This window comes from Oncorhynchus keta, chromosome 11 (genome assembly GCF_023373465.1).
Source record: "Oncorhynchus keta strain PuntledgeMale-10-30-2019 chromosome 11, Oket_V2, whole genome shotgun sequence".
Classification (NCBI taxonomy): Eukaryota; Metazoa; Chordata; class Actinopteri; order Salmoniformes; family Salmonidae; genus Oncorhynchus; species Oncorhynchus keta.
Genome location: NC_068431.1, coordinates 33,991,346 through 34,228,065, shown reverse-complemented (window position 1 = coordinate 34,228,065; position 236,720 = coordinate 33,991,346). Strand labels below are relative to the sequence as shown.

Here is a 236,720-nt window from a genome sequence, read left to right as displayed (position 1 = left end):
GTGGAAATGCGTTCTATGGAGTGGACAAATCTGAGTTTGGCAGATGCCAGGAGAGGCTACCTGCTGTGTAGTGTAGAGTGTAAAGTTTGGTGGAGGAGGAATAATGGTCTGGGGCTGTTGTTCATGGTTCGGGCTAGGCCCCTTAGTTCCAGTGAAGGGAAATCTTAACGCTACAGTATACAATGACATTCTAGACGATTCTGTGCTTCCAACATTGAGGCAACAGTTTAGGGAAGGCCCTTTCCTGTTTTAGCATGACAATGCCCCTGTGCACAAAACAAGGTCCATACAGAAATGGTTTATCAAGATAGTTGTGGAAGAACTTGACTGGCCTACACAGAGCCCTGACCTCAACCCCATCGAACACCTTTGGGATGATTTGAAACGCAGACTGCGAGCCAGGCCTAATTGCCCGACATCAGTTTCCGACCTCACCAATGGTCTTGTGGCTGAATGGAAGCAAGTCCCAGCAGCAATGTTCCAACATCTAATGGAAAGCCTTCCCACAAGAGTGGAGGCTGTTATAGCAGCAAAGGGGGTCCAACTCCATATTAATGCCCATGATTTTGGAATGAGATGTTCGATGAGCAGGTGTCCATATACTTTTGATCATATAGTATATTACAGAATTATTTCATTTATTGAAATGTTAAAGTGTATGACTTTTAGGAATTCTCTGATTCACTCATTGGAGGTTAAAAGAAGAATATGAAATTATTTTGGCACATGACTTTGAATGCCTTGCACAACAGGTTTAAAGAAGACAACTCAACGTCAACAAAACTAAGGAGATGATTGTGGACTTCAGGAAACAGCAGAGGGAACACCCCCCTATCCACATCGATGGAACAGTAGTGGAGAGGGTAGCAAGTTTTAAGTTCTTCGGCGTACACATCACAGACAAACTGAATTGGTCCACTCACACAGACAGCATCGTGAAGAAGGCGCAGCAGCACCTCTTCAACCTCAGGAGGCTGAAGAAATTCGGCTTGTCACCAAAAGCACTCACAAACCTCTACAGATGCACAATCGAGAGCATCCTGGCGGGCTGTATCACCACCGCCTGGTACGGCAACTGCTCCGCCCTCAACCGTAAGGCTCTCCAGAGGGTAGTGAGGTCTGCACAACGCATCACCGGGGGCAAACTACCTGCCCTCCAGGACACCTACACCACCCGATGTTACAGGAAGGCCATAAAGATCATCAAGGACATCAACCACCCGAGCCACTGCCTGTTCACCCCGCTATCATCCAGAAGGCGAGGTCAGTACAGGTGCATCAAAGCTGGGACCGAGAGACTGAAAAACAGCTTCTATCTCAAGGCCATCAGACTGTTAAACAGCCACCACTAACATTGAGTGGCTGCTGCCAACACACTGACTCAACTCCAGCCACTTTAATAATGGGAATTGATGGGAAATTATGTAAATATATCACTAGCCACTTTAAACAATGCTACCTTATATAATGTACCCTACATTATTAATCTCATATGCATACGTATATACTGTATACGTATGTATACGTATATCATCAACTGCATCCTTATGTAATACATGTATCACTAGCCACTTTAACTATGCCACTTTTACATACTCATCTCATATGTATATACTGTACTCGATACCATCTACTGTATCTTGCCTATGCTGCTCTGTACCATCACTCATTCATATATCCTTATGTACATATTCTTTATCCCCTTACACTGTGTATAAGACAGTTTTGGAATTGTTAGTTAGATTACTTGTTGGTTATTACTGCATTGTCGGAACTCGAAGCACAAGCATTTCGCTACACTCGCATTAACATCTGCTAACCATGTGTATGTGACAAATAAAATTTGATTTGATTTAGATAGTCTGTCTTCTTTGAGTAGATCATGAGTGTCGAGCAGCCAAGACACAGAGCATTTAACCAGTAGAAATGATCAGATGTAAAAAAAAAAAAAAATGTTTAAAAAAAATCGTTAAGCATTGAAGCGTCAGATTGTTTTTGAGAAATTGTCAAAGAAATACTCAAAGCCTTTTTATAACAGTTTTTCATTTCTGTTTGTCTAAATATCAATGTTTATTAGATGGAGAATAAATGTGAAAATATAGTGCACTGCAAATTTACTTGTTTTCTAGACTATTTCTCGCCTGGGTTCTGATTTACCCAACTGGCAAACTCTTGTATCATTGTAATCAGATTGATGTGTTCATCTGTTTACAGAATGGGGGTCATCTTCTCATAGCACTGCCCAAGGCTCCAATAACTCCCTTCATCTCAGATGTCTGTTATGTACAGTATGTGAGTGGACCAAGTAATTGGGTGTCACTCTAAAGCGGGAAGGTGGAATAAACGAGTCATGAGTAGGTTTTCTTGATTGAACACAGTTCTCTATTGAGGGCATTTGGTCAACACAAACACTCCAACATAATCAATGAAAATCTTCCAAGGAAAAACATACATCTTCTTCTCCAGATGAAACAGGAACACAATAAGAACACAATCACGGGATTGTCACTGTCTTAGTGGTTCTTCCTGGATAGCTCCTCTCTCTCGGTGGCCATCTTCTAGAGATAGTTTTCCCCCCTTCTCTGCTGGTTCCATTCTCTCTCTTATAGGGGAAGGAGAGTATGTCATTAGTACCGTCAGCTGTGCTTAATTGCCTCTGGTTACCATGTCTCCCATGCCTTGTTGGGCTACTATCCATGAGCCCAGCCTGCCCTCTAGTGGTCCTTCCACAAGTACAAGTAAAAAGTTTGGACACACCTACTCATTCAAGGGTTTTTCTTTTTTCTACATTGTAGAATAATAGTGAAGACATCAAAACTATTAAATAACACATATGGAATCATGTAGTAACCAAGAAAGTATTAAACAAATCAAAAAATATTTTGTATTTGAGATTCTTCGAAGTAGCCACCCTTTGCCTTGATGACAGCTTTGCACATTCTTGGCATTTTCTCAACCAGCTCCATGAGGTAGTCACCTGGAATCAGTTGTGTAAAATACTACTTAAGTAGTTTTTGGGGGGTTCTGTACTTTACTATTTATATTTTTTTCCAACTTTTACTTCACTACATTCCTAAAGAAAATAATATACTTTTTACTCCATACATTTTCCCTGACACCCAAAAGTACTCATTACATTTTGACAGGAAAATGGTCCAATTCACACACCTATCAAGAGAACATCCCTGGTCATCCATACTGACTCTGATCTGCTGGACTCACTAAACACAAATTCTTTGTTGGAGTGTACCCCTGGCTATCCGCCAATTTTGTTTTATGAATGGTGCTGTCTGGTTTGCTTAATATAAGCAATTTGAAATTGTTTATACTTTTACTTTTGATACTTAAGTACATTTTAGCAATTCCATTTACTTTTCATACTTAAGTATATTTAAAACTAAATGCTTTTAGACTTTTACTCGAGTAGTATTTTACTGGGTGATTTTCACTTTTACATGAGTCATTTTCTATTAAGGTATCTTTACTTTTACTCAAGTATGACAATTCAGTACTTTTTCCACCACTGCCTGGAATGCATTTCAATTAACAGGTGTGCCTTGTTACAAGGCAAAAACGACAGTCCATCATTACTTTATGACATGAAGGTCAGTCAATCAAAATGTTGATAACTTTTAAAGTTTCTTCAAGTGCAGTCTCAAAAACCATCAAGCTCGATGATGACTGATCCCACGAGGACCGCCACAGGATAGGAAGACCCAGAGTTACCTCTGCTGCAGAGGATAAGTTCATTGGAGTTACCAGCCTCAGAAATTGCAGCCCAAATAAATGCTTCACAGAGTTCAAGTAACAGACACATCTCAACATCAACTGTTCAGAGGAGACTTCTTGGTCGAATTGGTGCGAAGAAACCACTACTAAAGGACACCAATAATAAGAAGAGACTTGCTCTGGCCAAGAAACACAAGCAATGGACATTAGACAGGCGGACATCTGTCCTTTGGTCTGATGAGTGCAAATTTGAGATTTGTGGTTCCAAACACTTTGTCTTTGTGAGACACAGAGTAGGTGAACGGATGATCTCCGCATGTATGGTTCCCACGGAGGAATAGGAGGTGTGATTGGGGGTGCTTTGCTGGTGACACTCTCTGTGATTTATTTAGAATTCAAGGCACACTTAACCAGCCTGGCTACCACAGCATTCTGCTGTGATACGCCATCCCATCTGGTTTGGGCTTAGTGGGACTATCATTTGTTTTTCAACAGGACAATGACCCAACACACCTCCAGGCTGTGTAAGAGCTATTTGACCAAGAAGGGGAGTAATGGAGTGCTGCATCAGATGACCTGGCATCCACAATCACCTGACCTCAACCCAATTGAGATGATTTGGGATGAGTTGAACAGCAGAGTGAAGGAAAAGCAGCCAACAAGTGCTCAGCATATGTGGGAACTCCTTCAAGACTGTTGGAAAAGCATTCCAGGTGAAGATAGTTGAGAGAATTGCAAGAGTGTGCAAAGCTGTCATCAATGCAAAGGGTGGCTACTTTGAAGAATCTAAAATATATTTTAATTTGTTTAACACGTTTTTGGTTACCACATGATTCCGTATGTGATATTTCATTGTGTTGATGTATTCACTACTGTTCTACAATGTAGAAAATTAGCAAAAAATGAAGAAAAACACTTGAATGAGTTGGTGTGTCCAAACTTTTGACTGGAACTGTATGTTTATCAAAAGAACCAGTCAGTCTTTCCACCTGTTTTCCACCTATAGCTTCCCACCAGGAGTCAGAACCTGGATCAACCAGAAGGGAGTGCTATCTTCACAAATGTCATTTGTCTGAGAGACCCCGATGCAAAGATATTCTGTCTAAGAAAGGTGTTTAAAGGATCATAGGGCTTCAGTCTGTATGGATCTTGCTATTGTCTCTTTCCACAGTCATGGAACAAGGTGTGTCAAAACCCACAATAAGGTGGGTTAACATGAGGTGTGGACTAGATGGACCATCATCTGAAACGACCCTCATTCTCAGGGTTCACACCTTCAAATGTTGTTAATGTTAATGTGCCAATGAGATATGTGAAGTGTTTGTTGTGTCTAGCCCCAAGCATTAAACAATTAGCTCTGTCTCAGTGGTGATGTGCATCATTGTGGTGTGAAGTAGGGTCCCTCAAACGACTAAGATCTCATTATTATTTCCCACATGGCCCATTTACATCTGGTCACTCCTCTATGTTAATATAAATCAGGATAAGAAGTTGTTCTGTCGATCGAGGGGGGTCTGTGGAAACTCTGATTGAAAAGGGATACTATTGTAAGAAAAATCATAGATGTTTTGGGGATTTCCCCCAGAATAAAATAAAACATTTTTAACTCATTCCCATGGTAGATAATAATTTTTAATTCATGGAGGAGCTTCTATAAATGTGATACTTTTGAGAAACAATTCTTCTCTACTAAAATTGTTCATCAAGTTTGCTGATATACAGTACCAGTCAACAGTTTGGACACACCTACTCATTCCAGGGTTTTTTTTCTTTATTTTTTACTATTTTCTACATTGTAGAATAATAGTGAAGACATCAAAACTATTAAATAACACATAAGGAATCACGTAGTAAACAAAAAAGTGTTCAACAAATCAAAATAGATTTTAGATTCTTCAAAGCAGCCACCCTTTGCCTTGATGACCTCTTTGCACACACTTGGCATTCTCTCAACCAGTTTCATTAGGTAGTCACCTGGAATGCATTTACATTAACAGGTGTGCCTTGTTAAAAGTTAATTTGTTGAATTTCTTTCCTGCATTTGAACCAGTCAGTTGTGTTGTGACAAGGTAGGGGTGGTATACAGAATATAGCCCTATTTGGTAAAAGACCAAGTCCATATTAGGGCAAGAACAGCTCAAATAAGCAAAGGGAAATGGCAGTCCATCATTACTTAAAGACCTGAAGGTCAGTCAAAATGGAAAATTTGAAGAACTTTGAAAGTTTCTTCAAGTGCAGTCGCAAAAGCCATCAAGCGCTCTGATGAAACTGGCTCTCCTGAGGACCGCCACAGGATAGGAAGATCCAGAGTTACCTTTGCTGCAGAGGATACATTCGTTGGAGTTAACAGCCTCAGAAATTGCAGCCCAAATAAATGCTTCACAGAGTTCAAGTAACAGACACATCTCAACATCAACTGTTCAGAGGAGACTGCGTGAAGCATGCCTTCATGGTCGAATTGGTGCGAAGAAACCACTACTAAAGGACACCAATAATAAAAAGTGACTTGCTTGGGCCAAGAAACACGAGCAATGGACCTTAGACCGGTGGAAATCTGTCCTTTGGTCTGATGAGTCAAATTTGTGATTTTTGGTTCCAACTGCCATGTATTTGTGAGACGCAGAGTAGGTGAACGGATGATCTCCGCGTGTGTGGTTCCCACCGTGAAGCATGGAGAAGGAGGTGTGGGGGTGCTTTGCTGGTGACACTGTCAGAGATTTATTTAGAATTCAACCAGCCTGGCTATCACAGCATTCTGCAGCGATACGTCATCCAATTTGGTTTGTGCTTAGTGGAACTATATATATTTTTCAACAGGACAATAACCCAACACACCTCCAGGTTGTGTAAGGGCTATTTGACCAAGAAGAAGAGTATTGGAGTACTGCATCAGATGACCTGGCCTCCACAATCACCGACCTCAACCTATTTCAGATTGTTTTAGATGAGTTGGACCACAGATCGAAGGAAAAGCATCCAACAAGTGATCAGCACATGTGGGGACTACTTCAAGACTGTTGGAAAGCATTCCAGGTGAAGCTGGTTGAGAAAATGCCAAGAATGTGCAAAGGTGACATCAAAGCAAAGGGTGGCTACATTGAAGAATATAAAATGTAAAAAATAAACTTGGTTATTACATGATTCCATGTGTGTAATTTACTAGTTTTGATGTCTTCACTATTATTTTACAATATAGAAGATAGGAAAAATAAAGAAAAACCTTACAATGAGTAGGGGTGTCCAAATGTTTGACTGGTACTGTATATAACACCTGCTGAATCACTGGCATGTCTCACACAGTGTGGACAGGAAAGGAATCAGGCAGGTTTATGACAAGGCTTGTGGGTTTTGATACCTCATGAATAGGTTAGTATACTTCTCATATGAACCCACACATTCCAAATCAGAGACATATGGGTGATATCATGTAACACATTTTTTTAAAGGATATTTCCCATGTCTCCTCAGGATATTTACAGGGTGTTTGCTAGTGTTATGGTTATCAGAGGGAGAAAGGTGTTGGGTGATATGCCAACATTCCACTGTTCTTGAATTCCATCTTATTTACAAATATGATGCTTATTGTTGTTCTGGGCAGAAATAGGAGAGTTGGGACTCGAGCTCTTTGACAAACTGGTTCAGTGTTGAATGCTCCCTGGAAAGGCTGGTGTTAGGTCTGTCTGGCCAGACCCAGGAAATGATGTCACATCTACTGGCCCTTCCCCTGCTTTCACCTGAAAAGAAGGAGGGGCCAGACTGAGTCAGGCAAGAGGGTGGAAAAAAACAAGGAAGGAAGCTCTCAGTAGGCATGTGTGTGTATGTTTAGTTCTTCTGAATGTGTGTTAGAGAAAAAAATAAGGATTTGGGGATTTCAACACTATTAAAGCCTTTCTAAAGATGGATATGGATGTTCCGGACCCTTCCCATGGGAATATGGGGCTACTGAGAACGTTTGACTCCTCTGAGTTTGGGAGCTGGGAGAAGATAGGCTCGGGCGGATTTGGACAAGTATACAAAGTCCGGCATGTACAGTGGAAAACATGGCTGGCTATCAAGTGCCCTCCCTGCCTTCATGTAGATGACAAGTGAGTGGGACAGCTGTTATTCTGGGATTCATTGTGTGTGGGGGTATGAAAAATGTTGTTTCAAGTTTTTAAGCCTAGACTCCATGATATCTGGTTGATATCATTTGTGGGCTTCAGAGTAAGAAGTTGTAGTTCTATGTGATTATGAGTTTGATCCTCTATCTAAGGGTGTGAGGTACGCTGTGAACTGGGCAACATGCTTATTCAGCCTTATGTCACGGACTCATGGATGGTGGACATACACTGAGTGTACAAAACATTAAGAACACCTGCTCCTTCCATTAAAGACTGACGGGGTGAAAGCTAGGATCCCTTATTGATGTCACTTGTTAAATCCACTTCAAATCAGTGAAGATGAAGGGGAGGAGACAGGTTAAAAAATGATTTTTAAGTCTTGAAACAATAGATATGGATTGTGTATGTGTGCCATTCAGAGAGTAAATGGGAAAAACAAAGGTTTGAAGTGCCTTTAAACAGAGTATGGTAGTAGGTGCCAGGCGCACCGGTTTGTGTCAAGAACTGTGACGCTGCTGGGTTTTTCACGCTCAACAGTTTCACGTTTGTATCAAAAATGGTCCACCATCCAAAGGACATCCAGCCAACTTGACAACTGTGGGAAGCATTGGAGTCAACATGGACCAGCATCCCTATGGAATGTATTTGTGCACTTGTGCAAATTATGTCAACACCACACTTCTCTCCTTTGGTCCACCTTCCATCAGACCCCATCAGGTTGCCCTTGCTACCCTCTGAATAGACGAGGGTCCAGATTGGCCGCCAGTAGTTTTTGTCGTGGTTTAGAAGGCCAGAAATACAGAATGTTTCAATAATGTAAAAAAAAGAAGCTAAAGTTAAATAAAACAACAACAACAAAACATGTGGGAAGCATTGGACCTGGGCCATCATCCCGGCCATCAACGACTCCACAAATGTCTTGTTAACAAACTATAGTTTTGGGAAGTTGGGGCAGCAGCGTAGCCTAGTGGTTAGAGCGTTGGACTAGTAACCGGAAGGTTGCGAGTTCAAACCCCCGAGCTGACAAGGTAGTTAACCCACTGTTCCCAGGCCGTCATTGAAAATAAGAATATGTTCTTATTAACTGACTTGCCTGGTTAAATAAAGGTAAAATAAAAAAATGCTTTCAACACCATGTAATCTATGTCCCAAACAAATTGAGACTGCTTTGAAGGCATGCCCTCTTGTGTGGGTGACCCATGACCTTTCACATGTATGCCAACAGCAGGATGAAACACGAGAGGCCTAGCTCAGCTGCCCCCTTCAGAAGAACGTCCTGTCCCCATCCTGTCACCCTACCCTCTTCTTAACGGATGTTTCCACTCCACCATCTTGGATGTAGTATACACCTGAGTCCCCCCTGGAGCCTCAAAGAGGACTATCAGCTATTCTTTTACTCTCATTATTAGTTTCCTACTTTCTACTTGATTTAAAAATTAACCGGAGTGGATGTGTTTAAAAAATCTGTACAATGTCCTTTTATTCCTTTGGCACAAAATGTTGTTGCTTATGAAATGGTGGCTTTACATTCATCAGCAGTGGAGAATGTTAGTACATTTGTACATTTTTGGTGTCATATCAAGTTAATGTTTCTAAAGGTGTAAGAGGTTGGGAAGATTGTTCAATGGGCTTATAATGTAGAACACTTTAACCATAATGACCATCTGTCATTTGAGAGCTTTTACAGCTTTAAAGACAATGATTGGATCATGTTGCGGCTAAACTTAATTTCACTTGAGGCCATATATCCACAGACCGAATGCTGAACTTTCTGCCATTGAGAACTAGTTGAAGGATTTGTTCACTGTCACAGGCACTTTTAAATGACATTTTAATCATTTAAGGTGATTACAGTGTTGTTGGCATTACATTTGCACACAAAATCAGAACTTAAATGTCTCACAGAATGGAATAAATATAAATACAAATGTTGATGTGTGTCTACAGTACTCCTTGGGGGCACCCAAAAAAGCAAACGTGTAAATATTGACATTTTGGCGAAGTAAAGCAAATAAGAAGCGTTATGAATGTTACGTGAAATGGACAAGCTTTTTGGGGAGACTGAACGTACTGTATTAGCAAAAAGTCTGAGTTTGTAAGTCTTAGGTCAAAACATGGATTGCTGTTTTGAAGGAAAGGCATGGCTGAACACATACTAAAACTTTTTAAAATATTGAAAATGTACATTATTACTTTTTAGTGTAAAAACAACTGTTATAGATGTTACACCTTCTGTTATGGATATTAGTCTGAAATACACATTCAAATCTTAAATTTTTTGATCGATATCTATCATAAACACATGCCATTTGGAATGTTTTTAAAATGTCAGCAAAAGGCATAGTACCTTAGGATTGCATAATTACACGTAGCCTGAATAGTATACAAGCCATGCACCATACCCTAATATGTCATTTTTTTGTCATACACATACAGTTGAAGTCGGAAGTTTACATACACTTAGGTTGGAGTCATTAAAACTAATTTTTCAACCACTCCACAAATTTCTTGTTAACAAACTATAGTTTTGGCAAGTCGGTTAGGACATCTACTTCGTGCATGACACAAGTAATTTTTCCAACAATTGTTTACAGACAGATTATTTCACTTATAATTCACTGTATTACAATTCCAGTGGGTCAGAAGTTTACATACACTAAGTTGACTGTGCCTTTAAACAGCTTGGAAAATTCCAGAAAACTATGTCATGGCTTTAGAAGCTTCTGATAGGCTAATTGACATAATTTGAGTCAATTTGATGTGTACCTGTGGATGTATTTCAAGACCTATCTTCAAACTCAGTGCCTCTTTGCTTGACATCATGGGAAAATCAGATTTTTTTTGTAGACCTCCACAAGTCTGGTTGATCCTTGGGAACAATTTCCAAACGCCTGAAGGTACCATGTTCATCTGTACAAACAATAGTACGCAAGTATAAACACCATGGGACCACGCAGCCGTCATACCACTCAGGAAGGAGACACGTTCTGTCTCCTAGAAATTAATGTACTTTGGTGCGAAAAGTGCAATTCAATCCCAGAACAACAACAAAGGACCTTGTGAAGATGCTGGAGGAAACAGGTACAAAAGTATCTATATCCACAGTAAAAACTAGTCCTATATCGACATAACCCGAAAGGCCGCTCAGCAAGGAAGAAGTCACTGCTCCAAAACCGCCATAAAAAAGCCAGACTACGGTTTGCAACTGCAAATTGGGACAAAGATCGTACTTTTTGGAGAATTCACAAAATAGATGGCATCATGAGGGATGAAAATGGGGTGGATGTATTGAAGCAACATGTCAGGAAATTAAAGCTTGTTCAAAATGCTATCTTCCAAATGGACAATGACCCCAAGCATGCTCCCAAAGTTGTGGCAAAATGGCTTAAGGACAACAAAGTCAAGGTATTGACCTGTCAAAATTGTGGGCAGAACTGAAAAATCGTGTGTGAGCAAGGAGGCCTACAAACCTGACTCAGTTACACCAGCTCTGTCAGGAGGAATGGGCCAAAATTCACCCAACTTATTGTGGGAAGCTCGTGGAAGGCAACCCGAACCGTTTGACCCAAGTTAAACAATTTAAAGGCAATGCTACCAAATACTAATTGAGTGTATGTAAACTTCTGACCCACTCGGAATGTGATGAAAGAAATAAAAGCTGAAATAAATCATTCTCTCTACTATTATTCTGACATTTCACATTCTTAAAATAAAGTGGTGATCCTAACTGACCTAAGACAGGGAATTTTTACTTTGATTAAATCTCAGGAATTGTGAAAAACTGAGTTTAAATGTATTTGGCTAAGGTGTACGTAAACTTCCGACTTCAACTGTTATTTCACCTAGAAATACAACTTTTTTGTTCAATAAAATAACATCAAATCAATCAGAAATACAGTGTAGACATGGTTAATGTTGTGATTGACTATTGTAGCTGGAAATGGCAGATTTCTCATGGAATATCTACATAGGGGTACAGAGGCCCATTAACAGCAAACATCACTCCTGTGTACCAATGGCATGTTGTGTTAGGTAATCCAAGTTTATAATTTTAAAAGGCTTAAACCCTTTTTCAGTTATGTTAGCACAGCTGAAAAAGAAGCATAAAACTGTCCTTCTTTCGACTAATTGAGTATCTGGAGTATCAGCATTTGTAGGTTCGATTACAGGCTCAAAATGGCCAGAAACAAAGAACTTTCTTCTGAAACTCGTCAGTCTGTTTTTGTTCTGAGAAATGAAGGCTATTCCATGTGAGAAACTACCAAGAAATTGAAGATCTTGTATAACGCTGTGTATAACTCCCTTCACAGAACAGCGCAAACTGGCCCTAACCAGAATAGAAAGAGGAGTGGGAGGCTGCAATGCACAACTGAGCAAGAGGACAAGTACATTAGAGTGTCTAGTTTGAGAAGCAGACACCTCACAAGTCCTCAAATGTCAGCTGTATTATATAGTACCTGCAAAACACCAGTCTCAACGTCAACAGTGAAGAGGCGACCCCGGGATGCTGGCCTTCTAGGCCAGAGTTCCTCTGTCCAGTGTCTGTCTTCTTAAGCACATCTTTTATTTTTATTGGCCAGTCGGAGATATTGCTTTTTCTTTGCAACTCTGCCTACAAGGCCAGCATCCCGGGGTCGCCTCTTCACTGTTGACATTGAGGCTGGTGTTTTGTGGGTACTATTTAATTACAAATTTGCTTTTTTTTTCAAAACAAGGACATTTCTAAGTGACCCCAAACTTTTGAATGGTACTGGTTGAATTGCATTTCTTTTTAAATATATTGCAGCAAAATGTCAAATAAAACAATATACACGTCCATATACTGCCAATAATTTTTCTGGACACTGGACGAAGTCAGTATATTTTGGGGGGCTTTCATTTCAAAAAGACACTCCAGGACAGTTGACAGATTGTTGATAAACACTTCTCATCTTTCTATCTAAAAAAAAAACAGTACTGCCATGTATGAGAAATGCATTTCAGCATATATTTTCCAACACATAATTTTCAAGATATCAACAATTGTTTCAGTAAAAGTCTGAAGAATACATCCCAGAAAAAGCACACAAAATGTGTTGAATGCACACACTTCTGAAGCTATGGTATGATACATCCATTGGTGGAAAAAGTACCCAATTGTCATACTTGAGTATAAGTAAAGATACCAAGAAAATGAAGTGAAAGTCACCCCATAAAATACCACTTGAGTAAAAGTATTTGGATTTACACTTAGGTATCAAAAGTAAATGTAATTGCAGAAATCTACTTAAGTATCAAAAGTAGAAGTATAAAACATTTCAAATTGCTTATATTAAGCAAACCAGACGGCACAAGTTTTTACATTTATGGATAGCCAGGGGCACACTACAACGTGCAGGCATAATTTCCGAACGAAGCATTTGTGTTTAGTGAGTCCTCCAGATCAGAGGCAGTACGGATGACCAGGGATGTTCTCTGTTTAGTGAGTCCTCCAGATCAGAGGCAGTAGGGATGACCAGGGATGTTCTCTGTTTAGTGAGTCCTCCAGATCAGAGGCAGTACGGATGACCAGGGATGTTCTCTGTTTAGTGAGTCCTCCAGATCAGAGGCAGTAGGGATGACCAGGGATGTTCTCTGTTTAGTGAGTCCTCCAGATCAGAGGCAGTAGGGATGACCAGGGATGTTCTCTGTTTAGTGAGTCCTCCAGATCAGAGGCAGTAGGGATGACCAGGGATGTTCTCTGTTTAGTGAGTCCTCCAGATCAGAGGCAGTAGGGATGACCAGGGATGTTCTCTGTTTAGTGAGTCCTCCAGATCAGAGGCAGTAGGGATGACCAGGGATGTTCTCTGTTTAGTGAGTCCTCCAGATCAGAGGCAGTAGGGATGACCAGGGATGTTCTCTGTTTAGTGAGTCCTCCAGATCAGAGGCAGTACGGATGACCAGGGATGTTCTCTGTTTAGTGAGTCCTCCAGATCAGAGGCAGTACGAATGACCAGGGATGTTCTCTTGATAAATGTGTGAATTAGACAATTTTTCTGTCCTACTAAGCATTCAAAATGTAATGAGTACTTTTGGGTGTCAGGAAAAATGTGTGGAGTAAAAAAATATTATTGTCTTTAGGATAGTAGCAAAGTAAAATTTGTCAAAAATATAAATAGTAAAGTACAGATACCCCCCCCCCCAAAAAAAACTAGATAAGTAGTACTTTAAAGTATTTTTTTACTTAAGTACTTTACACCATTGGATAAATCAATATCCATCACATCCACAACCGTTAAGGATGTTACAGATATCATCATGCTGAAAAAGGATACAGACAGGGAAAAGAGAGAAACCAGTTAAAGACCATATAAAACCTTGATTAAAGCTTTAAAGAGAACGTTTCAAGATGATCCGATGTAAGGCACATGTTTTACAAAAAACAAATGGGTGTTACAAGACAGTGAAGACACTTCAATTTTGTATGTATTGCTTCATTAACATCTCATCTTTTTAATTAACACTGGGGAGAAGCTGTTAGTGGAAAAACAAGCTTTGTGAGCCCCTTCTAACAGCCATGAAATATGAGACTTGGCCATCTACTCTTCAATGGTAGAAATTCATGCTTTCACCTCCGTAAACTTGTCATATAATGCCTGAACTCCAACATGTAGACCTGAAGGATAATTATGAATGTGATTTAATTTGGAAATGACTAACTTTTTAATTGTGCATGCTCAGGTTAACTTGCACTGAATCACCCTTTAGCAGACACTCACAAACATGAATTTGTTGCCTCCTTTAAATTGTTTTATTATGTTACTTCCTATGACCATTTATTTCACTTCTACCCTACTGCTTTTGCAAAACATTTACAAAGGAAAATGTCAGATACACAGCACAAGGAGGAAGTTCTTCAGCTTTACCAATGACAAGCATTGACATCCATCTCCAATCCGTGGTAGCTAGACTCATGGCACCCACTAAACCTGAACTAAAGATGCTATCTGCTCTGAACATCTGAAAAGTGCATGAACTGTAATTTGCCTGCCTTCACCCTGCATCCACACACTCCTCTGACTCAAAGCCAGCTTTGTCTGACTGGGTCCCAACTCCCTTCTATGCAGACAATGTTTGGTGGAAACAATAAGAGAAGTTGCAGAACCGGTCTTGCTGGTCTCCTCTCCCTTATAAAAAGGGTCATTGTTTGGTTTTGAAAGGTTTCTGAGCTGAGGAGTTTTCTGGGTAATGCCAGGTGATTATGACTGTCAGCCCCTCTCTTTCCCCCCCAAATCTCCTAAATCCACACATTTGCACTGATTTTTAATTCTTGTCAGATTTATTTGATGAGAAAGCTTGCACTTTTATTGAACTTGAATGATTTCATAATTGACACCTCCAAACATAAAGAAATGGCTGCCTTAGAGACAGACTATACTTCATAATTTGATCTTCTTCTACTACTTTTTAAGGTGTTCTCATCAGCATGCTGTTTTGACATGAATGAATCCTTTGTAACCCCAAGTCATTGCTCATTTGTAGTGAAGACACTCCCGTACACACTCATTATTCATGATGATTAAGCAGTTTATCTGAGTTTGTTTTCAAAGGGACCTCTCCTTGAGATCTCTCTATTGAGGTCAGTAGTGATAGGCTACACTGCTCTGTTTGTATCTGCTAGCCTAGCCAGGCGAACACTGATAAAGGTAATAGGAAATTGTGCAAAGGTTGAACAACGTGCACAGAGAACAATAGGTTTGTTGTGTTCACAACTCCACACAGACCTCGATGCTTTGGCCTGGCTCTCTCTGAGGAATGTCATTAAGGCCTAGCATGTCAGAGAGACCGGTTAATGCATGGGGAAAATCATGCATCTCAGTTTGTTGTCTCCTTGTATTCTACTGTGTAACGAAGTTTGAATTTGGGCCAATGGTAAAAGGCATTCCAGATGGTGCTGTTTTAACAAGGCTTAGAATACCTGTCTTAGTAAGATAAGAGAACAGCATTTTATGAATTTGGTGTGAATCGAGGGATGTAGATGGATGGGCAGGTTTATAGGACAGCTAAACCTAAATTCCCTTTACTCTGTACAGTATGAGTTACAGTATGTAGTTCAATCTGAACAGACAGGTATGCAAGGCCTTTCTGCACCACTTGGCGTAATGAAGGCTAAGTAAGTAGGTAAGTAAGTTAACAGACCGCTATGTCCTCTGTAGGGAGCGAGCAGAGCTGCTGGAAGAGGCTAAGAAGATGGAGGCGGCTAAGTTTCGCTACATCCTGCCAGTGTATGGGATCTGTGGGGACCCCCAGGGCCTGGTGATGGAGTACATGGAGACAGGCTCCCTGGAGACCCTGCTGGCTGCTGAGCCTCTGCCCTGGGAGCTGCGCTTCAGGATCATCCACGAGACGGCGGTGGGCATGAACTTCCTGCACTGCATGAGCCCACCCCTCCTGCACCTGGACCTTAAACCTGCCAACATCCTACTGGACGCACACTACCACGTCAAGGTGAGAGACGACTTGGTTTGTTCATTTGAGTTCGCACAGGGTGCTGTGTGGGAAGAGCTTGCACATTTGAAACAATTGTTTCTAAAATACACATTGCATTGGTTCTAAATTGGGATTCTGCCTCCCTGGTGCGGCGGGCGAACTCAACCAAACACTCCTGCAGTATTGCTACTGCTTCTGTTACTGTTACTACTGCTACAGGTTCAGAAGATTGGTGGTACACAGAAAATGGCCAAAAACAGTAGAACCAGCTCATCTGCTTCTAAACTATGATTTGACAATTAGATGTTCAATGTTTTTTTTAAAGAAATATTTTTAAAGGAATAGTTTCACCATATTAAAATTACAGTTTAGGTCAAGTAACAGTTTTTATTTAAAATTGTTATTTTTTAATCTTCAGAAATGACTTTGTCAAAGCAACAAAGTAACTAGGGCTTTACAATGACGTTGAAAACTTGTTGGGTTTAAACGTCTGAATTCAGGCACTTCAGAAAGTCTTTACTGTATATTAAACATCTGATTTATTGAATTTTCTATGTGATCTATACTAAAGGGCACTTCATTTAATGTAACAGGATTTTACATTTCAATATTGGTGCACAATTTCTACTTAAAATATCAGAGACACAAAAGGCACTTATGTCATGGAACAACCCAAATATGTCAAATCAATACACTGTCTAATGTTAGAAAAGTCCGATTTGACCTTATAGTGAGTATTTACTAAACCTTAGCCCAAATGATGTATCATGACTCTTTAAAACAACAGCCCAAACGCAATATCTTCAAGTCCTTTTAATAGGATTTTCTCAAGGATGAATTTCAGCTGACAGGTATGGAGGGAATCTGTTATTCACTTGAATTTTGCTTTAAATGGCTTTCCTGTTGGACACATATGCTACGGGCAGAAAGGTGTCTCCCGCCCAGCCTTCATCCCACCTCATCTCCAACCTCCCCCTGCATGACTAATGGTTGGAGGTGGAGGAGAAATGGGTGGGAACCTTCCTTCAACCTGTCTGTTTTAATACCTCCATGTAAACACGTAGCCTGGGCCTGTCTTAACAGGCTGAGGTACTCTGCCAACACTGACTGAGTTTGTGTTCGGCTACTCGCCCACACATGTAACTCAGTCAAACAGGGTCTCAACTTCTGACACGAGGGGTAAGGAAAGCACCCTCAGGCTAGGACAGGACATAGCTGGGAGGCACCGTTAGGCTAGGACAGGACATAGCTGGGAGGCACCGTTAGGCTAGGACAGGACATAGCTGGGAGGCACCGTTAGGCTAGGACAGGACATGGCTGGGAGGCACCGTTAGGCTAGGACAGGACATAGCTGGGAGGCACCGTTAGGCTAGGACAGGACATAGCTGGGAGGCACCCTCAGGCTAGGACAGGACATAGCTGGTAGGCACCCTCAGGCTAGGACAGGACATAGCTGGGAGGCACTGTTAGGCTAGGACAGGACATGGCTGGTAGGCACCCTCAGGCTAGGACAGGACATGGCTGGTAGGCACCCTCAGGCTAGGACAGGACATAGCTGGGAGGCACCCTCAGGCGAGGACAGGACATGGCTGGGAGGCACTGTTAGGCTAGGACAGGACATGGCTGGTAGGCACCCTCAGGCTAGGACAGGACATAGCTGGGAGGCACCCTCAGGCTAGGACAGGACATGGCTGGGAGGCACCGTTAGGCTAGGACAGGACATGGCTGGTAGGCACCCTCAGGCTAGGACAGGACATAGCTGGGAGGCACTGTTAGGCTAGGACAGGACATGGCTGGTAGGCACCCTCAGGCTAGGACAGGACATAGCTGGGAGGCACTGTCAGGCTAGGACAGGACATGGCTGTGAGGCACCGTCAGGCTAGGACAGGACATGGCTGTGAGGCACCCTCAGGCTAGGACAGGACATGGCTGGGAGGCACCGTTAGGCTAGGACAGGACATGGTTGGGAGGCACCGTCAGGCTAGGACGACATGGCTGGGAGGCACCCTCAGGATAGGACAGGACATGGCTGGGAGGCACCCTCAGGCTAGGACAGGACATAGCTGGGAGGCACCCTCAGGCTAGGACAGGACATGGCTGGGAGGCACCGTTAGGCTAGGACAGGACATGGCTGGGAGGCACCGTTAGGCTAGGACAGGACATGGTTGGGAGGCACCGTTAGGCTAGGACAGGACATGGCTGGGAGGCACCCTCAGGCTAGGACAGGACATGGCTGGGAGGCACCGTTAGGCTAGGACAGGACATGGCTGGGAGGCACCGTTAGGCTAGGACAGGACATGGCTGGGAGGCACTGTCAGGCTAGGACAGGACATGGCTGGCAGGCTCAGTCAGGCTAGGACAGGACATGGCTGGGAGGCACTGTCAGGCTAGGACAGGACATGGCTGGCAGGCTCCGTCAGGCTAGGACAGGACATGGCTGGGAGGCACCCTCAGGCTAGAACAGGACATGGCTGGGAGGCACCGTTAGGCTAGGACAGGACATGGCTGGGAGGCACCCTCAGGCTAGGACAGGACATGGTTGGGAGGCACCGTTAGGCTAGAACAGGACATGGCTGGGAGGCTCCGTCAGGCTAGGACAGGACATGGCTGGGAGGCACCGTTAGGCTAGGACAGGACATGGCTGGGAGGCACCCTCAGGCTAGGACAGGACATGGTCTGGGAGGCACCCTCAGGCTAGAACAGGACATGGCTGGGAGGCACCCTCAGGCTAGGACAGGACATGGCTGGGAGGCACTGTCAGGCTAGGAAAGGACATGGCTGGCAGGCTCCATCAGGCTAGGACAGGACATAGCTGGGAGGCACTCTCAGGCTAGGACAGGACATGGCTGGGAGGCACTGTCAGGCTAGGACAGGACATGGCTGGGAGGCACTCTCACGCTAGGACAGGACATGGCTGGGAGGCACTGTCAGGCTAGGACAGGACATGGCTGGCAGGCTCCGTCAGGCTAGGACAGGACATGGCTGGGAGGCACCCTCAGGCTAGAACAGGACATGGCTGGGAGGCACCCTCAGGCTAGGACAGGACATGGCTGGGAGGCACTGTCAGGCTAGGACAGGACATAGCTGGGAGGCACTGTCAGGCTAGGACAGGACATGGCTGTGAGGCACCGTCAGGCTCGGACAGGACATGGCTGGGAGGCACTGTCAGGCTAGGACAGGACATGGTTGGGAGGCACTGTCAGGCTAGGACAGGACATAGCTGTGAGGCACCATCAGGCTCGGACAGGACATGGCTGGGAGGCACTGTCAGGCTAGGACAGGACATGGCTGGGAGGCACTCTCACGCTAGGACAGGACATGGCTGGGAGGCACTGTCAGGCTAGGACAGGACATGGCTGGGAGGCACTGTCAGGCTAGGACAGGACATGGCTGGCAGGCTCCGTCAGGCTAGGACAGGACATGGCTGGGAGGCACCCTCAGGCTAGAACAGGACATGGCTGGGAGGCACCCTCAGGCTAGGACAGGACATGGCTGGGAGGCACTGTCAGGCTAGGACAGGACATAGCTGGGAGGCACTGTCAGGCTAGGACAGGACATGGCTGTGAGGCACCGTCAGGCTCGGACAGGACATGGCTGGGAGGCACTGTCAGGCTAGGACAGGACATGGTTGGGAGGCACTGTCAGGCTAGGACAGGACATAGCTGTGAGGCACCATCAGGCTCGGACAGGACATGGCTGGGAGGCACTGTCAGGCTAGGACAGGACATAGCTGTGAGGCACCGTCAGGCTCGGACAGGACATGGCTGGGAGGCACTGTCAGGCTAGGACAGGACATGGCTGGGAGGCACTGTCAGGCTAGGACAGGACATAGCTGTGAGGCACCGTCAGGCTCGGACAGGACATGGCTGGGAGGCACTGTCAGGCTAGGACAGGACATGGCTGGGAGGCACCCTCAGGCTAGGACAGGACATGGCTGGGAGGCACTGTCAGGCTAGGACAGGACATGGCTGGGAGGCACTGTCAGGCTAGGACAGGACATAGCTGTGAGGCACCGTCAGGCTCGGACAGGACATGGCTGGGAGGCACTGTCAGGCTAGGACAGGACATAGCTGTGAGGCACCGTCAGGCTCGGACAGGACATGGCTGGGAGGCACTGTCAGGCTAGGACAGGACATGGCTGGGAGGCACTGTCAGGCTAGGACAGGACATAGCTGTGAGGCACCGTCAGGCTCGGACAGGACATGGCTGGGAGGCACTGTCAGGCTAGGACAGGACATGGTTGGGAGGCACCGTTAGGCTAGGACAGGACATGGCTGGGAGGCACCCTCAGGCTAGGACAGGACATGGCTGGGAGGCACCGTTAGGCTAGGACAGGACATGGCTGGGAGGCACCGTTAGGCTAGGACAGGACATGGCTGGGAGGCACTGTCAGGCTAGGACAGGACATGGCTGGCAGGCTCCGTCAGGCTAGGACAGGACATGGCTGGGAGGCACTGTCAGGCTAGGACAGGACATGGCTGGCAGGCTCCGTCAGGCTAGGACAGGACATGGCTGGGAGGCACCCTCAGGCTAGAACAGGACATGGCTGGGAGGCACCGTTAGGCTAGGACAGGACATGGCTGGGAGGCACCCTCAGGCTAGGACAGGACATGGTTGGGAGGCACCGTTAGGCTAGAACAGGACATGGCTGGGAGGCTCCGTCAGGCTAGGACAGGACATGGCTGGGAGGCACCGTTAGGCTAGGACAGGACATGGCTGGGAGGCACCCTCAGGCTAGGACAGGACATGGCTGGGAGGCACCCTCAGGCTAGAACAGGACATGGCTGGGAGGCACCCTCAGGCTAGGACAGGACATGGCTGGGAGGCACTGTCAGGCTAGGACAGGACATGGCTGGCAGGCTCCATCAGGCTAGGACAGGACATAGCTGGGAGGCACTCTCAGGCTAGGACAGGACATGGCTGGGAGGCACTGTCAGGCTAGGACAGGACATGGCTGGGAGGCACTCTCACGCTAGGACAGGACATGGCTGGGAGGCACTGTCAGGCTAGGACAGGACATGGCTGGCAGGCTCCGTCAGGCTAGGACAGGACATGGCTGGGAGGCACCCTCAGGCTAGAACAGGACATGGCTGGGAGGCACCCTCAGGCTAGGACAGGACATGGCTGGGAGGCACTGTCAGGCTAGGACAGGACATAGCTGGGAGGCACTGTCAGGCTAGGACAGGACATGGCTGTGAGGCACCGTCAGGCTCGGACAGGACATGGCTGGGAGGCACTGTCAGGCTAGGACAGGACATGGCTGGGAGGCACTGTCAGGCTAGGACAGGACATAGCTGTGAGGCACCGTCAGGCTCGGACAGGACATGGCTGGGAGGCACTGTCAGGCTAGGACAGGACATAGCTGTGAGGCACCGTCAGGCTCGGACAGGACATGGCTGGGAGGCACTGTCAGGCTAGGACAGGACATGGCTGGGAGGCACTGTCAGGCTAGGACAGGACATAGCTGTGAGGCACCGTCAGGCTCGGACAGGACATGGCTGGGAGGCACTGTCAGGCTAGGACAGGACATGGCTGGGAGGCACCCTCAGGCTAGGACAGGACATGGCTGGGAGGCACTGTCAGGCTAGGACAGGACATGGCTGGGAGGCACTGTCAGGCTAGGACAGGACATAGCTGTGAGGCACCGTCAGGCTCGGACAGGACATGGCTGGGAGGCACTGTCAGGCTAGGACAGGACATAGCTGTGAGGCACCGTCAGGCTCGGACAGGACATGGCTGGGAGGCACTGTCAGGCTAGGACAGGACATGGCTGGGAGGCACCCTCAGGCTAGGACAGGACGTGACTGGCTCTGACCTCATCATGGCTCTGGATGCATAGAATACAATGAGGGCTCAGCCATCAGCTTGAGCGTACTGTAGTCATAGGTAGCCATGACCATAAGAACAATGGGAAAGGCTGAGAGTTCCAGTGGGTTCTTGTCTTAATAAGATATGTTCTGTATATCCTCATCTCCCCCTTAGAAATCGGATGTTGGTCTTGTCCTAACAAGCTGTGTTCTGTTCTGTATCTCCCATCTCCCCCTTCAGATATCAGATTTTGGTCTGGCACGATGGAACGGCCTCTCCAGGGTTGATGAAATCAGCCGTGACGGATTCTGTGGCACCATTGCCTACCTGCCGCCGGAGAGCATCATCGAGAAGGACAGGGTGTCAGAAACCAAGCATGACGTCTACAGGTGAGTGTCTTCACCTTCAATTCTCTCTGTCCTTGTCTGCCAGAGGGGTGGAACGTTGTCTGTTTAATGCTTAGTCATGATGTTTGTTTTTTCACTTCTTCCCTCCATTGTTTGTTTTACAATATTTGTTTTAATCAATATGAACCTGAATTGGATTTACACTGAGTTTACAAAACATTAAGAATACCTGCTCTTTCCATGACAGACTGACCAGGTGAAAGCTATGATCCCTTATTGATGTAAATCCACTTCAATCAATGTAGATGAAGGGGAGGAGACAGGTTGAAGAATGATTTTTAATCCTTGAGAACTGAGACATGGATTGTGTATGTGTACCTTTCAGAGGGTTAAGACAAAAGATTGAAGTGCCTTTGAACGGGGTATGGTAGTAGGTGCCAGGCGCACCGGTTTTAGTGTGTCAAGAACTGCACCGCTGCTGGGTTTTTCACGCTCAACAGTTTCCTGTGTGTATGAAGAATGGTCCACCATCCAAAGGACATCCAGCCAACTTGATACAACTGTGGGAAGCGTTGGAGTCAACCTGGGGTAGAATTCCTGTGGAACGCTATCAACACCTTGTAGAGTCCATGCCCTGACAAATTGAGGCACTTCTGAGGGCAAAAGGGGTGCAACTCAATATTACAAGGTGTTCCTAATGTTTTGTACACTGTGTATATTAATCAGTTATAGGTTATGCCTGGAAAACCCATAGTGAGTCAGTCATTCAATCATGTATCACTTTTGACAGTATGCCTTGATACTGAACTGTTGTTATTCTCTTCCTGTTACAGCTTTTCCATAGTCATCTGGGGAATTCTCACACAAAAGAAACCCTACCAAGGTGAGACATGTTGAGGAAATGTATAGATATTCTGTTCTAATGTAAAGACACCTTGTAGTTCTTCAGGGTTTGTCTTATAAAATACACTCCTAGTATTTCTTAAACTCAAAGTTCCGGGACTGCAATTGAGCCCCACAGGGGAGGTGTCATTATACCCATAAAACCTAGCGGTCAAACAGGGAAATGATTCCAATTGTTTTTCTCATGAGGGATTTTAGAAACACTTAAAATAAGGGCTGTGTTTCATGTATGCTTACTCTGGCATGACTTTTTATAAGCATGTAAATCTCTCTCGGAGATACCAAAGAAGCTTGTGATCTGAGTTTAAGTCCACTGTCTCTGTTAGCTTTGAATTATTGACTGACTGGCTGGTCCCAACGCCATGATAGCAAAGAGACCATTAACAGAAGAAAGCCTAAGAGATTTTTTCAGGCCTGGTGTGGGAAACAAACAAAACATCTATACACTTTCCTTATCTGAGCGCACATGAATGATAATAATGATAATAATTAACTGTACATACTAGCGTCAGTCTTACCCAGATTAGTTTATGTTGCTTCTCCATACCTTCAACAGCACACAATCAAGACATAATTCATTGATATGATCAAGAATTTAATTTGTATTTAGAGTAATGTGACCTTAGGACTGAGGTATCATATGAACAGTAGAGAATTGAATGAAGTGTATCAATTTGTCTTATGTCTTGTGTTGATTGGAAACATATGTCCTCTATTTCCTCCAGGGGAGAACAACATCCTGCAGATCATGGTGAAGGTGGTAAGAGGGGTGCGCCCTGACCTCAATGTTGTGCCCCGGAGTCGACCCCAGGCCTGCACGGGGTTCCTGTGCCTCATGCAACGCTGCTGGGCCCCCTCACCTGACACCAGACCAAGCTTCCAGGGTGAGTAGAGACCAAATGGGGCCTATGTCTCTAAAGGGTGTGTGTGTGTGTCTCAAAGCAGTAAGAACCCAATTAAGGGATGCTATTCTGTACACCGAACCAAACCTGACCTTTGTTGTTTTCTGTCTGCAGAAATCACATCAGAAACCGAGGAGCTGTGTTCTAAACCCCAAGAGGAGTCCAAGACCCAAACTCCTGAGCTCGAGAATAACCACTGCCATGGACTACCCACTGACAAGGTATAACTTCTACACTTCTATTCCCCTGCCTACTTCCTCTGTTATTTCTATCCTCTTCTTCTCCCTGACATGCCATGCTATATAGTATTCTGTCAGTCTTCTTTGTTGTTCTTCTGTAATGTAATAAGAAAACCCTCTTATGTCAGAATGTCCGAGTGCCTATTTTTGAGATTGCTTTCCTGTGCACTGGACCTGTTATTGTTTCTATAATACATACACAGTCAATGTTTGATCCTGACAAACAGTTTCCTCATGAAATAAGAATGCTGTCCAGCAGCATTGTTCAACTTGGTTAACTCTGTTGCAACACATTCTGTGTTTGGTGCTCAATGTACGTGACAAACTGACCGACACCAAATATGACAGAATTTACAGGTGTTATTGTGCAATGTGTGAAGATGATATATTGGTGATGATACACAGTCGGAGAAAGGCATGAAGACTGAGTTTGAGAGAAACTATTGAAAGGCCCAGTGCAGTCAAAAATGTGATTTCTCTGTGTGTTTTATATATACTTCCACACTATGAGGTTGGAATAATGCTGTGAAATTGTGAAAATTATGATAATGCAGAAACCGGTCAGGCCCAAATCAGCCATGCTGCCAGAGAAAGACTACAGCCTATCAGAGCTGCTGAGCCAGGTGGACTCTGGGATATCTCGGAGCTTTGACCGTGTGACAGAAGACTGCTGTCCCAGCAAAGACAACACCAGCAAGAGACTGTCAGGGATCTCCTCTGTAGACTCTGCCTTCTCCTCTCAAGACTCCATCACCCTCTCTTTTGAGAAAGAGAATAGCTGTGGTAAGACTGGCTGATATGGTGATTGTAGTCAATACATTGTGGCATTGTCCATGGTTTTCTTTAACAGATGACAGGAATTCTTATTTATCAGGGTCATATATCCTACATATAAGTAATACAGTTCTGAATGACTTCTGGAGCATGTGGAGTGTCTCATTAACTTTCAGACAGGTTCTTTGTCGTTTTGGCCCTGAGTCTATACTGTATCTTCTATCTCCTTGTTGTTTAGACTCAGGGGAGGTGCAGAGGAGGAAGCTGAGCGACGCCATCCGTACCAAAGACATGTCCAAGCTGATGAAGATCCTGCAGCCTCAGGACGTGGACCTCTTATTGGAGGGCGGCTGCAGCCTGCTCCACCACGCTGTCACACAGGCCAACGAGGAGGCCATCAAGTTCCTGCTCCTCAACCACGCCAACACCAACCTTGCCAACGCTCGGGGCTCCACCCCACTCCACCTGGCTACTGAGATGCACCTGAAGGGCCTGGCCGAGCTACTGCTGGGCCGTCGGAGCACCAACGCCAACGCTCGGGACGAGGACCAATACACGGCCCTGCACTGTGCTGCTCAGAACGGGGACGAGGCCATCACCCGCCTGCTGCTGGACCGCGGCGCCTCCATCAATGAGACGGACGCCCAGGGCCGCACGCCTGCACACATCGCCTGTCAGCATGGCCAAGAAAACGTGGTCAGGGTGCTGCTGAGCCGAGGTGCAGACGTCCACGTGAAGGGCAGAGATGACTGGACGGCACTTCACCTGGCTGCCTGGCAGGGCCACCTAGGCATTGCCAAACTGCTGGTGAAGCAGGCTGGAGCGGACGTAGATGGGCAGACCACTGACGGGCGCACGCCGCTGCACCTGGCCTCCCAAAGGGGGCAGTACAGGGTGGCAAGGATCCTGATAGAGCTGGGGGCAGATGTCCACGTGACCTCCATGGGCTTCCACACCCCCCTGCACGTGGCGGCTGAGACAGGCCACACCAGCACCTCCCGCCTCCTGGTCAAGCACAATGCAGACATCCAGGCCCGGACTGACCAGGGTCTTACCGCCCTCCACCTCGCTGCCCAACGTGGCCACTTGCCCACAGTGAAGATGCTGATGGAGGAAGGGGCAGACCCCTACTGCACCAATCAGACCCTGCGTACCCCCTGCCACCTGGCGGCAGAAGGGGGCCACTGTGAGGTCTTCAAAGAGCTTCTGGTCCACTGCCCTGAGGCTATTAGTCTGTCAGACAAACAGGGCCTCACCCCTATGCACCTGGCTGTGCGGGGAGGCTATACAGATATAACCAGCATGCTTCTGGCCCAGGGGGTGGAACTATCACCGGAAGTACCACAGGACTCCATCTCCCAACATACACAAGAGTTACAACAGGACTCCATACCCCTGCCACAGGATGTACCACAGGACTCCTTCCCCCAGGACACCCTGCATTCAACAGCAGAGGACTGCCCAAAGCTCCTGGCTCGTAGGCCTAGCCAGTTGGCCTTGCGGCTCCAGAGGAAGGTTGTAATCTTGAAACTGACGGAGCGTGAGGTTAACGAATGTCCAGAGTCCTCCGCTGAGAGGAGGGAGTCACCCAGTGACTGGATTGTACAGAACTGTCCTTGAATTGAAAACAGTCAGGGATCTCTTCTATTCCCTTCCCCATTGATGTGATGGGAGAAGTGTCCAAGCTAAAGAGACCAGCTGTTTTTTGTACAAAGTATTTTTGATTGATTGTGTGTTATTATTATGTCCGTCTTTGATTGATCATTCATTGCCAGATGTTATGATTATTTGGTGCTTTGGGCCTCTCAAAGCCCCTGTTATCTTACTTGGTATCTTGTCAGGGAAGGAATGCTTTAATGTAAATACACTGTATATAGAACCATGAGATCTTTTGGATCATCATTTACTTTTTTCCTTTCATGTTAAATATAGACTCCATGTCACGTTTTTCCCCTTAATCGTGTAACTTTTCTACTTTGCATATATGCACATTCCTACATTCATTGCCTTCTGTACAGTAAGAGAATGTTGACATCTGTGGAATGCTCATTTGTATTTTCATTCCCCATCTACTTACTCTAGCTGGTATGTTCATCCTGTCCATAAGTTATATTCTCTAATAAAACAAGTGTCAGTACAATGTGTGTGTGTGTGTTGTGAGTGTACCCATGTGCGCCTGTGAATGACATCTTCAATGCCAGGCAGAATGGGCATGTCTCTATCTGCAGCCAGCTTTGTTCTTATCTGTGCCTCCTGCCTATCCCCCAGACCCCACAGAGCATGCTCAACTTGGCACCAACCATGGGAACTGCCCTCGGGGGGGATCACATTCCAGGCAGGTGGGAGGGGGGTGGAGTGAAGAGGGGGGAACATGCCTGCCTTTCCAGGCTGTTGGCTCATTCCACAGACCACTTAAACTCCTAAACCTCACTCTCCTTAACCAACATGCCATTGTTGACGCTTGCAGGGCTGGTCCTCTTGAGGAGTCGTATCCCGAGTCTGAAGCCCTCCTGAGCTGAGCCCTGGTGAGCCTTGTAATTGCCCTGTTTTTACAGCTCATGTTTGCGGCGTCCCACAAATTTGATTGGTGAGTTTTGTGTAATCATAAGCCTTGTTTTGTGTGTGTGTCTATCTCACCTGTTGCCAAGAGATCCTTAGTGGTGAGGAAGATCATGTGCTGCCATTACTCAATCTTCCCTCGATTATCATGTCATTCCTTCACTGTACCCTTTCTACATACTGTACACAGTATCTTGTTATTCAGGTACACTCCCTCTACTTGCACTGTGCCCACCCTTATAGTGTTTGATGAAAAAGTAAGTAGAGAACATTATTTCAATGTATTTGACTCTTTAAATCTCTCATGGGAATAACAAACACTGCTTTGACACATTTCTCCCTCTTAGTGATGCTCATCTCTACTTCATCTTTTGATTGTGTCAAGATTATTCATATTATGTTAATGTGCAGAAAATGTTCCTTCTGATCCTTGGGCTTCCAGCAGTCGCTGCATGCAGGCCTCTAGGTCCTCCTGGTCCAGGGAGTGATCCAGAGTGGAGGGAAACTGACCCCTTCCTGAACCTTGCTGGGCTGGACAACATCCCCTGTGGCACCGGAACACTCAGCCCCAGCCTGCTGGCTGGGTTCAGCCTCCAGCTCAGTGGAAGATCTTTTTAGCCTGGCCTTTTCCTGTCAGGACTTCCTCCCTGGAAGACGCTAGTATAGGTTGTGCTCATCTGGATGCTACAACAGGGCCTTTTTGTGAGGAGTCATACCTCAATGGCAGGAGACCCATCCCAAAACACTTCACTGAGTCGAACGGCTGAAGTGACGCAAGCCCCGTATTTGTAATATCATTAGACATAACTCTGATGAAATCTGTGAATGTATTGAAATGTTTTCTGAATTGTACAACTACCTTAATTCTGCTGGACCTTGGTGTCTTGGCATCAGATAATGGGGATCCATAATAAATACCAATACAAACTCTAGTCAGTTCGTTACACTGAAGATTGTTATTCATACTAACATTGCTGATATACAGTAGACTGAACTGCTTCTGAATTAAAATATACCAAATAAAGAGTCATTTCGCGAAGCAATCCATTTAAACAGCGTTAACATAACAGTAGCCTAACATCTTCACAAACTCACAAGCTGGCTTTTCAGAGCTAAAACGATCACATGATCACTGAAAGCTTTTTTAGCCTGACAGAACTCGTCTAACCAGATCTGAGCTGGTGTCACTGGTTGTGAACAAGCAGCAACCTGTAGACCAGAGATCCGCCTTGGGGTTACAATGTGGGTGCACTGAGGCAGTGATGATGAATTCCTGTAGATTTAATGGCTGAATATGTAGATGCTAAAAGCACCGTGTTGAACTCATGAAAAGTGACTAATTGACAGAGTTGAGAGGCAGAGAGAGAAGGGGGTTCATGTCCAGTGAATTGAAAAGATAAACGTGGTTATTTCTTTCCTGCGGTGGATAAACAAACATGTTACTGTGTATCATATTATTGATGTACATATTTTCAATCAGTTTAACATTATTTACAGACTAAAATAGTACAATAGTTTGCTTCTGTAGTTGTATGCCCACATTTGATGTACAGAGCATTTGGAAAGTATTTAGACCCCTTGACTTTATCCACATTTTGTTACGTTACAGCCTTATTTAAAAATGGATTAAATCATTTTTTTCTCCCTCATCAATCTACACACTAGCCCATAATGGCAATGAAAAAGCTTTCTTTTTTTTTCTTTTTTTACATTTTTGCATGTGTATTAAAAATAAAACATGGAAATATCACATTAGCATAAATATTCAGACCCTTTACTCAGTACTTTGTTGAAACGTCTTTGACAGCTATTACAGCCTCGAGTCTTCTTGGGTATGACGCTACAAGCTTGGCACAACTCTATTTGGGGAGTTTCTCCCATTCCTGTCTGCAGATTCTCTCAAGCTCTTTCAGGTTGAATGGGGAGCGTCGCTGCACAGCTATTTTCAGGTCTCTACAGAGATGTTTGAGCTCTGGCTGGGCCACTCAAGGACATTCAGGGACTTGCACTGTGTGTAGATTGCTGAGGATTATTGTTTATTTTATCCATTTTAGAATAAGGCTGTAAAGTAACACAATGTGGAAAAAGTCATGTGGGCAGAATACTTTCCAAAGGCACTGTATGTCTGCATAAGTCATTTGAGTTGTTAGTCCTCTTCCAAACCAAATGCTTCTTCATAGTGAATGAGATCCATTTGGTGAGCTGGTTACATGACTAGTCTTTTCCCTTACCCCCTAATAGGACTATTGAGAAGAAAATCAAAATGTCCAGTTTACCCCACGTTATTGAGGTCATAAGAGACTTTGTTCAGATTGTGTACCTGTAGCACTTTCTCTGACCACGAGGGGGCACTGTTACCCTATCTTTAAAATATGATGTCCATGTTTAAAGAAATATTTGATTAACCTTTATTTAACTAGGCAAGTCAGTTAAGAATAAATTCTTATTTTTAATGACGGCCTAGGAACAGTGGGTTAACTGCCTGTTCAGGGGCAGAATGACAGATTTTACTAGTCCAAGGCTCTAACCACTAGGCTACCCTGCCGCCCCATATATTAACCACTAGGTTACCCTGCCGCCATGTTTGTCTTAATATATTATTTATCGAGAGAACATTAGCATAATGGTACATTTGTTATGGTTGAAAACCTACCCGATTACACCCGTTCTCTGAATCTACAACTGTTTATGTTTTAGTCCCTATTATATAGGTAAAGGGGATAGCTACTGAACAAGCAATTCAACATCAATCTGATTTTATTCGATTTTAATGGGGAAAGCACAGATCTGTTTTGATCAAGCAGAATCATTCAGAAAAACGGCTCTTTATTCTGGTGCCAAATTGGAGGTGCTGTGTGTTTCCATGATGCAGGCATAAGATGAAACACTAGAACAAGCTGGTGCATGTCACGTTGTAATGACCGTTGTCAACATGCCCTGAAATATATACAGTTGCAGGCTGCAGTGATACAACATAGGTTGCATTGTTTTAGAGGAACAATATGTTGTAAACAGTTTTCTACTGGAAAAACACGTCTCTGTGGACCTGATGAACCATTAAGCCACATTCAATCATTGAACTGCAGTGGATCTCTGCATATGAAGTTCCATGTGTTTTTCCATTAGACTTCAGTCAATTAGTCAAATGAAAACTGCTTAGGAATACATTCAGGTGACGCTCCTGTAGTAATTCCCATTATATATGCCACCTCATGGGGGCTAATGACATTGATACCGCTGTGTGGTAATGTGACCATAATAGCCCTGATGAGGTGTAGTAGGTCATAAATATTGTCATGGCTTCATGGTCAGGATGAACGGAGATCACCAGTGGCAGGGTATAGTAGGAGGCCTAACAGAGGCCAGGGTATAGTAGGAGGCCTAACAGGAGGCCAGGGTATAGTGGGAGGCCTAATAGAGGAGGCCAGGGAGTAGTGGAAGGCCTAACAGAGGAGGCCAGGGTATAGTGGGAGGCCTAACAGAGGAGGCCAGGGTATAGTGGGAGGCCTAACAGAGGAGGCCAGGGTATAGAGGGAGGCCTAACAGAGGAGGCCAGTGTATAGAGGGAGGCCTAACAGAGGAGACCAGGGTATAGAGGGAGGCCTAACAGAGGAGGCCAGGGTATAGTGGGAGGCCTAACAGAGGAGGCCAGGGTATAGAGGTAGGCCTAACAGAGGAGACCAGGGTATAGAGGGAGGCCTAACAGAGGAGGCCAGGGTATAGTGGGAGGCCTAACAGAGGAGGCCAGGGTATAGTGGGAGGCCTAACAGAGGAGGCCAGAGATATAATCACTGCTTGTCAAGGAGATCAGAAATTCACAGCACCACTCCATAATGGAACACAAGGCCCTCTTTTATATACTACTTATGTTATGCAGCTCTTTGTCTTCCAGTATTTCCCAGCAGTGCTGGGGGCTGATACAAGTGTAATTGCATGTCATTGTAGGGTCGTAAATGGAGATGTTTTCCCCGCGGGAGTGGGAGAAACATGTATTATGGATTGTAAATCCACACCAACCCACACTGTCCTTTCTAAAATTATTAAGTTCTCTCAACAGAGGAAGCTACCTCAATGAACATGAATATCTCAATGAACTCAAAAGGGCATAGATCACCTGGGTAGGATGATATTCCTCCTGTTTATAATGTTTGAATAAATGAGGTCCATATTGCTCTAAATGATTCATAGAGCCGTTCACAAAGGTTCAATTTGGGAGACGTGAACACAGCACTAATTTGGCTCCACCTAATGTTCTCAATATTGCCCCCTATCTTTGAAAAACACAAATATAAAAATGTTCCGAAATTTTGTCCTCTCGTCTCGAGACTAACTTACCCAAATTGATCCACATGGACCAAAGCGAGTTTGGTTAAAAGCATTTATCCTCGGATAACCTCCGTTGACAATTACAAACACTGCATGACCAAAAGTATGCGGACACTTGCTCGTTGAACGTCTCATTCCAAATCATGGGAATGAATATGGAGTTGGTCCACCTTTGCTGCTATAACAGCCTCCACTCTTCTGGGAAGGCCTTCCACTAGTTGGAACATTGCTGCGGGGACTTGCTTCCATTCAGCCACAAGACCATTAGTGAGGTCGGGCGCTGATGTTGGGTGATTAGGCCTGGCTCGGAGTCGGCGTTCCAATTCATCCCAAAGATTTCCGATGTGGTTGAGGTCAGGACTCTGTGTAGGCCAGTCAAGTTCTTCCACACTGATCTTGACAACCCATTTCTGGACAGATCTTGCTTTGTGCACGGGGGCAATGTCATGCTGACCATTATTCCTCCTCCACTGAACTTTATAGTTGGCACTATGCATTGTGGCAGTTAGCTTTCTCTTGGCATCCCCCAAACCCAGATTTGTTCGTCGGACTTCCAGATGGTGAAGCATGATTCATCACTCAAGAGAATGTGTTTCCACTGCTCCAGAGTCCAATGGAGGTGAGCTTTACACCACTCCAGCTGACGCTTGGCATTACTCATGGTGATCTTAGGCTTGTGTTTGGCTGCTCGGCTATGGATAAGAAGAGCAGTTTTTGTGCTGATGTTGCTTCTAAAGGCAGTTTGGAACTCAGTAGTGAATGTTGCATCCGAGGACAGTACATTTTTACGCACTATGTGCTTCAGCACTTGGTGGTCCTGTTGTGAGTTTGTGTAGCCTATCACTCCGCGGCTGAGCCGTTGTTGCTCCTAGATGTTTCCACTTCACAATAAAGCACTTACAGTTGACCGGGGCAGCTCTAGCAGGGCAGAAATGGACTTATTGGAAAAGTGGTATCCTGTGACGGTGCCACGTGGTAAGTCACCGAGCTCTTCAGTAAGGCCATTCTACTGCCAATGTTTGTGTATGGAGATTACATGGCTGTGTGCTCGATTGTATACACCTGTCAGCAATAGGTGTGGATGAAATAGCTGAATCCACTAATTTGAAGGGGTCCACATACTTTTGTATATATTGTGTATCTTAGACACTTCATCAGAAACAACAGCTCCTTGGGCTGTATTATCTCTCGATGCAGAAAACGCTTTTGATAGACTGACTACAATGGTAATATCTTTAGTCTGCTCTTGGAACATATGGGAATTGGCTTACATTTCATTCATATGATTAAAATACTGTATGTCAATCCCTCAGCCATACTTGTAACAGGCAATATCAGCTCTGCTCCATTCAGAATCACTCGACGCAGCAGACAAGGAGATCCAGTCTGGCCTCTGCTATTCTTATTATCCATGGAACATCTGGCCCAGACAATTAATACATTGAAAGAAATAACACCAATTTCTCTCAAATCTACGGATAATTTCATATCATTATATGCAGATTATATTTTACGATATCTAGACAATGTATCGCAATCGCTCCCAAACGCATTGAAGATCATCAATAAATTCAGCTTCATCTCAAGTTAAAAAATGTATCTAACCAAATCAGCCCTACTGCCTCTCAAGACCCCGATGGAGGACTCCATCTCTACTTATGGAATCCCAATCGTTTCCCATTTTAAATATTTGGCAGTAGATATATTTCCTTCTCTAGATAAAACAATTGCCAGAACCTTTAACAGAACGCTGAAATCAATTCAATCCGACCTCAGTTGATGGAATAATATCCCAGTTGCTTTAACCGGCAGAATATCTATTGTCAAAATGAATATATTGTCACGGCGTTCAGTGCTTCCCATGGCTCCCCCTTCTGGCTATTGGGATAAAAGTCATCATGCGTTTCAACAATTATATGGCAAAGTAAATTATTCCAGATAAAGGTGTAGGAGGACTATCTGTACCAAACATTAAATTGTATTTCCAGGCTCTAGCATTTCGTCCCATCCTAAATTGGTTTAGACATGATTATTTTGCTCCCTGGCTGAGTATAGAGAAAAATAAGGTGTCTCCTATTGCCCTGGAAGAGGTGGTCTTCACTGATATATGCCTTAAACAATGTTAGTAAGTCACGCTTTGCTCCTATTATTGTTCACACAATTTTCTCACACAATTGATATTTTTAAACAATGTAACTGGGAATCAAAGTGGCCTCTGGGGGATGGCCCTTTTCTCCCCCCAATGGTCCACATGTTGAATCCGTACCCTTACCGATATCATAGACAGTAAGTGTTAACATTCCAAGACTTGAAAGATACCTACACATTACCAGGAAACTTTTTTCTATATACAATTTAGGTCAGCTATGGAGTACTTTGGGAAACCCTACTACCAAACATCCAATGATGGGATTTATAAATAAATGATCTGGTCGCCCGAAAGGACTGATCTCTATAATATATTAACTTTTGGAAAGGTCATATTCTGAGCCAACCATTAAAAAAAGTATGGTCTACAGATCTAATTGAATCTGAACCACGCTTTAACTGCAACATAATATCGAAAATAGGGCCTTGTCATCCCGTAATGCAAACCATCAATATATCAATTCACAGAGTGTAATTAACACCAATGAAACATTTTACAATGAAATTGGCCCCAACTCCCAAGTGTTCACTGTGTTCCCTAAATCAAGTATGCACGTTCCTTGTATATGATGTGGGAGTGCCCTGCAGTTAAATGCTTCTTGGGCAAAGTTACAAAATGATGTGTTCTGACGTTCTGTTGTGTGGTTATCAGGGGACGTTTACCAGTTACTCAGGGGTTTCTCTGCATCCAGCATGCCAATCACCCTGCTCTCTGCCAATCAATGGAATGCCTGAAATGCTTCGGTGTCAGGCGTTGTTGGTGACCAGCGGGATAGCTGTTATTGTTATCAGATGTATTTGGCGTAGATTACGGCCAGACAGTAGCCTGTGTGAGTTCTGGGTCAATACACCGTTCAATTTGAGAACTCCAGAACTGTTGTGGACATTCTCTCATTTATGATCTATTGAGGTAATTAAAAATATTTTATACAAGGTGTGTCTAGGTTAAATTGTTTGCCACGATGACGTAATCCTGTGGTTAATTTAACCCTCAAAACAACATCATACTGTAATTGATGCATTTTTGCAAATGAAATGTATTTTCCATGTAGATTCCAGGTCAATTTACGTTGAAACAACGTTGATTCAATCTGTTTGTCCAGTCTCTTGACAACAAGGTTGATGAAATCCGAGCAAGGGTAGCATTCCAGAGGGACATCAGAGACTGTAACGTCCTCTGCTTCACGGAAACATGGCTCACTGGGAAGACGTTATCCGGGGCGGTGCAGCCAACGGGTTTCTCCACGCATCGCGCCGACAGAAACAAACATCTTTCTGGTAAGAAGAGTGGCGGGGGCGTATGCCTCATGACTAACGAGACATGGTGTGATGAAAGAAACATACAGGAACTCAAATCCTTCTGTTCACCTGATTTTAGAATTCCTCACAATCAAATGTAGACCGCATTATCTACCAAGAGAATTCTCTTCGATTATAATCACAGCCGTATATACCCCCCCAAAGCAGACACATCGATGGCTCTGAACGAACTTTATTCAACTCTTTGCAAACTGGAAACCATTTATCCGGAGGCTGCATTCATTGTAGCTGGGGATTTTAACAAAGCTAATCTGAAAACAAGACTCCCTAAATTTTATCAGCATATCGATTGCGCAACCAAGGGTGGTAAAACCTTGGATCATTGTTACTCTAACTTCCGCGACGCATATAAGGTCCTGCCCCGCCCCCTTTCGGAAAAGCTGACCACGACTCCATTTTGTTGATCCCTGCCTACAGACAGAAACTTAAACAAGAGGCTCCCACGCTGAGGTCTGTCCAACGCTGGTCCGACCAAGCTGACTCCACACTCCAAGACTGCTTCCATCACGTGGACTGGGACATGTTTCGTATTGCGTCAGATAAAAATATTGACGAATACGCTGATTCGGTGTGCGAGTTCATTAGAACGTGTGTTGAAGATGTCGTTCCCATAGCAACGATAAAAACATTCCCTAACCAGAAACCGTGGATTGATGGCAGCATTCGCGTGAAACTGAAAGCGAACCACTGCTTTTAATCAGGGCAAGGTGTCTGGTAACATGACCGAATACAAACAGTGCAGCTATTCCCTCCGCAAGGCTATTAAACAAGCTAAGCGTCAGTACAGAGACAAAGTAGAATCTCAATTCAACGGCTCAGACACAAGAGGCATGTGGCAGGGTCTACAGTCAATCACGGACTACAAGAAGAAACCCAGCCCAGTCACGGACCAGGATGTCTTGCTCCCAGGCAGACTAAATAACTTTTTTGCCCGCTTTGAGGACAATACAGTGCCACTGACACGGCCTGCAACGAAAACATGCGGTCTCTCCTTCACTGCAGCCGAGGTGAGTAATACATTTAAACGTGTTAACCCTCGCAAGGCTGCAGGCCCAGACGGCATCCCCAGCCGCGCCCTCAGAGCATGCGCAGACCAGCTGGCCGGTGTGTTTACGGACATATTCAATCAATCCCTATACCAGTCTGCTGTTCCTACATGCTTCAAGAGGGCCACCATTGTTCCTGTTCCCAAGAAAGCTAAGGTAACTGAGCTAAACGACTACCGCCCCGTAGCACTCACTTCCGTCATCATGAAGTGCTTTGAGAGACTAGTCAAGGACCATATCACCTCCACCCTACCTGACACCCTAGACCCACTCCAATTTGCTTACCGCCCAAATAGGTCCACAGACGATGCAATCTCAATCACACTGCACACTGCCCTAACCCACCTGGACAAGAGGAATTCCTATGTGAGAATGCTGTTCATCGACTACAGCTCGGCATTCAACACCATAGTACCCTCCAAGCTCGTCATCAAGCTCGAGACCCTGGGTCTCGACCCCGCCCTGTGCAACTGGGTACTGGACTTCCTGACGGGCCGCCCCCAGGTGGTGAGGGTAGGCAACAACATCTCCTCCCCGCTGATCCTCAACACGGGGGCCCCACAAGGGTGCGTTCTGAGCCCTCTCCTGTACTCCCTGTTCACCCACGACTGCGTGGCCACGCACGCCTCCAACTCAATCATCAAGTTTGCGGACGACACAACAGTGGTAGGCTTGATTACCAACAACGACGAGACGGCCTACAGGGAGGAGGTGAGGGCCCTCGGAGTGTGGTGTCAGGAAAATAACCTCACACTCAACGTCAACAAAACTAAGGAGATGATTGTGGACTTCAGGAAACAGCAGAGGGAACACCCCCCTATCCACATCAATGGAACAGTAGTGGAGAGGGTAGCAAGTTTTAAGTTCCTCGGCATACACATCACAGACAAACTGAATTGGTCCACTCACACTGACAGCGTCGTGAAGAAGGCGCAGCAGCGCCTCTTCAACCTCAGGAGGCTGAAGAAATTCGGCTTGTCACCAAAAGCACTCACAAACTTCTACAGATGCACAATCGACAGCATCCTGGCGGGCTGTATCACCGCCTGGTACGGCAACTGCTCCGCCCTCAACCGTAAGGCTCTCCAGAGGGTAGTGAGGTCTGCACAACGCATCACCGGGGGCAAACTACCTGCCCTCCAGGACACCTACACCACCCGATGTTACAGGAAGGCCATAAAGATCATCAAGGACATCAACCACCCGAGCCACTGCCTGTTCACCCCGCTATCATCCAGAAGGCGAGGTCAGTACAGGTGCATCAAAGCTGGGACCGAGAGACTGAAAAACAGCTTCTATCTCAAGGCCATCAGACTGTTAAACAGCCACCACTAACATTGAGTGGCTGCTGCCAACACACTGTCATTGACACTGACCCAACTCCAGCCACTTTAATAATGGGAATTGATGGGAAATGATGTAAATATATCACTAGCCACTTTATTAAACAATGCTACCTTATATAATGTTACTTACCCTACATTATTCATCTCATATGCATAAGTATATACTGTACTCTATATCATCGACTACATCCTTATGTAATACATGTATCACTAGCCACTTTAACTATGCCACTTTGTTTACTTTGTCTGCATACTCATCTCATATGTATATACTGTACTCGATACCATCATATGTACATATTCTTTATCCCCTTATTGTTAGTTAGATTACTTGTTGGTTATCACTGCATTGTCGGAACTAGAAGCACAAGCATTTCGCTACACTCGCATTAACATCTGCTAACCATGTGTATGTGACAAATAAAATTTGATTTGATTTGTGCCCAGTGGGAACTGACCACCGGAGTTGACATAACGGCACAAACTTTCTGGGACCAATAGTGCTTAGCGATTAACAGATCATTATAAAACAAATTAGTAACTAATTGACGACAGACATCGGTTAAATTATTCTGTTTCCCCCCAGAGTTTAATACGCAGTTTTTCTAGGGATGAATCTGATCACGTCCGAACTGTGCATATAGTAGTGGGTTCCAGTTTCCAACAGGCCAATGTTCTAAATACACTACATGTGTATGTGGACACTTGCTCTCGCACCCTATATAATTATTTTTGATCATACATGATGTTCCAACTCTTCCATGTGTTCCACTGTTTTGTTGATGTTTCTTCAATATACCCATACCAAAGTGTACGGGGTTAAATGATGACAAATTAATTTAAAAGGGGAATCTAGAGCTCGAATAATGATGATTCGAGATAACACGTCGATATAGATGTCATGCTTTGTTTCAAAAGTGTGTGATTTATTATATATGAAGAACGATTTGTATTGAATTTATATTGATATAATAACCCACCCCCTGATTTACAAGTGGTTCGTTCCCGAAAGGTGGGTGGGTTTCCCTTCTGCTCAAAGAAATGTGCTAGTCTGCAAGCCACCATCAACAATAATCTACTGCCCCACAGGCGCTCGAGGACGGAGGTGAAGGGAACTCAAACACCCGTGAATTCCCTTGACGATTTGACAAAGGATTAGCTAGCTATAAGGTAAATGTCAGACAGAAGAAATACATCATATGTCATTACCCTGTTTTATCGTTTAGATAGTATTAGTAGCTATCATTTTGTTGGGCTCCTGCTGGAAATGATTAATGTTGACGACCAGATAACGGGTCACGATTAACGTAACGTTGGATAGCAAGCGTATGTTGGCTAGCTAGTAGCAAGTGTTATAGGTTTTGCTAGCAGCAAGCTAACAATGTCAGTCGTTTAGTTAACTAGTTAGCCACTCATTTCAGATGCATGCCAATGTAGCTAGCAAACTAGCTAGTTGTATGTGTTAGCCTAATTTACGACTAGCTAGCTAACTTCCTATTTTTCATGTTTTTTTTCCAAATTTATGTTGTGAAGATGTTACTGTCATTTCCTCCAAGTATTTAAACCTAACTAACGTTATTTAAACATAAAAAAACATCAGTTAGGGAACAGCGGTTGTTTTCTAGTTGTCCCTGCCATGGGCATCAGGTGGCAACAAATTCACTGAAGGCTGTTGCAAGAAAATGTACAATTATTGCCATATTATTATTGCCACACCTAAGGTTTAATTTAGACTTCAAAACATCCACATAATTATCCAGTAGGGTGTTTAAGGTTCCAAATGAAACTGTGGATTTGGTGTTATACTTGGAACACTGTATTCCATGTTCTAGAGAATCTTCTCAGGAACACAGAACACTTTATGATGAGGATATGATAGAAAAAGATTGCGGACTGGTCAATGTTAATCTCTAGTAGATAATGGCACCAAACAGTGGCGACCTGTCATTCAGGGCAGGTAGAGCCCCACCTGCTTTAATCTCTACCTGTTTAGCAAAAAAAAAAAGCCTCTTTTGCTTGATATTTTGGCATTAATTAATTAAATTCCGTTGAATTTGCCATCGATAAAATGCAGTTGTGTTTGTCGCTTATGCCTGACCATTCTATAACCCCACCGCCATCATGGGACACTCTGTTCACAACATTGACATCAGCAAACCGCTCGCCCACACAACGCCATACACGGTATTTGCCCGGTACACTTGAAACCGGGATTAATCCGTGAAGAGCACACATCTCCAGCATGCTAGTGGCCCTCAAAGGTGAGCATTTGCCCACTGCGGTCTGTTACGAAGCCGAACTGCAGTCAAATCAAGACCCTGGTGAGGACGATGAGCACGCAGATGAGCTTTCCAGAGACCGTTTCTGACAGTGTGCAGAAATTATTGTTGTGTAAACCCACCGTTTCATCACCTGTCCGGTGGCTTGTCTCGGACAGTCCCGCAGGTGGAGAAGCTAGATGTGGAGGTCCTGGGCTGGCGTGGTTACACGTGGTTGCGAGGCCGGTTAGATGTACTGCCAAATTCTTTAAAACAACGTTGGTCGAGAAATGAACATTCATTTCTCTGGCAACAGCTCTGGTAGACATTCCATTTGCATGCTCCTTCCACTTGAGACATCTGTGGCATTGTGTTGTGTGACAACTGCACATTTTAGAGTGGCCTTTTATTGTCCCCAGCACTGGGTGCATCTGTGTTATGATCATGCTGTTTAATCAGCTTCTTGATATGCCACACCTGTCAGGTGGATGGATTGTCTTGGCGAAAGAGAAATGCTCACTAACAGGGATGTAACCTAATTTGTGCGCCAAGTTTGTGTTTTTGTTTTAGAAATACTATTTTTGTACATATGAAAAAAAATATCCCAGACATTTTTATTTCAGATCATGAAACATGGGACCAACACTTTTACATGTTGCCTTAATATTTTTCTTCAGTATAGTTGACTGAACTGTATAAACAATTATGACTATTTAGCATAAGAATTACAATTATTAACAATCAAACAATGTATCCCATTTTAACTAGTCAATTATGAGCAGGTGACCTGGTAACACAATGTCCTAACATCTAGCCTAGGCCTCTTTCATATCTCTCTGACACATGCATACAAAAAAAACTCACTTACCAAATCTCTCATTCTCTCCCATGGGTACACACTCTGCCAGCCAGTCAAGCAGATCTCTCTCTTGACGGGCACAGTATTAGTAAAAATTAAAAAAATACTTAGTATTGCAGTATTCTGTCTAAAACACTTAATGTGCTGTTACTGTAATATCTGCATATGTAGCCTAATTAAGTTATTTTTTTTGTCATTACTGCTGCTACACATGGTATGTACTTCTGAAAATACGATCTCTCTTTCGGGACACTGTACTGCTGCTAGGTGACTGATTTTATTGGATTTGGCGCATCGCACTTGGTCAAAACAATGTAATTGTTTTTATTGTAAGTACATATCGTAACGGCAGTAATGCCGATAGTTGTTCTGCGAAACTCCTGATTTGGTGAGTGTATTCATTATTACTTTTATTATTTCTCTCTTTTCTTTCTGCAATGTTGGGAAGGGCCCATAAGTAAGCATTTCATTGTTAGTCTAAACCTGTTATCTGTCGCATACTTCGTAACCAATGTTTTTTTTAAGTAGTACCTAAAGTATTTTGACAACATTAGCTATTTAGCTTTATGCTCTCCTGTCTTGTTTTATTTAACTAGGCAAGTCAGTTAAGAACAAATTCTTATTTGCAATGAAGGCATACCAAAAGGCCTCCTGCAGGGACAGGGGCCTTGGATAAAAATTTTAAAAAGTTTTCTTTCCATTTGGTTTGTCATATTGCGCATATTTTATTTTTATTTGTACTTTTACTGGGAGTTGTTTTCAAATGTCACTACAGGCTATATTTAGGAACAGTATAAAATAATGGGAACCTTGAATATGTGCATTTACTCATTCATTTTAATCTCATTGTGCAGTTTACTTATGTAATTCTTCAGATAAATGTAAGGAAGAAAAGGGTCCTGGGGGAGAGAGACAATTATTTTCAAGTTGTAATGAAATGACCTGCTTGGTTGTAAAATTCCAAAATGGTCACCTACAGTGGGGAAAACAAGTGTTTGATACTCTGCCGATTTTGCAGGTTTTCCCACTTACAAAGCATGTAGAGGTCTGTAATTTTTTATCATCGGTACACTTCAACTGTGAGAGACGGAATCTAAAACTCCTTCTCCCTTACCTCACCTCGCTCATCAACTCATCCCTGACCGCTGGCTACGTCCCTTCCGTCTTCAAGAGAGCGAGAGTTGAACCCCTTCTGAAAAAACCTACACTCGATCACTCCGATGTCAACAACTACAGACCAGTATCCCTTCTTTCTTTTCTCTCCAAAACTCTTGAACGTGCCGTCCTTGGCCAGCTCTCCCGCTATCTCTCTCAGAATGACCTTCTTGATCCAAATCAGTCAGGTTTCAAGACTAGTCATTCAACTGAGACTGCTCTTCTCTGTATCACGGAGGCGCTCCGCACTGCTAAAGCTAACTCTCTCTCCTCTGCTCTCATCCTTCTAGACCTATCGGCTGCCTTCGATACTGTGAACCATCAGATCCTCCTCTCCACCCTCTCCGAGTTGGGCATCTCCGGCGCGGCCCACGCTTGGATTGCGTCCTACCTGACAGGTCGCTCCTACCAGGTGGCGTGGCGAGAATCTGTCTCCTCACCACGCGCTCTCACCACTGGTGTCCCCCAGGGCTCTGTTCTAGGCCCTCTCCTATTCTCGCTATACACCAAGTCACTTGGCTCTGTCATAACCTCACATGGTCTCTCCTATCATTGCTATGCAGACGACACACAATTAATCTTCTCCTTTCCCCCTTCTGATGACCAGGTGGCGAATCGCATCTCTGCATGTCTGGCAGACATATCAGTGTGGATGACGGATCACCACCTCAAGCTGAACCTCGGCAAGACGGAGCTGCTCTTCCTCCCGGGGAAGGACTGCCCGTTCCATGATCTCGCCATCACGGTTGACAACTCCATTGTGTCCTCCTCCCAGAGCGCTAAGAACCTTGGCGTGATCCTGGACAACACCCTGTCGTTCTCAACTAACATCAAGGCGGTGGCCCGTTCCTGTAGGTTCATGCTCTACAACATCCGCAGAGTAAGACCCTGCCTCACACAGGAAGCGGCGCAGGTCCTAATCCAGGCACATGTCATCTCCCGTCTGGATTACTGCAACTCGCTGTTGGCTGGGCTCCCTGCCTGTGCCATTAAACCCCTACAACTCATCCAGAACGCCGCAGCCCGTCTGGTGTTCAACCTTCCCAAGTTCTCCCACGTCACCCCGCTCCTCCGCTCTCTCCACTGGCTTCCAGTTGAAGCTCGCATCCGCTACAAGACCATGGTGCTTGCCTACGGAGCTGTGAGGGGAACGGCACCTCAGTACCTCCAGGCTCTGATCAGGCCCTACACCCAAACAAGGGCACTGCGTTCATCCACCTCTGGCCTGCTCGCCTCCCTACCATTGAGGAAGTACAGTTCCCGCTCAGCCCAGTCAAAACTGTTCGCTGCTCTGGCCCCCCAATGGTGGAACAAACTCCCTCACGACGCCAGGACAGCGGAGTCAATCACCACCTTCCGGAGACACCTGAAACCCCACCTCTTTAAGGAATACCTAGGATAGGATAAGTAATCCTTCTCACCCCCCTCTTAAGATTTAGATGCACTATTGTAAAGTGACTGTTCCACTGGATGTTATAAGGTGAATGCACCAATTTGTAAGTCGCTCTGGATAAGAGCGTCTGCTAAATGACTTAAATGTAAATGTAAAACAAAATTCCAGAAAATCACATTGTATGATTTTTAAGTAAGTAATTAGCATTTTATTACATGACGTAAGTATTTGATCACCTACCAACCAGTAAGAATTCTGGCTCTCTCAGTTCCTGTTATTTTTTTCTTTAAGATTCCCTCCTGTTCTCCACTCATTACCTGTATAAAATACACCTGTCCACACACTCAAACAGACTCTAACCTCTCCACAATGGCCAAGACCAGAGAGCTGTGTAAGGACATGGGGGGTAGAATTGTAGACCTGCACAAGGCTGGGATGGGCTACAGGACAATAGGCAAGCAGCTTTGTGAGAAGGCAACAACTGTTGGTGCAATTATTAGAAAATGGAAGAAGATGACGGTCAATCACCCTCGGTCTGGGGCTCCATGCAAGATCTCACCTTGTGGGGCGTCAATGATCATGAGGAAGGTGAGAGATCACCCCAGAACTACACGGCAGGACCTGGTCAATGACCTGAAGAGAGCACAGTCTCAAAGAAAACCATTAGTAACACACTACGCTGTCATGGATTTAAATCCTGCAGCGCACGCAAGGTCCCCCTGCTCAAGCCAGCGCATGTCCAGGCCCGTCTGAAGTTTGCCAATGACCATCTGAATGATCCAGAGGAGGAATGGGAGAAGGTCATGTGGTCTGATGAGACAAAAATAGAGCTTTTTGGTCTAAACTCCACTCGCTGTGTTTGGAGGAAGAAGGATGAGTAGAACCCCAAGAACACCATCCCAACCGTGAAGCATGGAGGTGGAAACATCATTCTTTGGGGATGCTTTTCTGCAAAGGGGACAGGACGTCTGCACCGTATTGAGGGGAGGATGGATGGGGCCATGTATTGCGAGATCTTGGCCAACAACCTCCTTCCCTCAGTAAGAGCATTGAAGATGAGTCGTGGCTGGGCCTTCCAGCATGACAACGACCCGAAACACACAGCCAGGGCAACTAAGGAGTGGCTCCGTAAGAAGCATCTCAAGGTCCTGGAGTGGCCTAGCCAGTCTCCAGACCTGAACCCAATTGAAAATCTTTGGAGGGAGCTGATAGTCCCGAAACCTGAAGGATCTGGAGAAGGTCTGTATGGAGGAGTGGGCCAAAATCCCTGCTGCAATGTGTGCAAACCTGCTCAAGAACTACAGGAAACGTATTATCTCTGTAATTGCAAACAGGTTTCTGTACCAAATATTAAGTTCTGCTTTTCTGATGTATCAAATACTTATGTCATGCAATAAAATGCAAATTAATTTTTAAAAAATCATACAATGTGATTTTCTGGATTTGTTTTCGATTCCGTCTCACAGTTGAAGTGTACCTATGATAAAAATGACAGACCTCTACATGCTTTGTAAGTAGGAAACACTGCCGATTTTGCAGGTTATCAAATACTTGTTCTCCCCACTGTATGTAAGCCGGGGTAAGTTAATTTACCGAGAGTAAACATGGGTCACCAGACACACAGTTTCTGTTCTCTGTGAGATCACTGTTGGGTCCTCGTTTACATGGCTTTTTAAAATGTGTTCCATCGTTTTAAAAATCAGGTCATCTCTCTCCTTTCTCAAAAAGGGTGATCTCTATCTTCTGCGCTGTTTGATATTTCATCAGACATGCTTTGAGTGCACTGCCTTGAACAAACTGTACCTCTCAGCATGGTAATGACAGTCCCATTCATGAGCAATTTACATCAGAAAGTTTCCCGTTCCGTCTGACTAGTACAAGCCAAGATGTAAATTTGAAAGCGTTTCTCTGTTCAAGAATGAGGGAGAACTCTTAGAGGTCAATGGAAGTTGTGCTAGTCTCATTTCCTTTCATGTCCTCTTATCTCTGTGTTCTGTGTTTCTCCCTCTCAGAGATAGTATGGACAAAGAGGAGCAGTTTGTCAACATCGACCTAAATGACGACAACATCTGCAGTGTCTGCAAGCTAGAGACCGACACGGGGACCATGTCCTTCTGCCACGTCTGCTTTGAGCTCAGCATCGAAGGTGAGAGAGTGAAGTAGGGGGGAGGATATCAGCTATCACATTTTTCATTCAACTCTTATTGGCCATCTGCTGCCTGGGAAGAACAGTGGCCTAGAACAGTACTGGTGTTACTTGCTAAAAAATTTAGTCAGTGGCAGGATAGCACACAACAGCACAGTAACGCCTTGTTCAAAAATGAATTGAATTCCGTTGGTCATACGTCCTTTAAACATAGTCTTGCTCCGCTACTGGTCGGACAGGTGTAGTGTGTCATAACGCAAGATGGAAGGGTCTCTCGTCAGAGGTCGCCTTTATTTCTGGAAGATTGCAAAATATGACCTTTTATGTTTCTCCTGTCTTAAAAGTATTGTTTCAGGTGATATTAAAACATGTTTATTTTATTGACTTTTTCCTCAACTTTTTTCATTTACTTTCTATCAAGTCCAGCTAGTTTACACAGAGCAGATAGCTAGGTTGAATGTAGCCAGCTAACCCAATGCCTAATAATTATCATCATAAACAAATGTCATGAATACCATCAAGAACATTTTCGGAGTTAAAATGGGAGTCTACAGTCATAATTGACTTAACAGCCAATGTATTATTCAACATTACTATTAAAATAGTACTCGTTTGGATCATTGTTTACAAGTTGCTAGCTATCCTATAAAGCCATTGTGGAAAACTGCATATTTGTTCTGTGGTTTTTCTACCTTCCTGTTCTATTGACGGACTCTGGTCGGACTGAAGATGATGCAAAGTATGCATCTCGCAACAGAGCCTTGGACGCAAGGGGGCACTGCAATGTCACTCTGGTGCGGGTTGTCCCAATTGAAATGAATGACTTCCAACGCAGCACAATTGGAATGTGAATGAGGCTTAGCAGGGTTTGAAATTCACTTTTTGGTCCACCAGCCACTGTGGCAGGTAGGTAGAAAGAAATTATAATCTACCATCCACTGAGATGTTTTTACAAGCCAAAATAGTTTCCCCATAATTGCACAACAAAAATAAAACCAATAAACGGATGACCATGCTTTCGGTTTTTCTAAAACAATAAATGTATTACTAGTAAGAAGTAATGGGGTATATTGCTTAATTTCATTTGTGACCGGTCTTTTAACCAATACATGTTAAAATGAATATTTTAGATACAATAGTAGAAATTGATACAGTGCATTCGGAAAGTATTCAGACCCCTTAACTCTTTCCAAATGTTGTTAAGTTACAGCCTTATTCTAAAATGGAATAAATAGTCAACAATAAATAGTCAAATCAACACACAATACCCCATAATGACAAAGCAAAAACAGGGCAGCCAGCTCTAAGAAGAGTCTTGGTGGTTCCAAACTTATTCCATTTCTTGGGGACCTTCAATGCTGCAGACTTGTTTTGGTACCCTTCCCCAGATCTGTGCCTCGACACAATCCTGTCTCAGAGCTCTACGGACAATTCCTTTGACCTCATGGCTTGGTTTTTGCAATAACTTGTGTCAACTTATATAGACAGATGTGTCTTTTCCAAATCATGTCCAGTCAAATGAATTTACCACAGGTTTCTTCAACGTGATTGGAGTCCACATCTCAAGGATGATCAATGGAAACGGGATGCACCTGAGCTCAATTTCTAGTCTCATAGCAGAGGGTCTGAATACTTATGTAAATAAGGTATTTATGTTCTTTATTTTGAGTAAATCGGCAACATTTTCGGAACTGTTTTCGTGTTGTCATTTTTAATCCATTTTAGAATAAGATTGTAACGTAACAATGTGGAAAGGGAAGGGTTCTGAATACTTTCCAAATGTACTGTAAACAGTTCTACAACAGAACATCAAGACTCAACGAAGTGCCTACCCTGCCGCAAAAGGCAGAGTGAAATGGCTTATTTATTAGTGTTCCACCAGGGTCTAAAATTAACACCTTCCATATACGGGTTTATTTTGGCATTTGCGGGTAAGGGGTGTATCGAAATGTACGTAATGGTTACCTGGAGGAAATGGGGGAGGGTCATGCTTTTAAAATTTCAGTCAATGGAAGGGTTTAATATTTTTTTTTTTTACCTTGTCCAGAGGGTCATGTAATTGATTTAAATAGTTTGATTTGGTAAATTGCTAGGCTATACAGTGCCTTAAAGTATTCATACCCCTTGGCTTATCCACATTTTGTTGTGTTACCACCTGAATTCAAAATGAATTAAATTGCTTTTTTCCCCTTAGTCATCTACACACTACTCCATTATGACAAAGTGAAAACATGTTTTTTGGAATATTAGCAAATGTATTAAATGCAGATCTCATTTACGTCAGTATTCACAACCTGATTTCAGTAAATGTTAGAATGACCTTTCGGCAGCTATAACAGCTGTGTATCTTTCTGGGTAAGCCTCTTTTTGCACATGTTTCTTTTTTAAATTCTAAAAGCTCTATCAAGTTGGTTGTTGATCATTGCTAGACAGCCATTTTCACGTCTTGCCATACATTTTCAAGACTTTTTTAAATAAAAATAAAAAAGTCAACTAACTAGGCCACTGGATCTGATTTGATGTAGTGATCTATAACAGTACTTTGGTCTGTTATGCTTTATGCTAGAAGCAAGCTGTAAAATACCTGTCAAAGACGTGACTCCGATGCATATAATAATATCATTGTTTAGTTTCTTTGACATTCTGAGGCTGAGCTACAACCTTCAATAGACGAGGAGACAAAAACATGGACTTTTCTTGGGTTGTAATCTAATTCTGTCACTCAATTGATTAAGCTATTCACTTTCTGTACTACAGAAAATGTTTAAACCCAGACAGCTTTTAAGAAAACACTTGTGACCTTGTTGGGTTTAGCCACGGAAGAGAGTAGCCAACAATTAAAGCTTCCATTTTCTGTGTCGGTAGGCCTACTCTGTCTGGGGTGGAAAGGTTGGCCAAACTATTGAAAGTACCATGTTCAGATTCCTAATGACTTCTCAGATTTAATTATTGTTCAACAGGTACAGTTTCATTGCAAACAAGACATTGATTTGGCATTAGAGAAATATGATAAGATGAACACAGACTTATGGTGGTTTTTTGTGTGTGTGTGTGTGTGTGTGTGTACCTGGCACAGTGGCTGGTATACAAAAATGTTTGTTTCAGGCCCTGCTGACATGTTTTACAAGGAGTACATGTGCCCCAAGTACAAATGTTGACGCACACATATACATCTCGGAGAAAAATGATTTGAATGTTTTAATGATGCGAAATTACTAAAAGTAGTTTTAAGGAGTGATCCATCCTCAATCATTAGGTGAGACAAACATTTTCAGCTGCCCCTTTAAGGGACAAACTGTTACTGTGGTGACTTGGGCACTTGCTTGTCTGTGTTTGAAATAGACATGCTTACCCACGAGTGACAAAATCTACCCGCATTTGGTAGGTGGTGGGTGTTAATTTTCAACCCTGGGCATAAGGCCTTGCCAGTATAATTTTCCAACAGCTTTGGCTTATAGGAGAAAAGTCTGCACGGCAAGTTAACCACAGTGTGGTTTGTTCTGTGTGTGTAAGCTGTGGGCACAGCAGGTTCAGGTGAGGGTGTAATGGCTTGAATCACCTCCCTCCCACCACCTGTCTCAACACCTGTCCCAGTGAATCTGCTCCCTGTCTCTAGGTGAAAGCCCTAATGGAAGCTTGATGTTATTCAGATTGATGATGTGTGTGTCCTTTGAGAGGATATGTTTTGGTGTCTATTAAGCTCTGCCCATGTCTTCATCAGGGACAGTATGTAATTTCCCCATGCAGTGGACAGAATGGGTCTGAAGGGCCCATAAGAGGCGAGCTGAGCATCCATTCATTCATTAATTCACCCCCTACCCTTTCATTAGAACACGGTAGACAGACTGCTGCTCAGCCTCCTCCTCATGCTTTGCCACTCCAATACGAGGTGCAGCAATGTGTTTGAAGTGCCTTTTTCCATTTTTAGTTAATGATTGGCCTATTTTGAATGAAAGAGAACGCTACCGCCGAGGGGACTTGATGTGCTGTGTGGCTCTCAGCGTTTGTCATCTCATGGACAGACAGAGCAACTGTACAAGGGTCCCTCTTTTGTGAGGGAGAGTCGTGCATTTATCTCCACATGAAAGGAGAATCATCCTATTGAAGCAGCTAATAGCAGAGCGGACTACATAAAAACATTTTTTTTTTAAACTAGGCAAGTCAGTTAAGAACAAATTCTTATTTACAATGACAGCCTACCCCGGCCAAACCCGGACTACACTTGGCCAATTATGCGCCGCCCTATGGGACTCCCAATCACGGGTGGTTGTTATACAGCCTAGACTCGAACAAGGGTCTGCAGTGATGCCTCTTGCACTGAGATGCAGTGCCTTAGACCCTGTGCTATTTGGGAGCCCAATGATCCATCACTGAATAATTATTTGGGTATAGTATTATGTAATTCTGACAGGAAGGGAAATTCATATGCATCAAGGATTTATGTGCTGTGCATTGAGCAGTTATCGAATCCTGGAACTAAGGGAATATATCCTGACTGAGGAATGATTTATAATAATATATCCTGTTTGTTCCAGGCTGAGTTGTTTATTGTACTGCAGCAGGGATTTATTGTGAGTGGAATGGGCAGATGCCCCAGTCTGTTTACCGTTGTCTTTGTTGCTCCACTGTGTCTTTTGTGTCTAGATAAGCCTAGCCTATTTCGGCTATTGTTGCAGAGATTGTGATACAGCCTGTGTGGCCACTGTCCATGAAGTAAGCAGAACAGTCGGGCAGGTGGGATGTGCTTTGTTGGCTGCCTTTATGGGCAGGTGACATTTACAGTGCTTTCGGAAAGCATTCAGATCCCTTGACTTTTTCCACATTTTATGTTACAGCCTTACTCTAAAATGGATTTAAAAATAAAATAAATAAATCCTCAATCTACACACAACCGCACAATGTCAAAGCAAAAACAGGTTTTTAGACATTTTTTCAAATGTATTAAAAATAAAAGCAGATTACTTGAAATTATTATATTATTAAATTGAGCTCAAGTGCATCCTGTTTCCATTGATCATCCTTGATGTTTCTACAACTTGATTGGAGTCCACCTGTGGTAAATTCAATTGATTGGACATGATTTGGAAAGAGACACACCTGTCTATATAAGCTCCCACAGTTGTCAGAGCAAAAACCATGCCATGAGGTTGAAAGAACTTGCGTGTGTGTCATACTGCAGTGTCCTTTAATAGTTTATTCTCGCTGTGAATCCTTCAATCATGTTTCTTTATCTAATAACTTTGTACAGCAATGACTCGTTGGAACTGAAACTTGGCATCGACATTTACTACTTTCGGTCTGGTAGAAGATTTGGTCAGTGCCATTAGGGAGCTGAATTTCAATACCCCTCGCTATTGATGGGGAATAAAACAGTTGGGCTGCTGTAACAGTTGTTAATGATTCATATGATACAGCGTACTATGTTGATGTTTACATAACATTTTAAATAGATCTTCATTAATATGTTTCACATCTGTGATCATTACTTTGTTTCATACTTATAACTATAACACACACTTTAACCCTTTTCAACAGATTTCTGGCTGAATAAGGAAAGGCCTTACAGAATTAACATGCAAGTAATGTAAAGAAAGGGGGTTAGAATATTGTCAAGTATGTTGACGCATTCAAACAATGTTAAAATGAAAGGTATGCTACTTGAAATGTTAACCATTTGTGTGTGCAATGGATCATTTGCATTTTTGGGCCAAGTACCTTTGACCTTAAGGCAATAACATATGCTAAACGTGTAGGTGACCAATACATTTTGTTTGAAGTAATACTTTAAAGAACTGTTCTTGCCGTATGGCCAAGTGCCTTTTGAGCGCTAAGTGTCAACCCGTGTGTGTCTGTGAGACATTATTAGTAATAGTGATATATGGGAGGGAGCCAAGCATCTCCAGGCCCTGCTTACAGTCGAATCCCTCCGTGGCCAGGCTACGTTACATGCCCACTGATCATCTAGGCTAATGCCCACGGCTTATCTGATTCTGCCTGACTTCAACTGCTCTCTGTCCACACTGCTCTCTGTCCACACTGCTCAGAGGAGAATCGACCATGCAGAAGTCTCTCGCTCTCTCTCTCTGCCTCTCTTTGCTCTCTCTTTCTACCTCTCTGCCTCTCTTTGCTCTCTCTCTCTGCCTCTATCGCTGAATATTCATCAACGCGACACACTGCGCTCTGAATATTTAAGAGGAGCCACACAACACACCTTTTCTCTACTAGGCTACACTCAATAGTTCAAGACTGAGATGTTATCCAGGCCTTCATTCTTAGACTGTTTGCTAGTCCAGAGTGTAGGCCTATAGCGCAGCAGTGCACTGTTGCTGTGGGGGGCATGCATATAGGCTGTTTCTGTGTCCCTACCCACTTTCAACTCCACTCTCAGAGCTTCTCCCTAACGTAGCCCAAGGTTAACATGAGGCGTGGATATTCAGGCATATCACCTCATCTAAAAAAGAGGCTGATGTTGACACACTGCTGTGATTATTATTATTATTTTTTTTGGGGGGACGACGACTTTCTATTATGGTTGATTGTCCATAGACAACAGGGCAGGTCCTGCAGGACCAGTAGCAGTCTGTTGTTTTGAATGGGGAGAGCCTATCCCTCCCATGATATACTAGACAACATGCACATGGCCATATCCTAAAAGTGCCATCGGGATGAGAAATGTATAGATATAGAAAATATCTATACAATAGAAAAACAAGTAAAATGAAACAAAATGCAGCTACTTTGCTGTCATTCCAGCTTCAGTCGGAAGTGATTGTGTTAGCTGTGTAGTTGGCTAGCTAGCAAGGGGGGGAGCCTCCATAGTATCCATTTATGTTTGTCATACTTTTTTGTTTGCAATAGCAACTTGCAACTCAACCAGCATTTGGGTAGTTTTGCTTTACATGGCAGTAAATATGAAATAGGACTAATGACCAGTAAACGTGTAAAATTGCACCTGACAACAAGTGTTAGTGAATGTAGCATCATGTTTTGTTGAAAAATGATTGTTTGGGAAAGAATTGTGCTATTTAATGCTGGTAACAAGTTGTATGAAAGCAATAATACACTTGAGTCCATGTGTTTGGTGTTTTTATCATGACAAAAATGGCCTCGTATTATTGCATAATTATACCATGTTTGAATGTGCTTGCTTATGTTCAGTCTTGGAGGTCTTCTTTTTTTTGCCTGGCTACCCAGACTCCTTGCTCCGGCCATACACTACGCCACATCCACAGACGTTAGTTTAATCTCCGGAATGAGTCTGGAGCTGGGTACCTCCCCAACGATCCTTCAATGAATGTGAACACATTCGAGGCCGTCTGGTCCAAAAACCGATGGGTTAGATCAGAGCCAGAACACATGTGGGTAAAGCGGCAGTTAAAAAATTAATTTGCTTTTATACGATCCAATTGCTGATGACGTTGTTTTTGTACAATGCTCCTCATGCTCCTTTCGTCCCCAGGCTAGTCTTTAGGACTTACAGTAGGAACGTGTATGTGTGTTGGAGCACTGCACGGACATGGAATTGAAGCACGAGCCCTTCTAGTTACATATAGCAATATTATTTTGGTCGATGTTCTATTGATACTTTGACTCCAGGTATGGATTTGTAATCGTTGGCTAGCGCTAGTCGGTTGTTCGTGTGCCAAAATGCAGGTATTTCTCATCCTATAAGGTTGTTCTCCATCTTCCATTTTAAATAGTGAGTATGTTTTCAGCACTTTTATTTCCATGACTGATCAAAGCAAATGTTCTCATGCTCTCTTTTGTCTCTCTCCCGCAGACATATAGTTATCCATATGTTTGGTACACCAAATTGCAATAAAACCGCAGTATCAAATCGCAATACTTATGAGAATTGCTATACTTATGGTATCGGCAGCTAAGTATCGTGATGATATATTATGAGGTCCCTGGAAATTCCCAGCCCTATCAGCAAAGGCTCCGCTTTGGGCTGAACATTGAGTTGTGTGAGAGCTGTTTATAGCTAGCTACTTTTCGTCACTCTAAACTCTAACAAAAATCACAGAACATTGTTATTTTATGTGAAACAATCTCTCCTGTCAACATCGACAATGTTCTGGTCACCATGTTATGATCTTAGTAAGATATAACTGTACAGAGATGCACAGAAGAGCAGAAGCAAGTGGCTCTGCCTCAATGTTTTTGATCAATTTAGTCATTCTTGAAAATAATGCCCGGCCTGTATCCTAGCTATCGATGGGGAAAAAACGTCTCTACTTGGCTCTAACACGACGTATAGTGTGTTTGTGTGTCCATGTGCTTCTAGCTGTCAGGAGCTACAGCAGTAATAGTAGTGGCTATTTTTACACCGCTACTGCAGCATTAGCTGGTTATTTCTTTCCTCTCCCTGTTTCCTCCTACACCAGCTGTGTGTGGTGATTTTGGTGGCTGCAGGGCCCAGAGAATCACCACAGTGCAAACATTGGATTGTGACTGTTATTGTAGTCCTTCACTCGCACCCCCACACCACAACACACTCCAAGGCCAAACAGGCTTTAAAGTTTGCTGTTTCTCTGTGGGAGAGAGAGGGTTGTTTTTTAAGTAATTATGGTTGGTTATTAGCCTAGCCTATGTTTTGTGGTCTCTGTCAAAGCCAAACTGTTGTTTTGCCTTTTTATATTTGAGTTTAGGGGACATTTGATTTTTGAATTGTGCTTTTGCACCTCTTGAGTGTTATTCACCACAGCATCCCTTTTGTGCTTCAGTTGCACTTCTCTACTCGGATGAGAATTCACAAACCGGCATTTTATCAGCAGACAGTGCTCTGACCAGGGGTCGCGACTAACTTTTTTGCCTCACTGTCCAGAAGTGCAATTTCAACTGTCCCAAACTGAACTTGAACTGTCCCAAAATTAAAACAGACAAACATCCATTACATTATTAATAATTATAATTGATTAATTGAACATGTCAACCATATGTATACAACATATTTAAGAGAGAACAATGTTATTGTGAACTGGTTACTGAATAAACTGCAGCGGTCTAAGGCATGCATCTCAGTGCTAGGAGCGTCACTACAGACCCTGGTTAGATTCCAGGCTGTATCACAAACGGCCGTGATTGGGAGTCACACAGGGTGGTGCACAATTGGCTCAGTGTAGTCCGGGTTTGGCCGGGGCAGGCCGTCATGGTAAATAAAAATGTGTTCTTATCTGACTTGCCTAGTTAAATTTAAATAAAAAGTTTGACATTTCTTTCACTTACTTGCTGTGCTGTTGTTAATTTGTTCAGTCGTTTCATTCTCAAACAGGTTTTCTATGGAACGACATGTTTTTATTTAACCAGGTAAGCCAGTTGAGAACAAGTTCTCATTTACAACTACGACCTGGCCAAGATAACGCAAAGCAGTGCAACACAAACAACAGTTACACATGGAATAAACAAACCTAGTCAATAATACAATAGAAAAAGTCTGTACAGTGTGTGCAAATGAGGTAGGATAACGGAGGTAAGGCAATAAATCGTCCATAGTGGCGAAATAATTACAATATAGCAATTAAACACCGGAGTGATAGATGTGCAGAAGATAAATGTGCAAGTAGAGATACTGGGGTGCAAAGGAGCTAAATAAATAAAATGGATAACAGTATGGGGATGAGGTAGTTGGATGGGCTAATTACAGATGGGCTATGTACAGGTGCAATGATCTATGAGCTGCTCTGACAGCTGGTGCTTAAAACTAGTGAGGGAGATCTGAGTCTCCAGCCTCAGTGATTTAAAAACTTTTTTTTTTTTTTTTTTTTTAACAGTTCGTTCCAGTCTTTGGCAGCAGAGAACTGGAAGGAAAGGCGGCCGAAGGACGAATTTGCTTTGGGCGTGACCGGTGAAATATACCTACAGGAGCATGTGCTACGGGTGGGTGCTGCTATGGTGACCAGTGAGCTGAGATAAGGCGGGGCATTACCTAGTAGAGACTTAGATGACCTGGTGCCAGTGGGTTTGGCGATGAATATGATGCGAGGGCCAGCCATGGTGGGTAGTATATGGGGCTTTGGTGACAAAACGGATGGCACTGTGATAGACTGCATCCAATTTGCTGAGTAGAGTGGAGGCTATTTTGTAAATTACATTGCCGAAGTCAAGGATCGGTAGGAGAGTCAGTTTTACGAGGGTGTGTTTGGCAGCATGAGTGAAGGATGCTTTGTTGTGAAATAGGAAGCTGATTCTAGATGTAATTTTGGATTGGAGATGCTTAATGTGAGTCTGGAAGGAGAGTTTACGATCTAACCCGACACCTAGAATATGTGGACAATTACAAATAGCTAAGTCAGAATCGCCCAGAGTAGTGATGCTGGGTGGGCGGGCAGGTGTGGGCAGCGATCGGTTGAAGAGTTTGCATTTATGAGCAGTTGGATGCCACAGAAGGAGTGTTGTATGGCATTGAAGCTCATCTGGAGGTTAGTTAACAGTGTCCAAAGGACACGTGGGTCCTTGCTTGTCAAAAAAGATTCACATCAAATAACACTATTTGACCAATCAGGACCTGAATATGACTGCACGTCACATAATAATTTAACGCGTTCATAACATTTTTAAATGTAATTATTACACATTGGTTACACTATCACTCATATTTCATATGCCAGAACAATTCATTGATACGTGTGCTATGATACTGGTAAAGTTTTCTCACGCACCAACAGTGCTGGTCATAAAATAAAGCTAGCTAGCTCATGGATGCAAACAATGTTCTTCCCCAAAAACATAGCAAAACTACACAATCTGTTTTAGTAACTAAAGTTAGCTAGCTAACTATATAGCTAGGTGTCATATATAAAATAATCCTAATTTAAAAGATGGTTCTTATTTGCTTAATGATGGTTGGGCCCATCTGTGAAGCTAGCCAAATAAGGATTATTTGCTGTTAGCCTTCAAAATAAAAGTATGGCATAATTCTACTATTTGTATATATTTTCAGCACTGTCAATTACATACTTTTATTTTGAAGGCAAACACCCAACCCGGTCCGGTCGAGCCTCACTAGCTAGAAGAAGCTAGCTGGCTGCTGATAACATTAGCTTTGGGCAACAGGGTTAAGTAGCTGGCTAGCTATTTATTTTCATGAACTGAAGTTCAATTTCAATAGGCAAACAACAAGTGGCAACCTAGCTAATGCTTACTCACAAGAATAATGCTAATAATAATTAATAATTGCTAAGAATGATGAAAATGACCAAGTTCTACTGGTCTTTGTTTTCAGGCTAGTTGTATTGGTGTTAGCTAGGTACCAAGCTAAAGCTAGCTACCCCAGAAGTTGCTGGCGAACAAATTATGCTATATTACCAACGCAGTATTATAAGCACATAGTTTGTAGCCGGTCTTTGCTTGTTTGCAGACTTTTTCTACAGCTTTGACAGTGCTACTGTATTTTTTTTGACCCGCAAAAACCCGGACGTTCCTTAGTATGTGTTGTGTCTGGCTATGCCGGATTAAGTGATATGACATGCTATTCTATAAAATCCTTTCTCCATAATTAATATTACCTGATTGTGCTAATCATGTAAATGTAATTAACGAGAGTCAGGCACCGCAAAATAATATTTATAGAGCTGTTATCTTCCGAAAATAAACTCTTAAAGACCTAGTAATATTTTACATCAATAGCAGTCAATAATAATCGTCACCTTTTAATTCAGTCTCATCTGAAAGTTTTTAAAATTCTTGGTTCTCTTCACGAACCCTGGCTAACAAGTTGAATCAGCAATACAAAATTAGGTTTAATTATTTATTTACTAAATACCTAACTAATCACACAGAATTACATATACACAATGAATTATACCTTGACTACAAATAGCGTCATAAAGGAACACGTCCCTAGCGGGCGGAACAGATATGACAGCTGGTTACACACAAGAAAAGGGGCTGGGTTTGAGTGAAAGGGTGGGAAGACTGAGGAAGAAAGGGAGAAGCTGTTCCATCGTAAATACAGTATCTTATGCATTCTAAATTACCACCAAAAATGCAATAAATATTTACTCTGAACTGCGCTTCGGTAGGTTGGTGGAAGGCCGTGTTGCCAAACCAAGTCCTCTGTCCTTTGAAGAATGTCTCCGGTGGTCAATTAGTAACGTTGTAGTAACGTCGTTGTGTGGTAGACGGGATACTCTCTGTTCTTTCCTAGCCCGTGTTTGCAGCTGCTGTTGCTAACTCAACGGCTAGGAGGTATCACTTCTGTAGTGAATAAGAGTTCAAAGTTCATACCATTCGCAACCAAAGCTCACGCTGTGGTTGGCTTAGTTCTGTAGTTGACATGTTAGTCCTTTTAACGCAGAGGCTGCAGACCTCACGTACTTGGAACAGGAGGTTACATTTTCGTCAAGGCTTTATATAGTGGAGCGAGAAGGGTGTGCTTGAAAAGTTTTATAACCCATGTCTCTTCACAGGGGCGGGCCACTGATTGAGTAGAGCCCTAACCTTATGAAAACCCAAATCTCTCATTTGGAAGCTAAAATGACATGTCAGCTCTTCACCAATAATTTTATATTCAAGCATTTAAATTGAACCACAATTCCATGTGAATCCGATAACTACGCTGTGCAGACTTTCCACTGTAGAGTTGATCATCCTATCATTGATGAGAATGTTTCAGATGACAACCGAACTGACATCATATTCATTAAGTACCACCGCATATGTTCAATTGGTCAGATTACCAGAATATAGTTAATTTCCCTCCACCTTCTGATGATTCTAGAATCTCTGTTTTAATGCAACCGCTGTGTCAGATTTAAAAAATAATAATAATTACGGAAAAAGCAATAATCTGAGAACGGCGCTCAGACCCCAAAACAGCCAGAGAAATATCCGCCATGTTGGGTAGTCAACATGAGTCATAAATAGCATTATAAATATTCACTTACCTTCAATAATCTTCATCAAAATCCACTCCCCGGGAATCGCAGTTCCACAATAAATGCTTGTTTTGTTCGATAATGTCCATCATTTGTCAATGTATGTCCAAATAGCTTCGTTTGTTAGGGTGTTTGGTAAACAAATCCAAAATTGCGTTCAGCTCCAGTCGGACAAAAAGGTAGTTATATTACAGGTCGAAGAAACTTGTCAAACTAAGTATAGAATCAATCTTTAGGATGTTTTTATCAAATGTTCAATAATGTTCCAACCGGAGAATTCCATTGTCTGTAAAAAAGCAATGGAATGAGAGATACCTCTCATGGGAAATACGCATGACTGAGAACGAGATTTCTGGCAGGCCCCTTAGTCAAACATTTCCTATCCGGCCCCCCTTCACACGAGAAGCCTGAAAAAACGTTCTAAAGACAGTTGACATCTAGTGGAAGCCTTAGGAAGTGCAAAATAACCCATATCCCACTGTGTATTCGATAGGGGTGAGTTCAAAAACTACATACCTTAGATTTCCCACTTCCTGTTTGGATTTTTTCTCTGGTTTTTGCCTGCCATATAAAGTTCTGTTATACTCAGACATCATTCAAACAGTTTTAGAAACTTCAGTGTTTTCTATCCAATACTAATAATATGCATATATTAGCATCTGGGACTGAGTAGGAGGCAGTTCACTCTGGGCATGCAATTCATCCAAAAGTGAAAATGCTGCCCCCTATCTCAAAGAAGTTAATAGCAGTAACGCTATTACTGTGTAACTCCAGTAGGGCAACATCTGAACAATAGCGTACTTGGTAGTGTGTACCGGTGCTCGACCAGTCGATGAAAGCCAACATCACCCACGACAGAGAACGGTTCATTGTCAAGGGCAATGAATTCCGTTATCTTTGCTTTAATCTTTTGAGTTGTCTCGCTGAAATTTTCTTACTCTTTCAAATGACTGCTCGACTTGTTGACTGCTCCATCCACACAGCAGACATTGTGGGCTAGGTTAGGAATGCTACGTGACGTCATTATGTCATGTACCTACGCAGTTTTAGCTAATTTCGTCCGATTCCCATATGTTCACCAATATATTGTGCATCCCTAATTACAAGTAAGACGTAATGTGGTATATTGTTTAATTTTGTTTTTTTGTGACCAGGGTCTTTTAACCAAAATATCACAGATGAGACAAAAATTGATAGGTTAGCGTGGAAACAAGTCATGTTTGTGCCTGTGAGATAGTCTGACTAGTATCCACGTTGCTTCTCTTCCCTAGCAGTTAAAACTCAAACATTAAACAAACAACCTAGCTTGTGAACAAAACAAAGTCTCACTTCAGTTGACTTTCGTTTCAAGTAAATTTAACTAACTTTTATGCCTTCTAAAAATGTATCTGTCACTCAGCTCTTCACGTGCGCACGCCCAGCCCCAGCCAGGCAGTGTTGCAGCGGGAGGCCAAAACAATTTACACATTTTACAGTGTGCATTCGGTTCGTGGCCAGGGAGAGATTACCGTATTCTCTAGAATACCATAGTAACTAGCCATAGCCTACAGACAATGCAAATACCACAGCAATTCCAGGCACACGCAACCTCAGCTCACACACAGACTGGGAGATAGTAAAATGTGCATTCTAATAGGCCTATTTTCCCAACATTGGAATGATATTCTAATATTATACATTTCCATAACATAATTACATATGTGATGTCTAGTCGGCCATATCATTGTTTGAAACCTGGATGTTTTACGTAGATTATCTTCTCTTGCTTTTAATAGCCTACAGCCAAAATAGAAAAAAGCAGACGATAAAAAAATGCAAATTCTTTAAGATTTCCTGATATGCCATTGAAACCAGAATGTATTATTCTACTTTCTAAAAGCATGAAGGCACAATCCTATTGTTGCATCTTCAGATATTCACTCTTTGTAAATTTCTACCATTAGGCTGTATATCCGTCTCTGTTGCATTAATAAAAACTGCTCGCATCGGATGCGTGTTTTAGAAATGTTCTCCCGTAATAGCATTTTGTAATATTCACTCATATGGCTGAGACGAGTGAACGCATTGATGCGCTTGTAATGTGAGTTAATCATAGTTTATCAATTTTTAAGCTAAATGTTTTGATCTGTTTCATCAGCCTCGTCTTTGTGTTTAAACATTTTAGTATGGAACCATTTATTGTCCCTCAACTGTCCCAAATTCTGTTTTGGCAACAGGACACCCTTCATTTCGAGCCCTAGCTCTGACTGATGTGTAGCTACTTTTCGCCTGTACATTTCTCTATGCAGCTTACTTTTCTCTGGTAAAATGCTAGATTAACTTCAAGCAAAACATTAGGAAATATAGCTAGCTGCGTTCTTTCTAAACATTAGAAAAACAACAAAAAAAGTGCATTTACCTGTGCGGCTGCTAGCCAAATTGCAGTTCTGTTGTCATCTGATGACATGTTTTCTGCCGAATGTTGCACTAATGTATTTTCTGTGAAGGAAAACTATAGTTGCATGCCCCTGATCACTCTAAAGCAAAAAAAAAACACGTTTCACTATCAATATGAAGTACAGGTGAAATGGTTTAAAACACAGATTTTCTGATGGTCTGCATTATCTAAATGCAGATTTTTAACTGTAATGCGACCCGTGGGGCTGTTTCAGGAGACGGCTATACTTATCCAATATTCTTTGAAGATTTAACCCGATGCTTTTGAGTCAGAATACATCAGTTTAACACCAGAGATTGTTTTTCCCCTGGAGCCGACAGGCCTCAGGTTCAAATCAAATCAAATGTATTTATATAGCCCTTCGTACATCAGCTGATATCTCAAAGTGCTGTACAGAAACCCAGCCTAAAACCCCTAGGCTAGGAAAAACTCCCTAGAAAGGCCAAAACCTAGGAAGAAACCTAGAGGAACCAGGCTATGTGGGGTGGCCAGTCCTCTTCTGGCTGTGCCGGGTGGAGATTATAACAGAACATGGCCAAGATGTTCAAATGTTCATAAATGACCAGCATGGTCGAATAATAACAAGGCAGAACAGTTGAAACTGGAGCAGCAGCATGGCCAGGTGGACTGGGGACAGCAAGGAGTCATCATGTCAGGTAGTCCTGGGGCATGGTCCTAGGGCTCAGGTCCTCCGAGAGAGAGAAAGAAAGGAGAGAATTAGAGAACGCACACTTAGATTCACACAGGACACCGAATAGGACAGGAGAAGTACTCCAGATATAACAAACTGACCCTAGCCCCCCGACACAAACTACTGCAGCATAAATACAGGAGGGGACAGGAGACACTGTGGCCCCATCCGAGGTTGTTGAGACAGCGTAACCAACTCTGAGTCCCCCTGTCTAACCCGAGGGCTGTTATGTGTCCTGTCCTCCTGTCTATCACACAGGTGTGATGTGACCTCAGTCTCTTCTCTCAAAGACCATAGAAAGCAGACCACGGTTCAGATGAACAGCAGCAGGATTCGGTCCAAGGCAAACCACAGCATTCCTTCCACTTCATTCAGTTACATAACGGAGATGGAATTTTTGCTGAGGCTAGTGACGTTACACACTCGCACACAGCTGGCATCATGAGAATGAAAAAGGGCCGGGGGAAATTCCAGAGAACGAAGAGAGGGGCTCAGCAGATCTGAGTCAGACACAATGCAGTGGAATGATGAAGTTGAAGCTGCCACTGTGCTGCTGTTAGGGGTCATTGTGCTGCTCTCTGGTCTAAACGGCCTGCTCATTGTGGCTGAACTCCTCACCTCGAGGTGCAAACAGCTCTGATTATGTTAAGGGCTGTGGCAGCCTGGCAGCTCCGTGTAGCCGATCTGAACAGGGGTGTTGGAGATGGAGAAACCTGCTGACTTTGCTGTAGCTGATCCCAGAGCCACTATTCCACCCCCCACTGAGCACAAATGACTTTCAGTTTTGGCATTTGGGGTATTTATTTTGGAGTGGTCAAGTAATCTACAGCTTTCAGCGCTAATTCCAGTTTTGGACAAAAGGCCTTCATGAAAGCATTAATAGGCCTATGTTTTGGGAATACAGTAATATTTAGGCTAAGAAACTTTTTATTGTTTTTTTGTGTTAATTGACTTGTCATTGTTTGTTGGCTAGCCATTCCAATTATTCAAGCTTTTTTTCTTCAGAATTCCAGCGGTTTAAACATACAGTACCTAGCAACGAAAATGCCACTGACAATATCTTTCTCCACACACTCATGTCGCAGAGACCAAAGAGTGTGTTTTGGATGGAACTTTTCAAATAATCACAGCGAGTCTATTTTAAATAATAACATTGAGTGTCATGGTCAGTACACCTGCGTTTTTCAGAATGCAACGCTTTTTTTTTCCTGTGTAAAAGATAAATAAATAAATCCAGTGTGAAAAAACGCAGAATTCTGAATGGATCATGTCTCTCTCTGCTTCCTTAGCCTCTGGGATTAGCTGTAGCATTTTTGGTTTGAGTTACTTACTCACCATATAGCATGATGACAGATCATTCCTCATGTAATATTTACCTGCCCTAAATATGGTTCCTTTTTAGCTTTTACTTAGACAGCGTTCAATCCAAACAGGAGTTACTCACTGATCGTTCCTCTGCTATCTATGCTTTTGCTCAGACACCATTCAAAACAGGAGTCTGATGGCATGGTGAATGTTTTGCACAATGCTTGGATGATGAGGCTGCTCTGTGGCTTTGTTTCTCTGAAGGCCAGGTACATGGCTTGAACCGGAGATGTGCTAAAGCTAACAAAAGGATGATTCACAGGCCAGTGTTCTGTGTTCACAAAAGCCTGTTGCTTATCAGCTGCAGTGTTATGCTGCTGCTTATTTCCCTGACGAGTTGACTGCCGCTGTCTGAGTCGTTTACTCACCGCTGAATGGTGTTTGTGTGACCAAAGAGTATTGCAGCCCATATCCATAGCTGCTAAGCTGCTTAGCTCTGGGCTGGTACACTGCTCTGGTTGTGGGCCTGTGATTTGACTGTTTTAATTTATTTTATTTTTAAATTTAAATGGGACAAACCCGTCAATAGTCAATGCCTGATTTATCTGATTGGGCTTAAGGCATTGCTCTTTCCTGGGCGGCTTATGGAGACCCTGGTAACTGCTGAGCAAGTTGGGTTTTTAAGGAATGTTCTGTAGCCAGCGACAGACACAACACTGTCCCAGGTCAGCTTTCCAAGCCTCAAGTATATAAAACTAATCCACCACAGAGCTGTCTCTCGGTGATCAGGGTACACACACACAGAATGATTTGTATAGGCCAAATTGTTCTTAAACACAGTATGCTTGTTTATTTTTTTGTACTTTACCTTGTGTGTCATGGGGTTGGTTTAACACAAGCAAGTCAGCTATTGTGTCTTAAATCTTACGGCGTTGAACAACTTGATGCTTTCCTGTTTGCTTTTCTCTATATTTTGTTACAGGCAGCCAAGCTGCTCGCTGTGCGTGCGAGTGAGCTAGGCTGGCTGACGGTCTTCCTCTTTGTCTGGGATATGGCTTTAGTTAAGTGTGTTTTCCTGTTGTTGGCCCTGACATTGTAACACACCAGGAAATGGCCTGATCATGTTGACCTGATTTAGTTTGTACTCTCACTTTAAAAAAAAATATTTTTTCTTAAAGTTGAGGCTAATGCTTTCTGATGACTGATATGGACTGAATTCTCACTTAGCATATTTAGAGTTATTGTATAGGCCTAGTGCAATAGGATAGTCATTTGGTGGCCGTATGCCTTTTTACATCTCTCTTTCCTAGAGGTGTGTTTGCGGTGAACCTACCTAACCAGCATCCGCTTTACTGCCTTTCACTGTGTCTTGATGTTGACTAATCCCCTAGTTTCATGTTCCAGCATGTCTGTCTGCGTGATAGAAATGTAGGCCAGGAGGAAAAAGACTGAAGACAATGCTTGTACAAACACACCCACTAGCTTGCTTGCTAACTTGTTCTCACACACTGCATTCAGTGTTTACACCATTGTCAGTCCACAACACTGCCCCCGGATTACTTTAAGGCGATTTTTTTTAAATGTATTTTTTTACTTTGGGTGTGGTATATGTGGTAAATTCTCCTGCATTTCTTCTGTGTGTTAAGTGGGTTAGAGAGTGAATGACCTCTTGCAGTCTGAGTTTAGGAAATGTTGTGGTATCCCAGGTGATCCTCTCCATCTGAGTAAGCTGGAGGCTCTGTTACTATGACTCAAATACCCTCACTCTGGAGCGCACACACCACAGCAGAGCAACTTCTCTTAAATAGTTACTCAATGAGATTCTTCAGAAGGATTTAAGTAATATCCTTAAAGGAGGGTCAAAGCTTTTATTTTTGCAAAGATGGTAGCCTACTTGACTCTGGTCTTATTTGACAAATTCTGTGAACCTAAAATGCAGTGTTGGCCTATCTTTGAAAAGCCATTTTAGATATTGAGTAGATTGTGAGACAAAATTCAGCCCAGTGGGTATCTGTCCATTTAAGATGGGTAAATCTCTCCCAACTCTGCTCTATCCCTGGTTCAGAAGCCCACTATCCCCAAGACCAGGGCTGCCCAACGCTTTTCCTGGAGAACTACTGTCCTGTAGGTTTTCGGTCCAACCTTCATTTAGCATATCTGATTCAGCTAGTTAAGGTCTTGTTGAGCATATAATTAGTAGAATCAGATCTGCCTTCCTCACCATCTTAAATACGCATGCCCCATTCAAGAAATTTAGAACCAGGAACAGATATAGCCCGTGGTTCTCTCCAGACCTGACTGCCCTTAACCAACACAAATGCATTAGCATCGAACAGCATTGAACAGCCCCCGTGATATGCAACCTTTCAGGGAAGCTAGAAACCAATATACACAGGCAGGAAGAAAAGTAAAGGCTAGCTTTTTCAAGCTGAAATTTGCTTCCTGTAACAAATAAACTCTGCAACAAATGTTCTGGGACACTGTAAAGTCCATGGAGAATAAGAACACCTCCTCCCATCTGTCCACGGCACTGAGGATAGGAAACACTGTCACCACCGATAAATCAACTATAATTGAGAATTTCAAGAAGTATTTTTCTACGGCTGGCCATGCTTTCCACCTGATTACCCCTACCTCGGTCAACAGCACTGCACACCCCACAGCAACTCACCCAAGCCTTCCCCATTTCTCCTTCTCCCAAATCCAGTCAGCTGATGTTCTGAAAGAGCTGCAAAATCTGGACCCCTACAAATCAGCCGGGCTAGACAATCCGGACCCTTTCTAAAATGATCTGCCAAAATTGTTGCAACCCCTATTACTATCCTGTTCAACCTCTCTTTCGTGTCAACTGAGATTCCCAAAGATTGGAAAACAGTTGCGGTCATCCTCCTCTTCAAAGGGGGGGACACTCTTGACCCAAACTGCTACAGACTTGTATCTATCCTACCCTGCCTTTCTCAAGTTTTTGAAAGCCAAGTCAACAAACAGATTACCGACCATTTCGAATCCCACCATACCTTCTCCGCTATGCAATCTGGTTTCAGAGCTGGTCATGGGTGCACCTCAGCCACGCTCAAGGTCCTAAACGATATCTTAACCGCCATCAATAAGAAATAATACTGTGCAGCCGTATTTATTGACCTGGCCAAGGCTTTCGACTCTGTCAATCACCACATCCTCATCGGCAGACTCTATAGCCTTGGTTTCTCAAATGATTGCCTCGCCTGGTTCACCAACTACTTCTCTGATAGAGTTCAGTGTGTCAAATCAGAGGGCCTGTTGTCCGGACCTCTGGCAGTCTCTATGGGGTGCCACAGGGTTCAATTCTTGGACCAACTCTCTTCTCTGTATACATCAATGATGTCGCTCTTGCTGCTGGTGAGTCTCTGATCCACCTCTACGCAGACGACACATTCTGTATACTTCTGGCCCTTCTTTGGACACTGTGTTAACTAACCTCCAAACGAGCTTCAATGCCATAACTCTCCTTCCATGGCCTCCAATTGCTCTAAAATACAAGTTCAATTAAATGCATGCTCTTCAACAGATCGCTGCCTGCACCTGCCCGCCCGTCCAACATCACTACTCTGGACGGTTCTGACTTAGAATATGTGGACAACTACAAATACCTAGGTGTCTGGTTAGACTCTCCTTCCAGACTCGCATCAAACATCTCCAATCCAAAGTTAAATCTAGAATTGGCTTCCTATTTTGCAACAAAGCATCCTTCACTCATGCTGCCAAACATACCCTTGTAAAACTGACCATCCTACCGATCCTCGACTTCGGCGACATCATTTACAGAATAGCCTCCAATACCCTACTCAATAAATTGGATGCAGTCTATCACAGTGCCATCCGTTTTGTCACCAAAGCCCCATATACTACCCATCACTGCGACCTGTACGCTCGTTGGCCTGCCCTCGCTTCATACTCGTCGCCAAACCCACTGGCTCCAGGTTATCTACAAGACCCTGCTAGGTAAAGTTCCACCTTATCTCAGCTCGCTGGTCACCATAGCAGCACCCACCTGTAGCACACGCTCCAGCAGGTATATCTCTCTGGTCACCCCCATAACCAATTCTTCCTTTGGCCACCTCTCCTTCCAGTTCTCTGCTGCCAAAGACTTGAACAAACTGAAAAAAAAATCTGAAACCGGAAACACTTATCCCCCACACTCGCTTTAAGCACCAGCTGTCAGAGCAGCTCACAGATTACTGCACCTGTACATAGACCATCTATAATTTAGCCCAAACAACTACCTCTCCCCCAACTTTATTTATTTATTTTGCTCCTTTGCACCCCATTATTTCTATCTTTACGTTGCACATTCTTTCACTGCAAATCTACCATTCCAGTGTTTTACTTGCTATATTGTATTTACTTTGCCACCATGGCCTTTTTTTTGTTACCCTTACCTCCCTTCTCTCACCTCATTTGCTCACATTGTATATAGACTTATATCTCTACTGTATTATTGACTGTATGTTTGTTTTACTCCATGTGTAACTCTGTTATATGTTTTGAACTGCTTTGCTTTCTCTTGGCCAGGTCGCAATTGTAAATGAGAACTTGTTCTCAACTTGCCTACCTGGTTAAATAAAGGTGAGATAAAAAAATAAATAAAACTATCGCAGTATTGTGGCGTCACTACAGCCTGGGGTTCGATCCCAGGCTGTGTAACAACCAGCCGTGACTGGGAGTCACATAGGGTGGCACACAATTGGCCCAGTGTTGTCCTGGTTTGGCCAGGGGGTCTTGGCTCATCGCATTCTAGAGAATCCTTGTGGTGGCCGGGTGCCTGCAGGCTGACTCCGGTTGTTAGCTGAACGCTGTTTCCTCCGATACATTGGTGCAGCTGGCTTCCGTGTTAAGTGCGGCTTGGCGGGTCATGTTTCGGAGAGTGCAGGCCTCGACCTTCGCCTCTCCCGAGCCCGTTGGGGAGTTGTAGCAATGAGACAAGATCGTAATCACAAATTTGGGGCAATAAAGGGGGTACAAATGTACAACAAAAAATATATCTTTGGTGGCTTGTATTTGAAAAAAGAGCAAAGCCAACAGTACCTCATTTCAGTTCCTAGTCATCGGTTTCCTAGAAATGTATCCAATGCTTTGATATACATATTTCATTGATTGCTAAACAGAACATGCAACTGTCTTCGTTAACTGATTGCTCACTCCCTCCAGGTGTGTCTCATGCCACCCTCCTGCACACCAAATCCCTACGGGGCCACCGGGAGTGTTTTGAGAAGTACCATCTCATTGCCAACCAGAAGCTGTCCCGCTCCAAGGTCTCCCGCAGTCCCTACGAGGGCATGAAGCTGGCCCTTAGCCAGAAGATCAGCCGCATTGTGCAGTACGCCCAGAACAAAGACTCTGTCAGCTCAGAGGGGAGTCCTGGCCATCGGGGGGGCAAGCACCAGCTCCTCTGCTACAGCCAGAATGGAGACCGTAAACTACTGCCCCAGTCGGATGCCCAGGTGCCCCGCTACACCCCACGCTGGAACCAGGGGATTGGGGCAGGAGGACTGCCGGACTACGCCACGAGTATGCTGGAGTGCCACTCGGCCGAGGAGCTGGGGCTACTGGAGGACGGGCGCGGCCTCGGGGCCCTGTGGGGGGTCACAGGGAGGAGGGGCCATCTTCACCACAGCCAGTCTTCTGGAGGAGACCACCAGACACTGCATTCAAACAATGGTCACAGCAGAGATGAGTGTGAGTTCGCAGTCAGCCTCATTTACTTTACACCACTAACAGTAAATAAAAGTAAAAGCATTGTATTGGTGTAGCATAAACGTGGCTAGATGGGGCCTTGCGGAAAGAGTGCACCATTTTAGGAGAAGGGTAGATAAGTCAGACTATAGCCAGATTGTTATTTAGCTGGTTTCTGAGCCTCTATAGGCTCCTCGTGAACTAGGCTTCCCTAAAATGGGAAGCCTGGGGAAGTTTCATGGAAGAAATCCTCTAAAGAGGGGGCAGAACCCACCGTAAATATGTGACGTCTTGCAACACGTCAAACCAATCAAATGTCTTGTTTGGGTGGTGCTCCAAAGATGCTCCCCAGATTAGTGCTGTAGGAGCAACAGTGTGTGAGGACTAAACATTTTCAACAAAACGAGCACCGGTGACAAAACATTTCAGAACGTTTTTGCAGCACACTGGTTTTCACAGACTTTAACTGTTATTTCGAGATGAGCTAAAGCTGCAGCAAGAGGGGAGAAATGGTCTACAATGCTGGCCAAATCAATATTTAGACCTTTCTGAAGCGATATTTGGCTGTAAAGGCTAGCATGACAAGTAGCTAGCCACGATGAGGTTTGTTTTGAGAAAAGTCAGCCAACCTTGTAAACTACCTAGGTATAACTAGCTAGCTAGCTACTATATAGCCAACAAAATGTGAATAAGCATATTATTGATCTGAAAGGTTAGCTGCGTTAGCCCAGTTGCTAGCTTATCCAGGGTCAGTGATACATAGAGCAACCATGTACTGTGTCCATAAGGGAAATGCAATTTTGCTCAAATGAATTAAATTAAATGTTACCTGTAATGCTGATCTCCAGTAGCCTAATTGTCATCTCCTTATTTTCACATACTGTAACTAAATTACAAGGATTGGATTGGCACTGAATATTATGTCAGTGCTTAAAAGGCATGTACAGCGTCTGGTATATGGTTGGCCTCCTATACATTGTCTATTGTTATGGTATCAGTTGAAATTGAGAGCTTAGTTTAGTTTAACTTGTAAACAATGTGTGAGTTTAGCTATTCTCTGCTTCAGATGCCCATAAGGCCAGTAATGTCATCATACTGTAGGCTTATTGATGCATGCCATATGATAAGCTGCAGATTGGATTCACAGAGCTGATATACTGAGCGAGAGTGACAATCAAATAAAACAGATTGGAGATCTTACAACTAGACTAATTTTCGAATACAACACCGACACGTTAGAGACGGAACCCTTTCCCCTCTTTATTGCAGGATTGTGATGTGGTTAATCAACATTAACATTAGTTAATTTTGAATAATAGTTTAACAATTAAAACAAGTTCAAACACTCGCTTCACTTCAAAGAATCAACACTTCATCGCTTCAAAATGTACACATATGTGAACTTGTATGGAAAGATGAGACATCTTAGTCTAAATAACAATGGATAATTGAGTAGTAACATGTAAGCTATTATTACAAAAGCATAATTTCACGTGAACCAAAAAACTCCATACCAGCGGTGGCCAACCTTGCTCCACTGATCCCTGATCTACTGGGTGAGCAGACTTCTATTCCAGCCCAGCAATGGCACACTTGATTATGAACTCTTTAGATTTGATAAGTTGAATCCTGGTGTGTTAATGCTGGGCTGAAACAGAACCCTGCTACACCCAACAGACCTCCAGCAGGGTTGTCCTGCTCCAATTGAAATAGGTTTATACATTGTGTGTGATGTTTCACTATATTTTTGTATACAACATTTGCTAACATAGGCCTACACATACAGTGGGGAGAACAAGTATTTGATACACTGCTGATTTTGCAGGTTTTCCTACTTACAAAGCATGTCTGTAATATTTAGCATAGGTACACTTCAACTGTGAGAGATGGAATCTAAAACAAAAATCCAGAAAATCACATTGTATGATTTTTTTAAAAAGTAATTAATTTGCATGACGTAAGTATTTGATCACCTACCAACCAGTAAGAATTCCGGCTCTCACAGACCTGTTATTTATTCTTTAAGAATCCCTCCTGTTCTCCACTCATTACCTGTATTAACTGCACCTGTTTGAACTCATTACCTGTATAAAAGACACCTGTCCACACACTCAGACAGACTCAAACCTCTCCACAATGGCCAAGACCAGAGAGCTGTGTAAGGACATCAGGGATATAATTGTAGACCTGCACAAGGCTGGGATGGGCTACAGGACAATAGGCAAGCAGCTTGGTGAGAAGGCAACAACTGTTGGCGCAATTATTAGAAAATGGAATAAGTTCAAGATGACGGTCAATCACCCTCGGTCTGGGGCTCCATGCAAGATCTAATCTTGTGGGGCATCAATGATCATGAGGAAGGTGAGGGATCAGCCCAGAACTACACGGCAGGACCTGGTCAATGACCTGAAGAGAGCTGGGACCACAGTCTCAAAGAAAACCATTAGTAACACACTACGCTGTCATGGATTTAAATCCTGCAGCGCACGCAAGGTCCCCCTGCTCAAGCCAGCGCATGTCCAGGCCCGTCTGAAGTTTGCCAATGACCATCTGGATGATCCAGAGGAGGAATGGGAGAAGTTCATGTGGTCTGATGAGACAAAAATAGAGCTTTTTGGTCTAAACTCCACTCGCTGTGTTTGGAGGAAGAAGGATGAGTACAACCCCAAGAACACCATACCAACTGTGAAGGATGGAGGTGGAAACATCATTCTTTGGGGATGCTTTTCTGCAAAGGGGACAGGACGACTGCACCGTATTGAGGGGAGGATGGATGGGGCCATGCATCGAGATCTTTGCCAACAACCTCCTTCCCTCAGTAAGAACATTGAAGATGGGTCGTGGCTGGGTCTTCCAGCATGACAACGACTCGAAACACACAACCAGGGCAACTAAGGAGTGGCTCCGTAAGAAGCATCTCAAGGTCCTGGAGTGGCCTTGCCAGTCTACAGACCTGACCCCAATAGAAAATCTTTGGAGGGAGCTGAAAGTCCGTATTGCCCAGCGACAGTCCCGAAACCTGAAGGATCTGGAGAAGGTCTGGTCTGTATGGAGGAGTGGGCCAAAATCCCTGCTGCAGTGTGTGAAAACCTGGTCAAGAACTACAGGAAACCTATGATCTCTGTAATTGCAAACCGGTTTCTGTACCAAATATTAAGTTCTGCTTTTCTGATGTATCAAATACTTGTCATGCAATAAAATGCTAATTAATTACTTAAAAATCATACAATGTGATTTTCTGGATTTTTGTTTTAGATTCCGTCTCTCACAGTTGAAGTGTACCTATGATAAAAATGACAGACCTCTACATGCTTTGTAAGTAGGAAAACGTGCAAAATCGGCAGTGTATCAAATTCTTGTTCTCCCCACTGTATAACCCATGGCATACAGGATATACCCTTAGTTTCTTGTGAAATTCATTGGGACCTCTCTTCATATGCAAACAGGCTTTTACAGCGTTCCATGTCTGAGGACAGAAAACATCACAAGAAACCGTCTTCATTATTTAAATTAGACAGCACTGAATATGATGTTGCTATTATCTAAGTTTTCCTCTCTAGGGACTGGAGCTGGAGAATCTTTTCATAATATCCTCCCACAAAGTGACCTGCCCTTTCCAGTAGCCTACACTCTCCCTTTACTGTAGCTGGAGTTGCAATTTCACCTTCTCATGTAGTGTTGCACGGTATACCGAAACTTCGGTACTTTTTTGATACTAGAACATGAAAAGCGGTTCGGTACGATAATTTTTGTTGCTTCAGGTACTTCTGTCGAATATGTCTCACAGCTCAAGCATGTCTATCAGAGCAGTCAACCCCTTATTATAGCTCGCACCGTGCATGCCCCACTTACTCATTGCTAGCCTGCACTGGGAATCTGAGCTGCATCATGTTAACTTCTGTGCAGCGTGAGGGGAGCTAAGTCTTGAATTATGTGACACGGCATGTAGTAATGTTGGAACTGTTAATTACTGTTCGCAAAACCAATGTCTATATTGGCTAAAATACTTTACAATGGAAGAAGATACTGGTAGCTTCCAGCTTTGTAGGCTAACTTTCCTTGCTAACCATAATGCAAAATATGCTGATTTCAAAGTTGATTGCCCACAAACTTTTCATACACTTATTCAGTCTCTCCCAAAGTTGATCTTTTACTTTTATGCAAATGTTGTTGATCAGTACAATAAAATTAAGTCTCAACTGGAAGGGAAAAAGGTTGTTTCATCTGTAGACCCATGAAATCTGCCAAAACAAGCTCAACTCAATGCCTGCACACACCTATTGAATATGCATTCATCTGTATTGTGGACAGGCCTAGGTTACATCTTGATTTACCCAGTTTATCAATAGATTTACCATTCAAATAAATGATTACCATTATGTAGTTAGATTTGGTAAAAACAAAGTATAATTGTATAATTGATTCATTGATGCATACATGACTGTCTTTTTAATGTAATGATATTGAACTCAAAAGATGCAAGACAGTGGAACAGAGCAGTAGCTAAGTTTATCTGTCTGGACCAATTTGCATTTTGTGCCTTTTTTTTGGCGTGGTATCGTTTTGGTATGGAGTATTGTGATACTAAACCTGGTAGCGGTATCGAAGTCAAAATTTTGGTTTTGTGACAACTACTTCTAGAACTGTTATCTACAAATGCATTTGGAGACTGTTTTTTAATTTACAATGATTACATCACGTTAGTTAACTAGCTGATGACATTTAGCTGACTACAATAGGGTCCCTTTGTAGGCTATCTAGCTAATAATGAATAGTTTAACGCTTTCTAAATGTATTTACTTACTTGAATAGGTACTCCCACTGCCTTGTTTTTTGGGTCCTTACTAAGTAATGGGTAATCTTCAAGATATTTTCAGTGTCAGCAACGTGCAGCCATGTGGACAGAACAAATTGAGACTAATGGAGAAGTGTTTGTCACCAGAGTGGCTTAGAACGTTTTGTGACGTTTGACTTTACCAGTGTAATCCACTTTCAATTTCAATAAATATAAATCGCAGACTGTCGGCCACACTTGATGACTTTAAACTAGAATAGACAACTACCCGGACGGAGAACAGTGACGCACATAACACACAGCACCCCTTCTACGGGCGTGTGGGGGAGGGTTCTTTAAAGATATCATCCAATCAAAATCTTGCTGCGGCCATTACACATGTTTTTGCAATAAAGAATTCCTCAGACCTCCGAGGGAGGCGTGACAACGACATGATTTTGGAGATAAGACCACGCAAGACTAGAGCCTCTGAAGAGTGGCATTGAGTGGGAGGAGGGATGTTGAAAAGGGAGGGAGGAAAACAGATGGGATGCAACGCACCCCTTTCTCTCCTTTCTTATCTGTTCTCTTATCTGTTCTCTTTGTTATATGGAGTCTGCTATCTCTTCCATTTCCCCTATTCATTAATGGCGGACAAACAATTTAGTGACGCAGGCAAGGGCCCAGGTTTTAGTGCATCCTCACACATTCCTCCTCAGCCACCACTCTCACTCCTTTCCCCACACCACCACACACTCTCTCTTTGTCCAGAGAAAAGTTATGCTTAGTCCTACCTTATAAAGTGTTCTTGGGTTCTCCATGCCCTGTCACAGCATCAAGTTTGTTTGTGTCTGCCACACACCCCCTTGGAGAGATGATGAATCTCTCAAAGACGCTGGTGCTTTCAGGTCGTTTATAGAATTCCATTCCTTTGTAAATTATGACAGTAACTTTCAGACCCTTAGCTTTTCTCTCTCTTTCTGCATAGTTTGTTGTTGCTATGCAACAAAGGCCCGATTCAGACTTAAGAAATGTACGCCTTTTCTATGCACTTCTCAGTCGGTTGGTATTCGGACTTAACTTATGCAGGTGCGTAACGGGCGTGGTTCCCTTCTGCACGCTGAATAAATGTAATTTAACAGCTGAAAACCCTCCTACTTTTGCTGTACAAAGATTATTTAGTGGTGTTTTCATTCTATAGGGTTTTCGGTACATTTCGCTAAAGCCATCCCTTTTTAAAATTTGATTTACCTTTTAATTCTAATTGTCTCGACAGACTTTTCTCAATTCCTCCGAATATTACGGATCAATGAAAGAAAGCCATGTAATACACACATTCGTGTCCTTTTCCGCACCAATTGGTAGATGAAAAATAAATAATACTCATATTATTTAGGGATAGAATGTTGTTTTTCACAGTTTGGAGAGCATTTTTTATTTTTTATTTTACCTTTATTTAACCAGGCAAGTCAGTTAAGAACAAATTCTTATTTTCAATGACTGCCTAGGAACAGTGGGTTAACTGCCTGTTCAGGGGCAGAACGACAGATTTGTACCTTGTCAGCTCGGGGGTTTGAACTTGCAACCTTCCGGTTACTAGTCCAACGCTCTAACCACTAGGCTACCCTGCCGCCCCTTTGCACACAATATATTGGTGAATCAAAAGTAGTAGTTTGATTCATCCTGAAAGTTGCTCTATTAAATTGTTCAATCCATGAAATATTAGGTGAGAAGTGTACAATAGGGTTTGATCAGTAGTCCTAAAAATCTACCTGAATAATCGGCACTAATCATGGAACTGTGATGACAACAGTCCAGCCATTGTTAAACAGGCTCCAGGTTTGCTGCTACATATGGTCTGCGTTCCATAATGATTAAAATAGGCTACATGTCCCAAATTATTGCGCCACTTGTAATATGTTAGCCTAATATGATCCACTATTGCTAGCGATCCTCAGGAACAACCACACGAACGTGAGAGAGGAGAGAAAGGTAAACTAACAATGGAATGATGCAAAATGTAAGAAAACTAACACTAAAGTGACGGTTTATAAATGTATACGGCAATAACTGACGGTGACTCCCAATTTAACACACTATCAATTTTTGTTAAATACAGTGAAAAGTCTGGGCATACAGTTGGAAGTCGGAAGTTTACATACACTTAGGTTGGAGTCATTAAAACTCGTTTTTCAACCACTCCACAAATTTCTTGTAAACAAACTATAGTTTTGTCAAGTCGTTTAGGACATCTACTTTGTGCATGACACAAGTAATATTTCCAACAATTGCTTACAGACAGATTATTTCACTTTTAATTCACTGTATCACAATTCCATTGGGTCAGAATTTTACATGCACTAAGTTGACTGTGCCTTTAAAAAGCATGGAAAATTCCAGAAAATTATGTCATGGCTTTTGAAGCTTCTGATTGACACAAATGATGTCAATTAGCCTACTGGAGGTGTACCTGTGGATGTATTTCAAGGTCTACCTTCAAACTCGGTGCCTCTTTGCTTGACATCATGGAAAATCAGCCAAGACCTCAGAAAAAATGGTAGACCTCCACAAGTCTGGTTCATCCTTGGGAGCAATTTCCAGACTCCTGAAGGTACCACGTTCATCTGTACAAACAATAGTACGCAAGTATAAACACTACCACGTAGCAATCATACCGCTCAGGAAGGAGACTCATTCTGTCTCCTAGAGATGAATGTACTTTGGTGCGAAAAGTGCAAATCAATCCCAGAACAACAGCAAAGGACCTTGTCCTTATGAGTCCTATAAAATGAGTCCTATATCGACATAACCTGAAAGGCCGCTCAGCAAGGAAGAAGCCACTGCTCCAAAACCGCCATAAAAAAGCCAGACTGTGACATCATATCTGTTAGCAAAGGTGCCAGCTCGAGATGAAGCTTGCAGGAATTAGCATTTTTGAATCGGGGTAAATAGAGCCAAATATATTGAAAAGTCACCTTGTCCGAGAGAGATTTACATGGTTATCAAAACGTCACGCCAGGTTAAGCCTTCACAAAACACAGCCCTTATTTTAAGTGTATGGAAGAAATGTATGGTAGGAAAATGATTGGAACCATTTCCCTGTTTGCCCGCTAGGTTTTATGGGTATTATGACACCTCCACTGTGAGGCTCTATAGCTTGGGTCTCCAAATTCCTTCCCTTCAGGTTATAATACCAGCATTTCATAAACTTTGCTGTTAAAAAGCTGATATGTTGATATGCTTCAGTTTGCTGCCACATTATTGGTTTCACATTTGTCACTAGCAATCAAAAGGTAAAATAGATCAACAATTGTAATTTATATTTTCAACCCGCTTATCCAAACGGCTCACACATTCACCTAGCTCTTATCAATAACTCAGTTCAAATCCCCGAGCTGACAAGGTACAAATCTGTTGTTCTGCCCCTGAACAGGCAGTTAACCCACTGTTCCTAGGCCGTCATTGAAAATAAGAATTTGTTCTTAACTGACTTGCCTTGTTAAATAAAGGTACATTTAAAAATAAAAAAATTAGTGCATGGAGAATGGTGTTATTTCTATCAGTAAAAAAATGTAAGTAGATGTGGAACCGACAGGTTGCCCCACCTTGTTCATAGTTTTATTGCACGTGAAGGTGGTGGAATTATGAGGGAATTAAGTCAAGGTCAGAATATAGTTCAGCTTTAAACACCTCTGTGACTTCTTAATTTCTTTGATATCTACCCCAAACTAATAGTTCAGAATGCGTGTAGAGTGTAAAGTGCATAAAAGGGGAATTGCGTTCCATTTATGCATGCTTAACTCGGGTCGGAATCCCCCCCAGTGCCTTAAGTTGCTTTAGTTGGTTCATTTATTTGATCAAACATGCCATGCTGTGTTGCTCTTGTTTTGTGACCCAATCTGTGTGTTTTATCTTCCAGTGATTAAAATGAGTGTGCACGAGCTCCACCAGCTGAATGGGCAGATGCTGCTACAGATTCAAAGTAAGAGACACTTTCATAGCCATCGATTTGAAGTGAACTGTGAACAGATGTCTAAATTATTCCTTTGCATTAATCATCTATAGAGGAGTGCTTTAGCACATGCATTGGTTTTAAGTCTCTTGTTTTAAATGCTTGTAAATGTCTATAAATAGATGGAACTGAATGTGCCTCATTAGTGTTTTCTTGCATCTCTTCTATGCTGGTGTGTCTTTGATGTGACGTTGTGTTTTTGAGATTGTGAGGTGGTGATATGTATTGGTAGTACTGCGTTGTCATCTCTGTCTGCACCCTCTGCTTAATCTGTTTGATTTGATTTCTGGGTGTGTGGTCCCTGGCCTGCATTGATCTCGTTGCTCTTTTGCTCTGTGTGTGTTTTTGTGCGAGAGGTAGGGCTGTGGCTGGTGGTTGTCAAGGAAACACAGTTGAAGTCGGAAGTTTACATACACTTTTGGTTGGAGTCATTAACTTATTTTTCAACCACTCCACAAATTTCTTGTTAACAAACTATAGTTTTGGCAAGTCAGTTAGGACATCTACTTTGTGCACGACGCAGGTAATATTTTCAATATAGTATACAGATTATTTCACTTATAATTCACTATCACAATTCCAGTGGGTCAGAAGTTTACATGCACTAAGTTGACTGTGCCTTTAAACAGCTTGGAACATTCTAGAAAATGTCATGGCTTTAGAAGCTTCTGGCTAATTGACATAATTTGAGTCAATTGAGTCAATTGGAGGTGTGTATGTATTTCAAGGCCTACCTTCAAATTCACTGTCTCTCTGCTTGACATCATGGGTTAATCAAAAGAAATCAGCCAAGACCTCAGACTTTTTTTGTAGACCTCCACAAGTCTGGTTCATACTTGGGAGCAATTTCCAAATGCCTGAAGGTACCATGTTAATCTATACAAACAATAGTACGCAAGTATAAACACCATGGGACCAGGCAGCCGTCATACCGCTCAGGAAGTTGACGCGTTCTGTCTCCTAGAGATGAATGTACTTTGGTGTGAAAAGAGCAAATCAATCCCAGAACAACAGCAAAGGACCTTGTGAAGATGCTGGAGGAAACCAGTACAAAAGTATCTATATCCACAGTAAAACGACTCCTATATCGACATAACCTGAAAGGCCACTCAGCAAGGAAGAAGCCACTGCTCCAAAACCGCCATAAGAAAGCCAGATTACGGTTTGCAACTGCGCATGGGGACAAAGATCATACTTTTTGGAGAAATGTCCTCTGGTCTGATGAAACAAAAATATAACTGTTTGGCCATAATGACCATTGTTATGTTTGGAGGAAAAAGGGGGAGGCTTGCAAGCCAAAGAATACCATCCCAACTGTGAAGCACGGGGGTGGCAGCATCATGTTGTGTGGGTGCTTTGCTGCAGGAGGTACTGGTACACTTCACAAAATAGATGGCATCATGAGGTAGGAAAATTATGTGGATATATTGAAGCAACATTTCAAGACATCAGCCAGGAAGTTCAAGCTTGGTTGCAAATGGGTCTTCCAAATGGACAATGATCCCAAGCATACTTCCAAAGTTGTGACAAAATGGCTTAAGGACAACAAAGTCAAGGTATTAGAGTGTCCATCAAAGCCCTGACCTCAATCCTATGGAACATTTGTGGGCAGAACTGAAAAAGCGTGTGTGAGCAAGGAGGCCTACAAACCTGACTCAGTTACACCAGCTCTGTCAGGAGGAATGTCTTTGTTTCCAAGATAATTGTGTAGTTTAGTGTGTGTAGCCTTGGAGTGATTATCTTAATTCACTGAGGTTCGCTAGCCAGCTATTTGTCGTCCTTAACGTAGGAGACTCTGCTAGCTAGCCAACAGCTAACAGCTAACAGCTAGCCAACGTCACCACACGTTTACTGATTCGAATTCAATCACCGGTCAGGGAGTATCACATTTTTCATTTCATTACAGTACAACGGTTTGATTTGTTTGATCGTAGCTAGCTACATAGCTAGCTACATAGCCGTCTTTGTTTCAAAGATAATTGTGTAGTCTAGACCGATTTCCTAGGTTAGCTAGCCAGCTATTGTCGTTCTTTTAACTCAACGTAACGTAAACAACACTGCTAGCTAGCCAGCTAGCCCCCGAACAGCAGCACTGTAGAAATTATTACACTCAACGGAACGACTTGATTAGTGTAGTGTCAACAACGCAGCTACTGCCAGCTAGCCTACTTTAGCAGTACTGTATCATTTTAATCATTTTAGTCAATAGATTCTTGCTACGTAAGCTTAACTTTCTGAACATTCGAGACGTGTAGTCCGCTTGTCATTCAATTTCCTTGCATTAGCGTAGCCTTTTCTGTAGCCTGTCAACTATGTGTCTGTCTATCCCTGTTCTCTCCTCTCTGCACAGACCATACAAACGCTCCACACCGCGTGGCCGCGACCACCCTAACCTGGTGGTCCCAGCGCGTACGACCCACGTGGAGTTCCAGGTCTCTGGTAGCCTCTGGAACTGCCAATCTGCGGCCAACAAGGCAGAGTTCATCTCAGCCTATGCCTCCCTCCAGTCCCTTGACTTCTTGGCACTGACGGAAACATGGATCACCACAGATAACACTGCTACTCCTACTGCTCTCTCCTCGTCCGCCCACGTGTTCTCGCACACCCCGAGAGCTTCTGGTCAGCGGGGTGGTGGCACCGGGATCCTCATCTCTCCCAAGTGGTCTTTCTCTCTTTCTCCCCTTACCCATCTGTCTATTGCCTCCTTTGAATTCCATGCTGTCACAGTTACCAGCCCTTTCAAGCTTAACATCCTTATCATTTATCGCCCTCCAGGTTCCCTCGGAGAGTTCATCAATGAGCTTGATGCCTTGATAAGCTCCTTTCCTGAGGACGGCTCACCTCTCACAGTTCTGGGCGACTTTAACCTCCCCACGTCTACCTTTGACTCATTCCTCTCTGCCTCCTTCTTTCCACTCCTCTCCTCTTTTGACCTCACCCTCTCACCTTCCCCCTACTCACAAGGCAGGCAATACGCTTGACCTCATCTTTACTAGATGCTGTTCTTCCACTAACCTCATTGCAACTCCCCTCCAAGTCTCCGACCACTACCTTGTATCCTTTTCCCTCTCGCTCTCATCCAACACTTCCCACACTGCCCCTACTCGGATGGTATCGCGCCGTCCCAACCTTCGCTCTCTCTCCCCGCTACTCTCTCCTCTTCCATCCTATCTTCTCTTCCCTCTGCTCAAACTTTCTCCAACCTATCTCCTGATTCTGCCTCCTCAACCCTCCTCTCCTCCCTTACTGCATCCTTTGACTCCCTATGTCCCCTATCCTCCAGGCCGGCTCGATCCTCCCCTCCCGCTCCGTGGCTCGACGACTCATTGCGAGCTCACAGAACAGGGCTCCGGGCAGCCGAGCGGAAATGGAGGAAAACTCGCCTCCCTGCGGACCTGGCATCCTTTCACTCCCTCCTCTCTACATTTTCCTCCTCTGTCTCTGCTGCTAAAGCCACTTTCTACCACTCTAAATTCCAAGCATCTGCCTCTAACCCTAGGAAGCTCTTTGCCACCTTCTCCTCCCTCCTGAATCCTCCCCCCTCCCTCCTCCCTCTCTGCAGATGACTTCGTCAACCATTTTGAAAAGAAGGTCGATGACATCCGATCCTCGTTTGCTAAGTCAAACGACACTGCTGGTTCTGCCCACACTGCCCTACCCTATGCTCTGACCTCTTTCTCCCCTCTCTCTCCAGATGAAATCTCGCGTCTTGTGACGGCCGGCCGCCCAACAACCTGCCCGCTTGACCCTATCCCCTCCTCTCTTCTCCAGACCATTTCCGGAGACCTTCTCCCTTACCTCACCTCGCTCATCAACTCATCCCTGACCGCTGGCTACGTCCCTCCCGTCTTCAAGAGAGCGAGAGTTGCACCCCTTCTGAAAAAACCTACACTCGATCCCTCCGATGTCAACAACTACAGACCAGTATCCCTTCTCTCTTTTCTCTCCAAAACTCTTGAGCGTGCCGTCCTTGGCCAGCTCTACCGCTATCTCTCTCAGAATGACCTTCTTGATCCAAATCAGTCAGGTTTCAAGACTAGTCATTCAACTGAGACTGCTCTTCTCTGTATCACGGAGGCGCTCCGCACTGCTAAAGCTAACTCTCTCTCCTCTGCTCTCATCCTTCTAGACCTATCGGCTGCCTTCGATACTGTGAACCATCAGATCCTCCTCTCCACCCTCTCCGAGTTGGGCATCTCCGGCGCGGCCCACGCTTGGATTGCGTCCTACCTGACAGGTCGCTCCTACCAGGTGGCGTGGCGAGAATCTGTCTCCTCACCACGCGCTCTCACCACTGGTGTCCCCAGGGCTCTGTTCTAGGCCCTCTCTTATTCTCGCTATACACCAAGTCACTTGGCTCTGTCATAACCTCACATGGTCTCTCCTATCATTGCTATGCAGACGACACACAATTAATCTTCTCCTTTCCCCCTTCTGATGACCAGGTGGCGAATCGCATCTCTGCATGTCTGGCAGACATATCAGTGTGGATGACGGATCACCACCTCAAGCTGAACCTCAGCAAGACGGAGCTCCTCTTCCTCCCGGGGAAGGACTGCCCGTTCCATGATCTCGCCATCACGGTTGACAACTCCATTGTGTCCTCCTCCCAGAGCGCTAAGAACCTTGGCGTGATCCTGGACAACACCCTGACGTTCTCAACTAACATCAAGGCGGTGTCCCGTTCCTGTAGGTTCATGCTCTACAACATCCGCAGAGTACGACCCTGCCTCACACAGGAAGCGGCGCAGGTCCTAATCCAGGCACTTGTCATCTCCCGTCTTGATTACTGCAACTCGCTGTTGGCTGGGCTCCCTGCCTGTGCCATTAAACCCCTACAACTCATCCAGAACGCCGCAGCCCGTCTGGTGTTCAACCTTCCCAAGTTCTCTCACGTCACCCCGCTCCTCCGCTCTCTCCACTGGCTTCCAGTTGAAGCTCGCATCCGCTACAAGACCATGGTGCTCGCCTACGGAGCTGTGAGGGGAACGGCACCTCAGTACCTCCAGGCTCTGATCAGGCCCTACACCCAAACAAGGACACTGCGTTCATCCACCTCTGGCCTGCTCGCCTCCCTACCACTGAGGAAGTACAGTTCCCGCTCAGCCCAGTCAAAACTGTTCGCTGCTCTGGCCCCCAATGGTGGAACAAACTCCCTCACGACGCCAGGACAGCGGAGTCAATCACCACCTTCCGGAGACACCTGAAACCCCACCTCTTCAAGGAATACCTAGGATAGGGTAAGTAAGGGTAAGTAATCCTTCTCACCCCCCCTCTCACCCCCCAACAAGATTTAGATGCAAGTGGCTGTTCCACTGGTTGTCATAAGGTGTATGCACCAATTTGTAAGTCGCTCTGGATAAGAGCGTCTGCTAAATGACTTAAATGTAAATGTAAATGAATGGGCCAAAATTCACCCAACTTATTGTGGGAAGCTTGTGGAAGGCAACCCGAAATGTTTGACACAAGTTACACAATTAAAAGGCAATACACTCAATTAGTATTTGGTAGCATGTAAACTTCTGACCCACTGGGAATGTGATGAATGAAATTAAAGCTGAAATAAATAATTCTCTCTACTATTATTCTGACATTTCACATTCTCATTTCACATGTGGTGATCCTGACTGACCTAAGACAGGGAATTTTTGCGAGGATCAAATGTCAGGAATTGTGAAAAACTGAGTTTAGATGTATTTGGCTACGGTGTATGTAGATTTCTACTGTAACTGCCGGTCTCACTGTAATTGACTGTAAATTAACATAAACATGTTTTCCATCTCCTGGCTTCCACGCATAGCCTACATGCCACTGATGCAGACCTTTTGGAACATCTACATTTAAAAGTATAAATAAATTTAATATAACCTACAACACCATCACAATAAATCAATGATTTATTTTAGACCGGTCTAAAAAAACGTGATTTTTTTTTAGGCTATTTCAGAAGAGCAGATTGCGTCTTCTGAGTTGATCTGGATATGCCATATGGCTGTGGGCTACACTAATTAATTTAGCAGACAAGATTTTCTTAGAATTCTGTAGCATTCTTCTTTTATTCTATAGTATGAAGAATACAATTGAACATAGCTGAATAAAATAGAAAGTATATATTTTCTCCAAACGATTTGAGGGAATGTGCACATGTGGCTATTCTGTGTTGAGTGGTTAACAAAGAAACAGGTACTACTATATGCTTAATTTAGAGTTATTTATGTAACTTTAGTTGTGATACAAATGTTGGGCTATATGTTTTGATTTTTAATACATTGTAAAGCTGCATGATGTGACTAATGATGATTTGGAAAAAAGTTGCATGAAAGGCATGAGCTCTGCTTTGTTTCTTGCACAGACTGCACTCCATTAGTCTCTTATTCACAATTTGACAGGAACTTGATAAATCCTCGAATTTCCCGGCGGCAACCTCCATGCCTTTTGTGGCCACTGGCCGCTGTGCCCCTGGGCTGAATATAATAATTATAATTCCCAGCTGCTAATTGCGGTGCTCCGAAGTACCTCACTCACATGGCTCTCTCATATCTAAATTCTCATTAGCCAATGCCCGTCATGTGATCGCGACCTTCTCACAGGCATGTCAGCTCCAAAGTAGGCTGCAAGTGAAGACCGACACATTGGGGACGCAACTGCGCATGTGCCTATCGAATTCTGAGGCACATATTGAAGACGTTAGAAGAACTGTAAACATTTATTTTTTGTCAACCAACAAGATGAGTAGGCCTACCAAACAGCAAAAGCTCTAGCCTATGTCAATTTACTATCCCCCATAGTACAAACCTTGACCTATTCTCTTCTATGTGATAGATAAATATATATTACAAATATAGTCAGGGACAGTTGTGGGATGCGATAGATCCCAAATTAATTCAACCAATGCATTAAAAAAATGTTTTTAAAGCAATGAGGCTGATGCAACCGATCAGAACGTTTAGCTTAAACTGTTGATAAACTATTAGGCTATTTATTCACATTATAAGCGCAGCAATGAGCACACTGCGGGATACCACCATTCTTAAATGTGACCACAAATGCAATTATGCGTGTAATGCTTTATTACAAAGGTGCATTTTTATGCTTAATTATCTTCCCCAAACTTGAAGCTCACTCATGCACCGCCTATGTATGCCAGGTAGGCTCTACACCCACCTGTTGTAAAGCGGATTAATGTGCTTCATTTTAAAAAGTTATTTGGCCACGTTAGTTGTGATACAAAGCTTGTCAAAACATATAGGCCTATGGGATAGGCTATATGAGGTGTGCAACTATGATTAGAAAAAAAAGGCATGCACTGTTTCTTGCCTTACTGCACACGCTGGGCATCATTCATAAGTGAATATACATCATTAACAAGTAATAGGCTAATAGTGACACCCATCAGACTATTCTTAATTTAATCTACTCTTTACATATATCTGAAATTAGTTTTGATTAAAAATTTGCTAAGTTTGCTAAGTCAAACGACACCGCTGGTTCTGCTCACACTGCCCTACCCGGTGCTCTGACCTCTTTCTCCCCTCTCTCTCCAGATGAAATCTCGCGTCTTGTGACGGCCGGCCGCCCAACAACCTGCCCGCTCGACCCTATCCCCTCCTCTCTTCTCCAGACCATTTCCGGAGACCTTCTCCCTTACCTCACCTCGCTCATCAACTCATCCCTGACCGCTGGCTACGTCCCTTCCGTCTTCAAGAGAGCGAGAGTTGCACCCTTCTGAAAAAACCTACACTCGATCCCTCCGATGTCAACAACTACAGACCAGTATCCCTTCTTTCTTTTCTCTCCAAAACTCTTGAACGTGCCGTCCTTGGCCAGCTCTCCCGCTATCTCTCTCAGAATGACCTTCTTGATCCAAATCAGTCAGGTTTCAAGACTAGTCATTCAACTGAGACTGCTCTTCTCTGTATCACGGAGGCGCTCCGCACCGCTAAAGCTAACTCTCTCTCCTCTGCTCTCATCCTTCTAGACCTATCGGCTGCCTTCGATACTGTGAACCATCAGATCCTCCTCTCCACCCTCTCCGAGTTGGGCATCTCCGGCGCGGCCCACGCTTGGATTGCGTCCTACCTGACAGGTCGCTCCTACCAGGTGGCGTGGCGAGAATCTGTCTCCTCACCACGCGCTCTCACCACTGGTGTCCCCCAGGGCTCTGTTCTAGGCCCTCTCCTATTCTCGCTATACACCAAGTCACTTGGCTCTGTCATAACCTCACATGGTCTCTCCTATCATTGCTATGCAGACGACACACAATTAATCTTCTCCTTTCCTCCTTCTGATGACCAGGTGGTGAATCGCATCTCTGCATGTCTGGCAGACATATCAGTGTGGATGACGGATCACCACCTCAAGCTGAACCTCGGCAAGACGGAGCTGCTCTTCCTCCCGGGGAAGGACTGCCCGTTCCATGATCTCGCCATCACGGTTGACAACTCCATTGTGTCCTCCTCCCAGAGCGCTAAGAACCTTGGCGTGATCCTGGACAACACCCTGTCGTTCTCAACTAACATCAAGGCGGTGGCCCGTTCCTGTAGGTTCATGCTCTACAACATCCGCAGAGTACGACCCTGCCTCACACAGGAAGCGGCGCAGGTCCTAATCCAGGCACTTGTCATCTCCCGTCTGGATTACTGCAACTCACTGTTGGCTGGGCTCCCTGCCTGTGCCATTAAACCCCTACAACTCATCCAGAACGCCGCAGCCCGTCTGGTGTTCAACCTTCCCAAGTTCTCTCACGTCACCCCGCTCCTCCGCTCTCTCCACTGGCTTCCAGTTGAAGCTCGCATCCGCTACAAGACCATGGTGCTTGCCTACGGAGCTGTGAGGGGAACGGCACCTCAGTACCTCCAGGCTCTGATCAGGCCCTACACCCAAACAAGGGCACTGCGTTCATCCACCTCTGGCCTGCTCGCCTCCCTACCACTGAGGAAGTACAGTTCCCGCTCAGCCCAGTCAAAACTGTTCGCTGCTCTGGCTCCCCAATGGTGGAACACACTCCCTCACGACGCCAGGACAGCGGAGTCAATCACCACCTTCCGGAGACACCTTAAACCCCACCTCTTTAAGGAATACCTAGGATAGGATAAAGTAATCCTTCTCACCCCCCTTAAAAGATTTAGATGCACTATTGTAAAGTGGCTGTTCCACTGGATGTCATAAGGTGAATGCACCAATTTGTAAGTCGCTCTGGATAAGAGCGTCTGCTAAATGACTTAAATGTAAATGTAAATGTAAAAATTGACCATTATCATGTACCTGTCTCGGAAAACAGGGTCAGGGGGAACAAATATGTATTCTATGGACTTAAATAGTGAATGGAGTACACTTTTCCTGTGGTTAATTTTCATGCCAGCTAGGTAGGCTATACTCCTGTTGTAAAGCCGCAGGTAGGCTAGTGGTTAGTGTTGGGCCAGTAACCAAAAGGTTACTGAGTAGGTAAACATCTGTCGTTCTGCCCCTGATCGAGGCAGTTAACCCACTGTTCCCCGGTATGTCGTCATTGTAAATAACAATTTGTTCTTAACTGACTTGCCTTGTTAAATTAAAATGTTACAAGCAAAGCAATGTGCTTAATATTAGGAATGTTGAGAAATAAATATAGGAGGCATAGCCTACAGAAAGCTGATGGATCCTCTTCCTTTTTAATACAGGCCATCAACTTTTTTTTCTCACGCAATTGCATAGCCTATAGAAATGTTGCGCAACGTAAGCTCATGGGCTTTTATGAAGTGTTTGATTTGATTTTCTGATTACATTTGTATTGATGTCAGAGTGATTAGAGGGACAATGGAGTGCTATGTACCAGGCAGTTAGTAAGTTTGGTAGGCTACTAATGACCATCAGCAGCATCAGAGCTTGGGGAAGCCAAGTTACCATGACTAAACGGTCATGTGGAATTTGACTGTTAACATGACTCGTGACCGTCGGTGTGGAGGTAATACGGTCACTGTAACATCCCTAAGAGAGAGACCCTGCACTGTACTAATCTCTGCTCTGTTTCCTCTCCCCTACAGAGGTGTTTGAGGAGCTGACAGTGGCTGTGCAGGAAAAAGACTCACTGGCGTCAGAACTGCATGTTCGCCACATCGCCATCGAGCAGCTCTTCAAGAACTGTGCCAAGCTGCCCTGGCTGCAGATCAGCCGGGCCGGGTCCGTGGTCAAGGCCAGCAGCAACGCCTCTGTGGAGTGAGGGGAGTCTGGGGGTACCTACCTGGCTTGGCTGCCTCTCTCAGGGCGATGACTGTTTCACTCCCAGGGCTAAAAAGACAGACAGGATGGCCACTGTGGCCTGTGCCCTTTATATTGTAAAAGACTTGTTGCGTGGTGTGGTTTCTCTCAGAAGAGTGAGGAATGGACATGGCCTCCTCATCTGGTGCTCCATGGCTTTCTGACTGCAGTACTTTGAAGAAGGGGCTCAGAGAAAGGCAATAAAATGAAAGGATCTTGGGATCCACTGACTTCCACATGGGAACTGTGGGTTGTTGAGCCCTGCTGTCGGTGGACCTGTTGCCTATGCAGACAAAGTATTTTTGAAAGAATACCTATTCAGATTTAATACAGAATGACATGAGCTAATACTAGTATATACTAGTAATTGCCAAAATAAAGGAAACACTTGAGTAAATTAAATAAAGTATATTGAAAGCAGGCAGGGCTCCACCTTTAGATTGGTTAGCATCATGGTTGCACTATTACTACAGTGAAAACAGCTTGCTTCTAGCTCAACCAGGTCAAAAGATCTGACCAATTTTACCGGCACAACATTTGTATCTTCCTATAGCCGAGCGGATCGCAGGGACCGCATTTTAGATTCATAAACCATGTCGTGGACCGTTCTAAAACTACTCACGCGTCGACAACCTTTTGTTTACACTTTGTTCAGTCATGTTACCTTGTTCGCTAGCTAGCTAACAACCTGGTAAAAGAAAGAAAGGAAAAGGGGTAGCTTCTTCAGGAGATCAGTGGTCATAGCAGTGAATGAATGACAGATCTCTTGCATGTCAACATCACAAACCTGATGTTTTTAAGGAGACCGTGTACAATTTTCTATGTAATGCATCTCAATAGGAAAATGCTGCTTTTATACCAAATGTAGACAATATTCCACAAATTACTTTATTTCAATGACAGGTATTCGTATCATCATTTTAGCTTTTATAATAAACAAATGCGTTTACAGTGTTCCATATTGGTTTCTAGGCCACAACGTGCTTCAGAAGTAGCTAGAATTCGTAGGCTGCATTTACACAGGCAGCCCAATTCTGATTTTTTTTTTAAATGCACTAATTGGTCTTTGGTCTTTCCAATCAGATCAGCTCTGAAAAAGATCTGATTTGAAAAGATCCTATGTGGTTGATCAAAAGAACAATAGGTGGAAAAAATATCAGAATTTATCTGCCTGTGAAAATGTAGCAATATAGGCCCAATCTCAATCAACTTTTCTGGTGCTCCCAACTTTAAGTTACCAATGAAACATTTGAATTTAGAGCCCTGAAAGCAGGTGCTTCCACATGCGTGGTACTGAGTTAATTAAACAATTAACATCCCATCCATGTATAAACAATCCCAGTTGACCAGTACTTTGGCTAACATGGCTAGAAAAGGGGTGTCAAAGGTGCGTAGGGGGTTTAGTGTGGGTGGGTGTGTCTGTCAGTTACCAGAAGGGTATACTACAAAGCATGATCAAGGAGTTTGCCAGCTAACTTGCCTAAATGTTCTGAAATAACTTTATTTTTTAGAAAGATAAGCTTGATATGGGCATGGTCTAATTGACTCGACAACCAAAAACGCATATCTAAGTTTAGCTGTCTTAATGAACCAGAAAACCAATCGTTATTTCTGGTTGTTTATAAAAGTTAGCTGGCTATCTCATTGATCCTGCTTTGTAGTATACCCCTCTAATCTCAACCCAATTTAACATTTATGGGAGATTCTGGAGCGGCGCCTGAGACGGCCTTTTTCACCACCATCAATAAAACAACAAATTATGGCATTTCTTGTGGAAGAATGGTGTTGCATCCCTCCAATAGAGTTTCAGACACTTGTGGAATCTATGCCCAGGGGCATTGAAGCTGTTCTGGCAGCTCGTTGTGGCCCAATGCCCTATTAAGGCATTTTGTTGGCATTTCTTTTATTTTGGCAGTTACCTGTATCTAGCTGCAGTTTTCTTTTTACAGTCACAGTTTTCATTTATTGAATTTCCTCACACTCTTTTACATTTTGTTTTCTTTTTGTTATTTTAATCGCACCCATTTCCTCACTGCTCCAGAAAATATTTGGTTGACTGATTCTGTTGTTGCTGTGGTAACTGTTACTAAATGAGAGGTTATTTTGTATTCAGTGCAGTGAAACACTCTTGTGGTTTGAATAAAGTCTGTTACATCTAAGAGGTGGGATTTTAAGTCCAGAGGTTACAGTTTGTTGCTTTTATTATTTCTCCAGTTTTTGATTTGAATTTGATGTCTTGTTTGTATTTTTATTTGTTTTGTTAGTGGCATGCTGCAAATGCTGTTTTCTGCTATTCTTAACTTTGAGTCCTCTTGATTTCAACTGGTAAGGTATTTTATGGTAGCCTGTGGTAAGGCTGATGAGCTCGTGTATTTGAACAAGGGAGGGACATGAAATGTGTGCTGATGATAGAAAAGGCCTAACTCGGTAAGCATTATATTGTCCATTTGCCAAACCAAAGCCTTTATTTGCTTCAAGGCAGCAAATATCAGTATTTATTATTTCACTTGTAAACTACAAGTATAGGCCTCGCTAGACCAACTAGAATTTATATGAAACGCAATAAATACACTGATACCAAATTCACTTGAAATGTGGCTCAATGATAAACTTGTGACTCTATAAAATTGGTTTAGCTGTAATGTCCTGCGTTATGAACTGCTCAACACAATTCAGCAGATAGCCTAAGAGCTTTTGGGCCAATAACCAAAATGTCACTGGTTCAAATCCCTGGGCCGACTAAGTGAAAAATCTGTCAATGTGCCCTTGAGCAAGGCACTTCAAATCGATTTTTATTAGTCACATGCACCGACTACAACCGGTGTAGACCTTTACAGTGAAATGCTTACTTACAAGCCCCTAACCAACAACGCAGTTAAAATACAAATAAGAAATAAAAGTAACAAGCCGTTAAAGAGCAGCAGTGAAATAACAATAGCGTAAATTCTATACAGGGGGTACAGGTACAGAGTCCATGTGCGGGGAACAGGTTGCTTTTGTAAATCTCTGGATAAAGAGCGACTGCTAACTGACGTAAATGGAATCTCCTGGTTTCACTGTCTGTCAAGTTGATGTTAGGTTGTGTGACTGAGTTTATTCAAGCAATTATTCGTATATATTTTTTATTTTATTTTGTGGTTGTGTGTTTTCAAGTGTGCTTTGGTTTTTACTTGTTTTATTTTAGCTAATAATTTTCTGGTGGCAGGTCTATGCTGTGTGGAGTTCAAATGATATCTAAACTGCCGAATCCGGTTTTCTCTTAATACGATGTGTCCATTTAGTTTTAAAGGCACTGATCTGAATGGTGAAAAGAAAGCAATATGATGGAAAGGCCAAATAATGATTAATTTTACCTATCCAGCCTGGTCAGATCAGTGATTTTGAAGAAAAGGAGACAAACAAATTAACTAGCCTTCATGAATATTTGGGGGACAGATGTATTAAGAAAATGGATTTTAGTATGTCTCTGGTCAATACTTAGACCTGCATATGACATTTAGGCATACTCTGGTGGTTTGAAACAGCTGTAGAGGTTCTGATCACTGAAGTATATTTTGGGTAGAAAGAAACTAATATATTCAGGTTGATGTATTTGAATCTTCCAATGTCAGTCTCTCTTTATAAGAGATCAGGTTTGACCCCTTTGGGGTTTACAAGAAAGGTTTTAGCTCTGCTTTTAACTTATCCTGCTTTTGTTTGGATTAATAAATGTTTATTCTTGTGAGTATAGTGTCACCCTAATTCGTACAGCTGGTATGTTGTACAGATTTTATCATACACATTCTCATTTTCCCCTAACTCTTGGTTTTTGAGATTTGACGTATGTGTTTGCACTTACAGTGCCTTCGGAAATTATTCAGACCCCTTGACATTTTTCCACATTTTGTTAGGTTATAGCACTATTCTAAAATGGATTAAATATTTTTTCCCCCCCTCAATCTACAGACACTACCCAATAATGACAAATTACAAATAGGACTTTAGACATTTTTGCTAATATATTACAAATAAATAACTGATATGACATTTACTTACAGTTGAAGTCGGAGGTTTACATACACCTCAGCCAAACACATTTAAACTCAGTTTTTCACAATTCCTGACATTTAATCCTAGCAACAATTCCCTGTCTTAGGTCAGTGAGAATCACCACTTTATTTTAAGAATGTGAAATGTCAGAATAATAGTAGAGGATGATTTAATTCAGCTTTAATTTCTTTCATCACATTCCCAGTGGATCAGAAGTTTACATACACTCATTTAGTACTTGGTAGCGTTGCCTTTAAATAGTTTAAATTGGGTCACCCGTTTTGAGTAGCCTTCCACAAGCTTCCCACAATTTTGTGAATTTTGGCCCATTCTTCCTGACTGAGATGGTGTAAAGTCAGGTTTGTAGGCCTCTCTGTTCGCACACGCTTTTTCAGTTCTGCTCACAAATTTAATATGGGATTGAGGTCAGGGCTTTATGATGGCCAATCCAAAACATTGACTTTGTTGTCCTTAAGCCAATTTCGTAACAACTTTGGAAGTATGCTCTGTCATATCAAGACCCATTTGCGACCAAGCTTTAACTTCTGACCTCATGATGCCATCTATTTGGTGAAGTGCACCAGTCCCTCCTGCAGCAAAGCACCCACACAACATGATGCTGCCACCCCCGTGCTTCACGGTTGGGATGGTGGTGTTAAGCTTGAAGCCTCCCCCTTTTTCCTCAACATAGTGATGGTCATTATGGCCAAACTGTTCTATTTTTGTTTCATCAGACCAGAGGACATTTCTCCAAAAAGTATGATCTTTGTCCCTGTGTGCGGTTGCAAACCGTAGTCTGGCTTTTTATGGCGATTTTGGAGCAGTGGCTTCTTCCTTGCTGAGCGGCCTTTCAGGTTATGTTGATTTATAGGACGCGTTTTACTGTGGATATAGATACTTGTGAAGATGCTGGAGGAAACAAGTTCCTTTGCTGTTGTTCTTGGATTGATTTGCACTTTTCACAGCAAAGTATGTTCATCTCTAGGAGACAGAACGCGGCTCCTTCCTGAGCGGTATGACTGCTGCGTGGTCCCATGGTGTTTTTACTTGCATACTATTGTTTGTAGAGATGAATGTGGCACCTTCAGGCATTTGGAAATTGCTCCCAAGGATGAACCAGACTTATGGAGGTCTACAATTTTTGTTCTGAGGTCTTGGCTGATTTTCCCATGATGTCAAGCAAAGAGGCGCTGAGTTTGAAGGTAGGCTTTGAAATACATCCATAGGTACACCTCCAATTGACTCAAATGATGTCAATTAGCCTATCAGAAGCTTCTAAAGCCATGACATTTTCTGGAATTGTCCATGCTGTTCAAAGGCACAGTTGACTTAGTGAATGTAAACTTCTGACCCACTGGAATTGTGATACAGTGAAATAATCTGTAAACAATTGTTGGAAAAATTACTTGTTTCATGCACAAAGTAGTCCTAACTCACTTGCCAAAACAGTACTTTGATGAAGCATATTTGGCAGCAATTAAAGCCTTGAGTCTTCTTGGGTATGACACTACAAGCTTGGCAAACCTGTATTTGGGGACTTTCTCCCATTTATTCTCTGCAGATCCTCTCAAGCTCTGTCAGGTTGGATGGGGAGCTTTGCTGCATGGCTATTTTCAGGTCTCTCCAGAGATCTTCGATAGGTTTCAAGACCAGGCTGTGGCTGGGCCACTTAAGGACATTCAGAGACTTGTCCCGAAGCCACGCCTGCATTGTCTTGGCTGTGTGCTTAGGCTCGTTGTCCTGTTGGACGGTGAACCTTCACCCCAGTCTGAAATCCTGTGTGCTCTGGAGCAGGTTTTCATCAAGGATCTCTTTGTACTTTTCTGGGAACTTGCAGGTGGGTAACATCTCACAGCAAAAACTGGCAAATCTGGTGCAGTCCATGAGGAGGAGATGCACTGCAGTACTTAATGCAGCTGGTGGCCACGCCAGTTAGTTTTGATTTTGAACCACCCCCCCTCAGGGACGGAATTATTCCATTTCTGTTAGTCACATGTCTGTGGAACTTGCTCAGTTTATGTCTGTTGTTGAATCATATGTTCATACAAATATTTACACATGTTAAGTTTGCTGAAAATAAATGCAGTTGACAGTGAGAGGACGTTTCTTTTTTTGTTGAGTTTATGGTTAGCTCACATAAAATGATGCATTAAGGTATATGTAAAGGAGTGAATGTGGGTAAACAAATGTGGACAAATGCATTGACAGCTTCCAAAATAGTTTTTACAACGCTGGGGGAGTGCCAAGATGGTGTGGTGGCTTCAAAACAACACCCCCAAAATGTAATCTGGTGTATATATAAATGATTGGATTCTACCACTCTAATTTGATTACATACCTGCCAGTGATTTAGATGGAGGTTGATCACCGCCCTCTGGAGAAAGATTGCAACTGTATTTTGGTTCACAGTGCTCTCTCTCCATTATTCTTTTTTTGTTTCTGCATTAGCACAGTATACACATGATCACAATTCTAGTTCCAAGACCGCGGCAATTTGAAACATGATTTTTAGGCACATCGAACCAGACCGCGCGCCGTAGTTAAAAAGTTGGTGCTCGGACTTCACATCTGAATTCCGGAAATAGCTCATCATAAGTGTATACAGTATGTCAAAATGGAACTTGTCTAAAGTGTAATACTTGTTTTGTGTCACCCTGCTGTTTACTTTTTGGGGCGTATTTTGTTGTGTGATGTTTCTATATTGTTTTTGTACATTGTTCGTGATGCCCTCTTATTTTGCGTGAATTGAATTCGGAAAACTGAAAGAATGCATCTTAAGAGTTTTCACACAAACGTTATGTACGGACCAAAAAGGAACATGGTCACTGTGGTATAACTTTTAATTTAATTGTAGATTTTCTGCATTTATTGAAAGTCCCATCAGTGGCCTAATTGCAGTGTGTCCATGTAAACAAGATTGATTAGGTTAATCTTTGTTGCAAAGCATGTACACGTTTTAAACTATATTAATCTGACTCCACATAATCGTATTACTGTGTGCGTGTAACCATGCTCAATGAGCCAGATGTTTCACCGGATGTAAATCTGAAGCTTCCAGTTGGAATTTCCACTCACCACCAAATGGTCTAGTGGACAGCAGTCGTAGAAGACCGAGCGATATGGATTTTGGCCATAGTATGGTGCGCTCGTAAATGTAATGAGTCTATCTACTTCAATTTCAGTACACTCTTATGAGTGTGCCGGAGCGCAGTATAACTGATTAATTTACTAACGCGCAACACCCCGTTGAATATTGCAGGTGTCAGTAAAGGTGCGAAAAAAAATAATTAAATAGTTGGTGCTTAACTGCCGTTGTGAGTTCAAAACGCTCGGATCAACCCTATTCCCCAGCCAGAGCGTTCAGTGTGCGCCCGATGGGCGAACCGCTTTGAATTTACAAAACTGACAACTCTCTGAATTTTCGAACGCCCAGAGATCACTCTTAACATTTTTTTTAAAAATCACTCCTCTTCTTCTGCTAATTCTGTACTTCCGAATCCGACAGATGGCCGCCTCGCTTCACGTTCCTAGGAAACTATGCAGTATTTTGTTTTGTTTTTATGCGTTATTTCTTACATTGTTACCCCGGAAAATATTAGGTTTTATTACATACAGTCGGGAAGAACTTTTTTTTTTTTTTAAACAACAAACATTTCGCTACACTCGTATTAACATCTGCTAACCATGTGTATGTGACAAATACATTTGATTGGATTATTCTATGATGTCATGGCGGTCCGCAAACAAACGTTTAAATTGCATGCCTACTGTGCTGGAATGTATGATCAATCATGGTGTGCCCAATTCTGTACTAACATGAAAATAAAATCCCTACTAATTTCTACCCCCCCCCTCCCCCCCAATCCACCTTTAGGATTGTTCAGCATGTCAATCATTAAAACAGTAACGTCTGTTAACCCCAATATCTTTTTGCCGTCTCCACAATAACCTTCAAACTGGCATTTTTGCTTTCCACAACCCGTGTCGTATTGCTAACCGTACCAATAAAAGCGTCATTTGATACCGCACATTCATGAGCACACGATTTTTGAACAGGCATTAAAACCATGCCAGGACCATCAGAAGCACGAGTCCCGACAGTCGGTCCACTTACTACAGGTACATCCACGTAAACTCCATCAGTCCGCACTTAATTCTACCAATCTGTTTTACAGCCTCTGCATATGATACATCACGACGGATCCTATATCTCTGAGCCTCTCTCTGCACCTGGCATCGACCAAATATTGCACTGTGCTCTCCACCACAATTACAGCACTTAACCTTTACATTGCTTCCAAACTCACCGTAATAATTATCCCCTCTACACGTGGCACATCTTTCCTTTACACTGAGTGTTGTCAGCTACATGTCTCATTCTTTGGCATTTAAAACACCACAGTGCAAATGGGACAAATTCTCTAACATTGAAACTAAGGAATCCTTTCTGTACTTTTCCCAGCAAAACATTCTCAAACCTCAGCATCACTGATAAACTTTCACTTCTTTGACCCACTTTCCTACTGATCAACCTGTTTTTTGTGTGTGTTGCTTTTGCCCTTGTTGAAGCACCTTTGACAGTGATTACAGCATTGAGTCTTCTTGGGTGTGACGCTACAAGTTTGGCACACCTATATTTCAGGAATTTCTCTTCTCTGCAGATCCTCTTAAGCTCTGTCAGGTTGGATGGTGAGTGTTGCTGCACAACTATTTTCAGGTCTCTCCAGAGATGTTTAATCGGGTTTAAGTTCGGGCTCTGGCTGGGCCACTCAAGGACATTCAGAGACTTGTCCCGAAGCCACTCTTGCGTTGTCTTGGCTTAGTGCTTAGGGTTATTGTCCTGTGGGAAGGTGAACATTCATCCCAGTCTGAGGTCCTGAGCAGGTTTTCATCAAGGAGCTCTGTACTTTGCTCGGTCTCCCAGTCCCTGCCGCTGAAAAACATCCCAACAGCATGATGCTGCCAACACGCTTCACATAGGGATGGTATTGGCCAGGCGATGAGCAGTGCCTGGTTTCCTCCAGACAAGACGCTTTGCATTTAGGCCAGAGTTCAATCTTGGTTTCATCAGACCAGAGAATCTTGTTGCTCATGGTCTGAGAGTCTTTAGGTGTCTTTTGGCAAACTCCAAGCGGGCTGTCATGTGCCTTTTACTGAGGCGGGATTTCCGTCTGGCAACTCTACCATAAAGGCCTGATTGGTGGAGTGCTGCAGAGATGCTTGTCCTTTTGGAAGGTTCTCCCGTCTCCACAGAGGAACTCTGGAGCTCTGTCAGAGTGACCATTGGGTTCTTGACCAAGGTGCTTCTCCCCCGATTGCTCAGTTTGGTCAGGCGGCCAGCTCTAGGAAGAGTCTTGGTGGTTCCAAACTTCTTCCATTTAAGAATTATGGTGGCCACTGTGTTCTTGGGGACCTTCAATGCTGCAGACATTTTTTAGCACCCTTCCCCAGATCTGTGCCTCGACCCAATCCTAACTGTGGGACCTTATAGTGACAGGTGTGTGCCTTTTCAAATCATGTCCAATCAATTGAATTTGGCACAGGTGGACTCCAATGTAGTTGTAGAAACATCTCAAGGATGATCAATGGAAACAGGATGCACCTGATCTCAATTTTGAGTCTCATAGCAAATGGTCTGAATACTTATGTAAAGAATGTATTTTATTTATTTTTTATACATTTGCAGTGAAGGGGTCTGAATACTTTCCGAATGCACTGTAATTGTATGTGTGGGGTACAGAGATTATTTTTGAATGACTCATGTTAAACACTATTATTGCACAAGGAGTAAATCCATACAATTTATTATGTGAGTTGTTATGCTTATTTCTACTCCTGAATTTATTTCGGCTTGCCATAACAAAGGGGTTGAATACTTATTGCCATACGGACGTGACGTCATCGTTTGTGGCGCTGGCAGAATACGAATGAGCTTCAAACATTCATGAGTCGAGCTGGCAACAGTTGTCCACATGTTGATGAGCTGCAAATACGGTGTATGATGGATTTTTTTGTTGTAATTTTGTGAAATCGGAAACTTTTGCAATGTAGTTTACAAAGTTTGCTTCTTTAACATTATTTATAACGTTCTCGTTTTTTTAGCTAGATAATATAGCTAGCTACAGTAAGGTTTGTCTAGTAGCTAAATTAGCTATCACAAATCAAGTTCTTGAATCATTCTGTTTGAACTTTTTTCTTAGCTAGCTTCAACTGAAAAGTTGTCACCAAAATGTCTGCAATTAATACATACATAATGCATGTCCAACTAGATAATTTGTAAAGGTTTTGTTGTGCGCAAGCCAGCTATGACTCACGGGCAGTCACATGGCTAAACTGGATTTATGCGTCACAGCGCGCTTTTCTGGACGAAGACCCGCCAGACTGTAATGCCCTTTGGCTTAAACAATAGTTAACTTGCTAAATTAGCTTAATGTTTACATGCAACGAGTTCTTGGCAGCCTGTTTTGTGTTGTAAGGTAAGCTTTGCTTGCTACATACTTCAAGGGCATTGATGGATGAAACCACTCATGGGGGTAACATGTTGCTTCCTATTATAGCTAGGCTAACTTGTGTATAGGGTAAAGTTGATTGTTTGTTGTCAAATGTGGTAGCTAGCTACTAATCTGACAAAAGACACACTCTTATGTCTTTAGAATTTGGACCATCATTACAGCACATCAGTGAAACATGAAAAAAGAGATTGCCGCATTGGTGTTGTTCCTGAAAAGACTGATCAAAAAGGTGGACAAGTTGGACACCCAGAAAGTGGACATGTTTGTGGAGCAGTTGACTGTTGCCCTGCAGGAGAAGTTCAGGGGGCATTGGTACCCTGACAACCCCAGCAAAGGACAGGCCTTCAGGTAACTTAACTACTGATATGACCCCAGTCTGTTGCCTTGCTCTCACTATTTTGACATTCATACCAGTAGTTTTATGAACCTCCAGTCTAGGGCATCATGAGTAAGGTGTGTTTTTTATATGCAGTGATTTGTATGATTGGAGTTATCAATGTATTGTATACTCTACTTCGCAGGTGTATTCGGCTGAACAGGTTGCAGAAGGAGGATCCAGAGTTGCTGCGGGCCTGCCAGGAGAGTGGGGTTCAGTACAAGGACCTTGGCCTGCCCAGAGAACTCACTCTGTGGGTAGACCCTGGTGAGGTGTGCTGCAGGTCAGTCTGTCTTATTTCACTTGGATTTTTGTAACTATTGTCTGGAAGGCATTAAATCATTTACAGGAGAGTGTGCAAGTTCACACTTTGGGAGATGGGTAGACAATTGGTATGCAGTCTCAGTTGTTACATTGTTTACCAGTCAAGTAACTAAATTGTTGATATACATTCAGTGATCGATCATCACAAGTCTTGTTGGCTTCTTCCTTTCATTATTGCGCAGGTATGGAGAGAAGAACCATGCTTTCACGGTGGCCAGTTTCTTTGGTGATGAGACTGTGACTAAGAAGGTGACCAGTGCCGTGGAGAGGGTGACGTCTGACTACCACTCCGGTTCATCTTCAGAGGAGGATAGTGGCCTCAGGGAAACCCGTCCATCCACTACCTACCCCCAAAATCACCACACATACCAGGTACAACCAGTAATGTAGTGTTTCCATACAGAATACCTCCTTGGTCAGCACTGACAATGGGTCAATTTAAATTATATTTCACACATGTTTTATTGTTCAAAGGTGATCTACCCAGCTGCTCCACTGTGGTGTCAAGTGCCCAAGCAAAAGAAGATGGGGCCTGGTAAAGGATATAACGTCCCTCCACGTTCTCCTCACTATGGCTTCAGACCTCAAGGCAGACCCACCCATCCCTTCAGACACAAAGGCTTGGCTCTGCCTGGCCAGAGAGGGGGGCTCGGATACTGGGATGGCACTCCAGGCCTGGCTTACTGTTAGGGACCACTGCAGCAAGTGTTGACGTTAGTATTAGCCTGTTCCAGGTTCTCTGAGCTGTTGAGGGTAACCACTAGAGCAAGCAATAGTTCATGGGTGACAGGTAGCCTTGCGGTTAAGAGTGTTGGGTCAGTAACTGAAAGGTTGCTGGTTTGAATCTCTGAGCTGACTAGGTACAACATCTGTTGATGTGCCATTGAGCAAGGCACTTAACCCTTAGTGCTCCTGTAAGTCGCTCTGGAGAAGTGTCTGCTCAGTGACTGAAATGTTAGAGGGAAGGAAGTGGCAAACAAAGTCCACCAAGATGTTTGACCACATTTTTTAAATGTATTTTTGTAGTGAGATAGTCACTGGAATTTTGTTATTTTTATGGTAAGAACGTTAACGCTTTACACTTGAGAGAATTTGTATTCGTGTGAGTAAAATAATTAGTTGTAATGGATAAGGAATATAGGAATTTGATGTGTATTTCATAGCTATGAAGATATATGTACTGTATTTATTTTTGATGGGTTAATTGTATGTTACCTCCTACTGTGCTGTCCGTCCGTTATGTTCCAATGAGAAATTGTTTTATTTATTCAGTGTATTAGTATTATGAATTGCGCTTACCACTTACATTCTGAGACATTAAACACATTTTCTAATCCTACCTCAATGCTGTTTTGATTTGACTATTCTGTAATTGTAATACTTATTGCCTTCACACCATCAGAGGCCATATCTGGTAAATATTAAATAACTTAATATTTGAACAACCTGTAGGCCTACAGTACACACAATCAAAAGAAGCATGTAGGTATATGGATGACACCTGTTCAACTCAGTCTTTCTGATGCTGTTCAAAAGCATGTTTGCAATGTCATAGGCTCCGTGTTAAAGCTTTTCCAAACATTCTTATAGCTTGTCTGGTTTACAGTATTTCAAATGGTTGAACAGTAAAATGACAATTTAACTATTGGGAAGCTGTGTTCATTGTTGTATTGCTGGCTTCACGTGCTCGGGCGAAATAGTGTAGGAAACTGGGAGGAGGTAAGTCCATGATTGTGTTCAAGCCGTTGGAAATCAAATTACTATTCAATCAATACAATTTTAGCTAGCTTGAAAAGCTTGCTAACATTGCTAAAGTTATCTGGTTTATTAAGCATTCACAATATGGTCAGACTAGCTACATTATCCATATTGATAAGGTTGTAATTGTCAAAAGCGGATTAATTTTGGGGTAAAAGGTCTGGTGAAACGTCGCAACTCGGCTAACATTTTCTCCGAGTAGTGTCCCTCCTGTAATTCAGACTTGGGTCATTCAAGTGACATTTCCCACTGGTAACTAGGAGTTTCCGACAGCACTTGAACGCGGCATAATAGCCTAATACGGTAGGGGGCGTGAAAGTATCTTGGTACACTCGACTTTGTTACCCTCCGGAAATCACGTGTCTAAACTCCTGCTCTCCTATGCACCTGCTGAGGCGAAAAAGGATCGGAGAGTTTTGATGCTTCGGGAGTGTGGTCTGTCTGTCAGGAGCGCCGCAGAAGTTATTTTTTCAACCGAGTTTTAAAGGAAAAGTATTGGAATAGACAGAAAGGAATGGATTTCTCGATATCCCACCTCTGCTCTGTATTGATTATTCTCATTGCAGGTAAGTTTTGCTTCCACCGGGTACTTTTTTTAAAATCCGCAATTTTCAAAAGAGCGATCGAAAATGGAGTGGTGAGTATGCAACGTTACACAGGTCGTCTCACTCGTTGCGCTGGCGAGCAACATGCATAAAAAGTTAACTTTTAGATGTTTGCGATTAAAATAACGTTCTGGCTGGCTGCTTTATGGAATTACATTTGACGTAACTTTACTTCAGATTATACTCACTTGGTTTCTCCTGTTTTCACTGAAAGAATATTGAAAATAGCTCTTTAACATAGTTTTGCTAGCTAGCGTTAGCTGAGAATTCCAAATTGCATCACTGGTCAAAATGTGTGATCACCCCAAATTCCATGCAGGAATTCTGAAATTCCATACTAGAGCCTATTATTCTTAAATTGACTGGAAATTATTTTTTACTTCAAGAATGTAATTTTTCGAAAACATGGTTTATTTTATTTTATGGTTATTTCATGTGCCTGAGCTAGCTGTTACGTCGTGGGAGAAATTGGTTCATTCTGCAACGCATTTTTGAACGCTACCTATCAAGCGATGTTTTTGTTTTGCATTAGTTAGTGCATAACGTTAGTTAACACACAATAAATAGCCTGATCTGCCTTTAGAACCTGTAAAGGGCTTCAAAGTGCTGCAGTTTCTGTCAGCCATCTGCCAATACCATGTAAACTTTATCCCCCTCCCGCGCCAAGGGTGTGCTTTTTAAACCCAGAGAGAAATTAATTACATGTTAGCTGATTATCGACCAGATTTATGTCCATGAAATATGTTGATGTTACTGTCAGTGTGTCATTTCAACCATTAGGCCTATATTTAGTGTAGCCCGTTTTAATATTTCCTTTAGCCTTATAGATAGAGAACAGAGCCTAATTAGCTTTGATTCACAATCCTTCACCAGTGAGGAGGGATTTGTTGAGGTCCATTTTCTTCTGACTGACTGCCTGTTTAATAATTTCTCACACTCCTCACACGTTGTGTCCTTGTTGCTGTCCTGGAATTTACACTGAAATCAGCCCATTCCTCCTCCTCTCTCACCACAGAAATTAAACCATGGTACTATAGGTCAGTTGGTTCTCAAACCTTTTGATCCACAACCCCCAAAAAGAAGTGGTTCAAAGCATTTGACCTCGCACACAATCCCTGAACAAATGTAGCCTGCCATCGATGCATTTTTTAAAAGCAAGATACCGAAATGAACTGTTTTACTCCTGCATTTTGAGCTTAGTCATTCATGTTAGCAGTCAATATCATCTAGGGATATCATGTCACTTCTCTGGAGTCCACAGAAAGCAGGATCATACGGCCTACCTGTATGCAGCGGTTGCATGATTGGATGGAAAGCATGATCTGTCTAACATTTTTCTTGCTCACAAATATCGTAATTACTTTGTCAGAATGTTAAATCTTCATCCCATAAGTATGGAAGGCATTACGATTTTACAGCTATCTTTAGACATAGCCAGTAGGCCTAGATACTGGGGTATATAATTGATCCACCCAAACTAGACCTATCTGAAATATGAAAATGATCAATGAAGTCGCCAGGTAGCCTATTCTTCTGGCAAAGATGCGTCCGTAGCAGATTGCTAAACTGTATTCTACATCTTCCATGGGGTTTAACAGCAGTTGACATCCAATGTTAATGGTGCGTTACTGCCAGCAGCTGGATGGCGTATTGAATAAGAAACTAAAAAAATATCGCTCTGACCGCGAAGAGCCACGGGCAGAGCAATGTCGTTCCTCTCCACTGGTTACAGATAAAAGCCCTGCAATAATGAAGTGCTTTGTTTACACAGGCAGGCACATCTCTTTCTGCAGTGTTAAAGGTTTGGTTAGGGGTGTTCTACTAGCCCAACAATGTGGTTTTTGCTCATGCTGTACATTGTTGTACATTAGTGGAGAGGCTCATTACCATTATAATGGCTTCATGAGCTCATCATTTGGGGCACTGTCCCACTTCAGCAGAGTAGACAAGCATGGCATTTTTACCAGACTTATCATGGCATTCATCTGACATGGCACAATGATGCATAGGCAGCCTCTTCACAATTGGGATTCAATGCAACTTTGGGCATTTCTTTAAATGAAGTATGCCTAGTCGAGCCTATAAGTTAGGCTTAATGAAGATTATATTATTGTATAAGGCCTAGGCCTACATGAGTGCTTCACAAATCATTTGCAAGAATATGAAGTAAAGGGTGTCGAGGGTTATAGTTGGCCTTCTGAGATGTAACAGTTTTCATATAGGCTGGCTTTGCCAACTGAAACAAATTAGCTTTTACAGGGAGCTTAACGTCAAAGGTGATTCTCCTCTTTCCGAGGCTTGTGTCAAAGCTGTGTCTAAGGCACTTTCTGTGTTTGTTCTGTCAGAGGTACGTTCTCAATATCTTCTCCACGGTCCTGGCTACAATAAGCAGATGCCAGTAAACATCCTCCTGCCAGTCAGCACTTGACTGTGTTGGTTTAAGTTGTGGGGACTGGCCAGTTATTTTCACAGAAACCTGATGAGGTCTCCTGTAGAGCTGGCTGTGGACTGGTCAGTGCTGAGTGAAGCTGGGGACCTAGGGTAAGGTAAACGCAGAGAGACTAAGGGTGCAGCAGACCTTGGATGTTGTTACCTGATAAGCATGCTGCACTCCATTGTGCCAGCTGGAAGCTTGTTGCTAGGAAACCTTGTGAAAACAAGCAAGTAGATCCTGGGAGTGTGATTGGGTTTGGGTCTCATTCAAATGAAGCCTTTCTATTGTATTGGTGGGTCTGAAATAACTCTTTTGAGTCAATCTCATAAACTAAATTCTTTCACGAATGTTTTTATTTGTTCACTTAAGCAATAATACATTAGAGGCCATGTCAAATCTTTATCATGACTGTGACATGGTATAATAAAAATAACATAACACATGGACTCAAGTGTATTGTTGCTTTTTGTACTGCGAGTTACCAGCATTAAAAAGCTAAGTTATTCCCAAACAATCAATTTTTCAACAAACCGCGATGCTACATTCACTAACACTGGTCATCAAGTGCAATTTTAGGTGTCCTCTGGTCATTAGTTCTATTAATTTTGACTGTCAGGTAAAGCGAAACTACCCGAGCACTGGTTGATAGTTCCATAACTTTGCAGGTTGCTGTGGCAAACAAAAATGCCCCCCTTGCTAGCTAGCCAACTACTCAGCTCATCACTTCAATCACTTCAGATTGAAGCTGGAAAGATGGCAAACTAGCTGCATTTCTTTGCATATATCCTTAACAATTATGCTGATTTATGATTTCGACTGACTGAGAAAAGCCTTACGTCTGTCTCTTCCAGACTCCCAACATGTTCTTTATTATGGGACACAGTGGAGATCAAATTTCAATATTGCAACATTGTTTGCAAATGTCAGATGTCTATATGCTTTTTACAGTGGCGCTCATGTTTGTAAGTTTCATGGCTTGGCAGATGAGGCAGTTGATCTGTAAAAGTAGTGGTAGTGCGTTGCCAGGTAACGATGTAAACGATGGCACTTTTTATGAACGTGACCATGTGTATGTTGTCGAGTATAAAATGGGCGGGATAGACTCTAACAATGGGAATTCCAAACCACCTGTTGTATAATTAAGCAATAAGGCCCGGAGGAGGTGTGGTATATAGCCAATATGGAGTGCCTGGATACAGCCTTTAGCCGTGGTATATTGGTCATATACCACAGAACCCAGAGGTGCCTTATTGCTATTATAAACTGGTTACCAACTTAATTAGAACAGTAAAAATCTTTGTTTTGTCATACACACAGCTTTCAGCCAATCAGCATTCAGGGCTCGCACCACCTGGTTTATAAATGGTCTTAGGCAATTGTTAGCTGATCACGGCCAGGGTGAGGTTCTTTTGTCCTGTCTTAAACGCACCCTTTTGACTCAAACAAGAATATCATATTGTAGTATCTCAAAGTAGAGTGGAGTTTCAGGCAGCCAGTCAGCCTAGTTTTCAGTTACCCTGTTTGAAATAAATCAAGATTTATTTGCTCAGGTGATAATCCATATTGCACTAGAACATATCAGTTTATTTCTATATTTCACTGTTTGGAAAGTCTGCCCTTTATCTAGAAACTGACACAAAGCAAGAGCGATAAGAGAAGGCATCATGAACTGTTCAACCTGAGCTATTGTCAAACATGGGCCCAATGTAGACGGGCAGTGTTGGCTTGAGGTCATCATTTCAAATTCAGTTCTCGTGACATGGCTGCAACGGTTGCATCCCTCCTCTCATTCTGGCAGCAGCGAGCTTCACCTCCAACCCAACATCCGCCCGCTCGGCCCCACTCACTCACTTACTCACTCTGCCCGAGGCCCCGTTTCGTCCTTGGAATATAAAGCAAGAACATGTAGAATTGGATTACACTCCGGGGACGATGCTGCTGTGTCCTTCACAATCTCATGATGAGGACGACAGCCCATGAATATTCAGAGACCCAGGCGGACCTTAAATATTTTAACATGCTGGAGTCATACAGGCCCTGCATCGAGTGACGCCTTGTTCCCTCGTCTGCCCGGGAGTGCGAAACGACGCTGATCCCTAACCCGAAACACACTCGCTAACCCCCTCCCTTTTTAAAAATGTCATCCTTTCTTTTTCGGTTTTGAGAGTGAGTGGACCATTAAGTCGTGCCGATTGCATTCCATTAATAGATTAATAGTAGCTCTTGTTTTCAAGCCTCGTTTACAAGCTGGCAGGGATGCCACTGTATTCAGAGTTAATTCCTTATTCACAAGTTTTATTTGACTAGGCAAGTCGGTTAAGAACAGTTTCTTATTTACAATGACTGCCTACCCCGGCCAAACCTTAAACCGGACGATGCTGGGATAATTTTGCGCTGCCCTATGGGACTCCCAATCACGGCTGGTTGTGATACAGCTTGGAATCAAACCAGGATCTGTAGTGCCGCCTCTAACACTGAGATGCAGTGCCAAAGCACTAGCCTACACAGGGAGGAGCTATTAGTAACCTTTCAATGCTGAAAGGGGGCCTGAGTTAAAACGTTTCTGAATCCCTGGGCTAGCCCATCAATGTTTTAATGATAAAACATTTAAATGAAAACTTTCATTTTGAGCATGGATTTACAGTCAATGGCAGAATCTTAAGGTCAAGTGTGCCAGAGGTCGCGTTAGAGTTAAGAAATCTGCATTTTCAAAACGCGGGGCATCCAAAAATGTGCATTGTAAACCATTCCACCTGCGTTTGATATTGAAAGTCAAGGTCCGCAGCTAGTTTTTTTTCACAGAAAATACATTAGTGCAAAACATTCGGTAGGAAATAACTTCATTTTCATCCGAAGTGCAACACTATTTGGCAAGCAGCCACAAGGAAATATGCCTACAATGAAAAAGCAAGGTATTTTTTTGCAAAAAAAAGGTGTGTTTGGATCACATTACTGGCTGTAAGCGAACGAGTGATGCACGTTTGGAGCAATACTGGCTGTATCTAAGGCTCAGCCAATCGTTCACATAACAGAATGCAGCAGGCGATTGAAGAGAGAGGAGACAACCTATTTGCAGCATTAGCGCAGGCTCTGGAAAGACAGCAGAGAGTAGAAAGGCTGTTTGCCAGTTACAGCAGTGCATCCCCTGAACGATAACAGGTCGGTGAGAAGCCTGACCACGGAGACGGGGGTGAGAAGGTGACGAAAGCGTACTTCATGAGCTGTAACCGAATAACAACTGACATTTGGAAAGTTTTGAGTTGAGGGAGAAAGTGTGGTGGAACAAGTAACGTTAATTTTAGTGTTAAGTATCTTGCTACCTGGATCGAATTCGCCGTTAGCTAGCCAGAGAAATGTTGAGCAACATTTAGCAAACTTAACTGATCAAACAATTGAGTTTATGGTGTGAAAATTAGCTGGCTAATGAAGGCAGACGGCTAACTTTAGCTAGCTAACGGTACAACATCAGATGAGCTAACTTTAGCAATCTAACCAATTAGCTATAGTATTAATTGGTATAACGTTATGACTTCTTGCTGTTCTGCAAATTATAACGCTTTAGTTGCTGCTGACTGGACCCTGGCAATCGGTGTGAAATGTTGACTAGTTAACTAATGTTTTCCCTCTACAATATGTGGTTCATTTTCAGAATGAAAGAATTAGGTGAAAATGAGGCATTGCTTGTGAAACAAGTGGATTCAGGGATCAAGTGTAGCTGGAGCCGGGCCTGGCTTAAACTGAAGGCCACAGAGTTGAAAGCAACACCACACACTTTACATCTTTCTCACTTTTTCAATAGAGTGGATGAATGTTATTTTTGCACACATGTAGCCTTGTGCACATGATCAATGTCTACTATAGTGGCCACTATAATAGAGCAAAAATAGAATGCCTGTTTCATTCTATTTCTACTTTAAGATGTTTTTTTCCCCAAGTGCAGTGTGTGTGTGGTCACAAGTGTTATATTATAAAGGCTGTCATGGCTAACTGCAATATTAGTCTATTGTTTTTTTCTAAATGCGTGAGTCATTTGCAGTTTAGTCTAGGCAATAAATAATTGGATTGCTTTCTTTTACATTTTTTAGCTGTGAATTAGGTTCACATTAACCACTGTATTTTACACACAGACTGATCATGTAGATCATATTTTGTTTAGTTAGTTAAAAACCTGCATTTCCCCATAGCAGGGATTGTTTTTTGTGTGTTTCTGTGCAAAAAAAAGTGTCACCTTTTTTAGGTCCTCACCAGTTTGCATTCCTGTACATGACCTAATGTTATGCTTGAAATTAATCTGAAATTTTACTAGAGAAAATTAGGCTACACCAAGACAATCACTGGAGGAAATTAACTACACATTAGTCTGATGCCGAGCAGAAATGACAAAAAAATTGCATTTTAAATCTGCGTTTACAAAACACAACACATATTATATATATATTTTTTTCCTTCGTGAAAAACACTGAATTATGCATTAACGCTACTCCTGGTGTGCAGGTCTCTAAAAACCTTAAGCTGCCTCTTTTTTCTTTCTCACAAATGAGTCCTAAGCAATGGATCTGAAACTTAAAGATGCACCATGCAGAAATCGCTCCCCCATTATCTGTTTGCTAAAATTCGAATAGTTCCCATAATTTACATTTGTGACACAACAAGCTGTAGTGAATTATTGTACCATCTACACCGCTGTGAAATGTTTTCCATAACCAAAAATATTTTGTTTACAGCTGTTTGAAGTTGGTGTACAAAAGTAAAAGATGCAAGAATGAAATTTAAGAATGAGAAGTAGTGATGCACCGATATGACATTTTTGGCCGATACCAATATCCAATATTTTCCTTGCCAACAAAACTGACAATGATAAACCGATATTTACAATTTTAGCGGCCTTTTAAGTGTTCTAGTATAGTTAACACACACACATGGACGCAGGGTCTAAGGCACTGCATCTCAGTGCAAGAGGTGTCACTACAGTCCCGGTTTGAATCCAGGCTGTATCACATTGGGCTGTGATTGGGAGTATCATAGGGCGGCGCACAATTGGCCCAGTGTCGTCCGGCCATCATTATAAATAAGAATTTGGTCTTAACTGACTTGCCTAGTTAAATAAAGTTTACGCACACCACACTGACCAAAAATGTATTTTGTTGGCATTTATGTCCCCCTTACCAGTAAAATATAATCTAAAGCTATTTCTTACACTTACTTGCTGTACTGTTTCGTTGTTCATTTGTTCAGTCGTTTCATTCTCATCCAGGATTTGTATGGAACGCCGTTTGGGTCTTTGCGTGTCAAAGATGCATGTCAAATAACACTTTGACGTGTCAAATTACACAACATCTGTTTCAGTTACTATAGTTAGCTAGGTGTCACCTAAAATAACCCTCATTTATAAAACGGTTCTTATTTGACTAATGCTGGGGTGACCTATCTATTTGAAGCTAGCACAATAAGGATTAACCACAATAGTGGACTTTGCACAATTCTGTTTGTATTAATTTGCATCACTGTCAATGACGTACTTTTATCTTGAAGTTAAACGGCAAATTCCACTATTGTGCCTAATCCTTATTGTGCCTAGCTTCACAACACAACCCGCTTCAGTCCAGCCTCACTAGCCAGATGAAACTAGCTGGCTGCTTATAACATTAGCTTTGTGCAACAGGGTTAACTTCTCTAGGGTATTTGGAATTTTGGATGGAAAGCGTACCCAAATTAAACTGCCTTCTACTTAGTCCCAGAAGATAGGATATGCAAATAATTGGTACATTTGGATAGAAAACACTCTAAAGTTAACAAAACTGTTAAAATAGTATTTGTGAGAATAACAGAACTGATTTGGCAGGCGAAAACCCGTGAAAAATCCATTCAGGAAGTAGGATTTTTTATGTTGTAGTTTTCTATTCAATGCCATTACAGTATCCATTGACTTAGGACTCAAATTGCAGTTCCTATGCCTTCCACTAGATGTCAACCATTTTTAGAAATTGTTTCAGGCTTGTATTCTGAAAAATGAGGGAGTAAGAGCAGTCGGAATGAGTGGACCCTGCCGTGTCAGAGCTTTTTCATGCTCGCGACCGAGAGTGCCTTTCTTGTTTACCTTTTATATTGACAACGTTATTGTCCGGTTGAAATATTATCGATTATTTAGGCTAAAAACAACCTGAGGATTGAATATAAACATCGTTTGACATGTTTCTATGAACTTTATGGATACAATTTTTTTTGTTTGCCTGTTGTGACTTCGTTTGAGCCTGTGGAGTACTGAAGAAAACGCACAAACAAAACTGAGGTTTTTGGATATAAAAAGATACTTTATAGAACAAAAGGAACATTTATTGAATAAATGAATGTCTTCTGAGTGCAACCATATGAATATCATCGAAGGTAAGTGATTAATTTTATCTCTATTTCTGACTTGTGTAACTCTTCTACAGTTTCTAAAACTGTTTGAATGATGTATGTGAGTATAACAGAACTCGAATGTCAGGGAAAAACATGAGAAAAATCCAACCAGGAAGTGGAAATCTGAGGTTTGTAGTTTGTCAACTCTTTGCCTATCGAATATACAGTGTCTTTGGGGTCAAATTGCACTTCCTAGGGCTTCCACTAGATGTCAAGTATTTTAAACCTTGTTTGATGCTTCTACTGTGAAGGAGGGGGAAATGGGTGCTGAATGAGTAGTGGTCTGGCAGAGTGCAGAAGATTTACGATAAAAACATCCTAAAGATTGATTCTATACATTGTTTGACATGTTTCTATGAACTGTAATACGACTTTATTTCGGAACTTTCGCCTGGACCTGCCCCTGCATTGTGAGTTTGGATTTGTGAACTGAACGCGCTAACAAAAGGAGGTGTTTGGACATAAATTATGGACTTTATCGAACAAATCAAACATTTATTGTGGAACTGGGATTCCTGGGAGTGCATTCTGATGAAGATCATCAAAGGTAAATTAATATTTATAACTCTGTTTCTAACTTATGTTTACTCCAACATGGCAAATACCTGTATGGCTTGATTTGTTGCCTGAGTGCCGTACTCAGATTATTGCATGGTTTGCTTTTTTCGTAATTTTATTTTTGAAATCTGACACAGCGGTTGCGTTAACTTTTTATGGCTGCAGGGGCAGTATTGAGAAGCTTGGATGAAAAGGTGCCCATTGTAAACGGCCAGCACCTTAGTCTCAGTTGCTAATATATGCATATTATTATTAGTATTGGATAGAAAACACTAAAGTTTCCAAAACTGTCAAAATATTGTCTGTGAGTATAACAGAACTGATATTGCAGGCAAAAAAAATCTAAACAGGAAGTGGCTTCTATTTTGAAAACTCCATGTTCCATAGCCTCCCTTTGCTGGATTTAAAGGGATATGAACCAGATTCCTTTTCCTATCGCTTCCTCAAGGTGTCAACAATCTGCAGACATAGTTTCAGGCTTTTATTTTTTTTAAATGAGCCAGAACGATAACATCGTGTCAAGTGGTCACATGAGTTTTGCTCGCGCAACAGAATTTGGACAGCCATTGTTTTCCCCTCTCCTACTGTGAAAGACATTTGCGGTTGATATATTATCGATTATATATTTTAAAAACAACCTGAGGTTTGATTATAAAAAAACGTTTGACATGTTTCTGTGAACATTAAGGAAACTATTTGGAATTTTCGTCGGCGTTGTCGTGACCGCTCTTTCCTGTGGATTTCTGAACAACGCGACAAACAGGTATTTTGGATCTAAAAAATAATCTTTATGGAACTAAACGAACATGTGTTGTGTAACTGGGAGTCTCGTGAGTGAAAACATCCGAAGATCATCAAAGGTAAACAATTAATTTGATTGTTTTTCTGATTTTCGTGACCGAGCTACCTGATGCTAAGTATACTTAATGTTTTATCGTGCGATCGATAAACTTACACAAACGCTTGGATTGCTTTTGCTGTAAAGCATAATTTCAAAATCTGACACGACAGTTGGATTAACAAAAGGCTAAACTGTGTTTTCCTATATTGCACTTGTGATTTCATGAATATAAATATTTATTGTATGTAGCGCTATGTTATTCAGCGGTTGTTGATGACACTTATCCCAATATCTGGATTGCAGCCATAACAAGTTAACTTCTTATGGCTTAGATCCCGCTAACGGGATCGATATGACAACAGCCGGTGAAAGTGCAGGGCGCCAAATTCAAAACAGAAATCTCACAATTAAAATTGCTCAAATATATAAGTATTTTACACCATTTTAAAGATAAACTTGTTGTTAATCCCACCACAGTGTCCGATTTCAAAAAGGCTTTACAGCAAAAAGCGCACCAAACGATTGTTAGGTCAGCACCTAGTCACAGAAAAACAGCCATTTTTCCAGCCAAAGAGAGGAGTCACAAAAAGCAGAAAGAGATAAATTAATCACTGACCTTTGATGATCTTCATCAGATGACATACATGTATTGTGTAACATGAAGTCCTATGAGTGTTTTGTTCGATAAAGTGCATATTTATATCCAAAAAGCTCAGTTTACATTGGCGCGTTACGTTCAGTAATGTTTTGCTTCCAAAACATCTGGTGATTTTGCAGACAGCCACATCAATTTACAGAAATAGTCATCATAAACTTTAATATAAGATACAAGTGTTATGCACAGAATTAGAGATATACTTCTCCTTAAGTAGCTGGCTAGCTATTTTATTTTCATGAACTGAAGTTCAATTTCAATAGGCGAACAACAAGTTGGTACCGAGCTAATATTTACTCACAAGGATTCCCAAATCATTGCTAAGAATAAGGCAAATGACTACAGTTTCTACTGGTTATTGTTTTCAGGCTGGTTGTATTGGCACTAGCTAGGTACCAAGCTAAAGCTACCCCAGAAGTTGCTGTTGAACAAATGTATGATTTATTACCAACACTGTATTGTAAACTCATTGTTCGTGGCCGGTGTTTGCATGTTTGTACAGCTTGACAGTGCTACTGTATTATTTTTGACACGCAAAGACCCAAACGTTCCATAGGTTGTACAGTTGAAGTCGGAAGTTTACATAGCCAAATACTTAAATTCAGTTTTACACAATTACTGACATTTAATCCTAGTAAAAATGTAATGTCTTGGTCAGTTAGGATCACCACTTTACTTTAAGAATGTGAATACTTGCATACTATTGTCGGTACAGATGAACGTGGTACCTTCAGGCTTTTGGAAGTTACTCCCAAGGATGAACCAGACTTGTGGAGGTCTAGCATTTTTTTTAATGAGGTCTTTTGATTTTTCCCATGATGTCAAGCAGAGGCACTGAGTTTGAAGGTAGGCCTTGAAATACATCCACTGGTACACCTCCAATTGACTCAAATGATGTCAATCAGAAGCTTCTAAAGCCATGACATAATTTTGTGGAATTTTTCTAGCTGTTTAACTTCTTGCGTCGAGCCATCCCGGATCCGGGATCGTGAATAGAGCCTCAAGCTCATTACCATAACGTAACGTTAACTATTCATGAAAATCGCAAATGAAATTAAATAAATATGCTAGCTCTCAAGCTTAGCCTTTTGTTAACAACACTGTCATCTCAGATTTTCTAAAATATGCTTCTCAACCATAGCAAAACAAGCATTTGTGTAACAGCATTTAGCGTTAGCATAGCATTTAGCGTTAGCATTCAGCAGGCAACATTTTCACAAAAACCAGAACCATTGAAATAAAATAATTTACCTTTGAAGAACTTCGGATGTTTTCAATGAGGAGACTCTCAGTTGGATAGGAAATGTTCAGTTTTCCTGAAAGATTATTTGTGCAGGAGAAATCGGTCCGTTTTCTGCGTCATGTTTGGCTACCAAAAAAAAACTAAAATTCATTCATCCAAACGCCAAACTTTCTTCCACATTAACTCCATAATATTGACTGAGACATGGTGATGTTGTTTAGAATCAATCCTCAAGGTGTTTTTCACATATCTCTTCATGATATATCATTCCTGGAAGTCTCCTCTCTGTCTCAATCACATGGATGAATGCGAGCAGCTTGGAGATTACGCAACAATTTAAACAAAGGACACCGGGCGGACCCCTGGTAAATGTAGTCTCTTATGGCCAATCTTCCAATGATATGCCTACAAATACGTCACAATGCTGCAGACGACTTGGAGAAACGATAGAAAGGGCAGGCTAATTCGTGGCGCTTTCACAGCCATGTAAGGAGACAATGACAAACAGGGCGTCAAAAATCCTGCTCATTTCCTGTTTGAAGTTTCATCTTGGTTTCACCTGTAGCATCAGTTCTGGGGCACTCACATATATCTTTGCCGTTTTGGAAACGTCAGTGTTTTCTTTCCAAAGCTGCCAATTATATGCATAGTCGAGCATCTTTTCGTGACAAAATATTGCGCTTAAAACGGGCACTTTTTTTTTTTATCCAATAATGTCATAGCGCCCCCATAGGTTGATGAGGTTAAAGGCACCGTGAACTTAGTGTATGTAAACTTCTGACCCACTGGAATTGTGATACATAAGTGGAATAATCTGTCTGTAAGCTGTTTGTTGGAAAAATTACTTGTGTCATGCACAAAGTAGATGTCCTAACCGACTTCCCAAAACCTATACGTTTTTAACAAGAATTTTGTGCAGTGGTTGAAACACTTAGGTAGGAGTCATTAGAACTTGTTTTTGTAAACTTCCGACTTCAACCGTATGTTAAGTCAATAGCAGTGACACTATTACTGTTTAACTCCGGTAGGGCAACATCTGAAAAATACCGCTCTCGGTAGTGTGTACCAGTGCTCGACCAGTCTGCGAAAGCCAACATCGCCCACGACAGAGAACGGTTGATTGTCAAGGGCAATGAATTCCATTATCTTGGCTTTAATGGATTTCTCCCTTTTGAGTTGTCTCGCTGATATTTTGTTACTCTTTCAAATGACTGCTCGATCCACACAGCAGACATTGTGGGCTGTGTTGTAAGTATAGTGCAACATTTTGAGTGGTGTCAGTACGTCATGTACCTACTTTATATAGGTATGCACGTCAGCTTTGACATCGGTTTTGCACATATGGGCGTTAAACTAGACTTTTTTAAAGCTAATATCGTGTGATTCCGATATATTCCCCAATATATCGTGCGTCCCCTAATGAGAAGCATAGAAATAACCGCTTTTTGGACTTGCTTTCCATGAGAATGACAGATCTATAACTCACATTTCTGTGAATTTGGTCAGATTCCCTGAAAAGTTACATATTGCACCTTTCGGATACATTCCATTAGTGGAATGAGAGGAACATAAATCTTTACAAATTATGAGTGCTAAGTCTGAGACAATACGTCAAACATCAATACAACTTGAAATGTACTTTATTCCTGCCTAAGAAGTGATTTTACAAGCCAACAGATAAATAGGGCTTCCAGCTATCTGTCATTTTAAGGCTCTTGAGTTTGTTTGATCCTCTCTCAGGGAATGTTGCTCCTCTGAAGTTTTTGACGTTAAACAGTTTGGATGAAGTGTCTTCAGATGAGGAAAGGGATCAGGACTCACTGCTTTGGGCAGGGTTAATTTGTAAACATACCTTCGGCCCAAAAGCTTAAACGTTTTATTTCCTTGATCCGAACCTGTTTAAGATTGTTCTCCTTATTATGTAAACCATATTTCTCTTTTGTTTAACTCAGGTTATTCAGCTTATTAAGGACATGAATGTCCATAATTCTAGAATTCTAAACTAATACATGTCTCTTCCTTCGCTGTGCATGTTGGACCACCACAGTGTGATGGTACACAATGCGACAGGCCTGGCCACAGGGTTCAGCATCTGCAGGTGTGTGTATGCAGTCAGCTTTGTCCTACCTGCCAGCTAGATCCTGACTCTCTTGCACAAATATTTTTTTATTTTTTGTTGAAAAATAAAGGTGGAGTAAAATGGGAACCCATCTATTCTCTGGCATACTCAAAGCAAGAATCCCTGCCATGCAGTCATTTGAGCAGAGTCCGTCTGCCTTGAGGCGATTGCAACACCCACAATATTTCGATAGAGATGTCAGCTTGATCAATTATGTGTATTGTTTCAGGCATTGGTACCGGCTATTAGAATATGATAATACTCTGTCTCTTCCAGCATTAAGCCCCCCACCCCCTCTCACTAAGAACATTAGTTAATCTTAAAAAATATTATGGCTCAGAAAATAAGAAGCACGGGCAGAAGGTGGGGCTGGATTTAGGAGGGGAGTTGAAGCAGCTGTTGGAGAAGCCATTTTTAGAGCCTTTATCTCATTGAGAAACATTACGCATTGTCGACTGCCAGCACGCACGTGGGGGGGAAAAGCAAACATGCACAGACTGTAGCCTGAACTATTTCCTTGATTAAAAGCTCCCCCTCTGCTAGCCTCTGGCGTAGTTATTCCTTGTCTAGTGTTATTAAGGCACATTATAATTGCGTGTATACCAGGATTTCTGTTAGTTGGTAATAGCCGGCTTTTGGCCGATAAAATAAATAAATAGAAACGATAATGTATAAAATTGTCCCTGGCATTTATCCAGGAGAAGAGAAAATCCCATTGCGAAATAATGCTAGCCATTCATTGATTTAAATAATAGTCGATGTAAATACATTTGTCAGGTCATGCTTATCGGTATATTGGTTAATTTGCATAATTTTGTGGAATTAAATTGGCTCGTGTACAGTATATATTAGTTATGTACCTTATCGCATACAGAGCCTTTGAGCGGAAAATGTGTCAGACAACATGAGAGCTGCTGCTACAGCATCTCAAACAGCAAATGCTTAGGCAACGGAAGGCAGGCTTCATCAGTTCGGCACACCAGTTTGCAGTAAACTGGAGGCAGTATGCATTTTTGAAAACATTCTTAATTGTTTGAAAATGGAACATTTGTACTACATATTGAGTCATGTCTTACCTTGCTTCAAAGTAGCCTCGCCAATATGAGACCATATAATTGTTTGGCTACTTGAAAATGAAACAAAGTTAAAGGCACAATCCTAGTCATATTAATAACCCAAGCTCGTTGTTGCATGTTAGATCTCCCCTCTTTCTACAAGTCTGTCATATGAAAACACTCGCTTTTGACAGCATTGTTTTCCAGCTAATTGCATTACCGAACAAACGTTAGCGCGCAGCCTACTGCCTTGTGTGCATTGCTGCGCTTATAATGTGAAGAAATAATAGTTTAACAACATTTTAAGCTAATCCTTCTCATCTGTTGCATCAGACTCATTGCTTGTTAATGTTTTGTTATTTGTTTTATGTAGCCTAGGCCTACTGCTTGTATGTATTAGGGATCTGTCGTCCCTCAGCTGTCCCAGAGTCTGTTTGGAATAGGCCATTTCTTTCTCGACAAGCTGACCAATAGACGAAGTCAACTTTTCTACTATGGTTATAGTAGATTGACATAGGCTAGGGATTTTGCTTTTTTGTTACTCGTGGTGTTGGGAAAGTAAATGTGTACAGTTATGCACACTTTGAAGATGTTTGAATCAGAATTAGGTAAGAAGGGACCACACATCGTTACATCCTCCACTTGTTCTGTTAATATGAATGACCAGAATCTAAATGTGAAAGGTCATTTTTTGTGGGTGGTCGCCCTGATCAGGTTACACACCCAATGCATATGGGTTCGGTACATTTCTGAAATGTCCGGTAAATTAAAATGATGCAGGTCAAATGTCCAGCGCCACATGGTATATACATATGTAAATGAACCCTGTGTGCACGGAAAAGTGATTTGTTTTCCCAAGATGAGTATTAATATGCATAGGATTTAAAAAGAAAAAAAATGTGTGTTATTTATGCTGAACACTCAACGAGTATGATTGAGTTCGCACTTTAGCTGTGAATGTACAAAGCTGGTTAACACTCTCATGAATTTTGTTAAGACCGAATCTGCCTTGGGAGTATAAATAAATCAGGCAGGGCTTTCATGTTCCGTTGTCAAAGGGCATTACATTTCAATTTCTGATTCCTTTAATTCAAGGAGGTTTGCTTTGCAGTGGCAGAGGAGCAGAACGAGTATGGAAGTACACAGCCCTGGTTATAAATGTTTAATTTCACCACATAATGGGTCTTCAGTGCATTTTTAATTTTTTTCATTATTTCCCTGACTATGCCAACATCCAGCACATCAAGGTGTTTGAAATCATTCGCAATCTGCCACCACCACCTGCCCTCTCTCTTTGTCCTTAACCTTGAAGAGCAGGGCCCTCTCCTGCTCTTACACGCACACCTTTTTATGACCATGGGCTGATAGGTAAGGGGATGACGAACGAGACATCTGTGTCCTCTGTGGTGAGGGCTGAGTGCATGAACTACAGGAAGGTCAACAGGCCACATCAAACACTGATTTAATTACTGAAGTGCATCTCAGACACCGGCCGCCATGTGTGGGGATCAGCAGCTCATCCAGGTCGCTCACTCTGTTGTGCGACAGGTTGGGTTATGGTGGTCAGGAGGAGGAACAGGTGTATGGTATATATTAGTACTGTATGACCTTAATCGCATGCATGTGCTCCTGTTTTGTAACATAATTATATTCCACTTCGCAGACACTTTTAGGCACACAGGGGTGACTGGGTGGTCTGCTGCCCTGGCTCATATGTACTGTATGTAGTAGGCTACTTTTAGTAAGCAGCTGTCAAGTGTCTTAACCTGTTACTCCTACCCCCTACTTTTTCGAACATTCTGTTAAAAATCGCGCAACATTTCAGCGCCCTTCTGCTCATGCCAGGAATATAGTATATGCATATGATTAGTATGTGTGGATAGAAAACACTCAAACGTTTATAAAACTGGTTAAATCACGGCTGTGACTATAACAGAACGTGCGTTTCATCGAAAAGTGCAGGAAAATCTGATCACTGAAAATGGAAAAATATATCCATGCGTGACTTGAACCCATTGATAAATGTGAACCACATTTAATGGGGCTGAGGTTGCAATACCTACAGCTTCCACACGTTGTCTAGAGTCTTGTCATTTGCCTACTATTTGTTTCTTGGTCAAACAGACGCAAGGCAGCGCATTTCTTCCGGTCTCCGACCGGATATTTTGTTTGAGGTTTACCCGGACATTATTTCCAGACGGACAGCTAAAGAATATACTTCACCTCGTAATCAATTTGATCGCTTATTAACGTTTCCTAATACCTAAAGTTGCATTACAAAAGTATTTCAAGTGTTTTGTGAAAGTTTATCGTCGACTTTTTTAATTTAAAAAATGACGTTACGTTATAAGACGCTATTTTTTTCCGTTTATCACACAGTCTTCATAGATCGATATCTAGGCTATATATGGACCGATTTAATGGGACATCTAGGAGTGCCAACAAAGAAGATGGTCAAAGGTAATGAATGTTTTATATTTTGTTTGTGTAGCGACGACTATGCTAATTATTTTGTTTACGTCCCCTGCGGGTCTTTTGGGGTGTTACATGCTATCAGATAATAGCTTCTCATGCTTTCGCCAAAAAGCATTTAAAAAATCTGACTTGTTGCCTGGATTCACAACGAGTGTAGCTTTAATTCAATACCCTGCATGTGTATTTTAATGAACGTTTGAGTTTTAACTAGTACTATTAGCATTTAGCGTAGCACATTTGCATTTCCAGATGTCTAGATGGGACGCCTGCGTGTCAGGTAGGAGCAAGAGGTTAATGAAGCCAGTGCTTTGTTAAGTATTTAGACCCCTTGACTTTTTCCACATTTTGTTACGTTACTGCCTTATTCTAAAATGCATGAAATAAATAAAAACACAGACTACCCCATAATGACAAAGTGACAACAGGTTAAAAAACAACAAATTGTGTATTAAAAATAAAAACCGATACCTTATTTACACAAGTACTCGGACTTGAAATTGAGCTCAGGTGCATCGTCTTTGCATTGATCATCCTTGAGATATTTCTACAACGTGATTGGACTCCACCTGTGGTAAGTTCAATTGATTGGACATGATTTGGAAAGGTACACACCTGTCTATATAAGGTCCCACAGTTGACCGTGCATGTCAGAGCAAAAACCTAGCCATGAGGTCGAAGGAATTGGCCGTAGTGCTCCGAGACAGGATTGTCGAGGTCAAGGAGGTGAGGTGACCAAGAACCTGATGGTCACTCTGACAGAGCTCCAGAGTTCCTCGGTGGAAATGGTTGTCCTTCTGGAAGGTTCTCCCATTTCTGCAGCACTCTACCAATCAGGCCTTTATGGTAGAGTGGTGAGACGGAACCCACTCCTCAGTAAAAGGCACATGACAGCCCACTTGGAGTTTGTCAGAAGGCACCTAATGACTCCAAGACCATGAGAAACAAGATTCTCTGTTCTGATGAAACCAAGACTGATCTCTTTGGTCTGAATGCCAAGCGTCAAGTCTGGAGAACCTGGCACCATCCCTACGGTGAAGCATGGTGGTGGCATCATGCTGTGGTGATGTTTTTCAGCAGCAGGAACTGGAAGACTAGTCGGGAAAGATGAAAGGAGCAAGATCCTTAATGAAAACTTGCTCCAGAGCGCTCAGGACTTCAGACTGGGGTGAAGGTTCACCTTCCAACAGGACAATGACCCTAAGCACACAGCCAGCGCAGGAGTGGCTTCGGAACAAGTCTCTGAATGTCCTTGAGTGGCCCAGCCAGAGCCCGGACTTGAACCTGATCGAACATCTCTGGAGAGACCTGAAAATAGCTGTGCTGTGATGCTCCCCATCCAATCATCTGACAGCTTGAGCGGATCTGTAGAGAAGAAATTCCCGGAATATTGGTGTGCCAAGGTTGTAGCTCAAACCCAAGAAGACTCGGCTGTAATCGCTGCCAAAGGTGCATCAAAGTTCTGAGCAAAGGGTCTGTACAGGTGATATTTTCAAGACTTGAAAGTAAGAATTTCGGTGCATGTGACACAAGATTTTATTTGGATTTTTGTTAACTTTTTTTGTGTGTGTGGTGAGGGGGAGAAACAATTTTTAATCCAAGGTTGTAACAAAATATGGATTAAGTCTGAATACTTTCCAAATGCGCTGTATTTCCTGGACACAGAGCTGGCTGCTATTAGATGGAATTGCTGGAGCTAAAGTTGACGACAGGAGCAGTTCTTACAGAACAGCACAACGATTAGATGGAATTGTGCTCTGTCAAAACAAGCTCTATTCTGGATGGAAACATCTGACTCTGACGTTATGACATTGATCAGGTAGAAAAAAGTCTCCCTTGGAAGTCCAAACTCAGAACAGCAGTTAGTAAATATTCCACAATGCTGGAGATCAAATGTTCACTTCCATAAAAATAGTTATTGGAATTCAGGGTGTTACTATCGCAACATGCAATACTGTTTATTATGGTAATATGCCCAACAATGAACAAGGAGTACCTGACAGATTTTCCCTTGAGTAAATTCAGTGTATCACTTAAGTGGTAGACACTTTTCTTTTAAAATGTTTTGCCCATATTTCTTTGTATTGCTGGGAGATGGAGCTGTGGTAAAATGGCCACGGTCAACACTAGGACAGCTGATTACATGTGCTACACGAACATTACACATTTGACATTTGTATAACATTGATTCATTTAAATTTGCTACATGCTCTCATCTCTTGTATAATAGCCTTGTGTGTTAATGCTCCTTTGCTACCTGACAACAGACTTAGTTGTGTCTTATGAGATCCTCTGTCTGCTTTCTACGTTTACATCACTTTCCCTGGGATTATGTGCTTGTCAGACTGACTTTTTTTTTGCTATGTGCTGCAACCGAATGAAGTGGGTAGCCATGTCTGTCTGAGCAATGATTGATAAGTGGTAGGCTAACATTGTTGAATTGTGATGAACACCAATGGCCCTGCATGTTCCCTGGGTCTTTGACATTATTTGGCTAGTAGTAATTCAGGTCATGGCGGTGGTATTTTTAGTGAGTAATATTTCATTGTGCGGCTGTGAAAGGTCAAGCTTGTTTTCCTTGTCTGTCTTGGATTCTGCAGCTTTGTCAGGCTTGGCATAGCCTATCCATAGGTATGTAGTCACTGTTTGACCCGGTGTAAGGCAATGTTCTGGACTAGAGGAATTGAATCCAGAACTGCTGACAACTGTTCACCTCCTAGAGAATATTGTAGCCTTCGCTATGACACTGTAACCTTTCTTTCCAAAGTATTGTCAGCTGTTGAAGCTGAAGATGACATCACAATCCAGGCGGCAAACACAGAACCCAAACCAGCTGCGCGTGTGTGCCTTCGTGCATAAATATAATTTGTCCCCCTACACCAAATGCGATCATGACACGCAGGTTAAAATCTCAAAACAAACTCTGAACCATTTACATTAATTTGGGACTGGTCAAAATATTAAACATTTATGGCAATTTAGCTAGCTAGCTTGCACTTGCTAGCTAATTTGTCCTATTTAGCTAGCTTGCTGTTGCTAGCTAATTTGTCCTGGGATATAAACACAAGGTTGTTATTTTACCTGAAATGCACAAGGTCCTCTACTCCGACAATTAATCCACACATAAAAACGGTCAACCAAATCCTTTCTAGGCATCTCTCCTCCTTCCAGGCCTTTTCATTGTTTAACTTATATGGTCATTGGCATCTAAACTTTCACAGTATTACCACGACAACCGGCAACAGTTCGTCTTTCAATCACCCACGTGGGTATAACCAATGAGGAGATGGCACGTGGGTACCTGCTTCTATAAACCAATGAGGAGATGGGAGGCAGGACTTGCAGGGCAATCTGCATCAGAAATAGGAATGACTTCTATTTTAGCCCTTGGCAATGCAGATGCTCGTTGGTGCGCGCAATAATTTAATCATATAGATTTCTAAATGTATTTTTGCAACACTCGCACGCACACGTGACACGAGTGGTGTGGTCAGCCTATAAGAGTGAGTTGGAAAGAGGTCACAGATTTCCCCAACTGTCTTGTGCAGAGACTCATGCCCAGACAGTGGTGCACTTTCAAATGTATCAGACTTTTTTGGGCTCGGGTGCTTCGCCATTTCCTCCCTCATCTATCCACTAGTGTCAGTTCCGCTTTGCTATTATAAATCACAAAATAGCATTGCTACAGCTCCTCATTTCAAAGGCAATTCAAAGCAAATGTTATGCTCTGGGTCCATTTGAAATGTCTACTGTACATTATTTTGTAGAATATTACTTTCTGTGTATTTGTCATTGAATATGTTGCCTCTGCAGCTAAAGGGTAATGGCCAGCCTTTAACAGTGTTTCCACAGGCGCTTTGAGCCGCTGAGATTGGACCTGCTGACTAAGGGTTGTGAAGACTGGGATCAAGACCATGTAACCATTCACCGGTCATACCCTGGACTCCTGTGCTCACTTCAGGCTCTGGGTTCTGCAGCTTTAAGGGGTTTACAGCATTTGTCCCGACAATTCAGACTCTCTCCCAGCACCTCTTTATATCAGTCTGACAAGCCTCATCTCAGACACACTGTAATACAAGCAACATCAAGAATAAATACCTCCTCCAAGACTAAAGATGTTATGTCAGTATCGTGAAGGGAGGGGAGAGCGGGTCAATCTTTTGCAATATCATCTCTTTGTGCGAGATTCCGTAACTTAAACTCTAGCTGTTGAGATGTATTTTCTTTCTCTATTCCCGATCACTTCTTGTCACTCATTTATTGAATAGGCCTGGCAAGGATTAGCGGATGGGGGGTGGTCCATTCGGGCTTTCTCATGTTCAGGCAGACTGTGAGAACTGGAGGAGGGATGAATATACCCAGTGGTCTCAGCTTAGCTGTAATAGTAACTGATAGACTCTGCAGCTCTACCTAACAAGCTTGAACACTCCGGTGTGTTTAGTCCACCTGGCTGGCTGCTGCCTTTGAGTCCTCCGAGTGACGATACTATTGTACTCAACAGGGGGCTTGGGTTTCCTTGCCTCAGAAGAGAGAACAGGGATGCTGCTGAGGTCAAACAATGATTATCAGGAGGGCATAAAGCAGGCCTGTTGTCTTTTGACAGAGACCTTGATGTCCTGCTGTATGTTGCCTCCACAGAGGACAGGAAGACTTCTCTGTGTTAGTCCAGGTCCACAAAGCATGCATTCTCCCTGGTGGAGCGAGACGGGCTGAGTGGGCTTTGAAAGGGAGCCGGGGCCATGTTGAACTGATATTCATATTTTGTGCTTAGAATGTACTTTATCAATACTCTATTTGCCAATGTCCCTAAAGCCCTATCATTGGAAACACAATAATTTTAAATATAATTGTGTAAGCCCATGTGTTGCCCATACCAGTAATGGACCACCTACCTAGCCTACATCACATGGACACACACATTCATGATGTGTATTTTGTCTGAATGTGTCCAGAGGACCACCATGCAACAACCTGGGGTGTGGACCTATATTTAGACCAGAACCTGGGAGGATGAAGCATGAGTAAGACGGATTCATCATCAACTGCTCCTAGTCAAACTAGCTGACAGTAATACACGCTCCTGTGCAGTGTATAAATAGGTTACCATGTAAAAAATGCATAGAATACATGTTAGTACCTTGATCTGCGTGTAAGGAGAGATTCTCACAAAAACAATGGTGTTCTCCGTTTTGCTCTAGGACCCACACAAGTATCACAGGACTCCTCTGAAGGTAACCGGTACCTGTAAAAATGAAACTAAAAAAAAAATAACCCAAAAAGGGGTTAAACGTGTAAAAAAAATATATATTTCTAGAGGTTAGTTTTAATTTTTAAATATATCTCCTAGATATAGGACAGACACTTCAAAACCTTTTTTTGACTTTGTTTTGCCATCTGTTATTCAATGTGTTTCTATGGGCTATAGTAGGACTAAATCAAAAATATACCTAAAGGCTGGTAAATTTCAAAATAAAAAACTAAATGATCCAAAGAATGACCATCTTAAAACAATTCCATATGTCAGCTTAGCACCCCCCATCCTCCAACGTCTTACACTCTAAAAAATGAATTACTTAATCTGCATGAAATATGCGCATGTGTGTGTCTGAACATGAAACAAATGTGATTTCTGTTGCCCTAAATCCTGTTACAAATTTAAACAATTTAGATTTGTCCTGGAAAACTGACAGTTCCATAGAAATGATTACTTAAAAAATAATGCTAGATGGAAGAGGAAGATTCTGTTGTAGTCTCTAGTTGATTCCTCGTCTCTTCCCTTAGGTTAGGGAGTATCCCAGTTTTCTAGTACACAGAGGGAACCATTTGTGCTTAATACATCAGAAGTCTTTGCAGAAGCTAACTACTGTCTGGGCACCGCCTCCCACACTTCCTTTGAGTGTTTGGCATCCAGCCACCAGTCTTTAGCCCTCTCTGTGTTGACTTCCTCATAACTCTGGGCTTAAGTCAAACTGTAGGGTCTTCTGGACATATAACCTGAAAGCCCTGTCTCCAAGTATGGGTCATCTAGACAGAAACTGGACCATACCCACACTGTTTATCATGTCAGGTATTTGTGCCTGGTGTACAAGGAAGAAACTGATCTCAAAAACTGAACAATTGCCTTTTGCTGCTTTGTCTATCAGAGCAAACAGTACATTAATTTGGCTCATTTCAGACATGGCTGACCTGTCTGAGCTGCGAAGATGTCTCTGTCTCTGTCTGTCTGTCTGTCTGAGCTGCGAAGATGTCTGTCTGTCTGTCTGAGCTGCGAAGATGTCTGTCTGTCTGTCTGTCTGTCTGAGCTGCGAAGATGTCTGTCTGTCTGTCTGAGCTGCGAAGATGTCTGTCTGTCTGTCTGAGCTGCGAAGATGTCTGTCTGTCTGTCTGAGCTGCGAAGATGTCTGTCTGTCTGTCTGAGCTGCGAAGATGTCTGTCTGTCTGTCTGAGCTGCGAAGATGTCTGTCTGTCTGTCTGAGCTGCGAAGATGTCTGTCTGTCTGTCTGAGCTGCGAAGATGTCTGTCTGTCTGTCTGAGCTGCGAAGATGTCTGTCTGTCTGTCTGAGCTGCGAAGATGTCTGTCTGTCTGTCTGAGCTGCGAAGATGTCTGTCTGTCTGTCTGAGCTGCGAAGATGTCTGTCTGTCTGTCTGTCTGAGCTGCGAAGATGTCTGTCTGTCTGTCTGTCTGAGCTGCGAAGATGTCTGTCTGTCTGTCTGTCTGAGCTGCGAAGATGTCTGTCTGTCTGTCTGTCTGTCTGAGCTGCGAAGATGTCTGTCTGTCTGTCTGTCTGTCTGAGCTGCGAAGATGTCTGTCTGTCTGTCTGTCTGTCTGAGCTGCGAAGATGTCTGTCTGTCTGTCTGTCTGTCTGAGCTGCGAAGATGTCTGTCTGTCTGTCTGTCTGAGCTGCGAAGATGTCTGTCTGTCTGTCTGTCTGAGCTGCGAAGATGTCTGTCTGTCTGTCTGTCTGTCTGTCTGTCTGTCTGTCTGTCTGTCTGTCTGTCTGTCTGTCTGTCTGTCTGTCTGAGCTGCGAAGATGTCAGGCCAGCTAGCCTTTCGGTCTGTTCACTTTTTTATAAACTCCTGTTACTAATGAGTTTGAGAACCAAGCTTGTTAGGAGTGCTAGCGAGGAGTCTTAATCCTTAATTGAGCCTTGCATTTCAAGGGAGAATGTTCTGGTATGATATTCACGCTTCTCCAGTCTAAGCTTGCTACTTCTGGTGTGTCGCCTCCCTCGTCCTCCGACATCATTATGGACTGTCGTGAGAACATTTTTTCACTGTGTTCCATTTTCAAATTAACCCACAGACTATACACAACTTTCAAATAAAGGTCCACTTTCCCTATTCCTCTAACTTAAATTAAGCTTTTATTGAGCTATTATGACGCAAATCTGTAGCGGGGGCACCAATTCTCCCACTGTAAGGGTGGGCAACTAAATCTAGCCGTGGGACGCTTTTTGTCAGAGTTGATGATCCGAGGGCCGGAACATAATTGTAGTAATTTTTTCCATTACAAATTGACCAAGTAAGCCCAAAAAGAGATTGTATTTGATTTTTTTTGTTTTAAATGAACTATACACACACACTACATTGCCAAACGTGTAAGGACACCGCTTCAAATTTGTGGATTCGCTGATTTTCAGCCACATACGTTGCTGAAAGGTGTATAAAATCGAGCACACAGCCATGCAATCTCTCTAGACAAACATTGGTAGTAGAATGGTCCATACTGAAGAGCTGTGACTTGGCACAATCATAGGATGTCAAATTTCTGCCCTGCAAGAACTACCTGGTCAACTGTAAGTGCTGTTATTGTGAAGGGGAAACGTTTGGAAGCAACAACGGCTCCGCCGCGAAGTTGTAGGACACACAAGCTCACAGAACGGGACCGCCGAGTGTTGAAGCGTGTAAAAATTGCCTGTCCTCGGTTGCAATACTCACTACGGAGTTCCAAACTGCCTCTGGAAGCAACATCAGCACAATAACTGTTCGTCGGGATCTTCATGAAATTATTTTCCATGGCTGAGCAAGCCTAAGATCACCATGCGCAATGCCAAGCATCGGCTGGAGTGGTGTAAAGCTCGCCACCATTGGACTCTGGAACAGTGGAAACGTGTTCTCTGGAGTGATGACTCACGCTTCACCATCAGTACGACAGACAAATATGGGTTTGGCGGATGCCAGGAGAAAGCTACCTGCCCGACTGCATAGTGCCAACTGTAAAGTTCGGTACGGGAGGAATAATGGTCTGGGGCATGGTTCGGACTAGGCCCCTTAGTTCCAGTGAAGGGAAATCTTAACTCTACAGCATACAATGACATTCTAGACGATTCTGGAGGCTGTTATAGCAGGAAAGCGGGGACCAACTTCATATTAATGGCAATGATTTTGGAATGAGATGTTCGACAAGCAGGTGTCTACATACTTTTGGTAATGTAGTGTTTAAAAAAAATAAAACAATCTCCGGGCCGATTCTGGCCGCCTCTTTCTGACCCCTGTCCTACTGTGTTGTGTGCTTGTTTTTTATGTGCATATGTGTAGGCTTTTCGTCAACTGTGCCTGTTATTTTCATCTCCCAAACGGCATGCGTTTCCCTCCATAATGTAGGGTGATGGTGTGTGACTCCATTGGCGGTCTGTCTGAATGAAGTGACTGCACTCAGCAGTATGGCTCTCTGTGTTTGATCAGTGACGCTTCCCCCAGATCAACAGGGCATTGTGCCCTAAGGCCCGGCCGAAGGCTGGTGGATAGGGCTGGGGTATTTTACCCTGTCTATAGCTCTTCCTGTGTCTGAAGGGATACAGCCCAAAAGCCCATGTTGCATTTCTGCTCCAGTTTGAATTGTCGGAGCGTGAGTCTGAAGGTTCCATGGATTCTTTTTATTTTGCTCACTGTGTCTTTCATTCCTTTTATTTTTCTTGTTTTTTAATCTCCAATTAAAAAAATGGATCCTTTATCAAATTTATATAATGCTGTTTTAGCTCCGTCTTCACTTATACTGTAGAGACTGTGGTACAGATGTGAAACCACAGGCTACTGGTCTGCGTCAAGTGACCTTATACATCAGCAGACACGACGGGATTGAAGAATGACAGCCTATAAAACGGTCCCGTCATCCGTGGTCGTGTGTGTGACTCCAATGCACTGCTCTCACAATGGCCCAGCTGACACAGGACACATTGTTGGTCTCATGAGATATCAGAATTCCGGTCAGTGACGCTGTCCACTACAAAATGTAGTGGCAGGCTCCAGCTAACAAATGTTATTTTAACCCTGATGAGTTACAATTTAACTCGTACCGTTCCAAATCAAATATATTTTTTATTTGTCACATGCTTTGTTTGCTAACAGCCGGTGTAAACTATCAAATGCTTACTTTTGGATCCTTTTCCAACAATGCAGAGTTAAAGATACAAAATAGGAATGGTGATGGAAGAAATAAATACACAGTGAATAAAAATAACAGTACTATTTTTTTAAATGTATTTTTAACAAGACAAGTCTGTTACATTCTTATTTGCCACACAGTTGTCCACTAGATGAGGTAAGGTTTAACTCCACACCATTCCTTTGACTTTAAATTACCTCATTGTGCCATGCTATCCAGTATCCAGGCTGTCGCATCCGGCCGTGATTGGGAGTCCCATAGGGCGGCACACATTTGGTCCAGTGTCGTCCGGGTTTGGCCAGGGTAGGCCGTCATTGTAAATAAGAATTTATTCTTAACTGACTTGCCTAGTTAAATAAAATGTAAAAAATATCCGCCAGCTTGAAAAATGTTTAAAGTACATTGATTCAAATTTGACTTGCATCTCTCCCGTGTGTGTGTGTGTGTGTGTGTGTGTGTGCGTGCGCACATACAGTGAGGGAAAAAGCATTTGATCCCCTGCTGATTTTGTACGTTTGCCCACTGATGAATGAATGAAATGATCAGTCTATAATTGTAATGGTAGGTTTATCTGAACAGTGAGCGACAGAATAACAACAAAGAAATCCAGAAAAACGCATGTCAAAAATGTTATAAATTGATTTGCAATTTAATGAGGGAAATAAGTATCAATTGTCAACTGTCAATTAAATTTGGGGCCACATCCTGACTGATTGCAGCCCATTCTTGCATAATCAATGCTTGGAGTTTGTCAGAATTTTTTATTTTTTTTGTCCACCTGCCTCTTGAGGATTGACCACAAGTTCTCAATGAGGTCTGGGTAGTTTCCTGGCCATGGACCCAAAATATCGATGTTTTGTTCCCCGAGCTGCTTAATTATCACTTTTGCGTTATGACAAGGTGCTCCATCGTCCTGGAAAAGGCATTGTTTGTCACCAAACTGTTCCTGGATGGTTGGGAGAAGTTGCTCTCGGAGGATGTGTTTGTACCATTCTGTATTCAAATTGTGAGTGAGCCCACTCCCTTGGCTGAAAATCAACCCCACACATCAATGGTCTCAGGATGCTTTACTGTTGGCATTACACAGGACTGATGGAAGCGCTCACCTTGTCTTCTCCGGGCAAGCTTTTTTTACGGATGCTCCAAACAATCGTAAAGGGGATTTATTAGAGAAAATGACTTTACCCCAGTCCTCAGCAGTCCATTCCCTGTACCGTTTGATATTCTGCAATCTGTCCCTGATGTTTTTCCTGGTTAGAAGTGGCTTCTTTGCTTCCCTTCTTGACACCAGGCCATCCTCCAAAAGTCTTCGCCTCACTGTGCATGCAGATGCACTCACGCCTGCTGCCATTCCTGAGCAAGCTCTGTACTGGTGGTTCCCCGATCAGCAGCTGAATCAACTTTAGGAGATGGTCCTGGAACTTGCTGGACATTCTTGGGCGCCCTGAAGCCGCCTTCACAACAATTGAACCGCTCTCCTTGATGATCTTGATGATCCGATAAATGGTTGATTTAGGTGCAATCTTACTGGCTGCAATATCCTTGCCTGTGAAGCCCTTTTTGTGCAAAGCAATGATGGCGGCACGTGTTTCTTTACAGGTAACCATGATTGACAGAGGAAGAACAATGATTCCAAGCACTACCCTCCTTTTGAATCTTCCAGTTTGTTATTCCAACTCAATCAGCATGAAAGAGTGATCTCCAGCCTTGTCTTCGTCAACACTCACATTTGTGTTCACGAGAGAATCACTGAAATGCAGTGGAAATGTTTTTGGGGGATTCAGTTCATTTGCATGGCAAAGAGGGACTTTGTAATTAATTGCAATTCATCTGATCACTCTTCATAATATTCTGGAGTGTATGCAAATTTCCATTATACAATCTGAGGCAGCAGACTTTGTGAAAATGAATATTTGTCTTTCTCAAAACTTTTGGCCACGACTGTACATGTACAAATTACATTGACTAACCTGTAACCCCTGTATATAGCCTCGTTACTTTTTATTACATTTTGTTACTTTAGTTTATTGAGTAAATATTTTCTTAACTCTTTTGTTTCTTGAACTGCATGGTTGGTTAACCTGTAGTGACGCCCAGCCCGTGAACGGGACCGTTATCATCATCTAACACTAATTAGCATAACGCAACAGACAAATCTTCCTATAAAATCTTCCTATTCATGAAAATCACAAGTGAAATATATTGGAACACAGTTTAGCCTTTTGTTAATCACCCTGTCATCTCAGATTTTCAAAATATGCTTTACAGCCAACGCTAGACAAGCATTTGTGTAAGTTTATCATAGCATAGCATTATGCCTTGCTACCAGCAGGCAAACCTGTCACGGAAATCGGAAAAGCAATCAAATTAAATTGTTTACTTTTGATGAACTTCGGATGTTTTCACTCATGAGACTCCCAGGTAGACAGCCAAAGTTCCTTTTTTTCCCAAAATATTATTTTTGTAGGCGAAATAGCTCCGTTTGTTCTTCACGTTTGGCAGAGAATTCGCTTACGGTCACCACAACGCCGAAAAATATCCAAAATTAGCTCCAATATATATCGAGAGAAACATGGCAAACTTTGTTTAGAATCCATCCTCAAGGTGTTTTTCTAATATCTATTCGATAATATATCCGTCGGGATAATAATTCTTCTTTCTCTAGGACCGATTGGAGTAATGGCTACCTCTGCACTTTACGTGAGAATCTCTCCCGGAACCACCATGTGACCACTTACGCAATGTGCCCCCATACGGCTATTCTTCAACAGAAATGTGTAAAACTACGTCACAATACTGTAGACACCTTGGGGAATAAGTAGAAAGCGTAACCTCGTTGATGGTACATTCACAGCCATATAGGGAGTCATTGGAACGCAGCGCTTTCAAAACCTGGGGCACTTCCGGATTGGATTTTTCTCAGGCTGCAACATCAGTTCTGTTATACTCACAGACAATATCTTTACAGTTTTGGAAACATTAGAGTATTTTCTATCCAAAGCTGTCAATTATATGCGTATTCTAGCATCTTTTCCTGACAAAATATCCCGTTTTAAAACAGGAACGTTTTTTTTTCCCAAAAATGAAAATACTGCCCCCTAACACCAAGAGGTTGGGCTTGTTAGTAATCATTTTTCACAGTAAGGTCTACAACTGTTGGTGCATGTGACAAATAACATTTGATTTGTACTGGAGTGTACAGAGACCCCTCTGAATGAATTCAGCATTCAACACTCTTCTTTTAATTTCCTTCTGGCCCCAACTGGCTGTTGTTTGTTCCCCATGGAGGTGTTATCATGGCTCCCTGGGCTTGGCCTGGCCTGCTGCCTATCAGCCCATCTCCAGAGACTGACTGCCTCCTCCATCTTGCTGTCAGCCAGCACACACTGTCCCTAAGTTTGGGGAGACATCTTGTATTTTTCGTTGCTTATTTACTCAGCGTGTGGTGTCCATGTCTGATTTGCGTATTCCCCCATTACAGCAAATATATTCTGAAGTGAAGTAGCTAGGCTACATACAGCTGTGCCCTTTAACAGAGCTGAAGATGAGAGCTGAAGCTGAGAGCTGAAGCTGAGAGCTGAAGCTGAGAGCTGAAGCTGAGAGCTGAAGCTGAAGCTGAGAGCTGAAGCTGAGAGCTGAAGCTGAGAGCTGAAGTGGTCCTGCTACTACTTCATTAACTACTATGATCACACACACTTATTCCTTAGACAAGCTGTTGGGAGTAATAATTTCAGGCTCATTGTCAGCCCTGTAATGTAACTCTGGATAACAACGTCTGGATGTTTCCAAATGGTTGCTAATTCAAGCCAGTGGCACTAAATTCATACACTCCCATAGGCATGCATTCTTTAGTGCTCTGCTTAGTGCTCTGCTTACTGTACTGTAGTGGGGAAGTAAACCGCCTGTCATTTGTCACGCTTGTCTGTTAACGTTCAATTATGTCCAAACAGCCTTCAGGTCATTCAGCTCAGATAATTGATGACCATGCCATGTGGGAAGCTGACTGGTGAGCTTTCAGGCTGCAGTATAGTGCATCGTGAATGGTTCAATAGCCAGCCAACCTCCTGCTCTCCACTCCGGAAAACAAACTGCAACCCGCTCACACTGAACACACTCTACTCTGGGGAGCTGGTTGTGGGTTGGTGGAGCAGCGTTCATATGAACATTTATTCTTTTTGAAACCTTTCTATTGCCATCAAGTCATCTCCGTAATGCACAGGCCAGGCAGCACAGCTTTAATGAAAGGTAAGTGTTATCAGTTGCTCGCTACAGGGGCCCCAGACTGTAATTTTCTAATGATGAGCCACGAGAGCTTAATCCCACCAGCACAGAGCAGCGACACAACAGACTCACAGCCCACCCATGAAAAATATGGTCCCGTCCACCACACTCGCTCTTCAAAAGCCCTGTTCTATTCAGCCAAGAAAGTTGCCTCCTTTTTATATCGCGGCCCTAAAATAACTCCCTTTCTGTTTTGATGGATGTTTGATGTTCTGTAAAAGAAGGAAGACAAACTGTTTTTGAGAAACTGAAGTGACATGCTGTCCTCCTAAAGCAACGGGCTAAATGTCAGTGAAGCCAGGCAGTCGTCGTCCTGCCAGATCCACAGGCCTGTTCTCCTTCAAACACACACATCTTTGTTGTCAATCTGAAGATTTGTTGCTATCCATTTACACAGCAAGTCTTTTCTCTCAAACAAGGTAATAGGGCTTTAACTTGGAATTTGACCTAAACTGACAATTTTACTGAGATATACAGGCTATCTCAACAAATCGACATCTCACACACTCACCCTGCCTGACATGCAACAATTCTCTACTTCTTGTTTACATTTTGCTGTTAGCCCCAGAGCCTGAAATAGCCTGGTCCAAGAAACATATAGCCTCCAGTCTATAACACACAGAGGCTCTTTGGGGTCAAAGGGCGTGTTGAGAAAGCGGCTTATAGTCTGCGGTGACCCCGGCCAGCCATGCAGCCAACGGTTGATCGGAGAGATTCTTTAGCTTGGCTAGATGAGCCAGAACAGAGTCAGGGGTTTGCACACGGATACAGACTCTCTGTCATTGGGCTTTAACCTTTTAGGGTTTATTAGTATCTGTTGGGTATTGTGTTTCTTCTGCTGCACTGCTTAAACTCACATTCTGCTCTAAGACCTCTCAGGATCAAACCGGTTTAATTACTTAGATGCCAGCCAATGCCATTATGAAATGTTGTAAGTCGAAAAGGAGGATAAGACAACATTACACCACTGCTAGAATCTGTTCTGCTGTGAGGACCAGAGCCTAAAATCAACACCTGCCAAATGCGGTTAGATTTTAGCATTGGCATGTAGGATGTCTATTTCACTTGCTGGTGGTCAAGGCTCCACAGTGTGAACATTTGTGAATAAAAATAGTAAAGTATGATCACATTTATATTAAAATAAATGATGCAGTCGCTGTTTTCAAAGTATTTGTGCTGTTTCGGTTTCACAGTGGGTAAGTTTAATCGCACAAAGTATAAGAACTACGAGTTCTATATAGCCGATCCCACCTCGCGCTGCATCCCTCCCTGGCTTGGGGCTGTGCGCACGTGAAGACCTGAGTGAAGGATTCCTTTTTAGAAGCGCTGCGCACAGGTATAAAAGTTGGTCTAATTTACTTGAAACGAAAGTCTACTCAAGTGTTTCTTGGTTGTTTACAGTGCCTTCGGAAAGTATTCAGACTTCCCACATTTTGTTGTTACAGCTTTATTCGAAAATGCATTTCCCCCTCATCAAGCTACGCACAATACCCCATAATGACAAAGCAAAGACAGGTTTTTAGTCATTTTTGCAAATGTATTACAGCTCACATTTACATAAGTCGAAAAGGGTGCACCTCAGCCACGCTCAAGGTTCTAAACGACATCATAACCGCCATCGATAAGAGACATTACTGTGCAGCCGTATTCAGTGACCTGGCCAAGGCTTTCGACTCTGTCAATCACAACATTGTTATTGGCAGACTCGACAGCCTTGGTTTCTCAAATGATTGCCTCGCCTGGTTTACCAACTACGTCTCTGATAGTTCAGTGTGTCAAATCGGAGGGCCTGTTGTCCGGACCTCTGGCAGTCTCTATGGGTGTGCCACAGGGTTCAATTCTTGGGCCGACTCTTCTCTGTATACATCAATGGTGTCGCTCTTGCTGCTGGTGATTCTCTAATCCACCTCTACGCAGACGACACCATTCTGTATACTTCTGGCCCCTCCTTGGACACTGTTAACTAACCTCCAGATGAGCTTCAATGCCATGCAACTCTCCTTCCGTGGCCTCCAACTGCTCTTAAAGGCAAGTAAAACTAAATGCATGCTATTCAATCGATCACTGCCCGCACCTGCTCGCCCGTCCAGCATCACTACTCTGGACGGCTCTGACTTAGAATACGTGGACAACTACAAATACCTGGGTGTCTGGTTAGACTGTAAACTCTCCTTCCAGACTCACATTAAGCATCTCCAATCCAAAATTAAATCTAGAATCGGCTAGCTAGCTATAACTAGCAATGCAAATGGCTCTGAGATACGAATAATATTGCTACATAGATCATACACGTAACGTTAGCTAGCTAGCCAACCAGCTAATGTTAGCTAGCTAACGTAAACTCACCCCATTCCGTACAAACTGCGACATTCAAACGAGGCCGCAAAGAAAACTAATGGGACTGTGTTGACCTCAAGATCTGGGGTATGTACTAAGTTTCTATTCAAGCGTTGATTGACATGGTGATGGCTCTATAGTATTGGAGAAAAGTTGAAAAAACGGACCCTCTGTTACATCGTGACTTGTCATGCCGTAACGTACAGCACGCATTAAGCTACTATTTCTGTCTTACAATCTCTCTCCACCAGGTGTAGCACTTCTCTGATCGTTTAAAAACAAGAAATGGACAGTGACGGTGGTAAGGGGGGGATTTTTAAATTTTTTTATAACCTTTTATTTAACTAGGCAAGTCGGTTAAGAACAAATTCTTATTTTCAATGACGGCCTAGGAACAGTGGGTTAACTGCCTGTTCAGGGGCAGAACGACAGATTTGTACCTTGTCAGCTCGGTGCTTTAAACTGTCATTTTGCATCGTCACTGTCCTAAAAACCCGATTCAAATTCGACAAACTTTCAAATAGGTATGTAATCACACATTATATAAACTCTATTTATAGTGTTTTATTTACATTTGAGGCGATAAGGTGATAAGTTGGACAGATTGAGTGAAACATTTTTTCCCACACATCTCTTCTCACTATCATGCATTAGTTCCGCTTTCCCACCCGCCATTTTTAAATAGACCCGAACGGGCTTACTGCCTTCTTGAATCATGCAGAAACGGGCAGCGTTTAGGTCATGTATTTTGTTAGAAAGGGGAGAAAGTGTGCTTTACAATGGTATTGACATTACAGTTGATCTGGAAGTATTACATTTTTGGGGCGCTAAAATAAGGTAATTTGTATGGACCATGGCGATGTACAAAAGTGAGTGAGTTTACGTTAGCTAACAGGGTGCTTTTAACCTGCGATGAACATTTTGACAAACAAACTTAGTTGAAGTCGGAGTTTACATGGTCTAAAGTTGGAGTCATTAAAACTCATTTTTCAACCACTCCACAGATTTCTTGATAACGAACTATAGTTTGATAAGGACATCTACTTTGTACACGACACAAGTAATTTTTCCCACAATTGTTTAGACAGACTAATTATATCACAATTCCAGTGGGTCAGAAGTTTACATACACTAAATTGACTGTGCCTTTAGACAATTTTCTGGAATTTTCCAAGCTATGTCATGGCTTCTGATATGCTAATTGACATAATTTGAGTCAATTGGAGATGTACGTATGGATTTATTTCAAGGCCTACCTTCAAACGCAGGACCTCTTTGCTTGACATCATGGGAAAATCTAAAGGAATCAGCCAAGACCTCAGGGGAAAAAAATGTGTAGACCTCCACAAGTCTAGATCTTCCAAGGGAGCAATTTCTAAACGCCTGAAGGTACCACGTTCCTCTGTACAAACGATAGTACGCCAGTATAATAAAATGGGACCACGCAGCTATCATGCCGCTCAGGAAGGAGATGTTCATCCTAGAGATGAACATACTTTGGTGCGAGAAGTGCAAATCAATCCCAGAACCACAGCAATGGGCCTTGTAAAGATGCTGGACAAAACTGGTATGAAAGTATTTATATCCACAGGAAAACGAGTCCTATATCGACATAACCTGAAAGGCCGCTCAGCAAGGAAGAAGCCACTGCTCCAAAACCGCCATAAAAACAGCCAGATTACGGTTTGCAACTGCGCATGGGGACAAAGATCGTACTTTTTGGAGAAATGTCCTCTGGTCTGATGAAACAAAAATAGAACTGTTTGGCCATAATGATCATTGTTATGTTGGGAGTAAAAAGGGGGAGGCTTGCAACCCAAGAATACCATTCCAACCGTGAAGCACAGGGGTGGCAGCATAATTTTGTGGGGGTGCTTTGCTACAGGAGGGACTGGTGCACTTCACAAAATAGATGGCGTATGTGGATTCATCGAAGCAGCATTTCAAGACATCAGTCTTGGTCGCAAATGGGTCTTCCAAATGGACAATGACCCCAAGCATACTTCCAAAGTTGTGGCAAAATGGCTTAAGGACAACAAAGTCAAGGTATTGGAGTGGCCATCGCAAAACCCTGACCTCAATCCTGTAGAACATTTGTGGGCAGAACTGAAAAAGCGTGTGCGAGCAAGGAAGCCTACAAACCTGACTCAGTTACACCATCTCTGTCAGGAGGAATGGGCCAAAACGTTTTACCCAAGTTAAACAATTTAAAGGCAATGCTACCAAATACTAATTGAGTGTATGTAATCTTCTGACCCACTGGGAATGTGTTGAATGAAATAAAAGCTGAAATAAAAAAATATATATATTTCACATTCTTAAAATACAGTGGTGATCCTAACTGACCTAAGACAGGAAATGTTTACTAGGATTAAATGTCAGGAATTGTGAAAAACTGAGTTTAAATGTATTTGGCTAAGGTGTATGTAAACTTTTGACTTCAACTGTACATACATACACATTCATATACATGCATACATACATATGCACACTTTTTTTTTAGTAGTAGCTAGCTAGGCTCTCTTACCCGCATACATGGACTGCTCCAGTCTCAGCATTGAACTATGCATTTTTAACAGACAGTGCAGTGAGTGCACTTCACCTTTTAATATCTGTTTGACTGTGCCACCCCCAACCCTTCTCAACCTTTATGTGCAATGCTTGCATTGCCCAAATCCGCTGATGGTTATTGATTATGCTACCAGTTAAAAAATAAGATTCCAATAATTGGTAATAATCCTGCTGTCACAGATGCCATGGTTTCCCTTAGTTTGAAGATGCAATCCGGAGACAGGTGTTTTGTACAACATCCTTCTGTGTGTTCTGTATTCGACTCCCTTTACCTACACATACTGAGTAGCTCATGTTATAGACAGAAGCATGCTACATAGCAGACCAATCCGGACTCCTCTCTCGGCATTTCGAGCCCATCGATTATCTCAGCCAATCATTTGTTCTATTTTTTATTATATTTTGGCTGGTAATCTGAGTGGCTGGTATATATTTTTTAATCTACCTGCCACAGTGGTAGATTATTATGCTTCAGACATATCACACAGGGACACTGCCATTTGTTGTCTTTTTAATATTGTTGCTTAACTTCTTAAGGCTAGGGGTTCCGCTAGTGACAACATCCCCTGAAAAGTGCTAAATTCAAAAATATTTTTGAGAAATATTTAACTTTCACAAGTGCAATACACCAAATTAAATCTTAACTTCTTGTTAATCTACCCATCGTGTCCAATTTCAAAAAGGCTTTACAGCGAAACCACACCATATGATTATTTTAGGTCAGAGCCTTGTCACAAAAAAACATTCAGCCATTTTCCAGCCAAAGAGAGGAGTCACAAAAAGCAGAAATAGAGAGAAAATGAATCACTAACCTTTGATGATCTTCATCAGATGGCACTCATAGGACTTCATGTTACACAATACATGTATGTTTTGTTCAATAAAGTTCATATTTATATCCAAAAGTCTCAGTTTACATTGGCGCGTTATGTTCAGTAATGTTGTGCCTCGAAAACCTCAGGCAAATTTGTATTTGTATTTATTTCAACATTGTTTAACCAGGTAGGCTAGTTGAGAACAAGTTCTCATTTGCAACTGCGACCTGGCCAAGATAAAGCAAAGCAGTGTCACACAGACAACAACACAGAGTTACACATGGAGTAAACAATAAACAAGCCAATAACACAAACTAATCAATGACACAGTAGAAACAAGAGAGCCTATATACAGTGTGTGCAAAAGGCACAGGCATGAGGAGGAAGGCAATAAATAGGCCATATGAGCGAATAGTTACAATTTAGCAGACTAACACTGGAGTGATAAATGAGCAGATGATGATGTGCAAGTAGAGATACTGGTGTGCAAAAGAGCATAAAATAAAATAAAAACAGTATAGGGATGCGGTAGATGGATTGGGTGGGCTATTTACAGATGGACTATGTACATCTGCAGCGATCGGTTTGCTGCTCAGATAGTTGATGTTTAAAGTTGGTAAGTGAAATAAGTCTCCAACTTCAGCTATTTTTTTATTTATTTGTTATTTATTTATTTATTTTTATTTTTTTTGCAGTTCGTTCCAGTCACTGGTAGCAGAGAACTGGAAGGAAAGGCGGCCAAATGAGGTGTTGGCTTTGGGGATGATCAGTGAGATATAACTGCTGGAACATGTGCTATGGGTGGGTGTAGTGGGAATCGAAATGGACAGTGATCTGTTTATTAACTTGGCAATCGAAGACTTTAGATAGGCAGGGCAGGATGGATATAGGTCTGTAACAGTTTGTGCCTAGACTGTCACCCCCTTTGAAGAGGTGGATGACCGTGGCAGCTTTCCAATCTTTAGGGATCTCAGACGATACAAAAGAGCGGTTGAACAGGCTGGTAATAGGGGTTGCAACAATGGCGACGGATAGTTTTAGAAAGAGAGGGTCCAGATTGTCTAGCCCAGCAGATTTGTACGGGTCCAGGTTTTGCAGCTCTTTCAGAACATCTGCTGTCTGGATTTGGGTCAAGGAGAAGCTGGGGAAGCTTGGACGAGTAGCTGCGGGGGGGTGAAGCTGTTGGCCGGGGTTGGAGTAGCCAGGAGGAAGGCATGGCCGGCCGTTAAGAAATGCTTATTGAAATGTTCGATTTTTTTTTTAATAGATTTATCAGTGGTGACCATGTTACCTAGCCTCCGTGCAGTGGGCAGCTGGGAGGAGGTGCTCCTGTTCTCCATGGACTTTAGTGTCCCAAAACCTTTTGGAGTAAGAGCTACAGGACACAAATTTCTGCTTGAAAAAGCTAGCCTTTGCTTTCCTGACTTACCTGAACAGTTGCATTTCGTGGGGACTATTCGATGCTATTGCAGTCCGCCACAGGATGTTTTTGTGCTGGTCAAGGGCAGTCCGGTCTGGAGTGAACCAAGGGCTATATCTGTTCTTAGTTCTGCATTTTTTTGAATGGGGCATGCTTATCTAAGATGGTGAGGACATTACTTTTAAAGAATGACCAGGCATCCTCGACTGACGGGATGAGGTCAATATCCTTCCAGTATACCCGGGCCAAGTCGATTAGAAAGGCCTGCTCGCAGAAGTGTTTGATAGTGATGAGGGGTGGACGTTTAACCGCGGACCCATAACGGATACAGGCAATGAGCCAGTGATCGCTGAGATCCTGATTGAAAACAGCAGAGGTGTATTTGGAGGGCAAGTTGGTCAGGATAATGTCTGAGGGTGCCCATGTTAATGGATTTAGGGTTGTACCTGGTGGGTTCCTTGATGATTTGTGTGAGATTGAGGGCATCTAGCTTAGATTGTAGGACTGCCGGTGTGTTAAGTATATCCCAGTTTAGGTCACCTAACAGAACGAACTCTGAAGCTAGATGGGGGGCGATCAATTCACAAATGGTGTCCAGGGCACAGCTGGGGCCAGAGAGCCACATCGATTTACAGAAATACTCATCATAAACTTTGATAAAAGATACAAGTGTTATGCACGGAATTAAATATATACTTCTCCTTAATGCAACAGGGTGTGTCAGATTTCAAAAAAGCTTTACCGAAAAAGCACACCATGCAATAATCTGAATACAGCGCTCAGACACAAAAACAAGCCATACAGATACCTGCCGTGGAGTCAGAAATAGCTTTAAAAATATTCATTTACCTTTGATGATCTTCATCAGAATGCACTCCCAGGAATCCCAGTTCCACAATAAATGTTTGTTTTGTTCGATGAAGTCCATAATTTAGGTCCAAATACCTCCTTTTTTTTTAGCGCGTTTAGTTCATATGTCCAAACTCGCGAGGTGTGGGAAAGTCCAGGCAAAATTTCAGACGAACAGTCCAAAAAGTTGTATTACAGTTTGTAGAAACATGTCAAACGATGTATAGAATCAATCTTTAGGATGTTTTTTAACATAAATCTTCAATAATGTTTAAACCGGACAATTCCTTTGTCTTTAGAAATGCAATGGAATGCAGGTCGCTCTTACGGCCATGCGCGTGACCAGCTCATGGCCTTCTGCCAGACACCTGGTTGAAACGGCTCTCTTTCTCTCCCCCTTCACAGTAGAAGCCTGAAACAAGGTTATAAAGACTGTTGACATCTAGTGGAAGCCTTAGGGATTGCAATATGACCCCATTTACACTGTATATTAGAAAGGCAACGAGTTGAAAAACTACAAACTTCAGATTTCCCACTTCCTGGTTGGATTTTTCTCAGGTTTTTCACCTGCCATATGAGTTCTGTTATACACACAGACATCACTCAAACAGTTTTAGAAACGTCAGTGTTTTCTATCCAAATCTACTAATATGCATATATTAGCTTCTGGGCCTGAGTAGCAGGAAGTTTATTCTGGGCACACTTTTCATCCGAACGTGAAAATGCTGCCCCCTATCCCAAACAGGTTAACAGGGTGCAGTGCATAGATGCAGAAAATGTTATCTGGAATGTGTGGGAAAGTATGCACCATTTGTACCCCTCCAAGCATAACCTCTCAACTGATGATAACGTTAAGCATGGTTGTAGTTGAAGGACAACTGAAAACATGGTTTAATTGTTGTCACCTAACGGTACTTAAATTTCTCTTTCATTGCGCTCTATCTTTGAGGCCCTTGTTTAGGATGATGTCTGTCTTAATAGGCACCTCACTCCCTTGACTGGATTCTGTCTGATGACTGGTCCTTACTTTCCCACAAAAATATTAAACCTTTGAGCAACATGTAATTTCCCTCTTTCACAAATCCACATTCTTCTCCTGCTCAGCATTTCTCTGTCCTCTCCTTCCCCCTCTACTCTCGGTATCTCAAGTGCTTTAGCAACAGCAGCATTCTCAATAGGATCTGTTGCCAGGAGACGTGATTCTTTCCTCATTGTGCTCTGACAAAGGGGGTCTACAATCAGCACGACTGGGAAAAATCTGGGCCCCTGGGGACCCACACACCACAATTGGGTTTAGGTTGGAGGGCTGCTGGGGGGACATGGGCAACATTGTGGAGTTGGAAGACTCTGACACACACAGTGCTGGTCGCAAGGTAACAATGCTTGGATGTGCCATGTCAGACATACACAATTTGTGTGTAAGAGGAGCCAGTCATTCAGTCACATGGAGCGAAGCAGACATTAGTAGTCATTAGACTTTTTAAATAGCTGGTCAGTGTACCTCTGCTCTCACTGTTCACTCCCCTCCCCCTCAACACACACACACTCAGCAAACACACAAAAGCTAGTCACCTTTGGGCGAAATTCAAATCAAATGTTATTTGTCACATGCCGAGTACAACCTTACAGTGAAATGCTTACTTACAATCCCTTAACCAACAATGCTTTAATAATAAAATAGTGTTAAGTATATAATTGAAAATTAAAGTAACAAATAATTAACAGCAGAGCTGAAATAACAATACCGAGGATATATACAGGGGTTACCAGTAGAGTCAATGAGCGGGGGCACCGGTTAGTTGATGTAATATGTACATGTATATAGAGTTAAAGTGACTATGCATAGATAATAGAGTACCAGCAGCGTAAAAAAGAGGGATCTGCGGAGCCATTTGATTAGCTGTTCAGGAGTCATGGCTTGGGGGTAGAAGCTGTTAATAAGCCTTTTGGACCTAGACTTGGCGTTCTGGTACTGCTTGCCGTGTGGTAGCAGAGAGAATAGTCCATTGCTGGGGTGGCTGGAGTCTTTGACAATTTTTAGGGCCTTCCTCTGACACCAAGCTTGGCCCCATCGATGTACTGGGCCGTGCACTACCCTCTGTACTGTCTTGCGGTCGGAGGCCGAGCAGAGTGTGATGCAACCAGTGATGCTCTCAGTGGTGCAGATGTAGAACCTTTTGATAATCTGAGGACCCATGCCAAATCTTTTCAGTCTTCTGAGGGGGAATAGGTTTTGTTGTGCCCTCTTGTTTGGACCATGTTAGTTTGTTGGTGGAACTTGAAGCTCTCAACCTGCTCCACTGCAGCACTACCGACGAGAATGGGGGCGTGCTCGGTCATCCTTTTCCTGTAGTCCACAATCATCTCCTTTGTCTTGATCACGTTGAGGGAGAGGTTGTTCTCCTGGCACCACACGGCCAGGTCTCATCGTTGTCGGTGATCAGGCCTACCACTGTTGTCATCGGCAAACTTGATGACTGTGTTGGAGTCGTTCCTGGCCATGCAGTCATGGGTGAACAGGGAGTACAGGAGGGGACTGAGCACTCACCCTTGAGGGGACCCCGTGTTGAATAGCGTGGCGGATGTGTTACCTATCCTTACCACCTGGGGGTGGCCCGTCAGGAAGTCCAGGATCCATTTGCAGAGGGAGGTGTTTAGTCCCAAGGTCCTTAGCTCAGTGATGAGGTTTGTGGGCACTATGATGTTGAACGCTGAGCTGTCGTCAATGAATAGTTTTCTCACATTGGTGTTCCTTTTGTCCAGGTGAGAAAGGGCAGTGTGGAGTGCAATAGAGATTGGATCATCTGTGGATCTTTTTGGGCGGTATGCAAATTGGAGTGTGTCTAGGGTTTCTGGGATGATGGTGTTGCTGTGAGCCATGACCAGCCTTTCAAAGCACTTCAAGTTGTCAGACGTGAGTGCTACGGGTCGGTAGTCATATTTAGGCAGGTTACCTTAGTGTTCTGGGGCACAGGGACGTCCCCTGAATGATAACAAAGGGGTCGGTGAGAAACCTGACGACGGAGACTTAGGTGAGAAGGTGAAGAAGCGTACTTCATGAGCTGGAACACGAAAACAACTGGCATTTGGAAAGTTTGAGGTGAGGGAGAAAGTGTGGTGGAACAAGTATTGTTAGTGTTAAGTATGTTGCTAGCTGGATCGAATTCTCCGTGAGCTAGCCTGAGAAATGTTGAGCAACATTAGCAAACTTAACTGGTCAAACAATTGAGTTTATGGTGTGAAAATTAGCTGGCAAATAAAGGCAGATGGCTAACATTAGCTAGCTTAAGTTACAAAATCAGATGAGCTAACGTTAGTAACCAAACCAACTGGTATAACATTACAGCTCCTTGCTGTTACTCAAGTTATACGTGTTAGTTGCTTACTGGACCCTGGCAATCGGTGTGAAATGTAAGTTTGTTAGCTAGTTAACTGCTATCTGTGAACTAATGTTTTCCCTCTACAGTATGTGGTTCATTTTCAAAAGGGAGAATTAGGTGAAAATGAGGAGTTTCTTGTTTAAACAAGTGGATTCAGGCATCAAGTGTGGGCCTGGCTTAAGCTGGATGCCAATATGGTGAAAGGAACAGCATACACTTGCCTCTTTCTCACTTATTCAATAGAGTGGATATAATGGGGTATGCCAGGTGTACACGCTGCCTGAAAGAGATCAATTATGTCCACGAAGGGTATCATGCTCTGCTGGCATATTGTAGAACAGATGTCCACAGGCAGAACGTGTACAATGTAATAATGTGCAGTGTAGCCCAAATATATTGTTTTTGTTGCTTTGAATTTGAAGGTAACGTGTGTGTGTGAGACACTCTGTATTATTTTTGCATACATGTAGCCTTGTGCACTTGATCAATGTCTACTACAATTTCCACTATAAGCAAAAATAGAATGCCTGTTTCATTCTATTTCTACTTTAAGATGTTTATTTAGATGTGTGGTCACAAGCGTTCTATTATAAAGGCTGTTATGGCTAACTGCAATATTAGTGTATTGTTTTTTTCTCAATACTTGAGTGTCATTTTCAGTGTAGTCTAGGCAATAAATAACATTGTATTGCTTTCTTTACATGTTTTACCTGTGAGTTAGGTTCACATTAACCACTTTATTTTACACAGACTGATCCTGTAGATCATATTATTTTGTTTAATTAGTTAAAACCTGCATTTCCTCCAAGCAGGAATTTTTTTTGCATGTTTCAGTGCACACAAAAGTGTCACCTTTTTTGCATCCCTGACATTTACATTACACATTTTGGTAGACGCTCTTATCCAGAGAGACTTACAGGAGCAATTAGTGCTAAGTGCCTTGCTCAAGGACACACAGATTTTTCATCTAGTCGGCTCTGGCATTCAAACCAGTGACCTTGAATGGCCAACGTTAACCGCAAGGCTACCTGCCCCACTCCACACACTCAACACACCGCAACAGGAGGTAGACGGGCAGTTACCCACTAACATGGTCAAACATTTTTCAAGGGTAGTACAGTGTGCGCATGCGTGCGCATTTACCCACATTGACCAGCAGGTTAATCATATTTGTGGTCCTTTTCCTGGGACCATAACCTATTATCTTATCACCCTCTATTTTCTGTTAGCGGTGCCATTTTCCTGGGCCAGGCTGACATGACTGAGGCCATCCGTTCACCTACTCTCACAAAGCCACAGCGGTTGGAACCAAAAGTCTATTTTTCTTATTGGTGTCCTTTAGTGGTGGTTTCTTTGCAGCAATTCGACTATGAAGGCCTGATTTACGCAGTCTCCTCTGAACAGTTGATGTTGGACACATCTCGACATCAACTGTTCAGAGGAGACTGTGTGAATCAGGCCTTCATGGTCGAATTGCTGCAAAGAAACCACTACCCAAGCACACCAGATGTGTCTGTTACTTGAACTCTATGAAGCATTTATTTGGGCTGCAATTTCTGAGGCTGGTAACTCTAATAAACATATCCTCTGCAGCAGAGGTTACTCTGGGTTTTCCTTTCCTGTGGTGGTCCTCATGAGAGCCAGTTTCATCATAGTGCTTGATGGTTTTTGTGACTGCACTTGAAGAAACTTTCAGAGTTCTTGAAATGTTCTGCATTGACTGACCTTCATGTCTTAAAGTAATGATGGACTGTCGTTTCTCTTTGCTTATTTGAGCTGTTCTTGCCATAGTATGGACTTGGTCTTTTACCAAATAGGGCGATCTTCTGTATACCAAACCTACCTTCTCACAACAACTGATTGGCTCAAATGTATTAAGAAGGAAATCAATCCCACAAAGTAACTTTTAACAAGGCACACCTGTTAATTGAAATGCATTCCAGGTGACTACCTCATGAAGCTGGTTGAGAGAATGCCACGAGTGTGCGAAGTCATCAAGGAAAAGGGTGGCTATTTGAAGAATCTCAAATCTATTTTGATTTGTTGAACACTTTTTTTTTTTGTTACTACATGATTCCATATGTGTTATTTCATAGTTTTGATGTCTACACTATTATTGTACTATGTAGAAAATAGTACAAATAAAGAAACCCTGGAATGAGTAGGTATCCACACTTTTGACTGGTACTGTATATTTTTTTCCATTTTGTGTTTCATCATTATTTACTTCCCAGCAATTGATTTACCATTGGCCTATCTAGCAGATCATATTTTGTCCGAACTCCTTTTCATGCTAGTTTTTTTTTTTAATGACTAATTATTAGATTTGTGTACTCATCTCCAATATGCTCCGTGTTCACTAGCAAGCGGTGCTGTGCGGTGAAACACCACTTCCCATTCATTTTCAATGGAAGGAAAGCTGTGAGAGTGCAGGGGGCCTTTAGGCGGTGGTGGAAAAAGTTCATATTTTCCCAACCTTATGCAAATCGCCAGCGGCGACCACTGGGCAACGACCAATCATATCGATTGGTTCCCATGACGAGTTTGACGCTATGCGACCCAAGGCTGGAAACGGTCTTCAGTAAAGACGGCTGACAAAAATACTAGGATGGATCAAATGTAAGTTGTTATGACGTTATAAATCAATCATGCAAAAACATTTACATTTGAGAGTAATAAGTTAATGTAGAGACAAACGATTCGGTGCTATTTTCTCTGAGCCTCTTTACTGTGTCGCCACCATGCTCGATACTAGTTACAAGGACCGCTATTTCAATGCCGACAAACAGGGTTTACGTGAAATGTTAGACACAGCTGGACAAGATGAAAACTGACACAGTGACAGTGGAAGAGAGACCACGGACAGACAGCTGAAACTTCACTTTTTGACATGTATGATGAAATCCTGGTTGAGAATGAAACTACTGAACAAATTAACAATGAAACAGCACAGCAAGTAAGTGAAAGAAATAGGTTTTGATTATGTTTTACTGGTAATGGGGACATAGGTAAATGCCAACAAAATACATTTTTGGTCAGTGTAGTGTGTGTGTGTGTGTGTAACCTTTATTTAACTAGGCAAGTCAGTTAAGAACATTTTAAGGACAAAATCTTATTTACTATGACGGACTACCCCGGCCAAACCCTGATGACGCTGGGCCAATTGTGCGCCACCCTATGGGACTCCCAATCATGGCCTGATGTGAGAGCTTAGATTCAAACCAGAGACTTGCAGTGCCTTAGACCGCTGTGTGTGTTAACTATTTAACTGTACTAGAATGCTTAAAAGGCCGCTCAAATGTTAAATATCAGGTATATGTATTGTTTTTTTGCCAAAGAAAATATCAGATATCCTATTGGCCAAAAATGTCATGTTGGTGCACCCCTAGTGTTGTGACATGAGTATGAAATTGTAATTCTGATTGTTAGGGACTCCTGAAACAAGCAGCAAACCAGGCTGCTGTCTTGTGAAACAGTGGATGTAAAGAATCAAGCTAGCGAAGGCATTTACTGCAAATTGAATGTTACATTTTGTAAGGTTGCCTTGCTAATATTTGATATGCAATGCAGATGAAGTAACATAGCTAGCTAACTTTTCTTATTGTGCAGTGGAGGATTAAAAAAATACCTGTGGATGTGTAGCTATCTATGTAGCTGATCTGTGTATGGATCCTAAAACATTTGGAATACATATTAGTTCAGAACCTAGCTATGGACCTCAGCTGTATCAACTTCAAAACAGTCTGAATGACCTTAATGAAGCCTATGGATTGAGTAGAATATATGTTGTGCCAAGGATGCAAGTCGTATATACATTTAGTTATTACCATGCATGAGATCCCCACATTGTAGCTTGTACATTTTAATATATTCGCTGATCATGTACTCTATCTTGGCAAATACAGTTGCAGTTCAGGTATGAACATCTTTCAGATTATTTTTCAGTCATATTCAATACCAGGAGTATCAAATTCCAGTCTTTGAATGATGCTCGGTCTGCATGTGTGTATTACAATTATACACTTCAACAGTGTTTACCAATCTTGGTCCTGGGACATCAATGCTTACACATTGTGTCTATGCGATAAACTAGAAACATGATTAAACTAGTTAAAGGCTGATTTAAGAAACCGTACCCTACACTTCCTATGTATCATGTAAATACTGTAAAACCGGTTCATCTCCATCTAATTTCCTTCATCTGCACTGATCTGGTAAACACAGGATAGGTGTAGTATTTCATCAAATGAGACTTACTTTCAACCAGTAGAGAATGTGAAACACTTTATTGACAAGTTCATTGTCCAAGTGTTTATAAGTACGTAATATATTATAAATGCAAGTTCAATCTGTACTTCAATGCACATCTGGTGCGCATTATAAAAACAGAGAAAGAAAGAGGTGTACAAATGAGAATTTGTTCTCAACTAGCCTACCTAGTTAAAGGTGGGGGGAGAAAAAAAAGAAAGTGATGAGAACAGAGGAGCAGGGAAGGTTGCATATGATTAATGAATCACAGTGCTACCTTAATACTCTCTCAGTTCATCACAATTACATAAGTGTGTCTCCTAACCAGCCTTGGGCTCCCAGTTGGCCCAAAGATAATCTTAAGAGCGGATGAGGTGGCGATGACGGGACTGGGGGATGACAACCTCTCTCACATCAACATACCTGCAGATGAGAGAGAGCCTGTTTAAGCCTCTCTTTTTTTAACACTGTCAGTCATCATCAGGAGGTGAAATGGAAAACTGACCTTGGATCATTAACTCTGGGACTACTACATCTCTATCTGTATTTCAATGTAAAGCATCTCTTTAATAATACTTCCTGTTGGCCTGACCAAGTGACTTCTCACTTCTGATCATGCTGTGCCCTCTGTAGCCAGTTCAGATGCGGGAGGGATTCACCGACACAGCTGATATAACCTAGAGGATTTCTGGAGAAGGGGAGAGTGGGATGAAGTGAAGGACAGAGACTGTTATTCAGATGTGCATCAATCATATTGATACATGAGTGTGTTGGTGTGGCTTATAGGGTGTCTAATTGTTCTACCTTTTTTCAATATGGGTGACTTAAAATAGCCTGTTTTTGTACAGACATCACACCCATACCTAAACAGAACCCTCATCTGAGAAGTAGAAATCAAAGGGATAGAAACTGGGAAGTGAGTAACTGCAGTTGACATGGCTAGGTAAATAGAAGATTACTCTAATTGCAATTGGGTGGCTCTTAAAAGAGTTGTGCATAGTATAGTCTATGGTGTTGCCATCTCCCGCACACTGATTGCTCCTCTTGCTGCATTGTTGGACCCCATCCTTGAAACATCCTACAGAGCAGCAGACTTCGCTCGCACACGACAGCGAGCTGCAGATCCCCTCCTGGTCCTCGTGTCTATCCTCATGAAGTTATGCAGGTCACAGGTAGCCTTCACACGCCTGAATTCCTCCAGGAGGCAGTCCCAGATGGACCAGGTCACTCAACCTTCCAGTGCCCTACACGGTAACTGTAGGCAATCGTTTTGAAGAAATCTCCAGTTACAAGGTATCTGTAGGAATATGGATGATAATATCATTATTAGACTTTTACATCACAAGGTCATTGTGGATTACTGAAATATAATATCCCCATTGAATTGATTGATGCATGTGACAATTGCAGGATCATAACAAGTATAGCATCACAAATGAATATATAAAAAAACACTTGAAGCTTGATGATGAGTTGATCATTTGAATCAGCTGTGCAGTGCTAAGGCAAAAACAAAATGTACACCCCTTTGCGTCCACAGGACCAGGATTGAGACCCACTGCTCTTCATTGGGACCTCTTCATCTGCAGACAGGCTTTCACAGCTTTGTATCTGAGGACAGAAAACCTCACATGAAACAGACTGCATTATACTCAAATTAGACAGCACTGAATGTTATGTTACTATCTCTGTCCTCACTTCTAGGGACTGGAACTACACAAAGTACCTGCCCTATCCAGAATAGCCTACTTTCTCACTTTGACAGTTGGGGCTGCTATCCTTTCACCATCCTCCATGGCTGTTAGCTAGCTACCTACAAATGCATTTTTTTTTACAGTGATAAATGCTTTATGATAGCTAGCTAATATGACATTGGGTCGCTGGTGATATGTAATTCACTTAGCTAGCTTTCTATACGCTATGTAAAGTTGACTAGCTAGCAGCTCATTTGAGTTAGCCAGCAGTGTAGCTAGTTCGCTAATAATAAATATATATTTTTTTACATTTTCTAAATATATTTACTTACTTGAATAAGTTCTCCCAGCCATAGGGATGATTTGGAAACAGCAAAGTTTGTCACCAGAGAGTTTTAGAGAATACTATTATTTAACTATGAACCCATTTAATAACCAGACCTTCATACAAACCTGCTATACTGAATTCTTGACGCACAATTGAATGTGCTGCCAGCACTCCCACAAGCGAGCTACTCTGGGCGGCCTAAGCGGCACGCGGTAATGTACCGTGTGCTAGTGAACACGAGCCATTACAGTAATGTGCATGGTGTATAAAAGCCACAGCCATCTGGGTGTTTTTATACACTGCTCAAAAAAATAAAGGGAACACTTAAACAACACAATGTAACTCCAAGTCAATCACACTTCTGTGAAATCAAACTGTCCACTTAGGAAGCAACACTGATTGACAAATTTCACATGATGTTGTGCAAATGGAATAGACAACAGGTGGACATTTTAGGCAATTAGCAAGACACCCCCAATAAAGGAGTGGTTCTGCAGGTGGGGACCACAGACCACTTCTCAGTTCCTATGCTTCCTGGCTGATGTTTTGGTCACTTTTGAATGCTGGTGGTGCTTTCACTCTAGTGGTAGCATGAGATGGAGTCTACAACCCACACAAGTGGCTCAGGTAGTGCAGCTCATCCAGGATGGCACATCAATGTGAGCTGTGGCAAGAAGGTTTGCTGTGTCTGTCAGCGTAGTGTCCAGAGCATGGAGGCGCTACCAGGAGACAGGCCAGTACATGTGTAGGAGGCCGTAGGAGGGCAACAACCCAGCAGCAGGACCGCTACCTCCACCTTTGTGCAAGGAGGAGCACTGCCAGAGCCCTGCAAAATGACCTCCAGCAGGCCACAAATGTGCATGTCTGCTCAAACGGTCAGAAACAGACTCCATGAGGGTGGTATGAGGGCCCGACGTCCACAGGTGGGGGTTGTGCTTTACAGCCCAACACCGTGCAGGACGTTTTTAATTTGCCAGAGAACACCGAGATTGGCAAATTCGCCACTGGTGCCCTGTGCTCTTCACAGATGAAAGCAGGTTCATACTGAGCACGTGACAGACGTGACAGTCTGGAGACGCCGTGGAGAACGTTCTGCTGCCTGCAACATCCTCCAGCATGACCGGTTTGGCGGTGGGTCAGTCATGGTGTGGGGTGGAATTTCTTTGGGGGGCCGCACAGCCCTCTATGTGCTCGCCAGAGGTAGCCTGACTGCCATTAGGTATCGAGATGAGATCCACAGACCCCTTGTGAGACCATATGCTGGTGCGGTTGGCCCTGGGTTCCTCCTAATGCAAGACAATGCTAGACCTCATGTGGCTGGAGTGTGTCAGCAGTTCCTGCAAGAGGAAGGCATTGATGCTATGGACTGGCCTGCCCGCCCCTTCCCCAGACCTGAATCCAATTGAGCACATCTGTGACATCATGTCTCGCTCTATCCACCGTTGCACCACAGACTGTCCAGGAGTTGGCGGATGCTTTAGTCCAGGTCTGGGAGGAGATCCCTCAGGAGATCATCCGCCACCTCATCAGGAGCATGCCCAGGTGTTGTAGGGAGGTCATACACACTATTGAGCCTCATTTTGACTTGTTTTAAGGACATTACATCAAAGTTGGATCAGCCTGTAGTGTGGTTCCACTTTAATTTTGAGTGTGACTCCAAATCCAGACCTCCATGGGTTGATAAATTTGATTTCCATTGATAATTTGTGTGTGATTTTGTCAGCACATTCAACTATGTAAAGAAAAAAATATTTAATAAGATTATTGCATTCATTCAGATCTAGGATGTGTTATTTTAGTGTTCCCTTTATTTTTTTGAGCAGTGTATGTAGTGTTAAAGTGTGGCGGATATCCTGAATATCCCTTCACTACATTCATTACCAAGGGACTTGAACAGTGGCGAATACAGATGCCATTAGCTTAATTTTCTGGCCAATCAAAAATCTGAGGCAGAGCAGCATTTTTTTAAAGGACCGTTGACTACTTTTATAAATATTTTTTTAAATATTTGTGGGTACTGATTAGGCAATTTTCCAAGCACTCGGAGGATTGGCCTACCCAAGAATGAGGGGAGGTAAAATGTTCCTGTTTTAATTCATTTAACGTTTGCTCTATACCAAATTAGCATACTCCCTTTCCTGTTTCGCACCTGGTAGTTTAGTGGATGGGACAACCAGCTCTCTGTAACCTAGAGGACAACCAGCTCTCTGTAACCTAGAAGACAACCAGTGGGTCCATCTCCTCAATACCATGTTTTTGAATTTCTCATTTATTTGGTCCAGTCTAGGTTCCTACTATTTTGGCCAAAGGCAAATGACCTCAGGTCTTGTATATTCTGGGATGAGAGAGTGATGGTTTTGTGTTCCATGACGTGTCTAATATTAGTCGTGTGGTTTTACCTCAGACCAGTAAGTGAGAGCACAGCCTGCTGAGCTGAGCATCAGATACATGCCATTGGCTTGGGCTTGTGTGAGAGTGGGGGTTGGGCCTGTTTGCCTGCTCACAGCCACAATAGCATGTGACTGAGACTGGGCTGTGTGTGTTTGGTGTGTGTGTTTCATCGCAGTCTGTTATGCTCCACAGGGAGGTGAGGTGAGGTGGTTGGAGACCGATGAGCAGTGAGGGTGGTGCACCTGTATCACTAACTAATGTTACCTCCAGGTCCAGACAAACAGGTTCTAGGAGTTTCTGCCCGTCGGTCAGGCAACAGCATTGTGCCGATGACACTCACTTTGAACTGAGTCATCACAAACAGAATGTGTATTCAATTCAAAGATTGACAAAAGGGATGTTTCAAGTGTACTTGAAAGGAATTCCACTCCTAAACTCATCAAAAAAATAAACGTCCCTTTTTCAGGACCCTGTCTTTCAAAGATAATTCATAAAAATCCAAATAACTTTACAGATCATCATTGTGAAGGTTTTAAACACTGTTTCCCATGCTTATTCAATGAACCATAAACAATTAACAACCGTTCCACAGATGCATGTTCATTAAGACACTAACAACTTACATATGGTAGGCAATTAAGGTCACTGTTATGAAAACTTAGGACACATAAGAGGCCTTTCTACTGACTCTGAAAAACACCAAAAGATAGATGCCCAGGGTCCATGCACATCTGCATGAATGTTCCTAAGGCATGCTGCAAGGAGGCATGAGGACTGCAGATGTGGCCAGGGCAATAAATTGCAATGTCTGTACTGTGAGACGCCTAAGACAGCGCTACAGGGAGACAGGACTGACAGCTGATCGTCCTCGCAGTGGCGGGACACATGATTCACATGTCTGTGGAACTTGTTCAAACTTGTTCAGTTTGTCTGTTGTTGAATCTTGTTATGTTAATTTAAATATTTACACATGTTGAGTTTGCTGAAAATAAACGCATTTGACAGTGAAAGGACTTTTTTCTTTTTTTGCTGAGTTTATTTGCATTGTTGTGCTTTTCATTCTTTTTCAACATGCCTATTGATTGTGAACCATTATTTTTGGAGGAATACACTATTTGTGAGTGAGTGTGTATGAGTTTTCTCATCACCATGGAAATTACACTGAACAAAAATAAATGCGACATGCGTTCAGAAAACCAGTTAGTATCTGGCGTGACCACCATTTACCACATGCAGCGAGACACATCTCCTTCACGTAGAGTTGATGAGGCTGTTGATTGTTGCCTGTGGAATGTTGTCCCACTCTTCAATGGCTGTGCGAAGTTGCTGGATATTGGCGGGAACTGAAACACTCCATTGTACATGTCGATCCAGAGCATCTCAAACATGCTCAATGGGTGACATGTTTTGTGAGTATGCAGGTCCTTGTGACATGAGGCTGTGCACTATCATGCTGAAATATGAGGTGATGGCACGACAATGGGCCTCAGGATCTCGTCACGGTATCTCTGTGCATTGAAATTGCCATCGATAAAAGCAATTGTGTTGTCTGTAGCTTATGCCTGCACATACCATAACCGCCGCCTTCGTGGGGCACTCTGTTCACAACGTTGACATCAGCAAACCGCTCGCTCACACGACGCCATACACACTGTCTGCCTTCTGTCCGGTACAGTTCAAACCGGGATTAATCTGTGAAGAACACACTTCAAAAGGCCATTAAAAGTTAGCATTTTCCCACTGAAATCGGTTCTGGGCTAGCGGTCCTGGGCTAGCGTGGTTACACGTGGTTGTGAGGGTGGTTGGATGTACTGCCAAATTCTCTAAAATGACTTTGGAGAGGTGGCTTATGGTAGCGAAATGAACATTAAATTCTCTGGCAACAGGTGGACATTCCTGCAGTCAGCATGTCAATTGCACTCTCCCTCAACTTGAGACATCTGTGGCATTGTGTGACACAACTGCATATTTTCGAGTTGCCTCTTATTGTCCCCAGCACAAGATGCACGTGTGTAATGATCATGCTATTTAATCATCTTCTTGATATGCCACACCTTTCAGGTGGATGGATTATCTTGGCAATGGAGAAATGCTCACTAATATGGATGTAAACAAATGTGTGCACAATTTGATGGCGATAAGCTTTTTGTGCGTGTGGAACATTTCTGGAATATTTTATTTCATCTCAAGAAACATGGGACCAACACTTTACATGTTGCGTTTTATATTAGTGTATAATTGGGGAGCTTGTGTATGTTATATGATATCCCCTGGCTGTCTAGGGTGGAGAAACATTTGCAACACATAGAATATCCCACCACACTACCGACTCAACAAACAAATGAGGTGAGAACAGAGAAGACTTTCAGCCTATAGATGTATGTTCTGTGGAAGTTCGGTCTTCTGTGGGGGGTCTTGGGTGCCGAGTGCCCCCCAGCTAGGGTTTCTGTACCATATCGGGGTACACGGTAGTACCGGAAGTGCACACAAGGGGTGCTATTCACCCCCCCAAAAGAAAACACACTAAACAATTTAAGCAACAGGGATCTTGAATGTCTCTAGTCTGGGTACCAGTATGTTTAGCTAACATTCAACTCCTTGCCACTCCATGTCATTGCCAAAGAGACTGACCTTAAGGCAATCTCAACATTCAATATGCAGCTGGGTTTACGGCAGAGTTTCTCATTGGTTGTTGGAAATAACATTTTCCATGTGGCGCCTCAAATAGAACTAGAATCATAAAGTAAAAAATAAAAATTTAGCTGTTAGCAAGTTGTTGTATTTTGAGGCTTAAAATCAAAGCAAAGTGGTTTCTTGATTTGGAATTGCAGTGTGTATTTAGTTTGAGTATTTAGACATGAGCCAGCAACTTTTGACCGACTGGTTTCTTCTGGGAAAACAAACTGTTGCTTAGCAACCGGATACCAACATGTTCTGTGGGGAGAAAAAAAGTGATAGATCCAATATTTGGATAATTGTTGTGATTGGAGGATAGCTGTGAAGCTTTTCGAATCAGGATCATCTCCTCTGTTCTCCGTAAGGTCATTATGGTAATGTTCATATTTGAAGATGGCAGAAAGGCTAATCCCTGGCAATGACAAGGAGTGGAATGTTCGCTAAAGAGACTGGTACTCAGGCTAGAATGTCTCTGCTGTAACCAAGAAGTTTGATCTAGACATCTAGCTGCTTAGCTGCTTAGCTAGCAATTTAAGAAACCAAATGCAAAGCTGGAGTCCTGAGCTGATATCATTTATTTGTCACATCTTAGACTTCAAAATTATACTTTTTTAAACAGTATTGACAATCTTGCAGTCTGTATTTAAAAATACCCCCGTTATACAGTATATCGCTCAAGCCTACCCCCAGTACGACAGGCCCCCACCATCAAATTACACATGAGCAAATTACTTTAAAATATTGGGCTGGCAGAACATGCAGCAGAGGGGTTCGTTTGATGTAGCTCAGTGGGTCTGAGAACTGCCCATATGGCCAACCTGCTCCAGCCTCTGCTTACTTTAGATTACAGAATGCAGTTTCAGCCCAGGCTCTTGTCTCTCGTGTGTGTGTGTGTGTGTGTCCACTGTATGTATGCTTTTTAATTTTGTTCCATATAATTCAGATCGTTTCATCTTGGCTTTCATGGATTTTCATGTGTTGGTACAACCAGGCTGTAGTAAACCGTATAGATAATTTCAGTGGTATTGCATTTTACACATAGTCGTCTGAAAGGATTTTGAACACTTGCCTCAGCACACAATGCTACATCAAGGGGATATAGCCTGGCAACCTAGTTAAAAAAAAAAAAAAAGCAGCATGTTTCTTTGACGGCAAGGCGACTGACTGTCAAAAGGATTTTTCTGTGGCGGCAGCATGTGACAACTCCATTCTCTATGGACTGTAGTTCCATGCGGAGGCTTAAAGTGCTTATTGAATTGAATGGAGAGAATCTTTAGCTCCGTTGATGTCACAAGGAAATTATGTTTATTCGTTCTAAGAATAACTCCTTGAGAATATGATGCTCCAGTTGGATGATGAGCAGAGCAACAGTGTCAGTTTTTTACGTGTCAACCTATTCTTTCTGCTGTTTTTTTCCTGTGTGGTTCACATTTTACTGATGTGTAGCACTTGACCTCCTAAAAATGTGTAGTTTTATGAAGGCTCTATTTCGAAGATTTGAAATGCTGCTTCCATAATCCTGTTTAACCAAAACACTGTTAAAAACCTTAACTGAAATCTCCAACTGCTAATGTACCAGTGTGAACAGAGGCACTATCAAATGAAATCCTGATTTTCATTTTAGAAATAACAGACTAAGAATTAGACATTCTAATTCTATGAGTAGCCCCTAGGTGCTCATGAAGGGAATGCTATGCAATCAGTGTGCGCTATTTGGCTAGTGGACTTCATCTCTCTCTCTCTCCTCCCTCTGTGTGTCCAGGTGTAGCCCATTGCCTGGAGATCACGTCCCAGGGGCCCACGTCCATAGAGAAGGCCAGCAGTGAGAGCGTCAAGCTGGACTGCCAGTTCTCTCTGGCCCCCGAGGACTCTGGCCCCCTGGACATCGAATGGAGCCTGCTGGCCTCTGACAACCAGAAAGAGGATAAAGTGGTGAGTGGGTGGTTATATGTGGTCCCTCCAAGTGGTTTGTATGTGGGGGGTTTTTCATCCCTGATAAAGTTTTTGGGTTATTCCTGCTCTCGTATGTCAGAAGTCATGCTCTGTCAGAACTAGTCAATGTTATCCATTGTTACAACAGAAGTGTTTTGCCAGTCTTAGAGTTGTCAGAAGCAGCAACCAGAACTGGTTAACCAGAGGCAAAGAGAGCCATGCTTAAAGGTCTGTCTGACTGTATCAAAGTACCTGCCATTTGAGAAGTAAAAGGAGAAGTCAGGTTTTTCCCCCTTTTGTTAAGCAGTTCTCTTTCACAGTACTCCCAAACATGACTAAAAATAGGTTAATGTTTTACTTGTTCCATCTTTTAAAGCTCTATAAAATATCCCGTGTGTGTGTGTGTGTGTGTGTGTGTGTGTGTGTGTGTGTGTGTGTGTGGCATGGAGCTCTTTCAGTGTGTGTGTGTGCAAGCATGCACTGTCCACACCCATTAGCGTGTGAAAAGGTGTATGTGGGTGCATTAGTTGGCTCTCGTAACCTCAACCACCTGCTCTCTGCATGGTGCCTCTATTGAGTGGAATGCCACCTCACAGCCATGCTGTGGGAACCCAGCAGCTCCCTGTGTACAGGCCATGTCATCCCTCTATAGCTTGGAGGTATGGGGTGCACCAAGCTGCTGATAATAGATAGATCCACATAGCCCATGCACTGCCAGAGGGCATGTAGCTAGAAGCCTAGAGATGGATAAGGTAACTGAGCTAAACGACTACCGCCCCGTAGCACTCACTTCCATCATCATGAAGTGCTTTGAGAGACTAGTCAAGGACCATATCACCTCCACCCTACCTGACACCCTAGACACACTCCAATTTGCTTACCGCACAAATAGGTCCACAGACGACGCAATCTCAACCACACTGCACACTGCCCTAACCCATCTGGACAAGAAGAATACCTATGTGAGAATGCTGTTCATCGACTACATTTAACACCTTAGTACCCTCCAAACTCATCATCAAGCTCGAGACTCTGGGTCTCGACCCCGCCCTGTGCAACTGGGTACTGGACTTCCTGACGGGCCGCCCCCAGGTGGTGAGGGTAGGTAACAACATCTCCACCCCGCTGATCCTCAACACTGGGGCCCCACAAGGGTGCGTTATGAGCCCTCTCCTGTACTCCCTGTTCACCCACGACTGCGTGTCCATGCACCGCTCCGACTCAATCATCAAGTTTGCGGACGACACTACAGTGGTAGGCTTGATTACCAACAACGACGAGACTGCCTACAGGGAGGAGGTGAGGGCCCTCGAGTGTGGTGTCAGGAAAATAACCTCACACTCAACGTCAACAAAACTAAGGAGATGATTGTGGACTTCAGGAACTTCAGGAAACAGTTGCCTACTAACATTAATTTATTTTAACTAGGGAAATTGTGTCACTTCTCTTGCGTTCTGTGCAAGCAGAGTCCGGGTATTTGCAGCAGTTTGGGCCGCCTGGCTCATTGCGAACTATGTGAAGACCATTTCTTCCTAACTAAGACGAATTAATTTGCCAGAATTGTACATAATTATGACATAACATTGAAGGTTGTGCAATGTAACAGCAATATTTAGACTTAGGTTTGCCACCTGTTAGATAAAATACAGAACGGTTCCATATTTCACTGAAAGAATAAACGTGATTTCGAAATGATAGTTTCCAGATTTGACCACATTAATGACCTACGGCTCGTATTTCTGTGTGTTTATTATAATTAAGTCTATGAATTGATATTTGATAGAGCAGTCTGGCTGAGAGGTGGTAGGCAGCAGCAGGCTCGTAAGCATTCATTCAAACAGCACTTTCGTGCATTTGCCAGCAGCTCTTTGATGTGCTTCAAGCATTGAGCTGTTTATGACTTCAAGCCTATCAACTCCTAAGATTAGGCTTGTGTAACCAATGTGAAATGGCTAGCTAGTTAGCGGGGTGCGCGCTAATAGTGTTTCAATCGGTGACGTCACTCGCTCTGAGACCTTGAAGTAGTTATTCCCCTTGCTCTGCAAGGGCCGCGGCTTTTGTGGCGCGATGAGTAACGATGGTTCGAGGGTGGCTGTTGTCGTTGTGTCCCTGGTTCGAGCCCAGGTAGGGGCGAGGAGAGGGAAGGAAGCTATACTGTTACACTGGCAATACTATAGTGCCTATAAGAACATTCAATAGTCAAACGTATATAACATACAAATGGTATAGAAATAAATAGTCTGATAATTCCTATAATAACTACAACCTAAAACTTCTTACCTGGGAATATTGAAGACTCATGTTAAAAGGAACCACCAGCTTTCATATGTTCTCATGTTCTGAGCAAGAAACTTAAACGTTAGCTTTTTTTACATAGCACATATTGCACTTTACTTTCTTCTCCAACACTGTGTTTTAGCATTATTTAAACCAAATTTTACACATTTCATTATTTATTTCAGACTAAATTTATTTTTTACTTATGTATTATATTAAGTTCAAATAAAAGTGTTCATTCAATATTGTTGTAGTTGTCATTATTACAAATAAATAAATTAATCGGCCAATTAATTGGTATCGGCTTTTGTTTGGTCCTCCAATAATCGGTATCGGCGTTGAAGAATCATAATCATTCGACCTGTAATAGAGACTGCCAGAGGTCCGGACAACAGGCCCTCTGATTTGACACACTGAACTCTATCTGAGAAGTAGTTGGTGAACCAGGCGAGGCAGTCATTTGAGAAGCCAAGGCTATTGAGTCTGCCGATAAGAATGCGGTGATTCGACTTTATGGAGAATCTTCCCCCACGTGATTGATTGAATCTCTATATAATCCTCACATAATGTTTCACACGTAATGTATAATATGTAGCCTACGGCAGGTGACCCATGTCTCCATGATCCAATTTCCTATTATTATTTTTTTTAATTGTATGTTTGTATATATAATTATAATAATTTTTTTGTCACGCTCGTCTGTTACTGTCACTTTGTCGTATCGTTATCTAATATCTTTTCACTTTTGTTTTGAATGTTCTTAATTGGAAAATGCAAAACAATAAAATAAAAGAATGCGGTGATTGACAGAGTCGAAAGCCTTGGCCAGGTCGATGAAGACGGCTGCACAGTAATGTCTTTTATCGATAGCGGTTATGATATCGTTTAAGACCTTGAGCATGGTTGAGGTGCACCCATGACCAGCTCGGAAGATTGCATAGTGAAGGTTCTTTGGGGTTCTAAATGGTCGGTGATCTGTTTAACTTGGCTTTCAAAGATTTTAGAAAGGCAGGGCTGGATGGATATAGGTCTGTAACAGTTTGGGTCTAGAGTGACTCCCCCTTTTTAAGAGGGGGATGACCGTGGCAGCTTTCCAGTCTTTGGGGATCTCAAACGATACAAAAGATAGGTTGAACGGGCTAGTAATAGGGGTTGCATCAATTTTGGCGGATAATTTTACAAACAGAGGGTCCAGATTGTCTAGCCCAGCTGATTTGTAGGGATCCAGATTTGGCAGCTCTTACAGAACATCAGCTGTCTGGATTTGGGTGAAGGAGAAGCAGGGGGGCTTGGGCAAGTTGCTGCAGGGATGTTGGCCGGGGTAGAGGTAGCCAGGTGGAAAGCATGGCCAGCCGTAGAAAAATGCTTATTGAAATAATCGATTATCGTAGATTTATTGTTGGTGACATTGTTTCCCATCCTCAGTGCAGTGGGCAGCTGGGAGGAGGTGCTTTTATTCTCCATGGTCTTTAGTGTCCCAAAACGTTAGGGAATTAGTGCTACAGGAAGCAAATGTCTGTTTCATAAAGCTAGCCTTAGCTTTCCTAACTGACTGAGTATATTGGTTCCTGACTTCCCTGAAAAGTTGCATATAGCGGGGGCTATTCAATGCTAATGCAATGCCACAGGATGTTTTTGTGCTGGTCAAGGGCAGTCAAGTCTGGGGTGAACCAAGGGCTATATCTGTCCTTAGTTCTACATTTTTTTTGAATGGGGCATGCTTATTTAAGAAGCACTTTTGAAGAACAACCAGGCATCCCCTACTGACGGGATGAGGTCAGTATCCTTCCAGGATACACGGGTCAGGTCGATTAGAAAGGCCTGTTCACTGAAGTGTGTTAGCGAGTGTTTGTCAGTGATGAGGGGTGGTCATTTGACTGCGGACCCATTTCGCACGCAGGCAATGAGGCAGTGATCGCTGAGATCCTGGTTGAAGATAGCAGAGGTGTATTTAGAGGGCAAGTTGGTCAGGGTGATATCTAAGAGGGTGCCCATGGTTATGGATTTAGGGTTGTACCTGGTAGGTTCCTTGATAATATGTGTGAGTTTGAGGGCATCTAGTTTAGATTTTAGGATGGCCGGGGTGTTAAGCATGTCCCAGTTTAGGTCACCTAACAGTACGAACTCTGAAGTTAGATGGGGGGCGATCAATTCACATATGGTGTCCAGGGCACAGCTGGGGGCCGAAGGGGGTCTATAACAAGCGGCAATGGTGTCTTGGTGGTAGAAGCTGTTTAGAAGCCTCTTGGACCTAGAATTGTCGCTCTGGTATTGCCTGCCGTGTGGTAGCAGAGAGAACAGTCTATGACTTGGGGGGCTGGAGTTTTTGCAGAATTTAGAGGTCCTGGATGGCAGGAAGCTTGGCCCCGGTGATGTACTGGGCCGTACGCACTACCCACTGTTTTGCCTTGTGGTCGGAGGCCGAGCAGTTGCCATACCAGGCAGTGATGCAACACGTCAGGATGCTTTCTGGTGCAGCTGTAGAACCTTTTGAGGATCTTAGCACCCATGCCAAATCTTTTCAGTCTCCTGAGGGGGAATAGGTTTTGTCATGCCTTCTTCACGATGAGAATGGGGGCGTGCTCGGTCCTCCTTTTCCTGTAGTCCACAATCATCTCCTTTGTCTTGATCACATTGAGGGAGAGGTTGTTGTTCTGGCACCACATGGCAGGTCTCTGACCTCATTCGTATTGGCTGTCTCATTTTTGTCAGTGATCGGCCTTCCACTGTTGTGTCATTGGCAAATTTAATGATGGTGTTAGTCGTGCCTGGCCATGCAGTCATGAGTGAACAGTGAGTACAAGAGGGGACTGAGCACCCACCCCTGAGGGGCCCCCGTGTTGAGTATCAGTGTGGTGGATGTGTTGTTACCTACCCTTACCACATGGGGCGGCCTGTCAGGAGGTCCAGGATCCAGTTGCAGAGGGAAGTGTTTAGTCTCAGGGTCCTTAGCTTCATGAGGAGCTTTGAGGGCACTATGATGTTGAACTCTGAACTGTAGTCAATTAATAGCATTCCAGGTGTGAAAAGGGCAGTGTGGAGTGTAATATAGATTGCATGATCTGTTGGTGTGGAATGCAAATTGGAGTGGGTCGAGGGTAGACGTCGACTGATTATGATTTTTCATCGCCGATACCGCTTAATCTGACGTTTAAAAAAAAAAGTATTTATTTTGTTTATTTTTATTTTTTATATATATATTTTATATACGTAATAATGACAATTACAACAATACTGAATTAACGCTTTTATTTGAACTTAATATAATACATAAGTAAAATCAATTTAGTCTCAAATAAATAATAAAACGTATAAAATTTGGTTTAAAAAATGCGAAAACACAGTGTTGGAGAAGAAAGTAAAAGTGCAATATGTGCCATGTAAAAAGCTACCGTTTTAAGTTCCTTGCTCAGAACTTGAGACCACATGAAAGTTGGTGGTTCCTTTTAACATGAGTTTTCAATATTCCCAGTTAAGAAGTTTTAAGTTGTAGTTATTATTGGACTATTTCTCTCTCTACCGTTTGTATTTAAATACCTTTGACTTTTGGATGTTCTTATAGGCACCATAATATTGCCAACTTATCTCGGTCGTTGATAGGCTTGAAGTCATAAACAGCGCCATGCCGATTAATCGGTCAAACTCTGGTCTAGGTTTTCTGGGATAATAGTGTTGTGAGCCATGACTGGCCTTACAAAGCGTTTAATGACTACAGACGTGAGTGCTACGGGTGGGTCGTCATTTAGACTGGCTACCTGAGTGTTCTTGGGCACAGGGACTATGGTGGTCTGCTTGAAACATGTTGGTATTACAGACTCAGACATCAAACATCTCCAATCCAAAGTTAAATCTAGAATTGGCTTCCTATTTCGCAACAAAGCATCCTTCACTCATGCTGCCAAACATACACTTGTAAAACTGACCATCCTACCAATCCTCGACTTTGGCGATGTCATTTACAAAATAGCCTCCAATACCCTACTCAACAAATTGGATGTAGTCTATCACAGTGCGATCCGTTTTGTCACCAAAGCCCCATATACTACCCACCATTGCGACCTGTACGCTCTCGTTGGCTGGCCCTCGCTTCATACTCGTCGCCAAACCCACTGGCTCCATGTCATCTACAAGACCCTGCTAGGTAAAGTCCCCCCTTATCTCAGCTCGCTGGTCACCATAGCATCTCCCACCTGTAGCACACGCTCCAGCAGGTATATCTCTCTAGTCACCCCCAAAACCAATTCTTTCTTTGGCCGCCTCTCCTTCCAGTTCTCTGCTGCCAATGACTGGAACGAACTACAAAAATCTCTGAAACTGGAAACACTTATCTCCCTCACTAGCTTTAAGCACCAACTGTCAGAGCAGCTCACAGATTACTGCACCTCTACTTAGCCCACCTATAATTTAGCCCAAACAACTACCTCTTTCCCAACTGTATTTAATTTATTTATTTTGCTCCTTTGCACCCCATTATTTTTATTTCTACTTTGCACATTCTTCCATTGCAAAACTACCATTCCAGTGTTTTACTTGCTATATTGTATTTACTTTGCCACCATGGCCTTTTTTGCCTTTACCTCCCTTCTCACCTCATTTCCTCACATTGTATATAGACTTGTTTATACTGTATTATTGACTGTATGTTTGTTTTACTCCATGTGTAACTCTGTGTCGTTGTATCTGTCGAACTGCTTTGCTTTATCTTGGCCAGGTCGCAATTGTAAATGAGAACTTGTTCTCAACTTTGCCTACCTGGTTAAATAAAGGTGAAATAAAATAAATAAATAAAGCTCAATGCGAATGTTGACTGTAATCCATGGTTTCTGGTTGGGGTATGTACGTACAGTCACTATGAGGACGATATCCTCGACACACTCTCTCTCTTTGTCCCCCAGGGCCTCAGTTTTTGGCCAGGGCTAGAAGTGGGTGAGTAGGAGCCCTTCCTTAGCTGTTCCTCACCCCATTCCTCTCTCCCTCCATCCCTGCCTCCCATTTCAGTCCACCCAGCCCAGCCAAGGCTCCAGCCCCTGCCCTGCTCTCTCCTCTCCCTCTATTGTCTATGCTAGACTGGGGAGCAGTGCCTCAAGAGACCCCTGTTTTTGTTTTTGACCTACTTCATTGATTTAGAATGGGAACCACCAATAATTAACTGGTGGAAGAGGCAGATGAAAAAAAAAACTGTTATTATAATAGAGCCATCATTGTTATCCCATGTTTGGCGTGCTCATGTGGATATACATGTAACTGTAGAATCCTGTGTGGTTGATTTTCTCATTGTGGTCGCCCTCCCCCTCTCAGCTGTTGACATCATGTTGTAGTCTCCCTCTTTAGCTAGGCTACATTCAGCTGTAGACATCATGTTGTAGTCTCCCTCCTCTTTAGCTAGGCTACATTCAGCTGTAGATGTCATGTTGTAGTTTCCCTCTCTAGCTAGGCTACATTCAACTGTAGACATGTTGTAGTCTCCCTCCCCTCTAGCTAGGCTACATTCAGCTGTTGACATCATGTTGTAGTCTCCCTCTTTAGCTAGGCTACATTCAGCTGTAGACATCATGTTGTAGTCTCCCTCCTCTTTAGCTAGGCTACATTCAGCTGTAGATGTCATGTTGTAGTTTCCCTCTCTAGCTAGGCTACATTCAACTGTAGACATGTTGTAGTCTCCCTCCCCTCTAGCTAGGCTACATTCAGCTGTAGACATCATGTTGTAGTCTCCCTCCTCTCTAGTTAGGCTACATTCAGCTGTAGACGTCATGTTGTAGTCTCCCTCTTTAGCTAGGCTACATTCAGCTGTAGACGTCATGTTGTAGTCTCCCTCCTCTTTAGCTAGGCTACATTCAGCTGTAGACGTCATGTTGTAGTCTCCCTCCTCCTTAGCTAGGCTACATTCAGCTGTAGACATCATGTTGTAGTCTCCCTCCTCTCTAGCTAGGTTACATTCAGCTGTAGACGCCATGTTGTAGTCTCCCTCCTCTCTAGCTAGGTTACATTCAGCTGTAGACATCATGTTGTAGTCTCCCTCCCCTTTAGCTAGGTTACATTCAGCTGTAGACGTCATGTTGTAGTCTCCCTCCTCTTTAGCTAGGCTACATTCAGCTGTAGACGTCATGTTGTAGTCTCCCTCCTCTCTAGTTAGGCTACATTCAGCTGTAGACATCATGTTGTAGTCTCCCTCCTCTCTAGTTAGGCTACATTCAGCTGTAGACATCATGTTGTAGTCTCCCTCCTCTCTAGTTAGGCTACATTCAGCTGTAGACGTCATGTTGTAGTCTCCTTCCTCTCTAGCTAGGTTACATTCAGCTGTAGACATCATGTTGTAGTCTCCTTCCTCTCTAGTTAGGCTACATTCAGCTGTAGACATCATGTTGTAGTCTCCTCCTCTCTAGTTAGGCTACATTCAGCTGTAGACATCATGTTGTAGTCTCCTTCCTCTCTAGTTAGGCTACATTCAGCTGTAGACATCATGTTGTAGTCTCCCTCCTCTCTAGTTAGGTTACATTCAGCTGTAGACGTCATGTTGTAGTCTCCCTCCTCTTTAGCTAGGCTACATTCAGCTGTAGACGTCATGTTGTAGTCTCCTCCTCTCTAGTTAGGCTACATTCAGCTGTAGACATCATGTTGTAGTCTCCTTCCTCTCTAGTTAGGCTACATTCAGCTGTAGACATCATGTTGTAGTCTCCCTCCTCTCTAGTTAGGCTACATTCAGCTGTAGACATCATGTTGTAGTCTCCCTCCTCTCTAGCTAGGTTACATTCAGCTGTAGACATCATGTTGTAGTCTCCCTCCTCTCTAGCTAGGCTACATTCCGCTGTAGATGTCATGTTGTAGTTTCCCTCTCTAGTTAGGCTACATTCAGCTGTAGACGTCATGTTGTAGTCTCCCTCCTCTCTAGCTAGGTTACATTCAGCTGTAGATGTCATGTTGTAGTTTCCCTCTCTAGTTAGGCTACATTCAGCTGTAGACGTCATGTTGTAGTCTCCCTCCTCTCTAGCTAGGCTACATTCCACTGTAGATGTCATGTTGTAGTCTCCCTCCTCTCTAGCTAGGTTACATTCAGCTGTAGACATCATGTTGTAGTCTCCCTCCTCTCTAGTTAGGCTACATTCAGCTGTAGACGTCATGTTGTAGTCTCCTTCCTCTCTAGTTAGGCTACATTCAGCTGTAGACGTCATGTTGTAGTCTCCTTCCTCTCTAGTTAGGCTACATTCAGCTGTAGACGTCATGTTGTAGTCTCCCTCCTCTCTAGTTAGGCTACATTCAGCTGTAGACGTCATGTTGTAGTCTCCCTCCTCTCTAGTTAGGCTACATTCAGCTGTAGACATCATGTTGTAGTCTCCTTCCTCTCTAGTTAGGCTACATTCAGCTGTAGACATCATGTTGTAGTCTCCCTCCTCTCTAGTTAGGCTACATTCAGCTGTAGACGTCATGTTGTAGTCTCCTTCCTCTCTAGTTAGGCTACATTCAGCTGTAGACGTCATGTTGTAGTCTCCTTCCTCTCTAGTTAGGCTACATTCAGCTGTAGACGTCATGTTGTAGTCTCCCTCCTCTCTAGTTAGGCTACATTCAGCTGTAGACGTCATGTTGTAGTCTCCCTCCTCTCTAGTTAGGCTACATTCAGCTGTAGACGTCATGTTGTAGTCTCCTTCCTCTCTAGTTAGGCTACATTCAGCTGTAGACGTCATGTTGTAGTCTCCCTCCTCTCTAGTTAGGCTACATTCAGCTGTAGACGTCATGTTGTAGTCTCCCTCCTCTCTAGTTAGGCTACATTCAGCTGTAGACATCATGTTGTAGTCTCCTTCCTCTCTAGTTAGGCTACATTCAGCTGTAGACATCATGTTGTAGTCTCCCTCCTCTCTAGTTAGGCTACATTCAGCTGTAGACGTCATGTTGTAGTCTCCCTCCTCTCTAGTTAGGCTACATTCAGCTGTAGACATCATGTTGTAGTCTCCTTCCTCTCTAGTTAGGCTACATTCAGCTGTAGACGTCATGTTGTAGTCTCCCTCCTCTCTAGTTAGGCTACATTCAGCTGTAGACATCATGTTGTAGTCTCCCTCCCCTTTAGCTAGGCTACATTCAGCTGTAGACGTCATGTTGTAGTCTCCCTCCTCTCTAGCTAGGCTACATTCCACTGTAGATGTCATGTTGTAGTCTCCCTCCTCTCTAGCTAGGTTACATTCAGCTGTAGACATCATGTTGTAGTCTCCCTCCTCTCTAGTTAGGCTACATTCAGCTGTAGACGTCATGTTGTAGTCTCCCTCCTCTCTAGTTAGGCTACATTCAGCTGTAGACATCATGTTGTAGTCTCCCTCCCCTTTAGCTAGGCTACATTCAGCTGTAGACGTCATGTTGTAGTCTCCCTCCTCTCTAGCTAGGCTACATTCCACTGTAGATGTCATGTTGTAGTCTCCTTCCTCTCTAGCTAGGCTACATTCAGCTGTAGACGTCATGTTGTAGTCTCCCTCCTCTCTAGTTAGGCTACATTCAGCTGTAGACGTCATGTTGTAGTCTCCTTCCTCTCTAGTTAGGCTACATTCAGCTGTAGACATCATGTTGTAGTCTCCCTCCCCTTTAGCTAGGTTACATTCAGCTGTAGACGTCATGTTGTAGTCTCCTTCCTCTCTAGTTAGGCTACATTCAGCTGTAGACATCATGTTGTAGTCTCCCTCCTCTCTAGTTAGGCTACATTCAGCTGTAGACATCATGTTGTAGTCTCCCTCCTCTCTAGCTAGGCTACATTCAGCTGTAGACGTCATGTTGTAGTCTCCCTCCTCTCTAGTTAGGCTACATTCAGCTGTAGACGTCATGTTGTAGTCTCCCTCCTCTCTAGCTAGGCTACATTCAGCTGTAGACGTCATGTTGTAGTCTCCCTCCTCTCTAGCTAGGCTACATTCAGCTGTAGACGTCATGTTGTAGTCTCCCTCCTCTCTAGTTAGGCTACATTCAGCTGTAGACGTCATGTTGTAGTCTCCCTCCTCTCTAGCTAGGCTACATTCAGCTGTAGACGTCATGTTGTAGTCTCCCTCCTCTCTAGCTAGGCTACATTCAGCTGTAGACATCATGTTGTAGTCTCCCTCCTCTCTAGCTAGGCTACATTCAGCTGTAGACGTCATGTTGTAGTCTCCCTCCTCTCTAGTTAGGCTACATTCAGCTGTAGACGTCATGTTGTAGTCTCCCTCCTCTCTAGCTAGGCTACATTCAGCTGTAGACGTCATGTTGTAGTCTCCCTCCTCTCTAGCTAGGCTACATTCAGCTGTAGACGTCATGTTGTAGTCTCCCTCCTCTCTAGTTAGGCTACATTCAGCTGTAGACGTCATGTTGTAGTCTCCCTCCTCTCTAGCTAGGCTACATTCAGCTGTAGACGTCATGTTGTAGTCTCCCTCCTCTCTAGCTAGGCTACATTCAGCTGTAGACATCATGTTGTAGTCTCCCTCCTCTCTAGTTAGGTTACATTCAGCTGTAGACATCATGTTGTAGTCTCCCTCCCCTTTAGCTAGGCTACATTCAGCTGTAGACGTCATGTTGTCCTTCTGTAGCTCAGTTGGTAGAGCATGGCGCTTGTAACGCCAGGGTAGTGGGTTCGATCCCGGGACCACCCATACGTAGAATGTATGCACACATGACTGTAAGTCGCTTTGGATAAAAGCGTCTGCTAAATGGCATATATTATTATATTATATATTGTAGTCTCCCTCCTCTCTAGCAAGGCTACATTCAGCTGTAGACGTCATGTTGTAGTCTCCCTCCTCTTTAGCTAGACTACATTCAGCTGTAGACATCATATTGTGGTCTCCCGCCACAATCTCACCAGACCATTCCTTCATTCACAATGACCAAGTTTTTCTCTCCCTCTGAGCGGGTAGATATTAATTGACCAATCAGAACGGCACTCGGTGCATACACACACACAGCCTCCTTGTGCCCTGATGGGGTGATGTCATGTGTATTATTAGCAATTAGTGGCCTGTTAATAAGTCCACTGGCTGCAGGGATGGCTTAGTGTATGTGACCATGCCCAATAGTATTAGTGCTGGTAGACCAGGGCTACGCTGGACTACTGGATGTGCAGTACTGATCTACTCTTCTAGGAGAGGAGAGGGAGAAAGTAGAAGAGGATGGGATAGCTGACGAAAGGAGAGAAGGGGATGGAGTAGAGGGAGTGTTTGAGATGGTGACTTGGGAGAGGAGTGTGAAAAGGAAGACTGGAGAAGAGGGAAGGAGGAGGGTGGCACTTAACTGTTCCCCAGAGAGCTCTAGAGGTTCATAACTGATGAGTTCTCGATGAGAGGGCTTAGGATGACCAGGAGGGGGATGACCCAACCATCTGAAACCCTTAACATAGAGAGGGTTATACTCACTGTTGACCTAGTAATACTATACGGACGACTGACAGTATCAGGACAGACATACCTCTAACATCAGTCCTCATTGGATGTTTCCTCAACGGAACGCCCCCTATGACAAATTACTATTAGTCTCGTTACTGCACAGTCAAACTGACATATTTGTGTTCATAAAGTAGCAAAAAACAATGCACTGCTTACATCAGATTCTCTATTTAGAGGTTTGGGAATCGTGGTCTGTTGGTATAGCATTGTCCAACAGGCTTTATGGAGCCAGTGAAGCATAGCTAATGCACTTCTTACATGCCTACTGTAATAGTTCATTAGCATTTGGCTCTCATCGCGGGAATACACTACAGATAGGCTGGAAGCAGGGTGACTTCAATCATGATAAAAATTAATGAATGGTAGTTGCCTATAGTGCTTTAGTCTTGAGAGGAGTTGGGAGAATAGAACACCATATAGCTGCTTCAAATTCCTGGTGGGCTGATATAAACGTTGTGTCCTTGAAAGCACTAGAGCTTTGTTTACTAAAGAAAGTCCAAGTGTAGTGGTTCAGGTTTAACCTTGAGAATACATTTGGAGTGGAGGTACTTTTCTGAAACAGACTATAGAGTCAAGAGAAAAGCCTGTCTTTACCAAAGACCCAACAACACTGTTGCTGGAGTAAGACCGACAGGGGAATTGAATGTACACAGGTGATGCCCCTCCCCTCACACATGATGATGACATCGTCTTTAAATGGCCCCATGTAAATAACCTAACATTTGTCTTATTCCTGATGCTGCCACAGCTGTTGCAAGTATACTAGAGGTATCTTCACTTCTGCACGTTTTAATATTTTCTTTAATAGTTTATTACTATGTATGGTGACTAAGTGTCCATTACAAGTGCAAAATAAAGTTGTCCACAGATACTTTATCTGACCTCACCGTATGGATACTGTAATACTGGTCAACCTGTTCTGAATCAGTACTCGGGAATGAGTGTCCTTGTTTTCAACTTCAGTTGTCTGGTTTTCCCTCATGCCTGCCCGTTGATTTCCAGCATGATGGCCCTCTTGGAGTTTTTCTAGGATTTGTTTTATTGAGACACATTCTTACATGCAATGACTAACTTCTTGTAGCAGCGTTATAGAAAATGAACAAGCACAAGTCCACATGCTGGTGAGTAGCCCGCTAATCTTTATATTTAAAGTCCAGCCAACTTGGATCTATTTGCTTGCGAACAAGGTAGAACAGTTGAACTGTTATGAATACACCCTCCAGTCCGTCAACTGTTTGAACAACAGCTTGTTCACCTTGTTAAGATATTGTTCATGTGACCTACCTGAATAGAAATTGTACTTATTTCTCAGAATGAGAACAAGTTGCCAATTTCTTATGAATGTGGATTTTTATGCTCATTGCACATTTATAAAACAGAAACTGAACAGCTAGCACATACGTCTATGGCTAAAATGCTGCTAGCGGTAGGCCTACGTGGTACCGCAATGCCGCGTACGACAAACGTTTGTTTTTTTGTTCATTGTCTTGGTTTCAGTTCAATTATATTTAAAAAATGATCAGTTCTCTGTTTCAAAATTTTTTTAAATTCCCTATGGATTATGTGAGTTCAATGCTGGAACACTGAATAAAACATTTAATCAAAGTCCCATGATGGTAGTGACTGTCCATTACTGCTTATCACTTATTGACCATCATTTATTCACATTACTTTAATCAAATTATTTTATTTAACTTTCAAGTCATCTCATCTGTATACAGCTGCTGCCTATGCTGTCTGACAAAATCACTATTTTAGTAGTTCTTCAAAGTAAATAAGGCATACCTTTATGAATACCAACTATCAATCAGGTATCAGCTATTTTCAGGCTTGCGAAGCAACTGCTTTCTATCCTCCTCGATATTCTCTCAGTCTCCGTGTCTGCTCCGCACAGACCGGACAAGTTTATGCAGGTGCGCAATGGGTTATGGTCAATGTAGTTAATTACCACATTTTCTGTGCTAAACTATGTAGAGTATTGGCCTGTAGGAAACTACAACTCCCACCCCTCCTTCCCATGTCAACTCCCACATCGCACTGTTCCGGCTTCATCTGATTTATCTTGACAAACTGTACATCGAGCTCACAGGAAAAACGGAACAAAATGAATTCAAATAATTGAACCAATGTCAGAAAATGGCTCCGCACTAATTGTGAGATGTGCAATGTCATTTTGTCCCGATATTTTATTTATTAAAATAAGATACCTCAAGTCAATTAAGAGTCAATTAAAATAAATGTATTTTAACACACTAATCTTCAGGGGGTGTAGAGGGTGTTTTGCAGACAGTGGAGCAAAACACTTCTGTTTATATTGAATAACCACAACAAAATATTCTGCCCACTTATTTCTCTTAAAATGAGTTTGTCTAAGGATAGCCAGTATTCACATATCTAAATCTTACCAAACGTTGCTTTTATCTGTCCGTAAATAGACGATTTCCTCAGTTACCCTACTCTCGTTTTGGTTGGGTCGTTTTGGTTGGGTCGTTTTAGTAGGGTCGTTTTGTTAAGGTCATTTTAGTAGGGTCGTTTTGGTTGGGTCGTTTTAGTAGGGTCTGCTCTGTTGGGAGATGAGACATAAAAACGGTATCGTTAGAAAGGGTACGTTTTCATCTAGTACAGTAAAATAATGTCTTAAGAGTTTCGGTGTCCATATGACCATTTTTATTTAATTTATCATTATTTTTTATTCTATTGGGCCAAACCTGAAATGCAGAAGGAGAGTTGAAACTGCTTGCCAAAGAGGAAGAAGTGATCTTTCGTCTTTGTTGTTGTGAGCGGTAGGGTGAGAGGCTTGGTGTCTGTGTGATTGGCAAGGTGCACAGTGCACACAGCGCATAAGGAGCGAAGGGGAAGAGACCAAAAAGACGGAGCACTCATAAAAACAAAATTGTATTTTCTTTCGATAGTCATTTGGAACATTGTACTAAAACATTACATTCTGATGAATCTAATCAATGCAATATATTGCCCAGCCCTACATGCAGTGTGTGTCAGTGTGAGACTGAGTGCTTTGTTGCCTGTCTCTACCTCAGTGCCTCGGGCAATTTAATTTCCTCCCCTCCACATTTTCATCTTGTTTTTACTGCTGATGCTCTGATCCCAGTGTTAGTTTGAGGTCTCCGTGTCTCTCCTGGGATCCAGGTGTTCTGCATTACAGGTTTAGTGGCTAATACAGTATGTTCAAGATGTATTCTAGCTACACAGCCTTGGCATTCGTGGGCTCTATACAAGGATCCCCAGCCGAGCTGCTAGACGATTCGCAGTCCATCTGGTTCTGTTTTTCTCTTCTTTCATTACAATTGGAATCCTTTCATTTTTAGTTTGGCCCTCCCTCCCAATCCTTGTTTACTCTGCCTCTGTGCTTCTCCTGTGTGGCTAGTTGTCTGTTGGCTCCACCTTGACTCCATCTCCTGCCTTCTCCTCGTCGCTCTGTGTCGGAGGGAAGTGGGAGAGACAGACGGGGGGTAGGGGAGGTGCTGGAAGGTAGCGCTGGGGGCTGTTGCTGAGCCCAGGGCAGAGCTCTCTCTTGGTCTGTGTTGACACAGCAGGTGTTGATTTGACTCCACAGTAGGGCTTTGTTTGTTCCATGCCATACCACAGCTCAGCAGCATGGACATGAAAGGGCAAAAACAAGCCAGAGCCAGGCACTGCACTCTGAGGGAGACTCACTCTCCCTCAGTATCGGTTGTTTTAGTGAACAAATACAGGGTGCCTGTTTGCAGTCTCGCAATAACAGCTTGGATTATTTTTCCAGGCTTGATTTCTTGTACATGTAGCTGCCTCACTAATTCTCTTTCTCTTCCTTGATTTATTTCTCTCTCCCTCCTTCCCATCTCTCCCCCTCCTTCCCATCTCTCCCCCCTCCTTCCCATCTCTCCCCCCTCCTTCCCATCTCTCCCCCCTCCTTCCCATCTCTCCCCCCTCCTTCCCATGTCTCTCCCCCTCCTTCCCATGTCTCTCCCCCCTCCTTCCCATGTCTCTCCCCCCTCCTTCCCATGTCTCTCCCCCCTCCTTCCCATGTCTCTCCCCCCTCCTTCCCATGTCTCTCTCCCCTCCTTCCCATGTCTCTCTCCCCTCCTTCCCATGTCTCTCTCCCCTCCTTCCCATGTCTCTCTCCCCTCCTTCCCATGTCTCTCTCCCCTCCTTCCCATGTCTCTCTCCCCTCCTTCCCATGTCTCTCTCTCCTCCTTCCCATGTCTCTCTCCCCTCATTCCCATGTCTCTCTCCCCTCATTCCCATGTCTCTCTCCCCTCATTCCCATGTCTCTCTCCCCTCATTCCCATGTCTCTCTCCCCTCATTCCCATGTCTCTCTCCCCTCATTCCCATGTCTCTCTCCCTCCTCATTCCCATGTCTCTCTCCCCTCCTCATTCCCATGTCTCTCTCCCCTCCTCATTCCCATGTCTCTCTCCCTCCTCATTCCCATGTCTCTCTCCCCTCCTCATTCCCATGTCTCTCTCCCCTCCTCATTCCCATGTCTCTCTCCCCCTCATTCCCATGTCTCTCTCCCTCCTCATTCCCATGTCTCTCTCCCCTCCTCATTCCCATGTCTCTCTCTCCCCTCCTCATTCCCATGTCTCTCTCTCCCCTCATTCCCATGTCTCTCTCTCCCCTCATTCCCATGTCTCTCTCCCTCCTCATTCCCATGTCTCTCTCCCTCCTCATTCCCATGTCTCTCTCCCTCCTCATTCCCATGTCTCTCTCCCTCCTCATTCCCATGTCTCTCTCCCCTCATTCCCATGTCTCTCCCCCCCCTCATTCCCATGTCTCTCTCTCTCTCCCCTCATTCCCATGTGTCTCTCTCTCCCCTCATTCCCATGTGTCTCTCTCTCCCCTCATTCCCATGTCTCTCTCTCTCTCCCCTCATTCCCATGTCTCTCTCTCTCCCCCCCCTCATTCCCATGTCTCTCTCTCTCCCCCCTCATTCCCATGTCTCTCCCTCCTCATTCCCATGTCTCTCTCCCCCCTCCTTCCCATGTCTCTCTCTCTCCCCTCATTCCCATGTGTCTCTCTCTCCCCTCATTCCCATGTCTCTCTCTCTCCCCCCTCCTTCCCATGTCTCTCTCCCTCCTCATTCCCATGTCTCTCTCTCCCCCTCCTTCCCATGTGTCTCTCTCCCCCTCCTTCCCATGTGTCTCTCTCTCCCCCTCCTTCCCATGTGTCTCTCTCTCCCCCTCCTTCCCATGTGTCTCTCTCTCCCCCTCCTTCCCATGTGTCTCTCTCTCCCCCTCCTTCCCATGTGTCTCTCTCTCTCCCTCCTTCCCATGTGTCTCTCTCCCTCCTTCCCATGTGTCTCTCTCCCTCCTCATTCCCATGTCTCTCTCTCCCCCCTCATTCCCATGTCTCTCTCTCTCCCCCCTCATTCCCATGTCTCTCTCTCCCCCCTCATTCCCGTGTCTCTCTCCCCCCTCCTTCCCGTGTCTCTCTCCCCCCTCCTTCCCGTGTCTCTCTCCCCCCTCCTTCCCGTGTCTCTCTCCCCCCTCCTTCCCGTGTCTCTCTCCCCCCTCCTTCCCGTGTCTCTCTCCCCCCTCCTTCCCGTGTCTCTCTCCCCCCTCCTTCCCGTGTCTCTCTCCCCCTCCTTCCCATGTGTCTCTCTCCCCCCTCCTTCCCATGTGTCTCTCTCCCCCCTCCTTCCCATGTGTCTCTCTCTCCCCCTCCTTCCCATGTGTCTCTCTCTCCCCCTCCTTCCCATGTGTCTCTCTCCCTCCTCATTCCCATGTGTCTCTCTCCCTCCTCATTCCCATGTCTCTCTCCCCCCTCCTTCCCATGTCTCTCTCCCCCCTCCTTCCCATGTCTCTCTCCCCCTCCTTCCCATGTCTCTCTCCCCCTCCTTCCCATGTCTCTCTCCCCCTCCTTCCCATGTGTCTCTCTCCCCCTCCTTCCCATGTGTCTCTCTCCCCCTCCTTCCCATGTGTCTCTCTCCCCCTCCTTCCCATGTGTCTCTCTCCCCCTCCTTCCCATGTCTCTCTCCCCCTCCTTCCCATGTCTCTCTCCCCCCTCCTTCCCATGTCTCTCCCCCCTCCTTCCCATGTCTCTCTCCCCTCCTTCCCATGTGTCTCTCTCACCCCCTCCTTCCCATGTGTCTCTCTCTCCCCCTCCTTCCCATGTGTCTCTCTCCCCCCTCCTTCCCATGTGTCTCTCTCACCCCTCCTTCCCATGTGTCTCTCTCTCCCCTCCTTCCCATGTGTCTCTCTCTCCCCCCTCCTTCCCATGTGTCTCTCTCTCCCCTCCTTCCCATGTGTCTCTCTCTCCCCCTCCTTCCCATGTGTCTCTCTCTCCCCCTCCTCCCCGTGTCTCTCTCTCCCCCCCCTTCCCGTGTCTCTCTCTCCCCCTCCTTCCAATGTGTCTCTCTCTCCCCCTCCTTCCCATGTCTCTCTCTCTCCCCCTCCTTCCCATGTCTCTCTCTCTCCCCCTCCTTCCCATGTCTCTCTCCCCCTCCTTCCCATGTGTCTCTCTCCCCCCCATCCTTCCCATGTGTCTCTCTCCCCCTCCTTCCCATGTGTCTCTCTCCCCCCTTCCCATGTCTCTCTCCCCCTCCTTCCCATGTCTCTCTCCCCCTCCTTCCCATGTCTCTCTCCCCCTCCTTCCCATGTCTCTCTCCCCCTCCTTCCCATGTCTCTCTCCCCCTCCTTCCCATGTCTCTCTCCCCCTCCTTCCCATGTCTCTCTCCCCCTCCTTCCCATGTGTCTCTCTCTCCCCCTTCCTTCCCATGTGTCTCTCTCTCCCCTTCCTTCCCATGTGTCTCTCTCCCCCCTTCCTTCCCATGTGTCTCTCTCCCCTCCTTCCCATGTGCTCTCTCCCCCTCCTTCCCGTGTCTCTCTCTCCCCCCTCCTTCCATGTGTCTCTCTCTCCCCCTCCTTCCCATGTGTCTCTCTCTCCCCCTCCTTCCCATGTCTCTCTCTCTCCCCCTCCTTCCCATGTCTCTCTCCCCCTCCTTCCCGTGTCTCTCTCCCCCCTCCTTCCCATGTGTCTCTCTCCCCCTCCTTCCCATGTGTCTCTCTCCCCCTCCTTCCCATGTCTCTCTCCCCCTCCTTCCCATGTCTCTCTCCCCCTCCTTCCCATGTCTCTCTCCCCCCTCCTTCCCATGTCTCTCTCCCCCTCCTTCCCATGTCTCTCTCCCCCTCCTTCCCATGTCTCTCTCCCCCTCCTTCCCATGTCTCTCTCCCCCTCCTTCCCATGTGTCTCTCTCCCCCTTCCTTCCCATGTGTCTCTCTCTCCCCCTTCCTTCCCATGTGTCTCTCTCTCCCCCTTCCTTCCCATGTGTCTCTCTCTCCCCTTCCTTCCCATGTCTCTCTCCCCCTTCCTTCCCATGTGCCTCTCTCCCCTTCCTTCCCATGTGTCTCTCTCCCCCTCCTTCCCATGTGTCTCTCTCCCCCTCCTTCCCATGTGTCTCTCTCTCCCCTCCTTCCCATGTGTCTCTCTCCCCCTCCTTCCCATGTGTCTCTCCCCCCCTCCTTCCCATGTGTCTCTCTCCCCCTCCTTCCCATGTGTCTCTCTCCCCCTCCTTCCCATGTGTCTCTCTCCCCCTCCTTCCCATGTCTCTCTCTCCCCTCCTTCCCATGTCTCTCTCCCCCTCCTTCCCATGTCTCTCTCCCCCTCCTTCCCATGTCTCTCTCCCCCTCCTTCCCATGTCTCTCTCCCCCTCCTTCCCATGTCTCTCTCCCCCTCCTTCCCATGTCTCTCTCCCCCCTCCTTCCCATGTCTCTCTCCCCCTCCTTCCCATGTGTCTCTCTCTCCCCTTCCTTCCCATGTGTCTCTCTCTCCCCCTTCCTTCCCATGTGTCTCTCTCCCCTCCTTCCCATGTCTCTCTCCCCCTCCTTCCCATGTCTCTCTCCCCCTCCTTCCCATGTCTCTCTCCCCTCCTTCCCATGTCTCTCTCCCCCTCCTTCCCATGTCTCTCTCCCCCTCCTTCCCATGTCTCTCTCCCCCTCCTTCCCATGTCTCTCTCCCCCCTCCTTCCCATGTGTCTCTCTCTCCCCCTTCCTTCCCATGTGTCTCTCTCCCCCCCTCCTTCCCATGTGTCTCTCTCCCCTTCCTTCCCATGTGCCTCTCTCCCCCTTCCTTCCCATGTGCCTCTCTCCCCCTTCCTTCCCATGTGTCTCTCTCCCCTCCTTCCCATGTGTCTCTCTCCCCCTCCTTCCCATGTGTCTCTCTCTCCCCTCCTTCCCATGTGTCTCTCTCTCCCCCTCCTTCCCATGTGTCTCTCTCCCCCTCCTTCCCATGTGTCTCTCTCCCCCTCCTTCCCATGTGTCTCTCTCCCCCTCCTTCCCGTGTGTCTCTCTCCCCCCTCCTTCCCGTGTGTCTCTCTCCCCCTCCTTCCCGTGTGTCTCTCTCCCCCTCCTTCCCGTGTGTCTCTCTCCCCCTCCTTCCCGTGTGTCTCTCTCTCCCCCTCCTTCCCATGTGTCTCTCTCTCCCCTCCTTCCCGTGTGTCTCTCTCTCCCCCTCCTTCCCGTGTGTCTCTCTCTCCCCCTCCTTCCCATGTGTCTCTCTCCCCCTCCTTCCCATGTGTCTCTCTCTCCCCCTCCTTCCCATGTGTCTCTCTCTCCCCCTCCTTCCCATGTGTCTCTCTCTCCCCCTCCTTCCCATGTGTCTCTCTCTCCCCTCCTTCCCATGTGTCTCTCTCTCCCCCTCCTTCCCATGTGTCTCTCTCTCCCCCTCCTTCCCATGTGTCTCTCTCTCCCCCTCCTTCCCATGTGTCTCTCTCTCCCCTCCTTCCCATGTGTCTCTCTCTCCCCCTCCTTCCCATGTGTCTCTCTCTCCCCCTCCTTCCCATGTGTCTCTCTCTCCCCTCCTTCCCATGTGTCTCTCTCTCCCCCTCCTTCCCATGTGTCTCTCTCTCCCCCTCCTTCCCATGTGTCTCTCTCTCCCCCTCCTTCCCATGTGTCTCTCTCCCCCCCTCCTTCCCATGTGTCTCTCTCCCCCCTCCTTCCCATGTGTCTCTCTCTCCCCCTCCTTCCCATGTGTCTCTCTCTCCCCCTCCTTCCCATGTGTCTCTCTCTCCCCCTCCTTCCCATGTGTCTCTCTCTCCCCCCTCCTTCCCATGTGTCTCTCTCTCCCCCTCCTTCCCATGTGTCTCTCTCTCCCCCTCCTTCCCATGTGTCTCTCTCCCCCCTCCTTCCCATGTGTCTCTCTCTCCCCCTCCTTCCCATGTGTCTCTCTCTCCCCCTCCTTCCCATGTGTCTCTCTCTCCCCCTCCTTCCCATGTGTCTCTCTCTCCCCCTCCTTCCCATGTGTCTCTCTCCCCCCCCTCCTTCCCATGTGTCTCTCTCTCCCCCTCCTTCCCATGTGTCTCTCTCCCCCTCCTTCCCATGTGTCTCTCTCTCCCCCTCCTTCCCATGTGTCTCTCTCTCCCCCTCCTTCCCATGTGTCTCTCTCTCCCCCTCCTTCCCATGTGTCTCTCTCCCCCTCCTTCCCATGTGTCTCTCTCTCCCCTCCTTCCCATGTGTCTCTCTCTCCCCCTCCTTCCCATGTGTCTCTCTCTCCCCCTCCTTCCCATGTGTCTCTCTCTCCCCCTCCTTCCCATGTGTCTCTCTCTCCCCCTCCTTCCCATGTGTCTCTCTCTCCCCCTCCTTCCCATGTGTCTCTCTCTCCCCCTCCTTCCCATGTGTCTCTCTCTCCCCCTCCTTCCCATGTGTCTCTCTCTCCCCCTCCTTCCCATGTGTCTCTCTCTCCCCTCCTTCCCATGTGTCTCTCTCTCCCCCTCCTTCCCATGTGTCTCTCTCTCCCCCTCCTTCCCATGTGTCTCTCTCCCCCCTCCTTCCCATGTGTCTCTCTCTCCCCCTCCTTCCCATGTGTCTCTCTCTCCCCCTCCTTCCCATGTGTCTCTCTCTCCCCCTCCTTCCCATGTGTCTCTCTCCCCCTCCTTCCCATGTGTCTCTCTCCCCCTCCTTCCCATGTGTCTCTCTCTCCCCCTCCTTCCCATGTGTCTCTCTCCCCCTCCTTCCCATGTGTCTCTCTCCCCCTCCTTCCCATGTGTCTCTCTCTCCCCTCCTTCCCATGTGTCTCTCTCTCCCCCTCCTTCCCATGTGTCTCTCTCTCCCCCTCCTTCCCATGTGTCTCTCTCTCCCCCTCCTTCCCATGTGTCTCTCTCTCCCCCCTCCTTCCCATGTCTCTCTCTCCCCCCTCCTTCCCGTGTCTCTCTCTCCCCCCCTCCTTCCCATGTCTCTCTCTCCCCCTCCTTCCCGTGTCTCTCTCTCCCCCCTCCTTCCCGTGTCTCTCCCCCCCTCCTCCCCGTGTCTCTCTCTCTCTCCCCCCCTCCTTCCCATGTCTCTCTCCAAGGTGATCCTATACTCTGGGGACAGGGCCTATGAGGACTACTACCCTGCAGTGAAGGGGCGAGCCCACTTCAACTCAGCCGACCCGAAGAATGGTGACGCTTCCATCAACTTAACGGGTCTGAAGTCTAGCGACACTGGGACCTACCAGTGCAAGGTGAAGAAGGCCCCGGGCATCCGCAGCAGGAAGATGCTGCTGACTGTCATGGGTGAGTGAGACACCACGGGTGACATTTTAAATCTTAAACAGCCACTACTTTACCTATCTATCTATTGTGTAAAACTCCAAACACAATGCCCTTTTAAAGGGTACATGTGGCTGACTAGATGCAATGCCCCCCTCTAAAATGGTGCGGTGCAGTAGAGGTTGGTGGGGGATGTATAGGAAGACAGGCTCAGTGTAATGGCTGGAATGGAATGAATGGAATGGTATCAAATGTATGGAAACCACATTTGACACCATTTTATTAATTCCATTCTAGCCATTACACTGAGCCTGTCCTCATATAGCTCCTCCCACCAACCTCCCCTGGTGTGGTGGTATGTTTAACCTTCCTAGTGGGGTCATAGATTGCAGTCCCATTCAATCCATAGACTGATAGGAAAGAGCTATGTCACTATTATCAGATGACATCAAAATGCCCAATAGCCTACTAATTGCCAATTTAATATAGCTAATTGAGAATAGTCTTGTGAAATGTACAATGCGTACATGACTGATTTGTCATCACTAGGGTGTGAGATAAGCAGAACATTCATAGTGATGATTATACTAATCCATCTGCTATAAACTCACACTTTTCCCTGTGCAACTCACACTCTTCCCTGTCTTCTGAGAAGACTTTCCACTAGATGTTGGAACATTGCTGCCGGGTCTTGATTCCATTCAGCCACGAGCGTAAGGGAGGTCGGGCTATGATGTTGGTGATTAGGCCTGGTTCGCAGTCGGCGTTCCAATTCATCCCAAAGGTGTTCAATGGGGTTGAGGTCAGGGCTGTGTACAGGCCAGTCAAATTCTTCCACACTGATCTCGACAAACCATTTTTGTATGGACCTCGCTTTGTGCACGTTGACATTGTCATGCTGAAACAGGAAAGGGCCACAAAGTGTTAAAGCAAAGGATCGTCTAGAATGTCATTGCTGTAGCGTTAAGATTTCCTTTTACTGGAACCAAGGGGCCGAGCTCGAACCAGGAAAAACAGCCCCAGACTATTATTCCTCTTCCACCAAACTTAACAGTTCGCACTATGCATTCGGGCAGGTAGCTTTCTCCTGCCATCTGCCGAACCAAGATTTGTCCGTCGGACTGCCAGATGGTCGGACTGCCAGATGGTGAAGCGTGATTTGTCACACCAGAGAACGCGTTTCCACTGCTCCATAGTCCAGTGGAGGTGAGCTTTACACCTCTCCGGCTGCTCGCTCGGCCATGGAAACCCATTTCATAAAGCTCCTGACAAACACTTCTTGTGCTGACGTTGCTTCCACAGGCAGTTTGGAACTTTGTCGATCTTTACGCTCTGTGCTTCAGCACTCAGTGGTCCCGGTCTGTGAGTTTGTGTGGCCTACCACTGAGCCGTAGTTCCTTCTAGACGTTTCCACTTTACTATAACAGTGGTCTTGCCACACAAACTCACACAAAATCCCCTGGTCAACTAAGCTCCAGCAGTGCGGAAATTTGACAAACTGACTTGTTGGAATTGTGGTATCCTATGACGTACCATATTGAAAGTCACTGAGCTCTTCAGTAAGGCCGCTCTTCAGTAAGGCCATTCTACTGACAATGTTTGTCTATGGAGATTGCATGACTGTGTTCGATTTTTACACCTGTCAGCAATGGGTTTTGCTGAAAAAGCAGAATCCACTCATTTGAAGGGGTGTCCACATACTTTTGTATATATAGTGTACTTCAGTCTGAGACTGCCATCGTTGAAGTAATTTGTGTTGAAGTCAAAATGAGTTGTGTTGTACAGAAGAAAGTTATCAGCGATTGGATCATCTCGAATCAAATCCAATTTTATTGGTCACATACACGTGATTAGCAGATGTTATTGCGGGTGTACGAAATTCTTGTGCTTCTAGCTCTGACAGTGCAGTAATATCTAACAAATTACACAACATATACCCAATACACACACATCTAAGTAAGAATTAAGACAATTTACATATGGATCAGCGATGTCAGAGCAGAACAGACTAAGATACTGTAGAATATTATAGAAAACCTGTATATACATATGAGATGAGTAATGTAAGGTATGTAAACATTAAGTGAATGAGATACCGTAGAACAGTATATACAGTTGAAGTCAGAAGTTTACATACACCTTAGTCAAATACATTTTAAATTCAGTTTTTCACAATTGCTGACATTTAATCCTAGTACAATTCCTGACACGGACTCTTACCAAAACCTGCGGACTCCGTTTCACTGCAGCCGATGTGAGTAAAACATCTAAACGTGTTAACCCTCGCAAGGCTGCAGGCCCAGACGGCGTCCTCAGAGCATGCGCAGACCAGCTGGCTGATGTGTTTACGGACATATTCAATCGATACTTATCCCAGTCTGCTGTCTCCTCATGCTTCAAGAGGGCCACCATTGTTCCTGTTCCCAAGAAAGCTAAGGTAACTGAGCTAAACGACTACCACCCCGTAGCACTCACTTCCGTCATCTTGAAATGCTTTGAGAGACTAGTCAAGGACCATATCACCTCCACCCTACCTGACACCCTAGACCCACTCCAATTTGCTTACCGCCCCAATAGGTCCACAGACGATGCAATCTCAACCACACTGCACACTGCCCTAACCCATCTGGACAAGAGGAATACCTATGTGAGAATGCTGTTCATCAACTACAGCTCAGCATTTAACACCATAGTACCCTCCAAACTCATCATCAAGCTCAAGACCCTGGGTCTCGACCCCGCCCTGTGCAACTGGGTACTGGACTTCCTGACGTACCGGCCCCAGGTGGTGAGGGTAGGTAACAACATCTCCACCCCGCTGATCCTCAACACTGGGGCCCCACAAGGGTGCGTTCTGAGCCCTCTCCTGTAGTCCCGGTTCACCTTTGACTGCATGGCCATGCACGCCTCCAACTCAATCATCAAGTTTGCGGGCGACACTACAGTGGTAGGCTTGATTACCAACAACGACGAGACGGCCTACAGGGAGGAGGTGAGGGCCCTCGGAATGTGGTGTCAGGAAAATAACCTCACACTCAACAAAACAAAGGAGATGATCGTGGACTTCAGGAAACAGCAGAGGGGGCACCTCCCTATCCACATCGACGGGACAGTAGTGGAGAGGCTAGTAAGTTTTAAGTTCCTCGGCGTACACATCACGGACAAACTGGATTGGTCCACCCACACAAACAGCGTTGTGAAGAAGGTGCAGAAGCGCCTCTTCAACCTCAGGAGGCTGAAGAAATTTGGCTTGTCACCAAAAGCACTCACAAACTTTTACAGATGCACAATCGAGAGCATCCTGTCGGGCTGTATCACCGCCGGGTACGGCAACTGCTCCACCCACAACCGTAAGGCTCTCCAGAGGGTAGTGAGGTCTGCACAACGCATCACCGGGGGCAAACTACCTGCCCTCCAGGACACCTACACCACCCAATGTCACAGGAAGGCCATAAAGATCATCAAGGACAACAACCACCCGAGCCACTGCCTGTTCGCCCCGCTATCATCCAGAAGGCGAGGTCAGTACAGGTGCATCAAAGCTGGGACCGAGAGACTGAAAAACAGTTTCTATCTCAAGGCCATCAGACTGTTAAACAGCCACCACTAACATTGAGTGGCTGCTGGCAACATACTGACTCAACTCCAGCCACTTTAATAATGGAAAGTGATGTAAAAAATGTATCACTAGCCACTTTAAACAATGCCACTTAATATAATGTTTACATACCTACATTACTCATCTCATATGTATATACTGTACCATCTACTGTACCATCTACTGCATCTTGCCTATGCTGTCCTGTACCATCACTCATTCATATATCTTTATGTACATATTCTTTATCCTTTCACACTTGTGTGTGTATAAGGTAGCAGTTGTGGAATTGTTAGGTTAGATTACTCGTTGGTTACTACTGCATTGTCGGAACTAGAAGCACAAACATTTCGCTACACTCGCATTAGCATCTGCTAACCATGTGTATGTGACAAATAAAATTTGATTTGATATAGTAAAAATACCCTGTCGTAGATCAGTTAGGATCATCACTTTATTTTAAGAATGTGAAATGTCAGAATAATAGTAGAGATATGTTTCAGCTTTTATTTATTTTAGCACATTCCCAGTGGGCCAGAAGTTTACATACACTCAATTAGTATTTGGTAGCATTGCCTTTAAATTGTTTAACTTGGGTCAAACGTTTCGGGTAGCCTTCCACAAGCTTTTTGGCCCATTCCTCCTGACTTGGCTGGTGTAACTGAGTCAAGTTTGTAGGTCTCCTTGCTCGCACAGGCTTTTTCAACTCTGCCAACAAATGTTCTATGGGATTGAGGTCAGGGCTTTGTGATGGCCACTCCAAAACCTTGAATTTGTTGTCCTTAAGCCTTTTTGCCACAACTTTGGAAGTATGCTTCGGGTCATTTGTGACCAAGATTTAACTTCCTGACGGATGACTTGAAATGCTGCTTCAATAATATAATAATAATATAATATAATAATAATATAATAATAATAATAATAATAAATATCCACATCATTTTCCTCCCTCATGATGCCATCTATTTTGTGAAGTGCACCAGTCCCTCCTGCAGCAAAGCACCCCGACAACATGATGCTGCCACCTCCGTGCTTTACGGTTGGGATGGTGTTCTTGGACTTGCAACCCTCCACCTTTTTCCTCCAAACATAACAATGGTCATTATGGCCAAACAGTTCTATTTTTGTTTCATCAGACCAGAGGACATTTGTTCAAAAGGTATGATCTGTGCAGTTGCAAACCATAGTCTTGATTTTTCATGTTGGTTTTGGAGCAGTGGCTTCTTCCTTGCTGAGTGGCCTTTCAGGTTATGTCGATATTGGACTTGTTTTACTTTAAATGTATTTTGCCTCCTAAGGTTGAAGAGGCTCTGTTGCGCCATCTTTACCTTGCTGTCTGTGGGTGGTCCATTTCAGTTTGTCAGTGATGTGTACGCCAAGGAACTTGAAGCTTTCCACCTCCTCCACTGCAGTCCCGTCAATGTAGGTAATGGGGTGCACTCTCTGCATTTTCTTGAAGTGCACGATCATCTCCTTTGTTTTGTTGACTTTGAGTGAGAGGTTGTTTTCCAGGCACCACACTCCCAGAGCCCTCGCCACCTTCCTATAGGTTGTCACGTCATCATTGGTAATCAAGCCTACTACTGTTGTGTTATCTGCAAACTTGATGATTGAGTTGAAGGCATGCTTGGCCACGCAGTCAATGGTGAACAGGGACTACAGGGGGGGCTGAGCATGCACCCTTGTGAGGCCCAAGTGTTGAGGATCAGTGGAGTGGAGTTCGTTTCCTACCTTCACCACCTGGGGGAGGCCCTTCAGCAAGTCCAGTACCCAGTTGCACAGGGCAGGGTTCAGACCCAGGGCTTCAAGCTTAATGATGAGCTTGGAGGGTACTATGGTATTGAATGCTGACCTATAGTCAATAAACAGCATTCTTACATAGGTATTCCTCTTGTCCAGATGGGATAGGGAAGTGTGCAGAGTGATGGCGATTGCATCGTCTGTGGATCTATTGGGGCAATAAGCAAATTGAAGTGGGTCTAGAGTGGCAGGTAAGGTAGTCTCTCAAAGCACTTCATGGTGACAGAGGTTACCTTTGCCTTCTTGGGTACAGGAACAATGGTGGCCGTCTTGAAGCGTGATGACAGCAGACTGGGATAGGGAGAGATTGAAATTGCCTGTAAACACACCAGCCAGCTGGTCTGCGCATGCTCTGAGGACACTGCTTGGGATGCCATCTGGCCCGGCAGCCTTACGAGGGTTAACGCGCTTAAATATCTTACTCACGTTGGCCACGGAGAGCCCACAGTCCTTTGTAGCGGGCTGCGTCGGTGGCACTGTGTTATCCTCAAAGCGTGCCAAGAATATGTTTAGCCTGTCCGGAAGCAAGACGTCGGTCTCTGCGACGTGGCTGGTTTTCCTTTTGTAGTCTGTGATTGTCTATAGTCCCTGCCACATACGTCTGGCATCTGAGCCGTTGAATTGCGACTCCACTTTATCTCTATACTGACGTTTAGCTTTGTTTCTTCGCGTTGCAGAGTGAATAACTACACTGTTTATATTCTGCCATGTTATCAGTTGCCTTGCCATGTTTAAATGCAGTGGTTTGCGCAAATGCTATCATCTATCCACGGTTTCTGGTTAGGGTAGGTTTTAATAGTCACAGAGGGTACTACATCTAAGTCATACACTTCCTTAACTCAGTCACCACATCCATGTTTGCGTCAACATTATTTTCGCAAGCTACCTGGAACATATCCCAGTCCACGTGATTAAAACAATCCTGAAGCATGGATTCTGATTGGTCAGACCAGCATTGAATAGTACAAAGCACAGGCACTTCCTGTTTGAGTTTCTGCCTATAGGACGGGAGGAGCAAGATTGAGTCGTGGTCAGATTTGCCGAAAGGAGGGCGGGGGAGGGCCTTGTAAGCATTCTGGAAGTTTGAATAGCAATGGTCAGGAGTCTTAGTAACACGAGTAGAACAGTCGATGTGTTCATAGAACTTCGACAGCCTAGTCCTCAGATTTGCTTTGTTAAAATCCCCAGTGACAATAAATGCAGCTTCAGGATATGTGGTTTCTGGTTTGAATGAAGTCCAGTGAAGTTCTTTGAGGACAGTCAAGGTTTCGGCTTGATGTGATATGTAAACAGCCATGGCGGAGGAGAATTCTCTTGGGTGATAATATGGTCGGCATTTAATTGTGGGGTATTCTAGGTCAGATGAACAAAAGCACTTGAGTTCCTGTATGTTCCTAGAATTACACCATTATTCCTTAATCATGAAACACCCCCCTCCACCCTTCTGCTTCCCGGAGAGATATTTTTTCCTGTCTGCGCGATGTACTGAGAATCCTGCGTATCCCGAGAGAGCCATGTTTCCGAGTATCAAAGCCAAATGCCGAATTTTCAAAACACCACTACCCATGTGTGTTCTGACTCTGGCCCAACCCATCGATATCTAGTCTCAATCAGAACCATTAGAATGTATTTGTGTTCTAGAAATCGTCTTAGAGGTATTCAGATCCAGACTCATTGCGGAGAAAACAAACTAACATCTGTGGGTGTGGCGTATTGTTTGGGCGAATCAAGGAGTCTGGGTAGCCAGGCAAGTGTATGGCTGTTCCTGTGTCAACTTTACTCTGAAACTCCCCCAGTCACTCAACCATTCAGCATATGTACATACTGTATGAAAAGTGGTGTGGGCTGACTGATGTGGTCAAACAATATAGGAACTATTACTAAGGCCCTGCACACTTTATCGTAAATACTGCCAGTGCCTGGATAAAGTATGATTAGGACTCTGTTGTTTTCCTGGTTAACAACATCTCTCTTTAGAGAAATTGGTGTTGTGACACAATTCGTTGGTGTTATATTTAACTGCCTTAACCAGGAAGTTGTGTCCAAAACAAACTGGTTTCTAGTCATTAATTTACACCAGTAAGCCTGGCTCGAAGCCTCTCTCTCAGTTCTACAGGGAGGAAGATAAATCGATTCAGTCATGTCCAATGATTACCTGAGCCAGCTGAGAGATGGGCTTGAGTTGACTAGAGCAAATACAATGCAGAGGCATTTCTCCTAAGTTGGCCACAGGGCTGATGATGTAGTGTCTGTCGATACTTACTTGCTGCTGCCCGGTAGTGGGTCTGACAGGCCTAAAGCCATTGACCCCTGGGGCAGAGCTGTTCCTATTCTCGAGGGGAGCAGTGTGACAAGGAGACATGAAGACCTCTTGCCTACTCCCCAGTGTGTCTTCAGTTCTCCTTTTTTTATTAACAATAATAAATCAATACAAAGTTAAATGGGAAACAAAAGTATTCATAAAGAGTATACTAAGGAGCATATATCCACGTGGGTGATTGAAAGATGAACTGAGGTTCACACTCCAGTCTCGTCGGTATTGGTAATGCACCTTGAAGTGAGTTGCCAACCGCCATGTAAAGTCCGAAGAAGAAGAAGCCTGAACGAGACGAGATTACTGGAAACAAACTTGGTTTACCCTTTTATTAGTGGATTAATTGTCGCAGTAGAGGACCTTGTGCATTTCGGGTAAAATAACAACCTAAAGTTTATCCCAGGAGAAAGAAGCTAGCAACAGCAAGCTAGCTAGCTAAATTGCCATAAATGTTTCATTCTTTTTGACCTCTCCCCAAATTAATATAGTTGGTTCAGTGTTTGTTTTGATATTTAAACCTGCGTGTCCTGATTGCATCTGGTGTGGGTGGACAAAATCAACATGCGCGCGATGGCGGACGCGCGCACGCCAGCGGTCTAATCAGCATGTAAGGGATATGCACACATTTGATCTTTTTTTTTTTGGTGGAGTTTTTGTAAATATACATTTGTGAATCTGAATTTTGTCCAAAAGAATAATACAATGAATTCCCATCAGGTCACAATGTAAATGCTCCAGAGAACTTTGGCAGACATGGTCACTCCGACATGTCACACACACTCTCTCAGATGTACACGTGAGCACACACACATTAGCGCTAAGAGATGATTACTTTTTGAGGACGGTTTGGTTTCGGTACAATTATAAAAACATTATGGTTTTGATTAGTTTTTTTTTTACATGAAATGGATTATGCATTATGTGGGTTGAATTCTGTAACACTGAATAAAACAATCAAAGTCCCATGATGGTAGTGACTGCTTATCACTTATTAACCATCACTTATTAACCATCACTTATTCACAATACTTTAATGAAATCTTTGATTTGTTTTATGACTTTTATAATTCAAGTCCTCATCTCATCTCTATAGAGCTGCTACCTTTGCGATCTGACAAAATCACTATTTTAGTAGTTCTTCAAAGTAAATAAGACATACTTTTATAAATACCAACTATCAATCACTTAGGTCATGTATTTTCAGGTAGAGCTACCGCACGCGTTCTTCTCTCATTTCTCTGTGTCTGCCCCACACAACCAGACAAATAGGAGCGCAATGGATTATGGTGATTGTAGTTAATTACCACACTTTCTGCGCTATGTTGAATATTGTCCTGTTAGAAACTACAACCCTCTACTACATCACACTGTTTGGGTTTGATCTGATGTGTCTCTAGAGAAACTGCATTGAGCTCACAGAAGGGGAAAAAAAACAACAAAATGGAATTAAAATAATTTAACCTACGTCGGTCCATTAGTTTAAAAAATGAAAAATAACATACATTTTACACACGCGCACACACACACACACACACACACACACACACACACACACACACAGACAGAGGCATCTTCCCTGAGTGCAGGTAGCGTTGTGAGCAATGTGTTGTCTCCGCTAGTTTAAAGATGGACAGTGACGTTAACAGGAGGAGAGAGCACCTGCAGTCAGTACAGCACACCGGACAGGCACATCAGCAACCCTCACAACCATTCACCATCTCTGCATAGACTTCACGTCAACCATTCACCATCTCTGCCTAGACTTCACGTCAACCATTCACCATCTCTGCCTAGACTTCACGTCAACCATTCACCATCTCTGCCTAGACTTCACATCAACCATTCACCATCTCTGCCTAGACTTCACATCAACCATTCACCATCTTTGCCTAGACTTCACATCAACCATTCACCATCTCTGCATAGACTTCAGAACCATTCACCATCTCTGCCTAGACTTCACGTCAACCATTCACCATCTCTGCCTAGACTTCACGTCAACCATTCACCATCTCTGCCTAGACTTCACATCAACCATTCACCATCTCTGCCTAGACTTCACATCAACCATTCACCATCTTTGCCTAGACTTCACATCAACCATTCACCATCTTTGCCTAGACTTCACGTCAACCATTCACCATCTCTGCCTAGACTTCACGTCAACCATTCACCATCTCTGCCTAGACTTCACATCAACCCTCACAACCATTCACCATCTCTGCCTAGACTTCACGTCAACCATTCACCATCTCTGCCTAGACTTCACATCAACCATTCACCATCTCTGCCTAGACTTCACATCAACCATTCACCATCTTTGCCTAGACTTCACATCAACCATTCACCATCTTTGCCTAGACTTCACATCAACCATTCACCATCTCTGCCTAGACTTCACGTCAACCATTCACCATCTCTGCCTAGACTTCACATCAACCATTCACCATCTCTGCCTAGACTTCACGTCAACCATTCACCATCTCTGCCTAGACTTCACGTCAACCATTCACCATCTCTGCCTAGACTTCACATCAGCCATTCACCATCTCTGCCTAGACTTCACGTCAACCATTCACCATCTCTGCCTAGACTTCACGTCAACCATTCACCATCTCTGCCTTGACTTCACGTCAACCATTCACCATCTCTGCCTTGACTTCACGTCAACCATTCACCATCTCTGCCTAGACTTCACATCAACCATTCACCATCTCTGCCTAGACTTCACGTCAACCATTCACCATCTCTGCCTTGACTTCACGTCAACCATTCACCATCTCTGCCTTGACTTCACGTCAACCATTCACCATCTCTGCCTAGACTTCACATCAACCATTCACCATCTCTGCCTAGACTTCACATCAACCATTCACCATCTTTGCCTAGACTTCACATCAACCATTCACCATCTTTGCCTAGACTTCACATCAACCATTCACCATCTTTGCCTAGACTTCACATCAACCATTCACCATCTCTGCCTAGACTTCACGTCAACCATTCACCATCTCTGCCTAGACTTCACGTCAACCATTCACCATCTCTGCCTAGACTTCACGTCAACCATTCACCATCTCTGCCTAGACTTCACGTCAACCATTCACCATCTCTGCCTAGACTTCACATCAACCCTCACAACCATTCACCATCTCTGCCTAGACTTCACGTCAACCATTCACCATCTCTGCCTAGACTTCACATCAACCCTCACAACCATTCACCATCTCTGCCTAGACTTCACATCAACCATTCACCATCTCTGCCTAGTCTTCACGTCAACCATTCACCATCTCTACCTAGACTTCACATCAACCCTCACAACCATTCACCATCTCTGCCTAGACTTCACATCAACCCTCACAACCATTCACCATCTCTGCCTAGACTTCACGTCAACCATTCACCATCTCTGCCTAGACTTCACGTCAACCATTCACCATCTCTGCCTAGTCTTCACGTCAACCATTCACCATCTCTGCCTAGACTTCACATCAACCCTCACAACCATTCACCATCTCTGCCTAGACTTCACGTCAACCATTCACCATCTCTGCCTCGACTTCACGTCAACCATTCACCATCTCTGCCTAGACTTCACATCAACCATTCACCATCTCTGCCTAGACTTCACAGCAACCATTCACCATCTCTGCCAAGACTTCACGTCAACCATTCACCATCTCTGCCTAGACTTCACATCAACCATTCACCATCTCTGCCAAGACTTCACGTCAACCATTCACCATCTCTGCCTAGACTTCACGTCAACCATTCACCATCTCTGCCAAGACTTCACGTCAACCATTCACCATCTCTGCCAAGACTTCACGTCAACCATTCACCATCTCTGCCAAGACTTCACGTCAACCATTCACCATCTCTGCCTAGACTTCACATCAACCATTCACCATCTCTGCCAAGACTTCACATCAACCATTCACCATCTCTGCCAAGACTTCACGTCAACCATTCACCATCTCTGCCAAGACTTCACGTCAACCATTCACCATCTCTGCCTAGACTTCACGTCAACCATTCACCATCTCTGCCTAGACTTCACGTCAACCATTCACCATCTCTGCCTAGATTTCACGTCAACCATTCACCATCTCTGCCTAGACTTCACATCAACCCTAACACCATTCACCATCTCTGCCTAGACTTCACGTCAACCATTCACCATCTCTGCCTAGACTTCACGTCAACCATTCACCATCTCTGCCTAGACTTCACGTCAACCATTCACCATCTCTGCCTAGACTTCACATCAACCCTCACAACCATTCACCATCTCTGCCTAGACTTCACGTCAACCATTCACCATCTCTGCCTAGACTTCACATCAACCCTCACAACCATTCACCATCTCTGCCTAGACTTCACATCAACCATTCACCATCTCTGCCTAGTCTTCACGTCAACCATTCACCATCTCTACCTAGACTTCACATCAACCCTCACAACCATTCACCATCTCTGCCTAGACTTCACATCAACCCTCACAACCATTCACCATCTCTGCCTAGACTTCACGTCAACCATTCACCATCTCTGCCTAGACTTCACGTCAACCATTCACCATCTCTGCCTAGACTTCACGTTAACCATTCACCATCTCTGCCTAGACTTCACGTCAACCATTCACCATCTCTGCCTAGTCTTCACGTCAACCATTCACCATCTCTGCCTAGACTTCACATCAACCCTCACAACCATTCACCATCTCTGCCTAGACTTCACGTCAACCATTCACCATCTCTGCCTAGACTTCACGTCAACCATTCACCATCTCTGCCTAGACTTCACATCAACCATTCACCATCTCTGCCAAGACTTCACGTCAACCATTCACCATCTCTGCCAAGACTTCACGTCAACCATTCACCATCTCTGCCTAGACTTCACGTCAACCATTCACCATCTCTGCCTAGACTTCACGTCAACCATTCACCATCTCTGCCAAGACTTCACGTCAACCATTCACCATCTCTGCCTTGACTTCACGTCAACCATTCACCATCTCTGCCTAGACTTCACGTCAACCATTCACCATCTCTGCCTAGACTTCACGTCAACCATTCACCATCTCTGCCAAGACTTCACGTCAACCATTCACCATCTCTGCCTAGACTTCACGTCAACCATTCACCATCTCTGCCAAGACTTCACGTCAACCATTCACCATCTCTGCCTAGACTTCACGTCAACCATTCACCATCTCTGCCTAGACTTCACGTCAACCATTCACCATCTCTGCCAAGACTTCACGTCAACCATTCACCATCTCTGCCTAGACTTCACGTCAACCATTCACCATCTCTGCCTAGACTTCACGTCAACCATTCACCATCTCTGCCAAGACTTCACGTCAACCATTCACCATCTCTGCCTAGACTTCACGTCAACCATTCACCATCTCTGCCAAGACTTCACGTCAACCATTCACCATCTCTGCCTAGACTTCACGTCAACCATTCACCATCTCTGCCTAGACTTCACGTCAACCATTCACCATCTCTGCCTAGACTTCACGTCAACCATTCACCATCTCTGCCTAGACTTCACGTCAACCATTCACCATCTCTGCCTAGACTTCACGTCAACCATTCACCATCTCTGCCTAGACTTCACGTCAACCATTCACCATCTCTGCCTAGACTTCACGTCAACCATTCACCATCTCTGCCAAGACTTCACGTCAACCATTCACCATCTCTGCCTAGACTTCACGTCAACCATTCACCATCTCTGCCTAGACTTCATTCACCATCTCTGCCTAGACTTCACGTCAACCATTCACCATCTCTGCCTAGACTTCACGTCAACCATTCACCATCTCTGCCAAGACTTCACGTCAACCATTCACCATCTCTGCCTTGACTTCACGTCAACCATTCACCATCTCTGCCTTGACTTCACGTCAACCATTCACCATCTCTGCCTAGACTTCACATCAACCATTCACCATCTCTGCCTTGACTTCACGTCAACCATTCACCATCTCTGCCTTGACTTCACGTCAACCATTCACCATCTCTGCCTAGACTTCACGTCAACCATTCACCATCTCTGCCTGGACTTCACGTCAACCATTCACCATCTCTGCCTAGACTTCACGTCAACCATTCACCATCTCTGCCTAGACTTCACGTCAACCATTCACCATCTCTGCCTAGACTTCACGTCAACCATTCACCATCTCTGCCTGGACTTCACATCAACCTTCAACAGCCATTCACTTTCACTCTGTCACCTTGGCCTCAGTCCCAACCAATGTATCACCATTGCTCTACCCATAGGTCACTACATTCTTTAACAGCCAATCACGTTCTCTCAAGTTCCCTGATCTGAATCCCAAACAACCAATCAGCACCGCCTCGACCTCACTACAGCCTTTAACAGCCAATCTTTCTCAGTCTCCCTGGCCTCTCAAAACGGATCCCTCATGGTCTTTATAACCACGTCTCTGTGGTCTACCGCAATATATCACGCTCACTTTCTCCATATATACTCTACTGTACCCTATCTGTGCCTCAATGTAGCCCAGTACAGCAATAAATCACCTTATCCTTAGCCCTTCATATTACACCACATCCATATAGTCCACCACAACCAATCACGGTCTCCCTCTAGTCTCTACAGTATCTCTCTAAAGACTAGTCTCTTTCTTCTTCCTTTGACCTCATCTCTCGCTCATATCACACATGAAAATCTGCTCTGATGAATCTTTTACCCATTTCCAATAGGAACATCTACATGTTGAGCTATATGTAGCCCTTGATATGTCATGCTGACTGAGCTTTTAATGTGAATTCAAAATGTCATTGCTGTATTACATTGTAAGACACACACACACACAGTGCATGTGGACAGCCGACCTCCAAGTCAGGAGAGCGAGCAGCCTTGGCCCCCGTCATCCCTCCAACCGTCCATCAGTACTCGTTTAATTTCTCTCTGTTCTCTCATTCCTCCCCTCCCTCGTTCTGTGGTCCTGACCCCTGCCTATTAGATTAGATGGGCTGGGCGCTGCACTATGTGCTGTAGTGTCCCACAGGGCCGTCTGGTGTTAATCCACATGGTTCTGTCCTCCCCTCTCGCCGGACTTTGTTACAACGGCCATTACCAAACCATGTCAGTGCTCCAGCACAACGCTCAGACACACAGAGAGAGAAAGAGAGGCAGTCGCACATACACACATGGCTACACACACAGCGCCAATCAGGCTTCCTAAATGCCACCCCACCTCCCATCCCTAGCATAGTACCCCCTTCCTCACCCCACCGCTCCAGCAGACAGACACAGACAGACACAGACAGACAGAGAGTTGGTCTGTTCATCTTTGCCTTGCACTGGATCTGGCCTGCTTTCAATTTGGAGTTTTGTTTGCTTTTGAATTCTCGTCTCCTGTCAACAGACTGAAACTATGTCTGTCTTCCACAGATGCCCCCACCATTTGTGTGTGTCATGCTCTGATTGTAATTATCTTGAGTGACAGCACCTGTAATGACAGCAGCTGTATCACTGACCCTGATTACTGCTCTCATTACGCTGATGACTGCTGCTATGAGACACACACACAGCGTGGCAACCTGCCCAGAGGGGTGTGCAATAGAAAATCAGGAATGGTTTGTGTAGCTTCAAGCTAATATCTGTTTTCCGCCATGTCTGCCATCTCTAATAGCTTATTCCCCCCTCTCTCCTGGTAGTGAGGCCGTCCAAGCCCAGATGCTCTGCCGACGGCCCCACCCTGGAGGGTATGGATGTGGTCCTGAGGTGTACGTCCAGTGAGGGGACCAACCCCCTGCAGTACACCTGGGAGAAGACCAGCGACAACAAACTGCTGCCTGCCTCCGCCGTGCTAGGTAAGACACATAATATTTATGGAAGCCAGGTTTCACCATCCCCAGATGGAGCAGATGCTTTGAAACATAATGGTTATTCACTGCCAAATGGACAGAAGGGTCTCTGAAAGGTTTTGGCTTCCTGAACGTGCCTCTGTCAACCCCTCCCCGTCTGTCTGTAGACCCTGTGGGAGGCACCATGAATGTAAGGAACGCGTCCACCAGCTCCTCAGGAACCTACCGCTGCACTGCTAAGAACCACGTGGGCATGGAGGAGTGTATTCTACAGCTTGGCATCACTCCCCGTGAGTCCCTCAATGCCCCTGATTCACCTTTATGTGATTTATTTGAATCGGGTGGGCATTTGTGCTGAGACCTGTATGGCTGTATAGAGTCAAAATGGTGGGATTGTGTAGGATGAGTGTTTTTAATGATTTTCTCTGTGTGTGGTCTAGCCCCAAACACTGCTGGTATCATAGCTGGAGCCATCATCGCTGTTCTGCTGGCCCTCATCATCATCGCCATCATCCTCTTCTGCTGCTGCCGTGCCCGCAACAGGAAGAAGTACGAGAAGGAGATCTCCTACGAGATCAGGTATGGGCAACGCTTTATTACACCCTCAATACTGTGTAGGATCCCCAAATACACTTCATTGAACAGACACTGGTACATACTGCATCAAACTGATATAGCAGTGTAGTATGTATTATCTAACTATCTGTATGTGGTTTATTTGGCTGCTACAGCCTGAGATAAAGCAATGAAAACTGTGCCAGTAGGTATGTGTCATTGTGAACGTCCAACATTCTCTGGCCCCAGCTCCTCCCGGCCCAGTCTTTCTCTCTCACTCACTCTCTCACTCACTCACTCACTCACTCACTCACTCACTCACTCACTCACTCACTCACTCACTCACTCACTCACTCACTCACACACACACACACACACACACACACGGAAAAAAGGTTGTCGCCCCATCAGCGTTCTTTTTTTCCCCTTCCTAAAATAAATGGCTTTGGTAATCAGTTTGGGGGTTTTGTTTGTTCTGTGGATCCTGTCTGTCCTGCCCAGCCCCCCCTGGACACAGTATTCCATCCAGAAAGCACAGGGCCTCCCTCCCTCTGTCTCTGGGTCTGCTAGCTTCAGCCTGGACACTGTCTGGCTATCTGCCTGGTAACTCAGTGGAGCACAAAAAAGATTAGCCCAATGAGCACTGTGTCTGGGTACCCAGCCCTGACACACACACACACGGAGGCACGCATACAGACAGGAATGAACGCTTGCACAACAAGGAAAAACACTTGTGCGCATACACACACCATGCATGCACACACACACATATTTACTAACATATTCAAAGCCAAGGGCCCCTCAGGCTCAATTTGATTGAGCTCTTTAATGGATTATTGCCGGTTATCAGTTTTGAATTGTGTTACTCTGGGATCTGAAGGAGGTTGGTCAGAATGAAGGTTGCGTTGTTACTACTGCTGAGAATCCTCATTCTTATTGTGGCTGACCAGAGCTGGCACAGTTCGAACTACATTCCATCCCCACGAGCTATCATCGCTGTCTCTTTCTCTCCCTTCACCCTCTCTGTCTGTCTGTCCCACCCTCTCTGTCTGTCCCACCCTCTCTGTCTGTCCCACCCTCTCTGTCTGTCCCACCCTCTCTGTCTGTCCCACACTCTCTGTGTTTCTGTCTGTCCCACCCTCTCTGTCTGTCCCACACTCTCTGTCTGTCCCACACTCTCTGTGTTTCTGTCTGTCCCACCCTCTCTGTCTGTCTGTCCCACCCTCTCTGTCTGTCCCACATGCTCTCTGTGTTTCTGTCTGTCCCACCCTCTCCGTCTGTCCCACACTCTCTGTGTTTCTGTCTGTCCCACCCTCTCTGTCTTTGTCCCACACTCTCTCTGTGTTTCTGTCTGTCCCACACTCTCTCTCTGTTTCTGTCTTATTCACCCTCTCTGTCTGTGTGTCCCACCCTCTCTGTCTGTCTGTCCCACCCTCTCTTTGTGTTTCTGTCTATCCCACCCTATGTCTGTCCCACACTCTCTCTGTGTTTCTGTCTGTCCCACCCTCTCTCCTTGTCTGTCTGTCCCACCCTCTCTCCTTGTCTGTCTGTCCCACCCTCTCTCCTTGTCTGTCTGTCCCACCCTCTCTCCTTGTCTGTCTGTCCCACCCTCTCTCCTTGTCTGTCTGTCCCACCCTCTCTCCTTGTCTGTCTGTCCCACCCTCTCTCCTTGTCTGTCTGTCTGTCTGTCTGTCTGTCTGTCTGTCTGTCTGTCTGTCCCACCCTCTCTCCTTGTCTGTCTGTCTGTCTGTCTGTCTGTCTGTCTGTCTGTCTGTCTGTCTGTCTGTCTGTCCCACCCTCTCTCCTTGTCTGTCTGTCCCACCCTCTCTCCTTGTCTGTCTGTCTGTCTGTCCCACCCTCTCTCCTTGTCTGTCTGTCTGTCTGTCCCACCCTCTCTCCTTGTCTGTCTGTCCCACCCTCTCTCCTTGTCTGTCTGTCCCACCCTCTCTCCTTGTCTGTCTGTCCCACCCTCTCTCCTTGTCTGTCTGTCCCACCCTCTCTCCTTGTCTGTCTGTCCCACCCTCTCTCCTTGTCTGTCTGTCCCACCCTCTCTCCTTGTCTGTCTGTCCCACCCTCTCTCCTTGTCTGTCTGTCCCACCCTCTCTCCTTGTCTGTCTGTCCCACCCTCTCTCCTTGTCTGTCTGTCCCACCCTCTCTCCTTGTCTGTCTGTCCCACCCTCTCTCCTTGTCTGTCTGTCCCACCCTCTCTCCTTGTCTGTCTGTCTGTCTGTCTGTCTGTCTGTCTCTCTCTGTCTGTCTGTCTGTCTGTCTGTCCCACCCTCTCTCCTTGTCTGTCTGTCTGTCTGTCTGTCTGTCTGTCCCACCCTCTCTCCTTGTCTGTCTGTCTGTCTGTCTGTCCCACCCTCTCTCCTTGTCTGTCTGTCTGTCCCACCCTCTCTCCTTGTCTGTCTGTCTGTCTGTCTGTCCCACCCTCTCTCCTTGTCTGTCTGTCTGTCTGTGCCACCCTCTCTCCTTGTCTGTCTGTCTGTCTGTCTGTCTGTCTGTCCCACCCTCTCTCCTTGTCTGTCTGTCTGTCCCACCCTCTCTCCTTGTCTGTCTGTCTGTCTGTCTGTCCCACCCTCTCTCCTTGTCTGTCTGTCTGTCTGTCCCACCCTCTCTCCTTGTCTGTCTGTCTGTCTGTCCCACCCTCTCTCCTTGTCTGTCTGTCTGTCTGTCTGTCCCACCCTCTCTCCTTGTCTGTCTGTCTGTCTGTCTGTCCCACCCTCTCTCCTTGTCTGTCTGTCTGTCTGTCTGTCCCACCCTCTCTCCTTGTCTGTCTGTCTGTCTGTCTGTCCCACCCTCTCTCCTTGTCTGTCTGTCTGTCCCACCTTCTCTTCTTGTCTGTCTGTCTGTCTGTCCCACCTTCTCTTCTTGTCTGTCTGTCTGTCTGTCCCACCTTCTCTTCTTGTCTGTCTGTCTGTCTGTCCCACCTTCTCTTCTTGTCTGTCTGTCTGTCTGTCCCACCTTCTCTTCTTGTCTGTCTGTCTGTCTGTCCCACCTTCTCTTCTTGTCTGTCTGTCTGTCCCACCTTCTCTTCTTGTCTGTCTGTCTGTCTGTCCCACCTTCTCTTCTTGTCTGTCCCACCTTCTCTGTCTGTCTGTCCCACCTTCTATGTCTGTGTCCCACCTTCTCTGTCTGTCTGTCCCACCCTCTCGCCTTGTCTGTCTGTCTTTCCCACACTCTCTCTGTGTTTCTGTCTTATTCACCCTCTCTGTCTGTGTGTCCCACCCTATATGTCTGTGTCCCACCTTCTGTCTGTCTGTCCCACCCTCTCTGTCCCACCCTCTCTGTCTGTCTGTCCCACCCTCTCTGTGTTTCTGTGTGTCTCTCCATTTTCTTTATTGTTTATCTTTCACTTTCTTTCTCTCTCTGGACCCCTGGGGGAAAATCCAAACCCAAGTGAATGTGAAAGGGAGTGAAAAAGCTTGTGTTTTTTACATAACCATCTCACCCCCCTTCTCTCCTTCAGAGAGGACGTCCCCCCTCCGAAGAGCCGCGTATCGACGGCCCGCTCCTTCACCAGCGTGGGCAGCCAGCGCTCCTCCCTGGGCTCCATGTCCCCCTCCAACCTACACGAGTACGCCCTCAAGCCCCAGTACGACAAAATCCCCTCCGTGGAGGAGTATGAGAGGCCCCCCAGCCACGCACCCCTGCCCCCACCCGTCGCCAGCAAGATGGCCGGCCCCAACCTCAGCCGCATGGGCGCCATCGCAGTCATGATCCCCGCCCAGAACAGGGACGGCTCCATTGTTTAGTGGAAAGAAACAGAAAGATGGAGGGAATGACCGGGGGACACTGGCCAGAGAGGTGGGGTGGCTTGGCTGGGGGACTGTGCTGGGCCTCTACCACTCACCACCAACTGGGACCCCCACTCTGCTTTATGGAGGTTTGGGTGTGGTGTTGTACTGAGGAGAAAAGAGAAGCAGTATTGTACCATGTCACCCACTATGAACTATTTACTGTTGACAAAAAAACAGATGCTTTTATGTATTTTACTACCTGAACTTTCTCACACATGACAATTATGAATTCAAGGCTGGGTACATTTTAATGGTCAATTCACACAGGTTTCTTTGTACATAGTTGAATGCATGATGTTTTTTAAATCTAGCCGGCCCTGTGCATAGAGAGGTGTGTTCAGAGCGGACCAAGGTCTCTGATTGGCCTGTTGTGTACCATGTAGAGTATTACAGCTTGATGTGTATGTTTCTGGGAAATGTACAGTTCTACTTCACTTTCTTTGGATGAAATACTCACGGAGTGATCAGACATGTTTGATCAATTCACTTCTGAAACACACAGCTTATCTCAAGTATAGGGGTTGCCGAAGGGATTTTAGAGTTCTGCTTTTCAAAATAATGATTTGTCAAGTAGTTACCTTTTTAAAGATGTTCATTCCACTGGTTGGACTGTGGCTGATGTCATGGCCATGTTTGCCAGCCCTGAGAGAAATTGGGTCAGCTGGTTATTTCGACAGTTGACTGTTTTGAAATGTCCAGCTTGGTCTGGAGGGGACGCGTGGACAGGGTTGGCTAATGACACGGAAGGGGGAGTTCAGACCTCCACATGTTGTGATTAGTGTATTGTATCTTTTCCGGGTTTACAGCCCACCCCTCAAGTTCCTACAACAGGCAGAGTTTTGGGAGGTGCGGGGTGAGGTTCACTGAACAATCTGATTTGATTGTGTTTGACTGCCACCAGCCCCTCTCACCCCGCCAGTACACCCCTTCCTATCCCCTACACTGTATGGTATTATTAACCCGCTCTGGTGTTTAACCATCAAACCCCTGAACAAAATGGTACATTTGTAACTGCACACTCTGGATTCAATATCTCGATGAAACAACTTTCTCAATGGTCATTATGAAGTCAAACATGTTTAGTGGTTCATTCATGCACCTCTATTCATGAAGGATAAATGAAGGATGAAGTATGTACAGTATAGTAATTTACATGATATATGGAAGGAAGTGAGTGTTGAGGGGAAGAAGAAGATATTAGAATACTGAGCCATGAGTGTTAGGTGTCTGTTGCACCAACAGCACAGTAACTCTGTTTTCCAGGGTGTCTATAATGCACCCATGCTCTCTCACTCTGTCACATACTCACAGCCCCCAGTCAGTGATTCTGCTCAGCCCAGATGGAGTGTTTCTGTGACATCAGTGTTCTTGTGCCTTGTCTGTACTGACTTGTATCACATACATACTGTTACAGCCACAGGCGTGTGTGTGTGTGTGTGTGTGTGTGTGTGTGTGTGTGTACCCAGGCTGGGCTCTAGTCTTCTACCGTTGCTATGCACTGTACATGTATGTTTTGTAGCCAGCTGTTGTTGTATGATACATTATACAATAGTTGGCTACAGAACATGCAGTATGTCTGTAGTACGAGACCCACATCGGCATGACAACTAGTCCACTTTTCCCGGTTCTGGATCCTGTGTAGATCCACATCAACTGAGTGGAGGCTTTACTTCCCCATCCGGGTTCTTTTCATTTACATTAGCTCTATATTCAAACATTAGCAATGTAAACAACAACAACAAAAACAGTTGACTCACAGTTGTTACTTCTTTTTTAGTTTGAAATGCATTATTTGAGTTTTCTTTTTTTGTATTATGATGAAGGCTTTGTTTGTATGTGTAAATATACTGTAAAGGTTACACTATCTCTAGAACTAATCCCACCACACTTCCTCTAATGCCCTGTATGTATGTATGATGATGCTGTGCCGTGCTTTGCTTGGTTAATGTGTGTCTAAAACATGATCGATGGGTCTTGTAAATAACAGTGGAGGGTGAAAGCCCACTAATGTTAATTCAGGTGGGCACCACTGGAATTCTACTGCAGCCATGTTTCAATATCCACATTAGTGTATTAATTATGATGAAGCAATAGCATGCATTGTAGATAGTATACTAGTATGGTTAATGAAACACACACAGACTGTGTGTGTATGAAATAGAAAGTAGTAGATTTGAGGTGGATGAAGTGGAGTAGACCGGTGAAGACCTCTCAGAGTTGTGTCCTAACGCCTCTCCGTGTTGTGGCAGGTGTAACCTCACACATGGGGACAGCAGCCACATCCGAGACAGGACGTAAAGTGAAACCCACCCCGTACATTACCCCGAAGTGAAAAACCTGTCAGCTCTCTCGAAGCCCAGGGAACTGTGTGTTGGTGTGTGTCTTTACTGTCTGGATTTGTCCCCAATATAGTATTTTAGTAGACCCCCAACTGCTGACAAACTACAGAGCCATTAGGGAGGCAGTCATGTTGTACAGTCCCTTTCAACTCAGAAAACGAATAAGTACTACTAACATGGTGTTAACTGTAGCTTTTAAAACTAGTGTGCTAATATTGTATGAAGATTTTTATTTGGTGGTTTGTTTGCACATTGTGTGATCATACCTGGTTTTATTTTTGTGTGTGTAATTTTTTGTGCTGTATTTTTAAATAATAAAGGACACAAAATGAAAGAAATAATAACATTATTTTGCCTTTCTTTCACATAGCAGCTGTGTGAAATCTGTCTTAAATCAGTGTTTTTCTCTCTGCAAGTATCAGCAGCCTGCCTGTCTATCCTCTGTGACATGGCTGGCCCTCCTCCAGGCTTCCTCTGTGACATGGCTGGCCCTCCTCCAGGCTTCCTCTGTGACATGGCTGGCCCTCCTCCAGGCTTCCTCTGTGACATGGCTGGCCCTCCTCCAGGCTTCCTCTGTGACATGGCTGGCCCTCCTCCAGGCTTCCTCTGTGACATGGCTGGCCCTCCTCCAGGCTTCCTCTGTGACATGGCTGGCCCTCCTCCAGGCTTCCTCTGTGACATGGCTGGCCCTCCTCCAGGCTTCCTCTGTGACATGGCTGGCCCTCCTCCAGGCTTCCACTGTGACATGGCTGGCCCTCCTCCAGGCTTCCTCTGTGACATGGCTGGCCCTCCTCCAGGCTTCCTCTGTGACATGGCTGGCCCTCCTCCAGGCTTCCACTGTGACATGGCTGGCCCTCCTCCAGGCTTCCACTGTGACATGGCTGGCCCTCCTCCAGGCTTCCTCTGTGACATGGCTGGCCCTCCTCCAGGCTTCCTCTGTGACATGGCTGGCCCTCCTCCAGGCTTCCTCGGTGACATGGCTGGCCCTCCTCCAGGCTTCCTCGGTGACATGGCTGGCCCTCCTCCAGGCTTCCTCTGTGACATGGCTGGCCCTCCTCCAGGCTTCCTCTGTGACATGGCTGGCCCTCCTCCAGGCTTCCTCTGTGACATGGCTGGCCCTCCTCCAGGCTTCCTCGGTGACATGGCTGGCCCTCCTCCAGGCTTCCTTGGTGACATGGCTGGCCCTCCTCCAGGCTTCCACTGTGGTTCATTTGAATCAGGCAGTGATTTTCAACATTAATGCCAGGTGAGGTTACTTTCTATCCACTTAATGATTATACTTAATCAATGAAGCACAAAGGCACGATGATCAGAATCCGCCCAGTGAAAATCCACAGCTCCTTTGAAACAGGCAGCACTAGAACCATACGTATACTAGCATGATTCACACGATAGGGCCGAGCTTTACTGGGCTGGCCTGATGACACATCCACCAGAGTTGCTGGAAAGGACAATGTGAAAAGAAAATAACGGAGCCAGCACAGTATGGTTGGGTTCAGCCCTGTAGTGTGAATCAGAAAACTACTCCAGGCCACTGCCCTGGTTTGACTTGAGGGAACAGGGGAGTAATGTCTTTCCTCTGTGTTTCACCCACTGATACTTGTCCTTTATCCCTACTGAGTCATTATCCTCGTGCTGCAGTGTAGCACTTCTCTCACAACAAGTCATCACTGCCTCTGTAATGACTGAGGGAGAACTAAAGTCAGCGTGTACCTAGGGCTCGAATCAATATGTATCGCTGAAGTTCAGTGCTATAGCGCGCTTGAAATGTAGAGGTAATTTTCGATTGAGCCAACGTATGCAGCGTTTACCCTTGGCTGGTTTCAATTGTAGACAATTTCCTGCCTTAGCTAATGTTGTTGCTAATTAACTGCATGACGACTCCCAGCTAATTAGCAGTGTGGTACAAATTAGCTCCTATAGCAGCTCAACTGAGCTGGATACATTGGAGTAACTAAGGTTAATGGTTATTGGATAGATCAGCCATGTTAGGGATTGTACCAAATGTTTAACCTCTGTCTTTAGGCCAGTTATGAAGAAAAATAAGTCTACACTTTTTTTTCTTTTTTTTAATCCCCTAGAGTCGATGTCCGTGCCCCCGCAGAAATCGAATTAGCATCATTTTTTAAAAAGCTGTCAATTTAAGCTAGAGAGAAGTCTTTTCTGCGTTGGATGCGTCTCAATCCACCGCATTCCGCATCTACGGTGAATGGTGACAGCTAGAGCGGTGTTTGTCAGACCATGAGACAACACAAAAATCTGTCTTGTCACAAAATTGCCTTTAGCGTCCGAACTGTTTTGCTCTGACTCCCACAAGCATCTTAGGACTCATCTGAATTCGGTATAGCTGATCTGCCAACTACTGTCTGTCTGAACAGTTTGGACCCCTCCTGGAAAGGCGATATTCTCACTGACATGTGTCAGTTGTTTTGCTCTAGGATGCCTACAGGCCTCAAGACTCGTCTGAAGGTCCCACGGCACCAGTTGAAAAAATGTATAGAATTGTATATGGAGTCTGTTTAGTGCCAAAAATAATAAATAAATACAAGTTTTTTTATTTTTTATGTCTCCCAATGTTTCTTATCTCTCAGATTTGATTTTTTAAAATCTGTTTCATGTAGTGAATCTGTTGTTCAATGCGTTTGTATGGGCTAATAGCGTTAAGGCCAAATAAAATGTTTATTCAAATATTTTTTGTATATTCTTTTTTACATCAATAAATCAAATGTATTTTTAAAGCCCTTCTTTCATCAGCTGATGTCACAAAATGCGGTACAGAAACCCAGCCTAAAACGCCAAACAGCAAGCAATGCAGGTGTAGAAGCACGGTGGATAGGAAAAACTCCCTAGAAAGGCCAAAACCTAGGAAGAAACCCAGAGAGGAACCAGCCAATGAGGGGTGGCCAGTCCTCTTCTGGCAGTGCCAGGTAGAGATTATAACAGAACATGGCCAAGATGTTCAAATGTTCATAATGACCAGCATGGTCAAATAATAATAATCACAGTTGTTGTAGAGGGTGCAACAGGTCAACGCCTCAGGAGTAGATGTCAGTTGGCTTTTCATAGCCGATCATTCAGAGTATTTCTACCGCACCTGCTGTCCCTAGAGAGTTGAAAACATCAGGTCTGGAACAAGGTAGTTGTCCAGTGGACAGGTCAGGGTTCCATAGCTGCAGGCAGAACAGTTGAAACTAGAGCAGCAGCATGACCAGGTGTACTGGGGACAGCAAAAAGTCATCAGGCCAGGTAGTCCTGAGGCATGGTCCTAGGGCTCAGGTCCTCAGAGGGAAAGAGAGAGAGAGAATTAGAGGGAGCATACTTAAATTCACACAGGACACCGGGTAAGATGGGAGAAATACTCCAGATATAACTGACACTGGCCCCCCCGACACAAACTATTGCAGCATAAATACTGGAGGCTGAGACAGGAGGGGTCGCGAGACACTGTGGCCCAGTCCGACGATAGCCCCGGACAGGGCCAAACAGGCAGGATATAACCCCACCCACTTTGCCAAAGCACAGGCCCCACACCACTAGAGGGATATCTTCAACCACCAACTTACTATCCTGAGACAAGGCCGAGTTTTGCCCACGAAGATCTCCCCCACGGCACGAACCCGAGGGGGGACACCAACCCGGACAGGAAAATGCCTCCTAGGGACGGCATGGAAGAGGACCAGTAAGCCACAGTGACTCAGCCCCCGTAATAGGGTTTGAGGCAGAGAATCCCAGTGGAGAGAGAGGAACCAGCCAGGCAGAGACAACAAGAACGGTTCATTGCTTCATTGCCTTTCCGTTCACCTTCACACTCCTGGGCCAGACGACACTCAATCATAGGACCAACTGAAGAGATGAGTCGTCAATAAAGACTTAAAGGTCGAGACCGAGTCGGCGTCTCGCACATAGATAGGCAGACCATTCCATCAAAATGGAGCTCTATAAGAGAAAGCAGTTCCTCCAGCTGTTCGCTTGGAAATTCTAGGGACAGTAAGGAGGCCTGTGTAGGCATGTACGGCAGGACTAAATCGTAAAGATAGGTAGGAACAAGCCCATGGAATGCTTTTTAGGTTAGCAGTAAAAGGCCCTAGCCTTAACAGGAAGCCAGTGTAGGCCCTAGCCTTAACAGGAAGCCAGTGTAGAGAGGCTAGCACTGGAGTAATATGATCACGTTTTGGGATTCTTGTCAAGATTCGAGCAGCCGTGTTTAGCACTAACTGAAGTTTCTTTAGTGCTTTATCTGGGTAGCCGGAAAGTAACTCATTGCAGTAGTCTAATCTAGAAGTGACAAAAGTGTGGATACATTTTTCTGCATAATCTTTGGACATAGGTGGGAAAAAACTGTCCTTGAATCTGTCTTGATATGTTCGTCAAAAGAGAGATCAGGGTCCAGAGTAACGCCGAGGTCCTTCAGTTTTATTTGAGATGACTGTACAACCGTCAATATTTATTGTCAGATTCAACAGAAGATCTCTTTGTTTCCTGGGACCTAGAACAAGCATCTCTGTTTTGTCCGAGTATAAAAGTAGAACATTTGCCCTCATCCATTTCCTTATGTCTGAAACACAAGCTTCCAACGAGGGCAATTTTGGGGCTTCACCATGTTCCATTGAAATGTACTTCTGTGTGTTGTCCTCATAGCAGTAAAAATTAACATTATGTTTCCGAATGACATCCCTAAGAGGTAAAATATATAGTGAAAACAATAGAGGTCCTAAAAAGGAGCCTTGAGGAACACCGAAATTTACAGTTGAATTGTCAGAGGACAAACCATCTAGAGACGCACTGATATCTTTCCGACAGATAAGATCTAAACCAGGCCAGAACTTTGGGTTTCCAATTTCTCCAAAGAATCTGGTGATCGATGGTATCAAAAGCAGCACTAAGGTCTAGGAGCACGAGGACATATACAGAGCGGTCTGACGCCATTAAAAGTTGATTTACCACCTTCACAAGTGCAGTCTCAGTGCTATGATGGGGTCTAATACCAGACTGAAGCGTTTCGTATACATTGCCTTCAGGAAGCTGCGCAATAGCTTTTTCCAACATTTTTGAGAGGAATGGAAGATTCTATATAGGCCGATAGTTTGTTATATTTTCTGGGTCAAGGTTTGGCTTTTTCAAGAGAGGCTTTATTACTGCCATTTTTAGTGAGTTTGGTACACATCCGGTGGGTAGAGAGCCATTTACTATGTTCAACATAGGAGGGCCAAGCACAGGAAGCAGCCTTTAAGTAGTTTAGTTGGAATAGGGTCCAGTATGCAGCTGTGATTGTTATTATTATTATCTGACCATGCTGGTCATTTATGAACATTTGAACATCTTGGCCATGTTCTGTTATAATCTCCACCCAGCACAGCCAGAAGAGGACTGGCCACCCCTCATAGCCTGGTTCCTCTCTAGGTTTCTTCCTGGGTTTTGGCCTTTCTAGGGAGTTTTTCCTAGCCACCGTGCTTCTACATCTGCATTGCTTGCTGTTTGGCGTTTTAGGCTGGGTTTCTGTACCGCATTTTGAGATATCAGCTGATGTACGAAGGGCTATATATATAGGTTTAGAGGCCATTACTATTTTCATCAATGTGTCAAGAGATAAAGTTAAACACTTGAGTGTCTCCCTTGATCCTAGGTCCTGGCAGAGTTGTACAGACTCAGGACAACTGAGCTTTGAAGGAATACGCAGATTTAAAGATGAGTCCATAATTTGCTTTCTCACGATCATGATCTTTTTGTCAAAGAAGTTGATGAATATATCACTGCTGAAGTGAAAGCCATCCTCTCTTGGCCAATGCTGCTTTTCAGTTAGCTTTGCGACAGTATCAAAAATAAATTTTGGATTGTTCTTATTTTCCTCAATTAAGTTGGAAAATTAGGATGATTGAGCAGCAGTGAGGGCTCTTCGATACTGCACTCTATTGCCTTTCCAAGCTAGTCGGAAGACTTCCACTTTGGTGTAGTGACATTTCCGTTCCTTATTTTTCTGAAAGTTTGCTTCAGGGCTCTGGTATTTTCTCTATACCAGGAAGCTCGTTTCTTATGACGAATGTTTTTTGTTTTTAGGGTTGCGACTGCATCTAGGGTATTACGCAAGGTTAAGTTGAGTTCCTCAGTTAGGTGGTTAACTGATTTTTGTCCTCTGACATCCTTGGGTAGGTGGAGGGAGTCTGGAAGGGCATCTAGGAATCTTTGGGTTGTCTGAGAATTTATAGCACGGCTTTTGATGATCCTTGGTTGGGGTCTGAGCAGATTATTTTTTGCGATTGCAAACATAATAAAACGGTGGTCCGATAGTCCAGGATTATGTGGAAAAACATTAAGATCCACAACATTTATTCCATGGGAAAAAACTAGGTCCACATGTTGAACAAAACCCAGTGAGTTGATGATGGCTCCGAAAGCCTTTTGGAGTGAGTCTGTGGACTTTTCCATGTGAATATTAATGTCACCAGAAATTTGAATATTATCTGCCATGACTACAAGATCCGATAGGTGTGTAGGCTGCATAGATTTCATGACTAGAAGCTCAACAGACGCTCAAAAGACGAAAACACCGTTTTTTATTTTTGTTGTGTAAATTTAAATTTGCTATCGTAAATGTTAGCAACACCTCCAGCGTTTGCGGGATGCGCAGGGGATATGGTCACTAGTGTAACCAGGAGGAGAGGCCTCATTTAACACAGTAAATTCATCAGGCTTAAGCCATGTTTCAGTCCGGCCAATCACATCAAGATTATGATCAGTGATTAGTTCATTGACTATAATTGCCTTGGAAGTGAGGGATCTAACATTAAGTAGCCCTATTTTGAGATGTAAGAGATCACAATCTCTTTCAATCATGACAGGAATGGAGGAGGTCTTTATTCCAGTGAGATTGCTAAGGCGAACACCGCCATGTTTAGTTTTGCCCAACCTAGATCGAGGGACAGAAACGGTCTCAATGGGGATAGCTGAGCTGACTACACTGACTGTGCTAGTGGCAGACTCTACTATGCTGGCAGGCTGGCTAACAGCCTGCTGCCTGGCCTGCACCCTATCTCATTGTGGAGCTAGAGGAGTTAGAGCCCTGTCTATGTTCGTAGATAAGATGAGAGCACCCCTCCAGCTAGGATGGAGTCTGTCACTCCTCAGCAGGCCAGGCTTGGTCCTGTTTGTGGGTGAGTCCCAGAAAGAGGGCCAATTATCTACAAATTCTATATTTTGGGAGGGGCAGAAAACATTTTTCAACCAGCGATTGAGTTGTTGGACTCTGCTGTAAAGCTCATCGCTCCCCCTTACTGGGAGGGGGCCAGATACAATTACTCTATGTCAACACATCTTTCTAGCTGATTTACACGCTGAAGCTATGTTGCACTTGGTGACCTCTGACTGTTTCATCCTAACATCGTTGGTGCTGATGTGGATAACAATGTCCCTATACTCTACAGTTTTAGCCTTAGCCAGCACTATCTTCAGATTATCGGTAGCCCTGCCCCCTGGTAAACCTAGAGAATTTTCAGCTGTATTTTTCGTGGCTGTTTATTTAGCACCACAGACAGATGCTGGCACTAAGACCGCACTCAGTCAGCTGTGTAAGGAAATAAGAAAACAGGAAACCGCTCACCCAGAGGACTATGAAAGCGGCAGCTCCTAGTGGCCGGAGACTTTAATTGCAGGGAAACTTTAATCAGTTCTACCAAATTTCTATCAACATGTTAAATGTGCAACCAGAGGGAAAAAAATTCTAGATCACCTGTACTTCACACACAGAGACGCGTACAAAGCTCTCCCTCGCCCTCCATTTGATAAATCCGACCACAACGCTATCCTCCTGATTCCTGCTTACAAGCAAAAATGAAAGCAGGATGCACCAGTGACTCTGTCTATAAAAAAGTGGTCAGATGAAGCAGATGCTAAACTACAGGACTGTTTTGCTAGCATAGACTCGAACATGTTCCGGGATTCTTCCGATGGCATTGAGGAATATCGACGATGTCGACGATGTCGTCCACACAGTGACTGTACGTACATACCCCAACCAGAAGACATGGATTCCAGGCAACATTCGCACTGAGCTAAAGAGAAGAGCTGCCGCTTTCAAGGTGCGGGACACTAACCCGGAAGCTTACAAAAAATCCTGATATGCCCTGCGACGAACCATCAAACAGGAAAAGCCAGTACAGTACAGGGCTAAGATTGAATCATACTACACCTGCTCCGACGCTCATCTTATGTGGCAGGGCTTGCAAACTATTACAGACTACAAAGGGAAGCACAGCCGCGAGCTGCCCAGTGACACGAGGCCTACCAGACGAGCTAAACCACTTCTATGCTCACTTCGAGGCAAGCAACACTGAGACATGCATGAGAGCATCAGTTGTTCCCGGACGACTGTGTGATCTCGCTCTCCATAGCCGAGGCCAGGCTGCAGGGCCAGACGGATTACCAGGACGTGTGCGCCGGGCATGTGCTGACCAACTAGCAGGTGTCTTCACTGACATTTTCAACATGTCCCTGGTTGAGTCTGTAATACCAACATGTTTCAAGCAGACCACCATAGTCCCTATGCCCAAGAACACAAAGGCAACCTGCCTAAATGACAACCGACCTGTAGCACTCACGTCCATAGCCATGAAGTGCTTTGAACGGTTGGTAATGGCTCACATCAACATCATTATCCCAGAAACCCTAGACCCACTCAAATTTGCATACCGCCCCAACAGATCCACAGATGACGCAATCTCTATTGCACTCCACACTGCCCTTTCCCACCTGGACAAAAGGAACATTTATGTGAGAATGCTATTCATTGACTACATCTCAGCGTTCAACACCATAGTAAAAGCTCATCACTAAGCTAAGGATCTTGGGACTAAACACCTCCCTCAGCAACTGGATCCTGGATTTCCTGACAGGCAGGAAGGTGAAGGTAGGTAGCAACACATCTGCCACGCTGACCCTCAACACTGGAGCTCCCCAAGGGTGCGTGCTCAGTCCACTCCTGTACTCCCTGTTCACCCATGACTGCATGGCCAGGCACGACTCCAACACCATCATTAAGTTTGCAGACGACACAACAGTGGTAGGCCTGATCACCGACAATGACGAGACAGCCTATAGGGAGGAGGTCAGAGACCTGGCCAGGTGGTGCCAGAATAACAACCTATCCCTCAACGTAACCAAGACTAAGGATATGATTGTGGACTACAGGAAAAGGAGGACAGAGCACGCCCCCATTCTCATCGATGGGGATGTAGAGGAGCAGGTTGAGAGCTTCAAGTTACTTGGTGTCCACATCAACAACAAACTAGAATGGTCCAAACACACCAAGACAGTCGCGAAGAGGGCACGACAAAGCCTATTCCCCCTCAGGAAACGTGGCATGGGTCCTGAGATCCTCAAAAGGTTCTACAGCTGCAATTTCGAGAGCATCCTGACTGGTTGCATCACTGCCTGGTATGGCAATTGCTCGGCCTCTGACCGCAAGGCGGCCCAGTACATCACTGGGGCAAAGCTGCCTGCCATTCAAGACCTCTACACTAGGTGGTGTCAGAGGAAGGCCCTTAAAATTGTCAAAGACCCCAGCAACCCCAGTCATAGACTGTTCTTGGCACTGGAACCACATGGCAAGTGGTACCAGAGTGTCACGTCTAGAACAAAAAGGCTTCTCAACAGTTTTTACCCCCAAGCCATAAAACTCCAGAACAGGTAAACAAATGGCTACCCGAACTATTTGCAATGTCTACCCCCCTCCAACCCCTCTTTTTTTACGCTGCAGCTATATATGCATAGTCACTTTAACTATACATTCATGTACATACTACCTCAATTGGGCCGACCAACCAGTGCTCCCGCACATTGGCTAACCGGGCTATCTGCATTGTGTCCCGCCAACCCCTCTTTTACACTACTGCTACTCTCTGTTCATCATTTATGCATAGTCACTTTAACCATATCTACATGTACATACTACCTCAATCAGCCTGACAAACCGGTGTCTGTATGTAGCCTCGCTACTTTTATAGCCTCGCTACTGTATATAGCCTGTCTTTTTACTGTTGTTTTATTTCTTTACTTAACTATTGTTCACCTAATACCTTTTTGCACTATTGGTTAGAGCCTGTAAGTAAGCATTTCACTGTAAGGTCTACCTACACCTGTTGTATTTGGCGCACGTGACAAATACATTTTGATTTGATTTGAAACAGTGTGTGATTCATTCTAAGTCTAATACTACGCCAATGACTAGGGTTTTCAATTTGTCAGAGCTGGTGGGAGTTTTCGGCGTCTCAGACCCCGTAACGGGAGAAGGAAAGACCAGAGAAGGCTCGGCCTCTAACTCCGACCCGTTGCTTAATGGGAAGCACCGGTTGGAAGTTTCTGTCGGCTGAATGAGCGGCACCGGTTGAACATTCCTACAGCATTTCCCTCCAGAAGCCATGAGAAAAGTTTCCGGCTGCGGGGACTGTGTGAGGGGATTTATACTACTATCTGTACTTATTGGTGGCACAGACGCGGGTTCATCCTTTCCTATACTTAACTTACCCTTGCCTAACGATTGCGTCTGAAGCTGGGCTTGCAGCACGGCTATCCTCGCCATAAGGCGATCAATCTCCTATATACTATTATGAGTACAGCGACTGCAATTAGAAGGCATAATGTTAATGTTACTACTTAGCTTCGGCTGGTGGAGGACCTGACGAACCACGTTCGGATAAAGCGTCCGGGATTAAAAAGTCGAGCGAGGGGAAAAAAAAATATATATAAATAAAACGGTAATTAAAAAGTAAAAACCGTAAAGTTGGCAGGTAGCAAAGTAAGGTTAGCAACAAATCGCGCAGCATCACGTAAACAAGTCTACAAGTAGATACTTAAAAGGGTCTTACAATTCAAAATCAGATCCTTGGTTTGACCTTAACAATTCGATATAGCTTAGTAGAACCCCCCCGGCTTAGGCTGGACTTAGACTCTTATGGGTTAAGGAAATGTCATTGCACATCTCACTAATGTTATCCTAACTATGACGAGGTTTGGATATAAGGTCCATCTTTTCCAGAAGTATCTACAAAATGACTGGGGGGTTACGCGTTGGGTCCCATTTTTAAGTCTTAGGTATGATTCGGCCAGGGATCGAACTACAAACCTTCCAATATCAGGGCTTACACTAACCTCAAGGCCACTGAGTTGGTGTGTACAGACTTTGTTTGTGCCCTCTTGCTCGTGATCTGTGGATGACTGGATCAATAGCTGATGATTTTCCAATAGCTCTGAGTGTCTGTTGTCTGTCTTGGCAGCCAGGCAGAGTGTTTGACTGGTGGCCAATAAACCAACTACAGTAGAGCACTTAGCTGTGAAGCAGAATGTCCATAGCTATAATTGGGTGTCTGATAATGGATAGGACCCCAGAGCATTGATCTGGGGTCAGTGTTGAAATCAATCATGGACCCTAATAATTGTCTCGCTAATCACCAGCAGCATACCACCCAGCATCCCACTGCTGGCTTGCTTCTGAAGCTAAGCAGGGTTGGTCCTGGATGGGAGACCAGATGCTGCTGGAAGTGGTGTTGGAGGTTCAGTAGGAGGCAACCTTTCCTCTGATCAAGAATATCCCAATGCCCCAGGGCAGTGATTGGGGACATTGCCCTGTATAAGTTGCCATCTTTCGCATGGGAAGTTAAACGGGTGTCCTGACTCTCTGAGGTCATTAAAGATCCCATGGCACTTATAGTAAGAGTAGGGGTGTTAACCCCGGTGTCCTGGCTAAATTCCCAATCTGGCCCTCATACAGTACAATCACGGTCACCTAATCATCCCCAGCTTACATTTGGCACATCCATCGCCCTGCCTCTGCCCTGTAACTATTCCCCAGGTCGTTACTGTAAATGAGAATGTGTTCTCAGTCAACTTACCTGATAAAATAAGGTTAAAGCAAATGTTAAAAATCACAGGCACGGATGCACACACACACAATTGGGCTATGCACTGGTTTTGTTTAGCTGCCCTTCAATTATCACAGTCATCATCATAATAGTCCCTATGGATGTGTCTACTGGCATGATAATGACACTTTTGACGGCTGTAAAAATACATTCTCCTATATTGCATATGGATTGGACTTATTGGGTTATGTAGCTTGTGCCATTCTATTCTCATTGAATTAATGTACAATTAATAATGCATTCCCTCGTCCCATTCTGTCTTTAATATATTTTATTGAAATGTATTTTCTGGTTCCATTCTCAATATGTGACAAATTCTACCTCACACAGAGGGAAAGGACTAGAATTTGTTAAGCACCTGGGGAATTGTGCAGCCTACCTCTCCAGATCCCTTCCATTTGCCTGCTCAAGTTATTATTTGTTTGCACAGATTGGGGGTGGGCTTAGGGGGGTAAGAGAGGGAGAGTGCTTATTGGTTTTTCAAGAGGGTTTCCTTGGCAACGTTATCTGTTTGTACACAGTCTAAGCCGGCTGCGTAGCTGGATGATTTATCTTGTAAGCGTAATATGTTCCCTCCTAAGAAAAGGACCGTCTAAAAGCATTGGTATAATCAAACCTACTCTCCTCTAACGTTTTGCTGCCTCTCCTGCTGCCACAGCAAAACGGTGCTGTTCTTAGCAACAGTAATGAGGGAGAAACTATTCTACACTTTGTAATGTCTGTAGAAAACCTTATATTTTAGCACAGACAGTCACTGTGGTAGAATGAGGGAGTGTACCACACCACCCACTCCCAACATATTTCATTTAGAATGCCAGACTGACCGTAAAGGATTCTGAGGTGGAGGTGATGTCCCTGCTGAACTCTCTTTAGGCATATCATCCCTTTTCCCAGTCATTCCTATTTCATCTCGTAATCCCAGTGGGAGAGCACCCCCACCCTACTCTCATTTGTCTACTAGGATCATCTAGTTTAGCTAGGTCAAGGGTCATGTGTTATTAGCTGACCCTGAAGCTCATACACTGTCACCTCTGACATCACCTGTGGTGACGAGACATTTTAGTGACATATATGTGACGTAAAAATGGCACCCAGGCTGCTTTTACAGTTGTTTCCTGTAGTTAGTGTATGCAGGACTATGTTAATGGGTGAGTAAGATGTTATCCCCCCCCAAGGTCATAATCACGAGAGCCAGCCAGCCAGCAACACTTTGTTACATACCACAGGAATGCAGAATGCATTGCGTGAGGGGAATTATATTCAGAGAGCTGATCTTCAGTTCTGTTCCATATGGTGGTGAAGAGGAAAAGAGTATTTAAGAATGCAGCGAGGAGAGGTCAGCGGCTGACAGGCTGGGAAGTGAGGGGGGTGAGCTGGTTTTAATATCCTCTCAGCGGTGTGGATCACAGCAGACATGCAGGGAGAGAGCACACTCTCTGATCTCCTGTCAGTGAGACAAGGCTGCTATCTGTACATCTACATCAAATCAAATGTTTGAATACAACAGGTAGACCTTACAGTGAAATGCTTACTTACAAGCCCTTAACCAACAATGCAGTTTTAAGAAAAATAAGTGTTAAGTAAAAAATAGATAACTAAAAAATCTAAGTAAAAAATAATTAAAGAGCAGCAGTAAAAAAACAATAGCGAGGCTATATAGAGGGGGTACCGGTACGGAGTCAATGTGCGGGGGCACCGAATAATTGAGGTAATATGTACATGTAGGTAGAGTTAGAGTGACTATGCATAGAAAATAACCAGAGTAGCAGCAGCGTAAAAGAGGAGGGGAAGAAGCTTTAAGAAGCCTTTTGGACCTAGACTTGGCGCTCCGGTACCACTTGCCGTGCGGTAGCAGAGAGAACAGTATGACTAGGGTGGCTCTGGAGTCTTTGATAATTTTGAAGGCTTTCCTCTTACACCGCCTGGTATAGAGCTCCTGGATGGCAGGAAGCTTGGCCCCAGGGATGTACTGGGCCGTACGCTCTACCCTCTGTAGTGCCTTGCCGTCAGAGGCCGAGCAGTTGCCATACCAGGTAGTGATGCTACCAGGCAGGATGCTCTCGATGGTGCAGTTGTATAACTTTTTTTGCGGATCTGAGGACCCATGCCATATCTTTTCAGTCTCCTGAGGGGGAATAGGCTTTGTCGTGCCCTCTTCACGACCGTCTTGGTGTGTTTGAACCATGATAGTTTGTTAGTGATGTGGACAACAAGGAACTTGACGTTCTCAACCTGCTCCACTACAGCCCCGTCGATGAGAATGGGGACGTGCTCAGTCCTCCTTTTCCTGTAGTCCACAATCATCTCATTTGTCTCAATCACATTGAGGGAGAGGTTGTTGTCCTGGCACCACACGGCCAGGTCTCTGACCTCCTCCCTATAGGCTGTCTCATCGTTGTCAGTGATCAGGCCTACCACTGTTGTCATCGGTAAACTTAATGATGGTGTTGGAGTCGTTCCTGGCCATGCAGTCATGAGTGAACAGGGAGTACAGGAGTGGACTAAGCACACACCCCTGAGGGGCCCCCCGTGTTGAGGATCAGTGTGGGGGATGCGTTGTTACCTACCCTTACCAATAATAATAATAATAATATATGCCATTTAGCAGACGCTTTTATCCAAAGCGACTTACAGTCATGTGTGCATACATTCTACGTATGGGTGGTCCCGGGGATCGAACCCACTACCCTGGCGTTACAAGCGCCATGCTCTACCAACTGAGCTACAGAAGGACCACCTGGGGACGGCCCGTCAGGAATTCCAGGATCCAGTTGCAGAGAGAGGTGTGTAGTCCCAGGATCCTTAGCTTAGTGATGAGCTTTGGGGGCACTATGCTGTTGAACGCTGAGCTGTCGTCAATGAATAGCATTCTCACATAGGTGTTCCTTTTGTCCAGATGGGAAAGGACAGTGTGGAGTGCAATAGAGATTGGATCATCTGTGGATCTGTTGTGGCGGTATGTGAAATGGAGTGGGTCTAGTGTTTCTGGGATAATGGTGTTGATGACCAGCTTTTCAAAGCACTTCATTGGCTATAGACGTGAGTGCTATGGGTCTGTAGTCATTTAGGAAGGTTACCTTAGTGTTCTTGGTCACAGGGACTGGTGTTCTGCTTGAAACATTTTGGTATCACACACGCCGTCAGGGACAGGTTGAAAATGTCAGTGTAGACACTTGCCTGTTGGTCAGCGCATGCTCAGAGTACACGTCCTGGTAATCCGTCTGGCCCTGCGGCCTTGTGAATGTTACCTGTTTAAAGGTCTTACATCGGCTAAGGAGAGCGTGATCACACAGTTGTCCGGAACAGCTGATGCTCTCATGCATGTTTCAGTGTTATTTGCCTCGAAGCAAGCATAGAACTAATTTAGCTCGTCTGGTAGGCTCGTGTCACTGGGCAGCTCGAGGCTGTGCTTCCCTTTGTAGTCTGTAATAGATTCCACAGCAGCTCAGCCTCTCACAAACTGGAAACTCAAATTAGCCCTGGCTGGCTACTCACCCTGCAGATCACAGACCCAGACACCAGACCTGCTGGGTTAAAATAGTATTTGTTTTCTTCGTTTTTAATTTACTGAGCCTGTCTGGCCAAGCTGGGTGGGTTTGTTCTTTTGGCATCTATTTCATTTCTGCCATTGTGCCCAGGCAAGGTCATTCAAACTCAGATAAAGTATTTGAAAGAAATCAAATCCTCTTTGAATCCAGGTTTCCTGAACCCTGCCAGACAGTGCACTTACTATTGTAGTCTTTTACATAGTGATTTGTGCTCTTAATCTGCACCTCTGCTCGACTCCATTACAAGTGATCAACCTCCAACAACATGTAATCAGGAGGGTACGATGGCGATGGGACAAAAAAAACATCCTTGGCGACGTAATGTGATGCGTTTACTTTTTCCTCATTGAGATTGGATTCATATCTGTTATTACCATGGTGATGTCAGTGATAAATCTGGGTTTGTACATGCGTGTGTGTGTATGCATGCATGTGGGCTTGTCCATGTGTGTCTATACACTGTGTAGTATCATCACCCTGAGGCGCCACAGTATGGGTCGCAGGTCAGGGTGGTGATGGATTCGTATGGGGCCATCCCTCTCCCTCCAAGGCCCCCTGGATATGACAGCAGCCCACCCCAGGCTATTTCAAACCAGGCAATTAGAGTGCCCTGTCTTTCCTTCCCTCTCCATGCCGCACACGTACTGCTGTCCAGCACCACAGATTGAGACCTCTCTGGTCCCGCAGGCCTACCCATCATGTCTACTCTAAGTTTGTTCGATCGGGCTGCAATATGAAGGGTGATGGGAGGTTGGTTTTCCTGGGTGATTTTGCTGACCTCAGGAGAAAGATTGTATAAATAGTTTTCATGTAGGAACCAGTGGGTCCAGGGGACAGAGAGGGGTCAGAGAGTAGACATGATCAGAGAGATGAGACTGTGGGGCACTAGACCATTAGATCTGACAGACAGAGAATTGGATGGGGTGAAGTGCTTAAAGGAAGAGTCACTCTGAAGGAATCTGCACTGTATACAAATAATCCTGTGGAAACCTGTCAGGAATCTGTGTCTTATTTATTTGCCAGGCATACATAGGTAATTGAACCCAAGTGGTGTTAGAGGCCAACCCATGTACACACATCCACGTCACAACCCTATTTCAAGGATAAAGGATTAGGAAAGCTGTGACAAAAAGAAAAATACAGATGTAGGATTTTAATTTGACCAGTATTGTTGCCGTTAAATAATCCTGCACCAACAGGGTTTGAATGTGTCCATAATGTTGCTTGATCGGTGGTTAGTCTATAAGATGGCCAAAATTAGGCTACATGAAAAGTCCAATAATGTTAGTAATATGTGTGTTAGTGTGGGTTTTTGGTGAATTTGCAATGCATTTCCTGCAGCACAGGAACATTCTCAGCAACAACAGAGTGATCAAATTAAGATCATACATCTCTATATAGTAGGTAGGTTAGCCAGACTTGAAAAGAAGATAAATCACCTCCCCTAGTTCTGATTTAATCTAATTGTTTTGATGAGTGGAATCTAGCATCTGCACCCAATAACCAGTACACTAATGATTTACCTGCCTCTGTGTTTTGTGTGAAAAAGTTATTATCTGGTCTGGAATCACCCCTGTACATGCTATAAACAGTAGATAGAAAAACAAGTATCTTAATAATTGTTTTCACAGATGGAAAATAATTGTCTCTGAGACCAAAATGCTAATTCCTACTTCGGAATTACAGTCACACACACAGTTGACATGCAAGCTGTCACAATATGCACAAGTTAGTGTTCCACCTTGTAGAAAAAGGCTCTGCTATTCATTAACCTTTTGAGGAACTCATAACAGGTAAGAAAATATACATTTTTGCAAAAACTAGACACGTTTTCCCCCTCTACCTGTTTTTACATGACCACTTTCTCCAACTTCATGAATAAAGAATTGTTTGCTTGGCACGGCTGATGAGAGGTGTCGTACAAATGAATGTGCCTGGCAACGATAAATCATTAAAGCCCCTCATCTCGTCAATGATGAAATGAGTCTATCTGCTTAGTATTGGCTAGTTGTAAACTCAGCTAAAAAAGAAACGTCCTTTCACCTCCAACTGAGTTTATTTTCAGCGAACTTAACATTTGTATGAATGTAAGATTCAACCAGACTACTGTCTGTAAGCTGTTGGTGTCTTAACAACAGGGCCATTTCTTTTTTTGCTGAGTTTATAACGACCAACTACTGCAGCTAAGTTAATTCCTCAAACAGGAATGTCATTTCAAGACCTGCAAGTCTACCACAGTAATAAATGTTGTTGTTGTACGCCAATTGGTTTTGAGCTATTCCTCTACCGTGTGGTCTGTTATTTCCAAAATGTCTTCCAGTAGAACATAACAATGTAGCAGTCTTTCTGATGACCTTGTAGGCCTGCAGAGAATCAGGAATGTGTTTAGACAGGCAGCCCAATTCAATTTCTGAAAAGATCTCATTTCAAAAGATCTGATGTGATTGGTCAAAAGAGAATGCGTAAACGCAGCCGGGTGGCTGAATGGAAATACTAGCAGATCTGTGCACATTTGACCATCAGCTGGATATGTTAGGTATCAGGATAATTTAGGTTCAAACTAGAAATCACTTCCAGTACTGTGTTCATACCTTGTGGGGTATGTGTAAATTAAGGGGACATGGAATTACAGGAACAATATCTCCCCCTGGTACCTTATGTTTGATATGTTTCAGGCAATAATACAAATGAATCCCTATTGTTTTAAACTTTGGGTCAGATTCCAACTGAACCTCCCCCAGCAATGTTTATGCAGTGTTTGTTTGCTCAACAACTTTTCACAGACACATGGCCATTTGTCCATGCCTTAGTTCTGAAAACTGGAGGTATTTAGTTGTAGTGTGAAGTGAGTTTGGTATAAAGTAACACTTCTGTGATTTATATTTGAAAATAGGACCTATAGCAACAAGGTAGGTTGACTACAGTTCCTATAGGGGAAAAGTATGTTATATGCTATTGTGCGAACACTGAAATGCATGTTTGATTGAATATTATCTTACAATCTATGCTATGCATATTGAAGTATAAATGCACACAACCCCATGCCTCTCCTCTCACTAATGATTTAAGAACTCTGTACGAAATTAAAGTTTTTTTTCTGCTGCGATTCCTAGCATCACTCATTTGAATAGCTGGAGCTCCAGCAGAGCTCAGATGAATGACAGCGTTCTGTTTTTAGCTCACTTCTCTGAGGGGTGAACAAACATCAGGTGAACATTACCATGGAGACTGCCAGTGAAAATGTCCCATTTATGAGAAGGGAAGTACACTGCTCAAAAAAGTAAAGGGAACACTAAAATAACACATCCTAGATCTGAATGAATGAAATATTATTTTCTTTACATAGTTGAATGTGCTGACAACAAAATCACACACAAATTATCAATGGAAATCAAATTTATCAACCCACACTCAAAATTAAAGTGAAAAACCACACTACAGGCTGATCCAACTTTGATGTAATGTCCTTATTAAAACAAGTCAAAATGAGGCTCAGTAGTGTGTGTGGCCTCCACGTGCCTGTATGACCTCCCTACAACGCCTGGGCATGCTCGTGATGAGGTGGCGGATGGTCTCCTGAGGGATCTCCTCCCAGACCTGGACTAAAGCATCTGCCAACTCCTGGACAGTCTGTGGTGCAACGTGGCGTTGGTGGATGGAGCGAGACATGATGTCCCAGATGTGCTCAATTGGATTCGGGTCTGGGGAACGGGCGGGCCAGTCCATAGCATCAATGCCTTCCTCTTGCAGGAACTGCTGACACACTCCAGCCACATGAGTTCTAGAATTGTCTTGAATTAGGAGGAACCCAGGGCCAACCGCACCAGCATATGGTCTCACAAGGGGTCTGAGGATCTCATCTCGGTACCTAATGGCAGTCAGGCTACCTCTGGCGAGGTGGCCCCCCAAAGAAATGCCACCCCACACCATGACTGACCCACCGCCAAACCGGTCATGCTGGAGGATGTTGCAGGCAGCAGAACTTTCTCCACGGCGTCTCCAGACTCTGTTACGTCTGTCACATGTGCTCAGTGTGAACCTGCTTTCATCTGTGAAGAGCACAGGGCGTCAGTGGCGAATTTGCCAATCTCGGTGTTCTCTGGCAAATTAAAAACGTCCTGCACGGCGTTGGGCTGTAAGCACAACCCCCACCTGTGGACGGCGGGCCCTCATACCACCCTCATGGAGTCTGTTTCTGACCGTTTGAGCAGACACATGCACATTTGTGGCCTGCTGGAGGTCATTTTGCAGGGCTCTGGCAGTGCTCCTCCTGCTCCTCCTTGCACAAAGGAGGAGGTAGCGGTCCTGCTGCTGGGTTGTTGCCCTCCTACGGCCTCTTCCACGTCTCCTGATGTACTGGCCTGTCTCCTGGTAGCGCCTCCATGCTCTGGACACTACGCTGACAGACACAGCAAACCTTCTTGCCACAACTCGCATTGATGTGCCATCCTGGATGAGCTGCACTACCTGAGCCACTTGTGTGGGTTGTAGACTCCGTCTCATGCTACCACTAGAGTGAAAGCACCGCCAGCATTCAAAAGTGGCCAAAACATCAGCCGGGAAGCATAGAAACTGAGAAGTGGTCTGTGGTCCCCACCTGCAGAACCACTCCTTTATTGGGGGTGCCTATAATTTCCACCTGTTGTCTATTCCATTTGCACAACAGCATGTGAAATGTATTGTCAATCAGTGTTGCTTCCTAAGTGGACAGTTTGATTTCACAGAAGTGTGATTGACTTGGAGTTACATTGTGTTATTTAATTGTTCCCTTTATTTTTTTGAGCAGTGTATGTTTGTTTGGATGTGATTAGGATTGTTTGAGGAAATATTCTGTCTATTCCCACCAAATCGCCTTTTCTAAAAATGTATTGTTGCTGTTATGGCCAGTCTGAGCATTGTATAAGGATTGTTGTGGAGGAAGCAACACAAGCCTAGGAAAGGGACAAAAGTAATCTGCTATAAATTATGCATCCGATGGGTAGAGGGGTAGCACATTTTAAATCTAAGTTTTTAGGCTCTTAAGAAGTTTTTTTCTGGGATCCTCCCCTGCCCCAGAATATCCCTGTGATAAGCTTCCCTAGGAGTTTGTTATTCCCTCCAACTATAGGGAAGCGTATCACAAGGCCTGCCCACAAATGACTTACTAGCTCTACTGGTGTACTACCAGTCTAGGGTTAGGGTTGAACCGGGGTGTGGACATGAAGTTAGGGTTAGGGTTAGTATTAGGGTTTTGGCTAGGGTTAGGGTTGAACCGGGGTGTGGACATGAAGTTAGGGTTAGGGTTAGTATTAGGGTTTTGGCTAGGGTTAGGGTTGAACCGGGGTGTGGACATGAAGTTAGGGTTAGGGTTAGTATTAGGGTTTTGGCAAGGGTTAGGGTTGAACCGTGGTGTGGACATGAAGTTAGGATTAGGGTTTTGGCTAGGGTTAGGGTTGAACCGGGGTGTGGACATGAAGTTAAGGGTTAGGATTAGGGTTTTGGTTAGGGTTGAACCGGGGTGTGGACATGAAGTTAAGGGTTAGGATTAGGGTTTTGGTTAGGGTTGAACCGGGGTGTGGACATGAAGTTAAGGGTTAGGATTAGGGTTTTGGCTAGGGTTAGGGCTGAACCGGGGTGTGGACGTGAAGCTAGGGTTAAGATGGGGGTTTTGGCTAGGGTTAGGGTTGAATCAGGATTTGGATATTAAACTAGGGTTCTCTCTGGTAGTCCATCGGTTTTGACGATGGCGACTCGTGCACTAACTGGTTTATTGTGGGTTCTTGAATGACTCAGGAGTCTGAGTTTTGAAGCACATACTCTGAGGTATGAAGGACATACTCTGAGGTATGAAGGCCATACTCTGAGGTATGAAGGACATACTCTGAGGTATGAAGGACATACTCTGAGGTATGAAGGACATACTCTGAGGTATGAAGGCCATATGAAGGACCATACTCTGAGGTATGAAGGACATACTCTGAGTTTTGAAGGACATACTCTGAGGTATGAAGGACATACTCTGAGGTATGAAGGACATACTCTGAGGTATGAAGGCCATACTCTGAGGTGTGAAGGCACATACTCTGAGGTATGAAGGCCATACTCTGAGGTATGAAGGACATACTCTGAGGTATGAAGGACATACTCTGAGGTATGAAGGACATACTCTGAGGTATGAAGGACATACTCTGAGGTATGAAGGACATACTCTGAGTTTTGAAGGACATACTCTGAGGTATGAAGGACATACTCTGAGGTATGAAGGACATACTCTGAGGTATGAAGGCCATACTCTGAGGTGTGAAGCACATACTCTGAGGTATGAAGGCCATACTCTGAGGTATGAAGGACATACTCTGAGGTATGAAGGACATACTCTGAGGTATGAAGGCCATACTCTGAGGTATGAAGGACATACTCTGAGGTATGAAGGCCATACTCTGAGGTATGAAGGCCATACTCTGAGGTATGAAGGACATACTCTGAGGTATGAAGCACATACTCTGAGGTATGAAGGACAGATGTGCTTCCATTGGTGTTGTTGGTCCGGTTGTGAGGGAATGACGATTTTCTCTGGTTGCGGTGAAGGTTCTATTTTCTTTAACCTTGGTAGACATCATTTTTTTGTTAGGTTAACTTATCGGGTATATATTTAATCTGTACATAGGAAAGTGTGTGGACCAGGATAACGCTCTATAGTAAAATGTCAGTCTCCATATCTTTTCTCTTTGAATAATTTATCTCTCGCTCTCTCTCACTGTCTTTCTCTAGTGTACAATACACACAGGGCTTGGGTAATGCAGGGATGTGGATAATAATATAATAATAATATATGCCATTTAGCAGACGCTTTTATCCAAAGCGACTTACAGTCATGTGTGCATACATTCTACGTATGGGTGGTCCCGGGGATTGAACTCACTACCCTGGCGTTACAAGCGCCATGCTCTACCAACTGAGCTACAGAAGGACCAGACGGTGGTGTACAATTCCTGTACAATTCCACCTCAACAAATAGGTGTGAGACTGGTTCAATCTGTTTATGTGCCAGAGATGAGGAGAAAGGACATAAGCACAACAGGAAGTGTTCTGTTCTGCGAGCGCTCTGCCTTCCTGTCCCTCTGTCTGCAGTCTTGACCAATTTGTTTGTATTACACTTTGTTTCCATCTAGTGTCAAAGAAAGAGAATACACATTTTCAATGAATTGTCTGAACTGTTCTCCATACATAATGTAGTCAACTTTACTGAACTCAATTTGCCCCCATTCCATGCTGCTTTAACAAATAATATATATGCATATAGTACCAGTCAAAAGTTTGGACACAGCTATTCGTTCAAGGGTTTTTCTTGATTTTTGCAATTTTCTTTGAATAATAGTGAAGACATCAAAACTATGAAAAAACATACGGAATCATGTAGTAACCAAAAAACCTATGCAGACAATGTAGACCTGTGTTGGAGGCTGCAGCACTACTGCAAGACCAGCCAAGCCATGGAAATTACCTTTGAAAGTTAGGCCTAGATTCAATCAGATCGCGCGTTGGTTGTTTTGGCGGTGTTGGAGGTGTAATTGTGCGCTGACAAATTGGTGAGTGGCTGCTCTTGTGTGCCACCAACCACACTTACTTAGTATCCAAACCGCGTTTGTCCTTCAAAACGGTGATAGAATGTGTTGGCTAAATCCATTATAGAAATAATGACAGGCTAATTCATGTTCATTTGGATGTGGAAGGGGGGTTATTGCCTAACTGTCTTATTGAGGTGTAGACAATAGAACATCATGCATTCAAGTGATTGCACAAACTTCTTACGCAGTTAGCTGCATGAGATTTGTCGTTTTGTACAGTCGGGTGCGGTTTCGTTGCATCCAATGGCAGTGTCTGCGATAAGGTAACGCAGGAAGTTGCTTGTGGACCACCCCGACACCGCCAAAACAACCACTATAATACTTACTTATCAACCATGCACATTTAAATGAATCTTGGCCTGTATAGAGGCTTTACAACGGGTAGCGCCTCTGCTGAGAAAAAAACACATTTGAGTTGAGGGTGATGATAACAGTGTGGAAATTCACAGCTCAAATCTGGTGTCATCAAAACAACTGGGCAATCACAGGTCAATATATTTTTGTACATGCTCTTATCCAGAGCAACTAGGGTTCAGTGCCTTGCTCAAGGGCACATCGACCCATTATTCACAAGTCTGCTTGGGGAGCCGAAACAAAGACCTTTCGGTTTCTGGACCAACGCTATTAATCGCTAGGCTACCTGCCACCACCATATTAGTGAATAAGAGATTATTGGCTATAGTTATCTATCAGAAAGTCGTAATTCCCTTCAGGAAATGTGAATGCCATACAGTACTGTGAGTAATTGCTGATTTAGAGTGATGGAGATGGATTATTGATGGATTTTCAGTGCTCTCCAATCCTGCCCCTGAAAAATGCAAAGCATCATGCCCTTGAGTCCGACGTCTGCCCCGGCACAGGTAGATTTATGAGTTGGTCTAGTAATATCCGGGAACCGCCATTGTTTTCCTCTCATGGTCATAAAAAAGCCAGTAGACATTTTTAGTTCACATTTTTTAATAACATGGCACAATTGACATAACACACGTTTAAATGAGGAGCATGCTGAAGAGTCAGTCGCATCATTTGTTTTGTTTTGTTTTTTTTCTCGTCTAGAAAGACAGTTTTTTTTTTTACATACATGATAAACAGCAAAATTGTTTTTCTTGTTTACAATCTCTTTGCAATATGCATTGACTAACCACTACGGCTCCAGTGGACATTTTTAATGTGGGTTAAAAAAACACTGCACAACATCTGGCTCTCACAGAGTTTTTGAAGCGCACAACTAAACCTTCAGTGGACTACTAAAATAGATATCTGCTCTTTAGAAACAAACTGTCCATAGTTTAGACTGGCTTTTTTGTCTTTATTTTTTATTTTTGTAGATACAACAGCTTAGGATAGCACTTTAATACACTGTTAGACCAACAACTTATTTCCAAACACATACTGTACACTCCTTTAGAGGGGAAAATGTGGGGTCTTTTTGTAAATGTGCTGTATTCTCTACCAAAACAAGAATGGTGGTAGGAGTTGAGTTGTTGGAGTAAGTGATCTCTCTCACTTTCTATCAACCTTTCTCTGTTAGGTCAGTGGTTCCCAACCAGACATACTAGGACCTCTGGGGATACTTGGCCTATCCAGGGGGTACTTGTGAAGACTCTTTAGACCATAGGCTTACTGGTAAAATGCACACGAGGGGGTACTCCGGGAAGGGCAAAATTCACTTGGTGGTACAGTAAGGGAAACGAGTTGGGAACCACTGTGACTTCAGGCATTGGAATTCCTCTGCAAAATGAATAGCTCTATAATGGGAATTGTATGGATTGTTACCACACTTTTGTATCATATTTAATAAAATTGTTTAACGTTTGCACAACATTTTCTATGAGTACTGTGGGTTTGTGAGATCTAGATTGTGGAGAGAATACAGTTTTGTCAGAGTCCGTTGGGATGGTGACCAGGCTGGCTTTCAGAGTAGAAGCCAAGACATTTGTTGCATAGTTGAATGTGGGGCATGGTGGTACAATGTTAACCTTTTCAGCTGCGTCAAGCTAAAACCAATCAGCAAAAAGCACATTCTGAACTTCCTCCTCATTAATAATAGTCCTCTATTTACATTTGTTCAAAGTAAAGCTTTCAAAACACCCTTTTGCATATTTGTACCATGATTTGTTCCTTAAGGAGTGAGCATGTCGACTGTACACATATCTACACACTTTGCTGCCTGTCAATGCATTGAAGTACCTGTACATTCCAAAACGTCTTTGTGAGGGGGCCGTTTCCATTGCCCTACACACCTTCAGGGTAGTCCAGGACACGTTCTGTACAAGAGAAATAATACACACAGAAAGCAGGAGCAAACTGGAGCAACCCCCCACACACACACACAACTTTTAATTTTTTTTTACAAAAACATCATCTGTGGGTGTTCTCCCCCACATATTATTCACAGCTATGGTACAGTCTGCTGTTCCCAAAGCTAAGTGCTTGGTGTGAGGCACAGGGCAGAGTATGCCTGTAGTCTGCCTCCAATCCAGGGTGAGGATTGCGCCCCACTCTGCTCACCGTGCCTCTATGTCTTTGTGGTTGTGTGCTGATGGTCTGTCTCTGATGTCTGTGGTGAGGGGCGTAGTCCGTCTGGGGGAGCCAGGCCTGGCACCCAGCGTGGGGATGAGGGGGGGCGGGGCACTCAGGGAGGCTGTGGGCGGGGTTTTGTTCAGGATACCGTTCTGGTGGGCGGCGTGAGCTGCAGCGGCGGCCGAAGGGCTGACCCTGGGGTAGTGCATGCTGGGTAATCCGGGGACCATGAGGCCAGCATGGTGGTGTGGCAGGTGGCCGTCCAGGGCCGGGTGGTGCATGGCGGCATGCAGGCGGCCGTGCTCGTAGTCTTCTCTGAGCATGTGCAACCGCTCACGCTCCTCTAAGTGTGCCCGGGCCTCCTGCTCCCGGCGCTGCTCCAGGGCTAGAGGGTGGTGGTGGTCGCGGTTAAAGTCATGAGCTTCTCGGTCCCTGTAGGAGCGTTCTGCCTCGTAGAGGCGCTGCCCGGCCAGCCGATGCAGGGGGTCGTTTCTCAGCAGCAGGTCCCTGGCCAGAGGGTCCCGTCTGTGGATGTCTAGGCCCCTGTAGGGGTCCCTCATGGGGTCCCAGTGGAAGGCTGGGTAGGGGAACCTCTCTGCCCCCGGAATGGGGCTGATACCCAAGAAGGGGGCCACCATTCGAGTCCTCTCCAGGCCACTGATGCTGGTCATTGGGTGGACGCCCGCCATGCCCATGGGCATTGCCATGGAGGAAGGGGGGTGGTGGTGGGTGTGGAGGCTGGGCGTGAGGGGCACCTGGGGAAGGTGTGGGTGGAGGTGAGGGTGAGAGGGGGGTCTGTCCCTGTCCGTAGGGCTGTCCTGCTCCTCTTTCCTCTCCTCCTTTACCTTCACCTCGTTGTTGTTCTTCTTGTGGTGCTCGTAGAGAGAGGGCAGCTCTCCCTTCTTCTCCATCAGGGCCTCTCTCTCCCCCCTCCCCAGCCCCCCGTTGGGCCGGTCCAGGCTGGTCTGGCGGATGTAGGGTGAGGTCGTTCCTCTACCGTTGGCCTTGTCCTCAGTCACCCGCCCGTCGTGGATGATTGGTGTTGTATCCTTGTCGCTGTGGTGATTCTCTTTGAGTTTGTGCTCGTCTGTGCCGTTGAGCTTCCAGGAGTCGGGGTGCTCCCGGTCCCTGTCTCGGTCTTTGGGCTTGTCCTTGTCCCTGGGGGGTTCACTGGGGGGCAGGTGGTTCTTTTGAGGCTCTGGGGGACGGCTGTGACCCAGTTGGCTGATAGGGTTAATGGGGACTGGGGACGGATGGCTCTGGTGACGCTTCTCCATGGCTTCCCTGGTTGGACACAAAATAATGGGAAGGAAATGTAACATTTGTACCACTATTTCAGTGTTTGTCAGTGGTTTAATTTTAGGGTACATTGAGTTGGCACAAGTCCCCTAAAACATCGACATCTATTAAACTCTCAAATAAAATAGTCTCAGCCATGACAAAGCTTTACAACTTCTGACATTCTGCTGGTGTGACTGCTACAGATAAAACCCCTCCATTACACCTACCTCTCCTTGTCGTCTTTGTTGATGGAGGATGTGTCTCGCTTGTCTGAGTCTCTGTCTCTCTCATGGGAGCTGACTGAGGCGCTCCTCTCCGAGTCGGCAGGTTTGAGCCAAGGCGGAGGGGTGGGGAAGGAGGGTGGTGTGCGGTGCAGCCGGTTCCATGGCTCGTGGTTGTTGTTGAAGTGCTGCTGTGCATTGGGGTTGTCTTTATGGCCAAACACAGAGTTAGGCGCTGTTAGAGATTCAACATACGGAAAGAAGAAAATACCAAAACGCAAGTTAAAAGCATATCTCGCTGGTGTGGCGGTCAGTCAAGTCTGTTTTGAATTTGATGAAAACATCATGCAACATTAATTTTTATAATCTAACAGGAAATCCTCAAATGTTTGGTTGTCAAATACATGATGTCATGGAAATGAAACTCACTTAGTGCTGGGTTTCCAAGCCCACCGAAGGCTGCTGTGCTGAGAGATGAGAGACCTCCAAACGAGGGAGGCCTACTGAATGGCTCTGAGAGAGAGAGAGAACACAGTTAGCACATTATCTATATTGCTCCTGTACTGGGTCAACCAGCTTCTGACACAGACATACTGTACTTGTTAGCTCTCCATACAGCCTCAGTGAGACAAGGATCAATTGATGTGCATTTGATGTGACTAGGTGCGCTGTGCGTGCTGTGTCTTACCTAAGTGAGGTGCAGGGGTGAGGAAGTTGCCGGGGTGGTGGGACGGGTGGCCGAACGGTCCGGCTGACGGGTGTGTAGAACCTGACATGGAAAAGAGAGTTTATGTAACACATCTTCCATAAGGATTTTAAACTGAGAAACACTATTCTTTCCTTTTAAGAGGTAAGAGCATTGATCTTAGCATGTAATCTATAACCCAGGTGGAGACCTGTGACCTGTGCCTCGACACTGTTAAAAATAGACCTCTCTATGGGCCCAGAAGGATTGATCTCCTTTGGAGAAGAGGTCCTGGAAGTAGTGTGTCAATCAGAAATACAATGACCAATGAGTGTTCCAGTCAAATTGCCCTGGTCTGAAGGGCTTTTCCCTTCTAAAAAGCTACTTTCTATGGTGTCAATCATCTTCTACAAAGGGCACTAACCAACCCACACTCACCTGCTGCTGAGAAGAGTGTGGCGGGACGTGCTAAGTCGTGGTGGTGGTGCATCGCGCCAAAGAGGCTGGGGCCGGGGGGTCGACTCAGGAACTCCGGCTTGAGCCCGAAGTCCAGCTTGTGCGGGTCGACCTGCATCTGCTGCTGGAAGACGCCAGACAGGAGGAAACAGCACATGAAAAACACACCACCAACGCTGCAGGATCAGCAAGGATACCAACTGTAAAAAGGGTTTTGTTGGTTATTTGTGGGCTACGGCGTGAAGGTACCCAGTAATGTAGAGGAAATAAAAAATAGGTGGGTAAACGCTGAGCGGTGATTAACGTAACGCCCCCTATATTTTTAGTGCATTTCTCTGCAAAAGGGTTGTAAACACTTACCCTCCACTACATCAGTGAAAGTAACACAAGATGGCAGTCCTCTTATAAGATTCTCTATGGGACTCTCTCTCTCTCTCTATACTGTCTCTCTCTCTCTCTATACTGTCTCTCTCTCTCTCTATACTGTCTCTCTCTCTATACTGTCTCTCTCTCTCTCTCTCTCTCTATACTGTCTCTCTCTCTCTCTCTCTATACTGTCTCTCTCTGTCTCTCTCTCTCTGTCTCTCTCTCTCTCTCTCTCTCTCTCTATACTGTCTCTCTCTCTCTCTCTCTCTCTATACTGTCTCTCTCTTCTCTCTCTCTATACTGTCTCTCTCTTCTCTCTCTCTATACTGTCTCTCTCTCTCTCTCTATACTGTCTCTCTCTCTCTCTCTCTCTCTCTCTCTCTATATACTGTCTCTCTATACTGTCTCTCTCTCTCTCTCTATACTGTCTCTCTCTCTCTCTATACTGTCTCTCTCTCTATACTGTCTCTCTCTCTCTCTCTCTCTATACTGTCTCTCTCTCTCTCTCTCTCTCTCTCTCTCTCTCTCTCTATACTGTCTCTCTCTCTCTCTCTCTCTCTATACTGTCTCTCTCTCTCTATACTGTCTCTCTCTCTCTCTATATACTGTCTCTCTCTCTCTATACTGTCTCTATACTGTCTTCTCTCTCTCTATACTGTCTGTCTGTCTCTCTCTCTCTCTCTCTATACTGTCTCTCTCTTCTATATATGTCTCTCTATACTGTCTCTCTCTCTCTCTCTCTCTATACTCTCTCTCTCTCTCTCTCTGTCTCTCTCTACTCTCTCTCTCTCTCTATACTCTCTCTCTATACTGTCTCTCTCTCTCTCTCTCTACTGTCTCTCTCTTCTCTCTATATATACTGTCTCTCTCTTATATACTGTCTCTCTCTCTCTCTCTCTCTCTATACTGTCTCTCTCTCTATACTATATATATATATACTGTCTCTCTCTCTATATGGTTAACTGTCTCTCTCTCTCTCTCTCTATATGTCTATCTCTCTCTACTGTCTCTCTCTCTTACTGTCTCTCTTAGGAAGGAAGTCTCTCTCTCTATATACTGTCTCTCTCTCTCTCTATACTGTCTCTCTCTGTCTCTCTCTCTCTATACTGTCTCTCTCTTCTCTCTCTCTCTATACTGTCTCTCTCTTCTCTCTCTCTCTATACTGTCTCTCTCTTCTCTCTCTCTCTCTGTCTCTCTCTCTTCTCTCTCTCTCTCTCTCTCTCTACTGTCTCTCTCTCTACATATATATATATATATATATATATATACTGTCTCTCTATACTCTCTCTCTCCTGTCTCTCTCTCTATATATATATATATATATATATATATATACTGTCTCTCTCTCTCTCTCTCTCTCCTCTACTGTCTCTCTCTCTCTATATATATATATATATATGAATTAATTCATTTTAAATAGGGTTAGCCTCTAACTGTGCACAGTGAGATGAATTAAGACAAACTCTGACAAACATATATATATATATATACTCTCTACTCTCTCTCTCTCTCTCCTGTCTCTCTCTCTCTCTCTATATATATATATCTACCACACACACACACTATATATATATATATATATATATATATATACTGTCTCTCTACTCTCTCTCTCTCTCTCTCTCTATACTGTCTCTCTCTCTCCCTCTCTCTACTGTCTCTCTCTCTCTCTATATATATATATATATATATATATATATATATATACTGTCTCTCTCCAGGAGAGGAGCTGGATTACACTACTACCTCAACTAGACTGGGTCTTAGATGAAAAAATATTGGGGTTTAGAGAACCACACTATAATGAAGCACATTAGACAGTGTTTCTCTATAGTCTGTGAGTGGAAGGAAGTGCAAAGGGGAGGTCTCACCTTGACTTTCTGTTGGTGGTGGTAGATCTGCCAGGCCATATGGACATGCATGGCACACCACTTCCCTGGTTTCTGCACAAAACACAAAGCCAGCTGATATGGTTAACCTTAAATGTAGGATTCTCAAGGACTGTATACGCATTAGGGACATTTTTATTTGTCCAGGACAAGGTTTAATCTTTGTCCAGCTTGTTCACTAACTTGGTTGTGCAAACAACAACATTTTACTGCAATAAACATATTAGGGGAAGGAAGTTAGGGGAGAAACAACTACAGCTATGAACATTCTTACCCTGAGAATGGGCCGAAACGGATCCGTTAGCTAGAGGAGAGGAGAGAGAGATGGCTCAGTTACTTTAATGTCTGTCATTCAGGCGTTCCTAATTAGCAACTATGCATGGCTTCCTTATTGAGTGTGTGAGTGTGTCCAGCTAGGGTGCTTACCCTGGGGTCCTTCTGTAAGAGTGTGTGTGGGACTGCTCCAGGTCTTGAGGCCACATCCAGTGGGTTAGAAGTCTGCAGAACACAGAGAGAGCTCATTGTGAGAGGAGGTATGGGGAGCATCGTCTCTGTCTTCAGTGTGTACATGCACATGTTTTTCAAGTTCACTCCCTATTCTGATAACATACTGTATGTTTAGCTGTGTGTTGGTCTTCAGAGAGCACACTACACTGAAGGTGTGTTTATCAGGTTCACCAACTGTGTGTGTGTGTGTGTGTGGTGTTGGGCTGTGGCCCTACCTTGGGCTGGAAGGCCCCCTGCAGCGAGCCAAAGGGCCCGGTTGGAGGGATCACCGGTGGAATGCCGGACACGCCCGGGGGGTAGGAGTGGAACAGCTGAGAAAAGAAGAGAAGGAACAGAGAGAGGAGTGATGATGGGTGGAGTGTTGTGTTGTTCAGACAGAGAAGGACAGCAGCTGTATGAACAGTGAGATGAAGGAGAGAGGGGCCAGGATGACATGACAGGGTACAGGGTGGGCGGGGTGGAGGGAACAACACCAGCATCACTAGGGGTAAACATCCAAACCGCCGTCAGTCAGGTAGCTACAACTGTCACTGATCTTAGTGCCTCAAAGTGTTCAGCAAAACTAAAATGGTCACACTTGTTTATACTACTGGAATCACCAGGTATTTACTAAGCACTAACATTGAAATTACACACTAATAACCTATGAATTACTTGTTAGCCGCTAAAACCCATTTACTGCTATAGACTTTCTCTGTGAGTGTAGACAGTTAAAAGGAACTCTCACCAGAAAGAATACTCCTATGTAATCACAACCTGTTGACATGATGACAGATGAATTAATTCATTTTAAATAGGGGTTAGCCCGCCTAACTGTGCTGATAGCAGTGAGATGAATTAAGACCAAACTCTGACAAACATTTAATTGCTACTCTGATTCACAACGTGGGAAACAGGTGAATGCATCTGAATAGCAGAGCAGTAAATGAAGGCAGAGGTTAAGTGGTAGAGACAAAGCATACAGCAGCACACACTCACATACCACACACACACACTCACATACCACACACACACTCACATACCACACACACACTCACATACCACACTCACATACCACACACACACACTCACATACCACACACACACTCACATACCACACACACACTCACATACCACACACACACTCACATACCACACACACACTCACATACCACACACACACTCACATACCACACACTAACACACACACACACACATCACATACCACACACACACACTCACATACCACACACACACACTCACATACCACACACACACTCACATACCACACACACACTCACATACCACACACACACACTCACATACCACACACACACACTCACACCACACACACACACTCACATACCACACACACACTCACATACCACACACACACTCACATACCACACACACACACTCACATACCACACACACACTCACATACCACACACACACTCACATACCACACACACACACTCACATACCACACACACACACACACACTCACATACCACACACACACACACACACACTCACATACCACACACACACACTTGATAGAGCCACTGAACTCAATTGATTTGTTCTATTCACTTGAATAGGAAGGGGGTTGAAATGCTTCAGCCAGGTTCCACAGTAGTGAATGAATGAGCAAGCAGACAGTTGTGTTAGCAGACAGACATTTGTGATGGGTAAGACATAGATAGAGCATCTGCCCAGTCTTCATCTGTGGACAGACAGGACACTGTATTCTCTCAGAGCAGAAGCTGAGGGGGATGGCATGGGAGCTATTGTACAAATACACACACAGCTACAACATGGACTAGCATGGCTGGATGGGTGAAGAATGCACAAACTGCCCCACAAACACATAGAGAAACTCACGCTGTGTCTGTAGAAAGGGTCAACTTTTGTTGGGAATTTTTCAAACTGTAGAAGGAATGAAATAAACAGAACTAAGAACAAGGATGATACAGAGAGGATACAGTGGCTTGCAAAACTATTCACCCCCTTTGGCATTTTTCCTATTTTGTTGCCTTACAATCTGGTATTTAAATGGATTTTTGGGGGGTTTGTATAATTTGATTTACACAACATGCCTACCACTTTGAAGATGCAAAATATTTCTTCTTGTGAATCAAACAAGAAAAAAGACAAAAAAAACAGAACTTGAGTGTGCATAACTATTCACCCCCCCAAAGTCAATACTTTGCAGAGCCACCTTTTGCAGCAATTACAGCTGCAAGTCTCTTGGGGTATGTCTCTATAAGCTTGACACATCTAGCCACTGGGATTTTTGCCCATTCTTCAACTGCTCCAGCTCCTTCAAGTTGGATGGGTTCTGCTAGTGAACAGCAATCTTTAAGTCATACCACAGATTCTCAATTGGATTGAGGTCTGGGCTTTGACTAGGCCATTCCAAGACATTTAAATGTTTCCCCTTAAACCACTTGAGTGTTGCTTTAGCAGTATGCTTAGGGTCATTGTCCTGCTGGAAGGTGAAACTCCATCCCAGTCTCAAATCTCTGGAAGACTGAAACTGGTTTCCCTCTAGAATGTCCCTGCATTTAGCGCCATCCATCATTCCTTCAATTCTGACCAGTTTCCCAGTCCCTGCTGATGAAAAACATCCCCACAGCATGATGCTGCCACCACCATGCCTCACGGGATGATGTTCTCAGGGTGATGGAAGGTGTTGGGATTGCGTCAGACATAGCATTTTCCTTGATGGTCTCATCTGAACAGAGTACTTTCTTCCATGTGTTTGGGGAGTCTCCCACTTGCCTTTTGGCGAACACCAAGCCCAGCTCTGTGGAGTG

The 236,720-nt window shown here is 44.1% G+C and overlaps 5 protein-coding genes and 2 long non-coding RNA genes across 21 annotated transcripts in view; 6 read left to right on the top strand and 1 right to left on the bottom strand.

Moving 5' to 3' along the window:
• Positions 1–7,477: 7,477 nt before the first annotated feature.
• LOC118390091 (receptor-interacting serine/threonine-protein kinase 4-like) lies at positions 7,478–27,392 on the top strand. Its single transcript, XM_035780306.2, has 8 exons — positions 7,478–7,814; positions 16,004–16,295; positions 22,326–22,474; positions 23,266–23,315; positions 24,061–24,219; positions 24,352–24,458; positions 25,031–25,259; positions 25,489–27,392. Exons 1-8 carry the CDS (start codon positions 7,627–7,629, stop codon positions 26,868–26,870), a joined length of 2,556 nt encoding a protein of 851 aa, XP_035636199.1. The 5' UTR covers positions 7,478–7,626; the 3' UTR covers positions 26,871–27,392.
• Positions 27,393–27,662: 270 nt separating this feature from the next.
• Positions 27,663–28,745, top strand: LOC118390716 (uncharacterized). Its single transcript, XR_004826982.2, has 3 exons — positions 27,663–27,837; positions 28,015–28,066; positions 28,252–28,745. It is a non-coding gene; the product is annotated as an uncharacterized LOC118390716 (long non-coding RNA).
• A 10,251-nt stretch (positions 28,746–38,996) lies between these two features.
• Positions 38,997–91,575, top strand: LOC118390090 (protein EURL homolog). Its single transcript, XM_035780305.2, has 5 exons — positions 38,997–39,165; positions 45,673–45,806; positions 68,305–68,832; positions 77,523–77,585; positions 87,638–91,575. The coding sequence occupies exons 2-5, from the start codon at positions 45,680–45,682 to the stop codon at positions 87,811–87,813; spliced, it is 894 nt and encodes a 297-aa protein (XP_035636198.1). The 5' UTR covers positions 38,997–39,165; positions 45,673–45,679; the 3' UTR covers positions 87,814–91,575.
• Positions 91,576–97,754: 6,179 nt separating this feature from the next.
• LOC118390089 (protein BTG3-like) lies at positions 97,755–100,431 on the top strand. 2 transcript variants are annotated; one of them, XM_052457026.1, is made up of 5 exons: positions 97,755–97,876; positions 98,534–98,740; positions 98,914–99,051; positions 99,275–99,464; positions 99,567–100,431. In XM_052457026.1, exons 2-5 carry the CDS (start codon positions 98,568–98,570, stop codon positions 99,780–99,782), a joined length of 717 nt encoding a protein of 238 aa, XP_052312986.1. In that variant the 5' UTR covers positions 97,755–97,876; positions 98,534–98,567; the 3' UTR covers positions 99,783–100,431. The 2 variants fall into 2 exon arrangements, with proteins under 2 accessions (XP_052312986.1, XP_035636197.1); XM_035780304.2 differs by lacking the exon at positions 97,755–97,876 and adding an exon at positions 97,949–98,356.
• Positions 100,432–101,220: 789 nt separating this feature from the next.
• Positions 101,221–203,274, top strand: LOC118390088 (coxsackievirus and adenovirus receptor homolog). Its single transcript, XM_052457025.1, has 7 exons — positions 101,221–101,416; positions 157,373–157,542; positions 180,485–180,689; positions 196,087–196,242; positions 196,404–196,526; positions 196,677–196,815; positions 200,261–203,274. The coding sequence occupies exons 1-7, from the start codon at positions 101,365–101,367 to the stop codon at positions 200,544–200,546; spliced, it is 1,131 nt and encodes a 376-aa protein (XP_052312985.1). The 5' UTR covers positions 101,221–101,364; the 3' UTR covers positions 200,547–203,274.
• Positions 165,352–174,036, top strand: LOC127906164 (uncharacterized). Of its 2 annotated transcripts, XR_008060494.1 has the most exons (4): positions 165,352–166,105; positions 166,207–166,308; positions 166,410–166,562; positions 168,903–169,470. It is a non-coding gene; the product is annotated as an uncharacterized LOC127906164 (long non-coding RNA). The 2 variants fall into 2 exon arrangements; XR_008060493.1 differs by lacking the exons at positions 166,207–166,308; positions 166,410–166,562; positions 168,903–169,470 and adding exons at positions 166,662–166,712; positions 169,521–174,036.
• Positions 203,275–228,316: 25,042 nt separating the features above from the next.
• LOC118390087 (autism susceptibility gene 2 protein-like) overlaps positions 228,317–236,720 on the bottom strand; it is a 475,976-nt gene continuing 467,572 nt past the window's right edge. For 5 of the 13 annotated variants that reach the window (XM_035780291.2, XM_035780299.2, XM_035780292.2 and 2 more), the window contains 10 exons: positions 235,786–235,830; positions 234,138–234,233; positions 233,842–233,913; positions 233,690–233,719; positions 233,398–233,469; positions 231,143–231,284; positions 230,708–230,788; positions 230,449–230,532; positions 230,026–230,266; positions 228,317–229,801 (listed from right to left, as the gene is read on the bottom strand). In XM_035780291.2, coding sequence (XP_035636184.1) covers positions 228,502–229,801; positions 230,026–230,266; positions 230,449–230,532; positions 230,708–230,788; positions 231,143–231,284; positions 233,398–233,469; positions 233,690–233,719; positions 233,842–233,913; positions 234,138–234,233; positions 235,786–235,830 — 2,163 coding nt within the window. In that variant the 3' untranslated portion in view covers positions 228,317–228,501. The remainder of the gene's footprint in view (positions 229,802–230,025; positions 230,267–230,448; positions 230,533–230,707; positions 230,789–231,142; positions 231,285–233,397; positions 233,470–233,689; positions 233,720–233,841; positions 233,914–234,137; positions 234,234–235,785; positions 235,831–236,720) is intronic. The other 8 variants (XM_035780294.2, XM_052457023.1, XM_035780295.2 and 5 more) reach the window with 4 other exon arrangements.

Coding starts and splice junctions, on each gene's coding strand:
- LOC118390091 (XM_035780306.2), top strand. CDS start 7,627: ATGGATATGGATGTTCCGGACCCTTCCCATGGGAATATGGGGCTACTG. Junction 24,220..24,351: donor CACCAGACCAAGCTTCCAGG/GTGAGTAGAGAC, acceptor TTCTGTCTGCAG/AAATCACATCAGAAACCGAG. Junction 24,459..25,030: donor ATGGACTACCCACTGACAAG/GTATAACTTCTA, acceptor ATGATAATGCAG/AAACCGGTCAGGCCCAAATC.
- LOC118390090 (XM_035780305.2), top strand. CDS start 45,680: ATGGACAAAGAGGAGCAGTTTGTCAACATCGACCTAAATGACGACAAC. Junction 45,807..68,304: donor CTTTGAGCTCAGCATCGAAG/GTGAGAGAGTGA, acceptor CACTCCCTCCAG/GTGTGTCTCATGCCACCCTC. Junction 77,586..87,637: donor GATGCTGCTACAGATTCAAA/GTAAGAGACACT, acceptor TCTCCCCTACAG/AGGTGTTTGAGGAGCTGACA.
- LOC118390089 (XM_052457026.1), top strand. CDS start 98,568: ATGAAAAAAGAGATTGCCGCATTGGTGTTGTTCCTGAAAAGACTGATC. Junction 98,741..98,913: donor AGCAAAGGACAGGCCTTCAG/GTAACTTAACTA, acceptor TCTACTTCGCAG/GTGTATTCGGCTGAACAGGT. Junction 99,465..99,566: donor AAAATCACCACACATACCAG/GTACAACCAGTA, acceptor TATTGTTCAAAG/GTGATCTACCCAGCTGCTCC.
- LOC118390088 (XM_052457025.1), top strand. CDS start 101,365: ATGGATTTCTCGATATCCCACCTCTGCTCTGTATTGATTATTCTCATT. Junction 157,543..180,484: donor ACCAGAAAGAGGATAAAGTG/GTGAGTGGGTGG, acceptor TCTCTCTCCAAG/GTGATCCTATACTCTGGGGA. Junction 196,243..196,403: donor GCCTGCCTCCGCCGTGCTAG/GTAAGACACATA, acceptor GTCTGTCTGTAG/ACCCTGTGGGAGGCACCATG.